General features: G+C 42.0%; 1 protein-coding gene across 6 annotated transcripts; it reads left to right on the top strand.

Moving 5' to 3' along the window:
• Positions 1–165,962: 165,962 nt before the first annotated feature.
• MYOCD (myocardin) lies at positions 165,963–282,929 on the top strand. 6 transcript variants are annotated; one of them, XM_049859578.1, is made up of 15 exons: positions 166,625–166,648; positions 209,662–209,727; positions 215,284–215,327; positions 220,400–220,455; positions 223,502–223,577; positions 230,886–231,047; positions 248,174–248,349; positions 251,824–251,949; positions 257,804–258,051; positions 258,870–259,023; positions 271,380–272,315; positions 276,127–276,270; positions 277,362–277,490; positions 279,538–279,595; positions 282,122–282,929. In XM_049859578.1, exons 5-15 carry the CDS (start codon positions 223,562–223,564, stop codon positions 282,691–282,693), a joined length of 2,721 nt encoding a protein of 906 aa, XP_049715535.1. In that variant the 5' UTR covers positions 166,625–166,648; positions 209,662–209,727; positions 215,284–215,327; positions 220,400–220,455; positions 223,502–223,561; the 3' UTR covers positions 282,694–282,929. The 6 variants fall into 6 exon arrangements, with proteins under 6 accessions (XP_049715533.1, XP_049715532.1, XP_049715535.1 ...); XM_049859579.1 differs by lacking the exon at positions 166,625–166,648 and adding an exon at positions 167,259–167,281; XM_049859576.1 differs by lacking the exon at positions 215,284–215,327 and having other exon boundaries at positions 165,963–166,648.
• Positions 282,930–288,358: the final 5,429 nt, after the last annotated feature.

Here is a 288,358-nt window from a genome sequence, read left to right as displayed (position 1 = left end):
GACACAACAGTCAATATCAAATCACATAAAGAAACAGGACAAGCTGGCTCCAGCAAGCGACAAAAATGAAGAACCAGAAAGCCTTCTGGAGGAAGATAAAGCAATGGAACTACCTGATAAAGAATTCAAAAGACTCATATAGAGAGCTCTCCAAGAGATCAAACAAAACACAGACCAAACCAAGGAACACACACACAAAGCAATCGAAGAATTCAGGAAAACAATACAAGAACAAAACAACAGAATAAACAGGCTGCTAAAAAGCATACAAGAACAGCAACTAGAAATCCAAAAGATTAATAATAAACTTTCAGAATTAGATAACTCAACAGAAGGTCATAGGAACAGAATTGAGACAATGGAAGTCAGAATTAGTGAAATTGAAGATCAATTCTTGGACATCAATTTGTTTGAGGAAAAATTGGGAAAAAATGAAGAAAGACTAAAAATTATGTTGGATACTATTAAGATGAAAAACCTAAGAGTGATAGAAGCTCCAGAACTGGGGAGGGGGGAGACAGAAAACACAGAGAGAATTGTTGAAGATTTGCTGGCAGAAAACTTCCCTAATGTCATGAAAGATGAGAAGATATCTATTCAAGAAGGTCAACGAACCCCATACAGGATAGACCTCAAAAGAAAGTCAACAAGACATATCATAATCAAACTTGCCAAAACAAAAGACAAAGAAAGAATCCTGAGAGCGCCTACAAGGAGAACCAACAAGACTAAGCTCTTCTTACTTAGCGGAAACCATGCAGGCAAGAAGGCAATGGGATGGCATATATAAAGCCTGGAAGGAAAAAAATTGCCAGGCAAGGATTATACGTTCAGCAAAATTGCCTCTCAAATATGATGGTGAAATCAGGTCATTTCCAGAGAAACAGAAATTAAGGAAATATATAATAACCAGACTAAAATTACAAAAAATATTAAAGGGAGTAGTCTAGTTAGAGAACCAACAATGCCAAACAATGATCCAAGACTAGAAGAACACAGGACAGATCAACCAGATACCAATTCAGATAGGAAATTCACAAAAACAAAACAAAGCTAAAAGCCTGAAAATAGGTAACCGGAGATGTCAATATGTAAATGACGACAACGTTGAAACTAAAAAGAGGGAATAAGTGATATAGTCATGAAACTTCCAAATGCAGGAAGTCAAGGCGATACCAAGAAATAAAAGACTGGTTTAAACTTACAAAAATAAAGGTAAATTTCAAGGTAGCCACAAAAGAAGCTAACAAACCTACCCCTCAAAATAAAAAATAAGAAAAACATAGACTCAGCAAACACAAAATCAACAGTCATGAAAGCAATGAAAAGAAAATACATAAACAAAAAGAACTCATCAGAGAAAATTAAGTGGAACAAAGAAACTGTCAGAGCCACACACACACACACACACAAAATGACAGCAGTAAACTCATAAAGAAAGAGAAAAATGTCTTTTTTTTTTCTCTTTCTCATACCTATCGATAATTACACTGAATGTAAATGGCCTCAATGCACCATTAAAGAAACAGAGAGTAGCAAAATGGGTTAAAAAAAAAATGACAGATGATATCACAGCAGAACCAACTGAAATTAGAAAAATCATAAGTGAATACTATGAAAAATTGTGGCCCAACAAATTTGAAAACCTAGAAGAAATGGACAAATTTTGAGAAACACACTACCTACCTAAACTAACACAAAATGAGGTAGAAAACTAAACAAATCCATAACAAAAGAAGAAATTGAAGCAGTAATACAAAAAACTTGCAATGACAACAACAACAAAAAAGCCCTGGCTCTGAGGGCTTCGATGAAGAATTCTACCAAACATTCAGAGAAGAGCTCACACCAGTACTACTCAAGTTATTTCAGAGCATAGAAAAGGAAGGAATACTCCTGAACTCATTCTATGAAGCCAGCATAACCCTAATTCCAAAGCCAGGCAAAGACATCACAAAAAAAGGAAGCTACAGACCAATATCCATCATAAATATAGACACAAAAATTCTTAATAAAATTCTAGTCAGTAGAACTCAACAGCATACCAAAATAATAATAATACATCATGACCAAGTGAGAATCATACTAGGCATGCAAGGATGGTTCAACTTTAGGAAATTGGTCAACGTAATCCACCACATAAATAAAAGAAAAAGATAGCATGATCGTATCAGTCAATGAAGAAAAGGCATTCAACAAAGTCCAACACCCATTCCTGATAAAAAAAAAAACCTCTCAATAAAACAGGAATAGAAGGGAAAAAACACAATCAAGGACATTTATGCAAAACTAACAGCGAACTTCAAGAGAGACTGAAAGAATTTCCCTTAAGAATGGGAACGAAACAGGAATGCTCTTTATCACCACTGTTACTCAACATTGTGCTGGATGTCCTAACTAGAACAATAAGGCAATAAAAAGAAATAAAGGGCATCCAAATTGGTAAGGCACTGGTAAAACTATCCCTATTCACAGATGATATGACCTTCTGCACAGAGAGCTCTGAAGAATCCACAAGAAAGCTACTGGAACTAATAGAAGATTTGAGCAAAGTATCCGGATCCAAGATTAACAAACAAAAATCGGTTGGATTCCTCTACACCACCAAAGAGAACTTCGAAGAGGAAATCACCAAATCAATACCATTTATAATAGCCCCAAGAAGATAAAGTACTTAGGAATAAATCTACTCAGGGACATAAAAGATCTATACAAAGAAAACAACAGAACTTTACTGCAAGAAACCAAAAGAGACCTACAGAAGTGGAAAAATATTCCATGCTTCTGGATAGGAAGACTCGACATCATGAAAATGTTAGTTCTACCCAAAGTGATCCACAGATACGATGCAATTCTGATGCAAATTCCAACAGCAATTTTTAATGAGATGGAGAAACAAATCTACAACTTTATATGAAAAGGGAAGAGGCCTCAGATAAGTAAAGCATTACTGAAGAAGAACAATGTGGGAGGCCTCACAGTACCTGATTTTAGAACCTATTATACAGCTGTGGTAGTCAAAACAGCCTGGTACTGATACAGAGACCAATGGAACAGAATAGAGAACCCAGACGTAAAACCTTCAATCTATGAGCAGTTGATATTTGACAAAGGGCCAAAGTCTGTTAAATTGAGAAAAGACAGTTTTCTTTAACAAATGGCACAGGCATAACTGGATGAACATGTGTAAAAAAATGAAACAAGATCCATACCTCACACCATGACCAAAAACTAACTCAAAATGGATCAAAGACCTAAGTATAAAACCTAAAACGATAAAGGTCATGTAAGAAAAAATAGGAACAATGCTAGGGACTCTAATACATGGCATAATGATAAACAAGCCATAACTCACAATGCATAAACAACAGAAGGGAAACTAGATTACTGCAAGCTTCTAAAAGTCAAACACATGCTCATCAAAGTACTTTACCAAAAGAGTGAAAGGAGAACCTACAGACTGGGAAAAATATTTTGGTGACATATCCAACAAGGGTCTAATCTCTAAAATCTACAAAATACTTCAACACCTCAATGACAAAAAGATGAATGATCCTATTAAAAAATAGGCAAAGGATATGAACAGACACTTCACCAAAGAAGCCATTCAGGGGGTCAACAGGCGCATAAGGAAATACTCGCAATCATTAGCCATTAGAGAAATGCAAATCAAAACTACAATGAGATACTGTCTCACCCCGGCAACACTGGCACTAATCCAAAAAACACAAAATAACAAATGTTGGAGAGGTTTCAGAGAGATTGGAACTCTTATGCACTGCTGGTGGGGATGTAAAATGGTACAACCAGTTTGGAAAATAATATGGCACTTCCTTAAAAAGCTAGAAATAGTAATACCATATGATCCAGCAATCCCCCTCCCAGGAATATATCCTAGAGAAATAAGAGCCATTACATGAACAGACTATGCACACCCATGTTCATTGCAGCACTATTCACAATACCAAAAAGATGGAAACAGCCTAAATGTCCATCAACAGTTGAATGGTTAAACAAATTATGGTACATACACACAATGGAGTACTATGCAATTATAAAGAACAATAATGAATCTTTAAACATCTTACAACATGGATGAATCTGGAGGGCATTATGCTGAGTGAAATAAATTAATCACAAAAGGACAAATACTGTATGAGACCACTTATAAAAACCTGAGAAAAAGTTACACACAGGAAAAACATTCTTTGATAGTTATGAGGGAGAGGACGGGTGGTGAGAGGAAATCACTAACTAGATAGTAGACAAGTGTTAGCTTTGGTGAAGGGAAAGACAACACACAATATAGGGGAAGCCAGCACAGCTTGACCAAGGCAAAGTCGTAGAACCTTCCTAGGCATATCCAAACACCTGGAGTTACTGGAGCCAAGGGCTGAGGACCATGGTCTCAGGGGGCATCTAGGTCAACTGGCGTAACATAGGTCATAAAGAAAATGTTCTACATCATACTTCTGTGAGTAGCATCTTGAGTCTTAAAAGCTTGTGAGCTGCCATCTAAAATACACCTATTGTTCCCGTTATGTTTGAAGCAAAGGAGAATGAAGAAAACCAAAGACGCAAGGAAAATAATAGTCCAAAGGACTAAAGAACCACATGAACCAGAGACTCCGCCAGCCTGCAACCAGAAGAACAAGATGGTGCCCAGTTACCTCCACCAACTGCTCAGATAAGGATCACAACAGAGAGTCCTGGACTGAACGCGAGAAGATTGTAGAACAAAATTTAAATTCATGAAAAAAGACCAGACTTATTGGTCTCACAGAGACTGGAGGAACCCCCAAGACTACGGCCTCCAGACACGCTGCTAACTCAGAACTGAAACCATTCCCGAAGCCCACTTTTCAGACAAAGTTTAGACAGGCCTATAAAACAAAAATAACACATGTGAGGAACGTGCTTCTTAGTTCAATCAAATATATGATACCAAATAGGCAACTCCTGCCCAAACGCAAGACGAGAAGGCAGGAAGGGACCAGGAACTAGACGAATGGAGCTAGGTACCTGGGGTAGAAGGGGGATCTTGCTGTCACGTTATGGGGATTGCAACTAATGTCACAAAACAATATGTGTATAAATTTTTGAATGAGAAATTAACTTGAGCTGTAAACTTTCACCTAAAGCACAATAAAATTAAAAAGAAAAGAAATCAGATGGCATACCACATTGGGCAAGTCTGCTGCAAAAGACCTCCGCAAAAGTGTTGAAAGGCCAAGATGTCACCTTGAGGACTAAGGTGCCTCTGACCCAAGTCATGGTATTTTTAATTGCCTCATGTGCTTGGGGAAGCTGAACAATGAATAAGGAAGACCAAAGAAAAATTGATGTGTTTGTATTATGGTATTTGAGAAGAAAATTGAATATACCATGGACTCCCAAAAGAATGAGCAAACCTGTTTTGGAATAAGTACAGCCAGAATGTTCATTAGAAGCAAATATGGCAAGACTCCATACTCACGTACTTTGGACGTATTATTAGGAGGAACCAGTCCCTGGAGAAGGACATCATGCTTTGTAGAGTGTCAGCAAAGAAGAAGACTCTTGAAGAGATGGATTGACACAGTTGCTACAAGGGGCTCAAACATAGCAATGATTGTCAGGATGGTGCAGGATAGGGCAGTTTTTTCATTCTGTTGTACATAGGGAGTCGTTCTGCGTCAGAACCGACTTATCAGCACCTAACAACAACGATTTAGAAAAAAAAAATGCTATTAGTCAGATGTATTTAAGGGGTGCATTTCACCCTGTGTACCCTACAGAGTATGACTTTTTCCAGAAAACATGAAACTTTATAAAAAGCATTACATATTAAGCCACAAATAAAATCTCAATTTCTAAAACATAAAAATAAAATAAATACAGGAAAAAGCCAAGATCTTTCCCTAGTTACAACCAAAAAGCATTTAGAAAATACAGTGGGAAAAGATTCTAATCGTTAAAGCAATCACAGATGTAAACTGTCTGAGAATGAGTTTCAAAATAAAAGTACAGATTAAAAAAAAAAAAGCCATTGAAGTTTACTGAGGGACTTAAAATCGGATTTAAGTACATGGAGAAGCCTATTACGTTCAGGAGATGAGAGGACCTAGTTCTGAGGAGACATCAGTTCCCCCCTTGACAAACTGTAAATTCAAAGAAATTACAAACAAAACAGGAATGAATTTTAAACCTCACCCTTACATTATTAATATTGATTTATAGGGTCAATATTCACATAGATTTGCCCACATGTTTATATACCTTTTGTCTTTTAAAATTTCCCAGATTCACATTCAAGTATCTATAGACCCAAGTCCTATGTCCGTTGTGGGTAACAAGGTGAGGAAAAGTGGAGCTTTAATATCTTTAACAATGTTTAATAATCTGTGTTTGCATTCTAGTCATTTTCTGAACAAAAGGTCAGAAACCTATAGTTTGACACGTGGTGGGACAATGGGCCACAAAACAGTAGTTAGAAAGACTCAGAAAATCAAACATGTAAGTTGGCTTCATCTGGAATTGTTTGACTTTATTTTGACACGATCCTACCCTCAACCATTTTATACATCCTATTTAAATTTCTAAATAAAAATTAATTTTTCTCTAGGATTCTGGCATTTCTTTGGGATAACTGGAGATATCCTGGATACGGCAAACCCAAAGATAGAAATCAATAAATGAGATAATCTTATGCAGGTAACCTAAGTGCCATAACTGCTCAAATTCTGCAAAGAGGGTTAAAAGAGCAGGATTGGTAACAAAGAGGGTGCTTGAAGGCTGTGAGGACAAGAAAGCAGTTCTGATCTCAGGCAATTATGTTAGCTCACACCCCTAAGCAATTAGTCCTTCGGGAATCCCATGACTGGAAACTCAGGGATGAAGTTCTCCTTTGTCAGGTAATGACAGGAAGTGGAATACTTGGGATCTGCCTTTTTCCTTTGGCACTTGGAGACCTGTGTGAGGGTTCCTGGGCTCACGTGTGTCTATTGTACAGAACAGGTTCCTTCACCATCTACTCTCTGACTTCAAGGAGACGCCTTCCTCACCCTCTTTAGTTTAACATGAAAGTGGGACGAAGTATCAGGACATGGCAAAACACAGGTGAGTTCTTAGGTCTTGATGTCCTTACAGATATCCTGTCCAACATGCTGTTTTCACTGGAGAGAGAATCCTTTGTCCATTGTGAGGAGAGGATCATGGTACTTCTTGATCTTTGTGAATTTCTTTCCCTCCATGTTTCAGTATAGGTTCTATAGCAGTTTAAATGTGTTTGTGGGCTTGATTTACCAACTCCTACTGTCCAGTCTAGATGCTTCTAAAGCTCATTCCCACAGTAACACCTGGCTTCTGCCTATGCCAGCCGGTGGGCTAGGAGAAAAGTCATAAATGCAAAGGTATAAGGTAGGCCAGCCCCTCCTGCTCCCTTTCACCACTAAACTGCACAAGGATTGAGCAGAGCTCAGGTCTTATCCAGGAGGCAAGAGAGCAGTACAAAAGAAAGATATGCATTATTTATTTACTAACCCAAACCAAAAACCAAACCCATTGCTGTCGAGTCAATTTCGACTCATAGCAACCCTATAGAACAGAGAAGAACTGCCCCGTAGGTTTCCAAGGAGCGCCTGGTAGATTTGAACTGCCAGCCTTTTGGTTAGCAGCTGTAGCACTTAACCACTATACCACCAGGGTTTCCAGGGTGGAAAATTCTATGCACAGCCCTAACCCCCCCTGTAGAACTGGGCTCAGTTCTTCCGAGGGAAAAGATGTCTCTTTTCTCTAATATTCTAAAGCCCTTATATCCTAAGGTTGCTAGATTTAGCAAATAAAAATATAGGTCATGTAGCTAAATTTAAATTTCAGATAAATAGCAATAAAAAAAAAAAATTGGTATTAGTATGCCTCCCTCAATAATTGGGACATAGGGTACTTAAACTAAAAAATTACGTTTAGCTTTTGTTTAACTGAAATTCACATTTACCTAGGAGTCCTGTATTTCTGCTGGCAAGCCTGCTATGTACCTCATTTTGGTGCCTTATTGCACTGTCTTCCACTGGTCACTATTTGTTTTATGTTATATGTTTTGCTTTACAAGTCTCTAAACTCTTACCTCTGATCTCCAAAAGCACCTGATGAAGCGCTGAACTTAAAATATAGCTGAATTGTTTTAGATACCATTGAGTTGGCTCTGACTCATGGCGACCTTATGTATAACAGGGCAAAACATTGCCCGGTCCTCTGCACATCTTCATGATATGTTTTAATTCATTGTTGTGGAGATTGTGTCTGTCTATCTTGCTGAGGATTTTGCTCCTTTTTGCTGACCCTCTACTTTAGCAAACATGATGTCCTTTTCTAGCGGCTGGTCTTTCCTGACAACATATTCAAAGTAAGTGAGCTGAAGTCTCTCCATCCCAGCTTTTAAGGAATATTCTGGTTGTATTTCTTCTAAGACTGACTTGTTTATTCTTTTGGCAGTCTACGGTATATTCAATATTCTTCACCAATACCACAGTTTGAATGCATTAATTTGTCTTCCTTTTTTATTATCCAACTTATGAATGCAGTAAAGCGATTAAAAAGACCATGGCTCATCTGGGGCAAAGGAGATTGAAGGAAACCGGAAACTCAAAGAAACAACTACTACACAGGATTAATGGTGCACGTGAACCACAGCCTCCTCTAGCCTGAGACCAGAACTAGGTGGTGCCTGGCTACCACTACTGACTGCTCTGACAAGGGACACAATAGAGGAGATCACCTTTCAGCCAAATAATAGATTGGCCTATAAAATAAAGAATAACACCCTAGAGGAATGTGTTCCTTACAGCAATCAACTATACGAGACCAGACAGAAAACTTTTGCCCAAAACCAAAGATGAGAAGGCAAGGAGGGGCAGGGAAAGTGGACGAATGGAAACTGGAAAGGCAGGGTAGAAATGGGCAGAGTGCTGACACATTGCGGTGATAATAGCCAATGTCACGGAACAGTTTGTGTGTGAATTGTTGAATGGGAAACTAACTTGCCATGTAAACTTTCACCTAAAACACAATAAAATGTTTTTTTTTTTTTAAAAAAAAAAAAGAACATGGCTTTGGTTAGGTGCACCCTAGTCACCAAAGTGACATCTTTGCTTTTTAAAACTTTTGTAGCGGATATGCCCAGCGTGGTACGTCCTTTGATTTCTTCACTGCTATTTACAGGACGTTGATTATTGATCCAAGTAGAATGCAATGTTGACAATGTCAACTTCTTTTCAATTTATCATGATGTTGCTAATCAGTCCAGATAGCTGAATTAACATAAATTTAATTCTGCTTACTTTATTGGACACACACTGGTGAAACGAACCCCCCGTATATCACTCCATACAGCAGACTTGGAGCTGTCAAGGTTTTAGGGGGCTCAGGCCACAAAATCTAAAGAAGCCTGTGGGCCCATTTCCTAGGTATACGATTCCTGACATGGTGCTGTAAGCCACATCAGCTACCGTAAGTCAGCAGGAGTAGTAACAAGCCTAGATCGGTGAGGCCCAATAGAAATATAGTGTGACCCACATCTAAAAAAAACATCTAGTAGCCTCATTTAAAAACTAAAAAGAAATGGATGAAATTAGTTTTAATATTTTATTCAACCCAATTTATACAAAATATTGTCATTTCAACATTGAGTCAATATAGAAAAAAAAAAGAGATACTATTAATTAAATATTTTGCATGTTTTTCATGCTGAGTCCTTAAAATCCTGTGTGAATTTTCAGTTCACACATCTTAATCTGGGCACCACATTTTCTTCAGAAGTTTTAAATCTGTATTTGGGTTTCACAAAGTTTACAGTTGAAAAAGAAGATTCACATATCCAAGTTGTATCAAACATACTTAAAACTTCCAATAATCTAGTCTATTTCTTTCCATTACCATTTAAATTAATTAACATGAGATAAAATAAAAAATTAAAATCTTCATTTCCAACTGGCTATACTTCAAGACAGTCCAGGCTTAGAGTCTCTAGAGCTTTTTCAAAAACTCTCTTAACCTACAACCAATAAACAAGCCAATAAGGCAAACCTACAGCTCATGAAGAGGCGGTGATGATGGAGCTGTGGTAGAATTCTTGCCTTCCACGCAGGAGACCCAGGTTCGATTCTGGGCCAGTGCACTTCATGCAAATGATTATGGCTTAAGACTAGGCAGAGTTTCCTTTTCTTGGGCACGGTGTCCTCGTGAGTCAGAGGCAACTCCAGAACAGCTAACAAAATAACTACAACCTATGAAACCATCCAGGGTCTAGGATCAACAGAGGGCACTCATTCCCTGAGAGGCCTGATAATTCCTCTTTGCCACCATTTGCAGATCTCCTTAATCAATTTTTTTTTTTTTTTTTGCTGTGACAAAACCAGATGATGTGATTTTACTTAAAAGCCACTCTGTCAATTAACCCATGCTTCATGAATTTCTCTACATTTCAGGTTGTTTTGTGGATGGTGTTTAATTGGAGAAACCCTTTAGAGAATCTCCCTAAGAAGATACATTACATCCCCACTCGTTTGAAACAATCTGAGCCGGCCTGAAATGTGCATGCCAGACCCTCCCCTGCAGCCCAAACAGTTTGTGGATGATGTCTAAATAGTCTGGCGGACTGACCACAACTGAGGAATTTATTAGAGTGTTAAAGTACTGTAACAAAAATGTCGTCATTCAAAGGCGCCTCTGGCAGGGCTGCAGGCAGGGTGTCAGGATCTTGGGATCAAAAGGTGATGGACAGGCATCTAATGGAGCAATGCAGCTCTGATATTTGTGGTTTCCTTTCCAGCAGTGGAATTTGGAAGAGGCCCGGGTAGATTCCTGGAAATTACAAATAACAGGGATGGGTCCTTGTCTGCAATTCCCAGGAACTGTAATTTATTTGGAGCAAGACACCCCAACTAGTAGCTGGAACCTCCCTACTGACACTTAAGGCCTCTGCAGATAGCCGGATGAGTAAATCAGAAGAAAAAACAAACAAAAAAGAAAGCAAAAAACACAAAAGGACACATATGGAAAGAAATATTTGCAAAATGCTAAAATAAATATAACGGTGTTCATCACCCAAATCGTTGTATGTATCATGAGCGGCTTTGGTCAAAAAAAAAAAAAAAAAAAATTTTTTTTTTTCCTTGATCATTCCATACAGTGTCTTTTGCAAATGTTTCTCTTTAAGTGCTTCCTTGCACTTGATTGATTTCCCAGGGTCTTAGTATGATTTCCCTCTTTATTTTCCAGTGTTTAACATCATGTATACAGGTGGCGGAGGAGTTGAGAGGAAGAGAAGAAATAAAGTGACTTAATTCTCTCCTTCACACCCAGAAATTATTGGAGTCTTGATAAAGGAATTTTTTTTTTTTTTTTTGATGAAGGGGAAAAACTTTCATTTGTTCATTTAACCAGCGTTAATTGAGCACTTATTAATTATCTTGAGATACCGGGGGTACAAAAATATGGGAGGTGAGGTATCATTATAGAAATTCTAGCTTTGCCACCTCCTAGTTGTGTGACCTTGGACCAATTACTTACATCTTTTTGAGGCTCACTGTCATTTAGATTTGGAAAGGATTATTCATTGGTTAGCTCACGTTCTTCCCATTTTTAATGTTACTCAGCTTCAAAAACAAAACAGTTGCCGTTGAGTTGATTCAGACTCACAGTGACTGTTGGTCTAACTGAAACCTACCCTGACAGGAAGAAAGATACCTTTACGTACGCAAGGGAAGGTGAGAGTTGACCGAGGAAAACCTTTCTTGTTGGAGAATCACCATTCTTACACAATCTACGTAGAAATCCAGCCGCGGAATCCTAACATTGGAGAAAGTTGATGAAGTAGACAGGACTTGGCATTAAATTGGTGTCATCAACTTAATTCTGATTCCCCAGGTCTCTGTGAAGCTTAAATATACTTAATTTTATTTCAGCTGTTTTTGCTATGATGAGAACTTTTATCTTACTTAAAAAAAATTATCATTGTGTTTTTCTTTCAAAATACAAAAGCAGGAGGCGGGGCCAAGATGGCGGACTAGGTGGACGCTACCGAGGATCCCTCTTGCAACAAAGACTCAGAAAAACAAGTGAATCGATCACATACATAACAATCTACGAACTCTGAACAACAAGCACAGACTTAGAGACGGAAAACGAACAAATACAGGCAGACAGCGACTGTTTTCAGAACTGGGAGCCAGCGTATCAGGCAGGTGACCTTCGGAGCCCAATCTGGGGCAGAGCCCAGGGGGGCAGACGGCACAGACAAGGGGCCCAGCCCTACCCCCCGAACCCATCCCGGGAGAGAGTCTAGCTGGTTGGCGCGGGTGGCGTAGCAGCGCAGCCAGAGGGAGAAGCACCCGGGAGGCAGTGACTGATCTTGGAGCAGGGAGAGCAGCATCCCAGCCAGGAAGCCGTCCCGCCGGGAGTTTGGCGAGAAGCGGGCGGGGCGCGAGCGGGGGGGGGGGTCAGCTATATTTCCCTAAAGTGACCCCGGGGCGGGGCCCACACGTTCGTGCGGGGGGGACGCCCACCCAGTTCTCGCGTGTGTCGCGGCGCACCGGAGGGAGAAGTCCCCGGGAGGAAGTGATTGGTCTTGGAGCGGGGAGAGCAGCGTCCCAGCCCGGGAGCCGTCCCGCTGGGATCTTGGCGAAAGCAGGCGGGGCGTGAGCGCGGGGTCCAATTATATTCTCCTGAATAGACCCTGGGGGCGGGCCCACCCGTTCGTGAGGGAGACGCCCACCCAGTTCGCGCGAGCGGTGTCGCGCACCGGAGGGAGAAGTCCCCAGGAGGAAGTGACTGGTCTCGGAGTGGGGAGAGTAGTTTCCCTACCGGGGAGCCGTCCCGCCCGGATTTTGGCAGATGGGGGCGGAGCGTGAACGCAGTGATCAGCTCTATATTCTGTGGTGCTACCCTCCTAGCTCTCTGATCCCTCCCCCACCCTCCCCAGGCGGCTCCATTAACATCCGAATACCTGGAGCCAGAGGGAGAATTCAGATAGGGATTTGACTGCATTTTTTTAGCTGATTACCTGGAAAATCTAGTTTCCCAGTGATGGCTTGGAGACAGCAGTCCATATCAATCCACATAAAGAAACAGACCACGACAGCTTCTCCAACCCCCCAAACAAAAGAATCAAAATCTTTCCCAAATGAAGATACAATCCTGGAATTATCAGATACAGAATATAAAAAACTAATCTACAGAATGCTTAAAGATATCACGAATGAAATTAGGATAAATGCAGAAAAAGCCAAGGAACACACTGATAAAACTGTTGAAGAACTCAAAAAGATTATTCAAGAACATAGTGGAAAAATTAATAAGTTGCAAGAATCCATAGAGAGACAGCATGTAGAAATCCAAAAGATTAACAATAAAATTACAGAATTAGACAACGCAATAGAAAGTCAGAGGAGCAGACTCGAGCAATTAGAATGTAGACTGGGACTTCTGGAGGACCAGGGAATCGACACCAACATAGCTGAAAAAAAATCAGATAAAAGAATTAAAAAAAATGAAGAAACCCTAAGAATTATGTGGGACTCTATCAAGAAGGATAACCTGCGGGTGATTGGAGTCCCAGAACAGGGAGGGGGGACAGAAAACACAGAGAAAATAGTTGAAGAACTCCTGACACAAAACTTCCCTGACATCATGAAAGACGAAAGGATATCTATCCAAGATGCTCATCGAACCCCATTTAAGGTTGATCCAAAAAGAAAAACACCAAGACATATTATCATCAAACTTGCCAAAACCAAAGATAAACAGAAAATTTTAAAAGCAGCCAGGGAGAAAAGAAAGGTTTCCTTCAAGGGAGAATCAATAAGAATAAGTTCAGACTACTCAGCAGAAACCATGCAGGCAAGAAGGGAATGGGACGACGTATACAGAGCACTGAACGAGAAAAACTGCCAACCAAGGATCATATATCCAGCAAAACTCTCTCTGAAATATGAAGGAGAAATTAAGATATTTACAGATAAACACAAGTTTAGAGAATTTGCAAAAACTAAACCAAGACTGCAAGAAATGCTAAAGGAGATTGTTTGGCCTGATGACCAATAATATCAGGTACCAGCACAATACAAGGTCACAAAACAGAACACCCTGATATCAACGCAACTCAAATAGGGAAAGCACAAAAACAAACAAATTAAGACTAATTCTAATAAATAAATAAATAAACAAAATAAGGCACACAACAGGAAATCATGGAAATCAATAGATAAACGATCACAATAATCAAAAAGAGGGACTAAATATAGGAGGCATTGAACTGCCAGATGGAGAGTGATACAAGGCGATATAGAAGGATACAAGTTAGGTTTTTACTTAGAAAAATAGGGGTAAATAATAAGGTAACCACAAAAAGGAATATCAATTCCATAACTCAAGAAAAAAGCCAAGAAAAACGTAATGACTCAACAAACACAAAGTTAAACATTATGAAAGTGAGGATCTCACAAGCTACTAAGAAAAACGTCTCAGCACAAAAAAGCATGTGAAAAAATGAAATGGCCAACAACACACATGAAAAGGCATCAAAATGACAGCACTAAAAACCTTATTTATCTATAATTAAGCTGAATGTAAATGGACTAAATCCACCAATAAAGAGACAGAGAGTCACGGACTGGATAAAGAAACACAATCCTTCTATATGCTGCCTACAAGAGACACACCTTAGACTTAGAGACACAAACAAACTAAAACTCAAAGGATGGAAAAAAATATATCAAGCAAACAATAAGCAAAAAAGAAGAGGAGTAGCAATATTAATTTCTGACAAAATAGACTTTAGACTTAAATCCACCACAAAGGACAAACAAGGACACTATATAATGATAAAAGGGACAATTGATCAGGAAGACATAACCATATTAAATATTTACGCACCCAATGACAGGGCTGCAAGATACATAAATCAAATTTTAACAGAATTGAAAAGTGAGATAGATACCTCCACATATATAGTAGGAGACTTCAACACACCACTTTTGGAGAAGGACAGGACATCCAGTAAGAAGCTCAATAGAGACACGGAAGACCTACTTACAACAATCAACCAACTTGACCTCATTGACTTATACAGAACTCTCCACCCAACTGCTGCAAAATATACTTTTTTTTCTAGTGCACATGGAACATTCTCTAGAATAGACCACATATTAGGGCATAAAACAAATCTTTGCAGAATCCAAAACATCGAAATATTACAAAGCATCTTCTCAGACCACAAGGCAATGAAGCTAGAAATCAATAACAGAAAAACTAGGGAAAAGAAATCAAATACTTAGAAACTGAACAATCCCCTCCTGAAAAAAGACTGGGTTATAGAAGACATCAAGGAGGGAATAAGGAAATTCTTAGAAAGCAACGAGAATGAAAATACTTCCTATCAAAACCTCTGGGACACAGCAAAAGCAGTGCTCAGAGGCCAATTTATATCGATAAATGCACACATACAAAAAGAAGAAAGAGCCAAAAGCAGAGAACTGTCCCTACAACTTGAACAAATAGAAAATGAGCAACAAAAGAACCCATCAGGAACCAGAAGAAAACAAATAATAAAAATTAGAGCTGAACTAAATGAATTAGAGAACAGAAAAACAATTGAAAGAATTAACAAAGCCAAAAGCTGGTTCTTTGAAAAAATTAACAAAATTGATAAACCATTGGCTAGACTGACTAAAGAAAAACAGGAAAGGAAACAAATAACCCGAATAAGAAACGAGAAGGACCACATCACAACAGAGCCAAATGAAATTAAAAGAATCATTTCAGATTACTACATAAAATTGTACTCTAACAAATTTGAAAACCTAGAAGAAATGGATAAATTCTTGGAAAAATACTACCTACCTAAACTAACACATTCAGAAGTAGAACAACTAAATAGACCCATAACAAAAAAAGAGATTGAAACGGTAATCAAAAAACTTCCAACAAAAAAAAGTCCTGGCCCAGATGGCTTCACTGCAGAGTTCTACCAAACCTTCAGAGAAGACTTAACACCATTACTATTGAAGGTATTTCAAAGCATAGAAAAACACGGAATAATATCCAACTCATTCTATGAAGCTACCATCTCCCTGATACCAAAACCAGGTAAAGACATTACAAAAAAAGAAAATTTTAGACCTATATCCCTCATGAACATAGATGCAAAAATCCTCAACAAAATTCTAGCCAATAGAATCCAACAACACATCAAAAAATAATTCACCCTGATCAAGTGGGATTTATACCAGGTATGCAAGGCTGGTTTAATATCAGAAAAACCATTAATGTAATCCATCACATAAATAAAACAAAAGACAAAAACCACATGATCTTATCAATAGATGCAGAAAAGGCATTTGACAAAGTCCAACACCCATTTATGATAAAAACTCTTACCAAAATAGGAATTGAAGGAAAATTCCTCAACATAATAAAGGGCATCTATGCAAAGCCAACAGCCAATATCACTCTAAATGGAGAGAACCTGAAAGCATTTCACTTGAGAACGGGAACCAGACAAGGATACCCTTTATCACTGCTCTTATTCAACATCGTACTTGAAGTCCTAGCCAGGGCAATTAGGCTAGACAAAGAAATAAAGGGTATCCAGATTGGTAAGGAGGAAGTAAAGCTATCACTATTTGCAGATGACATGATCGTATACATGGAAAACCCTAAGGAACCCTCCAGAAAACTCCTGAAACTAATAGAAGAGTTTGGAAGAGTCTCAGGTTATAAAATAAACATACAAAAATCACTTGGATTCCTCTACATCAACAAAAAGAACACCGAAGAGGAAATAACCAAATCAATAGCATTCACAGTAGCCCCCAAGAAGATAAAATACTTAGGAATAAATCTTACCAAGGATGTAAAAGACCTATACAAAGACAACTATAAAACTCTGCTACAAGAAATTCAAAAGGACATACTTAAGTGGAAAAACATACCCTGCTCATGGATAGGAAGACTTAACATAGTAAAAATGTCTATTCTACCAAAAGCCATCTATACATATAACGCACTTCCAATCCAAATACCAATGTCATATTTTAAGGGGATAGAGAAATAAATCACCAATTTCATATGGAAGGGAAAGAACCCCCGGATAAGCAAAGCATTACTGAAAAAGAAGAAGAAAGTGGGAGGCCTCACTCTACCTGATTTCAGAACCTATTTTACAGCCACAGTAGTCAAAACAGCCTGGTATTGGTACAACAACAGGCACATAGACCAATGGAACAGAATTGAGAACCCAGACATAGATCCATCCACGTATGAGCAGCTGATATTTGACAAAGGACCAGTGTCAGTCAATTGGGGAAATAATAGTCTTTTTAACAAATGGTGCTGGCATAACTGGATATCCATTTGCAAAAGAATGAAACAGGACCCATACCTCACACCATGCACAAAAACTAACTCCAAGTGGATCAAAGACCTAAACATAAAGACTAAAACGATAAAGATCATGGAAGAAAAAATAGGATCAACCCTAGGAGCCCTAATACAGGGCATAAACAGAATACAAAACATTACCAAAAATGATGAAGAGAAACCAGATAACTGGGAGCTCCTAAAAATCAAACACCTATGCTCATCTAAAGACTTCACCAAAAGAGTAAAAAGACCACCTACAGACTGGGAAAGAATATTCAGCTATGACATCTCAGACCAGCGCCTGATCTCTAAAATCTACATGATTCTGTCAAAACTCAACCACAAAAAGACAAACAACCCAGTCAAGAAGTGGGCAAAGGATATGAACACACATTTCACTAAAGAAGATATTCAGGCAGCCAACAGATACATGAGAAAATGCTCCCGATCATTAGCCATTAGAGAAATGCAAATTAAGACTACGATGAGATTCCGTCTCACTCCAACAAGGCTGGCATTAATCCAAAAAACACAAAATAATAAATGTTGGAGAGGCTGCGGAGAGATTGGAACTCTCATACACTGCTGGTGGGATTGTAAAATGGTACAACCGCTTTGGAAATCCATCTGGCGTTATCTTAAACAGTTAGAAATAGAACTTCCATACAACCCAGAAATCCCACTCCTGGGAATATACCCTAGAGATACAAGAGACTTCACACAAACAGATATATGCACACCCATGTTTATTGCAGCTCTGTTTACAATAGCAAAAAGCTGGAAGCAACCAAGGTGTCCGTCAACGGATGAATGGGTAAATAAATTGTGGTATATTCACACAATGGAATACTACGCATCGATAAAGAACAGTGACGAATCTGTGAAACATTTCATAACATGGAGGAATCTGGAAGGCATTATGCTGAGCGAAATGAGTCAGTTGCAAAAGGACAAATATTGTATAAGACCACTATTATAAGATCTTGAGAAATAGAAAAAATGGAGAAGAACACATACTTTTGTGGTTACAAAGTGGGGAGGGAGGGAGGGAGGGAGAGGGCTTTTTATTGATCAATCTGTAGATAAGAACTGCTTTGGGTGAAGGGAAAGACAACACTCAATACAAGGAAGGTCAGCCTAATTGGACTGGACTAAAGGCAAAGAGGTTTCCGGGACAAAATGAAAGCTTCAAAGGTCAGCGGAGCAGGGGCTGGGGTCTGGGGAACTTGGTTTGAGGGGACTTCTAAGTCAATGGGCAAAATAATTCTATTATGAAAACATTCTGCATCCCACTTTGAATTGTGGCGCCTGGGGTCCTAAATGCCAACAAGCGGACATCTAAGATACATCAATTGGTCTCAACCCACCTGGAGCAAAGGCAAAGGAAGAACACCAAGGTCACACGACAAATAAGAACCCAAGAGACAGAAAGGGCCACATGAACCAGAGACCTACATTATCCTGAGACCAGAAGAACTAGTTGGTGCCCGGCCACAATCGATGTCTGCCCTGTCAGGGAGCACAACAGACAACTCCTGAGGGAGCAGGAGACCAATGGGATACAGACCCCAAATTCTCATGAAAAGACCATACCTAATGGTATGACTGTGACTAGAGGAATCCCAGAGACAATGCTCCCCAGAACTTCTGATGGCACAGGACGGGAACCATCCCCGAAGGCAACTCATCAGACATGAAAGGGACTGGTCAGTGCGGGGGAGAGAGATGCTGATGAAGAGCGAGCTAATTAAATCAGGTGGACACTGGAGAGTGTGTTGGCAACTCTTGACTGGAGGGGGGATGGGAAGATAGAGAGAGAGGGAAGATGGCAAAATTGGCACGAAACGAGAGACTGAAAGGGCTGACTCAATAGGGGGAGAGCAAGTGGGAGAAGGGAGTAAGATGTATGTAAACCTACATGTGACAGACTGATTGGAATGGTAAATGTTCACTTGAAGCTTAATAAAAATTAATTAAAAAAAATACAAAAACAATGCATGCTTATTGCAATAAACCAAACTCCACAGAGATGCACCATAAAAATGGCTGATTGTTCTTCCTCCAAGTTCATCCCTCCCATCCCAGCTGCACAGCCAGCTACCTCACCAAATTCTCTCAAGAATTCTGAAATTTTCTTGTTTTCAAGATACATAATTATATAATCTGAAAATAATGATGATTATACCTTTTTGTTTTCAGTATGTATTCTATCATCATGGTTTCCTCTTCCTAATCCATTACATAGCAGCTCCAACCCTGCTGCAGCAATTGCTTGTTACCGCTTTCAATTCAAGTAGCTTTAGATGGCACAGGAGTCCCCAGGTGGTGCAAATCGTTAACACCCTCTACTGCGAACAGAAAGGTTGAAGTCCACCCAGAGGCACCTCGGAAGAAAGGCCTGGTGATCTACTTCTGAAAAATCAGCCACTGAAAACCAATGGAGCACAGTTCGACTCTGACACACACGGGGTCGCCATGAGTCGGAGTCGACTCCACAGCTTTCGGTAGCAGTAGCAGTAATAGCACTTAAGGCAGGGACAGAAGAAAATGTGCTGAGTCCCGTGTAAGTTTGTGCCCTTCTTCCTTTCCTGCCTGCCTCCTGAAGAGAGGAATAAGGGGGCCTGCAGAGTGTAATTTTAGGACCCCCGGAGAGAGGAAGGATAGAGGCTTGGGGGTAGCTTCTGTGCGAGATGTCGAGACCAGTAGGGGAAGATACAGAGAAATTGGATTGCATGTGGAGTTTAAGGAAAATAAGAGAGCCAAGGATGACCAGAAGGTTTTTAACTTGAGCAACTACAAGACTGGAGTGTACAGTAATTCAGTTTTGGGCATACGAAATTTGAGAAGCTTCTCAGACTTCCTGGTAAAGAACTTGTACAGAGAGTTAGGTATACAAGTGTGGAGTAGAAAGACATCTGGCTGCAGATAGAAATTGATGACCAAAGAATATCTCCAAGGGTCTGAATGAGATATAGAAGAGAAGAGGACCAGAAATGGAGCCCTGAGACACCCCCAAATTAAAAGATGAGGCAGAAGAGGTTAAACCAGCAACGACTGAGAAGGAACAACCAGTGAGGTAAATGTAAAACTAAGAGAGTGTGCTGTCTTGGAAGCCGAGTGAAGAAAATGTACCAAAAAAGGCAGGAGTGATCAGCAGTTTCAAGGGTTGTTGATGTGGCAAAATATATGAAAACTAATCACTGACTGTTGGATTTACAATGGCAAGCTCACTGGTGACCTTGATGAGGGAAGTGTCTCTGGAGCGCTATAAGAAAAGTCTGATTAGAGTGAGTTTAAAAGAGAATGGGAGGAGATAAATTGCAGACACAGGGAATATACAACCTAAAAAAAAATTGCTGCAAAGGAGAACAATAGGACAATAACTGATGAGTGAAGTGGGGTGAAGGGAAGAATTTTTGTTTTTATGAAATAGCATGTTTGTATACTGACAGGAATGATGTATGACAAGTCTAAAAATGGACAAGAAAAGGGTGAATTGCTAGAATGAGGTTACCCAAGAGGGCAAGAGGTTATCCAAGTGGGAAAGAGTGGAGGTGCTTGCTTTAGACAGGAGCATGGATGTTTTTGGTGTAGGACCACAGAGGAAAGTAGACCATGTGGGTACAGACACGGCCAAGTGAGTAGAAGTTATGGTGGGAATCTATGGAGATTCTCCTCTACTAGCTTCAATGGTCGGGTGAAGTATGAAGCAAGGTCTCCAGCTAACTAAGAATACGAATGGGGCAGGAAGTGTTGGAGGTTTGAATAGAGAGGATAGTCATCCAGGAGACTGGAAGAGAACGGACCAGGGAAGTCCACATTATTGCAGGCAGCATTAAGGTCCACTTGAGGCTTCCTGTCATTTTAAATTGAGGCCAGTCAGTGTTGTTGTGTATGATTTCTTCACCATATTCAGCTTGTGTGCAGCAGCAGGAGAGGCAACGTAGGGAATTTAGTTACGATTCTTCTCTTTCTAAGTGACGGTGCTAAAGTTAGAGAAGGACAAGGGAGTTGAGAGTGTGTGCAAGGGAATGTTACAATGACTGACCGTGGCATTTCAGCTGGATGAGAAGGAAGCAGGACATCCAGGGGGTGAGAGACATTTAAAAGGAACCCTTTAACTGGAGGTCCTGGCGAGGCTGAAAGATCGTAGGGGTCAGGGTACAAGGTCCATGAGACGCATAAAATGACACCAATGGCTTACGGTTATTGGCAATGGCAAGGTCTAGATTCTGGGTAGCTGAAGTATGGGAGAACATATTTATTATTGGCTTTGTAATTGGTTTACTATCTTGCTTTTCCCCTCTGTTTACATTGTCTTTATTTCAGACCTTTTCTATGTGTCAATAATTAAGTATATTCCATTGTGTCAATTTGATTTCTTCCTACTAAATTCATTAATCCTGTATTTGTGTTATTTGGCCCTCAGTTTTCCCCTGAAATCTCCATTATGCATGATATTCTCTCTTTTTTACCTTATCATCTTTGATATCTGCTGTCACTGAATTTATTTTATCTTTTAGTCATCTAGAACTCTTACAGTTTGTGTGGGTATTTTTAAAAATGAGATACGATCTTCATACAGTGGAATACGTACATTTGAAGTATCATTTTGATCAGTTTTGACAAATATGTGCACCTGGTAATGCTGCTGTCTCTCCAGATATAGAATGTTTCTTTTTCTCCCTAAGTACCCTTGTTCTTGTTCCCAATCAGTCACCCCAGAAGCCGTCAGATCTGATTTCTATTGCCATAGGTTTGTCTTGCCTGTTCTGGAATTTCATGTAATTGGAATAATATAGCATGTATTTGTCTCTGGCTTTTCACTCAGTGTAATGTTTTTGAGATTCGTCCATATTGTTACATCTGTTAGTAATTTGTTCCTTTTTACTGCTAAGTAGTAGTCCATTGCATGATTTATCCATTCTTCAACTGATGGGCACTGGAGCTGCCCAGTTTGGGGCTATTATGACTGAGGTGGCTACGAATATTCTTATGCAAGGCTTTTTGTGAACACTAGTATTCGGTCTCTTGGTAAATACCTAGAAATGGCATTTCTGGGTCATAGGATAGAGGTATATTTTTAAGAAACTTTCAGACAGTTTTCAAGGTGACTATACAATTTTACTCTTCCACCAGCAATGTACGAGGATTCCAGTTGCTCTGTATCCTCCCCAGTATTCGCTGCGATCAATCATGCTCATTTTAGCCATGCTAGTGGCTATGCAGCAAAAATCTCATTGTGGCTTGAATTTGCATTTTCCAAATGATTGATCATGAGGAACGTTTTTTCATGTTCTTTTTGTCATTCTTATATCTGATTTTGTGCAGTATCTGTTAAAATCTTTTGTTCATTTTTATTAGGCCATTTATCTTTTATTATTGAGTTGCAGAAGTTTTTATACATTGTGGATAGGTCCTTAATCAGATATATGCGTTGCAAATATGTTCTTCCAGTCTGTAACTTGGCCATTAATTTTCTTAATGGCTTCTTTGATGAGTAGAAGTTTTAAATTTTGATGGAATCCAGTTTATCATGTTTTAATAGTGTTTTCTGTGTCCTTTCAAAGAAATCTTCTTTTTCTTTTAATAAGGACAGAAATTTATTCTCACCGTTCTGGAGTCTGAGAGTACGAGATCAGGGTGTCGGCCATGTTGATTCCTTCCAAGGCTTTGAGGGAGCACCTGTTCTGTTCCTCTCGCTGTCTTCTGGTAGCTCCAGGCATTCCTTGACCTGCATTTGCAATGTCACATGGCATCCTCCTCTGTCTCTCTCTCTGTCTCTTCTCCTCCTCTACAAAGACACCAGTCATATAGCATTATAACCCACCCTACTCATATATGACCTCTTGTTAACCAAACTGTTAGCATCCTCAAAAACCCTATTTCCAAAAAAGGGCCACATTCATGGGTATATGGGGGACATGTCTTTCTGGGGGACAAAATGCAATCCATAGCATAATGTAAATGATCATTAAGTCTTGGGGAGCAGTGCCATGGACTAGTGCTGAGTGCGTGTGTCACTGTTCCTGAGGCACCTGTGTGAGCTTCTTTGGGCTCAAAGACACAGCCACTTAGGCAAACTAATTTTGCATTAAACCATAATGCCTAACCCATTTAAATCTGCATGAAAATAACATTTTAATCTAGAAAGCTGAAAATGTTTGGATTGTTTCAATATACATATTTGCTACCCAGTGTTTCTTCAGCATGGGTTATTTCAATTTGTTCTATTACTGGACAAAGTCTCTCCACAATTTTTTTTTTTAGACTAAAAGTTAATATTTATTGAGAATGAGAAATGACAGGAAATACAAATTTTATAAGATATCAAGTGATACAGAAAAATAACATACCTGTGCTTATTAACTTTCTCCTACATGCTTTTGGACTGCACTTTTTTTTTTGATGACTTTTTTTAATTTATAGTACTTTAGATGAAGGTTTACAGAACAAACTAGCTTCTCATTAAACAGTTAGTACACATATTGTTTTATGACATTGGTTAACAACCCCACGATATGTGAACACTCTCCCTTCTTGACCTTGGGTTCCCTATTATCAGCTTTCCTGTTCCCTCCTGCCTTCTAGTCCTTGCCCCTGGGCTGGTGTGCCCCTTTAGTCTCATTTTTTTTTAAGGGCCTGTGCAATCTTTGGATGAAGGGTGAACCTCGGGAGTGACTTCATTACTAAGTTAAAAGGACATCCAGGGGCCATACTCTCAGGGTTTCTCCAGTCTCTCTTAGGCCAGCAAGTCTGGTCTTTTTTTGTGAGTTAGAATTTTGTTCTACATTTTTCTTCAGCTCTGTCCAGGATCCTCTATTGTGATCCCTGTCAGAGCAGTCAATGGTGGTAGCTGGGCACCATCTAGCTGTACTGGACTCAGTCTGGTGGAGGCTGTGGTAGATGTGGTCCGTTAGTCCTTTGGACTAATCTTTCCCTTGTATGTTTAGTTTTCTTCCTTCTCCCTTGCTCCCGAAGGTGTGAGACAAGTGGAGTATCTTAGATGGCTGCTCACAAGCTTTTAAGACCTCAGACACTTCACCAAAGTAGAATGCAGAACATTTTCTTTATAAACCACGTTATGCCAATTGAGCTAGATGTATAACTCTGCTCTTTCTCATGGTTGTTTTGTCCATCCTATTTTCTTGGCTTTTCCATATAAATTTTAGAATTAGCTTATTAATTTCCACAAAGGAAGCCTTGAGATCTAGAGATCAGCTTCGGGAGAACTGATATCTTAGCAATATTGAGTCTTCCAATCAATGAACACAGCGTATCTTTCTATATATTTAGGTTATCTTTAATGTCTCTCAGCAACGTTTTATAATTTTCCTTGTAGAAGTCAAATACATCTTTTATTAAACTAACCTCTGTATTTTATGTTTTGGTATGTTACTGTAAATGACATATATTTTTAATACACTTAATTTAGAATAGTTTAGGTTTATAGAGAAGTTGCAAAGGTAGTACAGGGTATTCCTGTACATCTCTCGCTCACTTTTCCATGTTGTACTATGGTGTATTTGTTACAACCAGGAAACCAACACTGGCTTAGCACTATTAAATTAACTCTGGACTTTACGCAGATTTCACTGGGTTTTTATCTTTATTTTTTAATTTTTTTTCCACAAATGTCCTTTTTCTGATCCAGGATCCCATCCAGGATACTGCGTTACACTCAGTCATTATGCTTCTCAGCCTCCTCTGGTCTGTGGCCATTTCTTAACCTTTCCTTGTTCTTCATGACCTTGACATTTTTGAGGAAGTATTTTGTAGAATTTTCCTCAATCTGAGTTTGTCTGATTTTTTTCTCCTGATTAGACTTGTTGATGGACTTGGGGGAAAATACCATAGAGGAGAAGTGCTTTCTCATCACATCATATCATCTCAGCCGTGCATGCAATCAACACGACTTATCACAACTCCTCTTTTCCCCACCCCCTTCAGTGAGTTTATTTCATACATTTGTAATACAGTTAGGTTCTTTTGTCATAGTCTGCGTTCTATCCAGGGATAACCCTGACTCCTGGTTGTTCTTTTTTGTTTGTTTGTTTTTTTAACTTTGCATACATTAAAGTTCACTTTTTGTGCTGTAAAGTTCTATGGGTTTTGACAGTCATATAGTGTCATTTATCCACCACTCTCTTCAATATCATACCAGTAGTTCTATCGCCCTAACAATCCCCCTGTACACCCACTTGGTAGGCACCTACCGCCCCTTCCCCAAGCCCTGGCAACCACTGAGAAAGGGTTTACTACCTCTATGGTTTACCTTTTCCAGAATGTCATATGAATGGAATCATAGAATATGTAGCATTTTCCAACTGGCTTACTTCTCTTCACACACACCAGAGTGGTGGACATATTCTCAGATAGGCAGCATTTTTGGATGAGTAATTCTACAAAGACAGCTTTGTGATAGGTTGAAAAAGAAAATATTTTAAATTCTGTCTTATGTTTGCAGTGTATTTATAGTTCTCAAAGCATTTGATGTTACTATGCATTATTATTTCATTCTCACCATTGTCCTGTGGACTGGGTAGCCACTTTTCAATGAAGAATCTGAGGTTCAGAAAGCTTAGGTAACTTTTCCAAGATCACACAGTGGGTAAGTGCATTCTGGTACTTCAACTTAGATTTTGAACTTTCAAGCCCATTTTCTTTATGTCCAATTATTTTCCTTCAATATACCTTGGCCTTAAGAGTGCTGCAAATCTTTCTCAATGGGCTGGGAGAAACTGGCAGTGTTAATTTTATTGTGAGAGGGTATATCATTACTTTACAAGAGGTTTAAAGGAATTTTCAAAGGCAATATTGTCTATACAGAACTCTTCTTTCTTGCTGACTTTTTAACTTATAACCCAGGAAAAAAAAACCGGGTGGATTTGAACTGCCAACCCTTTCGTTAGCAGCCGTAGCACTTAACCACTACGCCACCAGGGTTTCCATTTTTAACTTATACTCCACTTAAAACACAACTCCATTGTTTGCCAGATGGAAAGGAGAAGAGTGCTCCGTATAAAGGTATCAAGGTTCACAAGGCAAAGGAGATGCAGGGAGGAGCATGGGCACTTGCTCAGGGCCTGGCTGGCACTGGCTTTGACCAGTGGGCCAATGCATGTAATAAGGCCATCATCCTCAATATTACTGTTACTTCATGAAAGAATCCTTTTGTTTAACTCATTCATTAATACGGTAAGAGTGGTGTTTAAAATGTTGTCAAAGAACCAAGAAACTCTTACATTTTTGTGGCATGGTAGAAAGAGTGTCAAGCTAGAAGTAGGCAGACATAAGTGGAACTCATGGCTTTGCAGCTAATTAGTTGATGCCCTTAAGTCATGCACTTAACCTGATCACATACCATCTATAAAATGGAGACAAATAAAAATGGTCTGGTTTACCCTCACTGGGGTTCAGGAAGGATTACATAGATTAATGTACTTTGGAAAAGATAACAGCTTTTAAATACATATATGAGTCCCTGGGCAATGCAAATGATTAACACGCTCAGCTGCTAACCAAAAGGTTGGCGGTTCCACTTTACCCAGAGCCACTGAAAACCCTAGGTAGCGCAGTTCTATTCTGACACACACGGGGTCACCATGAGTCGGAATAGACTCAATGGCAACTTTTTTTTTAAAGAGACACATAAAGTAGAGTTGCTGGCAGTGGTGTTCTAACCAGTTCATGTGAAGCAGCGAAGTACAGAAAGAAAAAACACCTGGACTACTGGGTAAATATGTGAATTTTAGTCAAATTGCTGCCTCTTAGTAGCTCTGTGATCTTTGCTAATTCTCTTCTACTTACTGAACAACTGCTGTGGCGTCAGTTACACTAGATTGAGGTCTCTTTGGCCTTGGCGTGGTCTGTTTTTCTGTACCATTCAGTCTTGCTTCTTTGCTCCTCGTTTCTCACATCTGCGGGACTCTGGCCATCACCCTGACGTCACCTCTGCAGGGCTCATTTTTCTTTTTCCCTCCCATCTCAGTCATTTTTCATGGATTTTGCCCACCACTCTAACCCATGGGCGTCTATGTGCAGCTAACACCTGGCTCAAGTGTAGTTATTCGTCTGTGGTCTCTCAGCTTCAAATCCACTGTCTGAAACCTGCTTCCTCACTAGCTGACTTGTTGTTAAGTTCTGCCAATAGGTGGTGCTAGAGAGAGATTGAACTCAGGAAGAGGAAAAAAAAGGGCTTCCTGCTTTTCCAGGTCAGTGTTGCTCTGGCAGAGACAGGCACCTGGCTCTAGCCACCAGCCTGGTTTTTGTTTTTTTTTTTTTTTTTTTAGCATTCCCAGGGCCTCCTTTGCCTCCTCAGAGGCCATCACCCTTCCTTAGGGGTCTGAACACCAGCTCCTCAACAACTGTCCTTTTTCTTTTGTTGTGTCTTCTCAGGAATGCTAGGTGTTTCTTCAGTAACCCTTTTGCTCTCTCAATCCTCCGACACCTGAGTAACCAGTTCCTGTATTAAATCCCATCTGTGCAAAATTTCTGGTGTGGTTTCTGTTCTCCTGTCTGGATCCTGACTGATAAAACCCATAAAAAGTCCACTCTTCCCCCAAATCTTAGGATATCTTATTGTTTTAGAAGATGCCTCATTCAGTGCTTCACAGTCCTCCATATTTTAAGGAAAACCTTCTGGGAATTTCATTACATTTTATGAAATACTTAATGGCCTCCATGTGGACCCTACACTTCACTAGAGGGTGAACATATTTACTGCTTTTGGGGAGCAGGGTACAAATGGAAGGTGGCTGTTTTGTCATTCTGAGATAAAGCGTTGGTTTCACTGAATAACCAAATCTCAGTCACTTCCGCAAGCAAGATCATATACTATCACACAGTATATGATAAATGCCACCAAATCTGCTTAGCCCTGTAAGAGGGAAAAATACCGTTTCTAGTCTTAAAGAAGAGAACTACCTAAGGTGATTTTTTTAGAAATAAATCTTAATTTTAGAATAGTGTTGTATTTACAGAAAAATTGCAAAGATAGTGTAAAGAGTTCCCAAATACCCACACCCGGTTTCCCGTTACTAACATCTTACATCAGCATCCAAAAAAAAAAAAACAAACCTATTGTCGTTGAGTTGACTCCGACTCATAGCAACCCTATATGACAGAGTACGACTGTCCCATAGAGTTTCCAAAGAGCGGCTAGTAGATTCACACTACCAACATTTTGGTTGGCAGCCCAGCTCTTAACCACGGCACCACCAAGGTTTCTACATCAGCATCAGTGTGGTATATGTGTTATAATTAATGAACCAATCTGGATACATTATTATTATTTAAAGTTCTTATTTTGTTAAGATTTGCTTAGTTTTTACTGTTCCAGGGTCCCATTCATGATACCACATTACATTTTGTTGTCATGTCTCCTTAGGCTCTCCTTGGCTATGACGGTTCCTCAGTCTTGTCTTGTTTTTCATGACCTTGACAGTATTGAGAAGTATTAGTTAAGAATTTTGTAGGACGTCCCTCAATTTGTCTGATATTTTTCTCATCACTAGACTAAGGTTATGAGTTTTGGGGAGGAAGACCATAGAGGTAAAAAGCCATTTTCTTCATATCAAGATAAAACATGACTTATCAAGGCCAGTGTGAACTGTGATCAACTGTCAGATTTTTCCACTGAGAAGTCACTCCTTGTATCTCCCTTTTCATGCTTTACTCATTGGATGGCAGTCCCTAGGCCTAGCCCACACCTCAGGAAGGGGTACTTGTATGCCTCCTTTTCCAGAGTGGAGTATCTACATAAATTGTTTGGAGTTCTTTTGCACAGGAGGTAGGTCACTTCCCCCCAGGTCTGTATATAAGCGTTTACTTATTTATCCAATCATTTATTTATATCTATATAAACTCATGGATATTTATTTTATACTTTGCATTATAACCAATATGATTTACTTTATTTTGTTACTCAAATCTTTCCATCGTGGGCCATTGAGAACTCTTTCAGTCAGCTCGTGTGTCCCTTTGACATACCCCCATTTTTGTGGGCGTTTGTTTTGACTTTTGAGCACTTCCTTAGTATCTGGCACTGCAAGATGACCACTTAAGGTGATTTTGATTTCACTGACGAAATAAGCTGAGATAAAAGTTCAAGACAGCAGAGTTGACAAATTATACGGTCGACAGAAGGAGATGAGACTCCTTCACATCAGATGGTTACGGACAGCTGTTGGAGGAAATCTGAACTAATGTAGCCCGTTGCCATTGAGTCGATTCTTACTCATACTGGTCCCTATAGGACAGAGTAGCACTGCCCCATAGGGTTTCCAAGGCTGTAATCTTTCTGGAAGCAGCTTATCAGATCTTTCTCCCATGGAGTAGCTGATGGGTTCAAACCATCGACCTTTCAGATAGCAGCTAAGGGCTTAACCGTTGTGCCGTCAAGACTCCTTAATTAATTGTATACTGGATCCTAATCATTGAGGTGATTTCTCTGAATTTATGCATTGCTACAATACTCAGGGAGTCTCTGTCTGGGTGGCGCAAATGGTTAAAGCGCTCGACTGTTAACCAAAAGGCTGAAGGTTTGAGCCCATCCAGAGGTGTCTCAGAAGAAAAGCCTGGCATCTACTTCCAGAAAATCAGTCGTTAAAAACCCTGTGGAGTACAGTTCTACTCTGACGCACATGGGGTCGCCATAAGTCAGAATCGGCTGGATGGCAGCCGACGGTGGGTGATACTCACGTGCCTGAAATGGTGAACCCAATAACAACCAGGCTTGTGAAATTCATTATCCTTCTTGCCATAAAGATATTATTGAAGCTGTTTTCACTTATAGCAGAGTCCTCTTTATGAAAAATTTATCTTTGATCTTAGTATCAAGCATAGTGGTGGTTTTTTTTTTTTTTTTTTTTTTCCTCCGCAGTTGATTGGTTTTATCTTAAGGAACTGATAAGCTGTTTAAATGATCAATTTTCATTTTGGGGGTAGGCAGCTAGAAAATTTAGAGTAACAATATGTTTCTGGTCCCATTTCATGACTTTGCTCTTGTTTATTTTCTTACCTATTTTCAATTCATGGTGTCTTACTGTATTTTGCATATCCTTATAAACTGCCTCAAAAAAATTTTTTTCTCTAAAACTTGGCAGAATATAAGAAAATAAATAGACATAGATTAATACATACCATGCGTGCATAATGCATGCATCATTTATGAATTCTTGGCTCGATCAAGTCTTATGTTCTAGGAATTAGATATAAAAGCGAGACAAACAAAAGAAAATTAAAAACAATGGTAACAACAAAACAAATGTATTTGTATTTCCAGCTACTCTGGTGTATGTAGGGAACAGGGTTCAAAGTTCTCGCCATCTTATATGTGAGGAATTTAGTGACTTGCCCAGTTCACCCATTTAGTCAGTCCTAGATCAGTCTGCTTGACTCCATCTCTCTACACACCATTTCCACGGAGCCTAATGGCCCTTCTTCCCTGCCTCTCAGGTCCCCAGAGGTATGTCGTATCCTTGAAAAAATGTGGTTGCAGACAGACTCTGCCCCTAATAACCTGGAATGGAGAGTTCAGCCTCTAGTTCAGTAAGTGAGGGCTCTGACTACGAGTCTCGCTCTCTCTTCTTTGACTTTCCCCTTCCCTGAAGATGAAAGTTATTTTCAAACCTCCATCTGTTTTGTGTTTAATGTGCAGAAAGGTTGCACATTTTCAGGGACCTTGTTCATAAGCAGTAGATTGTACAACAGTTTATTACACAAGTGGAGGTTTTATTGCTGGCCTTTGTTGAGTTGCCAACTGGGAGAAAGAACATAACGTGCTTAACGGTCCCTATCAGGAAAAAGGAGAAAGCATTAAATACCAGTCAAACTGTCGAGCATCGAAAAGCCAGTAATCAAATCCAGAAATCCCTGAGGCACGGCTGGCGAGAGGGATTTTTCTCATTAATAGTATTTTTACATCCATAATTGTTTCTCAGATCACATATGTCACCAGCATTATCCTGAAGCATTATGTGAGATGTGTTAACAATGCGGGAGTAAATTTTTGACCTAGAAAGACTCTTGTCTACTTCAAAACCTGATTCTGGTCAATGTAGGGCATCAGACTTGAAACTGGGATGGACTTTGTATCTTTTCAATCACATAATAATACTGGGGACATCAGCTCTGCAAATAAGTTAAGACTTATTAGGCATCTTTCCTTGCCCTGGGCCATACACCTTGTAGTCCTAGGAGAGAATTAGTCAAAATTATTTATTTTACTACCGGTGTGTCTGAAAGCATGTGACAGCTAAGTGACAGGGGATAAAAATATTCACAAAACAACCTGGGAAAGTTTCCATAGCATCAGATCACTTCCAATTGTAACTGGCCAATGCCAAAGGTAAGGGGCTACTCTTGCTCCTTCCGTTTCCATTTCTCTAAAAGTTCAGACAGTCGCAGAGGCTGCTGGATGAAAGTTGGTAGAGACCTTAGACACTTTCTAGCTAACAGGCCAGCTTGCATGTTAGAATCACTTGGGAGAGGGGCTTAAAAATAACAATTCATTAGCCCCACCCAAGATTAAATAAAATCTCATGGGGATGGGTCAGGGCATTGATGTGTTTTTAAAGTTCTCCAGGTGGTTATAATATGTAGCCTGGTTGAGAATCATGGATCTAATCCAGCTACCTAATTGGAATTTGATCCTGGAGAAGTTACTGTCCAAAATAATTGCTTCACAGTATATTGGTTTTCTTTCCCAGCAAAGTGTTTTCTTACTCTAACTTGACGTCATGTCCCAAATCTTTATTTATAGAAGCAACACACTGAAAGCTATCCCAGTCTTCTCCTCCCTTGCACAGAGACAGATATACAGTAACTTGTATTAGCAGCAGCCACTCAAATGGACTCCAAAGGAGAGCGAACCACACATTCAGAGTGGGTCTGCTAGGACCCTGAGAAAAAACAGTTAAAGGACCCACTTTGTCTCTAGATGGTGCATGGAGAAAGGGGGTCAGGAAGTTGCCCTTAAACCCGAAGGGGATTCAACCTCATTCTCCATCATTGGTCCATTATTGGAAGCCTTGCGTACTTGAGCAAAACACTCCTAGTTAACATTTCTGTCCTGGCATAAATATTATAATCCCCCATTACTTCCAAAAATGTCTCAAACTGAGCATTAAATTATATGATCATCCTACACTAAGTTAGTTCAACCAATAGTGTTGTGCATGCTTTCATTACGTACCCAAAAAGATTGAAACCAGGGACATAGACACTTGCACACCGACGTCTATTGCACCATTATTCACAACAGCCAAAAGGTAGAAACAGCGTAAATATCTGTCATCAACGAGCAAATAAGCAAAATGTGGTGTCTACAAACAATGGAGTATTGCTCAGCCTTAAAGAGAAACAATGCCCTGATACGTGCTACCACATGGATGAACTTTGGAAACATTATGCTGAGTGAAATAAGTCAGTCACAAAAGGACAAATATCGTAGGATTCCACTTCTGTGCAATACCTAGAACAGGTCATTTTATTTATTAGCGGTTACCAGGGGCCAGGGGCAGGCAGGAGAGAGTGGAAAAGGAAGACAGAAATCTTAGGGGACGGTGATGGAAAAATTTGGGAGTAGATAAGAGTAATGATGGAACAACAGGATGAGTATAATTTTTGTCACTGAATTGTAGATGTGAAGATTGTCGAAATGGTAAATGTCTTGTTACATGTGTATTTACCACACATGTGCACACATTAAAAAAAAGGTTTCTTAGGTTGAATTCCAAGTCTTTTCCCAAACCAGTAAGCCATGTTCTAATTGCACTATTGCTCAAGTCTCTTAAACAAAGTGTTCCGTCTGATAGACAACTAATACCCAGGGGAACGCGGGTTGGTAGCCTTGGACTTCTCAGCATAATCACCCTAGCTTTAATGCCACTTAAATCAGAATGTAAGCACTGAAGGAATTCCAGGAATGTGATGATATAAGCTGTATTTTTAGAGCCATGAATGACTGGAGCTAGGGAAACAGGGCAGTGACTAAAGATAGTTCCTGTTAGTTTTCCCATGATTTATCACAAGCAAGTTCACAGCAGGCTAACCTAATTGAACGTTGTTGTGATAGCATACATATCGGCATGGTTTTATGAGCAGTCATTCATAACCTATTCATCACAAAGCATAATTTCCATGACCAAACTCTGATCCACATAGCATTTTTTACAGTGACGACACAGTTTCCTTCGTGGAAACAGTCCACATTTTCACAGTGTCTTTCCCCAAGCTAGTTAAAGCTATGGGGAAAATGATGAAGGAAATGACTCTTGCCCAATAAAATTTGAGTACATCGCCTTACAAAATACTGGCTTTTATTGGAGGATGAGGAGTGTTCTGTATGGGGTGGCTGTGACTTTAGGGGGCTGTACCTCGCAGTCTCTACCAATCTTTTGCTAATTTTCTAAATTTCTTTGCTGTTTTCCATTTTCCTCCTGTTATACTTTTCCTCTACTTGTTAGTTCTGTCACCTGGGCAAGTAATTTTCCCACTGTATAATCAGATGTTATACTATAAAAAACCCACAGCCGTAAAGTCGATTCCGATTCATGATACTAGAAAAAAGCAAACAAACAAACAAAAACCAAACCCAGTGCTGTCACGTCAATTCTGGCTCATAGCAACTGTATAGGACCGAGTAGAACTGTCCCATAGGGCTTCCAAGAAGCAGATGGTGGATTCCAACTCCCCAACCTTTTGGTTAGCAGCGGCAGCTCTTAATCACCGTGCCACCAGGGCTCCCATAGTACTACAGGGATAATTAAAAAAAAGACTCTGCAGGGCCATGGTACAGAATAGAGATAATGAATGGGTGGTAGGTACAAATGGGCCCAAACTCAGCTGTGTAATTCTAATTTCTATTTTGAGTTCTGATTTGGCTTAGTCATGGAAACTTAGACTCAGCCAAATCAAGATTTCCTCATCCAAACTCCAGGGAGGGCATAGGACCCAACTGATTTTCCATCTTCAGTCCCATCTGGGTGTCCCATTGCTGTCCCACCCGGGGGTAGCTGGGCTGCAGGGGAGGTGGGAAGTGCTCAGGGCTCCTTCCCAGGCACATCTCCAACATGTCAGCTTCCTTGGCTTCTCCTCTGGCTCTCCTCGTACCTCTCCTCCCAGATTTAAATACTCTTATCTGGTCTCGAAACCCTGGTGGCATAATGGTTAAGTGCTACAGCTGCTAACCAAGAGGTCGACAGTTCAAACCCGCCAGGCACTCCTTGGAAACTCTATGGGGCAGTTCTACTCTGGCCTATAGGGTCGCTACATGTCAGAATCAACTCAACGGCTGTGGGTTATCTGGTCTTATCTTCCGTACCTTTGATTTATGCCCAGAGCCTGGGATTTGGGGCTCAAAAGCTAAAAAAAAAAAAAAAAAAAATGCCTCCTCTATTATTTACATTTGGTGATTTTCCCTGCCCTGAAGCACTAAAGACAGAAACTAAGGAACAGAAAGGTTAAATGGCTAGTCCAAGATCACAGAGCCCAGAAACCATGGGGTGAGCCAGCCTTTGAACATTTGTTTTTTATTCTGCTAAATGACCTAATATGTGGTCTATTCTAGAGAATGTTCCATGTGCACTAGAAAAGAAAGTATACTTGGCTGTTGTTGGGTGGAGTGTTCTGTATATGTCTATGAGGTCAAGTTGGTTGATTGTGGCATTTAGATCTTCCGTGTCTTTATTGAGCTCCTTTCTGGATGTTCTGTCCTTCACCGAAAGTGGTGTGTTGAAGTTTCCTACTATAATTGTGGAGATGTCTATCTCACTTTTCAAAGCTGTTAGTTTGTTTTATGTATCTTGCAGCCCTGTCATTGGGTGCATAAATATTTTATATGGTTATATTCTCCTGGTATATTGTACCTTTAAGCATTATATAGTGTCTTTCTTTATCCTTTGTGTTGGATTTAACTTTAAAGTCTATTTTGTCAGAAATTAATATTGCCACTTCTGCTCTTTTTTGATTGTTGTTTGCTTGATACATTTTTTTTCCATCCTTAGAGTTTTAGTTTTTTTGTGTCTAAGGTATGTCTCTTGTAGGCAGCATATAGATGGATCATGTTTTTTCATCCATTCTGCCACCCTCTGTCTCTTTATTGGTGCATTTAGTCCATTTACATTCAGCGTAATTATGAATATGTATGAGTTTAGTGCTGTCATTTTGGTGTCTTGTTATTTGAGAGACAGTTTTGCTGGATATATGATTCTTGGCTGGTAATTTTTTTTCCTTCAATGCTTTATATAAGTCATCCCATTGCCCTCTTGCCTGCATGGTTTCTGCCGAGTAGTCGGAGTTTATTCTTATTGACTGCCCTTTGTAGGTGACTTTTCATTTATACCTTGCTGCTCTTAAAATTCTCTCTTTATTGGCAAGTTTGATTATAATATGTCTTGGTGACTTTCTTTTAAGATCTACCTTACATGGAGTTCAGTAAGCATCTTGGACTGCTACCTTCTCATCTTTCATGATATCAGGGAAGTTTTCTACCAACAAATCTTCAACAGTTCTCTCTGTATTTTCTGTTATCCCTCCCTGTTCTGGTACTCCAATCACTCGTAGGTTATTTCTCTTGATAGAGTCCCACATAATTCTTAAGTTTTCTTCATTTTTAAAAAATTCTTTTATCTGATTTTTCTTCAAATATATTGGTGCCAAGTGTTTTATCTTCAGTCTCACTAATTCTGCCTTCCACTTGCTTGATTCTGTTCTTCTGACTTTCTATTCAGTTGTCTAATTCTGTAGTTTTATTGTTAATCTTCTGAATTTCTGATTGCTGTCTCTCTGTGGATTCTTGCAGCTTATTAAAATTTTTCATATGTTCTTGAATAACCTTTTTAATTTCTTCAGCTGTTTTATCTGTTCCTTGGCTTGTTCTGCATATTGCCTGATCTCCTTTCTGATCTCTTTCCTGATGTCTTGAAAAGTTCTGTATATTAATCTTTTGTATTCTGCATCTGGTAATCCAGGAAGGCACCTTCATCCAGAAGATCCCTTGATTCTTTATTCTGAGAGCTTGTTGAAGTGATCATGGTCAGCTTCTTTATGTGATTTGATATTGACTGTTGTCTCTGAGCCATCTGTAAGTTACTGTATTATTTTATTTTATGTTTGCTTACTGTATCCTAGCTTCTTGCTTTGTTTTGTTTTGATATGCCCAAATAGGTTGCTTGAGTGAGCTAGATGATTATTTTCACCTTAGAAGCTCTAACGTTCTGTCACCAGATGGCTAGAGCTGTTATCAGGTATATCAGCCTAGGAGTCCATTCACTTTTCTTATGTGGATTCAGCTCAGGTGTCCAGGTAGTTGGTGATCAAATGTGTGGTACAGGCTCTGTCCTACAGTCTTAGAGGGGCAGGGGTGATTGGTGTAGGTACAGGTATCTGGCTGCAGTAGGGGGTCATGCTCTCAACAAGGCAGGGGGCTGACAACTGTCCCCTGAGTGTCTGTGAGAAAAGCACATCCCTGTTCCCTAGAGTGCCTAGGTGGGTGGGTTCTGCAGATGGACCATGGGCACCCAGTGCTTTTGGTTGTAAGAATGGGAAGTACTAGTCATCCTTGGACCTCTGTCACGGGTGGCTGGATGACATGAGTGGAGCTACCAATCCTTAGGTGCCTGATGTGGGTAAGTGGAGACTGTGTTTAATAGGCAAAGCAGTGTCAAACATCAAACACCACCTCTCTACTGCACAGCTGAAACAGTTGCAGTCTGCCAACAAGGGCCTGTTCTCCTGAAATAGGCCCACACAGTTCCATGCAGGGGGGAAAGGTATTCAAAGTCCATGGGCTGTTTATGCCTGGACAGGATACATTTCTGTCCTGATCTCCCCAGGTTAGTGGAGCTGGCAGAATATCTTTTCCCCCAGTTGTGAATTTATTCCTTCTCCAAGGCCAGAAGAATGGCTCAGGATGCTCACCAGAACCTATCTCAGGCCCAGGGAAATCAACAGCCACTGAAGCTGGTCTGGGGGTGAGGGGCACAGTAAAACGTACACAAGTACTTACCTTTTGCCGAGAACGCTGTTCTTCTCTGGTTCTGGAGGTGTGAGTAGGCTGTGTGGCTGGCTATCTCTCCCTGAGGAAACTGTGGCCGAATGCTACCACCAGCCTGCTGCAGGCGCTTCTGGGAATGGTGTCTGAGGGATCCTGGTGATTCAGGTCTGGCAACTCCTCTCCACTTCTGAACCATCACTCCCTCCCCTGCCACTCAATCCATTTTCTAACTTTGCCTTTGATGTTCAGGGCCCCTAGCTTGTGATGAATATAATCATTTCACTTGTTTTTTTGGGTCTTTGTTGTACAAGGGATCACCAGAAATGTCTGACTACTCTGCTATCTTGGCCCCGCCTCCAAGCTTGGTGTTTTTTAATTTAGATACAGGACAAATAATTAATTAATCTTTTTGAGTTCCAGTTTTCTCATGTATGAAAATAAGGATAACAATTGCATGCTCCTCATATAATTATTATGAAAATTAGTCAAAATTGACTCAATGGCAATGGGGTTTTTACAGAACATGTTTAGCTCAGTACAGCAGACACATTGTAAGGACTCAATCAAATTGTTGCTAATATCACTATGATGATTATTCAGCGCAACTCTAGGGTTCAGTCCACTCAGGGGCTTCGAAGTTCATTTAATGGGAGAATTGAAGACTGTGGACTCTGCTTCATCCAGATCCGTTTTGTCTTATTCTGCACTTAAAAAAAAAAAAGGCCATAAATCCCTGGACTAGACCAATGGCCATCAAACTTTTTCTCTAAAGGGCTGGATAGTAAATATTTTCAGTTTTTCAAGCCACATGTGGTCTCCATCACATATTCTTCTGGTTTTAATTTTTTAACCCTTTAAAAGTGTAAAAACCATTCTTAGCTCAGAGGCTACCCAACGATAGACTGCAAGCTGAATTCAGCCTGCAGGCCATAGTTTGCCCGCCTCTGCACTGTTAATGGAAACCCTGTTGGCATAGTGATTAAGAGCTATGGCTGCTAACCAAAAGGTTGGCAGTTCAAATCCAACAGGCACTCCTTGGAAACCCTGTGGGGCAGTTCTACTCTGTCCTATAGGGTCACTATGAGTTGGAATTGACACGACAGCAGTGGGTTTGGTTTGTTTTTTGCACTGTTAATATTGTTGTTAACTGCCAGCTATTGCACCCCACTGGACCAGCAGCAGGAGTGGCTCTGACGGGCACAGGTTGGATTCCGAAAAAAAAGAGGCAGAAAAAACCCAAGTGATCAGAAAAGGTTTTGTTGGAGAATTAACATACAGAGGTCGATGCCAAGATTCTTGTGACAGACAAGGAATGGTCCTGTCCAGTCACTCAGGTAAAGGTCTGCATCGATAGCTAGGGGTGTGTGTTTATATACCTGGCTCTTACGTGCAAGAATACATGCAGGGGAGCCAGGAAAAAACAGGTCTGATCTATGATGGATGGGATTGTTTGGTACTAGCTAAGGGATTCCAAGGCTCCAAGAACTGACGGGATACCAATTGCGATGTTTCAAGAAACAGATGCAGTGCTGGAAGCACTCACTCGTCTATGCCAAGAAATTTGGAAGATAGCTAGCTACTTGACCAACCAATTGGAAGAGATCCGTATTTGTGCCCATTCCAAAGAAAGGTGATCTAACAGGATGCAGAAGTTTTTGAACAATATCATTAATATTACACGCAAGTGAACTATTACTGAAGATAATTCAAAAACCATTGCGGAAGTACATCAACAGGGAACTGCCAGAAATTCAAGCCAGCTTCAGAAGAGGATGAGGAATGAGGGCTATCATTGCTGACGTCAGATGAATCTTGGCTGGAAGCAGAGAACACCAGAAAGATGTTTACCTGTGTTTTATTGATTATGCAAAGGCATTTGACTGTGTGGTCATAACAAACTATGGATAACATTTCAAAGAATGAGAATTCCAGAACACTTAATTGTGCTCATGAGGAATCTGTACATAGACCAAGAGACAGTTGTAAAAAACGAATGAGGGGATACCAAGTGGTTGAAAACCAAGAAAGGTTTTTGTCATACTTGTGTCTTTTCACCATACTTATTCAGTCTGTGTGCTGAGCAAACAATCTGAGAAACTGGACCATATGAAGAAGAATGTGGCATCAGGATTAGAGGAAGACTTATTAATAACCTGTGATATGCAAATGACACAACCTTGCTTGTTGGAAGTGAAGAGGGCCTGAGGCTCTTCTTGACGAAGATTAAAGACTACACCCTACAGCATGGATTACACCTCGATATAAAGAAAACAAAAATCCTCACAACTGGACCAATGAGCAACATCGTGATACATAAAGACTGAAGTTGTCAAGGATTTTGTTTCATTTCCGTGATCATCACCCATGCAAGCAGCAATCAAGAATTCAGATGACGTTGCATCGGGCAAATCTGCGGCAAAAGGCCTCTTTAAAGTGTTAAAAAGCAAAGATGTCACTTTAAGGACTAAGGTATGCCTGACCCAAGCCATATGCATGAGAAAGACGGGCAATGAAAAAGGAAGGCTGAAGAAGAATTGCCGCTTTTGAGTTATGGTGTTGGTGAAAAATAATGAATATGCCATGGACTGCCGAAAGAACAAACAGATCTGTCTTGGAAGAAGTACAGGCAGACTGCTCCTTAGAACCAAGGATGGCGATACTTCCTCTCACATACTTTGGATGGACATGTTATCAGGAGGGACCTGTCCCTGGAGAAGGACATCATGCTTGGTAGAGGGTCAGTGAAAAAGAGGAAGACCCTCAAGGAGATGAATGGGCACAGTGGCTACAACAATGGACCCAAATATAGCAACAATTGTGAGGATGGCTCAGGATCAGGCAGTGTTTTATTCTGTTGTACATAGGGCCACTATGATTCAGAACTGACTGGATGGCATCTTACAACAACCATGGGTTCCAGCTGACGTTGCTATTATGTCAGGTGTTTGGTGTGTTTTTTCCTGGCCTGGGTAGGTGTCTGGTTAGGTACTCCAGTTCTCTACTAGAGTCTTTTGCAGGTAGGATCCACCTTGTATTGTTCTGTGCCCTCTCACCATCTAATCAGCTACAATTCTTGGCTACCCCTCATACAACAGAATGAAACATTGCCGAATCCTATGTCATTTTCATGATCGTTGGCATGGTCAAGTTCACTGTTGTGTTCACTGTGTATTTTGAGTGCATTCCAACCTAGGGGGCTCATCTTCCAGCACTATATTGGACAGTATTCTGTTCTGATCCATTAGGTTTTTGTTGGTTAATTTTTGAAAGTAGACTACTAGGCCTTACCTCCTGGTCTGTCGTAGCCTGGAAGGGCCACTGAAACCTGTCCGCCATGGGTCACTCTGCTAGTATTTGAAATACCAGCAGCATAGCTTCCAGCATCATAGCAAGGCTCCAGCTACCACAGTACAACAAACTGACAGACCTCTGAACTAGAACATCTCTTATGTCCCTTCTGAAGATGAACCAGACTTCTCTCATAAACCTTTTCTTTCTCCGTCTAAGTAGCCTAGTTGCCCACTCTGTATCATCTCTTACTATGTTTAGTATCACAGTATTTTTCATAGTTATGACATGTGTCAGATTAAGTGTTTTGTTAAAGTTAATGTACAACATTGCAAAGAGTTCTTTCATGGACAGCTTTCATAAAGCTGTTGAACAGCTCAGGGTTGCCTAAGGACCCTGTATTGCATTTAAGAACCATGAAATGTCGTGATGAGGACTAGCAGTGCTGCCCCACCTTGCAGTGGAGGGGAACAAGATAGAAGAGGTACCTAAAGAACTTAATTTCTACCCTACACTGTAAATTTTCAAAGGGAACAGTACAATTATTGCAGCTACCTTGAAGAACGTAGGATTTTCCTTTTTAAAGTGATTTTTATGGACATGGACCAATGAGCTACAAAATGTTGCACATTCTGTACCCTTCTTCTATTTTCAACTTATAAATGCTATATTCAGAATGCTGGAACAATGTGGTTTGTGGTTACTAACAAAATTAAAAATAAAAACAAACAGCCCCATAACAGCCATGTCACCCTGTGAGGGAAATGCAGCCCGGTGCTGGACAAGAAATGGACTTTCTGAGGAATTTTCACTCTTCTGCAGGGGTTGGAATTAAAAAAATCATTACCAGCTGGCTGTAATTGGGTCCTATTTTGAAGCAGATGACTTAGACTGCTAAACCATCACAGGGGCCAGGATATATTTTCTCTACTTGAGCTAAGTTACAGATATCCAATTTTTAAAGTAGAAAAAAGGGGCAAAAATATTTTCTTGTGGACCTAACCCCGCTTCTGCCCGCAGAAAACCTACCTATATCCCAAGATTGGCTCCTGCTATACCATCTCCAATATTCCAACACCGGACCTATTTCTCAGTTCCAAATTTCATGGTCCATTTGTGTTTTGCACCTCTTCCACGGGCATTTATTATATTCTGCCATATGTGTGAGTCAGGCCTCTTCTTCCAAAGGTGCCCTAGAACACAGGGGAGTGTGCCTAAGGATAACTCAATCCGAAGTTATCAGCATAAACTATCATTTAACTTCTCTATGCCTCAGCCTTCTTATCAGCATAATGGGATTAATAATAGTATTTACCTCATAAGATTGTGGTGAGGATCAAATATAATAATGAATGAAAAGCAATTAGCACAGAGGCTAGCACAGTGTTCCCCAAATGTCCCGAATTTATTCCCTGGGGATGCTGATGGAATAGACCTGGGCTGGGGCTTGAAATCTGTGTATTTGCCTAGCGCAATCAAGAAATTCTCATTTTATACCTCAACAGCAAACAGACAAATAATCCAATCAAAAAATGGGTGAAGGATAGGAACAGACACTTCACCAAAGAAGATATTCAGGTAGCTAACAGACTTCTGCAGAAATGCTTGCGATCATTAGCCATTAGAGAATTGCAAGTCAAAACTACAATGAGATACAATCTTACCCCTATATCAATGGCACTAATCAAAAAAACAGAAAATATAAATGTTGGAGAGGTTGCAAGGAGATTGGAACTCCTATGCACTGCTGGTGGGAATGTCAAATGTTGCAAACACTATGGAAAACGATATGGTACCTCCTTAAAAAAGCTAGAAATAGAAATACCATATGATCCAGCAATCCTACTCCTAGGAATATATCCTACAGGAATAAGAGTCATCACACAAATAGACATATGCACACCCATATTCATTGCAGCATTATTCACAATAGCAAAAAGATAGAAATAACCTAAGGAAATAACAAATTATGATACATACGCACAATGGAATTCTTTGTAACGATAAAGAACAATGATGAATTCTCAAAACATCTCACAACATGGATGGATCTGGAGGGCATTATGTTGAGTAAAACAAGTCAATGACAAATATTGTATGAGACTACTATTATAAAAACTCAAGAAAAGGTTTACACACAGAAAAAAAAGCCTTTGATGGTAACAAGGAAGGAGAGGGATGAGGAAAGGAAATCATTAACTAAATAGTAGACAAGCGTTAACTTCGGTGAAGTTAACACACGGTATAGGGAAAGTCAGCACAACTTGACGAAGGCAAAGCTATAGAAGCTTCCCAGACACATCCAAATACCTTTAGGGACAGAGTTGCTGGGGCTAAGGGCTGGGGACCATTGTTTCAGGAGGCATCTAGGAAAATTAAATGGCATAACACAATTCATAAAGAAAATATTCTACATCCGTCTTTAGTGAATAGTATCTAGGGTCTTAAAAGCTTGCCAGTGGCCATCTAAAATACATCTATTGGTCTCATCCTGTCCAGAGCAAAGGAGAATGAAGACAACCAAAGACACAAGGAAAATATTAGCCCAAAGGACTAATGGACCACATGAACCCCAGCCTCCACCAGCCTGACACCAGAAGAACTAGATGGTGCCCAGCTGCCACCGCCAACTGCTCTGACAGGGATAACAATAGAGAGTCCCAGACAGAGCAGGAGAAAAATGTAGAACAAAATTCAAATTCACAAAAAAGACCAGATTTACTGGTCTGATAGAGACTGGAGGAACCCCCCAAGACTATAGCCCTCAAATACCCTGCTATCTCAGAACCAAAGCCACTCCTCAAGTCCACCTTTCAGCCAAAGATTAAGACAGGCCTATAAAGCAAATACAGGGTCGCTATGAGTCGAAAGCGACTCAACAACACTGGTTTTATAAAGCAAACAGTAACACACATGAGGAACGTGTTTCTTAGTTCAATCGAATATCAAGACCAAATGGGTAACCCCTGTCCAAAAGCAAGATGAGAAGGCAGGAAGGGACAGGAAAATTGGACAAATGGACGTGGGGAACCTGGGGTGGAAAGGGGAAAGTGCTGACACATTGCGAGAATTGCAACCAATGGCACAAAGCAATTTGTTTATAAAACAATCTTGACTGTGGCACGAACCTCCTCACGTAAGTGATAGTAAAATTAAAACGACCACCTTGACCTTCAAGATGGGAATGGATTGAAGTAGGTTACAAGCCTCGTGGTTTAAGAAACGATGAAACGTATTTGAAGGCCAAGTTTTTTTTTTTATGGATGCAAGGAAGAATTTTAATTTAGAACAACTTTGGCTTTTTTTTTTTTGGCTTGCTCAATAAGTATAGATCTAACCAATGATCCATTTCTATTTTACTCTGTGGTGAACAAGAGTCTATGAAGCTCTCATCAGCATATTCTGAATGGGGAACCCCAAAAATGTGAAGAATCTTGGGGTCACAGCATGAAAGGGACTGAAAAACCTCGTTGTTCAATATCTTTACATACAAGCTGGTGCACCTTTTAACTATTCAGACAACTATTCATCCATTCTTCTTAGGACATCCAAGGGCAAAGCTTTTTAAACACTGTCAGTGTTTGACTGCTTTGATGGTTGTCAAAACTCCTTGCAATCAGTATGTTAGCCTTTAATTATTTTTGTATTTTTTAATCTATTTTCCTTGTCTTTTCCCAACCCCCATACTTAACTACTAGAGAGAACAAACCAAATCATGTAATTCAGTATATTCACTTCCATGTATAACAGAAATTTCTTATTAATGTATCAGTGAGAAGATTCATGAACCAGCTGCATCCTACTATAGATGTCTTTATTTAAGGTCGTTTATTTAGGGTGTACGTGTCTAATCATTTGACTGTCCTTGCCTACTTCTCTATGTGTTTATTGCTGAAAGTAATAATAGATTGTTCCAAGGGTGTGCCATGTTAAGATGGCACCTAGTTCAGGATGCCTTCAAGTGATTGAGTCCTGCCTTGTCACAGCAACACTACCTCTTAATGAGGAAAGGATGTGCATGGAACCATAGCAAAAGCAAAATAAAGTCATTTATACATAGTTGAGTCTTTGACCCAAAATATTAATGAAGCTTAGCTGGACCATGTACCATGTACACCCTCTACCATTCCCCAGAATACAACTCCAGTTCTCAGAACTTACTACTCTAGCACCAAAGAAAAGCTGTCAGAAATAAAGACAATATCTAAGTAATGTTTATCTAAATACATCAAGTGTTACTTTCTGTTGAGTCGACTCCAACTCAGGGTGACCCCATGTACAGAACAGAACAAAATATTGCCCGGTTCTGCACCATCCTCATGGTCATTGGTATGCTTGGGTCCATTGTTGCAGCCACTGTGAATTTTGAGTGAATTCCAACCTATAGGGCTCATCTTCCAGCACTATATTGGACAATCTTCTGTTGTAATTCATAGGGTTTTCATTGGCTCTTTTTCAGCAGGAAATTGCCAGGCCTTACTTCCTAGTCTGTCTTAGTCTAGAAGCTTTATTGAAACCTGTCCACCATGGGTGAACTGGCTGGTATTTGAAATACTGATGGCATAGCTTCCAGCATTATAGCAACATTTAAGCCACCACAGTATGACAGACTGACAGATGGGTGGTGGACATATTTAAATCATCTCCATTAGTTAGGATTGGATTACTGTATAGCAAAGAACACTTAAGATCTCAGTGGCTGAACACAACTAACATTTATATCTCACATCACAGTTCACACAGTCTTTCAGAGACCTAGGATCATCTATCTAGTGGCTCCAGTGTCATGAGGGCTCTGGAGACCTCCTCTAGATGGAAGAAAAAGAGAGAGAACTCATGGAACAATTTTTACTTTGAGGTGGTATCTGTTCCATTGGACCCACACTCAGGAACCCAGTCACATGATGCCCTTAATTATAGAAAAGGCTAGCAAAGATCATCTAGTTGTATACCAAGGAGGGAAAGAGAAATGGCTTGATTAGCATCTAGCCAGTCTCTGTTACAGAAAGCAAGAATTTGTCCCCAAAGCCTAAAAAGTAGCTGGACTAAGCCACTTACTTCATGCTGTCATGGAATGAGGGGATCCACAAAAGGAAAAATAAAAAGCAGTCATTGGAGAGGAGAAAAAAAAAAAATCCTAATTCTGACAAATCTTGAAATTTTACTTCCTAGGAAAGGTGGCCCATCAGTGTCCTAGGATCTTATTAGATTAGTATTCTACTTTTTTAGATTAGTATTCTATTCTTAGAAGAGTAAAGAAATTACGATTCTTGTGATTATGGAATGGATAAAGTGTTTTCTTCAGCTAGCAGTCAAAGCCTAGCTTCCCTCAAAATCTATATTCTCATCCTAATATCTCCCTATTTCTAATTCTACATTGCATTGAGTACTCACACACAGTCTTAGAAGCAAGAAATATTACCATGGCATATTTACTGTTACATAAAAGTATAGGTTTTCAAAGTTGAATTCATTTTTTTCTTCTTGGGACTATGACTTCAACTCATTTATGACCAGATGGAGGATAATGGTAACAGTTAATGATAGCGGACATCTATCCTTACTTTCTACCAGACACTATTTTAGGCTCCTTATAAGTGTTTTTTTTTTTTTTTATATATATAAGCGTTACCTATTTTGTCCCTCTGACAGCCTGTGAAGTAGCTCTTCCTCTTATTTCTTGAATTTTACAGCTTTGGAAACTGAAACACGAAGAGGTTAGGTAACTTGTCCAAGGTCCCACAATCATCACTGGAGCCAGAATTCTAACCAAGCAATAACAAGGTCTTAACCACTACGTTCAATAACTTCGGTGCCAAAAGCTAAATATCCCCTAGGAGTATTTAAGTGAGAAACACAGATAAGCATGATTTTACACTCTATTAGTGTTTTTTTTTTAATATCAAAAATAGAACTTTTAAGTTTATTTAAAAAGCAAAGCATAACACTACTGTTACCATGGCATTGTATGTTTAACAATTTAGAGAAAGAGATAAAATTATATTTGTCTTATGTAAGATACAAGTAAGCACCTTCCCATCAAGACTTAATGAGAAATTGTAACCTTTTCCTTCTGTACTAAACACTAACTTAAAACAAAAACTTTTTATGCATTTTCTCATGTATTTTTATTTACTATTCATTTATTCATTCTATTTTATTCGTTTTCTTGTCATACTTTTGTTCTTTAGACTTTCTTTTACTTCATGCGAACTTATAATATTTGCAGTTCAATAGACCACTTTTATATGGCCCTTCTCGCTATGATCTTGTAACTCCTATCAAATGACTGGGTAGGACCATGCAAATAAGGTGTATGGAACCCTAGCAAGGGGATTGGTCAGTTTTCCCATCCTGCTAGGTTTAAAATGACCCATCCCAGAGGCAGAAGAGCTGTGAGTGGAGCACATCCTTGAACCTGGAATCCCTGTGCCAAGAACCTCCTAGACCCAGGAAACAGAGACAAGGGGCTGTAACCCTGGAGGCGGTGAGAGAGAGCAAAAAGCAGCAGTAGGGATACGGCGCAGCAGAATCAGGTGAGCAGAAGAAAGCGGCATGGTGGGCTTGTTAGCCCATGGCGCAAGAAGGCTGAGTGTCTTTGGTCAGGAAGCTTGCTGGTGGAGTGAGGTATCTCTTTCCTCAGAGCTGGACTTGCCAACTCACAGAGCTAGAGAGCTGAGTGCCTTGGGGTCGAGGCTTACTGGCAGAGCTTGGTGCCTCTGGGCACTTACCAGTGGAGTTAAAGAGATTTTTAACATTTTCCCATGCAGGAAAGAGGTGAGGCCAAGAGGCAGAGGGGCTGAGAGGCTAAGGGCAGGAGAGAGAGGCCTGCCTGAGGACATGGCTGAGGAGCTGTCCTGATCAAAGAACTGTATCCTGAGTCATTTCTGATCCTGAATTTGTGACCTGTTACTTCCCTAATAAATGCCATAGTTGTGAGTATTGTCTGTGAGTTCTCTGTGGACGTTGCAACGAAATACTGAACTCAGCAGAGAAGTAGAGAGTGCCGTGGGGGGGATGGCTGGTGTCAGAGCTGGTAGAAGGTTGGAGAGTGGAGGTGAATCAGCCTTGGGCTATTGGTGCTGATGCTGATCCTCCTTCCTTTTGTGAAGTTAGACAACGAGGTCTGATGCCACCCCCACGCCACCTTTTTTTTTTTTTTTAACAATATTAAACATAAACCTGTAAAATGATCTTCCTCCATAAAAAAAAAAAAAGCAACACATTTGGGTTTCTTCTATATTCTCATTCTTTGATTTTCAGAATAATTTCCTCCATCTGGCTGGTTTTTTACGTTTAATTTATCCCTATGTCATTTGAGATTTAAAGCCTTAATGTTTTCTGTTTGTTTTTTCTACCCCACTGGCTAGGAAGTCCAGGATGATGCTGAACAGGAATGGTGGGGTGGGCATTCTTGCCTTGCTATGCCATTAGTTATCATGTTAGTAGTATGTTTCTTTAGATGTTTTATTAAGTTGAAGAAGTTTCCATCTATTCCTAGTTTATTCAGAGTTTATATCATAAAAAAGTTGTTGAGTTATTCAAATGATTGATGAAAAAATTCAAAGAACACCTAAATAATTGGAGAGAAATATTGTGTGCATGGATTAGGAGACTTAACACAGTAAAGATGTCAGTTCTCCCTAAATTGATCTATAAATTTCAGGCAATTCTGAGCAGGGTCCCAGCTGGATTTTTTTTTTCTTTTTGTATGCATAGACAAGCTAATTAAAAAAAAAATTAAAGGTAAGAAAACCAGAATAGACAAAAAAAAAAAAAATTGAAAAAGAAGACTAAAGTTGGAGAAATCACTTTATTGCATTTAAAAAATCTTATATAGCTACAGTGGTAAAGACGCTATGGTATGGACAAGAGGATAGACACATAGATCAATGCAGTAGAATAGAGAGTCCAGAAACTGACCTACACAAATGCGGCCAACTGATTTTTGACAAGAGTGTGAAGACAATTCAATGGAGAAAGGATAGTCTTTTCAACAAATGGTGCTCAACTGCATTCATATACGAGAAAATAACCTCTACCTAAAACCTCACATATTATATACAAAATTTAGCTGAGAATGAGTCATAAATCTAAATACAAAATGTAAAATTGTAAAACTTTTAGAAAAAAATCTTTGTGACTTTGGGTTATATGAGGAGTCCTGAGACATGACATCAAAAGCGTACCCCATAAAAGAAAAAAATGATAAATTGATCTTCTTCAATTTTCAAAATTTTGTTTTGTGAGAGACACTGTTTAATAAAATACAAATTGTAGACTTGGAGAGAATATTTTCAAATCGCATATCTGACAAAGAATTTATAACCCAAGAATTTTACATAAAGTACTCTCAGAACTGAACAGTAAGAAAACATGTGGCCCAACTGAAAAGTTTTGAATAGACACTTCACCAAAGAGGATATATAAAAGCCCAGCAGCAAAGACTAGACGGCAGGGAAAGCTGGTAATAGGGAACCCAAGTTTGAGAAGGGAGAATTTTGACATGTCGTGGGGTTGTTAACCAATGTCATAAAACAATATGTATACTAAATGTTTAATGAGAAAATAGTTTGTTCTGTAAACCTTCATCTAAAGCACAATAAAAAAAAATTAAAACATTACATGTTTTATAAAAAAGCATTTGGAGATGCGATTAAATGAAGGATTTTGAGAGAGGAAGATCAGCCTGGATTATCCAGGTGAGCCCTAAGTGCAATCGCATGTATTCCTGTAAAAGAGAGGCAGGGGGAGATTATGCCACAGAAGAGGAGAAGGCCATGTGACCACAACCACAGAGGCAGAGGTTGGCGTGATGGGGCCACAAGCTGAGGAATGCAGGAAGAAGCTTAAAGAGGCAAGGGACAGATTCTTCCCCAGAGCCTTCACAGGAAGGGCATTCCTGCCAGCACCTTGATTTCAGCCTACTGAGGCTGATTCTGGATGCCTATTTCCAGAACTGCGAAAGAATACATTTCTGTTGTTTTAAGCCTCCAGGTTTGTCACAGTGGCAGACCTGGTAACCTGGCAGTGGCTGAGCCAATGAGAATGAGCTGTGTGTGGAAGCTCAACTTCCCAGTTTCTGAGTTATGAAGGATGTGGCCATGCAAGTGGGCAGCTTCAGTGGCCTGAGGATGAGCAGGTCACAGAGTCCAGAACCTCGAGTCTGCCTTCCACATGGACATGGAAGCCATCTGAGACTTCTACAGAACTTCAGTGACAGGAAGGCTCTGAGCCTGGCACCAACGTCTTGAGTGAATGCATGGCAGAGACCAGGCGGTCAGCAGGGGAGAGGAAGGCAGAGCCAAACTGGGGAAAGAGATGTTGCAACAGGGAAGTGGAGTCACAAGCTGGAAGCTGCTGTGAGGAGCAGTGAAGACATAGACCCTTTTTTGGGGGGGGGGGGTCTGAAGGTATGTGGGTGTGAGAGAATGGAGAATGAGCCTTTAGAAAGAATGGCAGGGAAAAATATTCCAGGGGGTGTCCTGGTCTTCTGTAAGACAGGGACATGTAGGCATATTGGGTGAGGACCGACGGTGATGTAGAGGAGGTTGTGAGTCATGGGAAGTATTTTTTTTCCCAGATGACATAATAGAAATTACTGGAAGACACAAAGAGGTGGGAGGCTGGGCCAGGGGAGGAAGCAGAGAACAATGTAGAAAGGAGACTGTAGATAGCTAGAGGGGACCAGTGGACACAGCTCAAGCTAGGCCCCAGCAGTCGCTGGCAGGTTGGGGCACTCAGGTGTCAGGGCTCAGCTGTAGACCTGACACAGGACAGAAGGGTCTCATGTTCCATGAATGGAGAGAACTGTGTGGCAGGGCAAGGAGCACTTTCCTTTTCTTTGTACCCAGGGAAATAGGCATGAGTGGAGGCAGGAATATATTATGTCCACGTTAGCAGTGGTGATGGGATGTAAGAGCAAGATACCCTGCTGGTCCATTCCAGCGTCTAGCCTGAGCCATTGAGTGCATTTAGATCTTGTACACCTTGTCACCTGGAACCCCATAACTAGCTGCCATATAGTCGACTCTGACTCATGGTGACTCTATGCATGTCAGAGTAGAACTGTGCTGCACAGGGTTTTCAACGGCTGATTTATTCAGAAGTAGATTGCCAGGCCTTTCTTCTGAAGTGCCTCTAGGTAAACTTGAACCTCCAACCTTTCGGTTAGTAACCAAGATCATAAACTATTTGCACCGCCCAGGGACTCCTTCCTGGAACCCCATAAAGATCTCCTGTTTGTTCTTTCCTTCCTTCTTTGCTCCACCCTCAGACTACCCCCAGAGCACAATTCATATCACATTACTGAACCTATATGTCCACCCAACTCCCCTTTAGGCAGTGGTTCCTAGGTCATTTAAAGGCCTCAGACCAGTTTCTATGTTCATTTCTCAGGTTTCATTTTTTTTTTTTTTTTTAATTTTTATCTTCTGAACAGGTGTTGTAAATTTGGACCTCTCATCCACGTACAGGACAGGACTTTCGACACCTTATGGGACTTTTTTTTTGTTTTTTGCACCCAAGGCATCACACTGAAGGCAGGCCTTCCCTCTGCTTTCCTGGGCCGCCTGCCTTGCTCTTCAGTACAAGAGGATGTATCTCCTCTTCCCACCTGGGTGTTAGAATCCCAGCCCCTACAATCTGTGAGGAAACCCTGGTGGCAGAGTGGGTAAGTGCTACAGCTGCTAACCAAAGGATCGGCAGTTCGAATCCACCAGGCGCTTCTTGGAAACTCCATGGGGCAGTTCTACTCTGTCCTATAGGGTCGCTATGAGTCGGAATCGACTCGACGGCACTGGGTGGGTATGATCTGTGTTCAGACCTGGGGTTTCCGCTTACTCTCAGCAGTCTGCTTGATTCATTGCTGGATTTTACTCTTACCACTCTTTGTTTTTGGCACCCGCAGAATTTATGTTCTTTCTTATGAGTTCTTCTGTGTATTGAAAATAATTTTTGTTTTATTTTATGTGGCATTTCTAGTGTTTAGAGTCAAAGGAGGGCATTCATATCTGCTTGGACCACTAAGCCGCCAAGCTCCATTGTTCTGCAGACGAATTCAGCATCACATTTGTGACATCTCACCCCCTGTTATTTGCTTACGTATCTGCCTCTTCTCTGGAGCTGACACCATGCCTTATAGATCTTTATACTCCTGGCACCTAAATAGAACACAGGGAAGGTGCTCCTTAAATCCATGTTGGAGTGAGTGAGTGAGAGACGGATATTTTCATATGTGCTAGATTCAGAGAAGTGAACCATTGTCTTTTTGAGCTACACAAATGAAAGGGTGTTCCTGTTTGTTTAATATGTGATTAAGCCAGATCAGTGAACCTAATTTTGAGGTGTGTACAACTAATATCTGACTAAATGACTTAAATGTAAACGTTTTAAAGAACTGCAGCTCGCCAAACAAATCTTGTAAGAACTCCATAGTTTTTAATTTATGTTTGCAACTCAAGTCAGCCACACCTCCTTAGGCTGATCCTAAAATAATTCTTTGCTCAAGAAGTCACAGTATCCTGGCACTTAACAATAATACAACAGAGCCCCAGGCAGAGCGGCTGTTTGTTTTCACGGGAACAGAACCAACTCTTTTTTAATGAACACAAAGCTCTCAATAGGTTCAGGGGTTTTGTTCAGCGGTTTTCTGAATCTCTCAAAGCTCATCTTATGAAATTGTAGCAAGACCTGGTCCCTCCCCTTGTCCTACCTGGCCTGGATACTCCCTTTAAGTTGCTACTCACCAACTTTGACCTCAGACTGACAGAGGGGCCTCACTCACCAGGAAGCTTCGACTTCCTTTCACTTGTCTTGTATCCCAGCCACAGAGGTGTTCTGGACAGCTGCCTGCTCCAGCTCTCAAAGTCCCAGTCCCTGCCCGACAAGATCGGAATTCTAGAGGAGATAATACCAAGGCCTGCAGGGTTTCCAGAGCCTTGGTCTTACACTGACATGTGGCCAACATCTAAATCGCTTCCCCACTGTGAGAAGGAGAGGACAGGGGGAAGAAGGCAGAAGAGCAGGTGGCTGAGACCCTGGGGGGTTCTCAGGGTGGCTGGGGCCTCCTGTACAGGCGTGCTACACTCAGTCCTCTTCAGGAGACCTCAAAATGCTGTCTTCCCAGCCAAGAAGCCTGGCACGTCAGCCGGACAGCTGGCAAAGGGAAGCTAAGGCTGTCGCTGGCTGAGGACTTGGAGAGGTGCAGCCAGAACGTTCTTCTGATTTCCACCTGGATCAGGCACACTGAAACTCCTGGACCCATTTTCTCATTCAGCCAAAGCAGAGATGATAAAAGGGGGTGGGGGGAGGGGGAGGCGCAGAGAAGGAGAACGAGTTCCCCTGTGGTGGATTTTAACAGACAAGATCCAAACCAGCTGTCGTCTAGTTGGTTCTGACTCATGGCAACCCCATGAATACAGAGCAGAACTGTGCTCTATAGGGTCTTCAGTGGCTGCTTTTTGGAAGTAGATCACCAGGCCTTTTTTTCAAGGCGCCTTGGGGTAGACTTGAACCTCCCACCTTTTGGTTAGCGGCATCAACCATTCGCACTGCCCAGGCACTCCAGATACACACAAGATGGGTGGTGCTAAGTGACTGGGGGTGATGGAATGGCACCTGCCAGCTCAGTTTCCTACAGGCACAAAGTTAAAACAATATAAAAGGTGTGGCTTTTCCTCCACAACTTTCAGGTCCCTCTGAGTATTAGGGTCATCTGAGCCTCCCGCTCCACTAACTTTAGCATCCCAGTGGGAGGGTCCAATTTCCGCCAAAATGCAAGCTACCCACCCTAGGCCCGGCTGAGTCCAATAGTTCACCATTATGTTTCTGTCGGCCATGAGCTGATGAGGCAAGGAGCTATGTCCTATTCATCTGTGTATCCTTGAGCCTGGTGTTGTCAGTTGATGTCAAGTTGGCACTGACTCATGATGACATTGCCCGGTCCTGCGCCATCCTTGTGATCTTTGGTCTGCTCGAGTCCACTGTTGTGGCCACTGTGTATTCTGAGAGACTTCTAACCTAGGGGCTCATCCTCTAGCACCATATCAGGCAATCCTGATCCATAAGGCTCCCACTGACTCATTTTCAGAAGTAGATTGCCAGGCCTTTCTTCCTGGTTTGTCTTAGTCTGGACGCTCCACTAAAACCATGCAAGCCACCACAGTATGAAAAACTGACAGGGTCTAGTATAAAAAAACATTGCTGTTGAGTTGATTTCAACTCATAGGGACATAGTAAAGGATCTATCAAATAGCGTGTACTCAAGAAAAAAAAAAAAGCCTCATACTCAATCCTTCAGAATTGCATCTAGGACTCAAACGGGGCCCCGAGGAAGATAGAGCTTCCCAAACGTCCATTTTAGGCCCCTCGGTCTGTGCGGTGGTTAGGAGCTATGGCTGCTAAACAAAAGACTGGCAGTTCGAATCCACCAGCTGTTCCTTGGAAACCCTGTGGGATGGTTCTACTCTGTCTTATAGGGTCACTATGAGTTGGAATCGACTTGCTGGCAACAAGTTTTTTGTTTTTGTTGTTTTAATCTGTACGTGGTTTGTCACAGAGCACTGGTCAGGTGTCTCCTCCTCTCTGCCACAGGCCAGTCAGAAACCCAGGGGTAAAGCCACTGTGGGAACCAGGCCCTTTACTTGATGGGAAGCACTTATTTATTCACCCACCAAGTGTGCACGGAGCACCTGCCTGTGTTAGGTACTCCTCAGGGCTCTAAGCCACAATGTCGGCCGGGTAGGATTGCTTAAGCCGATGCCCGGCAGCTGGACCACGCGCCGTAGTGCTTGCATTATTTTCTTGTAAACTGCTGCACACCCTTCTGCAGTGAACGTTCTTCCAGCAGAGGCATGCTGCCACCTCCAGGGTCCTGGGTCAGCACACGGCTCTCTCTGCCCCAGCATCATCTCTCCCAGATGCTCTGAGATCCCCTGGGGCTGCTTGTCTAATTCACAGAGGACCATTAACCAAAAGTGACATCACTTCAGAAGCAAAATAAAAATTCAGCTGCAACAAGTTCATTAAAATGTTCAGACAGCACGCATGTGCAAAGGCAAACGAGGCCCCAGCTGAGGCAGGCTCTGAGTGCAATTAGACCACAAGTGAGAGACTGGGTCCGGATTCAGGCTCTGCCACTGATTAGATATGAGAATACAGCAAGTCACAAAACATCACTGAGCCGCGGTTCCCTTGTCTGTGAATGGAGGCTGAATGGGATAATACTTCCTGCCCGGGGTGCCAGGTAAAATATAGGATGCCCAGTTAAATTCCAATGTCAAATAAATTGGAATAATTTTTGTTTTAAAGTCTGTCCCATGCAATGTTTGTCTCATGCAGTATTTTACTTGCTAAATCTGGCAACTCTATTCCTGTCTCTCTTACAGCGTTATCAGTTACACACTAGATAGTATGGGGTTATCTTTGCAAACTGTGATGGAACATTGTAAAGGACCTGGGGCAGGTCTCTCCCACTCTCAGCTCCTGGAGGCAGGGACTGTGTCTTACCCAGCTGAAACTCCGCAGTTCCCGATGCCAGGACTAGCGTATGGAAAATGAACAATATATTGAATTAGGTGTTATGGTTAAATGATGTTGGCATTTGTAGTAGAGCAGCTGATGTGGCTAAAAAGGAGACTGCAAGATCTTGCAGCAATTGCAGCCTGGGTGTGTGGCTCTGGGCTGCTCACTCCGGGCTGCTCTCTGTTCTCTCTGCGTCTCAGTGGCACCACTGAACTGGGTTGAAAAAGAATTGGTTGTACTGTGTGGCTTGTGTGTTGCTGTGATGCTGGAAGCTGTGCCACTGGTCTTTCCAATGGCAGTCAGGCTACCTGTGGTGGACAGGTTTCAACAGAGCTTCCAGACTAAAGCAAACTAGGAAGAAAGGTCTGGTGTTCTCCTTCTAAAAATTAGCCAGTGAAAATGCTATGGATCACAACAGCATACTGTCAGATATAGGGCTATAGGATGAGCCCCCTAGGTTGGAAGGCACTCAAACACACAGTGGCCACAACAATGGACTCAAACATACGGCGGATCTTGAAGATGGTGCAGCATTTTGTTCTGTTCTCCGTGGGGTCACCATGAGTCACAGCCAACTCCACGGCCATGAACAACAATAGCAAAATTGAGTCCAGAAGTTGGCAGAGCCAAAGGGAAAGGGAAAGCTCACAAGAGGGAGTTTGTGACTAAATTACAATGTTCAAACATTGCCGGGGCGACATTGTTTCCCATATTATGAAAATAATCTATGTGAATTAGAAAATTGAAAAAAAATTTAGAAAAATATTGAGAAAATTGATTCATTTATAACCTCATAACCCAGAGATAATCACTATTAATATTTAATTCTATTCTCAGAGTATTTCTGATAAAAAATATATACATATATGCTTTAAGTATATTTATACATATATATATTTAGAAAATAAAGTCCATATTATACTTCATGTATAATTTGTATCTCTTGTCGTCAGCTGTCTTCGAGCTAGCCCTCACTCATGGTGACCCCATGCACAACAGAACAAAACGCTGCCCAGTTATATGCCATTCCCACGATCACTTGCAGATTGGACCATTGTGATTCTTAGGGTTTTCATTGGCTGATTTTTGGAAGAAAATTGCCAGGCCTTTCTTCCTAGCCTTAGTCTGGAAGCTCCACTGAAACCTGTTCAGCATCATAGCAACATGCAGGCCTCCACTGACAGGCAGATGGTGGCCTCACATAAGGTGCATTGGTCAGGATTCAAACCCAGGTCTCCCACATGGAAGACAAGAATTCTACCACTAAACCACCACTGCTCCCATAATTTTGTATCTAACGTTTTCAAATTAACATTTTTGTGAGCAGTATTCCATACCTTTAATGTTTTTTAGTACATAACTCTAATGTCTGCCTATTGTCCTTTTTGGATGGACCATAATTTATTAAACCAATCCCTAAATGGTTGACATTTAAGTTGCTTTTAGTTTCTTGCCTTTATAAATAAAGCTGTTATAATCATTCTATTGCACAAACCTACACACACATCTCTGGTTAGTTTCTTGGTGCATTGGAGTAGAATTCCTAGATCAGAGCTTACACGCATGAAAAGATATTGTAATAAGTGTTAGCATTTATTGAGCACTTACTAGAAGCCTGGTACTATTCTAAGTACTTAAAAATGTATCAAATCATTTAAGCCTGATAGTGCTAAAAGGTCGATGATACTGTTTTTCTCATGTTAGAGAGGAGGGAACGGAAACACAGAGTCTAAACAACACAACAAAATTTCACATCTAGAAAGTGAAAAAGAAGGAACTTGAATCCAGGTGGTCGCCAGCCAAACTGGGGTCGCCATGAGTCAGAATCCACTCAATGGCAGCTAACAACAACAACAAGAAGTTATTCTACCAATTTTCGCTTCCATTGGTAGTTTATGAATGCTCATCTCATGCACCAGGCACAACACAGTGCAGTACAGAGAAATACTGTATTTTTATCTTTTGTATTTTGTTAACTTTTTAAATAGGTTCATTTGTATTTTGATAACGATGTAGGTTGAACTTTTTCGAGTCTATTAAAAATTTGCTTTTAAAAGGATGTGTTATATCCATGCAATGAAGTATTCAAACTGCTGACCTTTTGGTTAGCAGCCAAAGGCTTAACCACTTGCGTACCAGACCTCCAGAGAAGGACATCACGCTTGGTAGAGAGTCAACGAAAAAGAGGCAGACCCTCAACAAGACTGACACAGTGGCTGCAGCTATGGGCTCAAACATAGCAATAGTCGTGAGGATGGCGCAGGACCAGGCAGTGTTTTGTTTTGTTGTACACAGGGTGGCTACACAGTCGGAATCGACTGGATGACAATGCATTTTTTTTTTTTTGGTTCGTACTCAAATTTTCTTTTAGTTTTGTCATGCTTTTATTTAATTATTTCATTCAAGGGATTGATCCATTTGAAATTTGGTGTAAGGTAGTAATATAACTGAGTTTTTAAACTAATACTCAATTTTTCTAGTGATATTACTAATTAATAGGTTATTTCCTCAATTATTTGAGAGGTTACTTTTTTTTTTTTTTAGGGGAGAACTGAAACATTTATTTCTTCTTTTGTTTTCTAGTAAACGAGGACATGAATGTAAAAACCCCAACTATCTCATAGCATATTCAGAAACTTCAACTTTCAGAACAGTGATCTCAGACCCAAAAGTAACTAGAAACATCAACAACACTCATGGCAGTGAATAGGCAGCTCTGAGCACAAGCTGAGAAGCACACACGCACAAAAAACAACCTCAAATTTACCCTCAAAGCGTTCTAATCCACCAGTTTGATGCAGACCGGCAGCAGAGTGGCTGAGTGTTTAGCAGTGCCTAGAAAATGTTCAGCTCTCATACACCACATATATCAAGAGCCCGGAAGGGGATGGTCACCAAAAAACCAAACCCATTGCCGTCGAGTCGATTCCAACTCAGGGGGACCCGATAGGACAGAGTAGAACTGCCCCACAAGGTCTCCAAGAAGTGGCTGGTGGATTCGAACTGCCGATAAAAGGTTACTTCTGTCATATAGGTTTTGGTTGCTTTCCATCTCTTCCCTTTGTGCTGGTTACCTATCTTGTGAAAAATTCATACTGTTTTGATTATAATTTCATAAATATTTCTGTAGTGTCTCTGCACCACTCTTAAAAATAATTGTCTATCATTGTTCCTTTTTGTTTGGGGGTAATTTTCAGAATCATTTTTTCAAGTTGCAAGATAAACCATTTGGAAATTAATTGGAATACTTTAAACGTACCTCTTATTTCAAGAAGAATGATGTTTATAAAATGGTGTCTTTTCCTCTAGGAATAAAATTTATTTCACTTTTGTCCCTTTCTTAAATGTATCTCAGTAAAGCTTTGTAGCTTTTTTTTTTTTTTTTACATAGACCCTGAATATTTGAGTTTATTCTTAGCTGTTTTGTTCATTTTTTTAAATACCTGGAATAAAATGTTGCTTTAATCTTGTTTTTCTCAAGTGCCCAACAGAGTTGTTAGGGCTTTTCATGGTGGTGGTTGGCGCTTGTTTATTGTTCTTAGCTAGCTTTCGTGTAATTTACTAGTTTGAATAGATTTCTAGTAGATTCTCTTGGATTGTATAAGAAGAAAAATCACACAGCTGAAAATGACAACTTTGCTTTAAGGTGATTACCTATTCCTGTTTTTTCAGTCGTTTTATTGCATTTGATAGAACTTTTAAAAAACTTCAGAAGAATTATGGTGATGGCAGATGCATATCTAATTCTGATGAAAATTCCTCTAGCATTTAAAATATATGTGTTTTTCTCAGGTCAATAGTTACCGTTTAGAAAAAAAAAATTTCTAACAGTTGGTGTTTGGTTTCATACAATTTGTTTTTATTATTATGTCGGTACGATTTTTTCCTTTGGACTGTTCATATATTTTTAATAATAGCTTTCTTAATATTATGGCATCCTTCTCATTCTTTAGAAAAAAATGCAGGTTAGCCACAGAAGGTTATTTTTTGAACATACTACCAGATTCAACTCCCTGGTATTTTCTTTTTGAGTGTACATGTAGAAGCAAAGGCAAAATCGTTTATGTATTTTTTCTTCTGTGGTATTCTTGTCAAGTTTTAGAACCAGGATTATGATAGCTTTACGAAACTAATTAGGAAGTTTGGGATCTTCTCCTAGCCTTTCAAACAGTTTATAGAACAGGAGAATTATCTCTTCTACAAAGTTGGAAAAAACTTGTTCATAAAAACATTTGAGCCAGAGCCTTTTTGGGACACATGCTGGCACACTTTCAGTTTCTTCCCTTTAATTTTTTTTTTTTTTTTTTGATTCAGGTTTTCTCCTTCACCCTGAGTCCATTTTGGTCGTTTATTTTCCTAGAAAATCACCCATTTCATTGAGATTTTCAAGTTTATTAGCACAGAGCTGTACGTAGTATTTTCTTTTAATGCGTTTGAGTTCTCTTATCTACAGCATCATTCCCTTATGGGTAAGTTTTGTATATTTGTAAGTTTTCTCTGTTTATTTTTTATTTGACTTGTCAAGTTTTGTTTAAATTTAAGGTCCATATATCAGATTTTAAAATAAATGCTAATATGTTCCTCTCTCCTACCTGAATAACTTCTGTTTCTTTCTTAATCATTTTCTTTTTTCTGCTTTCCTAAAATTAGTTTTGCTATTCCTTTTCAAATAACTTAGTAAGAATGCTTAATTATTTTGCACTCATCCTTCCTTGTTAACAGTGAAAATATTTAAGACCGTGCAATTGCCCGTGAGCCTGGCTGTGGCAACAATCCATGGATTTTCATCTGTGGCGTTCTCATCAATAATTTCAAAGCAACCTGGGGTTACGGGCTTTTCCCTCTTAAGTGGAAAAGCATTTTATGTGAGATTCTGGCTTCATTTTATGTGGTGGGTTTGTTTTATTTAAACTTTCATTAGTAATTTATAGTTTTTACATCATATGTTTAGATCATGCTCTTTGTTATAAAATTTCTGCTTGGGGGAATTTACTAAAGTCTTTTGTAAATAAATATGTTATCAGTTTGTATTAATGTACCATGAGCATTTTAAAATAAAATGAATTCCATTTTTTAGGGTTCAAGTTTGGTCTACATAGCTATTAAGTTATTCTCATTAATTTTATTACTCAAATTAATCATCATCTTGTTTGTGACTTCCTAAATCTATCAAAGACTAAGGGTGGTACATTGAAGCTTTCTACTATTCTGTTCACGTCTTGTATTTCTAATTGATGTCTTTTATAAATAAAGTCCTTTAATATGGTTGCCATGGATTGAATTGTGTTCCCCCAAAACATCTATCAGCTTATCTAGGTCATGATTTCCAGTATTGTATGACTGTCTACCATTTTGTCGCCTGATGTGATCTCCCTATTTGCTGTAAATCCTATCACTATGATGTAATGAGGTGGATTAATGGCAGTTATATTGATGAGGTCTACAAGATTATATAGTGTATTAAGTCAATCTCTTTTGAGATATAAAAGAGAGAAGCAAGCAGAGAGTTGGGGACCTCATACCACCAAGAAAGTAGCGCCAGGAATAGAGGGCATCCTTTGGATCTGGGGTTCCCGCGCTGTGATGCTCTCAGGCCAAGGGAAGACTGCTGCATCGCAAGGACCTTCCTCCAGAGCCGACAGAGAGAGAAGGCCCTCCCCTGGAGCCGGTGACTGAATTCGGACTTCCAGCCTACTGGACTGTGAGCGAATAAACTTGCGGTATTTCTGTTATAGCAGCACTGGATGACTAAGACCATGGTGAACTTTGATGTTATGTTATTTAGTTATGTGTGTGATTTCTTTTTGTGGCAGAGGGTGCTGTTTTCCAATATAACTGTCTTGTTCCTGTGGTAGCATATTTCATCTTTATTTTTCCTTTAATGTATCTTTGGGTGTCTATTTATGGATAAAGCTTTGACCATCAATTTTACTTTAAACTTTCCTAAGTTTAGAAAACAGAATAATAATAAATACTTCTTATTTTTGTTTCAAGGATTAAATGGGAGAATACAATTGAAATGATTAGTGTAGCATTTGCCACATAGAAACCAAAACCAGTTGCCATCAAGTCAGCTCCAACTCATGGCAATCCCACGTGTGTCAGTGTAGACCTGTGCTCCACAGGGCCTTCCATGGCTCATTTTTCAGCAGTAGATTGCCAGGCCTTTCTTCTGAGGCACCTCTAGGTGGACTTGAAACTCCAATCCTTTGGTTAGCAGCCAAATGTGTTAACCATTAACCATTTATACCACCTAGGGACTCTGGCACAAAGAAAGTACTCAATAATGTTAACTAATAATAATAGTACTAAACAGCATGCATTGAATTTTTTTTTAATTCAAATTGAATTGTGTCTTGTAATTAAAGGCTATAACCTATCTGCCTTTATCATCACAGGCTTTATTTTAGACATTATTCTTGACATCTTGTTTCATACTTTTTATTTTTTATACGGAGCCCTAGTGTCAAAGTGGTTAAGAGCTACGACTGCTAACCAAAAGGTCTGCAGTTCGAATCCCTGGAAACCCTGTGGGGCAGTTCTACTCTGTCCTGTAGGGTCGCTATGAGTCGGAATTGACTCGAGGGCAAACAGGTTTGGTTTTGGTTTGTTTTTTTATGTGCCCTTCCTTGCTTTTTCCTTGTTTGTTCATTTTACTTGTCTCATGAGTGTGCCGGCCCTGTGCTAAGTGCTATGGATGCTACAGTGAGCCAAAGCAGAATTGGTCCTGACCTCAAGGGGCTTACATTCTAGTAGCAAAGACAGATACGAATTAGTCACTCAGAAAAATGAGACGTTACAACCACAATACATACTTGGAGGTCTGTTATGAGAGAAAATTGCAGCTACCACCTTGTGTTCATATAAACGCTTACAAGACACTTTTCATACATGATGTCATGCGAGAAGAATTGTAGCGGTCTTTTTTTTTTTTTAATAAGTGCCCTTCGACGGGACGTGATTAAGGAGTGGATGGTTAATTCCTTCATAACAAACATTTCTTTTACCAGATGTCACAGGTTACTCGCACCAGAAGCTCTTATACTGAGATTACTGAGAAATTTTGTCCACTAATAGGATTCAAAATTCTCAGGGAAGAAAACGAAAAAAAAAAAAAAAATACATTTCTGAGATAAAATAGCCAAGAACTTAGCATGTAACTCTACTACTTTAGAGGAAAATAAAACACTGAGTTATTATATATTTTTTTTTTAAAAAAAAGATGTACTAAGCACTGTGCTAAGTAACGGAGATACATCCAAATGAGACATGGTCTCTGCCTTGAGGACCCAGCCAAGCGTCCGAGCAGTGCTATAAGGATGATTACAGACAAGAGAAAACTCGGGAACTGGACATTCGGTGGGGGCGATGGTAGCCCTCTCCATATACTGAGATGCAATATTCCAAATATTCCGTCTTTTCCCAGTCGGAACTGTCTAAAGGTGGAATGAACTTCCTTGTGAGGAAATGCGTCCTCCTCCCACCAGATGTAAAACCTGGGCCTTCTGCTTCTTTATTTCACCTATTGTTTCAACTCTAGATATCCCACATGCATGATTTTAAAAAGTGTTTATTATAGGAATTTTCAGAGTCAGAAAAATACTGAAAATAATACGATAACTATCCGTGTATCCAATCCCCAATTTTATTAAATGTTAACATTTTAGCAAATTTTCTTCAGATCTCTTTTATTGACAAGCAAAAATTTAATACAGATAAAGCTACACCCCCCCCCCACCCCTTGTCACTCTGGAGCCCTAGTGGTGCAGTAGTTAAGAACTCAGCTGCTAACCAAAATGTTGGCAGTTCGAATCCACTGGGAGCTCCTTGGAAACCCTATGGGGCAGTTCTCCTCTGTCCTATAGGGTCGTCACGGGTTTTTTTTTTTTTTTTTCCTGGTCCCATTTCCCTTCCTCTAACCTCAGAATTTATGCCACCCAGAAGATGGTGTCAGTCTTTCCCGTTCATGTTCCACACGTTTATTGTGTACATATAGCTGATTTTTTTTTTAACTTGTACATTAAAGTCACTTAAAATCCTTCATTGTCTCCTCTCTGCCTATCCCAGTGGTTCCCAAATCAAGTTGATCTTAGAATCCCCTTGTGTGCTTCAAAAGTCTGTAAAGGGATTTCTGGGTTGTCATTGAGGACTCTACAATTTGTCAGGGTTCCTGAGCTTTGGAACTACTGACATTTGGGACAGAATAATTCTTTGTCGTGTGGGCTGTCCTGTGTCTTGTAGGGTATTTAGTAGCATCTCTGGCCTCTGGCCACTTGAGCAAGTAGCAACCCCCCTCCAGTTGTGGCAACTAAAAATGTCTCCAAATATCGCCAAGTGTCTCCTGGGGCAAATGCACCCCAAGTTGACTGGGTTAACCTGAAACTTGAAAATCCGCGTTTTAAGAAAAATATTAAAAAAAAAAAATTTTTTTTAATTTTTTTTTTTAATTTAGGTGAGGTGATAATCAACCACTCTGAGGAACTCTAGCCTGTAGATTAACATTCAAAGCTTTGACCGTGGCGTTTAAGGCCTTTGACAGTCTGGCCCCATGAAGGATGCATTCTTTTTCCTCTCCTGCATAACACTTCGCTGCCTTAGTCCCCGTGTTCTGTAACCTGATCTTGGACTAAACACTGATCTCTCTCACTTCCAAAACTTGGTTCTACCTGCTGTGGTGGGGACTGGGATTTTCCTTCAGCCAGCTAAGACTTGATCATCCAACATGTCCCAACTCAATTTCTGTCACCTTCAAGAAGCCTCCTCAAGATGCCTCTAATTCCTAATGGCCTCTTGGACTTCTAATCTCCTAGTGTGCTTTTTTTTTAATACTAAACATTCTTAATTGAATGAGTTAACCCACTACTTCTTAATCATGACACATTTGAAACTGCTAAAACGCTCATTTCATGCCATGTAACTACATATAAAACCAGTTGCCATTGCGTCAACTCCAACTAATGGCGACCCCATGTGTGTCAGAGCAGAGCTGTGCTTCACAGGGCTTTCAATGGCTGCGTTTTCAGAAGTAGATCACGAGGTCTTTCTTCTGAGGCAACTCCAGGCGGACCCAAATCTCCAACCTCTCTGTTAGCAGCAGAACACACTATCTGTTCGCACCACTCAGGGACTCCATAACTACATATAAGCACTTTCATAACACATGTAACAAAAATTCTCTACAAACCCTCATAAAAATGTTGTGTTGTGTGCCATCAAGTTGATTGTGACTCATAGTGACCCTATGGGATGGAGTAGAACTGCCCCATAGGGTTTCCTAGACTGTAACTTTTATGGGAGCAAATTACCAGGTCTTTTCTCCTGAGGAACACCACTGGTGGGTTCAAGCAACCCACCTTTTGGTTAGCAGCTGAGCGCTTAACCATTGTGTCACCAGGGCTCCTTTCATAAAATATGAAGTAGTATTCGCAAATTTCTAGTCTCATAACACAGGAGAAAGCTTTATCCCAGTTTAATTTTCTACCTGTTTGTGTGATTTGATTCCCGTAGACTGAAGGTGTCACGAAGTCACAGACCGTATCTACATTTGCTCAGTATAATAACCACATAACGCAGTTCTTGGCATCGCCCATTTGATGAATTAATTAACTAATCAGCTAAATAGTATTTTGTTATTTCAACTTGATTTCAAGCTCCTGCAGATTATCTCTTTGTTGCTATGTGTCCCTCTAACCTTATGAATGTAGTTACATTTGAACGGTGTATCTTGGAACAATAAATGATAACTATTTTTTTTATTACCTGAACTACATTCGTGTTATCAGTTGTACTTTACAGAGACTGGGCTGGAGATGCCAAGTGTTCATTTGTCTTATCTTAAAAAATGGGCAGATTCCCTTTGAACAAATAACAATTTCATTTGAAAAGAAATATGATGTTATTTATGGCAATGATGTCATTGCTCATTCAGAAACCAAAAAACCAAACCCGTTGCTGTTGAGTGGATTTCGACTCGTAGCTACCCTATAAAGGACAGGCCTAATTAAAATGGAGCATCAGGTCCTAAACCTCAAAACTATACTCACATTTGACAAATGTCATTATCGTCAGGATACTGCCAAAAATTGAACAGAATTAGCAGAAAGTATTTTCTGCCAGTTTTCATTTCTCTTTTATGTACGGAGACACCATAAAACCAAAACACCAGTCGCCACGGAGTCAATTCCGCGTGACATGTCAGAGTAGAACTGTTCTCAGTAGGGTTTTCAGTGGCTGTGATCTGTGGGGAGAAGATCACCAAACCTTTCTTCCAAGACACTTCTGGGTGGATTCAAACGGCCAACGTTTAGATCTGTACCGGAGACACCCTGAAGCCTGAAGAAAAAAAAAAAAAATCATGTTTTCCCACCTCAGTGTCTTCATTTCTTATTTATAGAAGAAAAACTAACCTCTGGTCAATAATTTGGTGCATGCTTAGAAAATGTTCACTTGTGGGTTTTCTGTGAGAATTCCCACCACCCCACCTCCACACTCAGAGGAAGATTTCTGAAGGCTGAAAGGTAGGCAGGTGTGAGCAATGGGTTTAACTGTGCTTTCCAATTGCCTTATTTTAACACAATTAAGACTGAATTGTTCCCAAGCTCTTACACTTAATTTGTACCTAAAGGGCTTGGAACACCAGTAATAAAATGCTGAACTACAAAGGTAGTGTATGGGCATTCTAGAATGAGTCAGCCTACTACTCTCAAAGAATAAATAGGAGGCAACCTGATAGCTCACAAGTGTCAAGAAGGTTTTTTGACCCCTATCCGTATAATTGCCAGCATAAAGGTCCTGAAAAAAACTCTCTGCTGTTTCTTTGATGTATAAACCTTCAAACTTCCTTAAGAAAATAAATATCTACTTCTGAATTTATATTTTAAGTGTTGAAAACTAAAGCACACTAGCTGTTTCTGAAAGCAGAAAAGGGAGGTCTGAAGGTAATTGGTATTCAAAGAGCCCAGGTAAGAACTGACAGGTTCTAGTCCACACTGCACACGGGAGCCGTCACTCCAGACAGCAGTCCTCAGCTCAGATCCACTGAGCGGCTCTTAACTCTTTTTTGATTTCCTGGTCCTTCTTCCACTCTCTCCTCCATGCCCATGTCTGTCCTCACTCTCTCTGCCTCCTCTCATCCTTTGACATCTTCCCAGTTCCTTCCCTTCTCTCTCTCTCTCCTTCCACCATCTCCCCTCTCTCCTTCCCTCCGTCTCTTTCTTTCTCCTTTCCCTACCGCTCTCCTCATTTCTGCGATCTTTATTGATTTCTCTTCCCTCCTCCCTGACTGAGAACTGTCTATGTCCTTGTTTAAGATTTGGATCTGCCATAGATCCTTACAAAAATTAGATGCAATAAAAATAAACGCACAGAAATTCTACTTTGTATGTGATTCAGACTCCTTAGCATACACCTTTTGCTAGGATAGACACGCCCGTTCTTAGCAGTGTACCTTACAAGATTTCCAAGATCACTTGCATACAAAGATCAGTTTATAAAAATCTTACAAATGAACATACAAGTCACTCTGATTACAGATCTTTTTTTTTTTTTTTTTAAATGTTTTAAGTCAATGAAATAAGCACCAATATTTTCGGGATTTTTGGTTGTTTTTTTTTTAAACTATCAGTGTACTGCATGGTGTGGGGGCAATAACATTATTTTAAAGCTGATCTTAAATGTAAAAATAGAAAAAGAAGACCTGGGTCTAAATCTCTGTTTCCTTCTGAAATTCATGAATTCGTCAGCCTCTCCCTTTATCTCTTACTTTCTTAATATTTTACTTTCTAATATAGTTTTAGGGTTTTTTTTAATTTTATTTTTTGGTTGTTACAGTTTGTTTATTTTTTACTATCAGTGCGCTACAGCGCGTGAAGGAAGTACCATTATTCTAAAGCTAATGTTAAATGTAAACTATTTTTATTTGTGTGTAGACCATAAGAGACAGTTAAAATATTTTCTGTCAGTATGAATTCAGCCTGATTTGGGCATCCCAAATCCCCAAAACCCAGCAGGAGGTTAATGTTGGTGAGTTCGGTACCCTTCTCACTGGGTAATGAACTTCATATGCTGCAGCTTTCACCCTCCGTTTCTTCCTCACACGTCAGGCATCTTCCTCCCTCCAGATCTTTGCATTTCCTTTTCCTTCAGTTCCAAGTGTTTTTCTTCCCCCATTCTCTGCCTGGAGATCCTCTTCTTATCTCATAGGTCTCAGTGGAATGGAATGTCCTTCTTGTGACCACCGCTGGCTAAACTGCCCTTCTGTTAGTCTATCTCTTAGCACGGTGTTCTTTCTGTCTAGATTTGTATTGTCCAATAAGTAGCCACTAGCTACATGGAGCTATTTAAATTTAAATTCATTAAAATTAAGTGAGATTTAAAATTCAGTTCCTCAGCACATTAACCACATTTAAAGTGCTGAGTAACCATGTGTAGCTGATGGCTGTGCTATGGGACAATGCAGGTATAGAGCATTTCCAACATTACAGATGGTTGGAGAGTATTACATCTAAATCATTTATTATAAGTTCTAATTTTATATTAATTTGTGTGGGCATTCTGTATTAGTCATTTGATGTTTTCCCCCCTTTTTACTGTATACTTTATGATTGCAAGTATCACAAAATATGAGTCAGTGTCTTGGCACAGAGTACGTCCTCAATAAATATCGTTTGAATGAAAAAATGACATGAGTCAAACTCAAAGTTGGTAGCTTGGAAAAGTAGACAGGGGAAAACAAATGTAAAGGTGAAGGCCATGTCCTCATATTTCTAGCTCCAGTTGGCAAACAATATAAAAGTATTTTTTAAAAAATGTATATTGGGATTTCCAGTTAACAATGAAGTAGTTTTTATTCCACTCTACTTCCTAAAACCAATGCAAGGCAACAAGAAGATTAAAACACATAGAGGGGGAAACACCATCTTCAATGAAACTGAAAAGCATCAGGACCAAAAACTATGAAATACATTTGCTGAACAGAGTGAAAGTTGGATTCAATTAGTGGCAGACATCTCTGGTGGACATACTCTACTGCCTGGCACAGAGGATTACAAATGTAGGTCCCATAACCTTAAAATGATCACCCAACAGCCCCTTGCTGGAAAGCCCAGATGCGAGGACATGATTGGACACTGGGACATCCCCAAGTCCCACTGTCTGATGTAGAGTGGCAGGGGAGCTGGGGCTGAAAGATAAATCACACAGACACATTATCTTCGTGGAAGGCAGCTGGTCTGTGTGGCAAGGTTTGTTACTGTTGTCAGCAGACATCTAGTTGGCCCCTGTCTCATGGTGACCCAGTGCACAATGGAACGGCCTGTTCTTGTGCCGTCACCATGACTGGCTGCCGCTCAGACCACTGGGATTCACAGAGTTTTCACTGGTTGATTTTCAGAAGTATATTGCCAGACCTTTCTTCTTATTCTTAGTTTGAAAGCTCTACTGCAACCTGTTCAGCATTACAACGACATGAAAGCCTCCACTGACAAACAAGTGATGACTCTGCAGCAGGTGTGTTGGCCAGAAACTGAACCTGGGTCTTCCACACAGAAGGCAAAAATTCTCTCTCTGAACCACCAATGCCCTCAAAAACCAGTTGCCCTTGAGTCAGTCCCAACTCATGGAGACCTCATGTGTGTTCAAGTAGAACTGTGCACCATAAGGTTTTCAGTGGCCGATTTTTTAGCAGTAGATTGCCTTGCCTTTCTTCCAAGATGTCTCTGGGTGGATTCAAACCTCCAACCTTTCAGTAGGCAGCTGAGAGTGTTAACCATTTGTTCTACCCAGGGACTGGTGTGGCAAAGAAGAAAGAGATAAAAGGTAGCAATCACTGCCCACTGGAATAAAATTAAATAATCACACACACATGAAATATGTAGTCATTCTTGGTAGGAGGGGAAAAATGAGTTCTTAGAGAAGACCCATGCCAGAGTTGCAAGCAAAGTGTTATGAATCAAAGGTGCCCTGTGCCCCATAAGTTGCCCTCCTCTACTCCTGATCAAATTCCTTAGCAAATGCTTGGCATGGAAAAATACTGATCCCATTTAAAGATAAGTAATAATCAGAAAAGAGCTAGCCTGAGAGATATGCATGGATATAACTAGGCAGAAGGAAGAAAGATACCTGATGAACAAAAGCCAGATGGAGAATATAGATCAGAAGAATTACTTTGAGAAGCAAGATAATAGCACAAGCATTTATCCACAGAATCAAAGAATTTTTTAATAGAATCCGTGAAACTCAGAGCTCAAAGAAGACATATAGGGATTATTCAAGATGGCGGCCTAATCAGATGTACCATGCCATCCCTTGATAGCAAAGACCAGAGAAACAAAGTGTAACAGATACATATGACAACCCTGGAATCCTGAGCATCAAATGAAAAGATATAGAATTAAATCAGACACCAACTGGAAAAATAAACTGAACAACAGCAGCAAACAGGGACAGATACAGAACAACGGTGCCCCTCCAGCAAGTCCGGCACAGTGGGGCCATTTTGAGGTAAAGCCAGCAGTGAGTCTTGATGAGGAGTATAGGGAGACAACATCTCAGAACCCCCAATAGGAGAGAGAGAAATTCTGTCAACATACCCGAAGTGAAGTAAGGTGAGCAGGACATGAACTGAAGCTAAAGAGGGAAGGTAGACTACCAGACCTTTCTTCTGGAGGTCTGAGGAGGATGAGAGCTTCAGGGATGCCAGCATATACAGAGCAGAAAGGCAGTCAGGGTCCACAGACAGGGCAACTCTCCAGCAGTGGTATCTGACTGGTGGTGGGGGGAGGGGTGAATAAGGAGTAATAGATGAACCACCCCTCTTTTCCTTTTTTGTTTTTCTCTCCTCCACTCCTCACCTGTTTCCTGCCCCTGCCCCACCAGAGAGAATGCCTTTGCACCTTCCAGCCATCTGCTCCATCCCCTCCCCCACCAGTGAGAGCATCTACACCACCCCCAGCCACCTGCCCACACCCCCACCAGAGATACTGCCTGTAAGACTGTCACCTACCCACCCCACCATTCCACTGCCAGAGAGAGCACTTCCATGACCCTCAGCCACTAATTCCATCCCTCCTCCACTGAAGGGAGCACCAGCTCTAATATATCAAAACAAAACAAAATCATAAATAAATAACACCTTAATGCCTCAGAGACAGCAGACAATATCAAATCATATAAAGAAATGAGACAAGATGGCTCAACTACGTGACAAATATACAGGGGCAGAAAACCTTCCTGAGGAAGAGATAGTAATGGAACTGCCTGAGAAGGAATTCAAAAGGCTTATATATAGCATTCTTATCTTAAAAAAAAAAAAAAAAAAAAATTTTTTTTTTTTTCCTAAGAGATCAAGGAAAACACAGACAAAACCCTAGAAGAATTCAGGAAAACAATACAAGAACAAAATGACAAACTAAATAGACAATTATACATCATACAAAAACAGCAAGTAGAAATCCAGAAGATTAACAATAAAATATCAGAAATAGATAACTTAATCAAAGGACTTAGAAACAGAATTGAAACAATGGAGGAAAGAATTAGAGAAATAGAGGGCAAATCCCTCAATACCAATTTGTTTGAGGAACAATCAGAAAAAAGAATTAAAAAAAAAAAAGAAGAAAGCCTAAGGGTTATGTGGGACACTATGAAGGGGAATAATTTATGGATGACTGGATCCCAGAACAGGAAGAGACAAAAAAAAAAAAAAAAAAAGCACAGAGAGAATTTCTAAAGATCTGCTGGAAGAAAACTTCCTCATATCATGAAAGATGAGAAGATTTCTGTCCAAGAAGCTCAGCAAACTTCATACAGGATAGACTTCAAAGGAAAGTAACCAAGACATATAATCAAACCTTCCAAGTACAAAGATAAGAAGAAAATTCTGAGAGCAGCTCAGGAAAAAAACAAAATATCACCTGCAAAGTGACTCCAATAAGACTAAACTCTGACTTCTTGGCAGAAACCATGCAGGCAAGAAGACAATGGGATGACATATATAAAACCCTGAAAGAAAAGAATTGCCAGCCAAGAATCATATACCCAGCAAAACCATCTCTCAAATACAATGAAATTAGAACATTCTTAGGTAAACAGAAACTAAGGGAATTTGTAAAAACCAGATCATCTTTACAAGAACCAGTGACATCAGACAACAACCTGAGAGTAGGCCACATGATGGTACCATCAAGATGTGAACACAGAGGAATCTCAAAAGTAAAATAAAGCTACAGAGCCAAAAACAGGGAATCAGAGGTCAAGCTGTAAGTGACAACTTCAAAACAAAAAAGGGAGAATAAACGGTGCAGACCCATAGAACTTCCATACGGAGAGGAAGTCATGGCAATATCAAGAAATAACAGGCTGTTTTAAACTTAGGAAGTAAAGGTAAGCCATCAGAGTAACCACAAAGTTAATAAACCCACCCACCAAAACAAAGAAGAAAACCATTAAGACTCGGTAAATACAAAATCAACAACTATGAAGGAAATGAAGAGAAAATATATAGAAGAGAACTCGGCACAAAAAATTAAGCAGAACAAAGAAACCGTCAACACCACACCAAAAAAAAGTCAGCAGTGAACTCACACCTATCAATAATCACACTGAATATAAAAGGATTAAATGCACCAGCAAAGAGACAGAAAGTGGCAGAATGCATGAAAAAAATGACCCATCAATATGCTGTCTACAAGAGAAGCACCTCAGATACAAAGATATAAATATATTAAATATTAAAGGATGGAAAACATATATCAAGCAGACAGTAACCAAAAAAGAGCAGGAGACAATATTAATCTCTGACATAACAGGTGTTAATGCAAAATCACAATAAAAAACAAGGAACGACAATATATAATGACTAAAGGGTCAATCCACCAAGAGGATATAACCATAATAAATATATACACACCCAATGACAGGACTCCAAAACACATAAAACAAACAAACTGCACTGAAAAGAGAAATAATTCTGCAATAACGGTAGGAAACTTCAACACACGAATTCTGAAGAAGGACAGAACAACTAGAAAGAAACTCAGCAAAGATACGGAAGATCTAAACACCACGATAAACCAACTCAACCTCATAGACATATGCCCCACCCAACAGCAGCAAAGCATATATTCTTTTCCAACAGACACGGAACATTCTCCAGAATAGATCAAATTTTAGGCCACAAAACAAGTCTCAATAAATTCAAAAACATCAAAATAATACAAAACGTTGTCTCTGACCATAATGCTATAAAACTAGAAATCAGTTAAGGGAAGAACAAGGAAAAAAAAAAAGTTGAATACATGGATACTGAATAACACCTTGTTTAAAAACTCCTGGATAGCTTAAGAAATCAAAGATGAAATTAAAAAGAAAAAAAAATCCCTAGAATCAAAGGAGAATGAAAACACAACATACTAAAACCTTGAGACACAACAAAAGCAGTGCTCTGAGGGCAAATTGTAGCTATAAACGCACACATCAAAAAAGGAGAAAGGGCAGAAACCAAAGCGTTAACATTAAACAGCATTAGTCTTAAATCAAACATTAACGTTAACAGCATTAGCATTAAATCAAGCACAACTCAAAGAGAAAGAGAGCAACAAAAGATGCCCACAGTCGCCAGAAGAAAGGAAACACAAAGATTACAGCAGAAATAGAAATGAAACGGAGAAGAGAAAAACAATAGAATCAACAAGGCGAGAAGCTGGTTCTTTGAAAGGATCAATTAAATCGACAAACCACTGGCCAAACTGACAAAAGAAAAAGAGGAAAAGATGCAAATAACACGAATAAGAAATGAGATGGGTGACATTACAACAGAACAAACTGAAATAAAAGGATCATAACGGAATACTATTGAAAATGATACTCCAACAAATCTGAAAGCCTAGAGGAAATGGACAAATTTCTAGAAACATACTACCTACCTAAACTGACACAAACTGAAGTAGAAAGACTGAACAGATCCATAACAAAATAAGAAATTGATGAGATAATAATAATAAAAAAATCCCAACTGAAAAAAAGCCCAGGCCTGGATAGATTCACTGGAGAATTTTACCAAACATTCAAAAAAAAGCTCTTACCAGTACTACTCACATTATTTTAAAAACCCAGTGCATATTATTTTACAGTGTAGAAAAGGAATTCCACCAAATCATTCTATGAAGTCAACATAACACAGATAACAAAGCCAGGTAGAGAAACTACACACACACAAAAATTACAGACTAATATCCCTCATGAATATAGATCCAACGACTCTAAACAAAATTCTAGCCAATAGAATTTAACAACATATCAAAAAATAATAATAATACATCATAACCAGGTGGGATTCATAGCAGGTATGCAAGGATAGTTCAACATTAGAAAATCAATCAATGTAATCCAACACATAAATAAAACGGAAGAACCACATGACCATCTCAACCAACACAGGAAAGGCATTTGATAAAGTTCAACACCCATTCCTGATAAAAACTCTCAGCAAAATAGGAGTAGAAGGGAAAGTCCTCAATATAATAAAGGGCACTTACACAAAACCAACAGATTTACCCAATGCAATGCATTGATTTCTCGACTACTGCTTCCATGGGTGTTGATTGTGGATCCAAGTAAAATGAAATCCTTGATAACTTCAATCTCTTCTCCCTTTATTGTGATGTTCCTCATTGGTCCAGTTGTTTTCTTTGTGGTAAATCTGCTACAAAGGAGCTCTTTAAAGTGTTAAAAAGCAAAGATGTCACCTTGAAGACTAAGGTGAGCCTGACCCAAGCCATGGTATTTTCAATTGCATCATATGCATGTGAAAGCTGGACAATGAATAAGGAAGACTGAAGAAGAACTGATGCCTTTGAATTGTGGCGTTGGTGAAGAATATTGACTATACCATGGACTGCCAAAAGAACGAACAAACCTGTCTTAGAAGAAGTATAACCAGGATGCTCCTTAGAAGCAAGAATGGCGAGACTGTGTCTTACATATTTTGGACTTGTCGACAGGAGGGATCAGTCCCTGGAGAAGGACATCATGCTTGTCAAAGTACAGGGTCAGCGGAAAAGAGGAAGACCCTCAACAAAGTGGATTGACACAGTGGCTGCAACAATGATAACGATTGTAAGGATGGCGCAGGACCGGGCAGTGTTTTGTTCTGTTGTCCATAGGGTCACTACGAGTCGGAACTGACTCACCAGCACCTAATGACAACAGCACACAAAACCAAGGGCCAACATTATTCTCAACTAAAAGGGACTGAAAACATTCCCCTTTAAATCAGAAACTAGACAAGGGTGCCCTTTATCACTGTTATTCAACATGTACTGCAAGTCCTAGCTAAAGATATTAGGCAAGAAAAGGAATGAAGGGCATTCGTATTGGCAAGGAAGAAGTAAAACAATCACTATCAGCAGATAATATGGTCCTATACATAGAAAATCCCAAAGACACCACAAGAAAGCTACTGAAACTAATAGAAAAATAGAAGGACTCAGTAAAGTAGCAGGATACAAGATCAACACACAAAAACCAGTTCGATTCCTCTATACCAACAAAGAACTTTGAAAAGGAAATCAGGAAAACAATACCATTTACAATAGCGCCCCCCCGCCAATAAAATACTTAGGAATAAATCTAATCAGAAATGTAAAAGACTTATACAAAGAAAACTACAAAACACTAGTTTTTTTTGCAAGAAACCGAAAAAAGACCTATATAAATGGAAAAACATATCGTGCTCATGGATGGGAAGACAACATTGTGAAAATGTCATTACTACCCAAGGCAATCTAAAGATATAATGCACTCCTGATTCAAATACCAACAGCATTCTTTAACAGAATGGAAAAACTAATCACAAACTTTATAGGGAAAGGGAAGAGGCCACGGATAAGGAAAGCATTACTGAAGAAGAACAAAGTAGGAGGCCTCACACTTCCTAATCTCAGAGTCTACTACACAGCCACGGTAGTAAAAATAGCTTGGAACTGGTACAATGACAAACACATAGACAAATGGACCAGAATTAAGAACACAGAAGTAAATCCATCCACCCCTGGACAGCTGATTTTTGGAAAAGGGCCAAAGTCCACTAAATGACTAAGAGACAGTATCTTAAACGGTACTGGCAAAACTGAATATTTATCTTTAGAAAAATGAAACAGGAACTATACCCTACTCTATATACAAAAACTAACTCCAAATGGATCAAAGACCTAAATACAAAATCTACAATTATAAAGATCACCCCCACGCCCCGTCAGGTTGTCTTACCGTGGTTACTTGTGTGTTGCTGTGATGCTGGAAGCTATGCTAGCAGTATTTCAAATATCAGCAGTGTCACCATAGTGGACAAGTTTCAGCCAAGCTTCCAGACTAAGGCAGATTAGGAAGAAGGACCTGAAAGTCTACTTTTGAAAAAAAATTAGCTGATGAAAACCTGATGAGTAGAAATGGAGCATGGTCTTATATAGTGCCGGAAGGTGAGCCCCTCAGGTTGGAAGGCACTCAAAATACAACTGGGGAAGAGCTGCCTCCTCAAAATAGAGTCAACCTTAATGACGTAGATGGAATAAAGTTTTGGGGAACTTCATTTGTTGGAGTGGCATGACTCAAAATGAGAAGAAACAGCTACAAACATCCGTTTAAAGATGTGGAATGTACAAAATATGAATCCAGGAAAATTAGAAATCATTGTAAGTGAAATGGAATGTACACACATTGATGTCCCAGGCATTAGTGAGCTGAAATGGGCTGGTATTGGCCATTTTGAACTAAAGAGGAATGGAGTTGCATTCATAATCAAAAAGAATGACCAGTTAATAAGACTATTGTTCAAATTTATGAACCAACCACTAAGACCAAAGATGAGGAAACTGAAGATTTTACCAATTTCTGCAGTCTGAAATTGATCAAACATGCAATCAACGTGCATTGGTAATTACTGGTGATTGGAAATCAAAAGTTGGAAACCAAGAAGAAGGATTGATAGTTGGAAAATATGGCCTTGGTGATGGAAACGATGCCAGAAATCGGATGATGGAACTTTGCAAGACCAGCAACTTCTTCATTACAGATACCTTTTATCAACAACTAAACGGCGATTATACATGTGGATCTCGCTGCATGGAATACACAGGAATCAAATCAACTACATCCGTGGAAAGAGATGATGAAAAAGCTCAACCTCACCAGTCACAACAAGGCCAGAGGCCTAGTATGGGATAGACCATCAATTGCTCATATGCAAGTTCAAGTTGGAGCTGAAGAAAATCAGAGCAAGTCCACGAGAGCCAAAATACAAACTTGAGTATATCCTACCTGAATTTAGAGACCCATTTCAAGAATATATTTAATGAATTGAACACTAATGACCGAAGATCAGATAAGTTGTGGAAGGACATCATTCATGAAGAAAGCAACAGGTAGCTATAAAGACAGGAAAGAAAGAAAAGACCAAAATGGATGTCAGAAGAGACTCTGAAACTTGCTCTTGAATGTCGAGTAGCTAAAGGGAAAGGAAGAAATGACAAAGTAAAAGAGCTGAACAGAAGATTCAAAGGGTGGCTTGAGAAGACAAAGCAAAGTATTACAATGAAATATGAAAAGGCCTTGAATTAGAAAACTAAAAGGGAAGAACATGCTCGGTATTTCTCTAGCTGAAAGAACTGAAGAAAAAATTGAAGTCTCGAGTTGCAATCTTGAAGGATTCTATAGGCAAAATACTGAATAATGCAGGAAGTATCAAAAGAAGATAGAAGAATACAAGGAATTGCTCAACATTCAACCATTTCAGGAGGTAGCATGTGATCAAGAACCAGTGGCACTGAAAGAAGTAGTCTGAGCTGAGCTAAAGGCATCAGTGAAAAACAAGGCTCCAGGAGTTGGTGAAATGCCAATTGAGATGTTTCAACAAACAGATGCAGAGCTGGAAGTACTCACTCATCTATGCCAAGAAATTTGGAAGACAGCTACCTGGCCAACTGACTGGAAGAGATCTATATACGTGCCCATTCCAAAGAAAGGTGATCCAAAAGGATGCGGAAATCATTGAACAATATCATTAATATCACACACAAGTAAAATTTTGCTGAAGATTATTCAAAAGCGGTTGCAGCAGTACATTGACAGGCAACTGCCAGATATTCAAGCCAGATTCAGAAGAGGATGTGGAACCAGGGATATCACTGCTGATGTCAGATGGATCCTGGCTGAAAGCAGAGAATACCAGAAGGATGTTTACCTGTGTTTTACTGACTACACAAAGGCATTAGACTTTGTGGATCATAACAAATTATGGATAACTTTGTGAAGAATGAGAATTCCAGAACACTTAATTGTGCTCATGAGGAACCTGTTCATAGATCAAGAGGTCACTGTCCTAACAGAACGAGGAGACACTGAATGGTTTAAAGTCAGGAAAGGTATGTGTCAGGGTTGCATCCTTTCACCATACTTATTCAATCTTTATTCTGAGCAAAAAATCTGAGTTGCTGGCCAATATGAAGAAGAATGGGGCATCAGGATTGGAGAAAGACTCACTAACAACCTGTGTTATGCAGATGACAAGACCTTGCTTGCTGAAAGTGAAGAGGACTTAAAGCATTTACTGAAGATGATCAAGTACTAAAGCCCTCAGTGTGGATTACACCTCAACTTAAAGAAAACAAAAATCCTCACAACTGGACCAATAAGCAACATCATGATAAAAGAAAAGATTGAATTAAGTTGTCAAGAATTTTGCTTTACTTGGATCCACGATCAACACCTGTGGAAGCAGCAGTCAAGAAATCAAATGACCTGTTGCATTGGACAAATCTTTTGCAAAAGACTCTTTAAAGTGTTAAAAAAAAAAAGATGTCATTTTGAGGACTCAGGTGCACCTGACTCAAGCCATGTGTTTTTAATTGCCTCACAGGCATGCAAAAGCTGGACAATGAATAAAGGAAGACTGAAGAATTGATGCCTTTGATTTATGGTGTTGGCAAAGAATATTGAATATACCATGGACTGCCAAAAGAACGAATAAGTCTGCCTTGGAAGAAGTAGAGTCAGAGTGCTGCTTAGAAGCCAGGACGGCAAGACATACTAAGTTTGGACATGTTATTAGGAGGGAGCAGCTCCCGGAGAAGGACATCATGCTTGGTAAAGTAGAGCGTTAATGAAAAAGAAAAAGACTCTCAAGGAGATGGACTGACACAGTGGCTGCAACAATGGGTTCAAGCATAACAACGATTATGAGGATGGCGCAGGGCAGGCCAATGTTTCATTCTGTTGTACATAGGGTCACTATGAGTCAGAAACAACTCGATGACATCTAACAACAACAACAACATAAAGATCATGGAATTAAAAATAGGGACAACCCCAGGGGCCCTAATACATGGCACAGGTAGAATACCACCCATAACTAAAAATGCACAAACTCAGAAGATAAACTAGGTGAATGGAACCTCCTAAAAATTAAACACTTAGGCTCATCAAAAGACTTCTCCAAAAGAGCAAAAGAGAACATACAGACAGGAGAAAATATTTTCTGCTACAACATATCCAACAAGAGGTTAATCTCTAAAATATATACAAAACTTCAACACATCAGCAACAAAAAGACAAATAATCCAATTGGAAAACAGGCAGAGAACATGAACAGACACTCCTCCAAAGATGACATTCAGGTGACTAACAAACACATGAAGAAATGCTCACAATCATTAGCTATTAGAGAAACACAAATTAAAACTGCAATTAGATACCATCTCCCCTCAACATTAGTGACACTAGTCAAAAGAACAGAAAACAACAAATGCTGGTGAGGTTGTAGAAGACTAAAACCCTTATACACTGCTGGTGGAAATGTAAAATGGTGCAACCACTGTGGAAAATGATATGGCATTTCCTTAAAAAGCTAGAAATTAAATATCATATGATTCAGCAATCCCACTTCTGGGTATATAGTTTAGAGCAATAACAGCCTTGACAGGAATAGACATATGCATACCCAGGTACATTGCAGTATCACGCACAATAGCAAAAAGATGGAAACTACCTAACTGCCCATCAACGGAGGAATGGATAAACAAACTATGGTACATAAACACAATGGAATATTATGCAATGATAAAGAATAAGGATGCATTTGCGAAACATTTCACACTATGGATGAATCTGGAGGACATTACACTGAGTGGGATAAGTTAATCACAAAAGGACAAATATTGTATGAGACCACTATTTAAAAAAAAAAAGCAAAACAAAAACAAGAAAAGGTTTAGACACAGAAAACAACACCACCACAAAAAATCTTTCTTTGATGGTTACCAGGGAAGGGAGGGTGAGGGAGGGTAAATTACTAAATAGATAGAAGACATGTGGTAATATTGGTGAAGGGAAAGAAAACACACAATATGGGAGAAGTCAGCACAACATGACAAAGGCAAAGGAAGACACTGAAAGGAACACGAGAACAAAGGGCAACTACGGCAATTACTATAACATAGGCAATCCCGCAAAACAGTATTAACAAACAATAATTTAAGAAGGGATAAGTAGGTAGATAGGTATGCTGAAGAGGTGAGGGAGAATGTAAGGGAGTGTCCCCACCTGCACATACAGGTTAGCTTGTGGATATCTCTACCTACGTATTTGTAGATGTTGCATGTATACTAATTTAGACAATAGAACATACAAAGAGCACAGTCATGGAAACTTCTTATGCACAACCAAACACCACTAGGGACGAAGATACTAGGCTTGAAGGCTAAGGCCCATAGACTCGGAGGACATCAATGTTAACTGGCATAATATAGTGCATAAAAACAATTTTCTAAAAAAAAAAAAAAATTTTTTTTTTTTACTCTGGTGAGAAGCGCCTGGGATCTTAAAAGCTTGCGAGCAGCCATCTAAGATACAACTAGTGGTTTCTTCCCATCTGGAGTAAAGGACAGTAAAGAAAACCAAATAGTCAAGGGAGCAATTAGACCACATGCACCACAGCCCACATGACCCTGAGATCAGAATAACTAGATGGTGCCCAGCTACCACTACAGATGGCTCTGACCAGGATCGCAATAAAGGGTCCCGGACAATGTGGGAGAAAAACGTAGAACAAAAAATCAAATTCATAAAAAAAGACCAGACTTACTGGCCTGACAGGGACTGACTGGAGAAACTCCTGAGACCATAGCCCTAAGACACCCCTCTGACTTGGAACTGCAGCCATTCCCAGAAACCACCTTCCAGCCAAGCAATAGACAGGCCTATAAAATAAACAATAACACCTGAAAAGAACGTACTCCATGGAACAAACAATTACATGAAACCAAAAGGGCAACATTTTCTCAAAAGTAAAAATGAGAAGGCAGGAAGGGGTAGGAAAACCAGAAGAAAGGAAATGGGGAACCCAGGGAGGAAACAGTGAGAGTACTGACTCAGTGTGGGGGTGGTAACCAATGTCATGGAACACTGTGTACAACTTGTTGAATGGGAACCTAATTTGCTCCGTAAACTTTCACCTAAAACACACTAAAATACTAAAAATAAACAAATAAATAAATAAAACCATAATTATAATTGCAGTTGGTAGTACACAGTCCGTTTCAAATAAAGTGTTATTGTTGTTCACTGCCATTGAGTTGCCCCCCCTATCCCATGCACAAAGGAATGAATACTGCCCAGTCCATAAGATTTTCATGGGCTGATTTTTGGAAGTAGATTGCCAGGCCTTTCTCCTTAAGGCTATCTTAATCTGGAGGCTCTGCTGAAACCTGTTCAGCATCATGCAACATGCAAGCCTCCACTGACAGATGGGTGGTAGCTATGAGTGAGGTGCGTTGAACCCGAAATTGAACCCAGATCTCCTGTGTAGAGAATGGGAATTCCAGAGCACTTAATTGTGCTCATGAGGAACCTTTACATAGATCAAGAGGCAGTTGTTCGGACAGAACAAGGGGATACTGATTGGCTTAAAGTCAGGAAAGGTGTGTGTCAAGGTTGTATCCTTTCACCATACCTATTCAATCTGTATGCTGAGCAAATAATACGAGAAGCTGGACTATATGAAGAAGAACAGGGCATCAAGATTGGAGGAAGACTCACTAACAGCCTGCGTTATGCACATGACACAACCTTGCTTGCTGAAAATGAAGAGGACTTTAAGCACTTACTAATGAAGATCAAAGACCACAGCCAATGAGCAACACCATGATAAACGGAGAAAAGATTGAAGTTGTCAAGGATTTCATTTTACTTGGATCCACAATCAACAGCCATGGAAGCAGCAGTCAAGAAATAAAGGACGCATTACATTGGGTAAATCTGCCACAAAGGACCTCTTCAAAGTGTTGAAGAGCAAAGATGTCACCTTGAAAACTAAGGTGCACCTGACCCAAGCCATGGTATTTTCAATCACATCATATGCACGTGAAAGTTGGACAATGAATAAGGAAGATCGAAGAAGAATTGATGCCTTTGAATTGCGGTGTTGGTGAAGAATATTGACTATACCATGGACTGCCAAAAGAAGGAACAAATCTGTCTTGGAAGAAGTACAACCAGAGTGCTCCTTAGAAGGAAGGATGGCGAGACTGCGTCTTCCATACTTTGGACATGTTGTCAGGAGGGATCAGTCCCTGGAGAAGGACATCATGCTTGGCAGAGTACAGGGACAGCGGCATAGAGGAAGACCCTCCACGAGGTAGATTGATACAGTGGCTGCAACAATGAGCTCAAGCATAGCAACGATTGTAAGGATGGCGCAGGACCAGGCAGTGTTTCGTTCTGTTGTGCATAGGGTTGCTATGAGTCGGAACTGACTTGATGGCACCTATCAACAACAACTCCTGTATGGAAGCTGAGAATCCTTCCGTTAAACCACCACTGCCCCTCAAATAGAGCATACCTACTCAGTATTTGATTAATTGAATGTTTAATTTAAAAAAAGATTAGTAATGACAAAATAAGTCAATAAACCATTGAAATACGGCACAGGATCATTGATACTATGAACCAGCCAATCGTGGGCATGCAGAGAGGAGGACTTACCGTAAGACATGCCAACCATGCCATGAAGAAGATGGCAGCACAGTGGTTCAGATAGCGTGGCTCGGCTGCTCAAGAGGCATGCAAACCCTGTTCTTCACAAAGGGCGTGTGAGGAGTTGCTTCATAGGCAGAATTTCTATATATCAAAATCCTCCTAAGTTGAGTGGAATACCTTATAACTCTGTAACACAATCAGCTATAGGTGGACTTGCGAGAGGATGAAGAAGTGTCATTTCTTTGGTTTCCTCACTTTTCATAGACAGAGTCATTAGATATTGTCTGAAGATGCTAAACAAGGAAATAAAGATTTATGCATACGGTTAAAAGTTGTAAAGGTAACTACCGTTGTTGTTATTAGGTGCTCTTGAGTCAGTTCTGACCCATAGCTACACTTTATACAACAGAACGAAACACTGCCCAGTCCTGCGCCATTCTCACAATCATTGTTATGCTTGAGCCCATTTTTGAAGCCACTGTGTCAATCCATCTCGTTGAGGGTCTTTCCTTTTTTCACTGATCCCCTACTTTACCAAGCATGATGTCCTTCTCCAGGAACTGATCCCTCTTGATAGCATGTCTAAAGTATGTGAGATGAAGTCTCACCATCCTTGCTTCCAAGGAGCATTCTGATTGTACTTCTTCCAAGACACATTTGTTTGTTCTTTTGGCAGACCATGGTATATTCAGTATTCTTCGCCAACACCACAATTCAAAGGCGTCAATTCTTCGGTCTTCCTTATTTATTGTCCAGCTTTTGCATGCCTATGAGGCGATTGAAAATACCATGGCTTGGGTCAGGTGCACCTCAGTCTTCAGGGTCACATCTTTGCTTTTCAACACTTTAAAGAGGTCCTTTGCAGCAGATTTACCCAATGTAATGCGTCCTTTATTTCTTGACTGCTGCTTCCATGGCTGTTGATTGTGGATCCAAGTAAAATGAAATCCTTGACAACTTCAATCTTTTCTCCGTTTATCATGATGTTGCTCGTTGGTCCAGTTGTGAGGATTTTTGTAACTACTAGAAAAATTAAAAAGAGAAACAGTTATAAAAAAATTCATAGCTATCAGATGGAAAACACAGACAACGGAAGAAACAGAAGCTGCAAAAGAAGGAAAACAGAGGAAATATTTCTAATAAAGTGACATCTGATTAGGGGGCTTTCCCTGAGTGACCTCCCCACATAAACAGTGTCGCTCCTCCCATCACCACACTCCCTGTTCTTATCACTCTGCTTTTCTCCACAGCACTTGTCACCTTCTATTACATACTTACTTCTTGTTGTTTTTGTTATCTAACTAGAAGTTAACTCCACCACAGTAGGAATTCTATTTTGTTCATTGTTCTGGGTATTTAGTTTTTTGACAACAACACACAGTTGTGGCAAATTGATTCTGAGGCATGGAGACCCCACAAGTGCAGAGTAGAACTGACCTCCCTAGATCACCAGGCTTCTCTTCTGCAGCACCTCCAGGTGGGTTCGAACCACCAACATTTTGGCTAGTAGTCCAGTGCTTAACTGATGGCGTCGCCCAGGGACTTTCTGAAAGAGCTGTATAAATGAAAACAGAAAGCTGATGCAAAGGGAAACGACAGAAGTAAAGCCAAATGTAGGTAACACGTCGATACGTATGAGTGAAGTAAGTTCATTTATTTGAAGAAAAAAATTCCTAGATTGGGTCAAAACATAAATACAATGGTTAAAACACAAGCTCTGAAGTAAGAAAGCAAATTTAATTTCCGAATGCAGCACTGACCACTTGTTCGACTTACATATACCAGCCATCCTCTTTAAGCTGACTTTCCCCTCTTCTCATAGGTTATTTTGAGTATTTAACCAGATACCCGTGTAAAGCATACATTTAGAAGAGTGCCTAGTATACGGTGCCGGGTCAGTAACTAGTAGCTGGTAACAGCAATAATCGAAGTGGCCTTGGTTGTAGCAGTGCGACAGTAATGTTAACCCAAAACCGAATGACTCAGAAGAGCTGAAATTAAAAGGATAGTGTCGTAACTGTATAAAAGGATGGGCCCTCATTCTGGAGAACCAGAGAAGTATTCCCAAAGGAAGTGATATTTAAGTTGAGAATGGAAGGGTTGGAATTCCTGGGTTAGTGCAAACAGCTAACACACTTGGCTGCTAACCAAAAGGTTGGAAGTTCAAGTCCACCCAGAGGTGCCTAGAAAGAATGGCCAGAGGTACCTAAGAAGAAAGGCCTGGAAAACTACTTTGGAAAAATCAGCCATTGAAAATCCTACGGAGCAGAGTTCCACTCTGACACACGTGGGGTCACCATGAGTCAGAACTGACTCCGCGGCAGTTTTTTGTTTTGTTTTGGAGGGAGGGATAAATAGCAGCTAATAAAGTGAAGAAAGAGGCAGTGAGGGAAGAGGATAGAAAAATGTGGGGGCGGGGCAGTGTGTATAGCATTCTAGACTCTGTTTCTGTATCTGCCCTCTTTTATAAGACACACTCAGAAAGGGTTGGGGATCAGGACTTCCTTAATTTAACTGATGGAAACCTTGGGTGGTGTACTGGTTAAGTGCTACGGCTGCAAACCAAAAGGTTGGTAGTTTGAATCCACCAAGCTCTCCTCAGAAACTCTATAGGGCAGTTCTACTCTGTCCTATAGGGTCACTATGAGTTGAAGTCGAGTAGGCGGCAATGCTTTTTTTGTTTGTTTGTTTGTTAACTTAACTGATACCATCTGCTGAGAAAAAGCCTATTTACCCAAACAAGGTTATATTCACTGACAGAATGGTGGTGGCTGCACATGAAGTGTATTGGCCCCGGTCTTTCACATGGAGGGAGAGAATTCTACCTCTGTACTGCCAATGACCTTAGTTAAAAGGATTAAAAAAAAAATCAAACTCGTTGCCACTGAGTTGATTCTGAATCGTGGTGTCCCTATAGGACAGAGTAGTGCTGCCCCATAGGACTTCCAAGGAGCTGCTGGTGGATTCCAAGTGACGACCTTGTGGTTAGCTGGCAAGCTCTTAACCGCTGAGCCACCAGAGCTCCAGGAAGACAATATTATAAAGTTTTCAAATGTAAAACACCACCGCTGAAATCAGCATCATCTTCGGAACTTGACAAAATAATTCTAATGTTCTAAAGACATTTAATTTTGAAAATGTTATTTGAAAAAATAACATTAATGATGAGGCACTTGAACTTGGTTAATTAAAACTATAATAATTTTTTCACTTCATTTCATTTTTTTAGCTTTTTATATTGAAATAATTATAGATTGAACGGAAGTTTCAGAAAGATTTCATGTACTCTTCACCCAGTTTTCCCCAGAGTCAAAACCAGGAATTTGACATTGGTACAATGTGTGTGTGTAGTTCTAGGTCATTCTGTCACACGTGTAGACTTGTATAACCACCACCACAATCAAGATACAGAACTATTCCATCATCACAAAGATTTTCTCCTTTGTAGTCACACCCACCTTCTTCCCCACTCAGCCCCACAATCTTTAACTCCTGGGCACCACTAATCTGTTTTCCATTTCTATAATTTTGTCATTTTGAGAATGTTATAGAAACTAAATCATACATTATGTGACCTTTTGAGATTGGTATTTGCCCTTGAGATCCATTCAAGTTGTTGCATGTTACAACACACCTACTCCTCACTTATCAACTGTCTTGTTATCCGACATTTCCCATTTACAACAATAGTAAAAATTTTACTATCGTCTAATCTACTATCCAACTACTTTGTGCATTAATGACATCTGGCAGTAACAAATGTACAGTGTAAGGTGAGAGTAATGCTGGCCGTGATGGTTAAGGTTATGTGTCAACTTGGTTGGGCCATGATTCTTAGTGGTTTGGCAGTTATATAATGATGTAATTTGGTAATTATGTAATGATGTAGTCAACCTCCATTTTGTGATCTGATGTGGTCATCCTCCATTTTCGCATAACACTGATTTTCATATAACTACCTGGTCTTTGGAGCCTAACCATGTTGATAAGTGAGGAGTGGCTATAGTTCATTCCTTTTTATTGCTGAGTAGTATTCTATGGTATGAATGCACCTCAGTGTGTTTAACCATTCACCTACTGAGGGACATTTTGGTTTGTGTTGCACATGCAGGTTGCTTCAAAGGTGGTTCCAGGATCCTAAGCAGCCACTTCGAATAGGATCATAACAGAGGGTCCTGACAGGGCGAGAGAAAAATGTAGAACAAAAAAGTCAAATTCACAAAGAAGACCAGATTTACTGGTCTTACAGAGATTGGAGGAACCCCTGAGACTATGGCCTCTAGGACGCCCTTCTGACCTGAACTGAAGCCATTCCCGGAGACCACCTTTCAGCCAAACAATAGACAGGCCCATAATATAAGTAATAACACTTAGAACGATCAATTGTACAAGATCATTTGCCCAAAAGCAAAGATGAAAAGGCGAGAAGGCATAGAAAAACTGGGTGAAAGGAAAAGGGGGAACCAGGATGGAAATGAAAAGAGTGTTGACACATTGTGGGGAATGCAACCAATGTCATGGAACAGATTCATGGTGAGCTGGTCCTCCCCTGGGCTCCAATAACTGTCCAGGCAGAATAGAAACTCCTGTATACATGCCCCACATTGCACCATTGGAGAGGAACCCACTCAGTCTTATACTCCAGGGGTCATGTGACTCACTTTATGCACAAACTACTGAGTGGGAAACTAATCTGCTCTGTAAACTTTCACCTAAAGTACACACACACACAAAGATACAAAGCAGCCACAAGACTACTAGGATGAGGGTCCTAACTAGTAGCAATAATTCCACCACAGGTGCTATGTCCATCCATTCTGAGTCACACACAAGAGATGTTTAGCATTGGCAAAGTGAAAGCTATTCATTACTCTCAGAAGGCAGAGGGCAAACAACAGGAGCAGACTCATGTTGAACAGGTCCCCCTAGGCTCCAAAGACTCTCTAGGGAGGACAGAGACTCCTATGTGCATGCCCCACATGGTGCCATTGGAGAAAAAAAAAAATTGGAGAGGGACCCCAAAATCCTATACTCTCCCAGTTATACTGCAGGGGTCACGTGACTCACTTAAGCACAATCGCTGATTTTCTAGTTTAACAACCTAGGGAGGTTATACTCCAGGAGTACCTGAGTTAAGCACAGCTCTAGAAGCTCTGGTCCAACAACCCAAGGAGGTCCATGGTTTTTAATCAACTCCAGGCAGAGTTTCCCTGGTCCTGGATTGAGTTATCAGCCCCGATGCCTGTCTGGGCATAACATCAGTCCTCAGGGTAAGCTATGGTTTGTTCCTGAAGCCTAGGACCACCAGCAAGGAGAGGAACTAGGGAACCATGGCCATGGGGATATCCTAGGACCAGCTTCCTTCCACGGCTGTTTCCAGATTTGGGCTATGACAAAGTGGCTACGAACAATCATGCACAGGTGTTTTTGTTAACACAGTTTTCATTTCTCTGGGATAAATGCCAAGGGTTCCATTACTGGGTTATATGGTCGCTGCTTGTTTAGTGTTTTAAGAAACTGCAAAACTAGTTTCCAAACTATTTCCAGAGTGGCTGCACCATTTTACATTCCCAGTAACTGTGTATCAGAGATTCGGTTTCTTCACTCCTCACCAGCATTTGGTATTGTCATTATTCCTTTTTTTAATTTAAGCTGTTATAATAGGTATATAGTAATATCTCATCTTGGTCTTTATTAGCTTTTCGCTAATAGCAAGTGATATTGAACATCTTTTCACGTGCTTATTTGGAGTCCCCTGGTGCCAGAAATGGTTAAATGTGTGGCTGCTAAGAAAGGCCTGGCCATCTTCTTCCAAAAGGTCACAGTCATGAAAGCCATATGGAGCAAGGCTCTGCTCTGACATAGAACGGGTTCGCCATGAATCAGAATTGACTGAAGAGCAACTGGATTTTATTTTGTGTTTGTTTTTAATTTGCCATCTGTTTCTCCACTTCAGTGAAATGTCTCTTCACGTCTTTTGCCCATTTTGTAACTGATTTATTTTTTACTGTTGAGTTTTCATAATTTTTTTATCAATCCTTTGTCAGATCTATGGTTTGCAAATATTTTCCCCTTGTCTGTGGCTTGTCTTTTCATCCATTTCACAGGGTCTTTCAAGGAGCAGAAGTTTTTAATTTTAATGAAGTCCAATTCATGAATGTTCCCTTTTGTGGACTATGCTTTCGGTGTCATATCTATGAACTCTTCAACAAGCCCTAGGTCCCAAAGATTTTTTCCTATGTTATCTTCTAAAAGTTTTGTACTTTTGCATTTAAACCTGTGATCCATTTTAAGTTTTTTTGGTCTTCGTTTTTGGTTGTTTGTTTTGTGTATGACGTGTTCAGTTTAGGCAGAATGAGGTTTGTGTTCAGGTTCTTTTTCATTTTTCTGTCTCTGGATGCTCATTTGCTCCAGTGCCACTTGTTGAAAAGATCACCATTCCTCCACTGAATTGTTCTTGCACTTTTGTCAAAAATCAGTCGGCCATGGACAGCTTCACTGGAGAGTTCTACCAAACTATCAGAGAAGAGTTAACACCACTACTACTAAAGGTATTTCAGAGCATAGGAAAGGATGGAATACTTCCAAAATCATTCTACGAAGCCAGTATATCCCTGATACCAAAACCAGGTAAAGGCACCACAAAAAAAGAAAATTATAAACCTATATCCCTCATGAACTTAGATGCAAAAACCCTCAACAAAATTCTAGTCAATAGAATTAAAAAACGTATCAAAAAAATAATTCACCATGACCAAGTGGGATTCATACCAGGTATGCAGGGATAGTTCAACATTAGAAAAACAGTGGAATCCATCATATACATAAAACAAAAGACAAAAACCACATGATCTTACCAACTGATGCAGAAAAGGCATTTGACAAAGTTCCACACCCATTCAGATTAAAAAAAAAAAAAAAACTCTCAGCAAAATAGGAATAGAAGGAAAATTCCTCAACATAATAAAGGGCATTTCTACAAAGCCAACGGTCAAGATCATCCTAAATGGAGAGAGTCTAAAAGCATTCCCCTTGAGATCTGGAACCAAACAGGGATGCCCTTTATCACCACTCTTATTCAACATTGTGCTGGAGGTCCTAGCCAGAGCAATGAGGCTAGATAAAGAAATAAAGGGCATCCAGATTGGTAAGGAAGAAGTAAAAGTATCTCTATTTGCAGACAACATGATCTTATACACAGAAAATCCTAAAGAATCCTCCAGAAAACTACTGAAACTAATAGTTCAGCAGAGTATCAGGATACTAGATAAACATACAAAAATCAGTTGGATTCCTCTACACCAACAAAAAGAACATCCAAGAGAAAATCACCAAATCAATACCATTTAGAGTAGCCCCCAAGAAATATTTAAATACTTAGGAATAAATCTTACCAGAGACGTAAAAGACCTATACAAAGAAAACTACAAGACACTACTGCAAGATACCAAAAGAGACCTACATAAGTGGAAAAACATACCTTACTCATGGATAGGAAGACTCAACATTGTAAAAATGTCCAGTCTACCAAAAGTGATCTGTAGATACGATGCAATTCCGATGCAAATTCAAATGACATTTTTTAATGAGATGGAGAAACAAATCACCAACTTCATATGGAAGGAAAAGAGGCCACGGGTAAGTAAAGCATTACTGAAAAAGAAGAACAAAGTGGGAGGCCTCACTCTACCTGATTTTAGAACCTATTATACCACCACAGTAGTGAAAACAGCCTGGTACTGGTACAACAACAGATACATAGAGCACTAGAACAGAATTGAGAATCCAGACATAAATCCACCCACATATGAGCAGCTAATATTTGACAAAGGCACAAAGTCAGTTAAATGGGGAAAGACAGTCTGTTTAACAAATGGTGCTGGCATAACTGGATATCCATCTGCAAAAAAATGAAACAAGACCCATACCTCATACCATGCACACACACAAAAAAAACTCAAAATGGATCAAAGACCTAAATATAAAATCTAAAATGATAAAGATCATGGAAGAAAAAATAGGGACAATGCTAGGAGCCCTAATACATGTCATGAACAGTACATAAAACATTACTAACAATGCAGAAGAGAAACCAGATAACTGGGAGCTCCTTAAAATCAAACACCTATGCTTATCCAAAGACTTCACCAAAAGAGTAAAAAAAATACCTACAGACTGGGAAAAAGTTTCTAGCTATGACATCCCCAACCAGCGTCTGATCTCTAAAATCTATATGATACTGCAAAAACTCAACTACAAAAAGGCAAATAACCCAATTAAAAAATGGGCAAAGGATATGAACAGGCACTTCAGGTAGCTAACAGATACATGAGGAAATGCTCATGATCATTAGCCATTAGAGAAATGCAAATCAAAACTACAATGAGATTCCACCTCACTCCAACAAGTCTGGTGTTAATCCAAAAAAAAAAAAAAAACACAAAATAATAAATGTTGGAGAGGTTGTGGAGAGACTGGAACATGCATACACTGCTGGTGGGAATGTAAAATGGTGCAACCACTTTGGAAATCAATTTGGTGCTTCCTTAAAAAGCTAGAAATAGAACTACCGTACAATCCAGCAATCCCACTCCTTGGAATTATCCTAGAGAAATAAGAGCCTTTACACAAACAGGTATATGCACACCCATGTTTATTGCAGCACTGTTTACAATAGCAAAACGATGGCAGCAACCAAGGTGCCCATCAACGGATGAATGGATAAATTATGGGATATCCACACAACGGAAAACTACACATCTATAAAGAACAATGATGAATCTGTGAAACATTTCATAACATGAAGGAATCTGGAAGGCATTATGCTAAGTGAAATGAGTCAGTTGCAAAAGGGCAAATATTGTATAAGACTGCTATAGTAAGAACTCAAAAAATAGTTTAAACAGAGACGAAGGTATTCTTTGATGGTTATGAGAGTGGGGAGGGAGGGAAGGAAAGGGGTTTTCACTAATTAGATAGTAGATAAGAACTATTTTAGGTGAAGGGAAAGACAGCACACAATACAGGAGAGGTCAGCACACCTGGACCAAACCAGAAGAAAGAAGTTTCCTGAATAAACTGAACACTTTGAAGGCCAGCATAGCAGGGGTGCGGGTTTGGGGATCATGGTTTCAGGGGACATCTAAGTCAATTGGCATTATAAGATCTATTACGAAAACATTCTGCATCCCACTTTGGTGAGTGGCGTCTGGGGTCTTAAATGTTAGCAAGCAGCCATCTAAGATGCATCAATTGGTCTCAACCCACCTGAACCAAAAGAGAATGAAGAACACCAAAGACACAAGGTAATTATGAGCCCAAGAGACAGAAGGGGCCACATAAACCAGAGACTACATCAGCCTGAGACCGGAAGAACTAGATGGTGCCCAGCTAAAACTGATGACTGCCGTAACAGGGAACACACCAGATAACCCCTGAGGGAGCAGGAGAGCAGTGGGATGCAGACCCCAAATTCTCATAAAAAGACCAGGCTTAATGGTATGACTGAGACTGGTCCCCAGACCTTCTGTTAGCCCAAGACAAGAACCATTCCCAAAGCCGACTCTTCAGACAGGGATTGAACTGGACTGTGAGATAGAAAATGATATTGGTGAAGACTGAGCTTCTTTGATCGAGTAGACACATGAGCCTATGTGGGCAGCTCCTGTCTAGAGAAGAGATGAGAGGGCAGAGGTGGTTAGAAGCTGGCTGAATGGACACGAAAATAGAGAGTGGAGGGAAGGAGTGTGCTGTCGCATTAGAGGGAGGGCAAAAAAAAAAAAAAAAAAAAACTAGTGCAGCTATGAGTATATAAAAGAGTATATAGTAAGGTGTATATAAATTTTTGTATGAGAGACCGACTTGATTTGTAAACTTTCACTTAAAGCACAATCAAAATTTAAAAAAAAAATCAGACAGCCATATGTGTATGGGGCTATTTCTGGATTCTTTATTCTATTTAGTATTATATGTCTATCACTCTGCCAAAACAACGTAATCTTGGTCACTATAACTATGTAAAGCTATTGAAACCTCAAGCAACTAGGAAGAGGTGTAAAATAAACCCAAAGCAAGCAGAAGGAAATAATAAAGAGCAGAAATCAACAAAATTGAAATCATAAAAGCAATAGAGAACAAAAATATGATCCTTAGTAAAGATTTTTTAAATGGCAAACCTTTAGGAAGGCTGAAAAGGAAAAAAGACACAAATTACTAACATCAGGTATGAAACAGGAGGTATCACTACAGACCCTGTAGACAATAAAAGGGTGATAAAGGAGTACTACAAAAAACTCTACACACACAAATTTGACCACTTAGATGAAATGGACCAATTCCCTAAAAAACTTGAACTACCAGATAATTTGAATAGATTTATAACTATTAAGGCGATTAATATGAAAAAAAAATCTGCTGGCTCAGATGGTTTCATTAGAGAATTCTGTAAACATTTAAAGAAAATACAACACCTACCGTATTTTTACACACATAATGCAGGAGTTATCCATTTTTTTGACAACTGCACCCTGCCCACCATGTGCCTCGAGGGGGTATTTTTGTGACCACGATGTGCTAATTTATTTTTTTTTAATCATGTAATTTCCCTTGAGATTTTGTCCTTTATCTATGGATTATTTAGAAGTGTTTTCTTTAGTTTCCATGTATTTGGAGATATTTGTGTTATCTGTTGTTTATTTCCGTTTTAGTAATTTCATTGTGGCCATAGGACATACTCTGTATGACTTTAATTCTTTTCAATTTGTTGAGGTCAGTTTTAAGGCCCAGAATATGGTCTAGCTTGCTGTACTCTGCTGTTTTGGGGAGAAGCGTTCTATACATATATATATCTGTTAGTTCCTGTTGGTTGATAGTGTTACTGAGTTCTTCCATATCCTTGCTGATTTATGTCTAGTTGTTCCATCCACTGCTGAGGGATTTTGAAGCCTCCAGATGTAATTGTGGATTTGTTTATTTCTCCTTTCATTTCTATCTTTTTTTTTTTTTTTTGCTTCACGTATTTTTCTGCTCTGTTTTTTGTTGCACACACTTTGGGATGGCTGTGTCTTCCCGGTACATTTTTTTTTTCTGTGTATTTTTCTATTTTCAAAATGTATTGAAAAACAGCATACTTGTATATTTAAAATCAAAGAGTAAATGTGTATGCATCTTAGGGTTGCCTTCAAGTGCTTAATGATGTCATTTGGGACCCAGACTCTTTCTAGCATTCCATTCTGTACCCTTATTGTTTCATGGTTAGTTGTCCATCATACCTCCAGTGCTCACACCAACGAGGACCCACCTTTTATACTTGCACCCCTCTTTACCTGACTCTTCCCAAGACACCCCCTTCAGCGGACTTTTGCTTACCTCTCTCATGGCCATCCATAGCTACAAGGGAAGCTGAAGAAAGAGCATTCAGCTTTTCCAGCCTCTAGAGTAGATGACAGCAAAAGAGAAGGGGCTGGGAGTGGAGGCCAAGTGAGCCAAGTGCAGTTTTTACATAGTATTTTTATGTAGAAAATTAAAAACATATTTTGTAGAGTGCATTGATGGAATGTCATGACAACCAAAATATGCAAAAATTGTGTTTTGCAGGCCCTGTAAAAAGCATTTGTGACATCTGACAGTTAAAAGGAGTTAGGAGATGTACTTACAAACTATTCAGGCTCTGATCCTGACATCGCAGGGGTGCGACACCATAAATTGTATGTCTTTATGTGGGGAAAAGATGAGAAGCTTGATGTAAAGTACACATATCTCGACCATAAACTCATTCACAGGCACTTTGCTGTATGCGACGGGGAAGTGAGCTTTCAAGCTGTGTCTAGTTACAAGAAACCTGAGTCAGCCAACCAGTGGTTGCAAAAATCATCAAAAAAGCAAGATTTGTCATATAACTGAAGGCAGAAAGCTGTCGAAAAAAGAGCAAAGCCTGGGGGTCAGGAGACCTGAGAGTTCCACCAGGCTCTGCCACCAGACAGCTGTGTGCCCTTGTGCATGTAACTCACGTTGACAAACTTCAGTTTCCTAATCCCTCAAATGAGGGGGTGTGCAGAAGAGGCAGCTTAAGCCCTTGAAGCATGAAATGACTGTATCCTATTATAATGGATATCTTTTGAAAATTAATAACTGCCGAGGTAATGAATCACACTAAACCTCTCATTGCTAGCTGACAGAGAGGGAACACAGAGAGATCGGGAGGAACAGAGATGTGGAATCATTGGCTCTGAGTCAGCTCCATCGTTCACGGTAGATGGTACAATCCAAAAGGGAAATATAATAGATATAAACTTTAAGAACCCAATAAAACTGTATCGACACTGGTTTTCTTTTTTCTTTCTTTTTTTTTTTTTGCACAATTGGAAAAATACTTTAACGATACATTTATGGAGCCCACACCCCAATTTGAGACTTGGAATTGTTGCTCATTTCATTTCACAAACTGGAATGAATACGCCTCAGGAGGGAAGTGAACCACAGGCTTCAGGAAGTTGTCACCCATAGTTACTAAAATCAGGTTTACTCAGCCATAAAGAGAAATGAAGCCCTGATACATGCTACTACTTGGATGAACCTTGAAGACACTATGCTGAGTGAAATAAGTCAGTCACAAAAAGACAAATACTGCATGATTCTACTTACAGGAAATGTTAAAATAGGTAAATGCAATCAGACAAAAGTTTGTTATGGCTGCCAGGGGTGGGAGGGAGGGAGGAAGGAGCCATTGCTTGGGGGCCACTGAGCTTCTGGGAAGGTGATGAAAAAATGTGGGAACAGCAGCAATGATTGCACGACATGAGGAATGCAGTTAATGCCCCTGAATTAACTGTACATGGATAAAAGGTTGAAATGGCAAGTGTTTTACTATATACATACTTAAAAACTTACTACAGTAAAAAGAAAAACAAAAATCTTTCAATCCAAGAATCAGAGACCATACAAAGAACCCTGCATCAGTACCACCAGAACGTGTATCAACCTTCACGTTCAGATAAAAGGGATGGTTGCTGACGTGGCCTCTGAAAGGGTTTGGAATTCTCACTCCACCAACGTGCTGTTTAAGAGTCAGAAGTTACTTAAACTCTGTGCCTCCGCTTCTCATCTGAAAACTGGGGGACAGTAATTGCACCCACCTCTTATAATTGGGTGAAATGGGATAATCTACTTGAAGTTTTTTATCCTGGTGCCTGGCCTCTAAATAGTTATTATCAGAGAGGTAAGTTTTAATTCTTCCAGTACCTCAATGAAATTGCTACTAACCTTATAGTGTCATGTGCTTAGTAACCTAGTGATCTGCGGAATAAGGCTTCTCCACACAGAAATGTACAGATATGGCAAAAGTACTGTTTCCCATAAAGCTTTGGGAAGGTTTTTATTGAACTATATCCAATGGGACGCATACAGTTCTGCAAACAGTGACTGTCTGAAGTCCTGTGCTTCTTCCTGGTGCAGCTTGGGTAGCTTGGCTTCTACGCAGATGTCATGGGACGAAGAGCTACAGGGTCTGTGCAAAGAAGGGGTAGACGTGTGTTTGGATTCAGTTTACACCATGTGTTTCAGCAAAAACTGACAATTCAACTGGAAATGGTCATGGAAACAGAATTGGAAGGGTTTTCAAATATTGTCTATTCCTGTTTCTCTTGCTGGAGTTCTCATCAGGACCCTTAACAGATGGTCCACTTCCAGTCCGGAAATAGGTGTTCAAGCGGGCTTGTAAATCAATGGGGAAAGACTTGATTGTTCATTAAATGGTGTTGAGACAGCTGGCGTACCATTTGCACAAAGTTAGAACCCTACCTCAAATCAAAATAAACCACAAATGGGTTAACTATTTAAAGAAAGAAAGGGGCATGAAAACATCAGAAGAAAAGACAGATGACTATAATAGAATTGAGTTATGGGAAAAGGTGTTATGACTATAATACGAAGTACAGAAATTATAACAGGAAACATGATTGTTGGCTGCATAAAAAATTTAAAACTTTCCTTTATAAAAAAATGTACCATACAGAAATTAAGGAGAAGAGTTACTTAAGAAAACTGGCAACAATATGTCAGATTAGAGGGTTACATCCGAAATATCAACCGCTGAAACCTCTGTGGGACACAGTTCTACTCTGATACACATGGGGTCACCATGAGTTAGAATTGACTCAAGGGCAGTTGGTTGTTGTTGTTTTTGGTTTATATCCTAAATATAGAATGAGTTTTTAAAAGTGAATTAGGAAAAAGCATCCTGTCCCACTTTTCCGCCTGCCCCAATGTGGTAAGGACATAAACAGGAAACTGAAAAAGAAGAAAGACATATGGCTAATAAACATGAAGAAAGTTCAGCCTCACTGGAATCAGCCACTTTTCATCTATCAAGTTGTGGAAGATGAAAAGCAACAAGGCTCCCCGTTAGGAAAGGACTTGGGCAGGCAATACACAGAAGTGTACATGAATACCGGCGATGTCAACACATAAAAACGTTAGGGAGCAATGGGGCCATTTAAAGGATTTTTTAAAGTAAAAAGTCCGTGACAACTTCCAGTATTTTACCTTAAGTTTTTAGTGACATGCTTGGGGGAGATTTAGACCAAAGATATTCATTGCAGCATAGTTCAGAATTTTGATTCATCCATGTTATGAGATGTCTCTGAAATTTATCATTGTTCTTTATTCTTGCATAGTATTCCATTGTGTGAAAATACCACAATTTGTTTATCCATTGATGGTCACCTAGGTTGTGCTACTATGAACACTGCTACAATGAACACGGGTGTGCATATATCCGTGTGAGGGATCTTATTTCTCTAGGATATATTCCAAGGAGTGGGATTGCTGGATCATAGGATACTTCTATTTCCAGCTTTTTAAGGAAGAGCCAAATCGATTTCCAAAGTGGTAGTACCATTTTACATTCCCACCAGCAGTGTGTAAGTGTTCAAGTCTCTCCGCAACCTCTCCAACATTTATTATTTTGTGTGTTTTGGATTAATGCTAGCCTTGTTGGGGTGATGTGGTATCACATCGTAATTTTGATTTGCACTTCTCTTTTTTTAACGGTTTTGGTGGGTAATGGAAACCCCGCTGGTGTAGTGGTTAAGTGCTACAGCTGCTAACCAAGAGGTCAGCAGTTCAAATCCACCAGGTGCTCCTTGGAAACTCTATGGAGCAGTTCTACTCTGTCCTGTAGGGTCACTATGAGTCGGAATCGACTCGGCACTGGGTTTGGTTTTTGGTTTTTGGTAATGGCTAACGATCGTGAACATTTCCTCGTGTACCTGTTAGCCACCTGAATATCTTCTTTGGTGAAGTGTCTGTTCGTATCCTTTGCCCATTTTTTAATTGGGCTATTTGTCTTTATTGTGGTTTTGCAGTATCTTATAGATTTTAGAGATTAGACGGTGATCAGATTTGTGGTAGCCAAAATTTTTTCCCAGTCTGTAGGTTGTCTTTTTACTCTTTTGGTGAAGTCTTTGCATGAGCATAAGTGATTTTTAAGAGCTACCAGTTATCTAGTTCCTCTTCTGGTGTTTGTGCATTGTTAGTAATGTTTTGTATACTGTTTATGCCATGTATTAGGGCTCCTGGCATTGTCCCTATTTTTTCTTCCATGATCTTTAACGTTTTAGATTTTGTATATAGGTCCTTCATCCATTTTGAGTTAGTTTTTGTGCATGGCGTGAGGTATGGGTCTTGTTTCATTTTTTGTTAGATGGATACCCAGTTATGCCAGCACCATTTGTCAAAGAGACTGTCTTTTCCCCATTTAACTGGCTTTGGGCCTTTGTCAAATATCAGTTGCTCATAAAAAAAAAAAAAAAATAGGTGGATGATTTTACATCTGGGTTGCCAATTCCTTTCCACTCGTCTACGTACCTGTTTTTGTACCAGTACCAAGCTGCTTTGACTACTGTGGCAGTATAATGGGTTCTAAAATCAGGTAGTGTGAGGCCTCCCATTTTGTTCTTCTTCTTCAGTACCACTTTACTGGGGTCTCTTCCCTTTCCATATGAAGTTGGTTATTTGTTTCTCTATCTCATTAAAAAATGTCATTGGAATTTAGATTGGGATTGCATTGTATCTGTACATCACTTTGGGTAGGATAGACATTTTCACAACGTTGAGTCTTCCTATCTATGAGCAAGGTATGTTTTTCCACTTACATAGGTATCTCTTGGTTTCTTGCAGGAGTATCTTGTAGTTTTCTTTCTATAGGTCTTTTACATCTCTGGTTACATTTATTCTTAAGTATTTTATCTCCTTTGGAGATATTGTAAATGGTATCGATTTGGGGATTTCCATTTCGACGTTCTCTTTGTTGGTGTAGAGAAATCTAACTGATTTTTGTGTGTTTATCTTGTATCCTGATACTTTGCTGAACACTTCTATTAGTTCCAGTAGTTTTCCTGTGGATTCTTTAGGGTTGTCTGTGTATAAGATCATATCATCTGCAAATAGGGATATTTTACTTCTTCCTTCCCTATTTGGATGCTTTCTTTTTCTAGCCTAACTGCTCTGGCTAGGACCTCCAGCACAAGGTTGAATAAAAGTGGTGATAAAGGGCATCCTTATCTGTTTCCCATTCTCAATGGGAATGCTTTCAGACTCTCTCCATTTAGGATGATGCTGGCTGTTGGCTTTGTAGAAATGCCCTTTATTATGTTGAGGAATTTCCCGTCTATTCCTATTTTGCCGACAGTTCTTATCATGAATGGGTGTTGGACTTTGTCAAATGCCTTTTCTGAATCAATTGATAAGATCAATTTTTGTCTTTTGTTTTATTTATGTGACTGATTCCTTTGATTGTTTTTCTAATGTTGGACCATCCCTGCATACCTGGTATGAATCCCAGTTGGTCATGGTGAATTATTTTTTTGGTGTGTTGTTGAATTCTATTGGCTAGAATTTTGTTGAGGATTTTTGCATCTAAGTTCATGAGGGATACTGATTGGTCTGTAATTTTCTTTTTTGTGGTGTCTTTAACTGTTTTTGGTATCAGGGATATCCTGGCTTCATAGAATGCATTTGGGAGTATTCCATCATTTTCTATGCTTTGAAATACCTTTAGTAGTAGTGGAGTTAACTCTTCTCTGAAAGTTTTGTAGAATTCTCCAGTAAAGCTGTCAGGGCCAGGGCTTTTTTTTGTTGACAGTTTTTAAATTACCTTTTCAATCTCTTCTTTTGTTTTACATTTGTTTAGTTGTTCTACCTCTGTTCATGTTAGTTTAGGTAGGTGATGTGTTTCTAGAAATTTGTCCAATTCCTCTGGGTTTTCAAATTTGTTAGTGTACAATTTTTCATTGTATTTTGTTATGATTTTTCTAATTTCAGTTGGGTCTGTTGTGATACCACCCATCTCATTTCTTATGTGGGTTATTTGTGTCCTCTCTTGTTTTTCGTCTGTCAGTTTGGCCAATAGTTTATTGATTTTGTTAATCTTTTCAAAGAACCAGCTTTTGTTCTTGTTTACTCTTTCAATTGTTTTTCTATTCTCTATTTCATTTAATTCTGCTCTAATTTTTATTATGTGCTTTCTTCTGGTGCCCAAGGGCTTCTTTTGCTGCTCTCTTTCTGTTTAAGTTGTAGGGTTAATGTTTATTTTGGCCCTTTCTTCTCTCTGGATGTGTGCATTTATTGCTATGAATTGGCCTCTGAGCACTGCTTTTGCTGTGTCCCAAAGGTTCTGGTAGGATGTGTTTGCATTCTCATTTGATTCTGTGAATTTCTTTATTCTGTCCTTAATGTCTTCTATAACCGAGTAGTTTTTGAGCAAGGTGTTGTTCAGTTTCCATGTGTTTGATTTTTTTCCTTGCTTTTTCTGTTATTGATTTCTAGTTTTATGGCTTTATGGTCAGAAAAGACGCTTTGTAATATTTCAATATTTTGGATTCTGTTAAGGCTTGCTTTGTGGCCTGATATATGATCTATTCTGGAGAATGTTCCATGTGCGTTGGAAAAGAAAGTATACTTGGCTGCTGTTGGGTGGAGTATTCTGTATATGTCTATAAGATACAGTTGGTTGATTGTGGCATTTAGATCTTCCATGCTTTTAATGAGCTTCTTTCTGGATGTTCTGTCCTTCACTGAAAATGGTGTGTTGAAGTCTCCTACTATTATTGTGGAGCTGTTTATCTCTCCTTTCAATGCCATTAGAGTTTGCTTTATGTATTGTGGAGCCTTCTTGGGTGTGTAAATATTTAATATGGTTATGTCCTCCTGGTGTATTGACCTTTAATCGTTATATAGCGCCCTTCCTTATCCTTTGTGGTGGATTTACCTTTAAAGTCTATTTTGTCAGAAATTAATATTGCCACTCCTGCTCTTTTTTTGATTGTTGTTTCTTTAATATATTTTTTCCATCCTTTCAGTTTTGTTTGTGTCTTTAAGTCTAAGATGCATCTCTTGTAGGCAGCACATAGACAGATTGTATTTTTTTCTATCCATTCTGCCACTCTCTGTCTCTTTATTGGTGCATTTAGTCTATTTGCATACAGCATAATTATTGCTAGGTATGAGTTTAGTGCTGTCATTTTGATGCCTCTTTTTGTGTGTTGTTGACAGTTTCTTTGTTCCACTTTTCTGTGCTGAGTAGTTTTTCTTTATGTATTTTCTTTTCATCTTTTTCATTGTTGTTGATTTTTTATTTGCTGAGTCTTCATGTTTTTCTTGTTTTTTACTTTGATGTGTAGGATTGTTAGTTTCCTTTGTAGTTACCTTAATATTTACCCCTGTTTTTCTAAGTTTAAACCAACCTTTTATTTCTTTATATTACCTTGACTTCCTCTCCGTATGAAGGATGTAATACTACATTTTTTAGTTCCTCTTTTTTTTAAATGTTGTCATCTTTTACATAATGACATCCATTTCCCTATTTTCAGCATTTTTGCTTTATTTTTGTGATTTTCCTGTCTGAGTTGATATCTGTTTGCTCTGTGCTGTGCTCTAGTCTTGAGTTATTGTCTGATGTTACTGATTTTCTAACCAGAGGACTCCCTTTAGTATTTCTTGTAATTTTTGGGTTTTTTTTTTTTTTTTTTTGCAAATTCCCTAAACTTCTGTTTATCTGGAAATGTCCTAATTTCGCCATCATATTTGAGAGATAGTTTTGCTGGATATTTAATTCTTGGCTGGCAATTTTTTTCCTTCAAGGCTTTATCTATGTCATCCCATTGCCTTCTTGCCTGCATGGTTTCTGCAGAATAGTCCTAGCTTATCCTTATGGACTCTTCTTTGTAGATGACTTTTGGTTATCCCTAGCCACTCTTAAAATTCTCTCTTTCTCTTTGGTTTTGGCAAGTTTAATTATAATATGTCTCAGTGACTTTGTTTTTGGATCTACCTTGTGTGGGGTTCGATCAGCATATTGGATCAAATATCTTCTCATCTTTCACTATATCAGGGAAGTTTTCTGCCTACAAATCTTCAATGATTCTCTCTATATTTTCTGTTACCCCTCTCCTTGTCCCCCCACCCCTGCCCCGTTCTGGTACTTCAATCACTTGTAGGTTATTTCTCTTGATACGGTCTCACATAATTCCTACAGTTTCTTCATTTTTTTTTTAATTCTTTTGTCTGATTTTTCCCCATGTATGTTGGTGTCAGATGCTTTATCTGCAGTCTCACTAATTCTGACTTAATAAAAATAAAAAAAAAAATTTTCCGTTGCCTCAATTCTGCTATGACTTTCTATTGAGTTGTCTAATGCTGAAATTTTATAATCTTCTGAATTTCTGTTTGCTCTCTATGGATTTTTGCAGCCTGTTAGATTTGTCATTATGCTTTTCTCTAATCTTCTTAAATTCCTCTATTGCTTTGTCTGTGTGCTCCTTAGCTTGTTTTGTGTTTTGCCTGATCTCGTTCCTGATCTCTTGAAGAGTTTGTGTGTTAATCTTTTGTATTCTGCCTTTGGTAACTCCAGGAAGCTCTCTTCATTCAGAAGATTTCTTGACTATTTTGGGAGCTTGCTGAAGCCATCATGGTCTGCCTCCCTGTCATTTGATATTGACTGTTGTCTCTGAGCCATCAATAAGCTATTGTATTTATTTATTTTGTGTTTGCTTATTGTGTCCTAGCTTCTTGTTCTGTTTTGTTTTGATATGCCCAAATGGGCTGCCCAAGTGAGCTAGTTTGATTACTGTTGCCTTTGAAGCTCTAACATCCTGTCACCAAGTAGTTACAGCTGTTATAGGTATGTGAGCCCAGGAGTCCATTTACTTCTCTTGTATGAATTCAACTCAGGTGTCCGGGTAGTTGGCCACCAAGTGTGTCATTCAGGCTCTCACCCACAGTCCTAGATGGGCAGGGGTAACTGGTGTAGGCACAGGTGTCTGGGTGCAGTAGGGGGTTATGCACTAAGCAAGGCAGGAGGCTGACAGCTGCCCCTGAGTGTCTGGGAGGAAATCATGCCCCTGTTCCCCAGAGTGCATAGGTGAGTGGGTTTTGCAGCCATAGGATGTGCACCCCAAGCTGTTGACTGTAAGGACTGGGAGGCACCACTTATTCTTGGGCCACTTTCGTGAGTGGCTAGGTGGCATGGGTGGAGCCACCAGTCCTCCAGCCCCTGATGTGGGTACATGAGGACCCTGCTTAATAGGCAGAGTGGTGTCAAATGTCCCAGACTTGCCACAGCTGTTGAAATGGGCCCACACAGGTCTCTGCAGGGGTGAAGGCATTCAAAATCTGTGGACCCCTTATGCCTGTGCCTAAACAAAAGAGCTGTGTCTGCCCAGAGTTTCCATCTTAGGGGAGCCAGCAGATAATTTTTTCCTGTTTGTTGACTTGTTCCCTCTCCAAGGCCGTAAAAATGGTTCGGGGCACATGGCAGGTCTTGCTTCTGGGCCCGGGGAAGCAGCAGTCTCTGAAGCTGGCTCGGACCCAGTGCAGAGCAGGAAGGGGGCAGATAACTGGGAGAGAGGTTTTTCCCAAAGGGGTGTTTTTGATCCACGTGGTAGGTTAGATGCATGTACTTATCTTTTGCCAATTAAGCGCCACTTTTCACTGATTCTGGAGGCCACAGCTCAGTCTCTCCCAGTGTGGAAAACACGTCCCAAACACCACTGCTTGCTGCACAACATTCACACCAGCGGATCAGCCTATGAAGTGCTGGTTCCCTCTGGGTAAGGTCTGGCAATTCCTCACTGCTTCCCTCCCCCTGCTACTCAGTCTGATTCCTCAACTTTGCCTTTGATGTTCAGGGCTCATAGATTGTCATATACAATTGATTCACTTGTTTCTTCTGGTCTTTGTTGTAAGAGGGATCACAGGAAGCATTTGGCTACTCTGCCATCTTGACCCCGCCTCCTAGTTCAGAATTTTGATATAGAAAATTAAAGAAAATCTGTCATTGAAGGACTGGTTTAATAAATTAAGATTTACTCTAAACCATGGAGCACTCTGAATCTGTTAAAAGTGATGCACTGGTGCAGAATAATATCCACCAATTTAAAAAAATTTACAAAACAGGAGTATAGTAGAAGTTATATACTAAAATTATGTATCATGCTATATTTAGCATTTTTAACACACATACACAAATATTAATAAATGGTTAAAAATAAGTATCTCACCTGGACCGTATTCCTCAATACTGTCAAGGTCTTGAAAAACAAGGAATGACTGAGAAATCATCACATATCAGAGGAGACTGGGAAAACATGACAACTAAATGCAAAGCAGTACCTGGGACGGGGTCCTGGGGCAGAAAGGCGGTATTAATGGAAAAACTAATGAAATCCAAATAAAATCTGGAGTTTAATAAAGGTAATACAGTTATTTAGTTTCGACAAGTGTACCAAATTAATGTAAGATATGAAAAATGGGGGAATATGAGTAAATGGTCTTTAGGAACTCTCTGTACTATGTTTACAACTTTTCTGAGGATATAAATTGTTCCCAAATAATTTTTTTTAATGTGCATCCCTGAGAGTGGGATTAGGATGAGAGACATGAAGAAGTTCGGATTCTACTTGTATAATTTTGTACAAGGACCACAGAGACAGATAATTGCTGTTGAGTTGACTCTGACTTATGATGGTCTTACGTACAACAGAACAAAACGGTCCTGTATTATCCTCACAATAGCCAGTATATTTGAATCCATCTTTGCAGCTACTGTGCCAATCCGTGTCACCAAGGGTCTTCCGCACCCTCGTTGGCTCTCTACTTCATCAAACAAGTTGTCTTCCTTCAGCAATTGGTCCCTCCTGATGGCACGTCCCAGGCAAGTGAGTCAGACAGCATCCTACTGTGATCCATAAGAATTTCATTGGCTAATTTTTGGAAGTAGATCACCAGACCTTTGTGTCTAGTGTGTCTTAGTCTGGAAGTTATGCTGAAATCTGTCCCCCATGGGTGACCCTGCTTATAGTTGAAATACCAGTGGCATAGCTTTCAGCATGACAGCAACACACAAGCCACTACAGTATGACAAGCTGACAGATAAATGGTAGACAATGACCATGCATGTTATATAATAAAGATAAGTTTACTAAAAAGAAAAACAATATTATAGAAGTGTATTTGTGAACATGGAATAATAAGTGAAAGCTAATTAAACACAGTATGATACCATTTAAATATTTTTTTAACTTGATGATTTTTTTTTGGCTTACTTTTATTTTCTAAATTTAAAAACAAGTATATATTAGTTATGGAGCACTGGTGGCACAGTGGTTAAAAGCTTGGCTGCTAAACAAAAGGTGGGCAGTTCAAATCCACCAGCCACTCCTTGGAAACCCTACGGGGCAGTTCTACTCTGTCCTATAGAGTCACTGTGAGTCTGAATCAACTCAACGGCAACAGGGTTAATTTTTTTTATAGATTATTCATGGGTAAAAAAAATCAAGTTTAAATAAAACATCCCTAAAGGGGGTGGGACAGGCAGTCTTCCCAAAGCACTAGTCCCACAAGTTGAAACAAAAATATTCCTCTCTCTAAACGGTGACTTTGTTTCTTCTGTTCATAACCTTAAAGCATACTCTTCTGCTCTACTTATGATTCAACACATCTGGTCTTATTTCACTAAAGACAACCCAGAATGACAGAAGGACAAAAATGAGAGACTTGCCCTAAGTTACGGGGAAAAAAGGAGAGAGAATAACTTAACAATAAAAAAATATATGAACAAATATTTCCTGCTGAGTTGATTACAATACTATTTTCAGAGACAACGACAGTCAGCTGAAAGAAAACACCCAATCGTGAACTGAAACACTGCTACTGGAAAACTGAAGGCAAAATGTAAATAACCATTTTGCCTCTCTTGTGTTTATCACATAATCGCAGCACTACCATATTTGGAATAAATAGCCTAATATTTGAATGAAAATGGGACTCGTATTTATCTGTTGTAATATTTTGGACATAGATTCAGATAATACAATATTTTCGTATGCTTGTCTTACCCATAAATGAATTTGATGGATGGTTTGCAAGCTGTAATTTGGATTCATAGGAATGTAAATACTACATTGTCATTGAGTTCCAAGCAGTTTTTAAGCTGGGGGAGATTAGGCAGTGGCCTGTACAAAGCTTTGTAAGGTCTCTGGATGAAATTTTAGGCATGCTTATTAAAACACCAATTTAGATCAACAGAGATGCTTTTATTTATTAATTTATTTCTGTCTCATCTTGAGTGCATGGTTGAAGCGGCTTGAAGAATACATACAGATTTGGAAAAGGTAAAAAAGAAGTCACCGCCTCTCCCCCCATAATGTAGCTGAAGGTGATGTTTTGCAACTCAGAATAACAAGGCATTTGGCTGGCTGAGCTGAGGTTCAGGTAATGCTGGTTATCACTCCTCAAAAGTCTTTTTATATTCATTCGTATGCCTGAACTCTTTTTTCTTGTAATTGGGAAAGATGGGAAGAAGAAGGGAGATGAGAACAATGAAAGGGGTGGCACACGGGGCAGCAGTTTGGGACTGGAATAGATCCATATGATCAATTAGAAACCAATGAGATATATTAGAAAAGACAGGGCCAAAGAGTTAAGGAGCCATTTTTATGAGAAACTTTGCAAACTCGAAAGTCCAGGAGATAAAATATGGCCAAGTTTGGGTAGAAGCCATTCCCTCTCCACCTTGATATAGAACCCGGCACCCAGTATCAGGAGATAGCGACCTTTGCACAAATGTTAGTGTACACACAATGGGCACCCTCAGTGGTGGCACTGGTAAGGCTCTGCCCAGCTGCTTTGCATAGGATGCGCTGGAACAGAGAAAAAGCATGAGAACGTTGCCTGGGAACCACAGCTGAGGGCCTGGCTTGTGAGTACCTGTGGGGAGCTCCTTTGGAACCACCTGCAACTAGCTGGTGAACAACAGGAAAATCAACTCTCATGAGTTGACTGCAACTCACGGCAACACCATGTGTGTCAGACCAGAAAGTGCTCCACAGGGTTTTCAGTGGCTGGTTTTTCGGACGTAGATCACCAGGCCTTTCTTCTGAGATGCCTCTGGGTGGACTCGAGCCTCCAATCTTTGGGTTAATAGTTAAGCACATTAATGGTTTGCACCACCCAGGGACTCCCATGGACAGCAGGAGAGGAGGTTTTATTATTGCGTGAGCTCAGTGTCACAATCTGGGCATAGACATAAATGTGACCCCATTACTAGGCCCAGGTTGGTGCAGCCTGGAAACATTTGGGTAAACCTGAGATAAGTAAACATATATTCAGACCCTTCTGGGGACCTGGCATAAGATCATCCTGATTTTTTAAAGAATATTTATAACATGAAATACCTATTTATGTTGATATTTGACTTAAGATGGCAGTTTATTCAGCTTAGTAACTCCATCAAGAGCAAAAAATTCATATGCAGGAGATTATAGCAAAGCAGGAAGCTTTAGCCTTTTGGCAGAGGGAAAGGGAGCAAGTTAGCTATGACCGAGAAGTCAGCAACCCTTAAGATTCGTAAAACCCAATTTTGGAGGCGATGGGGAAATGCCATCATTAGCATCCAGCTATGTGTTTGTGAGGATTTGTGAGGGAGGGTAGCACCAAGGGAAAAGGCAGACTTGAGTGAGAGGGAGGATTTGCTGTGATTTCTTCCAGCTCTGGGTCAGGTTGGAGTCTAAAATATGCCAAGGGCCTAGTTCAAGTCCTTTGTTGTTCTATTCTTGTGCAATATGATTTCAGCCTCAAAATGAGAAATCAGCTGAAGCAGGGAAGTCTTTGGCTATGGGGGTGTGAGGGATATGACAAAACACTATCCAGTCGGTAAACTGGGAGAAGGAAAACCCACAAACTGAAGTTAATTCCAGGAAACATACTCTACATAGACAGCGACGTCCTCACCGGGGTTCACCTGCCTTTGTTTTCTCATCATACTTTAACATAGACAGCTAGAGATAGATAGATGGCTTGGACTCTGACTTATGGTGACCTTACATACAACAGAAGAAAATGTTGCCGGATCCTGTATCACCCTCACTATCACTGCATTTTTGAGTCCACTGTTGCAGCTATTGTGCCAATGTATTTCACCAAAGGTAAAAAACCCTTACCCACTGGCCCTTTGCTTCACCAAATATGATGTCCTTTTCCAGCCATAGGTCCCTTCCGGTAATGCGCCCAATACAAAGGAGTCGAACAATGTTCTGTTATGATCCATAAGGTTTTCACTGGCTGGTTTTCAGAAGTGGATTGTCAGGCCTGTTTTCCTCATCCGTCTTAGTCTAGAAGCTCTGCTGAAACCTGTTCAGCATCACAGCAATGTGTAAGCCTCCACTGACAGATGAGTGGATCTCCCAAATGGAAGGTGAAGGTTCAACCACTGAATCACCAATGCCTCATCAGCGGGTGGTTGCCACAGTTATTAGTGGTGTCAATACGAGGAGTCCAGGACGAGTTGATATTCAACAAGAACGTAACCTAAAAGTGCCTTTGATAACTTCTTAAAAAATTATATAGTTCTCCTTCCTTAAGAAAAGAGTGAACTGTGTAACTGTGACAGACTGAGCTATGCAAAATGGTTGTCTTTCTGTAAATAAAGTTCTGAATTGAAGGACGACATAGGCTCTCCACGCTGAGACCCTCGTAAGCCTGGTTTGGGAACTCCGCTGTCACTGTAAGCAGACAGAGGCAGTACTCCCCAGCTCTAGTGGATGCACCAGCAGTCAGGAACAGGAGCAGCTGTCCTTTCTAACCCCCAAATCATCTGCTACGGCTGTGCCAACTTCCTCCTCTTCCATCAAACACACCAGGCGCAAACAGTTAAGTGCTCAACTATTAACTGAAAGGTTGACAGTTCAAATCAAGCCAGCAGCTCCTTGAAAGAAAGGTCTAGTGACCTGACCTCCTTCTAAAAAATGAACCACTGAAAACCCTACAGAGCATATTTCTACTCTGACACACATGGAGTTGCCATAAGTCAAGTCAACAAGTTGACTCACTGGCAGATAGATAGATGCTAGATTAGATTAGATTAGATTAGATTAGATTAGATTAGATTAGATAGAAAGGTAGGTAGGTAGGTAGATACGTAGGTAGATAGGTAGGTAGATAGGTAGATAGGTAGAGGTAGAGAGATAGGTAGAGAGAGAGATGATAGGTAGGTAGGTAGAGACATAGATAGATGGATGATAGATAGAGACTTATTTAAAGGAATTGGCTATGCGATTGTGGGGGCTGACAAGTCTGAAACCTGTCAGGCAGGCTGGCAATTCAGGTAAGAGTTCACGTTGTAGTTCTGAGTCTGAAATCCAAAGGGCCGTCCAGCAGGCTAGAAACTCAGCAGGATTTCTATGTGGCAGTTATGAGGCAGAATGCCTTCCTTTTTGGGAAACCTCTATTTTTGCTCTTAAGGCCTTCAATTGATCGGATTAGGCCCACTCACATTATGAAGAGTAATCAGCTTTATTTAAAGTCAACTGATTGTAAATGTTAATCATGTCTAAATACCTTCATAATAACATCTGGATAGTGTTTGTCCAAACTATGGGCACCGCAGCCTAGCCAAGCTGACAGATAAAATCAACTCTCACTGCTTTCCTCTGCTTCCAGATTCCTCTGCTCTCTGTTGGTCCAGCATGGATCCTGTGGTTTTCCATTGCATATATCACTCTTGAAACATAGCCTGTAAGAAACATGAGGACAAGGAATGTGCCCATTCCTTTTTGTCTCTCTGGCATCTAACCTACAGCCTGGAATGTGGTAGATGCTCAACAAACCTTTGTAGAAAAAGATCAATTAACTCTCAACTGCATCTAGAAATGGGAGGCTGAGTAATCCTCTAAATGGTGGCTGCTTCTGTTATTTAAATTTGTAGGATTATGTAGCTATTTGTAAAAATGAAGAGTGCTATAGATGTTTTAAAACCAAATCTTTTCAGTTTGTTTTTGTTGTTATTACATGCCATCGAGGTGATTCCAACTCATAGTGACCCTATAGGACAGAGTAGAACTTCTCCATAGGGTTTCCAAGGAGCAGCTGGTGGATTCAAACTGCCGACTTTTTGGTTAGCAGCTGTAGCTCTTAACCACTGTGCTACCTTTTCTGTTTAGGATGACTTCATTTAATTTCCCTCTCTCCCAAATATCCATTGAATTGCCATTCCCCTACAAAGAAAAATTGGTAAGAAATCGGCATTAAGTTGGAAGAATAGGGAAAGGTATAATCTATGTGAAAAAAAAACTTGAAGAATTTCTGCAAAATATAGTGCAGATATGAGAAGTTTGATGAAACGCATCTGCAATTTAAGATGTGCAAAGACCCTTCCCCACCCTTAGCAATTAGTAAAAAACCAACCCTGAGATGGACTCCTCTAAAGCACCCTGGATCAGACAATGGGGGAACCAATCTACAAAGATTGCTAAGATATTGCTGGAATAAATGGGAAAGTTGGTGCCAGTAAGCCCACTTTTCTTCATGGAACTTCTAACATAATGGATACGTATGTTGGTCCTTCTCTGGCCAAAGCAGACAGCACCCTTAAGAGGAAAACAAAAAGCAAAAACCAAAACCTCTTACTGGCACTGACCCATCTTTGTGGGTGTGTTTGCTTTGGAAGTTGCATGTATGCATTTTATTTCTTTATTCATTTAACAAATATCTATCTAGTGCTTTCTGGATGTTGGACGCTGTGCAAATTGCTAGGGATACAAAAGTGAACAAACAATGGACATGGAATCTATCCTTGTGCCCTTAAAGTCTCATAGTGACACTCTAAGTTGTGATTTAATCATGAGACTGTACAGCTGGTATTGCCTGTAGTCTAGTGTTGTCCACTGAAATGCTGAAGCTGAAGGATGACTGAGTCATGTTTACTGAAAGTAAGAAATTTATTTTATTTTATGCATATGAAATGATTTAATATGATTTCCAAGAAGTTGTCTCTATACCACAATTGCATATAAGAAACACTTTATTTTGAAATTCACAATATTTATTAAAAGAAGATCAGTTTCTCCCCATTCCCACTGACTAAATGTTGGCCATGTACTCATGAAATATTGGTTTCAAGGGGCATGAAAATACCTCAGGCCAACCGTCGGCCTAACAAAATGAAACTGAAGTAACTATGATTTTTTTTTTCTTCCCTTTCAATAAATTTAAAAGATTCACACATTTTCTTGCAGAACTCATCTTACCTCCTCATTGCTGACAAAGAACTAATCAGCAAATAGAAAATAAAATTGCCAAACATGTAAAAAGATTCAGCAAGCCACAAAGACTCAATCTGGGTACTGTGACCAATGAGGGGCCGTGGTGGTTCAGTGGAAGAATTGCCGTTTCTTAGGGGAGGAGTCCCTCAGTGGTACAAACAATAGATGTGCTCAGTGGCTAACCAAAGGTTAGAGATTCGAGTCCACCCAGAGGTACTTCAGAACAAAGTCCTGCTGACCCAGTTTTGAAGAAGCAGCCATTGAAAACTATACGGAGCACAGTTGTACTCTGACACACGTGGGGCCTCCATGAGCCAGAAATAATTTAATAGCAACTGGTTTTACGGAAGGGTTTGATTTCTGGCCAGGGCACCTCAGACACAGCACCATCTGTCTGTCACTGGCGACCTGTGTGTTGATGTGACGCTGCACAGGCTTCAGGGGAACTTCCAGACCGAGACAGACTAGGAAGAAAGGCTCAGAGATCTGCTTCTGAAAATTAGCCAGTGAAAACTCTGTGAGCATGGGGACCGCACAGCACCAGGCAGTGTTTCCATCCTGCGATGGGTGCGCTCACTGCAAGGCAGCTAAGAACAATGGGACCAATGAAAGGCATCACTGCAGAAGTGGGAGAAGGCGTTAGCAAAATGTCTGTATGTGCGGTCACAGCTCAGACATAGACCCATAAAAAGACAACGTTAATAGACTTGCCTACACAAAAATTAAAATTTGCAATAATGCAAAAAATCCATAAAGTTACAAGACAAATGACAAGCTCACTTTCAATCCAAAAAGGAATAATTAAAATCTTAAATACAGAGTTCTTAAAAATTGTCAATGAAGTGTAAAATACTCTAAAAATGGACTAAGAACATGAACAGACAGAAGGAAAACAGCTAATAAGTACATGAAAAAATGTTCAGCTCACAAATATATCACTAACTCCTTAATAATGGCAAAACTTTCTTTTTCTTTTTATTGTAAACCCCTACTGTTTCAATAAAGTAGGCAAGTGTATATTTTCACATTATGCTGGGAAATCACAGTAGTACAATCTTTCTGAAAGACTGAGAAAGCTTTTAAAAGCAATTCACACAAACTGTGTGTTTACAATAAATGAGACAATCAAAAAAATTGAACATGTAGTAGATATTTAATGATTTTAAAGAATCACCGGTTTTTTGTTTGTTTGTTTGTTTTACCTATAACAGGACTTTGACCCTGTTCTTTGGAACAAGTTGTTGTTTTTCAGAGACATACTGAAATAATTGTGGACAGGATTCTAAGTGACATTTGCTTCAAAATAGTCTGGGGGGCTGGGAAGTGGGAAGTAAGATGCGACAAGGTTGGCCGTGAGGAAATCGATGAAGCTGTGAGGTGGGTACGTGAATGTTCACTCTACCACTCTCTCAGCCCGTGTGTATATTTGAAACTTTCTCTAATAAAAGGTTTTATTATAAAATGAGAGAATAGTATAGTAGAAACACAAGTTTGGATTTTCTTCGGGGCATCAACATTTCATTCAGTGTATTACATGAAGAAATATAATTATTTAGAAGTAGGATGAATTAGATTTCATGTGAAGTATAAATGATCCTGTGCCATGTAAAGCCACTATATACAAATCCTCAGAGGCAAAAGATAATGAACCCGTGTGGGTTTTATAAATTGTAAGGTAATAGAGAAACTTAGAAGTGTTTTTAGAAAGTGAAAAAGAAAAAGACAAGGAAAATCTAAATAAAAGACTGCACTCTGCCATTTAACTGTAATAAAGCCCAGTTTCTAACCTTCACTATTGTTTATCCCATTAATAAACCTGCTCTGGGTCCTGGGGTAACTCTGTCTCCTCTGCCCCGGCTCAGTTTCTAAAAGTCCCTAAGAGGTCAAGTCCAAGGGCTAATCCCAGGCTTTGTCACTACCTGTTTCCACCACAGTGTCTCCACTTGCTCTCAAGCTCCCTGACACTAACTCAACATTGAATTTTGCCACTCAAAAGCCTCAATACGGCTCTACTTTCCCCCACCTCTTACAACAGTGTTTTTCAAATATGCTGTGAGGAGGTCCGGGATCTCTAGAGAGATTCCCCAGTGAGTGACATTGAGCGACCTTGAGCACAAAGGGCTAGGGAAACTGGAGAGCCTAGAGTAGCCACCCATCATAGAGCAGTGCCGGTTTTATCTGTTTTACATTTGTGGTTTTGCATAATCTTTTGTCAGGATAATAAAGAAAGTTTTGCTTCTTAGAAAAAAGTTGAACATTCATGCGCTAGAACAAGGTGTGCCTCTGAGACACATTTTATGTGGGAGCATGTACGTCCCAGCTGTTGCTGATGGACTCTGGCTCACTAGAGGAGAAGGCCTTAGACCTGGCATTTTTCATTCTGTTTTCTTAAAGATACCAGGTTCTCTTGCAGCCCAAATCAACACGGGTTCTCATGGAGTGCTTAGCACTGAACGGATGTTCTGCAAAGAGTTGTGTGTTGTTTCTGGGTCTTTAGCTTTAGAAACCACCACCCATCTGACACTTTGTCGTACCCTGGTGGCTTATGTGTTGCAGTGATGCTAGAAGCTGTACCGTCAGTATTTCAAATGCCAGCAGGGTCATCCATGCTGGGCAGGTTCTGACGGAGCTTCCAGACTAACACAGACCAGGAAGAAAGGCCTTGCAATCTGCTTCTGAAAAGGAGCCACTGAAAACCTTCTGTCTCACAACAGAATATTGTGCGATATACTGCTGGAAGATGAGCCTTCTAAGTGGAAAGGCAATACACAATAGCTGTGACAATGGACTCAGACATACCAATAACCATGAAGATGGCAGAAGACCAAGGTCCTGTACATGGGGCCACCATGAGTCAGAGCAGTCTTGATGGCAGCTAGCAACCACAGCTTTAGGAAGGTTTAGAGAATCACCCTCAGTACTGTTTTAGAGAGTCTTCTGTATGCCAGGTACTTTACATTTATTGTCTTATTTATCCCTCTCAATAAACCTGCAAAAATAGGCAGTGGCACCCCCACATACTAGCATTCTTTTACCAGCAAGTGGTAAGCACTCTGAGCTAATTAGCTAAAGTCACAGAAGCTCATAGAAACCAAGTGCAGTAAATGACAGCGTAGAGACTGCCTCACGGAGAACCAAGACCCAGGACTCCACCTTCCCTCCTCTTGGCTTCCATCTTCTCCTTGGCTCGTATTCCACAGAAAAGGTCACATTCCATGCTTTCCACAAAAGCAGGAACCTTACTTTTTCACTGCAATTGTCCCAGCAGCTAGAACAGTACCTGGCACATCAAAGGTGCTCAAAATATGTCTGTTGAGTGGATGGATGGAATGAAAGCTGAGTATGGACTCTGGTAAGTCCCATAACTCTAGGCTCATGCCAAAGGAACTATGGCACTGCCTGGTACAGTAGATCATCGTGAGCACTGAGCAAATGGATCGCCATACCTTAGCCTCTCTCCAGCCCTCATAATTTCCTCCATTAACAGATCATTATTACAGCTGCTTCTTTCTCACTTTATGTTATCATTCCAAAAAAAAATTTTTTACCATGGCATGTGTGTTAGTTATCTAGTGCCACTATAACAGAAATACCACAAGTGGATGGCTATAACGAACAGAAATTTTCTTTGTTAAATTTCTCACAGTTTAAGAGGCTACAAGTCCAAATTCAAGGCACTGGCTCTAAGGGAAGGCTTTGTCTCTCTGTCATCTCTGGAGGAATGTCCTTGTCATCAATATTCCCCTGGTCTAGGAGCTTCTCCATGCAGGAACCTCAGGTCCAAGGACACACTCTGCTCCCAGCACTACTTTCTCGGTGATACAAGGTCCCCACATCTCTCTGCTGGCTTCCCTTTTTTTTTTTTAATCCCAAAAGAAAGTGACTTAAAACACAACCTAATCTTATAGATGGAGTCCTGCCTCATTAACATAACAGCTGCTGATCCCGCCTCATTAACATCATAGAGGTAGGATTTACAACACATAGGAAAATCACATCAGATGAGAAAATGGTGGACAATCACACAATACTGGGAATCACGGCCTAGCCAAGTTGAAACACATTTTGGGGGACACAATTCAATCCATAACAGCATGTGTTCCCCTAGTGGTGAAACAAGACCATGACAATATCTGTCCATGTATACACGGGCGGGTATACATACACAGCTGCCCTCGGCTCTGGGTTACTGCAAGGACCATTGCCATTTATTTAGGACAATCCGTCTTGGGTACAATCCACCAAATAATTTCACTGCTGTTGTTAGGTGCTGTTGAGTCGGCTCTAGCTCACGGCGATCTTATGTATAACAGAACAGCACATTTCCTAGTCCTGTGCCAACTTCAGGATTGCTGGTATGTGAGTCCGCTGCTGTAGCCATTGTGTCAATTCATGTCATTGAGGGTTCCTTCATTTTTGCTGACCCTCCTACATTACTAACCATGATGTCCTTTTCTAGCGATTGGTCTTTCCTGATGACATGTCGAATTTCACCATAGCTTCTATGATTTTAACTTGAAAAAGAATCGTCGTCATCACATAGGTTAGATTCTGAAGAAGGGCCTTGACCTAGATCCCCATACGTAAAATGTTTGGAAAAAATGTCCAAGGAAACTTCTCCTTTATTCTAAATTCTCCATTACCTATCAAAACGCCAGCACTTATACTTAGCTTCTGTCAGTGTTTGTTCACCACTCAGGACTAAATTCAGTGTATATCCCTCCCTTTAGGATTCTAAGATGGTGCTCTATTACTTATATAAGTCTCAGGAAGACACTAAATATTGGTACAAAAGAAAATATAAGGCTCTGGTAGACCTTCTAGAGAAGGAAAAAGATAATAAACAAATAATACACAGTATCTATATTAAAAAAAATTTTTTTATCTATATTGTATAATAAGAATGTACTATAAAATATAATGTCAGCTGAAGTTATACAGTAGCGCCGTTCAATAGAAATGTTATGCAAGTCACATAAAAAATTTAAAATTTTCTAGTAATCACACTGAAAAAGCAAAAAGAGATAAAATTAATTTTGATCTCTATAAGAAATCATTTTGTTATGCACATTATTGTGATTATATCACAAATTTATATATAACAAAATCTATCCCAAGTATTATTTCAACACATAATCGATATAAAAATTGGTAAAATATTTTCCTTTTCTTTTCATGCCGAATCTTCAAAATCCAATGTGTATTACACACTTACAATATATCTCAGTTTGGACGCTAAATTTTCAACGTTAAAGTGAAATGTAACTCCATTAAACCATGAGTTACTTAACAGGAGAATATTTTATGTGCCTTCAGTTTTTAAATGTAAATTAATTAAAATAAAATAAAAAGTTCAGTTCCTCAGTTGCACCAGTCACATATCCAGTGCTCGGCAGCCAGACGTGACTAGTGGCTACACATGGACAGTGCAGGTGAAGAGAGTTTACAGGGAAAGAAGGGACCTGGTTTAGGTAAAGAAGTCAGGAAGGAGAGAGATGCAGATCAAAACCACACTGAGGTATCCCTTCAACCCCACAAAGAAAGAAAGGGAAACAGAAAACAACGGATGTTGCTGAGGGTATGGAAAATTTGGCACCCTCATCCCTTGCCGGTGGGAATGCAAAATGGTACAGCCACTGGGAAAAACAGTTTGGTAGCTCCTCAAAAAGTTACACATAGAATTACCATATGACCCAGCAACCCCAGCTGTGGTCTAAACCCCAAAGAATTGAGAGCAGGAACACAAACATAAACCTATACAGCAGTGTTCACTGTAGCACTTTTCACAACAGCCAAAAGGTAAGAATGACCTAAATGTCCATCAAAAACTGAACAGATAAAAAAAATGTGGTATGTAGAGGAAAGGGTGATGAGACTTCCTCACGTACTTTGGACATGTTATCAGTAGGGACCACTCCCTGGAGAAGGACATCATGCTTGGTAAAGTGAGCATCAGCAAAAAAGAGAAAGACCCTCAATGACATGGACTGACCCGGTGGTTGCAGCAATGAGCTCAAACATAGCAATGACTGTGAGGATGGTGCAGGACCAGGCAACATTTCATTCTATTAAATATAAGGTCACTATGAGTTGGAGGCAAGTCGACAGCACTTAACAAGACATACAGCGGAGTATTACTCAGCCACAAAGAGAAACGAAGCACTAACGTGTGAAACAGCATGAGCCTTGAAAACATGCTGAGTGAAATTAGCCAGCTGCGAAAAGACAAATATTGAGCGAGCCCACTTAGATGAATAGGCGAATGTATAGACAAGAAAGTTTATCATCTGCCTACCAGGGGTAGGAGGGAGGGGGAAGGGAGTCTCAGCCCAGGGGGCACTGAGCTTCTGCTAATGGACGGGGAATAATTGGAAATAGCGGTGATGGCTGTGCAAACAGCGTGGCTGAAATCACATGCAGAAATAAAGGTCAAAAGGTTTTCTTATATATTTTTACCACTATATATATATATATATATTTTTTTTTTACAACAATAAATTAATTTAAAAAAAGAAGTCAGGAAGACCACATGTGAAGATGACACTTGAGCAGAGACATGAAGGAACGGGAGAGGGAGCCTGCCAAGATGTGGGGGAAGGATGTCCCGGGAAAGAGAAATAAAAAGTGGAAAGGTCCTGAAAATGGGCTCGTAAACACCCAAATGCAGGTAGAACGTTCAAAGTTGTAACTCTGAGAGTCTATCTACTTATCCCAAGGATGCCATCATGGTGCAGTCTCTTTTTGACTTTTGGGTACGAGATTTCCGAAATATGCATTGCTTCTCCTTTCTGTCATTTATGAAAACAAAACACCAGAGTCGTCTCACTTATAACAAACGGATAAAAGGAGCTTAAGTCTCTGACTCAGCACTGGGCCTGCCCCCTCCGTCTTGCACTATAATGTGCAGCGCTAAAAGGGGGATGAGAAGAAAGCCATTTCTGGACAGCGCCTGGCAGCAGGGTGCCGCTCACACTCACCCGCCTCTACCTTCAAGAAGGGCCCAAGGTGGCCGTCTGCATTTAGTTAATCTGAGTGTTATTTTCTCTCAGCAGCTTTCTGGACAGCTGACACCTTTGACAGTGATACCATAAGTAGGCTCCCAAACAGCACTGTCCAGAATCCACTCAAAGAATCAGAGCAAATGGGTTAAAGCCCTCCTTATCTTTCCTTTTTCTTAGGCTAGTTAGATAGAGGTGTGTAAGCTGCTGAATAATCTCAACCAGGGACAAAATGTCTAGAGAAACCAAATGGCCAAGAGCAGAAAGGCTTCTCAAGTGCTCCAGGGTGCAGGGAGGGCTCAGAACAAGTCGGGAGGGAGATGAATTCCCCTGACTCCATTCAGATGGAAGCCCTTTTCTATACGCACGTCTACCTCCACGTACAAAAATCAAAACACTTAAGTGTGTGCACAGCACTAGGTTTCCCTGGGTGGTGCCAACAGCTAATGTGCTCGGCTGCCTAGAGGTTTCAGTCCACTCATAGTTGCCTCAGAAGAAATGCCTGGTGATCTATCTCAGCAAAATCAGCCACTGAAAACCCTGTGGGGTTGGCATGAGTCGGAACAGACTTGGGACCCACTGGTTTATGCACGGCGCTGCTGAAATGAGTGAGGAAGATTAAAGAGCTCGGGACAACAGGACAGATTTTGTTAGGGTGTTTTTTTTTTCTCGGAATTATCATTAATAGTTTGTATTAATTAAAATTTATAAAATAAAAATGTTTGCAATTTTGTATTTAAGGTTAACCCTGCCTGCAGCCCAGTTTTTCAGCAACTCTGACCCCAATAGGACTTCCACTGAGAAAGCAGGCTGAGAAGTCCCCACCTTGATGAAGATGGGTACAGGGGTGGCTCCCCCAGATTTTCCCAACTGTTTCCCTGAATTAGGAGTCCCTGGATGGTGAAAAAGTTAATGTCCTCCACTGCTAAACAAAATGTTGAAGGTTTGTGTTCACCCAGAGGCATTTCAGAAGAAAGGCTTGGAGACCCACTTGCTGAAAAATCAGGCACTGAAAACCCTATGGAGCTCAGTTCTACTCTGACACCCATGGAGTCACCATGAGTTGGAATCAGCTTGACGGCAACTGGTATGGTATAGTACCCCTGAACTAAAGCACCCCAAGGGCAAAAATGTGCTTATCTTGTGCACCAGGTAGCCTAGAAACTTGCACAGAATGAACGCTTTGTAAATATTTGTCAAACCAAGGGCCAAGGTCATGTCGTAAGTCAAAGCCCAAACCACAGGACAAGGATAACCAATGCAGTGAACGAGAACCGAGCCTCATCCTGTAGGTATTTCTGGAATCAGCTGTGGAAGGAGATTCCAGGCAGTGTAGGAAGCAGCTTTGAAGTACATCAAAGGGCTCTGGATTTTGAAGTCAAGGGGCGTAAGGGACAGAGGTGCAATTGTATCTGCCCTTGTAGGTGCAAGAAGATCCTGACAAGCAGGTGTGTCTGTCCTGGGATTTGAGAGCTGAGACGGATTGGGCACCAGGCTCAGCAACGTCCCATCATTCAGCATTTGACATGAAAGATGAGCACCCTGAGTGTGGGAACCCAGACAAGCATCTGAGGGTTCTGGACAGAAGAGCGGCCATGCCTCCTTTCTGTCCTCAGGGGAAAATTGGGGCGAAAGGTAGGAAACAAAGGATTTCCCTTGACCCTCCCATCCAACAGCACCTTTCCATTCTCTGACCTCCCATGGTCATATCGGAAGTGTTGTCGGGAGGAAGGCTGAGCTGAGCAGCCGTACTCTAGCTCCACAAAGATTTCCTAACCGTCAGAGCTACATGTGGAATGGACTGCCTCGCAAAGCATGGTCCCTCCGGGGCCTGCGGGACCACGGCTCCCTTTGGGGGAGTTTGAAGTCGTTGATCCACCTTAATAATAACAGGTAGTGTTATCTGTGAGTGGAGCTGGCATCTACAGCCAAAGCCAGCTGGCCTGCCCCAGGAGTGAACTTGAGCTCAGGAATGCTCTGTTACAACTCCTGAGCTGAGTCACTAGCACAAAGCCAGGTTGCCTTTTTGTCCCCTAGGATGACCATATAATGTGTCATGCAAACAAGGACACTTTTACTTGTGGAAAGGGTACTACTAATAATGATACCAACACAACAGGGCAGATAGGGAGTTGGGCCATTTTAGAGGGCACTATTAGTGTAAATGCCCAGCGTATGGTAGGACCTATGATTCTAAACCACTAAGTTTATGGATGTACTAAAACTCTGCCTGGTGCTATTAAAGACTGAGTGAGGGTCTTCACTGAATATAGCAATAAATACAGTGATGTGAAGTCCTTGGGATAGAAATTCTGGTGGATACAGAATCATTTATGGGTGGGACATGGCTTAAGGAAGGTCCCTGGGTGGTACAAAAAGTTAAGCACTTAGCTACTACTAACCAGAAGGTTGGTGGTTCCAATCTACCCAGAGACGCCTTGGAAGAAAGGCCTGGTGATCTACATCTCACAAAATAGCCATTGAAAACCCTATGGAGCACACTTCTACCCTGACACACATGGGGTCGCCACGAGTTGGAATCGACTTGATGGCACCTGGTTGTTGTTGTTGTTTAGGATTTAAGGGGAGTCCTCAGGTTTGAAGAGCAGAAGCGAAGTACTGAGGGATTAGCGATGGTAAGGGATTTGTTTCAATACTGCATTTCCATAGATTCTTTTAATCACCTTAAAATTAGAACTAAGGAAATCTCAAATGTCCATATCAAATTATATTATACACATGTATTTTTTTTTTTTTTTTTGAGTGGATTTGGAGATCTCTGGAATAGAATTTGGGGAGATAAAATCTCCTTCTGCCCTGTGCCCCTATGACAGCATCTCCAAGCCACACCTCAGTGCTAGCATGGCCTGGGTTCCTGCTGTACCAATCCCACGACTAAGCAAGTTGTCTGAACCTCAGGGTGCTCCTCTGCAGAGCCAGGCACCCAGAGAGGTCTTAGCCACTGGATTCCTGGCGAGCTTGGGCCTTCTGTGACCTCACTCTCCTACTGACCGACACGAAAACAGTCGACGTCATGCTGAGCCTCTCGGGCCTACCAGACTGATTCATTTAATAATATTTGTAATCTTGGAAGGATGAGGCTGCTCCATAAAAGGGTTAGAAAATAACCATGACTCTAGCGATGTGTTAACATGCATACCTACGAGTCGCTGCTGTCCAAACAGTTTTATAATCGCCTGTTCTTTCATTTTCTTACATCGGCTTCCTATTCTCCCCCCTCGGGGGCTCCTAAAGCCAGACTCGCACTGGAATAGCTTGCAAACTCCAGTCTTCTCTGATTGGACCCATCTGAATGGAGCCATCACCAGCGTGTTCGCAAATGGCATTTCCATTAACGTTTCTATTTCAGGCCATTCGGGGCACCTAAAGATTTCCCACCAAGATTTACATTGACTATTTTAAGAAAATGCTTTTAAAAAGCCAAAGCATTGGCTAAGTTTAAATCTGACTTTCTCAAGGGATGCTTAAAAGAAATATACAAAGTTTTTTAAAAGAACCTTAGTGAGTTCAAAATAACATTCCAAAAGGAGTCACTAGAAAAACATGCAGGGGAAAAAAAAAGTTCTTTTTTGTATTTTCAGCCGACCTAGCTTCATTCCGTATTTGTTTTCAGTGCAGAAAAATCAAACAGCCAGAAGAGTCAGATGATAATTGAAAGAAAAGGGCTGGTGCTTCTCATACCTAGACTGTTCACCTCTGAGGGAGGATTAAAGCCTATGCCCTTTATTTAGGTAAGCCCAGGTAGAGACAGAAGATTTTGACAAATGGCAGATGAAGGACGGGCTTTGGGAGTCCTTCTCCATCTTGTAGGAGCATCGTCAGCCATTCCCAAGCTATGCCCACTCCAACTTTCCATCAGTCTGATGACCCAGCACCTACCTAGGCCACAGCCGGCTGCAATGTCCGATGGGCTTGGAAAGCTGCCAATCAAAGAGAGAAAACTTGGAGGATTAGTTCTCAAGCTCAGAGCTGAAGAGATTGTTTTGCCAGGCATGGGGACAGGCCGCTGCTGGCATGGCCAGATGAATGGTGTATCAGTTAGAACTAGGTTTTGCTGAACGTAACTGAAAAACCTGGTGGTCTAGCAGTTAAGAGCTATGGCCACTACCCAAAGGTCAGCAGTTCGAATCCACCAGGTACTCCTTGGAAACTCTGTGGGGCAGTTCTATTCTGTCCTGTAGGGTCACTATGAGTCGAATCAACTCGACAGCAGTGGGTTTGGTTTTTTTTTTTTGGGGGGGGGGTTTAAACCTAATCAGAGTCTGTCAGTTTGTCATACCGTAGTAGCTTGAGTGTTGCTATGATGCAGGAAGCTATATTACCAGTACACAAATGCCCACAGTTTCACTCATGGTAGGCAGGTTTCAGCAGAGCTTCCAGAACTAAGACAAAATAGAAAGGCCCAGAGATCTACTTCTGCAAATCAGCCAATGAAAACCTTATTGATCACGACAGAACATTGTCCCGTAATAGCCACAACAATGGACTCAAATATATCAATTATGAAAACGGTACAGGACCTGGCAGCCTCTCCTTCTGTTAAACATACAGTCACCATGAGCCCGGGCCAATTTGACCTCAAAAAAGCAACATTAATTACAATGAATTATTCTTCTCTGCCTGAAATTGCTGCAAATTTGGCCTCTAAAACAATTCTGATTAATTGAACTTGATCTAGTCCTTTGTGTTTTCTCTGTGCAAATTCTGAAGGGGGATAGTTCAGCTCCCGAGTAACAAATGTTGTCTTCTCTGTGACGGGGGGCGCTTCTGTGTTTCTGCCTTTTAGGAGAAAGAAAGCATCTTCCAGACTCAGACTTACCTGAATCCAGCAGCGCTTCTTACAAGTTGTTTTCCCCTCAGCTACTTTATGCGGCTCTCGCAATCGCCCTGGCCTCACACCAACAATCATAAAGATGGCGCGGGACGGGCAACGTTTTTTTCTGATGCGCACGGAGTCGCCATGAAAAGGAGCTGACCGGATGGCAACTAACAATAACAACACTCGATTGCTTAGCCCCACTCTCAACAGCAACTAACTGTTTTAAAGGTCCACTTGGTTCCTCCCTGGAGTTTTACTAATTTTTAGCAATGCAACACAGACTTGCATGTTTCAGATTTACACTCCTCCAGCTGACAAACTTTCTCGTCTGGGTTAGTTAGTCCTGAAAGGTTGAAGAACTGGGAGAGGAAGGAGTTACTGTCCCAAGCTGTGAATTTGCCTGTCTACAGTCACGTCTGAATGAGGCTCATTATTTGTGGAAATGGTGTGTCCCACAGACAAAAATAATTTTTTAAAAAAAGAACATCTCTGTACCCTCCTGAAGTCATCTCAAAACGAATTCAAGATTTCTCATGAAATGGAGAAATCTTTATGACGGCCTGAATCGTTCCTTGTGTACTTGGCCATGCCACACGGATTCCAATCTAGGTAACTTTAGGGTCCAGAAAAAGCTAACAGAGGCTGAATGGTGAGGTAATGAGAACGGAGGTCAAGGGTGGGAAGCAGGTTTTCTATTTGGAGCCACTAAGCCCTGGGAAAATCTCACTTGAGGGCCATAAACCAGCACAAAGAAACAATTTAAGGAGAAGAATACAGGGCTTTTCCCTTAATTGATTTTAAATTAAACATGAAGCACCTCACATTTTAAATAAGTTAAAACATGTATGTTCACTCCCCATGAGAGTCAGTTAAGGAAAAAAGACAGTTAAAAAGAGAAGAAAAGAAGGGAAGGGGGCAAACAGGGAAGCCCCTGCACTTCTGTGAGTTTGGCTTACTGTGGTTGGTGGCTTGCATGTTACTGTGATACTGGAAGCTACGCCACTGGAATTTCCAATAGCAGCAGGGTCACCCATGGTGGACGGGTTTCAACAGAGCTTCCAGACTAAGACGGACTAGGAAGAAAGACCTGGCAGTCTACTTCAGAAAACTGTTGTTGTTAGGTGCTGTCGAGTTGATTCCGACTCCTAGCAACCCTCCATGCAACAGAATGAAACACTGCCCCATCCTGTACCATCCTCACAATCGTTGCTATGCTTGAGCCCATTTTTGCAGCTGCTATGTGTCAATCCATCTTGTTGAGGGTCTTCCTCTTTTCTGCTGACGCTCTATTTTACCAAGCATGATGTCCTTCTCCAGGGACTGATCCCTGCTGATAACATGTCCAAAGTACATGAGACAAAGTCTCATCATCCTTGCTTCTATGGAGCATTCTGTCTGTACTTCCTCCAAGACAGATTTGTTTGTTCTTTCAGCAGTTCATGGTATATTTAGAAAATTAGCCAATGAAAACCCTATGAGTTGAAATGGAGAATGTTTTGTTGTATATATTTTCATCACAATAAAAATAAAAAATCCTATGGATCAAAACCCATATGGTGCTGGAATATGAGTCCCTAGGTTAGAAGGTACTGAAAATGCACAGTGGCCGCATACTAAGGATTGTGAAGACGGTGCAAGACCACGCAGATTTCCCTTCCGCTGTACACGAGGTCACCATGAGCCGGAGCCAACCTGACAGCAACTAACAACAAATAGGGAAGAGAGAAGAAGACGCCTGGAAAAAGCAGGAAGCACTTACTCTGGGCCAGTCACTGCGTCCTACGTCTTAGCTCTCTTGACCATTATGACACCCTAAGCAGGTATTGGTGCCCTCTCTGAAGAACTGAAGCACATGGAGAGGTTAAGTAACTTGCCCGAGGTCAACACAGATAGCGTGTGGAGGATCTCGTCCTTGTCGAAAACTAGAAGTTTATTCCAAGCCAGCAAACTCTGTGGGGTTTACGCTCCGGTTTTAGTAGTGGTGACCTCTGCAGCCGGAAATGGCCACAAACAGCAGATTCTTGAGTAGATGTACAAATGTTTTCAGTCCTGAGCATCTTCTTTGATAAAACTGTTCACTGGTTGCTATCGAGTAGACTCCAACTGATAACGACCCCATGTGCGTCAGAGTAGAACTGCGCTCCATAGGGTTTTTAATGGCTGATTTTTCAGAAATAGATCACCACGTCTTTCTTCTGAGGCACTTCTGGATGGACTTGAACCTCCAGCCTTTTGGTTAGAAGACAAGTTCATTTGTATCACCTAGGGACTCCTGACAAGACCATACTATATTGGAAAATTTTCTTTTGTAGACCATACCCTCAAAGCAAATGGCTTTCCCTAAAAGTCCTTATTAAATCACAAGCTTTTCCTCTGGTTCGGAGTAGGATCCAGTGGCGAGAGCCCTGGCTCTGAGGTGAGTTGACTTGGAGAGTATGCGGGATGCTGTGGTATGACACTAGGCTGAGAGTGTTGAGGGCTGGTGGTTCTCCTCTGATGCCCACTCAAGGACTTTCTCTCGGCCAGAGAGCTGCCCAAGGTTATATTCTCCCCAACCTCCATGGGTAGCAAAGGAGAGGTGGCTCAAAAGGCCTAGCCTCATTATCTCCAAGCAGGACAACTCTGAAGGACCATCCCCGCCCCAGAGCTCCCTGCGTTCCAGACTGGGACTGTTGTCGTTGTTAGGTGCTGTGGAGTCACTTCCAACTCTTAGCGACCCACGTACAACAGAAAGAAACACAGTCCGATTCTGAACCATCCTCACAATCGTTATGTTCGAGCCCATTGTTGCAGCCACTGTGTCAATCCGTCTCGTTGAGGGTCTTCCTTTTTTTCAATGACCCTCTACTTTACCAAGCATGATATCAGGACTGGTCACTCCTGATAACATGGTGAAGTCTTGCCATTCTTGCTTTTAAGGAGCATTCTGGCTGTACTTCTTCCAAGACAGATTTGTTCGTTCTTTTGCCAAGCCATCATATTTTCAATATTCTTCACCAACACCGTAATTCAAAGACTTCAGCTCTTCGATCTTCCTTATTCATTGCCCAGCTTTCACATGCATATGAGGCAATTGAAAACACCATGGCTTGGGTCGGGTGTACCTTAGTGACATCTTTCCTTTTTTACACTTTAAAGAGGTCTTTCGTGGCCGATTTGCCCAAGGCAATGTGTTGTTTGATGTCTTTACTGTTGCTTCCATTGATTGTGGATCCAAGTAAAATGAAATCTTCAACGACTTCAATATTCACTAGGGTGAGGCGGGTGAGGCAAGTGAGGCACTCACCTTGGGTGCAAAATTTAAGGGGGTGCCAAAAAACTCAGTAATCAAGGTAGATACCATTTAATGCAACCTTTAAAAAAGAAAAGTTAACGCAAAAAAAAAAAGAAATCCATGATGAATAAAGGACAGGTAGTCCCCAACTTGCAATGGGGTTCCATTCCTATGACTCCATTATAAGTCTCTACTGACATCCGTCAGATACCTCATTTATTTATTTATTTAGGTTTTCATTATTATCACCTTTTATTATTGGTATCTTTATAAATTTGATCTTGCGTTTGGGGGTTGGCATGAGAATGATAACATCAGCAAGTTATGTCCTGTGACATTGTATGTAGTACATATCACTAATGATAAGATGTACAAAAATAAATAAAAGGTCAGAAGAGCAGTTTGTTGTAACCCGAGTATCTCCCTCATAAATCAGGGACTAACTGTATCAAAAATTTAAGAAAAGACATACCAGAAAGGGGTTGAGGTAGAGTGAGTGAGGTGGCTGGATTGGATTTTGTCTTCATTTAAAGTTTTGATACTTTATTCATCATGGGGTTTTTGCACTAATTTTAATTTTAAGTGCTACATTAAAATGTGGGTTTTCTGGCATCCTTTAACTTTTACCCCAGGGCAGTCCCTCTCTTGCCTCAATCCTGGCCTGGTCCCTGCTGGGATCTGCCTGGCAAGGATCCTGTTTACAACCAGGTCCCAGTTTAGCATCTCTCTGTTCTCACTCCCTTGTAGGAGTCGTTTCCAAACCATTCCCCAATAATCCTCCTGCACCCAAATCTCAGAGTACCAGTCTGTCTCCTGGGAACCCTCCCACAGATGGGGAGACAACTTGATAGCATCGGAAGCTTAGATGTTAGGCAGACCTGAGTTTGAATCTCAGCGCCACAAGTTTGATCCTGGGCAAGGCAAGGTGTTTCCAAGCCTCCAGTTTTGTCCACTGTAAAATGACAACGGCAATGCCTATCACTCATTTAGGCTGGGGTTTCTGTAAGGGGTAAATGACTCTCCTAGGTAAAGAACTTCGCTTAGTGCTAGCAAAGAGAAGGTGTTGAGGAAATGTTATTATCCCTCCCTCTGTTTCACCTTCACCTTCCTTAAATCCTTGGACAGGCTCACATGATAAGGACCAGGACCTGATAGAGAGGATTAGAAGCCTCAGAAAGAGGGATGAGGCTCTGTTTCATTGGTTTTGCCTTGGTTCATCCTCCTACAGCTAAATCAACACCCTTTATCCTTTGCTGATAATCCCACCCAACTGCTTCCTGGCAAGGTCTGTAATGTGTGAGGTCTTCATTCTTCTGTGTTTCTAAACATCTGTGATTAGAAACAGGTAGGGTTGCAGGGCCTGCCATTCTTCTCCTTTCAGTGGGGAGGCCTCACTATCAGGACCTGGGACCCAGAGGAAAGGACGGCTTCATTCAGCCACAACCCCAATCTCACTCACTTTATCTGTGTTCCCCAAATGTCTCAGACAATTTGCTTCCCACTGATAGGGAAATCTGGCGTCTCATTCTCTCAGTGTCCAGAAAAAGATTCCTAAATAGTAAAAGACTAAGGTAGGCGTTGTGGAATGTCAAGGAAATCAGAAAAACAAAGTGAAGGATACAGTCCCCTTTTTTATGGAGCTTCTAACATTCCAGGAGGAGAGAGAGAATAAACATATATGTAAAAAACAAGCAAAACCCACAACTGTGTACTTGTGATGGGATGTATCCATTTCCCCATCTCTTGCCACCTGTCAAAAGCCTTTAGGGCTCATGTGACACCCCTCATTAAACATTCCTCTGTCCCTCACCGCCCCAGTCACAAGTGATTTTTTCCTCTTATCTCTGTAACGGAAACCCTGGTGGTGTAGTGGTTAAGTGCTACGGCTGCTAACCAAGAGGTCAGTAGTTCGAATCTGCCAGGCGCTCCTTGGGAACTCTATGAGGCAGTTCTACACTGTCCTATAGGGTCGCTATGAGTTGGAATCGGCTCGACGGCAGTGGGTTTTGTTTGGTTTTGGTATCTCTATAATGTCAAACGCTACTCTCGTTTCTAGATGAGTTCCTTTAAGTTTGGATGCCAGCATTTACTCTGTTGTGGTTTTTTTTTTTTCTTTTTGATTGTTGTATCTTCCACAATGTTTTGTGCCCAATAGGTGCTTAGAAGAAAGAGAGGGAGGGAGTGAGGGAGGGAGAAAGAAAAGGAGGGAGGGGGGAAGGGAGAAAAACAGGCTTCCAGAAGAGGTGATTTTTTGAGGCAGTTTTGAAGGAACAGAACCACACATTCTTCTGGAGTAGGAGTTACAAACCAGAGCTCCAAGGACCAGCTCAGTGTTGGCTTGGCTGGCAAGGGGTTCTAAAATGTGTCAATTTGAATGCCGGGGGCTAGCATATGCATTCCCTAGGGAGCTGCATTTCCTATCTCTCTGTAGCTGCTTCCTACATCTGTGTTCTGTGTCTGGTCTTTAAGGTCATTTGGCAGTCCCTGAGTGGTACAAACAGTTAATGCGCTCAGCTGCTAATGAAAGGTTGGAGGTTTGAGTCCACCCAGAACAAGGTGCCTCAGAAGAAAGCCTCATTGATCTGCTTGCAAAAAATCAGCCACTGAGAACTCTATGGAGTACAGTTCTACTCTGACACACACATGGGGTTGCCATGAGTCCAAGCAGACTCAACGGCCTTGGTGGTAAGGGCATTTCAGTTTGCATCTCCCACTCTGCAGCACCTTCTCCATAGCTGCCTTTCTTTTTGGAGTTAAGTCATTCTGGACAAAAATATTTACTATTAAGGTAAATGTGTATGCCTCCCTTAATTTCTCTAACCATTTCCTAAAATTTAGATTAAGGCCTCTTCTTTTAGGGCTTAAAATAGATCTGGGAAGAGAAGGGTCATAGCAGTTATTGAGTGTCCACCCTATAACAGGTTTTATCCTTGTTGATCACAACCACCATGAAATTTGGTGTTACTGATCCCCACTTTACGTATAAGCAAACTGAGGGCTCAGAGAGGTTAAATTGTCACAGTGACAGAGCTGGGAAGTAATAGCCAGAATTCAGACCTAGGTCTGTGTCTGTCTCACCCCTTTAATCTTTTCACAACTTCAAGCTGCCAGGGAGGGGCAGCGATACAAAACCTCCATCTTGGCGGCAGGCATCGGCGTGACACATGTTGGGAGCAGCACCGGGGTTTGCACACAAGCAAGTGCTCTTTATCTGCAGTAAGGCAGGCAAGTCATATGCAGATAATCCAAAAATAGTTTCTAATTTTTCTTGGGATAAATATAAATTTTTGGCAACAGACACTTCTTTCAAAGCGTGTTTTGATTAGAGTCACACGAAAAAGCATTTTTATTCTCTGAGGATTTGCCAGCTAATGAGTGAAAGGGAACTAAGAAGTGTGCCAGCCTGACTTCCCTCCTTCCCGTGCCCCTCCCAAAAAAGGGACTGTGTATAATCTGCAGAGCTGTCAGTGGAAGGACACCCGAGTGGAGGTCAGGACACCTGGGCTTCAGCTGAATCTCTCTGACTCTTGGATGTGAAACCAAAGTCAACTCCCTCATGTTGCTGGTGAGATGTCTGGGTCAAGGTCACAGGACAAGTTAGTAGAGAGTTGAGACTAGGAGTCTAGACCCCTGTCTTAGTCATCTAGTGTTGCTGTAACAGAAATACCGCAGTGGGTGGCTTTAACGAAGAGAAATTTATTCTCTCATAGTAAAGTAGGCTAAAAGTCCAAATTCAGGGCATCAGCTCCAGGGGAAGGCTTTCTCTCTCTGTTAGCTCTGGAGGAAGGTCCTTGTCATCAGTCATTCCCCGGCCTAGGAGCTTCTCATGCGCAGGGACCTGAGTCCAAAGGACACACTCTGCTCCTGTGCTGATTTCTTGGTGGTATGAGGTCCCCATATCTCTCTGCTTGCTTCTCTCTTTTATATCTCAAAAGAGACTGGCTCAAGACAATTCATTCTTGTAGATTGAGTCCTGCCTCACTAACACAATGGCTGCCATCCCCCCTCATTAACATCGTAGAAGCAGGATTTACAATGTACAGGAAAACCACACAATACTGGGAATCATGGTCCAACCAAAATGATACATACGTTTTGGGGGGACATAATTCAATCCACGACAATCCCTTAACTTCATCTCGTTTCAATATTAATCCGCCTCTCTAGTCCTACTGTCAGACTGCTCCAGATTGAGGAATGTCCAGGAAATGAGATAAAAAGATGTTTGCATATGGTTCAAAGCACTGACCCAAAATATTAGAGAGAAAATGGCAGGTGGGCAGTGCTCTGTTTTCAGCCCAGAAACTGGGCTTTCGTATAAATTCCCTTCATCTAAAAACTAATTAGGAGCTTAGAAGCAGTAGTGAGCCAATATGAGTAGAATGGATACAGCTGGACTTTAGAGTTAAGGAGACAAGGTGTGATCATAAACTTTCTTGGCTTTAATTTCCTCAACTGCAAAATCCAGTTGCTATGAAAACTCACGGTACTTCTCAAAGAAGTCCTTGGCATATAGAAACCAAAAACAAGACAAACAAACAAAATAATAGCAAGATTGACCACAGTTGCCCTGTGCAAGGGGGACCATTCTGTCTAGAAGAACAAAACCAATGGGTACCTGAGTGCTTCTGTCTTTAAGATAAGACCTGAGAGGCCTGAAGTTGATCATTAGCATGGTCCTTAACTCTCATTTACTTGATCGTACTTGATATTGCTATGATGCTGGAAGCTATGCCATTGGTATTTCAAATACAAGCAGCAGGGTCACCCATGGTGGACAGGTTTCAGCAGAGCTTCCAGACTAAGACAGATTAGAAGTAAAGGCCTAGTGATCTACTTCTGAAAATTACCCAGTGAAAAACTTATGTATCACAACAGAATATTGCCTGACTCAGTTGCTCTGGAAATGTCATCAGAAAGGATCAATTGCTAGAAGAAGGCATTGAGTTGGTGAAGCAGAGGGCTGGTGGGATGGTAGGAGACCTTCAGTGAGATCGATTTGCACAATAGTCTCAACAATGGACTTGAACACGCTGGCGATTATGAGGATGAAGCAGGGCTGGGTAATGTTTCATTCTGCTGTACATGAGGTCATCATGAGTCAGAGTCAATTTGATGGCAGCTAACAACAACAACAATTTGATATGCTTGAATGGACAGGCAGAGTTTACTAATCCTATTTCATAGTAAGGAAATTGAGACTCAGAGAAGTTAAATAACTTCTCAGAGCTTGCCCAGCATGCAAGGTAGAGCTCCTATCAAAACCTGCAGTATTGTAAGGAACTCTTTATACGCCTTGAATCTACTCGAGGATAGAGGCTGTATCTCATTCACCTTTTTGTCCTCAGTGCCTAGCACACTGCAGGGGTTCAGAAAGCATTTGTTCTAGCTCCACTGGCATAACATAGTTTATAAAGAAAATGTTCTACATTCTACTTTGATGAGTAGCATCTGGGGTTTTAAAAGCCTGTGAATGGCCATCTAAGATACTTCACTCGTCTCACCCCTTTGGAAGCAAGGGAGAGGGAAGAAAACTAAAGATACAAGGGAAAGATTAGTCCAAAGGACTGGTAGACTACAACTACCACAGCCTCCACCAGACTGAGTCCAGTACAAGTAGATGGTGCCCGGCTACCACCACTGACTGCTCTGACAGGGGTCACAATAAAGGGTCCCGGACAGAGCTGGAGAAAAATGTAGAACCAAATTTTACTCACCAAAAAAAGACCAGACTTACTGGCCTAAGAGAGACTGGAGAAACCCCAAGAGTATGGCCTCTGGACACTTTTAGCTCAGTAATGAAGTTACCCCTGAGGTTCACCCCTCAACCAGAGATTAGACAGGCCCATAAAACAAAACGAGACTAAAAGAGCACACCAGCTCAGGGGCAAGGACTAGAAGGTAGGAAGTGACAGGAAAGCTGGTAATAGGGAGCCCAAGGTTGAGAAGGGAGAGTGTTGACATGTCCTGGGGTTGTTAACCATTGTCATCAAACAATATGTGTACTGACTGTTGAATGAGAAACTAGTTTGTTCTATCAACCTTCATCTAAAGTAAAACTAAAAAAAAAAAAAAAAGAAAGGAAGCATTCGTTCAAGGAATGAATGGGAACATGGCTCTGAGTTCCCTTTCCTGTAAGTTAGTTCACCATCCACCACCCACTTGCCAGTTTATTGTACTGTGTTGGCATGCGTGTTGCTGTGATGTTGGAAGTTATACCACCATTATGTCAAATACCAGCAGGGTCACCCATGGTGAATCGGTTTCAGCAGAGCTTCTAGACTAAGACAGACTAGGAGGACAGTTTTGATGATGTACTTACAAAAATTAGCCAGTGAAAATCTTAAGAATTAGAACATTACCTGACTTCCTTGCTTGGACACATCATTAGGAGGAACCAATCGGTGGAGGAAGATATCATGTTTGGTAAAACAGGGGGCCAGCAAGGGTGAGGGAGACCCTTGGTGAGATGGATTGCCAAAATAATCACAATGATGGACTAGAACATACTCGTGCTTATGAGGATGTCGCAGGACCCGGCAACCTTTCGTTCCGATGTACATAACGTCATCACGAGGCAGAGCTGACTCCATGGCAGTTATCTACCTGTGCTACCATGCATATGGAAACCCTGGTGGCGTAGTGGCTAAGTGCTACAGCTGCTAACCAAAGGGTCAGCAGTTCAAATCCTCCAGGTGCTCCTTGGAAACTCTATGGGCCTGTTCTACTCTGTCCTGTAGGGTCGCTATGAGTCAGAATCGACTTGATGGCACTGGGTTTGGTTTTGGTTTTTTACCATGCATGTATTTGAACAAGTTCAGCATTATGATTCATCATGCCTTCTCATCTCAAACAGCATGTGACCTCAGAAAACCACTGTGATCACAAACTCAGCCAAGTATAAATTAGGGAAACAAATATTTATTGAGTCATATTAAAGACAATCTTTTAGCATAAATGTTTTTACAGAATCATATTTCATCAATCATTTAAAATCAGTTGTTTGCCCAGTTTGTAAACATAATCAAGAGGCCTGAATTTTAAGTAATATCACGCAGTGATCATTTTTGCTTGGTGGAAATCATTTGATATAATTAAGTAGGAATAGAGTAAGAAGCTGACTCAGCTGGGCACGTCTTTGGAAATAAAGGTGCCGATTTCAGAATTTCACCTATGAATAATGCTGGTCCCAACATTTCAGTCCTGTGGCATAGTGTATTATGAAAAAAGGCAATTCCTTTCAGTCCAAGTGTTCTTCTTCAGCTTTGAACCCATTACCCTTCATCTTTGCCTTGCATTCTCACCTGTATGTTATGCTTCACATTGCTCCATTCATTCACTCCCTTGTCAGACTCTCCCTATAAGCAAAAGCTTAAGGGACAAGTGTAAGAGTACAAGGGAAACTAAAGGTTGAAAGTCAAATCTATCTAGAGGTGCCTCAGAAGAAAGGCCAGGTGATCTACTTCCAAAAAATCAGCCTTTGAAAACTCTATGAAGTACCCTTCTAGTCAGACACACATGGGCCACCACGAATTGGAGTTGTCTTGAAAGCAACCAGTTTTTTTGAGTGATACTATTGTTTCCTGGTTAGATTCCTCTTTGCCAAAGTTGCTTCTGGCTACGAGATCTCTAATGTGACAAACTGGAGATCTATAAATCTAAATGATTCCTTTTCTTTTCATCTGGAACCTTAAATATTTTAGTACGATACACAAAGTCCTTGATAGAACTCTTCTCAACTCCCAGTACTGTAATAAAAAACATAAGGGGGAAAGGAGGGAAGCAGCGGATGATTGATCTGAAAAATCAAAGGAAATGCCCCCACCATCAACAGTTATTGGAATAATCATAGGCAACCTAATCTCAAATAAGTATTTTCAGTACTATTCTAGAGGATTTTGGATCTATGAAGCTGGCATGAAAAGGAAGCAATCCAACATCGAAAAAGATGTATTAGAGATTTTAAAATGACATACATTTTAAAATACGATAAATGCCGTAAACAACAATTGGGTTCTGCAGAAAAAAACTGAATCATTGAGTTACAATGCAAGGTCAAGAAGTTTCCCCATAACTTGGAATATAAGAGATGAAACACGATAAAAGTACTAAAAAAAAAGAGTGCAAAATACAATGGAAGGCTTCAGATCTGATGTTATGTGTAACAAAATTTCCCAAAGACAGATCAGAGTAGTCAAAGGAATAGTGATCAGATAAATAAAAGAACATCATTCTTCAATTGAAAAAAGACACAAATCTTCTGTTTGAATTGATTGGGTAAATATCACGTGTAATGAAGGAACTGAGACACACAGCAAGATATATCTTGTTGGATTTTTTTTCAACTCAGGAATTAGGGGGAAATCTACAACGATTCAGATTTTTTTTTTTTTAATTACCAACAAATAAAAAAAAATCAATATCAAACTTCTTTGCAAAAACTAAAAGCAGATATCAAGTCTACAGATTTTGGATAAGAAAATACTATAACAAAGAGAGAGATTCTTAGACATGCACAGGCTTTAAAGCTACCCCAGTACACTCCTTCCTGCAGAATAGACTGGAAAAAGTGGTTTTGTGAAAATAAACAAAATCTAAACGGATAATGCAAATGTGAAAAAGGCAAAGTACAAAGGAACGGGTGAGCAACAGGAGCAGTCATATTTAGACTGAAGTTTCAATGTTTTTTGTTAAGATGATTTTGAAACTGAATGCAAATGTAAGAAAAATTCTTAGCTAAAACACTGCAGAAGGAAAACAATATCATCTGATCATTTTCTTTAGATTTAACGCTTGAAATCATCTCAACAATAGCTAAGAAAAAAAGAGTAGCAGCAGTTAAATTATACTTGTGCACGAAAGAATTAGAGAGAGGTCTCTAGAACTAGCACCATTTAAGTAAGATCTGGCGAACACCTAAGTCTCGAGAAGAGGAGGATGGCTCCTGACAGAGTGAACACGTAAATAAAGGCCCAAGTGCATTAACAGAAAAATATATGTTCAACTGTTTTTTAAAGAGATAAGGTAACAAGATCAAGAGGAAGATTTAGAATCTGAAAATCACATTAGGAAAGAAAAAGTTGAATAATAAAGTAAAAGATAGAAAAAGAGTGTTAATAACTGTAATAGACACATAGAAATACAGAAAACAAGATGAGAGAAGTAATATTAATAAATCATTTGTCACAGTAAATGTTAATGGATTAAACCTCCCCATTAAAAGATAAAGACTCTAGAATTAAATCAGATTTAAAATATGGACTGTGATTTTATTAGGTAAGTGCTTAAAACAGCATTAAAATAAAAAGATGTAACTTACAAAAGAACAAAATAATTCAACTGTTATAATACCAATACTAATATCAGACAACTAAAAATTCAGGCAGGAAACTTTCAATGACACAAGGTTATGTACCTACATATTTATGTTTCTTTTCCTATAAAATGGGAAAAAAATAAGAATTCCACAGTGTTGTTTCAGTACTATCTTGGTTATCTAGTGCTGCTGTAACAGAAATACCACAAGTGGATGGCTTTAACAAAGGGAAATTTATTTTCTCACAGTCTAGTAGGCTAGAAGTTCAAATTCAGGGTGCCAGTTCCAGGGGAAGGCTTTCTTTCTCTGTTAGCTCCAGGGGAAGGCCCTCGTCATCAATCTTTCCCTGGTCTAGGAGCTTCTCTGCACCGGGAACTTGAGGCCAAAGGATGCCCTCTGCTCCCGGCACTGCTTTCTTGGTGGTATGAGGTCCCCCTCCCCCTGCTTACTTCCCTTCCCTTTTATCTCTTGTAAGGTAAAAGATGGTGCAGGCCACGCACCCCAGGGAAACTCCCTTTACATTGGATCGGGGATGTGACCTAGGTAAGGGTATTACAGTCCCACTCTAATCCTCTTCAACATGATCCAATCTGGCCTCATTAACCCCAGAGATTAAGATCTATAACATATAGGGAAATTATATCAATCACAAAATGGAGAACAACCACAGAATACTGAGAATCATGGCCCAACCAAGTGGACACAATTCAGTCCATGACAAGTACCAAGTGAGATAGTGTTTAAAAGTATTTAGCACAATACTGACTGGCACATAAACCAAAAACCCTTTGCCTTTGAGTAGATTCCTACTCCTAGCGGCCCTACAGGACACAGTAGAACTGCCGCGTAGGGTTTCCAAGGCTGTAAATCTTTATGGAAGCAGACAGCCACGTCTTTCTCCTGAGACTACCACATAGTAAGAATTAAATAAATGATTATATAAAACTTAATAGGCATGTTTGATTAGTTTTTAACCTTTGATCTTCCTTCAAAATTTGGTTCTTCCTTCAAAATTTCTCTCCTATCTCACCTTTGGGCTCCATTCTCGTTTTTGCTACCCTGGTAAAGTCCCTTATTGCATCTCTGCTGGATTGCAAACATAATTCCCTAACTGGTCTCCCTGTCTCCAGCTTTACACACTTCAGTCCACCCTGCACAGATTAATCTTCTTAGAGCACTATTTTTAGTATGTCACTCTTTGGCTCAAAACTTAAATGCGAGATGAAATCCAAACTTGCCAGTTTGTTATTCAAAGCCATCTAAAATCTGGCATGATCCTACCTTTATTTACAGGCTTATGCTGTACTACTTCTCAATATGAGCTCTGCATTCCAGTAATATCTACGTTTTCAATGGCCCAGAACATATTTGGTTCATATCTGCCTCGGTGCCTTTCTTTGTTCACACTTGAAACCTCCTTCCTCCTATTTCCTTCCCTGCCTTCCCTGCCCCCACTCCCAGTGCCCATGATGCCTTCTTTTCTCCTATTTAAATGTAACCTGGCCCCATCCACAAATAGACCTTCCTCTTCTAAAAGTCCAAGGGACTAGGTTCTTTAGTCTAATCATAAATAAACCCTACCTAGTATGTATCATTGTTTACCACATATGGGCAAATTTAAGGCTATTGATTATAAAAATTTTGATAATTATAGTGTGACAGTTGATTGATTGAAGTAGCATAACTTTCTCAGTGATATTGAAAAAAAGGAAAAATGTGCATCTTAGATTCAATGAAATATAGCAAGCATTTCATACATTTATCCACTCATTCAGTACCTATTTCTTTATTGCCTGCGATATGCTGGGTACAGTATGGATTCCATCAGTAAAGAATACTGACAAGGATCCTACCTCTGATGCACACATGCTGTCGCCATCAAGTCGGCTCCAACTCACGGCAAACTTACATATAACTGAACAAAACGTTGCCCAGTCCTGCCCATCTTCACGATCTTTGTTACGTTCATGCCCATTGTGGCTACTGTGTCAGTCCATCTCATGGAGGGTTCCCCTTGTTTTAACTGACCCTCTGCTTTACCAAACATGATGTCATTTCTAGAGATAGGCCTTTCCTGATGATGTATCCAAAGTGGGTGAGTAGTCATCCTTGCTTCTAAGAAGCATTCCTCCCCAAAAGAGATTGCAAGATTTTCGAAGGTAGAAATTACGTCTTATAATTTATCTCCCACAGTATGTATTTTGCACATAGTAGGCACTCTAAATATTTATTAAGTGAGCCAGTAAATGAGAAAAGAGTACAAGTAGTATGATTACTCATAAGTTTTGGGCACAAGAAAATATACAATCTGTTAAGACTAGCTGGACGATATGCCTTTCAATGTAAATGCTTTTATACTACTTGCATAAATCAGGAAAAAAAAGATGTCTGACAAGGGTGGGATGAAGGGGTGAAGCAATCCTGTTATGTAGACGTGACAGAGGGCTGTCTCAGGTATTCTCTGGATGAAGCAAATCAACACAGAAGATTACAGTTAATGCATTATTCCAACTGAGTTATGAAATTTCTTTCTTCTCAGTTAATTAGAATAACAAATCAGCAGATCTTTGCCATTTGTTAACTTAAGATTCCTGAGTTTTGCTGTTTGTGAGCCACTCTGAAATGCGTGATATCTAGAAATCTGCCTTTATCCTAGGAATTAAGTTATCTGCCAGGTTGGTATGCAGAAGTGAGCTTCCAATCCACAACTGAGCCCAGGCAGCTGCCCAGCATTTGCACCTTAGTGCAGGTTTGTTATTCTCTTCTTCAACAACACTTGGGCATTCTTGAGATTTCAAGATGTATCTCTAGAAAATACCAAGGGCCCATTGTAAGTCTTGAACAGCTGGGGCTTTTCACACTTGGAAGCTCACTTAATTTGAGCACTGTCCTTGGAGGACAGAGGGAAGGGAGAACAACTTGCTGTTCTTAGCTGGTGTTGGAGTTGGCTCGGGCTCATGGTGACCTTATATATAACAGAGCAAAACATTGCCTGGTCCCATGCCATCTTCATGATTGTTGTATTTGCTGCTGTCGTACCACATTTGGGGGGGGTTGTACCACATCAGCAAATGAAGATCCTGAGGGCTTTACTCTACCTGAGACATTAAGGTCAAGTTTACTTTGAGGAGGCACAAATGGTTGGCATTTAACTACACCCTAAAGGTTGGCAATTCTAACCCACCCAGGTTTAACCATGAAAGAAAAGCCTGGTGATCCGCTTTTGTAAAAATTGCAGCCAAGAAAACTCTATGGAGCAGTTGTACTCTGTAACACGTCGGTGTTGCCATGAGTCAGAATTGTCCTCACGGCAATGGCTTTTTACTTTGAGAAGGCACCTCTTTCCCAGTTGTATTTTTAAGTGCCTTCCAACCCTGGGGGATGGGTGTCATCTTCCAGCACAATATTGGACAATATTTGGTTGTGATTCATAGGGTTTTCATTGGCTAATTTTCAGAAATATATCCCCAGGCCTTTCTTCCTAATCTGTCTTAGTCTGGAAGCTCCACTGAAACCTGTCCACCATGTGTGACGCTGCTGACATTTGATATACTGGTGGCATAGCTTCCAGTGTCACAGCAACACACAAGCCACCACAATACAACAAACTGACAGATGGGTGGTGGGAGAAGACTTAGACAGTCATCAATGTTCATTCATTCAATCAACAAACTTCTAAAAAGATTGTTGTTGTTGTCGTTAGGTGCCATCAAGTTGGTTCTGACTCATAGCGGCCCTATGCGCAACAGAATGAAACACTGCCTGGTCCTGCGCCATCCTCGCAATTGTTGCTAAGCTTCAGTCCATTGTTGCAGCCACTGTGTCAATCCATTTCATTGAGGGTCACCCTCTTTTTCACTGACCCTGTACTTTACCAAGCATAATGTCCTTCTCCAGGGACCAATCCCTCCTGATAATATGCCCAAAGTATGTGGGATCTAGTCTTGCCATCCTTGCTTCTAAGGAACATCCTGGTTGTACTTCCTCCAAGACAGATTTGTTCATTCTTCAGGTGGTCCATGGTATACGCAATATTCTTCACCAACACCACAATTCAGAACCATCAATTCTTCGGTCTTCCTTATTCATTGCGAGCTTTCACATGCATATGAGACAATTGAAAACACCTTGGCCTGAGTCAGGCGCACCTTCATTCTCAAGGTGACATCTTTGTTTTTCAACACTTAAAAGATGTCTTTTGCAGCAGACTTGCCCAGTGCACTGCGTCTTTTGATTTCTCAACTGCTGCTTCCATGGCTGTTGATTGTGGAACCAAGTAAAATGAAATCCCTGACAACTTCAATCTTTTCTCCATTTATCCTGATGTTGCTTATTGGTCCAGTTGTGAGGATTTTTGTTTTCTTTATGTTGAGGCGTAATCAATACTGAAGGCGGTAGTCTTTGAACTTCATCACTAAGTGCTTCAAGTCCTCTTCACTTTCAGCAAGTAAGGTTGTGTCATCTGCATAACACAGTCTGTTAATGAGCCTTCCTCCAATCCTGATGCCCCTTTCTTCTTCATATGGTCCAGCTTCTTGGATTATTTGTTCAGCATACAGATTGAATAGGTATGGTGAAATGATACAACCCTGACACAAAGGACCTCCCTGGTCCTGCACCATCCTCACAATTGTTGCTATGCTTGAGTCCATTGTTGCAGCCACTGACTTTAAACCATGCAGTATTCCCTTGTTCTTTTTGAATGACTGTCTCTTGATATATGTACAGGTTCTTCATGAGCACAGTTAAGTGTTCCGGAATTCCCATTTTCTGCAATGTTATCCATAATTTGTTATGATTTACACAGTTGAATGCCTTTGCATAGTCAGTAAAACATAGGTAAACATCTTTCAGGTATTCTCTGCTTTCAGCCAGGATCAGCGATGATATCCCTGGTTCTGTGTCCTCTTCCAAATCTGGCTTTAATTTCTGGCAGTTTCCTGCCAATATACTGCTGCAGCCACTTTTGAATGATCTTCAGCAAAATTTTGCTTGCATGTGTTATTAATCATAAAAAAATACTGTTGGATAATTTCCACATTCGGTTGGATTACCTTTCTTGAGAATAGACATAAATATGGGTCTCTTCCAGTCGGTCGGCCGAGTAGCTGTCTTCCACATTTCTTGGCATTGAAGAGTGAGTACTTCCAGCGCTGCATCCATTTGTTGAAACACCTGCATTGGTATTCCATCAATTCCCAGAGGCTTGTTTTTCGCCAATGTCTTCAGTGCAGTTTGAACTTCCTCCTTAAGCACCATCAGTTCTTGATCACATATTACCTCCTGAAATGGTGGACCATTGACCATAGTGACTCTGTGTTTTCCTTCCATCTTCTTTTGATGCTTTCTGTGTCATTTAATATTTTCCTCATAAAATCCTTCAGTATTGCAACTTGAGGCTTGAATTTTTACTTCAGTTCTTGCAGCTTAAGAAATACCGAGCGTTTTCTTCCGTTTTGGTTTTCTGTCTCCAGCACTTTGCACAGGTCATCATAATACTTTACTTTGTCTTCTCGAGCTGCCGTTTGAAATCTTTTTTTATTTCATCATTTTTTCCTTTTGCTTTAGCTACTCAACATTCAAGAGCAAGTTTCAGAGTCTCTTCTGACATCCATTTAGGTCTTTTCTTTCTGTCCTGTCTTTTTAATAACCTCCTGCTTTCTTCATGTGTGTTGTCCTTGATGTCATTCCACAACTCGTCTGGTCTTCAGTCATTAGTGTTCAACGCATCAAATCTATTCTTGAGATGGTCTCTAAATTCAGGTGGGTATACTCAAGTTTGTGGTATGGCTCTTATTGACTTGTTCTAATTTTCTTCAGTTTTAACTTGAACTTGTGTATGAGTAATTGATGGCCTGATCCGCAGTTGGCCCCTGGCTTTGTTCTGACTGATGATATTGAGCCTTTCCACCGTCTCTTTCCACAGATGTAGTCGATTTGATTCCTGTATATTCCATCTGGTGACGTCCATGTGTATAGCCACCATTTATGAAAAAAGGTATTTGCAATGAAGAAGTCATTGGTGTTGCAAAATTCTGTCGTTATCTCTGACATCATTTCTATCACCAAGGCCACATTTTCCAGCTGCAGATCCTTCTTTGTTTCCAACTTTCGAATTCCAATCACTGGTAATCATCAATCTTGATTGCATGTTCAATCAATTTCAGACTGCAAAAGTTAGTAAAAATCTTCAATTTCTTCATCTTTGGCCTTAGTGGTTGGTGTGTTAATTTGAATAATGGTTGTATTAGCTGGTCTTCCTTGTAGGTGTATAGATAAAATCCCGTTACTGACAGCATTGTACTTCAGGATAGATCTTGAAATGTTCCTTTTGACAATGAATGCAAAGTCATTCCTCTTCAAGTTGTCATTCCTGGCATAGTAGACTATATGATTGCCCACTTCAAAATGACCAATACCAGTCCATTTCAGCTCACTATTGCCTAGGATAGCAATCTTTATGCATTCCATTTCATTTTTGATGATTTCCAGTTTTCCTAGATTGATACTTCGTATATTCTAGATTCCAATTTTAATGGATTTTTGCAGCTGTTTCTCTTCATTTTGAGTCGTGTCACATCAGCAAATGAAGGTCCTGAAAGTTCAACTCCATCCACGTCATTAAGGTCAACTCTACTTTGAGGAGGCAGCTCTTCCCCAGTTGTATTTTGAGTGGCTTCCAGTCTGAGGGGCTCATCTTCCATCACTGTAGCAGACAACATTCTGCTGCTATTCATAAGGTTTTCACTGGCTAATTCTTTTCACAAGTAGACCACTGGATCCTTCTTTCTAGTCTGTCTTAGTCTGGAAGCTCAGCTGAAACCTGTCCATCATGGGGTGACCCTGCTGATATTTGAATGCCAGTAGCATAGCTTCCAGCATCACAGAAACACGCAAGCACCCACAGTACGACAAACTGACAGATGTATGGGGGTTAAAGAGATTACAAGATGCTAAACTCAGTATTAGACACTGGAATGCATACAAAAAGAGTGAACTGTCCAAGTAGATAACAGTGTTTCCTTAAATTACAACAGCCCTTTATGGCTTACAAAATACTTTCAATTATTCTCTCATATTTTATTTTTTTTTCCTCACAACCACCCAGTGTAATATCTCGAGCATATTTTATTAGTCCCATTTTATAGATGATGAAAATGAGGCCCAGTGAGACTAGGAGAATTGCCTAAGTTCAAATGACCAGTAAGGCTTCCTTATGACAGATTATGCATGTAGAAACTAAAGGATACCAGCAGAGGATGGAATTTCAGTCTTTCGACATAAATTCTGGATGGCATCAGAGAAAAATCATCCATACCTCTCACTACCAAATGCAGAAGTCAAAGAATCATGCCAGTGTACACCAACTGAACTGAACAACTGAAAGCCCTGACGTAAGTGTTGCATAGAAGCTTCTGTGCAAACTGAGTTAGCAAGGGATAGTCAGTGGGAAATGTTAAATGTCCCTGGGTGTTCCATTTAACCCTTTGCTCCGCTTGTGGCTTAGTCTTGACCAAAGAATTCCAGATGGAATGGATGGAGTGTCTGGGGCCAGCCACGGGTTGTGTTATGACTGCAAGCTGGCACCATGCCAGGTTGGGTCTGTATTCTGTCCTCCCTCGTGACCCTGGCCCACTTGGGCTGGCTGAATTACTTAAATATTGTACATTACTAGTTAATAGACACAACATATTGAAAGTTTTACAATCAAATATTTATGCTGCTAGAAAACATTTTACATTATCTTTAAACAGCCATGTCATCTATTTATTTTCATTCTCTGATCTTTCTGTTTTGTATCAGAATCGGAGAATTTAGCCTATTTACCCAGAAGTAAATATTATGATGAAAACATGGGGCAGCTCAAAAGCAGATTCAGTAAAGTGCAGAAGTACTTTTGGTTGCGTCAATTGCACAATAGCCCCTGCATGGTAGTGAATTAAGATATTTCTTTGAGATGCTTGAAGTTTGGAGATTAATGCTTCATGTCTTGACCTTGCCTGTACCTGACTTCTGCCCCCGATGATGGAGAAGACTAACCATTCTTTTTCTGGCCATTCATTCCCTTTCTGCAATGGAGAGAAGCTCCCCTGGGCCAGAGAGTCAGTATTTGGAGGTAACTCCAGGCAGGAAAGTGCATTTAATACTGGGCCTTGGCCTGTAAGTGGTTGTCACTTGACTGGGCTGAAGCCTTCCCTGTTTGGCAATCAAAGGCCACCCAACCCCCAGCTTGGCCCCCTTTTTTTTTTTGCCAGACATTCTGAAATTCTGAATGTTTCTCATTCATTCTGTCCTGTGTTGCTGCTTTCTTAGACATCGAAAGCATATCACCATACTTCAGGGGCCCCTTCTCTCTGCCCTAGAGAATGTCCAACCAGCATCTCCTCTTGTCACTGATTCAGAGAGAAAGACCCTCCGTGGATATCAGAAGTGTGTCTTCAAGTCATTTCCAAGGAACGTTCTTAAAGATACAGGGAAGGGGCCAGAAGACACCATCTTTATGAGGAGCCTTGGGTCCCAGGATGTGACTTTTGGTACACATGATTTCAAGTCTGCCCCTTGGATGTAAATTGGCTCTTTTGTGGTCTCTGTTCCCTGGGCTTCGTTTCTCCACCCATATCTGATTTTTCAAGTCCTGGTGGACTCCCAGTTAGAGTCTTACTTCTGTCATACTTAACGTTGAAGCCTGGATCAGCTGCGGCTCCCTGCCCTTTACTTGCCAGGAGCCTCATTAGATTCTAGGAAGGTGATACGCTGGGTTTAGGGTAAGAGACCTGTGTCATATTTCCAATAGCATCCAGCAAATCCCCTACCCTCGTTGAATATCAACTCTTTCCTGTAAAAAATGGATGATATGTAAGTCACGGGACTGCTGTGAAAACTAACTGAGAGTTATATGTTGACCTTATGTGTTTACCTTTTATGATTACCTTAGACTATGTTCGGCCCAACATTGTCATTGTTGGTAACTGCCATCAAATCAGCCCGTGAATCATGGAGACCTCGCATACAATGGAACAGAACGAATTGCTGCCTGGTCTGGGACAATCCCCATGATCGGTTATGGATCAGATCATTGTGATCCATGGGGTTTTCATTGACTGATTTTAGGAAGGAAATTTCCAGGCTTTTTTCCTAGTTCATCTTAGCCTGGAAATTCCACTGAAACTGTACTGCAACACAGCAACATGTAAGCCTCTACTGATAGATGGGCAGTGGCTGTACATGAGGTACATTGGTCGGAAATTGAGTACAAGTCTCCTGCAGGGAAGACAAGAGTTCTACCACGGAACCACCAATGCCCCCTTTAATAGGTATTAATTAATTAGTGATTATTATTGTTATTATTTATTATTATTATTACTACCTATGATACAGATGCCTTGACTTCCTTGAAGTTCTCTTCAGGCTTGAATTCTCAACTTTTTCTCTCCAATACTCCAATTCTTTCTTGTTTTGTTCCAGCCATCACCTAACTGTTAACTGTAAGTCAGTGGTTCATAGCTATAAGATGTGGAGATGGGATATGTGATAGAAAAGAGAGAATAAAGACAAACTGGGGAAAATACAAGTTAGAAAAGCTATGCTTTAGAAGAAATTATTCATCATATTAAAAATGTATACCCAGCAGACAGAAAGAAGAGAGGCACCTTTCGGTAGAGAAGACACAGCACAAATGAGACAGGAACTTGCAAACTGGGACATGCACTCCTAGGTCAGAGAAACCCTGGGCTGGGTCTCCTCCTTAAGACCTGGGCAAGCAGACTATTTCCCCAGGTTTCAGCTTCCTCATCTGGAAAATGAGATGTTCAGGCCAGATTCAATCAACAAACACTCAGCAAATATTTATTAAGGACCTACTAAGTGCAAAGCATTGTGATTAAACAACAACAACAAAACCCATGGCCACTGAGTCAATTCTGACTCATAGTGACCCTGTAGAACAGAGTAGAACCGCCCCATTGGGTTTCTGAGGCTGTAATCTTTGTGGAAGCAGGCTGCCACATCTCCCTCTCGCAGAGGTTTGATAGGTTTGAACTGCTGACCTTTCGGCAGGCAGGAGAGCACTTTAAACATTGCACCACAGGGCTACAGAAGGACAAAAAAGAGACAACCTGTCTGCTCACACTCACGTGGTGGATACAGGAACAAAAACAAGTAGAAAACTAAGTAAAATCATTTCAGTTAATGGTAAAGGATTTGAAGAAAATAGCTAGCTAGCTAGACAGGTAGATAACTATATAGTTAAACAGATAGATTGCTAGATAGGTAGGTAGATAGGTAGGCAGGCAGGTAGGTAGGTAGATGGATAGGTAGATAGACAGATAGATAGACAGACAGATAGATAGATAGACAGGTAGCTGCCATCGAGTCATTGCCCAGTCCCTCGTCATCCTCATGATTACCAGCATGTTTAAATCCTGCTACTGCGCCAAACCATCTCACTGAGGGTCTCCCTCACCCTTACCAACCCTCTACTTCACCAAACACTGTGGCCACCTCCAGTGATCTATCCCTCCTGATGATGTATCCGAAGAAAGTGAGTCAGACAATGTTCTGTTGTGATTCACAGATTTTCACTGGCTTAGTTTCAGAAGCAGATCTCTGGGTGAAAGAAAATGTTTGCAGGAGTGTGCTACTTAGGGTAGGAGATGAATGGGCATGCTAAGTTCTGGAGGAAGGGCACTTTAGGCCCAAGGACAGTGCATAAGCATGGGGTGTGTGCTGGGGTGTGTCCAGAAAGGAGAGGAGGCCTGCGTGACTGGAGGGCAGTAACCACGGGGAGAATTAAGTGGAACGAGGTTGGTGGGGTAGACAGGACTAGACTGCAGAGAATTTTAAGTCCAGTGAGAAGTAGATGGCACACGAAAATTGGCAAACTGAGATTTGATAAAGGAATATTTACAAAGATGTGGGTGGAATAGGGAGTCCCTACCCAGTACCGAGTACCCACTGCCATTGAGTTGATTCTGACTCATAGCAGCCCTGGTGGATTCGAACTGCCGACCTTTTGGTTAGCAAATGTAGCTCTTAACCACTATGCCACCAGGGTTTCCAGGGAGCCCCTAGGTGGTGAAAATGGTTAACATGCTCAGCTGCTAACCTGAAAGATTGGAGGTTCGAATCTACCCAGAGGTACCTTGGACAAAAGGCCTAGAGATCTGCTTCTGAAAAATTAGCCATTGGAAACCCTATGGGTCACAGTTCTAGTCTGATGCATGTGGGGTCACTATGAGCTGAAATCAACTCTATGGCAACGAGTTTGGGGTGGGGTAGGGAAACCACAAGGCTTAGTGTGGTACTCCCAGGACTAGGAACCACATGACCACTTTACCACTCCTAGTGCAGAAGCGAAGCCCTGGTGGCGCAGTGGTTAAGAGCTACGGCTGCTAACTGAAATGTCAGCAGTTTGAATCCACCAGCCACAGAGGAGGGAGTGGTCACTGGGACCCACAGGGAGGAAGCTGAACACAGAAGACTGCCTGGTAAGAGCTGTGGCCTTCTGTCAAGGATGTGGCTGGGGTTGGAGGATCCTGGGAAATAAGTGGCCTGACTTCACTTTCCTTCCTCCCTCCCCATTGGCTAGACACATCCAGAAGTCCCAGAGCTAAAGAGCTAACACAGACCATATTGGTCAATCCTCATTACTCCTTTGCAAAGTAGGACAGAGGAAAAAGGAAGAAGATCTGGAGGGGAAGATAGGAAATATCAGGAGATATCCAGAACAGCTGTGATAAGGTGTTTGGTTTTACTCTAAGGGCATTGGAAAGCCACTGGGGAGTCATAAGCAAGGGAAGACCCTGAATTGATTTATATTAAAAAAAAAAAAAATCATTCTGACTGCAGTGTGGAGAATGGATTTTAGATGGGCAAGAAGAGAAGTTGGGCTAGTATTTAGGAAGCCACTATATCATCTAAGTAAGAGATGCATGTTGGGGTTATCTGGCGTCTAGCATGGTCATTTAGGATATACATTGGAAAAAGTAAATTTAAAAAAAAAGGTCTCCCATTGCCAGGAGCTACAGTAAGCGTCATACAGTCCTGATGGAAAGGAAGAATGTTTCTATGAAGTCAATGCTGCTGGCTCTGGAATGTCCGCACCAATGCCAGTGAACGTTGTTTTCACGGTACAGAATGCTTTCAGACAAATTTATCAGTCCTATGCTGCTTTTATTTATAAGATGGAGAGAGAAAATAAAGAATTTTATAAGCCTGGTATGTAGAAAAATTATTTGTCCAGTCAAGCCAATAAATAACAAATAATAAAGTCCTGTAGTTTTATTGTTGGCCTTACCATAAAGAACATGGTGTCCTTATTATCTGGTTAAAGGGGTTTCATTCTGTGTGATGTTGAAGAGAGTTACAATCTTTAATAAACAATAATGTCAGTACTTTTTTAATTCCACAGTTATGAATGTATGCAGAATTGTTTTTTGTTTTTTCTCTTTCCTTCTCTCTTTGGTGTTACTTTTGTCAGACATCAGAAATGTTTTTGCTGTGTCATTACCAACTAAAGAGTTGTAAGGCTATTTCTAAATACTCATCAATGCTCCCTGAAGGATCAGATGTCACCACTGATGAACGGCATAAAGGCTGGTCAGAGTACCATTCCCAGGCTAGTAATTCACTCCTGGGAAGTTGCAATGTCTTGTAAATAGAGCTGTGTAGACTATTAAATTCATAGTCTTGTGCAAGGCAGGCCTAGTATGGAAAGTGGCCACAGACCAAAGAAAATTGTGGAAGGGCTGTTTGATCACACAGTGCATAAAAGACTTTTTAATAAATACTGTTCAGCATACTGATCATATTCCAAAATGTACATATAAAGATCACAACCCCTGGAATCTTTACAACGAATAAATATGTATTTAAGACAAGCCTGAGTTCAAATCCCAGCTCTCCCACTAATTAGCTGCATTATCATAGCCAAATTACTTAACATCTCTAAGCAAGACTGCCCCCAGGAAGTGTGGAGGCTCTGGGCAAATATTCTTCCCAAGGCTACTATTTATATAAATAATTGAGTCACTCAAAATCAATGTACCAGCACCATTTGGGTGGCCCAACCTTGCGTGAGCCCACAAAAAAAAATGCACACCAGCCAACAGAAGTTACCACCCCACCAGGCTGCCTTCCTGAAACCTGGGCTGGCCATTAGGCTTGAGTTACAGAGTTTATTTGAACATCTGGTTGACCCCAGCACAGGGTAGAGAGTTGGAGGGTACTCCAAGAGTAGAAACAGAGACCAGGGACCAGGCTGTATCCTATCTTGGTTCAGAGCACCCGATTAGACAGCACCACCAACCTCCAGGGTTTCCAAGCAGCAGAAGGGAATTTAGACAATTTCAAAGGCAGCACTACAAAGCGTAGAGGGTGCCTGAGATGTGAGGCCCAGGGTAGAGGCCCTGGGTGCCCTGGTCTAAAGACATTACTCTCTCTGATCCTCGGTTTCCCTATATTTAATATGGGGATAAAAATTGTACCTACCTCCTAAGGTTATTTTAAGTACTGAATGAGATAATACAACCTTTCAGTTCTTAACACATAGTAAATGGTCACTCGACATCAGCTAACGTTGTTGTATGTTGTTGTTATTGTATGCCATCGAATTGATTCCAATTAACAACAACTCTGTATGACAGAGTAGAACTGCCCCATAGGGTATCATAGGCTGTCATCTTTACAGGAACAGATTGTCAGGTCTTTTCTCCCACGGAGCAACTGGTAGGTTTGCCCAAGGACCTTTCAGATAACAGCCAAGAGCTTAACTATTGTGTCACCAGGGCTCCTTCATGTTTTTTATACATGTACATACACATGTGTATGTATACTGTAGCCCAGATTCAGAAGACTTTTGATGATAGATGTGCCTACTAGCATTTAATACTTGGCTAATGTGCTTAGCTGCTAACTGAAAGACTGGAGGTTTGAGTCCACCCAGAGATGCCTGGAAGAAAGGTCTGGCAATCGACTTCTGCGAAATCAGCTACTGAAAACTCTATGGAGCACAGTTCTACTCTGACACACATGGGATCACCAAGAGTCAGAACTGATGAGATGGCAACCGGTTTTTGTTTTATGTTTTCTGGCAGGTGCTGTGGATGTATTTACCTTCAAAATGGCTGATCAGCAAATGGAAATACAGAAAAAAAACAGAAACAAGAGGACACAAAACCTTTAGGATTATTTGTTCTAGCGTCACAAATTTCTACCCAAGCAGATAGTAGTCTTCAGCTTTTTTTCTTTTCAAATAGGGTAAAAATAATACTTCCAAAGTCCAAATGCCTTAAGACCAGATAGCATCATTTCCATTATAATAATTAACTTAAGCATGGATCATTTCACATTTATATTTCCAATGGAATCTTCAGAAAAAAACTCATAGGCCAGCCAATCCAAACTTGCAACCCAGGCCTGACTGTCGCATCCCTGGCAGTTGGTCACCGCACCAAGCCAGGAGGTAGGTACTGATTTCATGCAAAGACATCTGGTCTAATGTAACTGAAGGCCATTTCAAGTATGTTGAATTTTCCACTGGTTTAGAATTGCTTTCCCAAAGGATTGCCATTTACAGGTCATATTTGTAGAGCACTTTGAAATATATAAGGTGTTTCTCTGCACTTTAGTCTTGTCTGTAAACAGTCTGGTTGGTGATTCTGCATTCTAGCATCTTCATCATCATGGCCACCACCACCATCACCACCATCATCATCATCATGGCTCCAATTGACTTGGAAATTACCACGTTCCAGGCTCTGTCCAAGTGCTTTATGCGTATGCACCCGCCGAGTCCTCTCCATGACCTTAAGAGTTTAATATCGTCGTCTTACATATGAGAAAACTCAGGCACGAAAAACAGAGAGGTTAAGTAACTTGGCTAAGATCACAGGAATTGTACTCAGGCAGTCTGGATCCAGAACCCACACCTTGGCCATAACTGGCCATCTCCTAGTACAACTGAGCAAAGCTTTGATGTTTCAATAAACTTCTGTCCAAACCCAACCCGTATGAAGTCATATCAATTTTATTGGATCTTCTGGCCTTTTCCTTTGGTCCCTTTTATCAAATTTCCTGTAAAACCCACTGGAAGATACCTAGTCTCATGACTTGAAGGCCTTAGGAGCACCATTACCATTCACTAGCTTTAAATGATAATGTAGCAAAATCCTGATTTGGTTTTGTTTTGTTTTAATGGAATGGGTCAGTACCACGGTCAGTCTGTAATAAAAAATTTTCCAGAAAAAAAAAGAGAAATTGGCAATGTACTTTAAGAAAATACTGCGTGAGCCAGGAAGCAACTTAGAGATGTTTGAATTTTCCCTGACATGAATTCTGACCACCCAGGGGAAAAAAACCACCTGTCCCCGGGCAGGCAGAGATTACACAGGGCACGTGTAAACTCAGAGAAGGACTCTGAGGGGGCTTCTAAGTCAAATCAGAGGCCACATGAGCTCATGAAAAAAAACGATCACACAGAAGCCTTGAGACCCAAGACCTGGTGTCAGGTATGCCTCCAACTCAAGGGGCCACCTTTGATGAATCTGATATTCTCTCCCCTACATCAGTTTCTTCAGCTGCCAAAACTGCCTTAAATCCCTCACAGGATTGCAGTGAGGATCACAAAGAAAACATGCAGGAAAGAAGTTTAAAGAGTTTGTATGGTATCGGAGAAGTGTGAAAATTGTGCAGTTACAAAACAGAAAGTCTTTATGAGGAGCAGCATCCATGCTTAAAGTGTGTTTGAAGGTTGGCGCTTTGAACCCACCCGGCAGCTCTGTGTAAGAAAAGCCTGGCTGTCTACTTCCATAAAGATTACAGCCACGAAGACCCTGTCAGGCAGTTCTACTCTGTAACAGTTGGGGTCACCTGGAGTCAGAATTGACTAGTCAGCAACAGGTTTTTGTTTTTTTCTTTTTAGGGTTGGTAACTCTTGCTTGAGCATCATGTAAGTTTGAGTCTGAGGGATGCCTGAGTCAATTAAAACTAGTACATCTGTTTAAAACATATTCAAATCAAATCAAAGATATCTAGCTCACAAGGTTCTGGTGAAGATCCAGGGAGTGCAAACCATATTCATGAAGATACATGTAGCTATGGAAGCACTCAGTGCATCTGAGAATGGCCCTGGGCCATTTGCTGAATTGAATGATCTTTTTTTTTTTTTTTTTTAGTTTTCTTCAACTGAACACTGGGTTCTTAGGAAGAGCTTCCTGAGGGTATTCTTGGTTAACAAGCCTCCCACCATGAATTTTCTTTACTGTTATCATAGCTGGTTTTAATAGCACTTGGAATTTTTCCTTTTCAGACATTTTCACTTGGAATGTACTAATTTTAATAATCAGATGTCATTTTCAGTTAACTCCTGTTCTAACTCCCAGAATGGGCTATTTACCATGTTGTTTGCAGACAGAAATACCCTTCCCAGACAGTGTTTGCCCAGATCTAAAAGCTCTCCTCTCTGATTCACAGCCCTGGAGATGCAGGGTGAGGTGAAGAAGAGTCTTGGAAGCTGCTGCGAGATGGTTGTCTGCTAGATAGCACCGCTGGTTCTGCCCCTGCTGGGCGCCGGGGTGATGCTTCGCCATTCCTTAGCCATAATAGGCATCCGGGATTAATGAGCTGAGGCATGCATGATTTGTAAGGTCACCTGGAGCAGGTCAGGGATTTATGGGCCTTCACTCTGCTTTCAGGGGAGTGGGGGAGATGGCAGGAAAGCTAAGCAGAGGGAGGAGTTAGCAAACAGAATGTGACCAGTCGAAAAAAAGAAAGCAAACTCCCGGATCACACTTGATGAAATAGAAGTGGTTTCCTCATCTCTGGAAAGTGTATTAATGGTTGTATTAGGCCCTGAATGGAGTGAATCAGGACTAAAGAGTCCCTACACCAAGGTATCATTCAACCAACACCTCTTGGAAGGCCACCATGTAAGATGCCTTGCTAGAAACAAAGAATACAAGGTGTAGCTAAAATCTTTGAGAAGTCTGTAATCTATTTGAGGAAAAGATAAAAGACAAGAAACACCATTCAAACACAAATTACGTCAAAAGGCAATTTATTATGAGTTATTGTTAGTTGCCATCAAATCGATTCAGACTTATGGCGGCTTCATGTGTGCAGAGTAGAACTTCTCCATAGGGTTTTCAAGGCTGTGGCCTTTCACAAGCAGATGGCCAAGCCTATCTCCGAAGTGCCTCTGGGTGGGTTCGAACCTGTCGGCTAGTAGTTGAGCACTTCGCCATTTGCACCACTCAGACTCCATGAGATGAGTAATACAGAAAAGTAGCAGACAAGAATTAAGAGGAAAAACAGATAATGAGTGACAGTCTAGATGAAAACAGTGTTCCTGTCCCTCAGTGGCACGAACTAGAGGAGGAATTTTCACATTAAAAAGTAATCTGTAATACTCTTTGACAAATGCAATAACAAGTATAGGTAAGATGCTAAAGCAGCAAAACAAGAGAGGGTATGATTAACTCTACTGGGGGTGCCAAGGACATTTTCCTGAATGAGTTTTTGGCTTTTGGAGTAAAGTAGGAAGTCTCTAGATAGAGAAAGAAAGACATTCAAGGCTAAAGAAATATTACAGGAAAAAAAACAAAGAGAAAAGCTTCATGATGTTTGCAAAACTCTTTGCTACTGCTAGCATGTAAAGGATGAGTTGGGAAGAAACAAATGCTTCCCTGAGGTAGGAGAAGTGGATAGGAGCTGAAGCTTTTGGGCCTTTGTATGCCATGTTAAGAGCATAAACACTATCCCTTGGTACTAAAGAGCCACAGAAGAATTTTACAGAGGAAGGAAAGTGATCGGGCCTATGATTTAGAAATACCACTTTGATGATAACATTGAAGATGGATTTGAGTGGAGAAGGACTAGGAGGAGGGAGGGCACTTAGGAGGCAAGTGGACTAAACTGGGGCAGGGGAGAATGAGGGTTTGAATTAAGAAAGTTGGATTAGGGATAAGGAGAAGGGGGTAGAGTCAAGAGGCATTTAGGAGGAGAATGGATATGGCAGGGTGGCAGGTGGATGACGGAGAGAATGCAGAGAAGTGGATTGTGGCCATTTCCCAAGTCAGAAATTAGGTAGATGTGTTTTCATTTATCCAATGGAAGTGCAGGGAAAGGAGTCAGTCTTATAGGGAACTTGGTGAGAGGAAGTGATGTTAGATTTTATACCTATTGTTTTAAAGAGCTTTTGGGAAATTCAAGTGGAGAAAGTATTTGGATATATAGATCTAGAGTGCAAGAGAAAAAATTCAGACTGATATGCAGATTTGGAGAGAGTTTTGAGAGGAACAAAAGGGTCAACAGTGCCCAGTTCTGAAGACTATGTAGAAAGACAAAGACTGAGATGTGTTAGTGTTATCATAGCTGGTTTTAATAACACTTGTTATTGTTGTTGTAAGCTTCCATCAAGTCAGCCCCTGACTCATGATGCCCTCATGAACAATTAAACAAAATGCTACCTGGTCCTGTGCCATACCCGTGATCAGTTGCAGATTGGACTGTGGTGACCTCACAGTATAGAAAAAACAAGTGGAATTCACCATATAGAAAACTAAATGGCAACAATGAGTCCAGCTCTGTGTGACCCACTTCTCCATCTTCTGTATTCTCTATGGCAAGAAGTCACAGCAAAGGGACAAGAATCCTCTCAGGGGTCAGCACAATGGGACTAAACCAAAAGCAAATAAGCTTCCTGAATAAACTGAATGCTTCAAAGGCCAGGGTAGCAGGGGCAGGGGTTTGCGGACCATGGTTTCAGAGAACATCTAAGTCAATTGGCATAATAAAATCTAGTAAGAAAACATACTGCATCCCACTTTGGAGAGTGGCGTCTGGGGTCTTAAATGCTAGCAAACAGCCATCTAAGATGCATCAATTGGTCTCAACTCACCTGGACCAAAGGATTATGAAGAACACTAAGGACAGAAGGTAATTATGAGCTCAGGAGACAGAAAGGGCCACATAAACCAGAGACTACATCAGCCTGAGACCAGAAGAAATAGATGGTGCCCAGCTACAACCGATGACTGCCCTAACAGGGAACACAACAGAGAACTCCTGAGTGAGCAGGAGAGCAGTGGGATGCAGACCCCAAATTGTCATAAAAAGACCAGACTTAATGGTTTGACTGAGACTAGAAGGGCCCCGGTGGTCATGGCCCCCAAACCTTCTGTTAGCCCAAGACAGGAACCATTCCCAAAGCCAACTCTTCAGACAGGGATTGGACTGGACAATGGGATTAGGAAAAGTGCTAGTGAAGAATGAGCTTCTTAGATCAAATAGACACTTGAGACTACATTGGCATCTCCTATCTGGAGGGGAGATGAGAGGTCAGAAGCTGGTGGAATGGATACGAAAAGAGAGAATGGAGGAAACGAGTGGGCTGACTCGTTAGGGGGAGAGCGATTAGGAGTACATAGCAAGGTATATATAAATTTTTGTATGAGAGACTGACTTGATTTGTAAACTTTCACTTAAAACATCATAAAAATTTTTCCAAGAATCCTCTTCTGGACCCCCAAGAACGCTCTCATTGCTTAAATCCAATGCAAACCAGATTTAAGCAATACCTTTGTCTAGTTGTTGAGAAGGGAGCTAGAACAACTGATGTGACTGATTCAGGCACTGTCAGAATGCTCATTCTTTGTTTCTGGTCTGTGACCCTCTCCACACTCTTAAAGTAATAGCAGCAAAGACAGAAAGAAGCTAAAGAGGCAACACAAAGGTACATGACTTTTAACGCAGTGACCCTGCCCTCGAGTCCCAACTCCCAGCACCCACAGGGCCTGTGTAAGTGGGGGACCCTGAAGGTCTGAATCAATCACATCAGTTCTTCCAGCTCCATTCTTGTCTCTAGGTTACATGAGAGAGTTGTTACCTGCCATTGAGTCAGCCCCCAGCTCATGGCGACCTTAAGTACAATGGAAAACGCTGCCTGACCCTGCGCCATCCCCATGCGGGGTTGTGGATCATACCATTGTGATCTTCAGGGTTTGAATGGAAAATCATTGGCTGATTTTTGGAATTAGATCACCAGGCCTTTCTTCCTAGTTTGTTTTAGCTCCACTGAAACCTGTTCAGCATCATGGCAACACACAAACCTCCATTGACCGATGGATGGTGGCCACACATGAGGTGCATTGGCTGGGAATCAAACCCAGTCTCCTGCATGGACAGCAAGAATTCTACCGCGAACCACCACTGCCCCCACATGAGAGAGAGGCATTACTTAATCTAGTTTGCATTGGATTTATGCAATGAGAGTGTTCTTGGGGCCCAGGGTACATCTGAGAGAATTGTTTGTCACAAAAAATGTGGCCTAACCAAATGGCTTTAAATGTTAATAGTCAAGTTTTATTCCCTCTTCTTGGGGAGGAATTAGGAGGGTGAAGTGCAAAAAGAGAGGGACAGGGAGAAGCATTCCTGGCAGGCAGGAGAAGGCGCTGTGATAGATACTTTCTACTGGAACTACTTTCTTTACATGTGTTTAACTTCAGGGCTTTGTTTAAATTAAGCAAAGGTACTATTACATTCACTTTCACGAAAGAAAGCAGATTATATTCACAGTGTGGCTTACGTGAGTTCCATCTGAGATTTTACAGCTTTATTATTGTTAGTTGCCGTCGAGTCGGCTCCGACTCATGGCGGCCTTATGTATAACATAACAAAACGTTACCCGGACCTACACCAACTTCATGATTGTTGGTAGGTTTGAGTCCATTGTTGTGGCTATGGTGTCAGTCAACCTCATCGAGGATTCCCCTCGTTTTTATTGGCCCTCTATTTTACCAAACAATATGTCCTTTTCTAGTGTTTGGTCTTTCCTGATGGCGTCTCCAAAGCAAGCAAGTCAATGTCTCGCCATCCCTCTTCTAAGGGACATTCTGGTTGTATTTCTTCTAAGACTGATTTGTTTATTATTCTGCCAGTCCACATTATATTCAATATTCCTCGCCAACACCACAGTTCCAACACATTGATTCTTCCTCTTAATTCTTTTTTCATTATCCAGCTTCCACATACATATGAAGCAGTTGAAAAGACCATAGCTTTAGTCAGGCACACTTTAGTCATCAAAGTGTAATGTTTACTTTTAAAAAGATTTGCCCATGACATTACTAGTGTAATAATGACACCAGATTTCTGGTTTATTGGGACTTTGTGAATGCCCCTCAACACTATACTGCTGCTGCCTGGAGGTCTAGGATCATATCTGCCTTATCTTTATGTCCTTGACAGTGCTCCACACAGTACGTGCTTAATAAATATTTGGGGAATTGAAACAAATGAGTAGGCTGGGGCTGTTGTTGTTGTTAGGTGCCGTTGAGTCTATTCTGACACATAGCAACCCCATGTGACACTGTAGAACTGTCTCATAGGGTTGGTTTTCTTGGCTGTAATCTTTACAGGAGCAGATCGCCAAGTCTTTCTCCTGTGAAGCGGCTGGGTGGGTTTGAACCACCACCCCTCAGTTAACAGTACTGGGGCTCCTTAGGCTGCCGCTGCATTTCTTGAATAGGTAATCAACCTTGTAGCACATATTTCATCTTCCCCACTGAAGTCTGCATGAGAACCTCTTGGAGATCAGAGCCTGGATTTCATAGCAGAAGCCACAAAGTGATGCCCTATGAGTCTCACACAGATAGCAAACGTGTTTTATGGTTCCATACTGCATTGGCTCTAGAGGTGGACTTACCATAGAATTAACGAAGCTTAAGCTCAGGAACCCCACTTGTGCTGGGAGTTGCTGAAAGCTGCAAGGAGTTCTGGGTGGGAAAGGAATGCCAGGATGCCAGTGGGAAGCATTTCTGCATTACCATTTTTTGTCAATTGACTAAAGGATCTTAAGAAAAAAGAACTGATCTTCCATGCCCCAGTTAATTTTGATTTCATTTCTCAATCTAAGTAAGTAGTCACTCATATACTTAACATCATATCTGTAATTTTGTATGAATTCTTTTAAAGAGTCCCCAAATTGTGTATGCATGAGAGCATTGGTGGTATTAAAACCCCTCCTTCCAAACTGGAGGCCTGGATTCGATTCCCGGCCAACGCACCTCAAGCTCAGCCGTCACTCATCTGTCAGTGGAGGCTTGCATTTTGCCATGACACTGAATAGGTTCCAGTGGAGCTTCCAGACTGAGGTAAGAAGAAAGTCCTGGAGATCTACTTCCAAAAACCAGCCAACGAAAATGCTGGTTTTTGGAAGTAGATCACAATGGTCTGATCCCATCGTCCATGGGGTCACCATGAGCTGGAGACCACACAATGACAGCTAACAACAACAACAGCAAACTATACATGGCTCAGGTCTTACAACCCGGATCTGCCCTGGTTGACCCATGCTGTGCTTAAAAACATTTTTATTACTGATAATTGTCCACATTTAAAAATCAATATGTATAACATTACAATCTGGATCTCCAGTTTCTCCGAACACTTGTGAGGTATGGCTACAAGAGTCTGTATTCCTTCCCACATGTTTACAGTCACCTGGAGCTAGGTGGTGGCCGCCCATTTGGATAAGGCGTGTGTAGTCCAGTTTGCCATTTAAAGACCCCTCTCCTCACATTCTCTTATCCCAGGTCCACTCCACCCACTTCAGTTTGAAAGCTTGTCTCTATACTGTATGCTTACCAAGGTGTGTGCCAAAATGACTTGCACAGATCCCTAAATGCATTCTCAATGAATGGACGAAAGAAGGAAAAAATGGTCGCCTGAAGTCACTCATCAGATAGGCAAAAGAGAAAACAGGCAAGAAGTGATACCAGAACAGACAATGGGGACAAGAAGATGATGAGACCCTTGAAGACAGTGATGACCTTGGGTTCCACACTGCATTGGCACCAGAGGTGGATTGACCTTAGCAGGGGAGGGAATTATGCTGTGTGTTTTGGAACTGGAGGTCCTGAGGTCAACCTAGGTGAGCTCTTCCTCTGCTAATCACCCTGTGTCCTGTCTGCAGCCCAGGAAAGGAGGTCCACAGGGGCCAGAGATCAAGCAGATTTTCCTGAGCTTTAGACTCATGCCTACCAACATGATCCCTCCCACCTTGACTAAGGCGCGAGGACCACGGCTATCGAAGACAGAATAACACAATGACCCCTGATGATTTACACCTCTGTGTGATACTCTCCCTCCTCAGTGTGTGAGAGAATTGTGAAAGTGAATGATGGCACTCCCATGATTGCCACTTGTATGGCAAAGAGAAATGATTTTGCAGATATAAGTAAGGTCTGTAATCAGTATGAGGAGCCCTGGTAGCATAGTGGTTAAGAGCTCGGCTGCTAGCCAAAAGGTCGGCAGTTCAAATCCACCAGCTGCTCCTTGGAAACAATACAGGGCTATTCTACCCTGTTCTGTGGGATCACTATGAGTTGGAATCAACGGGTTTGGGGTTTGTTTGTTTGTTTGTTTTAATTAGTATGAGTTCCACCACTCATCTGTCAGTTTGTTGTACTGTACTGGCTTGTGTGTTGCTGTGATGCTGGAAGTTATGCCACTGGTATTTCAAACCAGCAGGGTCACCCATAGCGGACAGGTGTCAGTGGAGCTTCCAGACTAAGACAGACTAGGAAGAAGAACTTCACAGTCTACTTCTGAAAAAACTGGCCAGTGCAAACCTTGAGGCTAGCAGCAGAACATTGTCTGGTATAGTGCTGGAGATGAGCCTCTCAGGTTGGAAGGCACTCAAAATAGACTGGGGAGGAGCTGCCTTCTCAAAGTAAAGCTGACTTTAATGATGTGGATGCAGTCAAGCTTTCAGGACCTTGATTTGCAGATGTAGCATTACTCAAAATGAGAAGAAACAGCTACATACACAGAATGTACGAAGAATGAATCTAGGAAAGTTGGAAGTCATCAAAGATGAAATGGAACACATAAAGATTCATATTCTAGGCATTAGTGAGCTGAGATGGACTGGTTTGGGCCATTTTGAATTGGACAGTCATATGGTCTACTGTGCTGGAATGACAAATTGAAAAGGAATGGCATTGCAATCAACGTTAAAAAGACCGTTTCAAGATCTACCCTGAAACACAATGCTGTCACTGATAGGATAATATCCATACTCCTACAAGGAAGACCAGTTAATACAAGTATTATTCAAATAGACACACCAACCACTAATGCCATAGGTGAAGAAATTGAAGATTTTTGCTGATTTCTGCAGTCTAAAATTGATCAAACATGCAATTAAGATGCATTGATAATTACTGGTGACTAGAATGCAAAAGTTGGAAACAAGAAGGATCACTAGTTGGAAAATGTGGCCTTGGTTGATAGAAACAACACCAGAGATCACATGATAGAATTTTGCAAGATGAGCAGCCAATTTATTGGAAATACCTTTTTTCAACAACATAAATGGCAACTACACATGTGAACCTCACTGGAATCAAATCAACTACATCTGTGGAAAGAGACGATGGAGAAGCTCAATATCATCAGTCAGAACAAGGCCAGGGGCTGAGTGCGGAACAGACCATCAACTGCTCACATGCAAGTTTAAGTTGAAGCTGAATAAAATTAAAACAAGTCAACAAGAGCCAAAGTAGGAACTTGAATATGTCCCACCTGAATTTAGAGACCATCTCACTAATAAATTTGCTTCATTGACCATTAATGACTGAAGAACCGACAAGTTGTAGGATGACATCATACATGAAGACAGCAAAAGGTCAATAAAAAGACAGAAAAGAAAAAGAAGATGAAAATGAATGTCAGAAGAGACCCTGAAACTTGCTCTTCAATGTAGAATAGCTAAGGCTAATGGAAGAAATGAGGAAATAAAAGAGCCGAACAGAAGATTCCGAAGTGTGGATCAAAACGACAAAGTAAAGTATTACAATGAAATGTGCAAAGACCTGGAGTTAGAACCAAAAGGGAAAAGCACACTCAGCATTTCTCAAGCTGAAAGAACTGAAGAAAAAATTCAAATCTCGAGTTGCAATATTGAAGGATTCTACAGGGAAAATATTGAATGACCCAGGAAACATCAAAAGAAGATGGAAGGAAAACACAGAGTCACTCTACCAAAAAGAATTTGTCGACATTCAACCATTTCAGGAGTTAGCATATGATCAAGAACCGATGGTACTGAAGGAAGAAGTCCAAGCTGCACTGAAGGAGTTGGCAAAAAACACAGCTCCAGGAATTGACAGAATATCAACTGAGCTCTTTCAACAAACATATGGAATTCTGGAAGTGCTCACTCATCTATGCCAAGAAATATGGAAGACAGCTACCTGGCCAACGGACTGGAAGAGATCTCTATATGTGCCCATCCCAAAGAAAGATTCAGTGGAATGTGGAAATTATCAAACAATTCCATTAACATCACAAGCAAGTAAAATTTTGCTGAAGATCATTCAAAAGCAGTTGCAACAGTACAACAGTGAGCTGCTAGAAATTCAAGCCAGATTCGGAAAAGGACATGGATTAAAGGATATAACTGCTAGTGTCAGATGGATCTTGGCTGAAAGCAGAGAACACCCGAAAGATGTCTACCTCTGTTTTATTGACTACGCAAAGGCATTCGACTGGGTGGGTCATAATAAATTACAGATGACATTGTGAAAAATGGAAATTCCAGAACACTTAATTGTGCTCATGTGGGACCGTACATAGACCAAGAGGCAGTTATTCGAACAGAATAAGGGGATACTGCATGGTTTAAAATCAGTGTGTGTCAAGTTTGTATCCTTTTGCCATATTTATTCAACCTATATGCTAAGCAAATAATCTAAGAAGCTGAGCTATATGAAGAACAAGGCATCAGAATTGGAGGAAGACTCATTAACAACCTGTGTTATGCAGATGATACAACCTTGCTTGCTGAAAGTGAAGAGGACTTGAAGCACTTACTGATAAAGATCAAAGACTACAGCTTTCAGTATGGATTGCACTCCAACATAAAGAAAACAGAATCTTCACAACTGGACCAATAAAAAAAAAAAAAAATTTTTTTTTTTTTTCAATAAGCAACCTATAAATAGAAAAAAGATTGAAATTGTCAAGAATTTCATTTTATTTGAATCCACAGTCAACACCCCTGGAAGCAGCAGTCAAATCAAATGACAAATTGCATTGGGCAAATCTGCTGCAAAAGATCTCTTTACAGTGTTAAAAAGCAATGATGTCATTTTGAGGATTAAGGTGCGCCTGACCCGAGCCATGCTCTTTTTAATCGCCTCATATGCATATGAAAGCTGGACAATGAATAAGGAAGACTGAAGAAGAAATGATGCATTTGAATTATGGTGTTGGTGAAGAATATTGAATGTACCACGGACTGCCAGAAGAATGAACAAATCCATCTTGGAAGAAGTACAGCCAGAATGATCCTTAGAAGCAAGGGTGGTGAGACTTCTCCTTACGTACTTTGGACACGTTTTCAGGAGGAACCAGTCCTTGGAAAAGGACCTCATGCTCAGCAAAGTACAGGGCCACTGAAAAAGAGGAAGACCCTCGATGAGATGGATTGACACAGTGGCTGCGATGATGGGCTCAAACATAGCAATGATTGTGAGGATGGCGCAGGACCAGCATTGTGTCATTCTGTTGGTGTACATACGGTCGCTGTGAGTTGGAACTAACTCAATGACATCTAACAACATCAACAATCAGTATGAGTTAGTCTAATCAGGTGAGCCCTTTAAAAGAGAGATGGGGCCTTCCCTGAGAAAGAGATTCTCCTGCTGGCCTGAAAAGAGCAAACCTCTATGAGTTCCTCAACTACCAAGAAATGAATTCTACCCACAACCATGTGAGTTTAGAAAAGGACCCTGAGCCTCCTATGAGACTGCAGCCCTGGGGACACCTGATAGCAGCCTTAGGAGACCTGACTGAGCAGGGGACCCAGCTAAGCTGTGCCCAGACTCCTGACCCATGCAGCGAGTGAGGTGATAAGTGTGTGTTGTTTTAAGCTGCTAAATGTTATGCAATTTGTTATGCAGTAATAGGTAGCTAATGACAGAGCAAAGAAAAGCCAAACTAAAGGAGTCAGAGACAGAATATCTTGGAATCATTATGGATAGTTGGAAGAGTGCGTGTGTGTGTGTGTGTGTGTGTGTGTGTGTTGGGGGAGCAGGGAGGGTTTGGCTTGAAGAGAGAGGCCTAAAACATGCCAGGAGGAATTGTCGTGGGCACTCCACATTATTTCGTTTAAACATTCCAACTCTTCTGGGAAGTATTTCCAACTCCATTTTACAGATGGAGATGCTGAGTGTTTCCACGGACTTTCATAATTCACTCCAGGTGCTCTAACAAATTATGGGATGGCAAAGAGTCAGGGAGGCCATGAGAAGTCACAGTTCCCAGAGGCAGGTGATACAGGACACCATGATGCAGGGCCACACAGGGTTGCACCTGGGGACACAGTAACAATAATTTGGAGTTTTACGAGAGGGCTTATGTGTGGCAAGCCGGGTGCAGTTAGCCAGGTTTCAAAGGGGACTGGGCATTTTCAGTAATTTAGGCTCAGGGGAGTAGGGGCTGACCCTCCTTGTCGGATACTTGGCCCCAGGGCAATTAGGATGGGTAAATAGTGGCCCAGGAGTGTGGGAACCTAATAAGAGAAATGGTTGGACACTGGACTTAATCAGTCGCTCAAGAGGAGAAATGAGCCAGCCTCCAGGCAGAGCCTCAAAACTGTGTCAAAATAGTCTTTAAAGAAAACAGTATTGGATTCGGTCATAGGGTAGCTTCAGATTCACACCTTCCTGATGGTGGTGGCTTATGTCTCTCCTCTGCATCACATCCCAGGCTCACTCTAGGCCCCAGGGAGAAGGTCACAGAGTAGCAAGGCTTGGAGAAGTGGCACCGGGTGGTCCAATGCAGGGCAGAGCCTGGTGGTGTGGTATTGCTGCATTTGCCACAGCCTCTCCAAACTCCAGCAAAAGAAAATTGCACAAAGCAAAACTTGCATAGAGAAGGGAAATCATGAGCATATTTATATCCATAGGTCTTCCCAGCCACAGGGGGTATTAAATCCCAGAGGGCAGACGTCAGCAGCACCACGATGGGAAAATTGAGGGGTGGCTTTGGTTACTGGCATTCTCCAAACTCACTCAAAAAAGAAACCATGTTCCCCTACACACACACACACACACACACACACACACATGCTCTCCCAGGCCTGCAGAGGGAAAACAACTCACTCCTGTCCAACTCATCAAGGTCATGCAGACCCTTACATTCAGTGCTGACTTCAGTTCTTTTCACAGTTTTCACCGAAACAGTAATTCTCAGCCAAGTTGCCATGTCTCTCTTCTCAGCCCCAAAGCCCTCAGGATAAAAATATTTGGCTTCTTTTTTTTTTTAAATATTGCTCAGGAGAGTGTTCTATACTCATATAGTTTAGTGATACCCTTTCTCTCACCAATATCTTCTCCTCATCCCATCTCCCTTCTACGTATCCTAAAGCCTACCAGACATCATCCCGGCTCCTGTGCACCCCTGTCCTCAAATCCCTCCACTTTCTTTTCACTGAAGACAAGGCTGGGGGGGTGAGTGGGGGCAAGGAGATGCTGGGTAGAAAGATGGGGTCACTCTGTGTAGTAGGCAGATAATGCCCCCACTCCCATTCACATACTTAAATCCCAGGAATTAGTGACTCTGATACACCCTGTGGCAAAGCGGAATTAACAGGTTTGGTTTTTGGTTTAATCAGCTGAACATAAAATGGGGAGTTACCCTAGATTTTCCAGGTGGGCCCAGCGTAACCACAAGGGCCCCTAAATGTGGAAGAGAAGGCAGAAGGGGAGGTAAGGATGATGTGATGTGATGAGAACTCTGCCTGCTGTTGCTGGCTGGGAAGAGGGAGGGAGAAGACCATGAGCCAAGGAAGGTGGGGAGCCTACAAAAAAAAAAAAAAACCCTGTTGCTGCCGAGTTGATTCTGACTCATAGCAACCCTATAGGACAGAGTAGAACAGTGTCCCATAGGGTTTCCAAGGAGTGGCTGGTAGATTTGAACCGCCGACCTTTTTGGTTAGCAGCCAAGTTTTTAGAAGCTGGAAAGGGGGAGAAACCGTTTCTCCCCTAGAACCTCCAGAAGGAACGCAGCCCGGCCGACACCTTGATTTTAGTCCACTGAGACCCGGCTCAGACTTCTGACCTCCAGAAACGTAAGGTGATAAATGTGGTGGCTTGAAGCCCCTAAGTTTGCAGTGATTGTTCCAGCAGGAACAGGAAGCTCACACCTCGGGGTGCCGTTGTTATGTAATCCCTGACCGCTAAGCCCGTCAGCAGGCCTCCACACCCAGCGCTGCTGTCCCATGAGGGTCCCCTTTGCCTCCTCGCTGACACACCAGGAATTAAATTGTCTGCTCACCAAACCCCATCCACCTGGAGACCCCAGTCACACGCTACCCAGTTAGATGCAAGGAGTGAATCCTGGGCTACCAGCCGGACTGTGTCTTCAGCAGCAAAGATGAGGGCAGAGGCCAGGGCTCAGGGCACCAGAGGCTGTCCCCGTGAGCTACTGCAGATCAGGCCTCCGTCTGGAAGCCACTGGTCCTTTCAGGCTTTGGAGACCTCCTGAAACCTAGGCAGGCAGGTATGTAACAGATGACACCTGGGGGTACCCACGTATTTGCAATCAAGTTGCAAATAAATTAAACCTAACGTTGTGTATGTATGTGATTTCGCTCTTATTTTCTGTGTTCTCTCACTACTAAGCCAGCTTCTGAAGGGCAGGTTTTTTTGTTTTATTTACTGTTGAGGCTGCAACTCCTGACGCCTTCTGTTGTTGTTGCTAGTCGCCATTGTGTTGGCTCAAACTCATGGTGACCCCATGTACCACTGAATGGAATGTTGCCTGGACCTGTGCCATCTTCGCAATTGTTGATATGCCCAAGTCCATTATTGTGGCTGCTGTGTATTTTGAGTGCCTTCCAACCTTGGGGGCTCATCTCCCACCAGTATATCAGACAATATTCAACTGCGATCCATAGGGTTTTCATTGGCTAGTTTTCAGAAGTAGGTTGCCAGGTCTTTATTCTTAGTCTGTCTTAGTCTGGAAGCTCTGCTGAAACCTATCCAACATGAGTGACTCTTCTGACATTGGAAATATCAGTGCCAGAGCTTCCAGCATGAAAGCAACACGCAAGCTACCACAGTATGACAAACTGACAGACCGGTGGTGGAGGCACCTTCCAGAGATGCAATAACTGTGTTGGATGTGGGTCAGATGCCGTCTAGTGAGGAACTCATTCGCAGGAGAAGATCTGAGCCTTTCCAAGCTGAGTTCAACCCCTGCTTTGACATTTCCCCACTCCCGAACCCTCTCTTCTGGAGCCTCACCCCATTTAGAGCTCAAAGGGGCATTCAACTCATATCTCCTCTCAGGGCCAGTACTGCGTCCTGCTGGGTCCCCAGACAAGCTGACTTAGGTTTGTCAAAGGGAAAAAAAAAAAGCGTGTCCCTGAAAAATGAGAGGCATTTTATTTTCTCTTTGGAAACGTGTCCAAGTTTGTTACTGGAGCTGTTAGATGTATAATCTGCTCTGCGAATGATCTGAAGTCCTCAAACGAAGAGAGAATGCGAGGATTCTGGTCCCATGAGAACTTTGTTTATTTTCAAGTGGACCCGCTTATCTACAAACTGTCCTGGATACAGCGCCCCGCGGGCTCGCAAGTTCTGTCCCCTGGAGGGCGATTCCAGCCGCGTCCCTCGTCTCCGCAGGGCCCCAGGGGGAAGCCACGCTGCTCACACACATCCCGGGTCCCAGCGAGGGCCCAGCCCCGCGCCCCACCTGGAGTCCTGGCTGCCTTGAGCGCTCGCTGCACCCGGCCTCCCGGCTCCTTCATTAAGGCTGCCCGCTGGCCGGGCCTCCCTAGCCTCCCGCCCGGTGCGCCCCCGCATCTGCCCCGCTGCTGCAGTCACCACCCGGTGCCAGGCCTGCTGTCGCCGCTCCAAGCCTGGAGTCCAGGCCCGCGGCGCCTGATTGGCCGAGCGTCTGTCAGTAGTAAAGAGGATCAGATAGCAAACGTGGGACCTTCATAAAGGCGTGGCGGTGGTACTCCACCGTCGCTGGCAGCCGATGACATCAGCCCAGAACACCCGGGATGCCGCTGCTGGGCGACCTCAGCGCAGGAGGAGGGTCCTGCTGGCTAGGAGTTAATTAGCCCGGCACAGTGCGGGGGGAGTCGCCAGTTTTCCCGGGACACTGGCTTCAGTCACTGGCTGCTACCGTACTCCTACCCAGGGGAGTTCAGCAAGAGTTGGATGCATTCTGGGTTGTTAGCCGCGGTCCGCTGGGCTCCCGGGAGCCTTTTCCTGGTGGAAATCAGGGGGCGTCTGGCAAGGGAACCAGCGGCTTGCTGAGACTCAACATGACGCTCCTGGGTTCTGAGCATTCTTTGCTGATTAGGAGCAAGTTCAGATCAGGTAGGGCTAAGGCACTTAGCATTCCTTCCTAAACTTTCCTCTTCTGCAATTCTCAACTCCAGACTGCTTTCCAATACACGTTGCGAAGTCTGCGGCGGCTGCCTAACCTTGTTCCCCAAAAGCACATTTTGGAAGCGAAGAATTGTATTTGACTTTGGTGGGGGGCGTTCATGCCTTCCGTTTGCAATGCTTTGAGTTGTTGAGTGTGATTTTGGGGTATGAGAAAGCCAAACCTGTTTTTTTCCCCCACTGTATCTGGGAATGGACGTTTCGGATGGGTACATTTAAAAGGAGCTACTTTGATTATGAACAAACAAGGCATTTCCGGCGTAATATCAGTGATAATTGCTGAGAAGATGAACCTGATGCTGTGTATTAGGTACAGAGGTCATTTAAAATGTAGCTAATCCAAACAAATGTATTTCCCAAAAAAAGTCACTTGGGGGAAGTAAAAATAGCAAATTTGGAGCACACCAAGTATTTAAAATGACATCACTGTAGGAAAAAAAAAAAAAAAGTCCAGTGCCACAAATATTTTTTCCCAAACCATCCGATATTTATAAATGGAGAATTTCACCCCAATTTCTGTGTTAGTGGTGCATAGAGAAACTTCCCCAAGGACCCTAAGCGAAGGTGAGTGGAACGAAGAGATGGGAACTCTAGCCGCTCTTCACGGGGAGTGTGTGTTCCCGTACTTCTAAGGTGTAGGAGTGCGGGTCTCCACACGGAGACAGGGAGCCAGCGGTCTTTTGACGTTCTTTCTCTGTGTATAATGCTGGTTTTATAAAAGTAGCAACAAACCTCTCAATAATGATAAAACTACGTAGAAAATGGGTACTTTTATGAGGACCCAGATGTGAGCATTCAGCATAACAGGTGTGGAAGTATGCTGGCAGCGGTTTCTAAGCTCCGATCCTTTTTTGTGGTTGTTAGCTGCTGTTGAGTTGACTCTGCCTCGTGGTTACCTTGTCTACAACAGAACAAAACTTGCCTGGTCCTGTGCTCTGTTTATAATTGTTGGTATGTTTGAGTCCATTGCTGTGGCTATGGTGTCAGTCCATCTCATTGAGGGTTTCCCTCATATTCACTGAAAACCCTATGTATAACAACAGAATCTTGCTCTAATCCTTAGCCCCTCTAAATGGTACCACTCAGCATTTCACTTGGGATGCTTCAAGAAACGCAATGAGGGGATGCTGGGAAGTACAGGTCATCTGTGACACCCTCAGATGCTTTGGTTACGGATGTCCTGGGGGTAGACTGGAGGTTTAGGATCTGCCTGTAGAAACAAGGTGAAAACTTGAAAAGATCTTAGACAGCTGTGATCCTATGTGGGCACTGGGGCCCTGAAGCTAATACTGGGTTCCTTAAGCTATTCCTTTCCTTGGTAAGGTGAGGTAGATGGTCGGTTTGTCAGCTAGAGACATCTTCACTGCTTTGTAATTTGGTCAAAACTGCAGGGCAATACTGCCACCTTTCTGAGAAGGGAGGATGTAGATTTGTTTTGCGTGCAGCTACGTTCATTTAGAATGTGCCCTTGCCAATTTGGTAATTTGGGGACAAAGAGAGTTGGTCTGTCTCCCAGAGGATTTTGTGATGCACTTGATAACAGACTTGCAAAAAGACTTATCAGACGAATCTTTCCTTCAAGTAAAGTACAGTGGAAGGAAAGACACACAACGTTTGCCCTGTTCCCAATGCCTGTCTTAGTGCCTGGTGGCGTAGTAGTCAAGAGTTAGGCTGCTAACCAAGAGGTCGGCCTTTCGATTCCACTAGCCGCTCCTTGGAAACCCTACGGCGCAGTTCTACTCTGTCCTGTCGGGTCGCTACGAGTCAGAATCGACTCAACTGGAACAGGTTTGGGTTTTTTTGGTTCAGTGTCTTCTAGGTAGACCTGCAGGCCCTGACGTTGGAGTTTCTTATGATTACAGAATCATTTTATTCTTTTAAATCTTGGACAGGCTTTTGTGTCACAAAGAAGGGTAACTTGAGGAAAACATAACATCAAAGCCAAAGCAGGCATGCTTAATCCTCCAGCTTTGATAAACAGGGAAACTGGAGTCTGGAATTTGATAGACTAGTTCGGTCATCTGAGATTCAAGGGGTTGATAGTCTCCTAAAAGACAGAAGAAAAGAAAAATCAAGTAGAATGTAAAACTAAAAAATGTAACGGTGAGGAATTTTACTTGACTTGGGGAGGGTGTTAATGTCTTCCATTGTCAATGTTTTGGGATGTTGAGTGTGGCTTCTGTGTGTGGCAAGGTCACTAGTCTTCTTGGGTATAATTACTGCTCTCCTTAAACCAGCACAGAAGTCTGGCTGACAGCTAAAGGCAGGTCTCGTCCTAGTAGGACTTCGGTGACTAACAATAGAGAAGGAGGGCCCTCTTCTTGGTTTTATTTTTCTCGGTTTTCTTTTTTTTTTTTCCTTCATCCTCGACTCAAAATGTAAACTCATAAAACTGTTTCTATCTCGTTGCTCATGTTTGCTCGCATAGTGGATCTAGTGTTACTTATTACATTAAAGATATTTCATAAAATAAATGAAACTAAATGGTTCTCTGATCGGAACAATAGATTCCCTGTGACAGGGCTTGTTCATATGTGAGCAGATGGCTGCTTGAACTCTGAAATTGTCATGGCTGGCAATGGTGTTCCGCCAACTTCCTACAAGTTGTATTCACATGGCCTTGTTATTAAGTACAAAACCGTGTGACAGGAGTGACAAACCGTGGAACTTTACATGTATGAACATGTTCAGTGATATGCAGTCATCTTATTTGAGAAGCCCAGAGTGTCATGGCTGAGTGGGTGGGTTGAGAGCCAGACTAGCTGTGTTTTTAGCAGGCTCCTCCACTTACTAGCTGTACGACCTTGGACTTTGGATCAACTACATAACTTCTCTGTACCTCAGTTTGCCTCATATGGATAGTGAGGATGGTCACGGGGTCATTGTGGGAATTTAGCGTGACAACGTAAGTACAGCTCTTAGATCAATGCCCAGCACTTAGTAAGCTGTCTGTCAAGAAAAGTTGTCCTACGGTCAATATTAACGGGTGTGTGATCTTGGGGTGGTTGGTCGCTTCCTTTCTCTAGGCCTTGGTTGCTTCATCTGTAAATATGGAAGCCGAATCCCTTTGCTAACATTTTATGGTTCTCTGAAAACACATACAGATGGACTAGAAACAAGCAAAATTGTGATTGGGCTGTGTGACAGCTGAGCATAAATGGTAGGCCGTTTACATAAAAGCGGTAATTAATGACCACATTTTTATAGTTTTTACCTTCTCACTGTAGTTTTTACAGTATCTGTAATCAGTGTCACTGCCAACTGTTTTCCTCAATATCCTAATCCTTCTGTCATACAAAACACCAGGGCACATGTGTGTGTGTGAGCATACGCCCACACGCTTTACACAAAGGACCAAAGTAGACAGAGAGAGGGTCTATTAGTGGATTTTATGTCTAAACAATCGTTGTGTTTCTTTTGCCTCCTCTCTTCTTCCTCTCTTTCCAGTCCCAAACAGTCCAAACAATGGCAGTGTCTGGCACCCATCATGACCTGGCCCCATTCCCTACAAATTCAAAGTTGCCAGATTTAGCAAATAAAAAAGCATGCAGTATTTGGGACATACTCATACCAAAATAGTGTTTGTTATCTGAATTTTAAATTTAATTTTGTGTCCTGTATTTTTTCTGGAAATTCCACCTGTTACCTGAAACGTGTTTGATCAATACTCTAAGACAACCCTGCCCAATTATCCCATCAAGCTATTAGAATTCCCGGGGCCCAAAGGTTCCAAAATGCACACAACTAGCATTTTAGGCATGAAAACAAGAGATGCAAGATGGGGAGAGGTTACTCTGAGTAGGAACTCTGGATCCCCTGAAGTAGAGCCAAGATATGGGTTGAGGAGGAACATGAGAGCATTAACTTCTAGCTTTCTGGTGAGGAAGAAGCCAGGGGCTCGGCAGGCTGCTGGTGCTCGGGCAGCAGCATGGGCCTCTGAACTTGGGGCTATAGATGAAGAAGCCAAGGGACATGCAAAGCAGACCCTTGGGAAGCAGTGGCTGAACTGAGCGAAATGTGGGGTAGGGGAACACGCCCAGCCAGTTGCCTTGGAGTCAGTTCTGACTCACGGTGGCCCCATGTGTGTCAGAGTAGAACTGTGCCCCACAGAGTTTTTAATGGCTGATTTTTCAGAAGAAGATCATAGGATTTTTTTCCTGAGGTACTTCCGGGTGGACTCAAAACTACAATCTCTTGATAGCAGCTGATCTCATTAATCTTTTGCACCACCCAAGGACTCCAATAGAACACAACAGCACTGTCATATTCTAACCCCCTGGTCCCCCCACAGTGTTTAGCTACAGGGCTCCAGCGTCTGCAGTTGGCTGCTTGTCCTTCCAGAGAAGCCAAGGGGCATGTCAGCGGGAATACTGCAGACCACTCCCTCTGTCCTCTTTTCTCTGTACTTCAGACTAACCCAAACAGACTACTATTTCCTACTTTAAGCTAGATCCTTTACATCTCTAGACTTGAATTTTCTTTCCCAAAAATTGAGGAGACTATGGCATTGGTCCCCAAGGTTTTTATGATTATGAACACTTTTGAAGACATTTCTACCAGAAGAACAAGAGAAGCTCAGCCCTAGTCCTACCTTCACCATTAATTTGTTTTATGAAAAACAAACAAAAAACAGTTGCCATCAAATGGATTCACGTGTGTCAGACCCCATGAGAGTTGTCAGTGCTCCATAGGGTTTTCATTGGTTGATTTTTTTTAAGTAGATCGCATGAGGCACCTCTGGGTAGACATGAAGCTCCAAACTTTTGGTTAGTAGTTGGGCACTTAACTGTTTGCAACACCCAGGGACTTCCTTTTTTTTTTGTAATCTAGGACAAATAATTTAACTAGCAGAGTGCCTTTCCCATGATATGTAAGATATACGTATATTCATCTAATTTAATTGACTTCTTTAAATCTCGTTTTCATCATCTATAAAAGATTTTGACTGGTTCATCTCTGATGTTGCTTTCAGCCCTAAGAGCTGATATTTTTCCAAGTGAATGGTCCTTAGTGTTTTTGTAAAGTTTTAAAAATGATAAGCTTCATAAAAGAATTGACCATGTCTTTTGTGAACTGCAGTATTCGCAGGGGATCTCGCCATGGAGTAGATGCGCCATAAATATTTCTTGAATGGATGAATGAATAATTCGTGCCTGCTATCATCATCACTGAGTCCCTGGGTGGCACAAACAGCTAAGATACTTTTTGATATCTTCATCATTGACACAGAATTCTAAGATAAGCATTTCAGTTGCTTCCTGGGCTTAGCTGGCCTTTTGAAGTTTCACTGATGAGTTTTGCATGAGAAGCCTACTTGAGCACAAATATCTTAACTCTTCCCCGCTTTCAACTTGCTATTGAAATGACCAGAAGAATACTTTAAAAGTGGGGTAAACACCCCCGGATTCTCTGTTAACCCAGAACTAAAGGCATTCCCAAAGCCAACTCTTCAGACAAAGATTAGACTGGGTTGTAAAACATAAAATAATACTCGTGAAGCATGTGCTTCTTAGTTCAAGTAGTTAAGTGAGACTAAATGAGCAGCTCCCATCCAGAGGTGGAATGAGAAGGCAGAAAGGGGCAGGAGCTGGTTGAATGAACACAGGAAATCCGAGGTACAGAGGAGGATTGTGCTGTCTCATTAGAGACAGCAACTGGGGTCACATAACAATGCGTGTATAAATTTTTGTATGAGAAACTAAATTGAGCTGTAAACTTTCACTTAAAGCACAATCAAAAAAAAAAAAAGAAAAGAAAGTGGGGAAAACATGTTCCTTCAAAACCTTTCAGGAATTCTACTAGATGTAATGAGAATAGGGCTAAATTGAAGGAGGGAACTGAGGACTAACTCATAATTCTCCTCCTGCAAAAATACAGGGAATTAAATGGAGATTTTAGAAGAATCGATTAACGTGTCTTCTTTTAGAATGGTTACAGCTGGACGTGGGACAAGTCAAGAAGAACATTATTTAAATAAATGCCGTGGCCACAGCCAGTAGAAAATTAAAACAGTGGAAAAAGACAAAGATCAAAATGATGAAAAAGAAGATAATAGATACAGGAGACTAAAACTAGCAATCCCACATCCAGAGAATTGGCATTACTGATAAAGACACCACACACACACACACACACACACACACACGCACACAATTAAACAGAAACAATCATCAAAGACACAAAAGGATTGAATTGCATCCCCCAAAAAGATATGTTGATGTTCTAACCCCTGGTATCTGTGAACATGACCTTGTTTGGAAATAGTCTTTGAAGATGGTATTAGTTAGGTTAACATGAGGTCATACTGGAGTAGGGTGTGTCCTAATCCAATCTGAGTGGTGTCCTTATGGAAGAGGAGAAGAGACACAGAGAGACAGACTGTGGGAGGATGACCATGTGAGGCTGCGTCTACGAGCCATGGCACACCTGGCGCAATCAGAAACTGGAGAGAGAAGAAAGGGTCTTTCCCCAGAGACTTCAGAAGAAGCATGGCACTGCCAACATGTTAATTTAGACTTCTAGCCTCCAGAACTGAGAGACTCTGAATGTCTGTTCTCATGAGTCACCTTGTTTGTGGTATTTTGTTACAACAGCTCTAGGAAGCTAATACATATGTTTAAAAAGGTAGCTGCCAAAAAACCTTCAAGCCCAGTCTCCATGGGCGAGCCCTTTATACGTAGGAAAAAAATGCCAAGATAAATCTCTCGTAGATCATGGTGGTTACAAGTGTGGGTGCCAGAGTTATGATACTCGGGTTAGAATCACAGTTCCACTCTTCACTAGCTGCGTGAATTTACACAGAGCTTACTCTTTCTGTGCCTTAGTTTCCTCATTTGCAAAATGGAGATAATACCTGTGGCATAGGGCTGCTGTATGCAATAAAAGAGGTAAAATACATAAAAATGGCAACTAGAACAAAGTAAGTTCTCAATAAACATTACTATTACCAGTTTCACCTTCATTCAAGTGGCATGTTTATGGTCAGGGTTGTCTAAGCCTTAGCCTTACAAAGAAGATCATGGGTCTCAGTCTCTTGTCATCCTCCCAGATTTTGCTAGTTCTCACTCTGGGCGTCTGAACAAGCTGTTCTTCGCTGAAGTCATTCTTCTTCCTTCGCTGACAGCCACTAATTCCTTTCTCAGCAAGGTGTTGGCAGGGCTGTGTTCTTTCTGGAGGCTCCAGGGGAGAATCCATGTCCCTGACTTCCCCAGCTTCTAGAGGCCACCCACATTCCTCGGCTGGTGGACCTCTTCCCTGTCTTCAAAACCAGCAGCATAGCATCTTGAAGTTTCTCTGGCTCTGAATCTTCTGGCTCCACTTTCAGCACGTAAGGGCCCTTTGATTACATTAAGGTTTCTGGGTGATGCGAACAGTTTGCACTCAGCTGCTAACTGAAAGGTTAGAGGTTCAAATCCACCCAGTGGCACCATGGAAGAAAGGTCTGGGGATTGCTTCCATAAAGATTACAGCCAAATAACCCTATGGAGCCGTTCTACTCTGTAATCCACCGATCACCATGATTTGGAATTGACTCGATGGCAACAGGTTCGGTTTTTTGGTTTTTTTCTGATTACATTGGGGCCACCCAATTAATCCAGGATAATCTCTGTATTTTAAAGCCAGCTGATTAGCAACATTATTAATTCTATCTGTAAGCTAACATATTCACAGGTTCTGGGGACTGGGATGCAGATATCTTTGGGGAGCCATTATTCTGCAGTCTGCAGGGTTGCATCCCAACTGTCACACCCCTGCAATGCCCTTGTCCTACAGACTTTGTTCTGCAGAAGTTTTCCCATAAAGTGGCTTATCTAAGCACAGTCCCAGTGTGTTCCCTAGGGTGTTCCCCAGAGAGCTAGTTCCACAAGATAGTAACAGTTGTTAAGCAAGAAATAAAAAGTTAGATACTGGAAAAGTAAATTGGATATTTTTGTTGCTGAATTTCTCCAAGACTTTAATATTTCCAGTGTACGTTGTTATTGTTGTTAGTTGCTGTTGAGTCAGTGCCAACTCACAGCGAGTGACCTCATGTCCAACAGAACGAAACATTGCCCAGTCCTGTGCCGTCTTCGTGATCATTGACGTGCTTGAGTTCGTTGTTGCGGCTATTGTTTGGTTCCTTCCAACTTCCAGGGCTCGTCTCCCGGCACTGCATCGCACAGATTCTGTCGTGCTCCACAGGGTTTTCATTGGTTAATTTTTGGAAGTAGATTGCCGGGTACTTCTTCTTAGTCTGGAAGCTCCACTGAAACCTGTCCACCATGGATGACCCTGCTGGCATTTAAAATACCTGTGGCACGGCTTCCAGCGTCACAGCAACATGCAAGCCACCACAGGACAGCAAACGGACGGACGGACAATGGCTAACATACATTATGAACATCTGAAAGGGGCAATGATTTCCAAACGTGTTTCGCCTTTATTCACAGAGCATCTCCTAGGGCAGGCTCAGCTGAACAAACACACTGTGGGAAATTATGCCCTGAACAGAGCTGCTCACAGCTTCTGGCAGCGATTTATTTAATGGGGTTAATCTTTACATTGAAACTGCTGCCAAGCCCGCTGCACTCACCCCTGTTAGAGCTCCGATGGTTTCCTTCCTGGCTGCTTACTTGCATGCTGGATCACCCTTTTTTTCCTCAGACCAGGCACTGATGCCCCACGTGAGGGACATACACAATAGGACGTAATCCCTGTCTTTAAGAAGCATATGGATTGGTAAATAAACGCCATGCAACCCCAAAATACGCTGCAAGAGAGCTCTGTATTTAGTAATTCCTTCATTCAACAAATCTTTCTTCAGTGTTTCTTGCACTGAACGCTGCGCTGGGAGCTGAGGTTACAGCTGGGGAGCAGAACAATACCACCTTGTCCTCACAGAGCGTGCCCTGTATAGTGGGTGCTGGGAGCTTATAGAGAGCTGCACCTCCCGAAGGGTGGGCAAGTATCCCACAGAAAACACAATTAGCTGCTTTAGACCTTAAAACAGGAGCATGCTCCAATTCCTACGTGCAATTACCTCTTTTTTTCTTTTAAGGCAAAGCAACATTGAGGGCCTGTCTTATATCACCTGCCAGGGTCATTGGTCTCCTCACTGTATTGATTTATTATATTGCTCTCTCCTGACTATTGGTTGGTCATATGTGGTGTGGCCTTCCCTCACCATCTCACTTACTACTGCAACGGCCCCACCCCTCCTCCCGGCCCTGTCGTTAACCATAATTCCTACTACTATCCTGCACACTATACATTTTATTTGTTTATTACTTGTCTTGCCACACTAGAATGTAAGCTCCAAGAGGGCAAGAATTTTTGTTTGTTTTATTGCTTTATTCCCCAGCACCTAGAACAGCGGTTGGCATAGAGAAACCAGAGAGTGCTAAACCCAATGCCATCGAGTCAACTCCGACTCAGAGAGACCCTATAGGACAGAGTAGAACTGCCCCATGGGGTTTCCAAGGAGCGGCTGGTGGATTGGAATTGCCGACCCTTTGGTTAGCAGCCAAGGTCTGAACCACTGCACCACTAGGGCTCCTTGGCATAAAGAAGGAACCCATTAAATACGTGTTGAATAAAAAATTTCATTATTCCCCCAAAGGACCCAGGTGGCGTAGTGGTTAAGAGCTACAGCTGCTAACCAAAAGGTCGGCAGTTCAAATCTACCAGGTGCTCCTTGGAAACTCTATGGGGCAGCTCTACTCTGTCCTATAGGGTCGCTATGAGTTGGAGTCGACTCAATGGTAGTGGTTTTTTATTCCCCCAAAGGCTATTCAAAAACAATAAAAGGAAACAACATATATGTTTTTATATATATTTTAGACGTGCGTGTGTGTGTGTGCATGTGAAGACTAGGAACAAAAGGGATGAGTGAATATAAATACAAACTTTAGAACCATGCTGTGTTTGTTAACTAGTGTTGCCGTAACAGAAATAGCACAAGGGGATGGCTTTAAAGGTCAGAAATGTATTTTCTCACAGTTCAAAAGGCTCGAAGTTCAAATTCAAGGTGTGGCTTTAGGCGGTTCCTTCTTTGTTTATTTCAGCCTCTAGGAGTCGCCATCAGTGGATTCCTGGGCTCGCAGATCCTCCTGCCTCAGTCATCAGAGAACATCTGTCTCCCACCTGGGTCCAATCTGCTTTTTTGTGAGTGAGAAGTGGATAGGGTTAGGATCCACCCTACACTGGTCTGACCTCAAATGGTTGATGGGTTACATCACATTAGATTGCATTGTGGAAAGTGATTCTATCACATTAAATTAGATTACGTCCACAGTTATAGGGGTTAGGATTCCAACACATTATTTTGGGGGCACACGATTCGATCCATAACAAGCGGCTATCTCTGAAGTGGGAGAGGCAAGAGGTGGGATGAGGTGTAGCCCCAAGGTAGAAACAGATTACTGGTGCTCCTTCTAGGTTGGGTGGTAGTTTCACGAGGGTTTATCATTAAGCTAATTAATTAAATGAGAGTCACTTGTGGGCCAGTGATGATACTTATATTCATGGGGGCAGCAGTGATTTGGTGGTGGAATTCTAGCCTTCCTTGCAGGAGACTCAGGTGAATTCACAGCCAAGGCACTTCATGCACAGCCACCTCTCAGCCTGTGCTCCCCTTACTGCGTAGGCTGGTTTCTCAGTCTGAGGTGAAGTTCTATGTGGGACTCTTTGATAACCAGGTTCCAGACAGGCAACGAGACTCCAAAACAGGTGAAATCCAGAAAATGTTGTCCGACGTTAATTCAACAATAATCCCCCCAATACTTTATATTTCTTTAGTATTAGTATCCCCTTCCTGTTCTTGTACAGCTGCACAAAGATTTTTGCAAGATTGTAGTCCGAGTGTGTGCAGAAGCTTATACTCAGCCTCTTTGTCTGACAGCATACTGTCATAAGTACTTTTCCAGGCTTCTAAAGAGCAACCCAGTTCTTGTTTTAACCCTTTCAAAACTCAATTATTTTGTGCTTTGAATTTTTTGTTGGTACCATGTGTTTTCATTAATGGAAGCATGATGAATCATTGAGTGTGGCTGAATTATTGGTAGGTAGTGTGGATTTTTTTTTATTTTTTATTTTGCCCCTCCAACAATCCTACCCTCCAAGTCCTGAGGAACATACTTTGTCCCACTAATTCTACCCTGGACACCCCCTAGAGCCCAAAGGGACATATGGTATCCCCCAAAAAAAACTTTCAAATTTCCATGTTTCCTACCAAAAATCCACACACATCATACAACACCTTGTAGAAACAGTAATTTGTGGCACATGCCTGCTTTTTTGGTTTCAGACAGCAGGCACCATCAGTGGGAAGGCAGCTTTCCAATGAACCTGAGAGGTAGAAAAAGTGGATGGGCAGCCATATATCTCAATGATCATGAAAGGAGTTAATGACTGTATCATATTCCACCAAGTGTGTGTATACTAATTTACTAAGCCTGTAGCGCAGTGGTTAAGAGCTACAACAGCTGCTAACCAGGAGGTCGGCAGTTCAAATCCTTGGAAACCATATGCGATAGTTCTACCCTGTCCTATAGTGTCGCTATGAGTTGGAATCTACTCGACAGCAAGGGGTTTTTTTGTTTGTTTTGGTTCCACTTGTATTGAAAAATAAAGCCAATTATAATTTTTAGTACTATAAATAGCAGGGCTTTGAAAATCTCTGTGCATACAGCCTTTTTCTTCCTTTGTCTTGTTTTATAGGATACTCGTTTAGAGTAAATACCAAGTGTGGGAATAATGGATATTTTTATGATCCACTATGGTAGCTAGTAGTATTTCAGGAGCACTTGCAACATACCAAGCATAGCCCTGGGCCTGTTTCCACATCTGTTCCCTGACTTTCAAACATGTCCCTGTAGTAGAACTAACTCAGAGTCACCTTGAGTACTTACCCAGTGGTGACTGGTGTTTAGTGAGCAACAATGACCGAATACTTTTGGAAACTCCCATTTGGTCTGCTATTTGGCAACCACCTGTTACCAAGCATGACTATTGTCTCATCAAAGGAAAGATAACTAAGAGTTATTGAAGACCCCTTGTCTGTGAGCTCTTCACTTTCATTATCTCATTTAATTCTTATAAAAAATGCTATCAGATAGGTATGGTTATCCCATTTCATAGGTGAAGAGGCTGAGGCTCATAGGTTTTAAGTGACTTGGTTAGAGTAACAACTAATAAATGGTGGAGGCCAATACATGATGTGAACCCAAGCTCTTATGATCCACTGACCACGCTGTCTCTATTACAACCTAAAGCTCCGTTCCCCTCTATCCTGGTGGAGTTAGGATACTTCTTTCAGGACTACAACTCTAGGCATATACCCAACTGCCATTATTGTGCTTGATTTCCTAGTCATTTATTTAGTACTTAATGCTAGTCTAATTAATCTATAAATTATATATGTCATCTTCCCCCAAATCCTAGGATTTTTAATGAAATTTGACTATTTAAATCTGTCTATTTGAGGAAAAACAAGTTCAAAAACTTTTAAAACCAACAGCAACAATGAGAAGACACTTGCCCTAAGACACGAAAGATAGCTATATAAGAAATATCTAGTAATTAGATGGGGAGTAAAAGAGACAAATATTATCAGTGGGCCAGAATTGTGTATGAGTGTGTGTATATGCATATACATATATACTACACACACACACACACACACACACAGACACACACCCTAATATAGGTAAATTTAATCTCTGGTAATGGTGACTTTTTAAATCAGCAATAAAATGTTGGGAAAATTTATTATCCATTTGGAAATAAATGAATTTGGCTGTATGTTTATACATAAAAACAAATTCCACGTGGAATAAAGAGCTAAGGAAATCTATAAAATATTAGAAAACAATAGAGGAGAATGATTTTATAATCTTGGAGTGGGACAAGCCTTGCCAAGAATGACATGTAAGTCAGGGTACAAGTAAAAATTGACATATTTAACCACTTAAAAAGTTTATTATGCTACATTTTTTAAAAATCACCAGAACAAATCTAAAAGGCAAACAATCGGTTAAAAGGAAACACTTGAAATATGTATGCTAGGCAAAATTATTAAAGACTTCTATAAACAAGAAGAGAAAAAAGGGAAACAACCCGAGAGAAAGATGGCAAAGATAAAGTCAGGCAACGCAATAAACACATGAAATATATCCAACTCATGAGCATTAAAGAAAATGCAAATTGAAAAAAAGAGATGGCATCTTTTCAAGCACCAGATTCACAGAAATTTTGAATATTGACAGCATCCAGTATGAGAACAAGTGTGGGGAAACGGGTGCCTGTGTCCTGTTGGTGAACAAGGATACATATCTAAAGTCTTAAAGGATACAACTTGACAGTCTCTACTGAACTCTTAAATGAGTCTCACCATCTACCCAGGTGTTTTCAGGTATCTAATTTAAAGAAGTACTTGTATATACCTGGATTTTCACTGCATCATAGTGTATAATGGTAAAAAGAAAATGAAACAACAGAAAACCAAAAAAGAACCTAACCCGTTGCCGTTGAGTTGATTCCGACTCCTGTCGACCCTATAGGACAAGTTAGACCTTCGCCATAGAGTTTCTAAGGCGATAAATCTTTATGGAAGCAGGCTGCCACATCTTTCTCCCGCAGAGCGGCTGGTGGGTTCGAACTGCTGACGTTTCCATCAGCAGCCCAGTGCTTAACCACTGAGCCACCAGGGCTCCTTGAAACACCATAAACATCTATCAGTACCAGTTGTAGTTGAGTCAGGTCCAACTCATGGTGACCCCAAGAGAGGCATGTTCAATTAAACTGAAGTATAATTAAATTTTAAAATGTATAAATAAAATACAATACAATGCAGAACAGAAATGATAAAACTCTGTATGAACGTACACAGAAAGATCTCCAAGATATACAATTAATTTTTTAAAAGCAAATTATGAAACACTCAGACAATGTAATTTCATTTATGTAAAAAAAAAATTAATTATAAGTTCGAAGGAAAAAATAACTGTTCACAGTGATCCTCCAAGAGTGGGGCAGGGGAAGATCTTGTCTCTTCTCCGTCGTCTGAATCTTTTAAAAGAAGAATGCATTGGTATCTTATCTACGTAAAACCAGTAACTCGCTTGCTGTCACGTGGACTCCAACTCAGGCTGACTGCACAGGTGTCAGAGGAAAACGATGCTCCACAGAGTCTTCAGGGGCTGATTTTCGGAGGTAAATTGCCAACCCTTTCCTCTGAGGCTCCTCTGGGTGGACTCAAACCTCCAACCTTTTGGTTAGCAGACAAGTGTTAACCCTTTGCATTACCCAAGAACTCCTCTCATCTATGTAATTAAAAAAAAATGTTTAAACTAGAAGGAAAAATGGACGTCCTGAAAGTAGCAGAAAACAACCCATTTCTGTAAGCCATTAGTGGAGTAGACAGACATTCAAAGAGGATGTAGAGGGCATGAATACTATAGTACATGAAGTTAACTTGATAGTACAGATTGTGAGTTTCTTACCTGATATAGACTATTAGATGACAGTTTTAAATTCAGCACCCCACCGCCACCCCCCCACAACATGCACGCAACACACACACACACAGAAATCTCAATAAATTCTAAAATTCAGGCTCATTTCTTGATCATGCGGGAGAAAAAATAGAAAATACATTTAAAGGTTGAAATTTTTTAAAGCCAACAACTTGGGAATCAACACACACCGTAAACCTATCAAAAGGTGTTAAAGCCTGTGCATAGAAAACCACCTAGAAGGACCTGTTCCCAAACTGATTATCTTTACATAGTCAGAGCAGCCCTGGTGGTGAGGTGGTTAGCGCACTTGACTGCTAATATAAAGGTCAATGGTTCCAAACCACCAGCCGCTTGCTCCAAGGGAGAAAGATTTGTCAGTCTGCTTCCGTAAAGATTTACAGCCTCGGAAGCCCTATGGGGTTGCTATGAGTTGGAATCAACTCCAAGGCAGTGGGTTTGGTTTTTCGGGTTGGTGAGATTATTTTTCTTTATTTTTGCTTGTCTGTTTGCTGTCTCCTGTATGTTCTTTGGAAACCCTGGTGGCATAGTGGTTAAGTGCTACAGCCGCTAACCAAAAGGTCATCAGTTCAAATGCACCAGGCACTCCTTGGAAACTGTATGGGGCAGTTCTACTCAGTCCTATAGGGTTGCTATGAGTCGCAATCAACTCAATGGCAATGGGTTGGGTTCGGTTTATTTGGCTTTGGTATGTTCTTTAACAAATGTGAATAAACGGCAGTAAATCGATCAGCAGGATGAGTTATTTGTTTGTTTAGTTCTAAGTCAGGGAGCAACAGGAGAGGGAGGGGTTAAAGATTCCTTACCTGAGCAGCAAGGAAATCAGGTAGCTAAGAACCTGGGAGGTTTAAGTTGTTCTTAAATTCCCATCAGTCCTAGAGGGGGCTCAACTCAAACTACAACCACGAAAACTTACTCCTCAGCTACAAGACTTGGGAATCTGGGATCCTTAAAATTCCTTTATTTTGGAAAACTTGAATTTATGTATTATCGTAGAAGCCCTATCCTGACCACACCCTTACTTGTTGTGTGAACTTGACAAAGTCCTTTAAGTTCCTGAACCTCCGCTTCTCCGTTTGTAAATGTAGGGAACAAAAATGCCTTCCCCAGGGGAATTTTGTGAGACTTTAGTGAAAAGACATACGAGTGCTTGGTTCAGTGCAGGGGTGTGCTTACAGGCTCAGTAAATGGTAGCTATCTTACTGTGATATTAATATTAGTTTGTATTAATCACTTTAGAGTGTTTATATTAATATGCCATAATATGTTAATTTACAAGATTTTATAAATAATTTAAATGCTGTTATATAAATTTACATTAAGTATATTATATAGATATATATTACATTGCATATATATACTTAATATAATTATGATATTTCTATTATTATAGTATACTAAATGAGCTCTTCCAAAGTGAGCCCAGTTCTTGTCTGGGCCGCAGCGCGAAAGCTCCTAGTTATAAGGATAAGCGAAGGCTCGTGGCTGTTTTTCAGGCACAACTGAAAGCCCAAATCCTACACTCTTGTAACTGAAAATATAACTGTTCTGTCTAAAAATAAAGTCAAAGAGAAGAGCTCTCTCTGGAGAGAACAAAGTTTTGGGAACAGAAAGCTAGCAGGGCCGTCCGCCAAATCCTAACACCTTATAATTCTATGAGGCAGTAAACTCCTCCCCCACAAAAATAATTGCATCAGTTAGGATGGTTTTATTTTCATACCAACTCTGCAATCTGGTAGTAGAGATGAGGAGACTGAGGTTCGCAGCCATTAAGGAGTTTGCCCAAGGCTACCCAACAGATTCGGTAGTTCAACCCACGCTGCAGCTCTGGTCTTCCAGCTCAGCACACAGTCCCCTGAGAAACGTGCAGCCCAGGAAAACATAAGCCAGGCTTTCAGACGGGCAGGTAGGTGCCTGGCATTTAATCCAATGCTCCCTCAACAAAATGGCCCCTCTGCTGGAAGCTTGCTTTTCACATAGTAGCCCCCTCCACTGGCTTCAAGATGTAAAGAACTAGTCTGAAAGGACAGATAAAAACTCAGCGAGTCTAACTAAGTATTGGCTGGGAGAGGAGAACAGAATGAGGCATGCGGACAGCAAAGGAGCCCTTGGCTGGGAAGAAACGTCAGCCTGTGCAGAGGGCTCTGTTCTGAACACACGGATCACAACCTGACCCACGTATGTCTCAGACACAGAAAATGTGCTTCAGTGTTATGCTTGGTTGCTTCAAAACCCGTGTCTAACAGGAGGGCCAAGATTATTTTCTCACATTTAAGAAAAATTTTAACATATACATATACTTTAACTTTTGTGTGTATATTTATATGCATGTATTTTTTTATACATACATATATATGTTAAGCATACATATGCTAAAGTGTGTATGCATATATATATATATACACACACACACACATATATATACATATGTATGGGGGGGATATACACTTTAATTACGGGAGCCCGTTAGTGAAGTAGCGGTTAAGAGTTTGGCTGCTAACGAAAGGTTGGCAGTTCGAATCCACCAGCTGCTCCTTGGAAACCTTATGGGGCAGTTCTACTCTGTCCTATAGGGTCTCTGAGTCGGGATCAACTCAACAGCAATGGGTTTGTTCTTGGATATATGTACTAGTGTGTATTAGTTAAATATACTAATATATACACCTATTAGTTATACACCTATTAGTTAAAGTATATATACATGTATATATACATACACACACATACATACATATATATGTGTGTGTGTGTGTGTGGAAACCCTGGTGGTGTAGTGGTTAAGTGCTCCGGCTGCTAACCAAAAGGTCAGCAGTTCGAATCTGCCAGGCACTCCTTGGAAACTCTATGGGGCAGTTCTACCCTGCCCTATAGGGTCGCTATGAGTCGGAATCGACTCGGCAGCAGCAGGTTTGTTTTTTTGGTTTTGGTGTGTATATATATACCTTACCACCAAGTGTATATATGTTGTGTTCGTTGTTTTCGATTCCAACTCATAGTGACCCACCAAGTATATATATATTGTGTTCATTGTTTTCGGTGCCAACTCATAGCGATCCTATGTACAACAGAACGAAACACTACCTGGTCCTGCACCATCCTCACAATCGTTATGCTTCATCTCATTGTTGCAGCCACTCCATCTCCTCGAGGGTCTTCCTCTTTTTCGATGACCCTCTATTTTACCAAGCATGATGTCCTTCTCCATGTCTTTGGAGAAGGACATGGTGCCTCCTGATAACATGTCCAAAGTATATGAGACAAAGTCTCATCATCCTTGCTTCTAAGGAGCATTCTGGTTGTACTTCTTTCAAGACACATTTGTTCATTCTTCTGTGAGTCCATGTTATATTCAATATTCTTTGCCAACACCATAATTCAAATGCACTGATTCTTCTTCAGTCTTCTTTATTCATTGTCCAGCTTATGCATGCATATGAGATGATTGAAAATACCACAGCTTGGGTCAGGTGTACCTCAGTCCTCAAAGTGAGATATTTGCTTTTTAACACTGTAAAGAGTCTTTTACAGCAAATTTGCCCAATGCAATACGTCGTTTGATTTCTTGACTACTGCTTCCATGGGCATTGATTGTGGATCCAAGTAAAATGAAACCCTTGACAACTTCGATCATTTTTCCATTTATCGCGATGTTGCTTATTGGTCTAGTTGTGAGGATTTTTGTTTTCTTTATGTTGAGGTGTAATCCATACTGAAGGCTGTAGTCTTCAATCTTCATCAGTAAGTGATTCAAGTCCTCTTTACTTCCAAGAAGCAAAGTTGTGTCATCTGCACATCGCAGATTGTTAAAGAGTCCTCCTCTAGTCCTGATACCACATTCTTCTTCATATAGTCCAGTTTCTCAGATTTTTGACTCAGTATACAGGTTGTATAAGTATGATGAAAGGCTACAACCCCAACTCACCTTTCCTGAATTTAAACCATGCAGTATCCCCTTGTTCTGTTCAAATGACTGCCTCTTGGTCTATGTACAGGTTCCTCATGAGCCCAATTAAGTGTTCTGGAATTCCCATTCTTCTCAACGTTATCCATAATTTGTTGTGATCCACACAGTGGAATGTCTTTAAATTGTCGATAAAAAAAACAGGTAAACATCTTTCTGTATTCTCTGCTTTCAGCCAAGATCCATTTGACACCATCAATAATATCCCTCATTCCCCACGTTCTCTTCTGAATCGGTCTTGAACTTCTGGCAGTTCCCTGTCGATGTACTGCTGCAACCGCTTTTGAATGATCAGCAAATTTTACTTGTGTACGATATTAATGATATTGTTCAATAATTTCTGCATTCTGTTGGATCATCATTCTTTGGAATGGGCACAAATATGGATCTGTTCCATTTGGTTGGCCAGGAAGCTGTCTTCCAAATTTCTTGACATAAGTAAGTGAGCCCCTCCAGCACTGCATCCATTTGGTGAAACATCTCAACTGGTGTTCCATCAATTTCTGAAGCCTCATTTTTCACCATTCCCTCCAGTGCAGCTTGGACTTCTTTCTTCAATGCCATCAGTTCTTGATCACAATGTACCTCCTGAAATGGCTGAAGGTCAATCAATACATTTTGTACAGTGACTCTGTGTTCTCTGTCCATCTTCTTTTGATGCTTCCCACATTGTTCAGTGTTTTGGCCATAAAACCTTTACATATGTTTTCGGGGATGCTCTTTGCAGTGTTATATTGCTTGAATTTTTTCTTCAGTTTTTTCAGCTTGAGAAATCCCAAGTATGTTCTTCCTTTTTGGTTTTCTAACTTCAGGTCTTTGCACATTTCATTATACCACTTTATTTTGTCTTCTTGAGATTCGCTTTGAAATCTTCTGTCCAGCTCTTTTACTTCATCTTCTCTTCCTTTCACTTTAGCTATATTACATTCAAGAGCAATTTTCAGAGTCTCTTCTGACGTCCATTTTGGTCTTTTCTTTCTTTCCTGTCTTTTAGTCCCCTTTTGCTTTCTTCATGAATGCTATTATTCCACGACTCATCTGGTCTTCAGTCATTGGTGTTCACTGCTTCAAATCTATTCTTGAGATGGTCTCTAAATTCAAGTGGGATATATTCAAGGTCGTATTTTGGCTTTCATGGACTTGTTTCAATTTTCTTTAGCTTCAACTTGAACTTGCATATGAGCAGTCGATGGTCTATTCTGCAGTTGGCCCTTGACCTTGTTCTGACTGATGATATTGAGCTTCTCCTTTGTCCTTTTACACAGATATAGTCGATTTGATTCCTGTGTATTCCATCTGGCAAGGTCTACATATATGGTTGCCATTTATGTTGCTGAAAAAAAGGTGTTTGCAATGAAGTCATCTTTGGTCTTGGAAAATTCTGTCATGCAATCTCCGGCATCATTTCTATCACCAATGCCATAGTTTCCAACTACTGATCCTTCTTCTTTGTTTCCAACTTTTGCATTCCAATCACCAGTAATTTCAATGCATCTTGAGTGCACGTTTGGTGAATTTCATACTGCTGAAGTTGATAAAAATCTTCAATTTCCTTATCTTTGGCATTAGTGGTTGATGAGTAAATTTAAATAATAGTCATATTAACTGGTCTTCTTTGTAGGTATATGGATATTATCTTATCAATGACAGCTTTGTACTTCAGGATAGATCTTGAAATGTTCTGTTTGACTATAAATGTGATACCATCCCTCTTCAATTTGTCATTCCTGGCATAGTAGACCTGTGGTTGTCCAATTCAAAATGGCCAATACCAGTCTATTTCAGCTCACTAATGCCTAGGATATCGATCTTCATGTGGTCCATTTCATTTTTGATAACTTCCAATTTTCCTAGATTTATAGTTCATACAGTACCTGTTCTGATTATTAATGGATGTTTGCAGCTGTTTCCTCACGTTTTAAGACACACCACCTCACTAAGTGAAGATTCTAAAAGCCTGACTCCATCCATGTCATTAAAGCCGACTCTGCTTTGAGGAGGCAGCTCTTCCCCAGTCGTCTTTTGAGTGCCTTCCAACCTGAGGGGCTCGTCTTCTGGTACTATTGTAGACAATATTCTGCTGCTATTCATAAGGTTTTCACTGGCCAGTTTTTTTCAGAAATAGACCACCAGGTCCTTCTTCCTAGTCTGTCTTCGTCTGGAAGCTCTGCCGAAACCTGTCCACCATGGGTGGCCCTGATGGTATTTGAAATACTGGTGGCATAGTTTCCATCATCATAGCAACATGCAAGGCATCACAATACAACAAACTGACACACACATATAAAATATGTGTATATATGTGAGTGTGTGTGTGTGTGCGTGCGTGTGTGTGTGTCCATACTTTATATATGCCATCTCCGGCGCATGTATATAAAGCGTGGAGGGTGGAAGATTTGTGTTCGGGGATGCTCTTTGCAGTGTTATATTGCTATCATTATTGTTGCTGTTGTTGGTTGCCATCGAGTTGGCTCTGACTCAGGGCCACCACATGTGTGCAGAGTAGAACAGCTCCATAAGGTTTTCAAGACTGTGACCTTTTGGAAGCAGGTGGGGCACCCTGTCTTCTGAGGCTCCTTTGGGTGGGTTCAAGTAGCCAACTTTTTGTTAGTAGTCAAGCACTTAACTGTTTGCAATGCCTAGGGACTAAAATGTTGAGGGAAAAATTCAAAATGTCCAACTAAAAGAGAATATTTAAATGTATTGAAAATGGGCTATAACATACACATTAAATATACTTTCAATGAATATTTCATAAGATGGAAAGATATTTATAAGCCAAGAAGGAGCCTTCAAAGTTGTGTTTATAATACAATTCCAGTTCCTGAGAAATTTAAAATAGTTATCTTTTTATATACATGTATACATATGTAAATCAGAAGAAAGAAAGCGAAGTATTAGCAGGATTGGTTATCCCCACGTGCTTGAATTATCATTAATCTCACTTTCTGACTTGAAACTTTTATACATTTTCCACAATTTCTATAATGAACATGCAATTGTTTTAAAATCAGTAATAAATGCTGTAAGTGCTGATATTGTATACAATGGGCTTAACGTAGGATCTTAAAAGAACTTAAATCTATATAAAATCCACATTCAAGGATCACATGCAATAAAGACTAGCCTTTTAATATGGGGGAAGTCCTTCTCCCTTGCCCTTATAAAACACAACCCTTTGTTCCAAGCTCCACTTCCTCTCTATTACCAACTCTCATTCAGTTATTCGCTGATGCCTACGCTAACCTCATTAATACGTGCCTAGTAATTTATCACTGATGAAGGCATTTTTATTTCAGCATTACAATTACCCTATGTTCTTGATGGTGGTGTTTGCTCCAACTCATGGAAACTTTATGTAGAACAGAATAAAATGTTGCCCAGTCCTGCACCGTCTTCATGATGGTTGGCATGTTTGAGCCCATTGTTGTGGCCGTTGTGAAATGCCTTTCAACCCAGGGGACTCATCTCCCAGCACTGTATCGGGAGATATTCTGTGTGATTTCCAGCACTGTATCAGGAGATATCCTATGTGATCCAGAGGGTTTTCATTGACTGATTTTCTTTCTTCCCAGTCTCTGTTAGTCTAGAAGCTCTACTGAAACTTGGGTTTCTTATTGGTACCTGGAACCAAAAGGCAGGGAGCAGAGTGTGCTCATGGGTGACCTGCTGGTATTTGAAACCCTGTGGCATAGCATCCAGCATCACAGCAATACACAAGCCACCACAGTACTACAAACTGACAGACAGGTGGTAGCCAACTACCTTATAAGGTCTCTAGAATACAATGTCTTCAGGCAGGGTTGATGACTTGCCCAAATTCACACACAGAAAATGGCAGAGCAGGACTTGATCCCAGAACTCTCTCAGTGAATGGATAGACTCAGGGAAGCATAAATCAGGGTCCCTTCTCTCAAAGACCTCCCCAAGCAATGGCTTTCAAGGAAAGAAGGTCAAATGGTGGTTCTTTTGCACGCACGCAGGTCCCTCTTGCGCTCCAGGGTGTGTGCAGGCTGTCTGCCTAATTCACCCATGGCTCGGGGCCACAAGATACATAAACAAGTGGGGAAAGCCTCTGAGAGGAGTCTTGATGCCCAAATGGAGCAATTTGTCTTCTGAAATTATTGTTTGAAATTGTTTATGTCAGTTGCTGAGTTTCTGTTCTGTACTTCAGAGACTTGTTTCTGATGGAAGAAAAAATTCCCTGCAGCCGAACAGCTATCCGAGTTGTGAAGTTCTAGTGACAGGAAGTGTGGCCGGCTGCCTGCCCACCCTTCTGGGGCAGGGAGGCGGTTTGTGAGGTTGACTACTGCCCCAATAGGTGACCCCAAGAATCATCCAGTGCTGACTATTTGGAGCCCTGGTGGTGCAGTGGTTAAGAACTCGGCTGCTAACCAAAAAGATCTACAGTTTAAATCCACCAGCCACTCCTTGGAACCCTTACGGAGCAGTTCTACTCTGTCCTATAGGGTCACTATGAGTCAGAATCGACTCGACAGCAATGGGTTTGCTTGGGGTTTTGGTTTTGGGTCAGATGTAACTGTGTGAAACGTGTTATTAGCCATTAGCTGCCACAGAGTCAGCCCCTGACTTGTGGTTACTCCATGCACAGCAGAAGGAAACACTGCACAGTCCTGCACCATCCCCAGGATTAGTTGTGGTTGGGGCCATTGTGATCCATAGGGTTTCACTGGCTGGTTTTTGGAAATAGACTGACAGGCCTTTCTCCCCAGTCTGTCTTAGTCCAGAAGTTCTACTGAAATCTGTTCAGCATCATAGCGACACTCAAGCTCCCATAGAAAGGTGGTGGCTATACATGCAATGCACTGGCCGGGAGTCAAACCTGGGTCTCACACATGGAAAGCAAGAGTTCTAAGGTACTGTTACTACTCCAGCTCATAGACAAAAGAAACAGAAGCACCCTGCAGTTAAGGAACTTTCACGAGAGCTCACGTGTAGTAAGTAGAAGAGTTGGGGCTTGAACTCACGCGTGCCTCTGGCTCTGGAGTATGTGCTATTAACCACCACCCCATACCGCTCCTCATAGAGGCCTGAACTGTCCAGAGCTAGTTTGGGCCAACTGGCTTTCTTATCTCTCCCCCCAGAGAGCATGCAGATTGTTAATCCTGCCCCCTTAGGGACACATGGGAATCCCTGAGTGCTGCAAGCAGTTAAGGTGCTCGCCTGCTAACCCAAAAGTTGGAAGTTTGAGTCCACCTTGAGGTGCCTCGGAAGAAAGGTACTTTCCAAAAATCAGCCATTGAGAACTCTGTGGAGCACAGCCCTACTGTGACACCCATGGGATCGCCATGAGTCGGTGTCATCCCAACAGCAACTGTTCTTTTTAGTGACACGGTCAGCCCCAAAGCGTTTCCACTTGAGGTTCATGTTCCTCATCCCTCTAGTGTTTATGAGATATTTTAACACTGAAACCTTAAGCTCACAAACCTGGCAGCTTGGTGTGTGAGAGAGAATTCCTTTTGAGGCATGAATTAGTCTTCTTCAGATGTTTTGACAAGCCCAGAGTGTGGTGCTTAGGGAAAGAATGGCTTCATGGTGTTTGTGTGAACTGACATCTTTCTAAAACAATATTAGACTGTGTGTGAGGTTTGATCATTGAAATCACTGCATGATAATTCTGGGTTTGAGCTCTTTTGGCCTTGAGTTTTCTCCTGTTTTTTTACCCACCAAATGCCCAGCATTGGAAGCTGGCCTGAATGAATGTCTCAATCTCCTTAGAGGAAGCAGGGCCAGAACGTCCCGCAGGATTAGGAAGGAACAGCGTGTGCCTGGTCCCAGTCTTTTCTATGCACGCGGGCTCCTGTGTGAGGGCCACTGAGGCCCCAGCACCTTTGCAGAGTCTCCTTCTGCCATGAGGCCCCGGGGGGATATGTCAGTGACCTGATCATCCTTTCCACCCTGTCTTCTCTTGGCGTTCCCAGCAATAGATGGGTGAGTAGTCAGACCTCTGTCAGTCTTGGCCACTGTGAACAGTCGGCCTTACATTGGCACTCAGGGCAACATGTGGCCAAGGAGCAGTTATTATTGGTACCTGGAACTAGAAGGCAGGGAGCAGAGTGTGCCCAGGCATCAGGACTAAACACAAAAATAATTCCTGGCTCCCAGCCTTGTTTGGGAAATGTGGCCAGGATTGGGGAAGGATCAGCACAGACAACTTGGCCAACTGGGCCATGTTCTCCCATCTTTCCATCAGCAGCTCCATCTCCTCTCTTTCTGGTGATCTAATGCCTGTTTGCACCCAGGAAAAACACGTCAGACCCACGGTGACACAGGCTGCTGACTGGGAGGATAGTTCCAGAGTAGGTGACGTCATGGAGAGGGCAGACTTGGTGGGAGGCCATCCGTCGAGCAAGAAGAGAATTAGATCTGGGTCTCCCCTCCCACAGTGTCACAGTCAGCTCTGGAGGGCATATCTCTCCAGCAAGTGTGATGGCTTGAAGGGGTCAGTGGAGTCCAAGGCGACTATGAGGGCTTTGCCGTCCTTCACTAAGCTCCCTTACTTCTGCCCACACTGCTGTGAAAGGAGGCTTCAGGAAGTCTCCTCAGCCACCTTGTTCGGGTATGGTATCTTTTTTCTCTCAGGACTCTAAATGATACAATAATTTTGTTGGTGGTGGTACCAGATCTCAAACCCCAGCCTCTGAACTCCCACTAAGTTCGAAGGCCTTGACCATACCAAGCTAGGGAATGTTTTTAAAGTAAACCATGGTCTTGTCGCTTCCTTTGTCACGGCTTAGTCATCATCATCGAATGCCTCCTGAACTCCAGAGCCTTGTCTTTACCAAGAGGTGGTCCCCAGGTCAGAGGAGAGGGAAATCAATCATTTCTGATTCCATACAAGCTCATGTTTAAACATGGGGCACCCCTACCCAACAGACTTGGCACAGTCTCAGCCAGATAGGCTCTGGGGGCAGGGTCTCTGAGAATTAGTGATGTCCTGCAGGGCGGTTGGAATCCCGTAGTATAGCAAGTATTAGTATCACAGTACTCCAGCGGTGCCAGGGGAGGGCTCATGCAGGCCCACAAACAGGTCCTCTTTCCTAGTGATGCATCTGTCCCCATCCCCTCTTGCCAGGTATCCTCTCACAGTGCCCACTCCAGGCATGAACGGGCATCTACTGTGCACTATTTGTGTGATACCGACCAGGGCTTGGCCCCCACCAGGATCTTCCAGATCTCAACACATTCAGAGATGTACTCCAGAGTGGGAAAGAATATGTCTCCTCCCTTTGTGGTAGATACTTCCTCAGAGTGGCTCCTGAGCAGTGCTGCTTGCGTTGGAGTTTTTGCCGAATTTGAGATACACGTCAAACTCTTGAGCCCTGAAGATTCAAACCTAGATAGCCTTAACGTTACCTTCCAACTCTGAGATACTACTTGAGGGATTATATTAATACGTAAACCAGCCACGATTCCGCTTCCCTGTTACAAAAACCAGTTAGGTGATGCCTTCTCCTCCCCTCTGCCCCCTACTGGGGCACTCTTCAATGGCTCTTCTGTTTCTGCAAGGCAGCCCTGGCCTCACCAGGGCAGAAATGTTGGGGAGGGCCATGTTGCCTAGGCCCTGAAACCTGCACTGGTGGGCCTGCTTGTTACTTTCCAGGAAATCACGTAATGACCAGCAGCTTTCCCAATAACCTGTGCCTGACAGTGTCCCTCAGGGCAATTATATCAAGGTCAGGGTCATATCTGAAGGGTGGCTGGTTCAGCTAAACCCAGAATTTAACAAAAAGGGAAAGGTCAAGGACTAAATTATGGACAGGCACTACTTTCCAGAGGCCCTGGGGCTCTGCCATTTCTGAGTGGAGAGTCTTCAGCAGCCTGATGTTCTGTTGTGTCCATCTGACACTGTCCAGAAAGGGTGTATGCAAACAGCACCCAAGACGCTTGCCGTGGTATGCTTTAGCCGGCTTCCTAAGTATGCAAATGGTGTCTTCTGGTGTGTGTGTTTCAGCCACTTTGAGAAACTCTAGCTCCACATACCTGAGAGTCTTCGGCTGATAGGACAAGATTTTAAAAAATAGATCTCAAAGCTTTACTTGGTTGTGCAGTGTCATAGACTGAATTGTGTCCTACCAAAATATGTTGAAAGGAGTCCTGGTGGTGCAATGATTAAGCACCTGGCTGCTAACTAATAGGTTGACAGTTCAAACCCACCCAGTGGTAGCAAGGGAGAAAGGCCTGGTGATTTGCTCCCATAAAGATGCCAGTTGCCGTCCAGATGACTGTGACTCATGACGACTCCATGTGTGTCAGAGCAGAACTATGTTCCACAGGGTTTTCAGTGCCTCATTTTTCAGAAGTAGATTGCCAGGCCTTTCTTCCAAGCACCTCTGGGTAGACTCAAACCTCCAATATTTCAGTTAGCAGCCTAGTGCATCAACCACTTGCATCACCCAGGGACCTCTCTTCTATTTGTGTGGATCTGTTAACCACGTGTTGTCTAACACTTTGTTTAACTAACACAGCTGTGCGTGCCTTCTGTCCCAGACTAGATTGCTCATGCCTTAGATGACTTCGTATCATCCTCAGGGTCTAGAATGTCTCAGCAATTAGCAAAGGCTTGTTAAATACTTTTTGAGAAGAAGCAAAATGATGGCTGAGTTGGTGGGTAAATGAATGAGTGCGTGACCACCAGGTTGCCCTCATAATCCTGAAGATCTTTCTGTGACATCCTTAAAAGGGGGTGGCAGTTCTAGTTCACATTTCTCTATCAAGGGTCACCTCAGGATCCTGCATTTCACACCTGGCCTGGGAGAACCCTTGGTGGGATACTGCTTTACAACCTTGCAGCCCTTTCTTGCAATTTGAACGTAATACTAAGAACTGTTACTGTTAAGTATTTAGCTGCCACCAAGTCTATTCCAACTCCTGGTGGCCTTATTACAACAAAACAAAATGCTTCCTGGTCCTGCATCATCTTCACAGTCCCTGGCATGTTGGAGTTCACCATTGTGACTATTGTGCCAATCCATCTCACCAAGGTTCTCCCACATCCTCATTGGCCCTCAACTTCACCAAACATGATGTCCTCTTCTAGCGAATGATCCCTCCTGATGACGTGTCCAAAGCAAGCAAGTTGGACAATGTTCTGTTGTGATCTGTAAGGTTCTCACTGGTTGATTTTTGGGTATAGATCACCAGATTTTTCTTCCTAGTCTGTCTTGGTCTGGAAGCTCCACTGAAACCTGTCCACCATGGGTGACCTTGATGATATTCAGAAATACTGATGGCATTGCTTTTAGCAACGCACAAGCCACCACAGTATGGCAAACTGACACACGGGTGGTTTGGAAAAGCTAGTACAAGAACTATCGTGACCTCACGAGAAAAACTCTGGAGATTAAGAGAATTCTAAGAGCCCTAAATTTGGAGTCTTAAAAAGAAAAGCCCTGGTCAAAAATGAAGCCAAATGTTATGAAATGTTAGAACTCGGAGAAGCCTCGCCATCGTTGCTCTCATTTTATGGAGAAGGAAACCAAAGCCCGGAAAGGTGAAGTGTCTTGACCAAGGCCATATAACTATTTAGCAGGGGAACAAGGCCTGGTCTCCTGACCTCTTGTATGACCTCCAAGGGATATCCTGCTGTTTATTGGGACACACAGACCTTTGGGAGGCCTCATCAGGCTCGTAACAGTGTTGCCTGTGTGCAAAGCAGAAACTGAATGCAAATGTAGGCTAATGTTTAAAAAAAAAAATTCGCTTTGCTTTTCTAAGGAATATTGGAATTTGGCATCTAACCATCTAACATTAAAATTATTTTTTAAAAAAGGTTTACTTTTATGCACAGGGCTTGGTGTATATGCAGGACATAGAAAAATAGAAAGCAATGATAGTGAAGCAGTGTTGTCTGATGGAATGACTGCTCCCATAGCTACTGAGAGGTGGTGGGTGTTAAGCAGGGTGAGGAAGGCTCCATTCCTAGTCAAGAGTTCATTGGAAGAAGGTGCTACAGAACTAGTGGAAGCCTGCCACCATCTGCTGATGTAAAAGGGAGGTCTTTCTCTGGTGCTGCTGCCAGGACAGCTGAGCTTGCTTCTCTCCTGGGACTGGGTGCTTCCCAGTGTTTCCAAGCTTCTACTTCCCCTGCAAAGAGGGTCCAAAGACCCATGTGGGTTTCGGGGAGTAAGGTGATGTGTTGGTGCAAAGACCCAGTAAACCACCCCATCCCTCACTCCTGGATAAAATTACATCTGTTCTTAAGGAATTTATCTTGGTAGGTTTGAGGTTTTTAGAAGTAAGTCTTAAAAATAACATATCTAAGTTGGAAGGGAGTTAGAGGTCATCCAATCCAACGGTTTTCAAACTCTGATCCTCAGAGCCCTGGGAATTTCATGAGACTTTCTGCTTTTATTGCTTGCTTCTCTTGTTTTTGTTTTATGTGTGTGTGTTGTTTTGTTTGGTCCTATGTAAAATTTCAGTTGAAGAAATTATTCCATTGCTTAAAAGAAAAAGTTTGAAAGCATCTCAATTCTAACCTAACCCACCCATTTGTGGGTAAAGAGGCTGGAGTCCGGAGGGATGAATTGTTTTACTATTTTGAAGTATCGTTGAAAGAAGACATGGAGATTTACTTTCAGCAAAATCTGGGGAATTATTTTCACCTTACCATATAGCCAAGGCAGAGCCATCTCTAGAGGGACTAGAATTCATGGGACATTAAGAGAGAGATGGCGGTGGCTCTGTGGAGGACAGATAGATGTATGGTTGGCATAGTGATTACACATGTTTTATTTCCTGTATCAGTCCTCATTATTTTATAATTTTACTTTTTCTTCTCCCAGAAAAGATAATTATTAATTGTATAGTCAAATGTAAATTATTTATGCCTTTAATAAAGCGTAAATACAAATTAATTCATAAGTAAGAAAATATACATTGTCAGAGAATACACTCTGGTTTTCCTTTGGAAAGTATGACCATTCTAGAGGCTGTGGGTAGGGACATTGGTGGTCAGTGGTAGAATTCTCGCCTTTCATGTGGAAGAGCTGGGTTTGATTCCCAGCCAGTTTACTTTATGTGCAGCCACCACTCATGTTTCGATGGGGGCTTGCATGGTGCTATAATGCTGAACAGGTTTGAGGGGAGCTTCCAGACTAAAATGAACTAGGACGAAAGGCCTTGTGATCTACTTCCGAAAATTAGCCAGTGAAAACCCCATAGATCACAACTGTCTGATCTCCAGTTGATCATGAGGATGGCGCAAGACCAGGCAATATTTCATTCCATTGTGTGTGGGTTCGCTGTCAGCTGGGGACCGATAGCTAACAACGGCAATGACAGAGGCTTTGGAGGCTGTGGCCAAGTAGTCTACACAGCACCTACAGGCTGAGCAAAACTAAGGGGAATTCACTTAACAAAAATGGAGGAGTTGGGTGGGGAAACAAAGCAGGGTGTGGGAGGAAGGGTGGACCAGAATATCAACCAAATATGCATAAAAACATGATGGTGTTAAGAAAGCAGCATATCTACGGCCGTGTGGGCGAAGCAATGGGCAAGGATGACGCTTTTAGCAATGGTGATTTGTCTGAATGGCCCCAAAGAAATGGAAGCGTGACACATAGACCCCAGTAACTTCATTGTGATTGTTCAGATGGTAAAGCTGGATGGGCCCATAGAGTCTCCTAGATGGAGAACATCAAGAACTAACAATTAGAGTTGGAAACACTAAGGCATTTAGTATTATTGGAAAGCCTCTGTCTTAGTCACCTAGTGCCGCTATAACAGAAACATCACAAGTGAATGGCTTTAACAAAGAGAAAGTTATCCTCTCACGGCCTAGTACACTAGAAGTTCAAATTCGGGACATCAGCTCCAGGGGAAGGCTTTCTGCCTCTCTTGGCTCTGGAGGAAAGACCTTGTCATCAATTTTCCCCAGGACTAGCAGCTTCTCTGCGCAGGGACTCCAGGAAAAAGGACAAAGGATGCACTGTGCTCCCAGTGCTCCTTTCTTGTTGGTATGAGGTCTCCCTGTCTCTCTGCTCGCTTCTCTCTTTTATATCTCAAAAGGGATTGGCTCAAGGCACAACCCAATCTTGTAGATTGAGTCCTGCTTCATTAACATAACTACCGCCCATCCTACCTTATTAATGCCATGGAGGTGGGATTTACAACACATAGGCAAATCACATCAGATGACAAAATGGTAGACGATCACACAATACTGGGAATCATGGCTCAGCCAAATTAACACACATTTCTGGGGCCCACAATTCCATCCATGACAGCCTCCTACAACCACTGGAAGAAAAGGCAGCTGTTCTCCATCTTGAATGACAGCGAGAGGGGCTTGCGGGTTTCAGTTAGACCTCCCGGCTTTGCTGGAACTGCCACAACTGAAGCCTGGATGGATAATGACTCTTCTGATTCCAGCAGAGTAGATGGTTTAAGTGCATCACTCTGGCCCTTAGCTCGCCGCCTCCAGGTTATTAAATAATTGAGCAAATAGCCAAAATCATTCTGAAATTCTTATAGTAAACCTTCAATGTAAAATGAGGTTTGTTTCTTTTCTACCCCCACCCCTGTCCCCTCTTTGTGTAAGAATATGAATCACCTCCATATTGGGTCCTAGGAGACAGCTCATCACGGGGGAAAGTGTTGCCAAACAAATCCAGAGTCGTGCCAGGACACTTGTCCTGTCTCGTTTCTCTCCTGGGGCAGGGCCTTGTGTGCCCCTGGTTTAACACGTCATTTATTTTCTATTAAATGCACACGAATTAATAGCCATCACCAGAATGGATGTATACACACACACACACACAATTGTTCATTCTTACAACAAAAATTTAAATATCTTTCCTACTTTCTCATTCTGTCTCTTCCCCATTTTTGCTTTCTCTTCTCTTGTCTGAGCCTTTTTCCCTAGTATGCTCAGTACATTCTCAACTGGTTCACAATCGGTTTCATCTGACTAAACCTCACCTGCTGCACGTAGACATTCACATGTACGTACAGCACTATCGTCTTAGCTTATATGCTGCCTCTCTTTCTTGATGTAGATCTAACCTACCTTTTGGTCCCTTGAAGCCTTGTAATTGCTTGGAAGCCATTGGGAAGCCTTGGTTTGGGAAATCTAAATTAGTCCTGTATAACTGGGGGCTCCAGGATACCCCTAATTACACTGCCACACCCTACAAAGTGTATATTTAAAGTCAGGTATTCTAATCTTATGTACTAAAATTAATTCCAGATCATTGAAAAGTTAAATGTAAAAACTGAAAATATAAAAAGCTAAAAATATTTAAGTAACTATTTATATAATTTGGAGATGGAGAAGAGTTTTCTAAGTATACAACAAAGGCTGAAATGATAACATAATTTTAAATGATTTCATATAAATGTCCAATGCCAGAATCATCCTAAAGAAAATTAAAGCACAAACTACAAACCAGAGGAAATTTACAACATAGCTGACTCTGTTTAATGTACTTCAAATATAAATAGCTCTCCAAAATCTATTAGAAAATAAAAACATTCCAACGGGAAAATTGTCAAAGAATTTTATCAGGCAATTTTAAAACAGAAAGGTACTATCGGTCAATAATATATGAATGAAAACATCTTCAATTTATTGAGACTGTAGTGTACACCGAAACAATATCGCATCAGCAAAGCTTTTTTTTTCTTTAATAGCATCCTCCATTGTTAATAAGGGTATAGTGAACAATGATACATCTTTTCTGGAGGGGAAAAAAAAACTTTAAGTGTACAATAAAAAGAAGGCTAGTTAAATAAACGTTGGAACGTAATGAAATACTATGTAACCGTTAGAAACGAGGGTCTACACACACACACACACACGCTAGTAATAGAGCCTGTGCACGCGCACACACACTCACTAGTACTAAAACGTGGTCTCATTTTTGTACATAATATATTTGCTTATCTCTACACCTAGAAAGATGAGATGACTGATCCGAAAGAATTACTAAATATTAACAGTGGCCATCCTTTGCTAGGGGAATAAAAAGTGATTACTTCTTTTTGCTTATTCATCATTTTTTTCTTTATTAAATATGTGTTGCTCATGGCATATTTTATGTCTACCAATATCTAAGAAATTAAAGACACGAAAGGAAATCTCTTGAGGTGCTTTAGTCTCTAGACTAAACCCCTTCCCTGGAAGCCCTGCCAGCCACAAGCCAAATCCGCTCACCAAGGAGAACCCAGCCCCCAGCCCCCTTCCCTTTGCCCATGGGGTCTCACAGGCATGTTCTAGCTGGTTGCCTGTTTCCACAGCTCTGTGAGAGCCAAGCTACTTGAAGAGTAGACTCAAGAAACCCCTACTTCCTTTTCCACTAGTTTTTGTTTGCTTGCTTTTAAGGAAAACTGCCCACAAGTTTCATTTCCATCTCAATATGGATGACATTCCTATCAAAAAAAAAAGGAGAGAAAAGGGTTACCATAAACTGGTTTTTCTAAAATTTTTAAAACACCAAGATCCATTCGAAAAAAAATGTATAATGTCCTACTATATAAAACATAAAAATGGAGCCACACTGGTGGGAGTGAATACAAGACCTAGAATCCTCACCTTCCCTGAGGTGTCTGAGCAATGGATGCTACAGTCATGATCAAAAGTTTAATTGAAGACTTACTGGGCTGACAGAGACTGGAGAAACTCCTGAGGTTCACCCTTTAGCCAAAGATGAGACAGGCCCATAAAACAAAATGAGACTAAACGGGCTCACCAGCCCAGGGGCAAGGACTAGAAGACAGGAGGGGACAGGAAAACTGGTAATAGGGAACCCAAAATCGAGAAGGGAGAGTGTTGACATGTTGTGGGGTTGGTCACCGATGTCACAAAAAATATGTGTATTAATTGTTTGATGAGAAACTAGTTTGCTCTGTAAACCTTCATCTAAAGTATGATTAAAAATAAAGTTTGAGTTGATAGAAAAAAGAAGATACATTTTTTTTTCCCCATTGCAGACATTTCAAAGCCATGTAATATGACTTGTTTTAAAGTGTTCAGAGTCCCTGGGTGGTGCAATGGCTACTTTGCTCAGCTGCTAATTGAAAGGTTGATGGTTTGAGTTCACCCAGAGGCACCTCAGAAGAAAGACCTGGCAATCTGCTTCTGAAAAATCAGCCACTGAGAACTTAGGGAGCACAGGTCTACTCTGACACATACGGGTTTCCACGAGTTAGAAGCAACTGGACAACTAGTTTTTTTAATAAAAGGGCTTAGAAATAGAAACCAACCGGATTTGAATAAAAATGCTTCTGTGTAACACCTGAAAGATGAATTTAAAATTACCAGAACTGTAGATAAAGAAATAAGAAGTTGACCTATACAATAATTTCTCAGACTTTTCTTTTCTTTTTAGCTTGCAGTTGTTTATCAAACCTACCTCTCCTTCAGAATTTCCTAGAAACAAACAAACAAAAAAACCTGTTGCCTTCAAGTCAATTCCGATGTAGGTAGCGTAATGGTTAAGAGTTCGGCTGCTAACCAAAAGGTTGGCAGTTCGAATCCACCAGGTGCTCCTTGGAAACCCTATGGGTCAGTTCTACTCTGTCCTATAGGGCTGCTATGAGTTATGAGAATTTCCTATAGTACTTGTTAAAACATATTCTCGATTTACCCGAGACCTACTGGATGACAGTCTCTAGGAAGGGGATGTGTGTGTGTCTAATCAGGGCCCCAGGAGATTCTTATTATCAGGTAAATTAAGGAAATCCTGATCCAACCTAATCTCATTTTGTTCATACTGAAACTCAGATCCAGAGAGATCCTGGGACCTGTCTACAGTAACAGATATTTAGTAGCAGAATGGGATCTAGAATTATATGAACTGTATTCCAGATAAGAATCCCTTTGTAGAGCACCAAGCTTATCCAGACCAATGTTCTTAAATTAAAGCCCCGACAACCTCCTACCACTTCTCTCAGACAGGTAACAGAACTCCTCTGCAAATCCATTGTCTCACATTCAGCAACCAACTCTCTTTGTTGCTGGCGAATGGAAAAGTTTTCCATTTCCTCCGTTCCCTAGCAATGTGACATTTTCCAACAGTAGCACAAAACTCTTTAAATAGAAAAGATCCATTGCCACCCTATCGTGACTCAGTAACAGCAGCAGGATTCTTCTCAAACTTTCCTAAAAATGTCATCTTTGGGCTGGACTCAAGAGGCACATTTCAGCCAGGGAGACACAGTTTCCACTCTGTCAGGAATGAGTGAGCATGAGGTTGGAACATAAAGTGTTTTGCAATCCTCAGAAAAGCAACACTGCTTGCCAAAACCATGGCAACAACTCTGTGTGATGTCGTCAGAGCCTGGGATCATTCTGGACCCTACTCCTCACCAGAGCTAGGCTGAGGCCATCACCTGTGTCCATCAGCACAGTAACCTGGCTGCCTATTTGGTCCAGAACAGGATGGTACCCTGGACAACTGTTACTATGGAGACATTGTGAACAGTGATTTTGAGCTGAGTGTCCCTTACGTTGACTTACCTAGGGAGCAGGTAGCTTGAAGCATGCCTCGCACCATGGTGTAGTGGTTCCTTCATTTGGACAGACCTCTCCACAATGGAGGAAATACATTGACAAACAAGGTATAGCATGGCAAAAGTTATTGTTTTCCTATCCTAATAGTTCCATGTGGAACTTGTACCGGTGAGGCAGAACGTTAGAGTCAGAAGTCATGGGTTTGAAATTTGTTTCCCTCACTTTGTTGCTGTATGGTCGTGGATAAGTCACCTGAAGCCTCTGGGCCTGAAGAGCTGTAACGTGAGGGTCATAACACATTATTGAGAGGTTTCAGTGAGATGATTTATCTAAAAACCCTATCCAAGAGACTGGCCCTTTTCAATTCTCAGTACCAGTTGGTCCCCTTGGCCTTCCCTATCAGGAATTATCAGTACTTAAAGATTTCTGTCAGAGAGATAGGGAGAAGAAATAAAGGGAACAAGAAACTAGAAGAACTGATCTGAGATGGTGGTAATTGTCTCAGCACCTGGTGCTACTGTAACAGAAATGCCACAAATGGGTGGCTTTAAGGAACAGAAACTTATTTTCTCACAATTCTGGAGGCTAAAAGTCCAGTCAGGGTCTCCATGGCATTGATTCCTTCTGTGAGCCTCTCCTCTGGTTTCTGGAGTCTGCCAACAATCCTTGGCTAGTAGGTGAGCCTCACGTGGCATCTGTCTTCCCTGTGTGTTTGCCTCTGTACCTAATCTGCTCTTGCTGTATCTCTGACACGATTAGTTCTAGGATACACCCTACCTCGATAGGCCCTCATTAACGTAATCGAGAAAACCCCATTTCCAAGGATACATCCGTAGGTATAGGGGTGAGAATTCTAACACATGTTTTGGAGGAACACAGCTCAATCCATAATAATAACAACCCGGCTTCTTCATCCACCCCTTTTCCTGTTCTCTGCCTCTCCTGCCTCACTTGGTGCTGTTACCCCTGTGACCTGGTCCCCCCTTCCTACAATTGGCACACCACCTCCCCAGAGACTGGCAGCCCCGGGCATCCACAATGTAAGCATATGCTTGTGTGTGTGTGTCGTAAAAACATATACAACAAAACATTTGCCATCGTAAAAACATATACAACAAAACATTTGCCATTTCCACTTTTCTTATGCGTACAATTCAGTGACATTAATCTCCAAATTTCTCATCACCTTAACAGAAGCAGACAATTTTGTAAAAGTTACAAACCAGTGTTCCCACTTCAACCTAAACCTCCCTTTTCTTCTTTGATTTCTGTAACCAGAACCAAAGAGGTGGGCTTTCTCCTGAAGCAACCAATATTAATACAAAACTTAACGGTGTTTGATAACCTTATATAGTTTAGAAAGTGGTTAACCCATTAACTTCATCCCAATAATTTTGTGAAATAGGTATGGTAGATTTTGTTATTTTTATCATTAATATTATTGCTATATACAGATGAAAATGCTAGAAATTGTAGAAATGAATGACTTGCCCAAGGTCACACAACTTGTTGCAGTGAAAGCTTAAATTTATATTTTCCATAGCAAACACTCTTGCTCCACTATAAGCTGCCTTCCTTTTGCATCAAGAAGGGTCTGTCCACCAGGGCTGGGCCTGTGAGTGGCTGTCTATGTGATGATAAGAGAAACGTCTCAGTGTTCATCACTTCTGATGTTTCCCTCCTCTTCAACCCGCAACTCTCAAGAGACCTGCACGACTGCACCTGGGGCTTCCTCTCCTGGGTGGCTTGGCTTCCTCCGCTGGGCACAGGCAAGCGACATGTTTCTAACTGCAAGCCCAGGTGGTGTGCAGAGGTGTTCCAGCTCCCAGCTAGCTGCTGGAATCTAGTCCTGGTCTCCCACTATACTTGACCAAGACGTTTCTATACATTCTTTGTTGTTATTAGCTGGAGTTGAGTCAGCCTCCAGCTCCTGGCTCCCCCATATGCAATGGAATGAGAAGCTCCGCAGTCCTGTGCCATCTCCATGATGGAGTTTCAGATCAGACTGTTGTGATCCACAGGGTTTTCATTGGCTAATTTTCAGAAATAGATCACCAGGCCTTTCTTCCTAGTCTGTCTTAGTTTGGAGGCTCTGTTGAACCTGTTTAGCATCATCATTAAACAGGGACTGCTTCTCTGACAGAATAGGTTTTACACTGATGATTATAGAGCATTGAATGAACATAGTCCCCCTTCTTTTGGGGTGGTAGACACTTAGTGTAATGGCAGAAATTGCTACCCTCATCCTGAAGCTCATTTTGTAGAGAAAGAGAGAGAAAAAAAGAACAGACTAGGGTAGTCAAGAAATGTTTATAAAAGAAGAATAACATGAGATTCTCCCTAGCAGACATAAAAAATATAACCCTAGAATAATTTAAATAGTATGGTCCTGAGGCAAGCATAGCCGGACAGATGAGGATGTCAGAATCAAGAGCCCAGGACTTCAGAGTAAAGCAGCAACTTGAGCACAAATCTGACTCCCAATTCTGATGACAATGGTTAAAATAATACAAAAATAGAGGAGGGAACGTGTTTTGGTTCTAGAAGCTAAAAAGATTGATACCCAAATGCCCAACCCTTACAGGGGTTTCTGCTGCCCATAAGGCACAATGGGTTGGTATGGAAAAGACACTAAGAATGGACTCCCCTTCACCTCCCAAAGATAACAACATGGCTTCAGAGGAAGTGAGGAAAAGACCCCGTGAGTGCCTGTAATTTGTAGGTGATTAGAACTGGGGGTGGGGACAGCCGTGGACCAAAGAGTAATCCCTGCTTGGAGTATTTTTAGCTACAGTAGAGGAGAGGAGGTTTGCCAAGAGCCTGGGGACACAGATAGTCACGCCAAGCTGAAAGTGGTGAGGGAGGTGCTACCCAAGGAAGCACAAAGAGTGGCTGCCCAGGAAGGAGGCCAGGCAATAGCTGGGGCAGCTGTGACCAGGCGAAAGGCAGTTTCCCCAAGCACAAGGCTAGAGGTGGCAAGCTTTCTGCCATGATGCGGCCAGAAGCAGCCACAGCAAAGGGGTGTGGTCATTCGAGCCCTGATCTCTGGCGTTTTGGAGCTTTTCCAACCTGGAGAAGAAACCACCCGGGGACAAATTCCACTGCTGAGAGCACCCTGGGCCTGGCTCTCTGGCCACTCCCTTTAGGCTTGGAGCCCTGAACTGGCAGCCAGCCCTGTAGCTTCAAATGAGAGAATTCCTCAGCCTCAAAGCAGTGAGAGCATCAAGGCCAAGGGAAATGGACAGCCCGGGCACATTTCACTGTAAGAAGAGTCCAGAACAACCTCTCAGGAGAGCAAACTTCACCATGCACCAAAAGCCTTCAACTCAGGCATTTCCACTTCTAGGAATTTGTCCTAATGTAATTCAACAATGTGGCCAAAAATCAACTATGAAGAATGTCCACTGTCGTTTTTAATAGGAAAATGGGGAAAATATCAAATAGTGGGCATTTGGTTTAGTGTTTTTAGGTGACATCAAGTTGGTTCCAAATCATAATGACCCTAAATACAACAGAACGAAACACTGCCAGATCCTGGGCTATCCTCACAATCGTTGCTATGTTTGAGCCCATTGTTGCAACCATTGTGTCAATACATCTCAGTTGACAGTCTTCCTCTTTTTTGCTGACCCTCTACCTTACTAAGCATGGTGTCCTTCTCCAGGGACTGGTCCTTCCTGATAACATGTCCAAAGTACCTGAGGTGAAGTCTTACCATCCTTGCTTCCAAGGAGCACTCTGGCTGTACTTCTTCCAAGGCAGATCTGTTCATTTTTCTGGCAGTACATGGTATATTCAATATTCTTCACCACCACCATAATCCAAAGACATGAATTTTACTTTGGTCTTCCTTCTCATGGATATAAGGCAATTGAAACTATGATGCCTTGGAGGCAGTGTACCTTAGTCCTCAAAGTGAAATCTTTGCTTTTCAACACTATGAAGAATTCTTTTGCAGCATATTTGCCCAATGAAATATGTCATTTGATTTCTTGACTGCTGCTTCCATGGGCATTGATTGTGGAACCAAGTAAAATTACCAAAAAAAATGAAATACTATGCAGCTACTAAAACTACATCTATTGAAGGATATTAAATGACATGGGAATATATTCGTGACATATTGCTAACAAAAAGAGTTTATTAAGGAATAAGGAGCCCTGGTGGCATAGTGGTTAAGAGCTCAACTGCCAACCACAAGGTCAACGGTTTGAATCCAGCAGCTGCTCCTTGGAAAACCTATGGGGCAGCTCCACTCTGTCCTGTAAGGTTGCTAGTAGTTGGATCTACTCAACAGCAACTATTTTTTGTTTTTGTTTTGTTTTGTTTTTAGTTATTAAGGAATTCTTAGAATATGATCCCATATAAGCATATAGGAAAAAGGAACTTGAGTACATGAATCAAACAGTAAAAATAATTCTCTCTATTTCAAGGATAACAAGTCTTTTCCTGGAAGCTTTTGTCTATTTTGCATATTTATATGTTTTTTCTGCATTGAGTACATACTGTTTTTGCTTCCCATCCTTTCATCCCTTTGAGCTACATCCTAAGCAAATTAGCAACTTGAGCACAGTTGTAAGTTCGGCTCGAACTTCTAGCTTTCTAATTCATGTTTAGCTATATTCAGCCATCTACTCGAGTTTATTTTAATAAACAAAAATTTTACTTTGATCTTTCATTTATTCTTCTTCTCGTTATTATTTGTCGATGAAAATTCTCTTGCCTGTCTGAGAAAGGCTTGTTCTGCTTGTTCACGCTGCTGCCTGGAGGACCCGTCCTTTCATTAGGTAATGTTGGTGTCTCTCTCATGGTGCAGACTTTCATCACGGGTTAGACCATCCCTGCTTGTCCCTCCCGTTGTGCCCTTGTGGATGCCTGTTACACTGTCTGATGCATTGGTGAGCCCGGTCTGCAGGGAAAACACCTGTCGGTGACATTTGTGTTTTGATCCAATTTCAGGGATTGTGAGGAAGGGACAGAGAAGCAGTAGTTAGTTCCAGGTGATGAGGAGCTCCTGACATTCTTGAGTATTGCCACAGCCTGGAGTCCACCCGTGTCTCGCCAATGGGAGGTGGGCTTGCCCACACAGCCACTGGCCCAAGGTGGGGAGGGGTGCAGGACATGCAGAGGTTGATCTCTTACTTTGGTACCCCAAGTAATAACCCTGTTAGGTTGAGCATTGGACCCCTCCTGCTCCTGCTTACGGAGGATTCTAGGAGCCCTGGTGACACAGTGGTTACGTGTTCGGCTGCTAATTGAAAAGTCGCCAGTTTCGACCCATTAGCTGCTCCTCGAGAGAAAGATATGGCAGTCTGCTTCCATTAAGATGTCATCCTTGGAAACCCGATGGGGCAGTTCTACTCTGTCCTTAGGGTCACTACGGGGCAGAATCGGCTTGATGACAAGGGGCTTGGTTTGGGGTTTTTAGGCACAGCTTTCACTCACTTGAGTATCTCTAGGGGTGTAGTTTTCCAGTCCAATCCCATAGTCTCTTCATGTCTCATAGATTTTTTTTTTTTTTAATAGTTTCTGGCCCACTGATGAGTCTCCTTTTTCAGTGTATGAGTTTTTTTTAACTCTCTTTTCTGTTATTTAAAGGAATCTGTGGTGTGTGCTCAACCTGTCGTCTTGAAACAGAAAACATTTGCTACTTTTGCAACTTAAAAAAGAGAAAAGGATAGGGAGTACTATGCTGCTTTTGTTAGCTGCCGTCAAGTCAGCCCTGACTCATGGCAGTCGTGTGCACAACATTATGAACCACAGAGTTTTCACTGGCTGGTTTTTGAAAGTAGATCTCCAGGCCTTTCTTTCTAGCCTGTCTCAGTCTGGAAGCTTTGCCGAAGCCTATACAGCATCATAGCAACACGCAAGCCTCCACTCCAGACAGGTGGGAATTGTGCATGCCGTGCTTTGGCGGGGAATCACACCTGGGTCTTCTGCACAGAAGGAAAGAGTTCTACACTGAACCACTACTGCTGTCAAGGACGAGTATAAGGAGTAGTATAAATTAGAACTTAGCACCTAGAAACAGGCTGTGGTTTATACTAAAACATTAGTAAGTGAGGAAGGTCCCACTACAGTCCTTTAATAAATTTTAATAACTAATAGTTACATAGTAGGCCCACTATTGGGAATAAATTAAAGTTATATTGTAGCATCAGACTATACACCATTTCACATGTGAGGTTATCATGATCAAAATCAAGTGATGTGAACACATGGAGCAGGTGTTAGTCTCAGGTGGAGACAGATCAAACCAGAGAAGAGAGCTTGTGTGGGTAATAGAGCTTGTGTAGGACAAGACCACAGATACCAGAATAAGGAGCTGCTGAGCCACAGAAGAATGGCCTGGCAATCTCTTCCAGAAAGACGACAGCCAGGAAAACCCCGTGGAGCAATTTTGCTGCGTAACACACGGGGTTGTCATGAGTCAGAATTGACTCAGTGACAACGGGTTTTTTTTTTTTTTTTTTTTGGTAGGACACTGTGTGAAGTTGTCTTCTAAAAGGTGATTATAGGGAATCAGTCTGGCAATTCGAGGAGGGAGCCTATAGTAAAGGTATGAGATGATCTAGTCTGGATCTGAGCCCATAGTTCTCGAGCTTCGTGCTCGCCAATCATCAGACAGCATAATGTATCCACAGGAGGCCCAATCAGGGGAGCAAAACAGGGAATCACCTAACCTGGGACAACGGAGTATCCATGGGAAGAAGCTGAATGTCCAAAGATGGAATGTGTCTGGGGGCAAGGGCAAAGAGAAGGAGAGAATTGCAAATTCTATACAGATAATTTTACACACACACACAAAACATTTGTGCTATGAATAGTGACATAAATTTTTGTAATATAGAGTATTGTTTGGATGTTTTACAATGTTATAATTTTTCTAAGCAAACTGTAAATCCAATAGCCCTTTCTTTGAATTCTCAAATGAATTCCAGTTTCTTTCAAAATACTACCATTTATGGATGACCTGTTATGTGCCAGGCACTCTGAAAAGAAATTTTCACAAATCGTTTTATCAAACTTTTTAACAACACAGCAGGGTAGGCATTGTTCACATTTACAAACGAAGAAACTGACAGAGAGGTTAAGCAGCTTGCCCAGAGTTAGATCCTTATTCAGAGGGTAGAGGTGGGAATTTGAACCCAAGTTGGACATTTGGACTCCAAAGCCTATGCTCTTTTCACTCTTCCTCCCCTTTTGAGTCCCTGCGTGGCACAAATTGTTAAATGTGTGACTGACCAAAAGGCACCCACCCAGAGGTGCCTCAGAAGGCACCTGGCGATCTGCTTCTGAAAAGTCATAGCCAGGAGAACCCTATAGAGCAGTTCTACTCTGACATACACAGGGTTGCTGCGAGTCAGAACTGACTGGAGGGTAACTGGGTCCAGCTACCCGCCAGGCAGAATGCGATGATATTCGTCTCTCAAGGGGTGTAGCGGGGAGAGGGGGAGCATCGTGCTGTAAACATAACATTCACCTCAAAGAGGAGACAGGTGTTCTAACCCCAGCTGTCTCCAGTTCGCTGCCCAGTCCTGCAAGCCCCGCACTTCACCGAGCCTTCTTCCACCACGTCTAACACAGAAATAAAAACATACTGAACTCTGCAGGGCAGTTCTACACTGTCCTATAGGGTCGATATGAGTCGGAATCGACTCGACGGCACTGGGTTTGGTTTTTGCTTTTGTGCAACAACTGGAGCCCTGGTGGCGCAGTGGTTAAGAGCTCAGCTGCTAACCAGAATGTTGGCGGTTCGAATCCACTGGCTGCTCCTTGGAAACCCTATGGGGCAGTTCTGTAGGGTCTCTATGAGTCAGAATTGACTCGATGGCAATGGGTTTGGTTAGTTTTTGGTGCAATAACTTTCGCAATTGTTCTAGGAAGAAAAATGAGAAGAAATATGAAAGCATATTGAAAATATAAGTGATTGTAATCATTGCAAATATAAAGGCTAAGCAGGCCCAGCCCACAAACTAACACTTCCTTTTCTAAGTTTTACAGTTACGACTTCAACAGAGAAGGGCCCAGGAGCAACTGACTAACCAAGGCATAATACCACGTGAGTACTTGTGTTCTCATGTACTGGTATATCACAGTAGGATCATGTGTCTGGGAGCTGGTATGCGCCTCAGGGAGTCCCGGGGTTGTGCAAATGGTTAAGCACTCAGCTGCTAACTGAAAGGTTGGAGGCACTTCGGAAGAAAGTCCTGACAATCTGCTGCTAAAAATTCAGCTGAAAACCCCATGGAGCACAGTTCTACTCTGACACACATGGGGTCCCCATGAGTTGGAATCGACTCAACAGCATCTGATTTGGTTTTTTCTAAACACCTCAGAATCACTTAGTCTAAGCCAATGCGTCAGTCTCCCCAGATCCTCATGGAATCTGTGACAGCAGAATCTTTAGACCTTTGGTGCTTCACCCCAACTGCTACTCACCTATAATTAAGGCTTCCCTTAGGGATGTAAGGAAACCCTGGTGGCATAGTGGTTAAGCACTACAGCTGCTAACCAAGAGGTTGGCAGTTTGAATCCATCAGGCACTCCTTGGGAACTCTATGGGGTAGTTCTACTCTGTCCTATAGGGTCACTATGAGTTGGAATCAACTCAATGGCGGTGGGCTTTTGGGTTTAGGGATGTAAGTTCCCTTAATGAAGTGCCTAACATTCCAATGTAGTGGGTTGGTTTTTAAGGTAAACACAAAAACCCTTATCCTACTTTTAAAATTGGATAAAATCACCATTTTTTCTGAAGCGCCATTCACGTAAACTTTTTCTCACCTCCTTGGTTTCAGCTCTGTTTGGGGTACTATAGTGCACTGTTAATTAAATATTGCCAAGTGATTCCTCTCTGGAAGACTGAGTATCAAGGCCGTTCTAGGAACATTGGAGTCACCTGGGCCAAGGAAGAAAGACCATCACATCTCTTGGAAGATACATTTGAAATTCCTAAAAGTTCAGCAATAACGATAACTCTTGGTTATCTACAGGAGAAATAGGAGAAATGTGCTTGGGACAAATGAGGTCACAGTTTAAGCCTCTTTAGGTCCTATTTTCTAACTTTCTCCCCAACAAAACTTGAAAAATCAAGATCCACATGGTACCTGCAGAAATCCAAGCCCCTGTATAATACTATCATGACTATTACTTCAGAGTTTAGGAGGTGACAAGTGGGAGGTTGCCCTTGACAATCTGTCTTGTGGTTAGTGACACTGGACCCCCATGCTCTGCAGTCTAAAAATTATAAGTACATTTTGTGCTTCAGAGCCAGAGTAGAACTAAGAAATTTTCAGGCCTTTTCTTTTGTGATTCAAAAGTATCTCTTTGTTAATGGCTTAACTCTACAAAAAATAACCAGTAGGACCTTTTTGTGGAACTACCTCTTGAGAGGTTTGTTAAGCACGAAAACCGCTCACCCTGCAGCTTCCAGGCTCCTTAAGCCATATTCACAACTATGATGAGAAACAGAAGGGATGTGTCTATTTGTGAGCTTTTTTGTCCTATTCAGCCCTTCTGTGGAGACGCTAAAGACAGAGGAACAACCAAAGGTCTGGAGACTTCAGGTCAGGTAAATACTACTTCAGGTCCCTGATGGCACAAATGGTTATGCACTCTACCACTAGCTGAAAAGTTGGTAGTTTGAACCCACCCCGAGGCTCCTCAGAAGACAGAACTGGTAGTCTGCTTCAGAAAGGTCACAGCCTTGAACACCCTCTGACACACATGGGGTTGCCATGAGTTGGAATTGACTCAATACCAACTAACAACAACAACAAATACTACTTCCCTCAAAGTTTACCACACCAGTAATTTACCAAATTCTATTGCTAATGGGTAAAAACTACTTTGTTAAACCATTATCTAGAAGGATTATTCACAAAGAGTAGTCTGTAGACAAGCGTAGATCCATGCGAATCCTCTCAGCACGGCCATAAATATATGATGGGCACATCAACTGGAGAGGCACTAAACAATCTATTACGCCACCGGTGCCCTTTTCCTCTTAATTCTGGAGAGGCAAAGGGAGCAGACGTGGGAGCAGGGTGGTTCAGTGGTAGAATTCTTACCCTCCGTGCTGGTCACGAGCCGCTACCACCTGCTGCGCATGGGGTCCCCAGGAGTCAGCTGTTGACTCCCCAGCAGTTAACAACAAAGGGAGCAGATAAACTCAGGATCTTTTAGCCAGGCCGAATCGTGCATAACTGACTTGAAGTTCAACTCATGTGATGAAATACTCTGAGCCTGAGTCTTAATAGCACTTGGGTGAGAATAAGCTTTCTTTGAGGGATTTTTTTTTATGGGATTAAATCTCTGGAAATCAGGAAAAAAATAAATAAATAAAAATAGAAAGTAACCTATGATATATTTTAAAATAACAACTCTTAAGTTGTGTAAATCAAATCTTCATTTGTACTGTAAGACCCAATGTAGATATATTTTGTTCTCTAAGGTTTCCAGAATTAAGTAGTGTTCATATAAAGAAATACTGCTTAAAGAAATTTTGCATCCATAGTTCATTTTATTAAGATAATTTCTGGTGAATAGACCAATAACTGATGAAATTATTATTATTATTTAAATCGGCAAAATGACTAAGTTTGAGAGTCATTGGTTTCCCCAGTCTTTGGCCACCTCCCCTCAACCAGGCTTTCCAAGGGCATAGATTCTGCCACGGAAAACTGTCAGAGCCACGGCAAGCACACACCCCAGGCCTTTCCAAGACAAACCTCTCCTGTCTTGCTCTCCTCAGTGAGCTAGAACCAGGAGGCATTTTGTCACTTGGTAAGATTGGGGACAGAGACACTTAGCCTCTGCAGCCCAGTCAGACTAAGCTTGCCATCTAAACACATGGCACAGCAGCGTGCGTTTTACTCAGGCACCTGGGGCTCCAGAAGGAAAGAGGAGGCAGTAGTGTCAGGGTCTTTTTAATTGACTATAAGTCAGCAAGCTTTACTGTAAACCAGCCTCCGTGCAGGCTACTGTGCCAGGCATGGCAGGAACGGCAACAGTGAGCTACACTAGTCCTTGGTACAGACTCGGGATTTTGGGGGAAAGGTGATAAGAAAAGCACATACATACAGTTCACAATGGAACATACTATGTTCTGTGTTCCACAAGAGAACTTTCTTTTCTTAAAAGAAATACTTTACTTATTTGAAACGCTAAAAAAGGAAGGAAAAAGGGAGGGAAGAGGAAAGAAGAAAAGCTAATAGTCATTGGAAGTCAGTGCTTGTCCATTTTTGTAACTGTAAAAGAAAACTTCCGAACACGAAAAGTCATCAAAAAGCCACACTGGATTGGCAGCCTCCATTCGCGTGAGCAGCCTGCCCTCATTGCTGGCAGAAGCCCCTGAGGAGCCCCTACAGGGTGCTGCTTCTCTCCAGAGGTAAGCGTCAGAGCCTCTGACCCAGCCCCATCTCTACTGTCTTTAATGTTGATGAAACTGAGGTCGAGGGAGCCTAAAATCTTTCAAATATCCCAAAGCCAGGGCCAGTATGATTCCATTTTCCGCAAATTTGAATTTAAATGTGTGCAAAATATAAGTATTACTAAAATCTCACTTTATCCATAATATTTGAAATAATTACAATCCCCCTTCCAAATTTTAAAACTTTTCATAAATTGCCTAAATTCAAAGCCGATGGCCAAGCGAATTGTAAATTGTTCTTGTGTTATTATGTTATTATATGCAGTGGTATGATTTTCTGCTGAGCAACAGAAGCACCTGCCATTCTTTGGCAGAATTTGGCTTGAATTATGTGAGTTTAACAAAAACCTCCAGTTCCTGTCCACTGCAAAAGATGCAATCCTCCTTTTGTGGCCAAATTGAGACCAGAACCTGCTAAAACGAAGCCTGTATCGTCCCAATACATATAAAGAAGTCATTAAAATCGTGCCTGCTGAGGCCTCTTTTCTAAATGTTCAAAAGGAATCACTTTACCTTTTAAAGCACTTAGGGGTTTTAGAGTGAAGTTTCTATCATAAAGCTTTTTATGCCTCAAAAATTCAATTGGAATTTGGAAAAATTTTTTAAATGTGTGAAAATGGCAAGGATAAACTAATGTTTTTAAGCAGATGGCTCCAGGTTCTACATCACAACTTATGCCTAGAGTGTAAGCAACACTGGATAAAAAAATTCCACTGATTTAGCCCTATGGTAGATCTTCAGTTCTACACCCAAATCATGGCTGAATTATAAGGTTTCTCTCCACGCTGACTCCAATGCCCGGAACCCTGTACATTTGCAGTTGACTAGCGAATCAAGTCCAGACGAATTGGCTTTTCTTCACTTCCTCTTCCTGGGCACGCATCCTGAAGGGTCTGAGGTCGCTGCTGAACAGTAAACGGTCCACACCAAGCAGCGGTGAATTCTCTTTAAAATCCTCCTTAATCGCTTGTCTTAAGCATTTACTTTGTACTCACGGATTTAGGATTTTCTACTTCAGGTGCCTGAAATGAATCTAAGGGCCTCATTTTTTGACTTTTGGCCTAGAAAGCCAAGGTTATGAGGGCCAACTCAGAGCTCCCAAACAACTTTAGACAGTGGGGAAAGTATTCTCGGGCCAGGCTCATGGGCCCAAGCCAGATCCCACGGTTGCTTTCACATTTACAGTATCAGTTGTAGAATCCGCATTTCAAAATAGTCATGAAATCTTAGTGAAATTGAAGTTAGCTTAGAAATAGTTAAGAATTTATTGTTTAGACTTAAAAATAAATAAGTTTCTCTCCAACATCCCACCTTTGAATCTCAAGATGAAGACTTAAAATTGCCTGGTTTGGGGAGATCATGAAGATGACACAGGACCAGACAACATTCAGTCCTGTTTATATGTAAAGGCACCATGAGTTGGGGCCGGCTCAATGGCAGCTGAATCAACGATTCTGTTTGTTGGCTTGCCACCACCTCCTGAGACTCAAAGAAAATGGTTTCATGCTCCCTCTCTTCTAGGCTTATGGCTTCTAGGCCTCAGGACAGAGCCAATCATGTCCCCTTGTAGACCTAGGATCATTTCTCATGCAAACTTTCCCCTATAGTTCTTTCCCGGCCATTAGTCTCCTAGGTAGAACATCAAATGACACTATTTTATTCCAACCCCTTCAGTAGCCTTAGTGTAGAAGAGTGATCACCTCTGTGAATTAGATTCAGTAAAATGGTCATGGAGCAGCTCAGTAAATATTAACCACGTGCTATGAGGAAGGCCCCGTGGAACACACAGAGATGTCAGGCACGATTTTAATTTCAAAGTGCTTACAATCCAGAAGCAGCCTCGAATCGCCCCCACTTAATTATGCCTTAACAACATCGGACAACTTCACTCCAGGGGAGCGGGATTCAGGGAGGCATGAAGGAAAGAAATGACTGTATTCCTCCCTCCCCCTCTGCTAACGGGGTTGACCCCAGCAGGGAATACAGAAGACAAGATTATAGATCTGAAAGGGGTTTTAGAGGACCTGGGTCCCAGAGAGGCTGTCACTTGTCTGCAGCATCTCCGAGAAAGCCGCCGCAGGGCAGGATGAAGTCTGGGCAGCTTGGTTCTGTGATCTGATCAATGTCAATGAATTGAAAGATACAATGAGCTGTCTATGAATGGTGCCGCCTTTATTTGTTTTGCAGACTAATCCAAGCCACAGCAGCCACACATTTACTGGCAAGCCTTGGTAAATCCCTGAACTCTGTGATTCTTCTTCTGAATAGCAAGAAGGATGGCCGGGGCAGTTCCTGCACCCATACAACATGCAGCTTCACCATAGTTTTGAGAAGTTGCCTGGGCGAAGTCTTTCTTCCTTTCCTCAGTGCATTCATTTGACTTGGCTTTTCCCCCCAGCACCCTACCACACACTGTTGGCTGTTTGAGCAGAACACGGCACACGGGCATCCATCTGTGCGCCTATTCCCTTCCTTCTAACATCTGAAATTCAGAGCTAGGACAGGTGCCTCAGGTTTTCATACCAAGTCCATTTGCAGCAAACCTAACTTCTTTTTTCCCCCAGCTCTTTTCTTCAATTTTTAAATTCCTTGTTTCTTAGAAACTAGTAAACAACCAATTATAGGCTGAATATTCTTTGTACCCTTCTTCCGAGAATGTCCAAAGCACTCACGTATGTTGCATCAAATTCTCCAGGTAGGCAAGCCAGGGCTTAAATAGCATAAGCTACTGGGGAAAGGAGTCCTTGGGCAGTGCAAACAATCAATGTGCTTTGACTGCTAACTGAAAACTTGGAGGCTCCAGTCCACCCAAAAGCAGCTTGGAAGAAAGGCCTGGTGATCTATTTCTGAAAAATCAGCCATTGAAAACCCTATGGAGCACAGTTCTACCCTGACACACATGGAGTCACCATGAGTCAGAGTTGACTCAGTGGCAACTGGTCACCTAGGGAAAATGCACTATTTTTAACCCCCTAACACTAGTTTTTTTTTTTATTATTTTAAGACTATCCTTTGGGCACTGAATAAGCAATTTTCTGTTTATTATTTGGAATATAATTTCCGAAGTGCTATTACTTATACATAGGCTGTATCTCATTTGCTTGGAAGAAAAGTACTTATGGTCCAATTTGTCTTTACAAGTGAGGCAAAGAGAGAACAAGCGTTACTATAGGTGAGAGCTTGAGAGCACAGAAGACTGCCAGTCTTACTCAGGCTCTGTAACAAAAATAAATGGCAAAGCCAGGACAGAGCCCAAACTCATGGTCCCAAACTATTAGTCACCTAGGACTTCCTTAATTACACCCATCACTGCTGTGGATCTTATGTTTGAAATAATTTTGTCTCCCCCTCCACCAAAATTCCTACACACATTAAGTAATTATTAATCCATCTATCTGTTTTCAATTTAACAGCATATGAATGTATCAGCCAACGCTTTTTGATCAGAACAACTGTTAATAAACTGGATGCTATGATTAGAAGGAGCAGCAATGAAAAGTGACAGTTTGATTAGCCTAAGCAGCCTTTCTCTGAACAAACATATCAAAGTTTTTGTCCAGCTTTTTGAAATACTGACAATAAGTCCTGGAAATCTATTACTACCTTTTCAACTCCTAGATTCCCAAGGGCCTAGGTCAGGAACCACTGCCCTTGTCAACTCCAGAGCAGTGGTTTTCAAACTTGAACCTGCACCAGAACCCCATGGAGGGCTTGTTAAAACACAGGTTGCTACGTCCCACCTCTGGGTTTCTGATTCTATAGGTCTAGGATGGAGCCCAAGAATTTGCATTTCTAACAAGTTCCCAGGTGAGGTCAAAGATGCTGCTCCAGGGGCAACACTTTGAGAGTAACTGTTGTAGCTGCTGGTCCAGGACCCTAGCCCTTTGGTTTTTCCTCTTGGTCCTTGTCCTTCATAACCAATGGTGCTGGGTTCTCTCCGAGCTCTCAAGCCCTGCCCTGCCTGTGAGAGCAACTCTGTGAGAGTCAGGCTCCCCACACCAGCACAGGCCTGCCTCTGTACCACCACCAGGCTCCCTGCTCTGTCCCAAAGCTCCAGCCCCTCTCCTCAACTGACTTATCAGTGGCCTCACTGAGGGGCTCATTTTCTCCTTTTTCTGGAATCCTATATCAGGAATCAAAGATGGCACAGGACAGGGCAACTTTCTGTTCTGTTATACATAAAATCATCATGAGTCAGAGCTGACCCGACAACAGTAACAACAACAAATTGGGGGCATGTGGGTAGAGTGGAGAGCTGGAGCCTACAGGAGGCCTGTTCCTATCTCAGGATCTTTTTCTGAGCTCTCAGTAAGCAAATGTTTATAATTTTTTATACGCACAGCTGACCCAAATTAGCCAGAGCTATGGGGACAGAAATAGGAACAACCGTAACTAAACTCTGAGGCGAGAACATGAATTTCCTTGTGAGAAGAGATTAATCTTCCTCTGGTGGGATGGGTTAGATGTGTGGCTGACTAAATTTACAACCATATTTCAATTTGAAATCACATTGATTTATTATCATTTTAATTTAGAAACTCAAATTTCTTTTCAATCTTAAATGTCAGTGTCCTTTAAATACACAATTTTGCCATTTGATACTCCCAGAGCTGGCAGCAAAAGAGGTACTTTACGTATTTCCCAGAAAGCCAGCTAGTGATGGGAGGTGGGCATCGTGGTTCTTGCTGACCCCTTAGAGGAGGGCACTAAAACCCCCATTCTCTGGAGTCACGGGAACAGGCAAATATCTATGCCAGGGCCGTGGTAGGGTAGTTTCCAATAGTCTGACATGAGTCCAGTGCCCCCATAACACCTCTTAAGCCCCAAGGAGAACAGTGTGTGGTAAAATGCAGTGTGTGGACCTCTTTGGCTTTCTTCCAAAGTCCTTGCTAAACAGATGTAGCTTCTCCTACTGTGTGGTAAAAGGGTCTAGAAGACCTTTTTGCTCCTAGCATCAGAGAGCTGGACTGTGTGAATCATTTCACAAAGGATTAATTAATAGCAAGAAGTGATGAATTATAGCTCTACAAAACTGAGGTACAGAAAATGCAATGTTTCTTAGAATAATTAGCAAGCTCTGCTCATGAGATTTGAAAAGCCTCAGGAACAAAAGACCAGATAACCTCCCCAACCCAAACCCAAGGCCAGTTAGAGCCAAGAGAGTCTGGAATGTAAAGGATAGCTCAAGAAATACCCATACCATTCCCTTAGTGATGGCCTCTTGAGGAAAAATCTGTGCTGTTCTTTTTAACCACTTAACAAGGCAATACTAAGATCAATTCCTTTACTGGATCATATGATTAGCCGCACCAATATATAATGCCTAATTAAATGACCACTGGGCTATATAAAAAAAAAAAAAAAAAAATTTTTTTTTTTTTTTGGCTATAGGACAGGTGAAAATCTGTTTGTACTGATTTTAGAGAAATTCATAAGGGCTCACTGGACTTAAAGCAGACATTGTATGATCTAGTTGCCTGGTGAGATGGGAATTGTTTTTTAGAAGACTCTCAATGTAAGTTTCAACTGTGATCAAAAGCAGGGAAAGGCTGCTCCTTACTAAAGATGATGACAAGAACAAAACCAAAGATCTGTGAGCAATGCAGTAAAACTGCACAAGTCTCCAGATGATTTCTTGGAGGCATGAAACGAGGAGAAATGGAGAAAAGACCATCCTAAGTGACAGGTTTTGCAGAGAAGGACATTTTAAGAGTGAAAAGCAACAAAGAGAAGCTGGTATTAGATTAGTGGGAAATATGATATTCAAGCAACATATTCATTTCTCTTCCTATGAGAATGAAGCCTCTTAATCTCTGGTCAAAATGAGGAGAAGGGTGCTTGTAATCTATACTTGGCCCAAGCCAGCCAGCTAAGACTATTTTGCAGGGAGATTTATAGGGAGCATGCCTTAGTAGCTTCCCTAGCGACCTCCTCCATAGAGGATAATACCGTGTACCAGGCACCAAGATTACAGCTGAGTCTGCTTGAAGTCCAGCAAGTCCTTCTGAAAACTGTGCTCAAATTCAGTACCATCTTAAAGGACAAATGAGGCACACACACACAGGCTATCACACACTCACACACATGCACACATACACAAACACACAGCCTTATGTGCCTATGTGGCCAGAAACTCAGCTTTGATACCACCAAGGTTTGGAAGAACTTTTCACTGCCTATGGAGTAAGAGTGGACATCTGTTGGAGTAGTAGTAGAACTTGGGATCATGGGATTCATCTACTTGTCCAGCCTCAATATTCAGAAAATACCAATGCACTTTTTTAACCTGTGATTAACTTCGTCACTTGCAATGAAAAGTGATTGTTTGCAGCTCTTGATTAAGGTTGTGTCAGGGGACCGGGAAAACCAATGAGAATGTAGAATCTGGCAGAATGGTGTTCTGCTTCTTCACTAAGTCAGAAGAGTTTGCCAGGCTGCCCTGAAGAGGTGCCGTGAGACAGCCATGAGGAGCAGCAGTGTGTAGTAGAAGGAGAAGAGCTGGCATCCCACCAGTTCACGGTGGTGCAGTGGTCCAGGTTCTGTAAAGCTGGTGTGTGCTAGGAAGGGCCAGAGCTGTGTCTCCCAGTTGTTAGATTTTTTTGGGTATCACACCTTGAAAGAGGCTAGGGGTGTTGGAGGACCAACACTCCTAGCCCTGGCTGTGTGACTCTAGGCAAGCCAATCAATATCTGTGGACCTGAGTTTCCCCATTCTATACAGAGTAAGGTTAGATGTCAGTGTCCCCAAGGTCACTTCCAGCCCTTAAAGTCTGATTCTGTGTTTCTCCCTCAACACCCTTGGTTGAGTGTGCCTGACCAACCAGCCATTATCTGATGGCTTTGGGTAAGCCATTTGTGACTTACCTAAAATACAAATTCCTTCCTACAACACGCACCTCAAACACAGACCACAGCCATCCACCAGGCTTTTGCACCCAAGGGCAGAGCAAAGTCAGAGAGGGTCTTAGTTATCCCAGTCCACTCCTCTCCCTCGAAGAGAAGCATCACTTCCATCTCCAGTTGCCCACAGGAACTTGGAATGCCCTGCCTCCACCATCTCTTCCTGTCGCACATTCTGCCTCTCCTGCTCCTCCTGTTTTAGGCCTGAATCCCACCTTCTTCTGTATCCCGTGGCTTTAGGGGAGCAAGTGCCCTCCAGGCCTCTCCTCTTTAATTGCTTGTTGGCCTGATAAAGGTGATCACCTCCATACTCTGCATAGCTGAGCAAGCACACCAGCCAATATTGCAATATTGATCGATGTCCCTAACCCCACTCAATTCACACCTTTGTTTTTCTGTTTCAGCACTGAAAAGTCCAACCGAATTCCATGAACAAAGGAAAAACCTGGATAGTGACAAGGTAATTCTTGCAAACTGTCATTCCTGCACTTAGACTATAGGGTATGCACCTTTGAATGCTAAACTTTGGCTAAAGCCTGTAGAGTTCATACAATAGACTCAACCAAGATGCCAGCCCCTGCCCTAAAACCATATGGAATTTGACTCCTGTTAACTGAAAACTGTTGAAATGGAATCATTTATATTAGCTTTGGGGAACAGTGGGGTTCAGTGGTAGAAACCACACTTTCCATGCATTAGACCAGAGTTCGATTCCTGGCCAATATACCTCATGTGCAGCCCCCACTCATCTGTTAGTGAGGCTTGTCCATTGCTGTGGTACTGAATAGGTTTCAGCAGAGCTTCTGGACTAAGACAGACTAGGAAGAAAGGCCTGGTGATCTCCTTCTGAAAATCAGCCAATGAAAACCCTATGAATCACCATAGCCCAATCTGTATCCAATCACGGGGATGTCCCAGGATCCAGCCAGGTTTCATTCGGTTGTGCATGGGGTCACTGTGAGTCAGGTACCAACTCCTTGTCAGCTAAAAATAATAACAATAATATTAACTTTAATATTTGTACAATTGTTAAAATATTTTTAAAATTTAGTGTCAATTTTAACTTAAAAAAAAAGTTCCCCCCCCAAAAAGTTCCCAATCTTTTTGATCTGGGGGTGGGATCCTGGCAAGGATGCACTGGGGGTCCAAAAAACATGAAAAAGGGAAGGAAAGTTGGTTGGCAAGTTGCTTTACTTTCATTACAGTCCTTTCTAAGCAACGGTCAGATTTTTAAAAATCCAGTTCATTGGTAAGGCAGGGTCTATGGAAACAAAACTATTTGCAGCTACTTAATTTTTTTTTTTTAAAGGCAAAAGGAATTATATTTATTTCCATTTTTGTTTTGTTTGGTTTGGTTTGGTTTTCTTTCTACCATTTGAGGTGAAAAAAATAGCACACTTCTGCATCTTCATAACAAATGTCAGAAGCCTGATTTCATCAATAGTATGAGCAGTATTTCGCAAACATCAGCATTTTGTTGGATGAGAAGGACAGGTAAAGAGGGTATCTGTCTGCTGGGATTTCTTTGTCTGAAAGCTCTGGACTCACTACTAGTCTGTAGTTGGAGATGAGGGCACACCTCTGCAACTCTTCAAAGTTGCTTGTAGGTGGAAATGGATCCCACCACCTGGAGACTAACAACCAACAGCAAACCTTCTTTCCTCAGAACTGGAGTGATCTCCGGACCTCTCTCAGGTATCACACAGGAGATCTAATATAGTGGGATAAGAGCCTAGAACTAGAAATCAGAGGGAGGATCGTGGTGGCTCAGTGGTAGAATTCTCGCCTTCTATGCCAAAGACGTGGGTTCAATTCCTGGCCAATGTACTTCATGTGCAGCCACCACCTTTCTGTCAGTGGAGGCTTGCCATTGCTGTGAAGCTGAGCAGGTTTTAGTGGAGCGTTCAGATAAAGAGAGACTAGGAAGAAAGGCTTGGTGATCTACTTCTGAAAATCAGCTAATGAAAACCCTATGGATCACAACCATCGGGGGTCTACTTGATGGCAGCTAGCAACAAAAGTGAAAAGGACTTGAAGCACTTACTAATAAAGATCAAGACCACAGCCTTCAGTATGGATTGCACCTCATCATAAAGAAAACAAAAATCCTCACAACTGGACCAATGAGCAACATCATGATAAACAGAGAAAAGACTGAAGTTGTCAAGGATTTCATTTTACTTGGATCCACAATCAACCGCCATGGAAGCAGCAGTCAAGAAGTCAAAAGACGCATTGCATTGGGTAAATCTGCTGCAGAGGACCTCTTCAAAGTGTTGAAGAGCAAAGATGTCACCTTGAAGACTAAGGTGCGCCTGACCCAAGCCATGATATTTTCAACTGCCTCATATGCATTCAAAAGCTGGACAATAAATAAGGAAGACCGAAGAAGAATTGATGCCTTTGAATTGTGGTGTTGGGGAAGAATACTGAATATACACCATGGACTGCCAAAAGAACGAACAAATCTGTCTTAGAAGAAGTATAACCAGAATGTTCCTTAGAAGCAAGGATGGCGAGACTGCATCTTACATACTTTGGACATGCTGTCAGGAGGGATCAGTCTCTGGAGAAAGACAACATGCTTGGCAAAGTACAGGGTCAGCAGAAAAGAGGAAGACCCTCAGCGAGGTGGATTGACACAGTGGCTGCAACAATGAGCTCAAGCATAACAACAATTTTAAGGATAGCGCAGGACCGGGCAGTGTTTCGTTCTGTTAAGCATAGGGTCGCTATGAGTCACAATTGACTCAACGGCACCTAACAACAACAGCAGCAGAAATCAGGGGCCTGAGACCTAGTCTTGGCCTTGCTGCTGGCTACATCATCTCTACAGATAGCTCCATGATCAAGAACCTGATGAGACTCCATAAATAACATATCTCCCAACTCATTGTGGGTCTCAATCTAGAATTTACAGTCTAGCATGTCGTAAGAGAAGAGTCAGATGAATAGAGGGAGAAGGATATACGTTGCCATGTTATACAGAAAGATTTAGGCAATGTTTCATCTCTGAAAACCCTAGTGATTTGGGGACTGATTTAAAAGACAATGGAGTAGGACTGGTTATGGTACAAGTAGCTTGGTGTCATCATAATTTTATTAATATGTTCCTTGCTTGGCCCCTGGAGGCATTTAAGTTTGTAGTCCTGACATAGACCAAAGCTTTTGACCTCTTAATCATATTTAGCCATCCTAAAATTACTGTAAGTGTTCCTTTATCAAAAATTAGGAGACCATAATCTAGGACTGTCAGAGGTATTTCCCTGACTCATAGTAAATACTCAGTAATTTTAACTGCTGGAAAATGGCAAATAATGTTTCTAAACTCAGGGATGATTAAAAAAAGAGAGACCAGAGATATTTGCATTTTCCAGCTGCCATAAAAAAAGAGTACTTTTCCCCTTTGAGAGAATTTTAGATTTTTTAAAGTTAAACCTAAGTGATTCAACTGTATGCCTTATTTACTGAAGTTGATAACAGAATTTATTGTTTGTGTTCTACAGACCGAGGACCACCTGAAGCACAAGGTCAGAAATAGATCCACACGTGCCAACTTGGTTAATATGCACATACTCCAAGGTAAGGCTGCACTACGTCTAAGCCAGGAGGTACCCACTGAAGGGTGGATCATCCTTCTAGAGTTCTTTGTCTCTAGTTGCTAAGCCCTCTTTAAAAATTCTCTCCTATTTGACAAAGCAGACTTTTGGGCCAGTATTTAATAATTCTACAGCATATAGACAATCCAACTTAGAGGTCATATAATGGTTAAGAAGGTATCAGACATGGGTTTAGATCTCAGCTGTGCCACTTCCTAAATATGAAATAAACAACAACAAAAACAGTTGCCATGGAGTTAATGCCAAGTCATGAAAACCCCATGTGTGTCAGAATAGAACTGTGCTCCATAGGGTTTTCAATCTCTGATTTTTTGGAAGTAGATTGCTAGGCCTTTTTCCAAGACACTTCTGGGTGGGCTCGAACCTCCAACCTTCTGGCTAGCAGTTAACCATTTGCACCACCCCATGACTCCCCCTAACTATATGGCCTGGGAAAATTACGTCGATTCTCTGAGCCTCAGTTTCCTTATATGTAAAATAGAGATAGTAATAGTTGTAAAATGGAGATAATAACCTCTTATGGTAATTGTAAAGATTAAATGAGGTATCATATTATAAACGGCTTAGCCAAATATCCAGTGTATAGGAAATGTCCAACACAGGCTGCCAATTATGATTAACCTGGAAAATATATATATATATTTATTTATTTTCACTTTGGAAGGTGATCGGGCTGGCTGGCTGCATCTATAGTCACATAGCTGCTTGGTTCTGCTTTGCTAAGGCAAGTCCCGGTGCGCACGAAATGACAACCTGAAAAACTTGGTGTTGATCACCCAGTTCTCCTTAGGGTGCCGCACCTGTGTTGGGGAGGTGAAATTAGGGCAAACACCTAACTGACCTTGATAATCTGACATCTGAATGAAGGAGAAGAAGCTTCTGCTCCTGCCTTGTGAGTTCCCTTCATTGGGGTGGGAATCCCCCAGAACACTGGTTCCCACCTTCAAAGAGTCCAAACCCTGATATGACAGTTTAGCTCTAGAGTATTCATTTATCGCATGAACACTGTATTGAATGTCTGCTAGGGGCTAAGTGCTATGCTAGTGATGAATAATACACAGGTTCCTCCCCACGAAGGACACTCACAGTGTAACAGAGGAGACGGGAATGAGACTCAGCAGCATGAAAAGGGAGGTGCATGGTGTTGTGGGTGCGTGGAAGAGGATCAGAGAAGAGGGGTGTCTAAATGGGACCAGGAAGGAGAGGAGCCAGGAAATGAGCAGAAACATGGAGGCTGAGTCAGCAAGAGAAAGGTACAAGGGCCTCGCAGACAGAGGGGACAGCACGAACAGAGCCACTGAGTGTGGTGGCTCTGGCATGTGGATATTCTTGCAAGACTCTACACTAGTTTTAAATAGCACAGAACTCCCGAAATATAGTGAAAGTTGTGAATCTTGGTCCTTCAATCAGCATTACTTCTGATTTAGCCTGGCTTCCCAAGACCTAGCCTTTTCCAGTTCTGAAACAGGTGGAGTGTTATTAGACGGAGTGTTTCCAGAATGCTTAAGAACACTGAGAGGCTTGGGAAGTGAGAAGAGAGGGCAGTGTAAGACTCAAGGGAAGGCCTCACTGGGATGCGAGGCGCTGACCTGGATGGGGCAGCCAAAGGGCACCAATACCGTAAGGAGGGCAGGGGAGAGCGGCTCCCAAAAGAAGGTGACAAACACAAATTTTACCTCTTTGCAATGGTGCCAAGGAGCCTGGAGCAGCTGCTGTGTCAGCATCTTTGTAAATAACAGCCGCACAAATAATCAAAGAGTCGCTATTTCAAATGAGATACAGGCTTCTCGGTTATCAAGTTGGTAGATAATACCGTATGGCTAGGGTATGGGAAGCCATGCGTTCTCACATGCTGCTGCTGGGTCAGCAAGTCAAGGCCACAGTTCTAGAGGGCAATTTGGCAACATGGATCACGCGCCTCAAAAACGTGCCCACCCTTGAACCCAGTGATTTCATTTCTAGTATTTTATCCAAAGAAAATAATCAGACAAACTCCCAAAGATTTAAATACAAGGACGTTCATCATGGAACTATTTGATGGTAAAAAGTTGAAAACAATGAAATGTCCAACAATAGGGGATGGACTGAATAAATTACGGAATCTCCTTCTGATTGAATACCTTCCAGCCATTAAAATAAGGCGTTCAAAGAACAGTTACTTAACGAGAACTTACAGTGTAATGTCTAGTGAAAACAGCAGAAAACAAAACTCTACTTAAACCTGGGAAAAGCTGGGAATGGGTGGTGATGATGGTTGCACACCACGATGTACATAGTTGGTGTCAGCGAATTGTACATGTCAGGAACATTGAAATGGCAAGTATTTTCTTAGATATATGCTAACCACAATAAATAAATACATTTTCCCAATTTTTTTTTAATTGGTAACCATTGGCCAAACTGACAAAACAAAAAACAGGAAAGGAAGAAAATACCCTGAATAAAAAATGAGATGAGTGATATCACAACAGACCCAACCGAAATTAAAAGAATCATACCAGATTACTATGAAAAATTGTACTCTAACAATTTTGAAAACCTAGAAGAAACAGGTAAATTCCTGGAAACACAATACCTACCCAAACTAACACAAACATAGGTAGCCAAAAACCAAAAACAAACCCAGTGCTGTCGAGTCAATTCCGACTCATAGCGACCCTATAGGACAGAGTAGAACTGCCCCATAGAGTTTCCAAGGAGCACCTGGTGGATTTGAACTGCTGACCCTTTGGTTAGCAGCTGTAGCACTTAACCACTACGCCACCAGGGTTAGATAGGACAACTAAACAGACCCATAACAAAAGAAGAGATTGAAAAGGTAATTTAAAAAACTCCCCCCAAAAAAAGGCCTGGCCTCGATGGCTTCACTACAGAGCTCTATCAAACCTTCAGAGAAGAGTTAATACCACTACTACTAAAGGTATTTCAGAGCATACAAAAGGACGGAATACTCCCAAACTCACTCTATGAAGCCAGCATACCCCTGATACCAAAACCAGGTATAGACACCACAAAAAAAGAAAATTACAGACCTATATCCCTCATGAACTTAGATGCAAAAATTCTTAAACAAAATTCCAGCCAGTAGAATTCAACAATATATCAAAAAAATAATTCACCAAGACCAAGTGGGATTCATACCAGGTATGCAGGGATGGTTCAACATTAGAAAAACAATTAATGTAATCTATCAAGAAAACAAAAGACAAGAACCACACTAACTTATCAATTGGTGCAGAAAAGGCATTTGACAAAGTTCAACACCATTCGTGATAAAAACACTCAGCAAAATAGGAAAGGAAGGAAAATTCCTCAACATAATAAAGGGCATTTATATAAAGCCAACAGCCAACATCATCCTAAATGGATAGAGTCTGAAAGCATTCCCCTTCAGAACTGGAAACAGACAAGGATGCCCTTTATCACCACTCTTACTCAACATTGTGCTGGAAGTCCTAGCCGGAGCAATTAGGCTAGATAAAGAAATAAAGGGCATCCAGATGGTAAGAAAGAAGTAAAAGTATCTCTATTTGCAGATGGCATGATCTTATACACAGAAAACCCTGAAGAATCCTCAAGAAAACTACTGAAACTAAGAGTTCAACATAGTATCGGAACACAAGATAAACATACAAAAATCAGTTGGATTCCTCTATACCAATGAAAAGAACATCTAAGAGGAAATCACCAAATCAATACTATTTACAGTAGCCTCCAAGAAGATAAAATACTTAGGAATAAATCTTACCTATACAAAGAAAACTACAAGACACTACTGCAAGAAACCTAAAGAGACCTATGTAAGTGGAAAAACATACCTTGCTCATGGATAGGAAGGCTTAACATTGTAAAAATATTCTACCAAAAGTGATCTATAGATACAATGCAATTCCAATCCAAATTCCAACGACAGATACATAGACCAATGCAGAAGATTTGAGAATCCAGACATAGACCCATCCACATAAAAGCAGCTGATATTTGACAAAGGCCCCAAAGTCAGTTAAATGGAGAAAAGACAGTCTCTTTAACAAACGGTTCTGGCATAACTGGATATCTATCTGCAAAAAAAAACAAAACAAGACCCATACCTCACACCATGCGTACAAACTAACTCAAAAAGGATCAAATACCTAAATATAAAATCTAAAACAACAAAGATCATGGAAGGAAAAATAGGGACAATGCTAGGAGCCCTAGTACATGGCATAAACAGTATACAAAACATTACTAACAATGCACAAACCCCAGAAGAGAAACTAGGTAACTGGGAGATCCTAAAAATCAAACACCTATGCTCATCCAAAGACTTCACCAAAAGAGTAAAAAGATTACCTGTAGACTGGGAAAAAGTTTTTACCTATGACATTTCTGATCAGCGTCTGATCTCTAAAATGTATATGATGCTGCAAAAGCTCAACTACAAAAAGACAAATAACCCAATTAAAAAATGGGCAAAAGATATGAACAGACACTTCACTAAGGAAGACATTCAGGTAGCTAACAGATACGTGAGGAAATGCTCACAATCATTAGCCATTGTTGTTGCTGTTGCTGGGTGCTATTGAGTCGGTTCCAACTCATAACGACCCTATGCACAACAGAATGGAACACTGCTTGGTCCTGCTCCATCCTTACAATTGTTGTTATACTTGAGCTCATTGTTGCAGCCACTGTGTCAATCCACCTCGTTGAGGGTCTTCCTCTTTTCTGCTGACCCTGTACATTAGCCATCAAAAAACATTAGCCATTAGAGAAATGCAAATCAACACTACAATGAGATTCCATCTCACTCCCACGAGGCTGGTATTAATCCAAAAAAAAAAAAAAAAACACAAAATAATAAATTTTGGAGAGGTTGTGGAGAGACTGGAACACGCATGCACTGCTGGTGGGAATGTAAAATGGTACAACCACTTTGGAAACGGACCTGGCGCTTTCTTAAAAAGCTGGAAATAGAAGTACCATATGATCCAGCAATCCCACTCCTTGGAATATATCCTAGAGAAATAAGAGCCTTTTCACGAACAGATATATGCACACCCATGTTCATTGCAGCACTGTTTACAATAGCAAAAAGATGGAAGCAACCAAGGTGCTCATCAACAGATGAGTGGATAAATTATGGTATATTCACACAATGGAATACTACGCATCGATAAAGAACAGTGAGGAATCTGTGAAACATTTCATAACGTGGAGGAATCTGAAAGGCATTATGCTGAGTGAAATTAGTCAGTTGCAAAAGGACAAATATTGTATGAGACCACTATTAAAAGAACTTGAGAAATAGTTTAAACAGAGAAGAAAATATTCTTTGATGGTTACGGGAGTGGGGAGGGAGGGAGAGAGGGCGTATTCACTAATTAGACAGTAGATAAGAATTATTTTAGGTGAAAGGAAAGACAACACACAATGCAGGAGAGGTTAGCACAACTAGACTAAACCAAAAGCAAAGAAGTTTCCTGAATAAACTGAATGCTTTGAAGGCCAGCAGAGCAGGGGCAGGGACTTGAGGACAATGATTTCAGGGACATCTAGATCAATTGGCATAATAAAATCTTTTAAGAAAACATTCTGCATCCCACTTTGGAGAGTGGCATCTGGGGTCTTAAACATTAGCAAGCAGCCATCTGAGATCCATCAATTGGTCTGAACCCACCTGGAGCAAAGGAGAATGAGGAACACCAAAGGCACAAGGTAAGTATGAGCCTAAGAGACAGGGCCACATAAACCAGAGACTACATCAGCCTGAGACCAGAAAAACTAGATGGTACCTGGCTACAACTGATGACTACCCTGACAGGGAACACAACAGAGAACCCCTGATGGAGCAAGGGAGCAGTGGTATGCAAACCTCAAATTCTTATAAAAAGACCAGATTTAATGGTCTGACTGAGGCGAGAAGGACTCCAGAGGTCATGGTCCCCAGATCTTCTGTTAGCCAAGACAGGAACCATTCCCAAAGCCAACTCTTCAGACAGGGATTGGACTGACCTACGGAATAGAAAATGATACTAGTGAGGAGTGAGCTTCTTGGACCAAGTAGACACATGAGGCTATGTGTGCAGCTCCTGTCTGGAGCGGAGATGAGAGGGCAGAGGGGGACAGAAGCTGGCTGAATGGACGTGGAAATACAGGGTGGAGAGAAGAAATGTGCTGACTCATTAGGGGGAGAGCAACTAGGAGTACATAGCAAAGTGTATATAAATTTTTGTATGAGAGACTGACTTGTTTCATCAACTTTCACTTAAAGCTCAACAAAAAAATTTTTTAATGTTTTTTGCCAATTTAAGAATGAAGATTTATAGAATCTTAATTTATAGTTCTCCGTTATAGCAATAACTGATTGGCTGGATTCTCCTCCAAGATATTGCACAGAAATGAGTCAGGACCTGACCTGGAGAGGAAGTTTGGGGTCAGCTACATGGGGGTGGATTTAGGGCTTTGCAAGTGACCTTTCTCACTCCCAGATGTAGTTTAAATTCAACATTAAAAATCCTCAGTTTGATTAATTAAGTTGCCCTTTTAAAGGAATGCTTTTTCTCTTATGGCCGACCTGAACGTGTGACTCAGTCAATCTCACAGCATCAGCAAGTCTAAAGCCCTTAAAAAGTCACACCACAACTAATAATTATTTCAACAACCAACCAACCAACCAACTAGTTGGTGTCGAGTCTATTCTGACTCACAGTGACCCCATGTGTGTCAGAGTAGAGCCGTGCTCCATAGGGTTTTCAATCTCTAATTTTTCACAAGTAGATTGCCAGGCCTTTCTTCCAGGGCACCTCTGGGTGAATTTAGACCTCACTCACACCTTTCGGTTAGCAGCCAAGCGTGTTAACTATTGCACCACTCAGGGACTCTGATTACAGCAATAGGTAAGACTTACTGGAGGTTCACCCTATGCCAGGCACCATACCAACCAAATGTCCACCCTTTTCCAAATACCGTATAGCTCAGGGTCAGCAAACGCCTTAGGCCCCATGGACTGCCTGCTTACAGAATTGCCAAACGGCATGTTTTTTTCACAAATGCTCGCGGGGCAAGTTTCTCTAATTTTTCCGTGTGCCTGATTCTCCATTTGCCTTTATTTGGAAGCGTCTGGTCTTTGGTGCTAATCCCTTTGAAAGGATGATGATTGCACCAAAACATTATCAGGACAAGAGAGCACAGTGAGACACAATGTTTTGTAACCACAAGCCAAAGAACAGAATTGCTAAAAAGACACCAGATTCTAGACCTGATCCTCGTCATTTCATCCCTTCAGCCTCCGCCGCAGAGAGGTCCATTCCGACTGCTCAGATGAAGCTGAAAAGAGCCCGACTTGCCGATGATCTTAATGAAAAGATCGCTCTCCGGCCAGGGCCCCTGGAGCTGGTGGAGAAGAATATACTCCCCGTTGATTCTGCTGTGAAAGAGGCCATAAAAGGTAGTTAGAACAAACGGTTTGCTGGGCTCCCTGGTGCTCCGAGCTCTGAGGGCAAGGGTGGCTCTGACGCCCCAGGGGCTCTGATGGGGAGGGCCTCTCACCAGATAGACTCAAACGTTGGGTTCTGTCCAGGACGTTCCCCATAAGCAGAGGTCCTGGGGTTGAGGAAGAAACCCTCATTCACTCTACGTGCCCTTGAAATCCCATTCGAGCTGGGTCAACGCAGACCAGTTTTGCTCTAATCAGGCAGGTTGAGGATGGGACTCCATTTAATCCTCAAAACATCTTTCTTGTAGGGTCCTAGCAGTCACAGCTCTCCTTAACCAGTTGCTGTCTAGTCGATTCTGAGTCATGGCAACCCCATGTGTTGCAGAGTAGAGCTGTGCTCCATAGGGTCTTCAATGGCTTAAATTTTGGAAGTAGATCACCAGGCCTGTCTACTGAGACACGTCTGGGTGGACTCGAACCTCCAACCCTTTGGTTAGCAGCGGAGGGCATTAACCATTTGCATCACCCAGGGACTTCATGGCCCTCATTAGCCTCCTTCTTGTAAAAGAAGGTGAACTGGTACAGTGGGAAGAATACTGGACCTGGCTCAGAACGCCTGGACTGTAAGCCCAGTTTGGCTGCTGTGTGTTGTGGCTTGCCCCAGTCACATCCCCTCTCTGAGCCTCAGTTTCCTCAACACTGAGATGGAGATAACAATACCCATTGGCTGTTGGGAGTGAGGTTCAGGTTGTATAACAAATGTGAAAACTCTTCAATAACTCGCATGTGCTTTGTAAGGTTGGAGTACAAATACTCAGGGAGACACCAACATTAATTCTATCATCAGAAACCACGTAAAATCATTTGTAGACTTTCTGAACAGTTGAGACCAAACAAACCCAGACAGTCTGAGTGTACTGAATTCATTCATTGAGGGGTCAGGTGGGAAAACACCGGAGAAAAAGGAACTTTGGAAGAAGGAAGAAAGGGGAGCTTAACATTCTCATAGGCAAACTTGAGTATCTTCCAACTATATCGACAAACAGCCCTGAGGTCTAACTATTGATATTAATAAGCAATATATATTTAAATGTTTTGACACATTGTCAAAAAGTATGTATGGGGTAGTTGATCAAACTTGTCAAGTTTATTGACATTCTAAAATCTTACTCTCACCTAGCCATTCAGAGGCTGCATGAAGTTTGCCTTTGCAACCTGATTGAAAATATGAACTCCAAGAGAAGCAATGCCATCAATGCCCACTAAATATCCCACTGAGATTTTCCCTCTTCTTCACTCTCCCTCCACCCCTAAATATCCTGTGCCTTTGAACTTGGCCTAGAGTCCTCAAAGGGGCACTATCTTGATCTTATTAAAATGACATTTAAGACAGGAAACGATCTCCAACTGGCCTGCTTTACCTTTTCTTAAAGCAGCCTATTCCATGAAGATACGTTTATTATTTATCTTTATATGATAGGCAAAAAAATCTCATTTTAATTGCATTTATGTTGTGTTTTTTAATCAGCTACAAAGGCTTTATATTTAAATTTTTAATTTAATGTCTTAATTTAAAAATTTGTCTTTAGTGCATTTTAACATGATTGTGAGTCATTAGTAGTTTATGGGTTTTCCTTTTTTCTCTTGGCCATTTTCCCCCTTATTGTTTTGCAAAAGCTATGTATCTAGAAAAAAAAGTTACATTGATGATGACATGTACATTTATTTTGTTTCTGTCTTAAACGGGACTTTCTCTAGCTGTTCACATCTACATTTGATATCAGTTTGGCTTAGGATAGCTATTTTAAGAAAGCACGTTTCTAATTTATTCTCCTAAGAGCAGTTTGCAGGATGGAGTGTGTGAAAAGATGAGCATACTGATTTCCTTCCTTGGCCTAGTGATGCGGCATTGGTGCTTTCCCTGATACCTCCTCATCCTTGCATCCTTGGGGAAAAAATCCTACATGGCAGTCAACTCTTAGTTTATGAGTTGCTAGTATTTTACTTGGGATTTTGCATATATTTAGGAGTTGGGATAATGCTAGCTGCTATAAAACAACAAATCAAACCAGTTGTCATCGAGTTAATTCTGACTCATAGCAACCCTATAGGACAGAATAGAACTGCCCCATAGAGTTTCCGAGGAGTGGCTGGTGGATTCGAACTGCTGACCTTGGTTAGCCAGCCATAGCACTTAACCACTACACCACCAGGGTTTTGACAGTAGAGTTTATTTCTTGCTCATAAATGGTCCAGCGAAAGGGCCTTCCTGTTGGCAGACCTTTCGGGGATACAGACTTCCGTTTGGTTGCCCTACTGTCCCCTGGAATAGAGGTCCACAAAGTCTTTCTTAAAGACCAGACAGTAAGTATGTTAGGCTGCAGTAGGAGCCGCTCGACAGCAATGGGCTTTTACGGGTCTCTGTCCGAGCTGCTCACCCTCTGCAGCGTACAGCAGCCACATGTAAACAAATGGGAGCAGCCGTGTGCCAGCAGAGATTTACCAAAGCAGGCAGCATAGTTACAAAAACACTGGCCGTAGTTTGCTCTCCTGTCCTAGAACCTCATCATCTGCTGAATCCAGCAGGTGAAGGAGGAAGAAAGAGAAGGTCCACCTCGACCTGGAAATGACACATCATCTGTCCTCATACAGACAGCAAAACAGCAGTAAACGTATTCTCTGTCTGGGCAGCTACATCCCAGTAATAGCTCTGGATTATGGACAGGGGAGTGTAACTTTTCACAGATAGGTAGGCCCTCCCCGTCACAATATTTATAACTGACATTGGTCTGTGTGTTTGTTGTTGTCGATATTTTTATACCTTTTTTAGTTTGAATATCAAGGATATATATACAATATGGCTCATCAAATAAGTTACAGTTGTCTTTCCATGTTTTCCTATTCTCTGAAAAATTTAAATATGATCAAAATGATCAGTTCCTTTAAAACATGGCTTATTAAAAGGATAGGGCCCCGGTGTCTTTCTTAGGAGTAGTTCTTTGATAGCTTTTCTTCAGTTGTGTCCATGGTTATTTGCATAATCAAGTTCTCTCCTTAAGTTAATTTGTACAATTTATATTTTTCTAAAAACTCTTTTCATTATCCTGAATTTCTAAGTTATTAACATGAAGTTGAATATAGTATTGGCTTGCGATTTTGGGGGAGTCCCCAGTGGTGCAAACAGTCAAGACATTTGGCTACTAAACAAAAAGCTGGTGGTTCGAGTTCACCCAGAGACACCTCAGAAGAAGGCCTGGTGATCTACCTTGAAAAATTATCCATCGAAAACCCTATGGAGTACACAAGGGGTCACCGTGAGTTGGAATCGAGTCAACGGCAACTGGTCAGCTGTGTGGTTACAATTGTTTTAAACTTCTCTGACCCTGGAGTTATACTCCATTTTTCATTCTCAATGTTGTACACTTGCATATTCCATCACTCCCTCCTTCCTCTCTTTTTTTATTACACTTTCTAGCTAGAAGTTGTTCTTTATAATTGATTATTCAAAAGAAACAGTTGATGAATTTATTCATGAATTTTCTTGGTTTCTTTTCTCAAATTCATCTAATTTTGCTTTTCTCTTTACTCTTTCATCCTGCTTTCATTTAGGGCTTTTGAACAGGAGCATCTGGTACAGGCACAGGCTATATGGGCAGAGGGAGAGGATGGAGCCAGGGGGAATGGTTTAAAAAGACTGCAACCATTAGGCTGAGGGGCCAGGAGGGTGTAAACTGGCAGTGGAGATGGAGAGAAAGCAGTAACTACGAGGGCTACTGAAACATGGAACTGACAGGCGTGAGCTTTGGGACCCAGCAGCCTGGTTTTTAAATCTGGTCTCTGTGACTCTCTGGCTATGTACCTGGGGAAAAGTCAGTCTCCTTGTGCTAATTTCCTCATCTGTAAAATGGCAATGATAATAATAGTGGCTATATCACATGGGCCTGTCGCAAGATAGATTAAATGAAATCATTTATATCAAGAATTAGTGAGGCATCAGAGACACATTAGTGAATTTCTGACCTCAAGAGGTTTACACTTTACCAAGAAAAGAGGCATGGAAGAAGAAAACTGCCATTCCTTGTTGGTAGCAGCTGGCAAATCAGCTTCTGAACAAAATGCTGGCTGGATCTGAGCCATCTCCAAGATCCGTTGTAGATCAGACTGTGGTGATCCATAGGGTTTTCACTGCTGATTTTCAGAAGTAGATCTCCAGGCCTTTCTTTCTAGTCTATCTTAGTCTGGAAACTCCACTGAAACCTGTTCAGCATCCTAGCAACACACAAGCCCCCACTGACAGACGGGTATTGTCCTGAGCATGAGGTGCGTTGGTGAGAATGGAACCCATGTCTCCAGCAGGCAAGACGAGAATTCTACCACTGAACCACCACGGCCCCGACAGACAAAAGGTGCAAAGGTACATCCTAAGACATGACTTCTTAGCTGAGTCCTGAAAGGAGAGGGATAGAGCTGAGGGACAAGGATGGAGAATTCCAATGGTCAGATGATAAAGGCTCTTACATGCCTTGAAAGCCCTCTAAATTTTATTTTAAAAGCAGTAGAAAGGTTCATACTTCAGAGAAGCTCTCATATCTTATGGGAACAAATATAACCATTTGATTCTCCAATGAGGGGAAACATAATTTTATATATATATACATATATATATTAACAAAGCAGTGGAGAACCATTGAAGAGTTTCCAGTGGGAGGCCAAAATCATGTCTTTGTGAGCAGGGTGAGGGATTTTGCATGCAGAAAGAGCCCTCTGGCTGCAAGGTGGAAAGTGGATTGAAAGGCAAGATAAAGGCAAAGCGCCAACAGGGTACTATGAGACTTACTCGATGAGCATTGGTGAGAGCGTAAATAAGAGTCATGGATGTGGGTACAGTAAAAAGAGGATCTGAGAGATCACTGATTTGGCATGATTACATGGGCAATAGACCATAGTGGTTTAGGTAAAGGGAAGAGGCAAAGATGACACCCAACTTTCTCTCTTGGGAAAATGGAGGGACCATTTACGAAGATGGAGAACATGAGTGGAAAAGCAGATTTGGGAAAAATGATGAATTCTTGTTATTCTTGTTTGAGCTGTTGACTTTGAAGGACCCACAGAAGTCTATGGAGAGTGATTACACAGTGGGCTCTAAGGTCCAGAGTTCAGGAGAGAGAACTGGTCTAGAGCTATAAACCTGGGAGTCTTCAGCGTTTATGGTCATTTCAGCAGATAGACTAGATAAGATTGCTGTTTGATTCATTTATTTCTTTATTTAACAAATATTTATTGTCTTCTATGTGCCAGACAGTTCTAGGTGTTTGAGATCCATCAGAGAACAAAATATACTAGCATTCCTGCTCTAATGGAGCTTGTATTTTGGTGGGGGAGACATAGACAATAAAGAAAACATGATAAACAAGTAAATTATGTATTTTTATAAAAAGTGACCAGTGCAATTTTAAAAGGAAGAAATAAAGCCGTGTATTAAGAATCAGGAGTGCCCAGAGGGAAATGTGTTAAAAAAAGAAGAGGGCTAAAGATGAGGTTCTCGTATGCAGTAATAGTTAAGATAGAGGCAAGGGAGTCAGTGAAGAATGAAGAGAAGGACTGTCTAGGGAAACATGTGGAGCACATGGGTGGATCTAATCCAAAGGAAGTCCGGAAGTGGCCAGCAGCAATGGGAAATGGAGCACCTATTACTCAACACACGTAGTCAGCATCTTTTGTGATAATCTGTCCAATTCCCATGAGCTTCATGGACAAGGTGACTCCATAGTGTGAAATGTCATAAAGACAGAGGCATTGCCTGGAGACCAGCAGTAGAGACCACACTTTGAGTAGCACTTCCAGCTGTGCTGATGATCCAGGCCCACGCCTCCAGCTGCTACTTCTTGTGACCAAATGGCCTCCCCTTGCTGAGGTGGTGACTGGGGTTGTGGTGGTGCTGTGTATCATTTTCCTGGCCTCTGTGTATCTTCCCTCCTCTAGCCACGTGCCTTTCCAGATGTGTTTACATTTTCTAGTTCTCTCTGCAGCTGTGTTTCTATGATTCTGCTAAGTTCTGAACTGAGTGCTCAGTCAGTATTTTCTTTAAATTTTATTGCTGTTGTTAGCTGCCATCGAGTCAACCCCCAACTCATGGTGACCCTGTGCACAATGGGATCAGGCTGCTGTGATCCTTAGGGTTCTCACTGACTGATCTTTGGTAGTAGATTGCCAGGCCTTTCTTCCTTTCATCTTGGTCTGGAAGCTCTGCTGAAACCTGCTCGGCATCATCACAACATACATGCCTCCACTGACAGGCGAATAGTGGCTGCACCCGAGCTGTATTGCTTGTGAATTGAGCCCAGGTCTCCTTCATGGAGGGTGAGAATTCTACCACTAAACCACCATTGCCTCCTGCTTCTTAATTTTATTAAGGATCAACTATTCTCCAATCCTAAAACGGAATGGGCAGGCCATTTTGACAGAGAACTTCTCCTCAGCCTGAGATTTTCTTTTTACTCCCAGAAACCACCCCACCTTCCAATCAGCTGAATGACCTCATCGAGCCTTTTCCCACAAGCCCTGCTTTCTTTAGAATGCCAGCTATACTACTTGTAACTTGCAGGTCTACTTTCTGAGTCAGGTAGAGTGTTACAGATTCCAGCGGGAGGAATCATAGCCTCATCGGACTAGGATGACACAATGTGGAGGCATACTGGGCTTTCTGACTGGACTTCCACCAGAGGAAGCTTGGGCCGTCTGTGCTACATCTCAGAACATACACCTCATTTCCTGTTTCCCCTTCGTAGGAAATCACTAACAGCCACATTGTATCCAGCCGGAATACTGAATACAACAAGCATGGTATTGCATGGGTGTGAGTATGTATGAGAACAAGAAATATATATTGGGGTCTAGTATGGCCTCATACCGCTTATAAGTAATTCATGATTACATAAAGATTCCTCCTTCATGAGACCCCTGGGGCCTACTTCTAGCTTATTAATTCTCTTTCTGGTCATTCTAGCATTTTCTTCACTTGTCTTCCCTCCATGGCTCGTGAGTGCCCCTTAGCTCCCAAGGAAGCTGTAAATTGTCCAGACGCCTGCCTTCGGCTCCAGTAAAACAGAACGCAGGCCGCATTCCCAACTGTTCAAACAAGAAGGATCCTGCTCCTCCGCTCCAACAGACAAGCTCCTCCTCCAGAAATGGCCTCACTTTTTCCTTGGACTGGGCCAGGCTTTCCACCTGAGTGCCTGAGTTAACCTTTCATCTACCCTTTAAAAAATCTAATCTAGGACTCGGAACACATAGCCCGTTGTCATGATAAACTAGTTCTGTTTATCACCAGGGCCCTTGAACATGGAAAGCCACATCTTTGCTACAGCAGAGTTGGTCCAGAAGTCAGTGAGAGGAGCCATCCGTGGATCTCACTTACATTTCCAGAAGATTCTACACCAGTCTTTGCTCACCTGTGCCCCAAGCTCAGACTTCATAGCACAATGCTCATACTTCCTATGAACCCCATCATTCATTAGAGACCCTGGAAGTCTTGACACTCTCTGTTCATACATTTCTTAAGGCAGATGGGCAATAAACGTGGCCCTAAGCCAGACGGTGGTTCAGTGGTAGAACTCCTTTCATGTGGGAGACCCAGGTTTGATTCCCCGCCAATGCTGCCTCATGTACGGCCACCACCCGTCTGTCGGTGGAGGCTTGTGTGTTGCTCAGATGCAGAACAGGTTTCACTGGAGCTTCCAGACAAAGACAGACTAGGAAGAAAGGCGTGGTGATCTGCTTCCAAAAACCAGTCATGGAAAACCCTAAGGATCACAACAATCCAATCTGCAACAGATCATGAGGATGGCACAGGACTGGGCACCATCTCATTCCCTTGTGCGTGGGGTCATCACGAGTTAGGATCAACTCAACAGTAGCTCACAACACAAGAAGTCAGACGGTGGGAGGTCAGAAGGAAAGATTTGCTTCGACATAACTCCTTGGTGGACAAAACCTATCATGCCATAATGAGAAATCATTTTCCAAGTGCAAATGATCCTTGGCAGAAAGAAATGCTCAGGCGTACATGAGAAATACTTTTCTGAGGAAGGTTCTGGGAAGGGAGTGGGGAAAACAGAAACAGGGAGCTGATAACTTGGGGGCAGGTGGGAGTGGGTGGGAGGAGAGGAGCTGGTGCTGACAGATGAGGTGGGGTCTTGCTGCATTCTGCATTTCCTGCCAGGTGAAGTGAAAGGCTTGGCCCCTACGGAAGGGATCTCATGCACACTGAGAGGTGGGCAGGGCATGCCCAAGTGGAGGCTACGGTTGGGGTGAGGTCCCTAGAAACCTGAGGGGCAGCCTGCGACCCTGGAGAGGCTGTGGAAAAGTCATCATTGTTGCTGCTGTTGTTAGTTGCTGTCAAGTCGACCCCAACTCATGGCGACCCATGTATGTCAGAGTAGAACTGTGATCCATAGAGTTTTCAATGGCTGATTTTTCAGAAGTAGATCACCAGGCCCCTCTTCTGAGGCACTTCAGGGTGGAGTCAAACCTCCAGTCTTTCAGTTAGAATCAAGTGCATTAATTGTTTGCACCATCCAGGGTTTCCAAGACACCTTAAGGCTTATTCAAATATCTCTAGGCAAGAACCATATTTAAATCATAGCTACTTTCACATCGGTCACTTTCTCCTTAGGAAATGGATTTAGTTTCCTTGTCTTCCAGGAGAATGTTACCAGATGGTCTGTACATGAATTAAAAGAGTTCCCATGCCCTGTACTGCACAAACTTGCAAGGAGATAAGCAAGCAAGGTCGGTTTTAACATTTCGCTTCCTGGTTTCAGCCCTTCATGTGGGTCGCAGCAGAAAGGTAACTAGGACTTGGATTATCTCGCTTTAATCTTGGAATTTTAAATGTTTATGCAGAGGAAAGTACAACTGACTCATTCAGCTAATCACTTCCAAGAGGGAGAGGGGCTCAGAGCCGCCAGGCCCAAAACCCCAAGGGGCCAGTACCCGAGCCAGCCTCAGGCATAGCCGGAGGATGATGTCAGGGCCTCCCAAAGCAGGTCCTTGTCATCACACTGCCTGGTGTGTCTGCAGGGAGAATAACCAGCGCACCGCGCTGAAGCAGCTCCCAGCGAGCCTGGAGCAGGAGGAGATTGGAGCAGAGGTCCAGGTCACAACGCGGAGCCCACAGACGGCTGTTCCAGAAGCAGCCAGATAAGGTGGCCTCTGTCCCTGTCTCCACAAGCCTGGCTTGAACCAGGAAGGAAAGGAAGCCGTTGGCAGCCTTCTCAGTGCCACTCCTCTTGCCCCGGGGAAGGCCTGTCTTTGCTTCCCCAGGATAAGCACCTCAGGACAAACCCGTTTTTCCAGCTTAGAAGTTGTACTGACCTTTGCAAGCTGACCATGGGACAAACTGCCTCCTGGGCGGTGGTTTTTGATAACATTAAATTTGAGGTAGAACCCGCTGCCATCGAGTCAATTCTGACTCATAGTGACCCTACAGGACAGAGTAGAATTGTCCCATAGATTTTCCAAGGAGCGCCTGGAGGATTCAAACTGCTGACCTTTTGGTTAGCAGCTGTAGCACTTAACTACTACGCCACCGGGTTTCCAAATTTGAGGTAAAAAAGAAAAACCCGTTGCCATGGAGTGGATTCCAACTCACAGAGACCCTATAGAACAGAGTAGAACTGCCCCATAGTGTTTCCAAAGAGTGGCTGCTGGATTCAAACTGCCAATCGAAAGCAAAGACAGTAATGATAATAGCATCTATAGAGTACTGAACGCATACACAGGCAAAGACTGTGTTCATTGCTTCTCATATACTACATGATTTTAATCTTCAAATCCCTGAGAGCATTTATTATTATCCCCATTTTATAGATGAGGAAACTGAGGCTCGGACTAAATAACTTGCCAGCAGTCAAACTACCATTCAAGTGGTAGAACCAGGAACCAAACCCAAGTCTGTCTGGCTCCAGAACCCGAGTTCTTATTGACCACACCATTGTTGTTGTCCGCTGTCAGCTGCATTCAGTCAGCCCGCGACTCATGGCCACCTCACGCACCGCACGGCAGAATGAAACGCCGCCTGGTCCCGTGCCACCCACGTGATCCGCTGGGACTGGCTGTTGTGATCCATATGGCTTTCATTAGCTGATTTTCTAAGTCGGTCACCACGCCTTTCTTCCTAGTCTATCTTAGTCTGGAAGGTCTGCAGAAACCTGTTCAGCATCACAGCTCTCTAGTACAGAAGGCGAGAATTCTACCACTGAACCACATACAACCTCTCAAAGGGAAGCCATTTGCCCTCGGGACCCCCCTGCTGTTTCCCTTGGTGATGTCAATATGGGCTGAGCCGAGAGTGTAGCTGTGCGGGCTTTCTGCCCTTTCTTTCATCTTCTGCCCTGGCAGTAACAAACCCAAACCACTTGTAGGGGTGAGGTAGTGGTGATTGGAGGAGCCTGAGAGCCTGGATCTTTTGGCTTCAACAGCCCCTAAGCGGGCCTTTGTGTCTGTGGGTGCACATGGTTCTTTTTAGACATTAGTCAAGAGTCTCATTTGGGGCCTCGGCGCTCACCCTGTTGGTGAATTCAGCACAAACAGCTGTGCTGCGTGTCTTCGTGGCTTCCTCTCACTGATTTACGCAGCTTCCAGCCAGGAGAGCCTCTTTAAATGGCTGATGTCACTTGATAAAGGGGACTTGTAGATACTGCATGTCTCCAGGGCGGTCCCTAAAGTGACCCTCTACCCCGGCCGAGAGAATTTCTCCCTCCCTCTCCCACCCCAACTCTGTCAACCGTCACTCTGACTTCTCTCCCGCTCTGCCCACTGTCACCAATGCCCCCACCCTTTCTGCACAACACAACTGTCACTTGAGGCTCAGTCACACCTCCTCCGGGAGTCTCCACATCAGCTCCACACTGTGGCCTCCCTTCTCCATTCACCCATCAGTCTCCAAACCTGCTGGTCTTCAGTATGTCCTCCAACTGCGTCCTGTGGAGCCAACCCTTCCTTGTGGCTTCAGGTCACTTCACTGTGTCTTACCTGACTGGGCTTCAGCTTACCTCTACTTCATGTGCGAGGGCTGGAAATGAGCCCAGGAGGAATGCGCCCCCCAGTCCACACACTACTTCTAGACGTTTCCTGTGGCCACATCATTCTAGTGTCTTGTACTGAGGCCACCAAATGCCAGGTGTTGGAGCGGAAAGAGCGTACTGATATATTGGTGGAAGCAGCAAGGTGTCCACAATAACTCCAGCCCTTTTCTGAGATGACACAAATCAAACCATCGTGCTCTGCCTTTCCAGATCTCCTGCCGTCTTTTTTCCTCACAGTCAGGACGTTACATTCAGACCCTCAAATCTCAAAACCTCAAGTAAGAGATTTTGTGAAATATGGAGATGTCCTTAGTATATGGTGTGTGCAGACAAAGAAGAGACGTGGGATATTTTCTATGCTGTCCGGTTGACTCCAGCTCACGGTGACCTTACGTCTAGGAGAACAAAACGTTGCCCGGTGCTGTCTCATCCTCACAAGGGCATGCCCAAGTCCAGCACCACAGCTGTTGTGTCAATCCCTCACATGGAGGGTTTCCCTCATTTTCCCTGATACTTTACCAACCATGATGGGCTTTCCTAACCACTGGTCTTTCCTGATACCGTATCCATAGTAAACAAGTCAGAGTCTCGCCACCTTCGCCTCTAAGGAATGTTCAGGTTGTATTTCTTCTAAGACTGATTTGTGCCTCTGGCAGACCACAGTATATACCACCTACCCTAGCAGGTCTCACTTACGTGCTCCCCAAACAATATGTCACCTGTGGCTTCCGGGGAGGGTAAGTGATTTGGCACCCCCCACCCCGCCTGGTGGTGCTGAGTCCCAATGCTGGGACTGCACTCTTAGCTCAATCACTAAGTAACTGGATGTTTAGAACCTTGCAATTTTCTTATCTACAAAAGGAGGATGAGAAAGTTTGGCCCCACCCCAACTACTGGACCATTATGAGAGCAAACAAATGTTTATGATTTTTGCTATTGCTATCATCATTACCACGAGTCGCCATCAAAAGCCAAGTCTGACTTAGGGCACCCCCACGTGTGTCAGAGTAGAACTGTGCTCCACAGGGTTTTCAGCGGTTGATTTTTTGGAAGCATATCTCCAGGCCTTTCTTCTGAGACTCCTCCGGGTGGACTTGAACTTCTAACCTTTCAGTTAGTAGCCAGCCGCGTTAAGCATTTGCACCACCCAGGGGCTGCTATCACTGTTAAGTGAACTACTAATACCAACTTGTATTACTATCATTTGGTATCACTTGAAGGCATTAAAGTGCAGTTGTTGAGGGGTAACAGGAGAAACCATTCTCTTTCTCCCTTCTTAACATGTCTAACCACATGTTAAAATAATCAAATAACTTTGCAATTTGGTTAATTCCCCCTGGTATGTGAGGCTCTGTATGAGTGTGGGTGGGGAGGGAGAGGTGAATCTTTGTGACGTGAACTATCAGACCACACAGAGGAGATCCACACCCCTTTAGATTGAAGGAACAAACAGAAATGTTGTCATCAAGCCAATTTTAACTCATGATGGCCCCACATATTACAGTAGAACTGCTTCATAGGATTTTCTTGACTATGAGCTTACAGAAGTAGGGTGCCAGGCCTTTCTTCCACAGTACTGCTGGGTGAGTTTGAACCACCAAAATTTAGGTTAGTAATAGTCGAGCGCAAATCATTTGCACCTCCCAAGGACCTCAGAAAGGGGAAGGAATATGAGAATGATGTTCTCCAATAAAGGCTGCTTTGGGCAGAGAAGAATGGCTGACCCAAGAGGCTAACACAGTCACCTGCTGGTTCTCTGAGAATGTGAACAGTGTTGGCTCAGAGTATGTGCCACCCAGATCCCAATGGAATGCTGTGATTTCTGGGGTAGGAAAGGCTTATTAACACACACACACCCCATGCCTACCTAAAACCAAAAAAAAAAACCCACTGCCGTCAAGTCAATTCCAACTCATAGGGACCCCATAGGACAGAGTAGAACTGCCCTACAGGGTTTCCAGGAGCGGCTGGTGGATTCGAACTGCCAACCTTTTGGTTAGCAGCCGAGCTAACCTACCTAGCTATCAATAATACGTGTAATCCTTTTAACAGGGACAAAGTCTTTAATTCCACAATTAGAAGTGGGATGTAAAATCTCAAGGAAAATGTATTTTCGAAAGTAAAGAAGTTTATGAGTTGAGTTGACGGTGAAAACGTAGTCATGGAGGCCACAAATGACAGATGACATTCCTAAGAAAGAAAAAAAGAGTATATAAATTCTCTCACACTGGATGAAAACGGCAAAGAGAGGCTTATTTGCAGAGCCTAGGTTTTGTGGTGAGACTAGGAGAAGGGAAGGGTGTGAGCTAACTCTGCATTCTTAAAATAGAGAGGGAGGTGTTTGGGACAGAGTGCTGAAGAGGGAGAAGAGTGACCTCTGCCTCAGAGAAGAAGCTGGCATTTATCAAATACCCAAAGGAACTCCCGCAATGGAAGCTGAACACGCTGCTGACACATATACGATGCATTCGTTCACTTCAGGTGATGTGTAAATAGATGTTTTATATTATTTTCTCTACTGTTTTTATTTCCATTTTTACAGTTAAAAAATACAGTGCAAGGAGAAGTTGGGAAAAAAAAAAAAAAAAAAAACTTCCCATCAACATGATGGAATTCTGTGCCGCTATCAAAAAAAAAAAAAAAAATTGAAGATCTCTGTGTTGTCACTTGGAAAGATCTCCCAGAAACATCACAGAGTAAAAGCAAACAAAAAATGTTTCAGAACATTATATTTCATCCAGTCCTATCTGTATGAAGTACTTTTAAAATGTGTGTGTATTTTTTGTGACATTCATAGAGAAATATCTAGAAGAGAAGACAAGCCATCAGAAGGAAGTGGGGTTATTGTGTACATTAGGCATTTTCATACAGTCTGGGTTTTTATGACAAGCTTGTATCTTATACTCATTAAATGGCAAACGTTGTGCTATAGATGTTTTTACAACAATTTTAAAAAATTAAAAAGGAAGCAATAATGGCTTTTATAAGCTCCTCTAGGATCCGTGGAGCAGATATGTTAGTGTCTAAGCCCCTCCAGATTAGCCGGCCGCCCGATGGGCGGGCAACAGTTGTTTCCACCCACCCTACCTTTGCCCGGCCTCTTCCTGATATGACCCTTGGATGTCAGAGTGAGGGTCCATGACAGATGCCAGGGGCAGGAGTGATGACAAACCTCACACCGCATTTGTTCCATTACTCCAGCTCTTTGCTGCCGTTCCAGTCGGCTGTGAGAGGTTCTTTCTCTTATCTGCACAAAGCCAGAGTCCAAAGTTCTTGTCAGGGTGATTGCAGAGTTCAGGCTGGAAAACTTCCTGATAATACCTGAATTCCTTTGGAAGAGCACTGCCTGGATTCGGGTCAGAAGAGCCGTGTGGCTGCAGCACATTTTGTACTGTGCAGCTGGATAACAAACCAGATGAGATTTGGCAATAAAAACTTAAGGGACATATAAGGATGTCATTCTAGTCCCATCTGGACAGATAACCCTGCTCCCCAAGCCAATCTCTGCGTTCCCCTAGAAAGACCACGCAGACGGCTAAGCAGGAGTCTCCATGTGCAAGCGATTGAGGGTTTCCAAAACAGACACAAAGATATGGAGAATAAAAAGGAAGCCCAAATAATAAAAAATAAGCATCACGCCGAAGTTTCTGAGACACATGTATGGCTTTTATAAACAATTATGCATTAGTTGAATGGGGCTTTGGGACACTCTTGTGACATTGACTAATTCTGACATTTAGGGATTTGAACTTAGTAGCTGTTCCAGCTTACCCTTATTAGTAAAGTTTGCTAAACATTCTGTGCCCTGTGCCCTGCTCTGTATTTGAAGATGATGCAGGTGGCAGGCTGTCATCTCAAATGTGCCTTTCCTGGTAAAACCCCAGGGAGATGGTGACATTCCCCTACTCCATTCCCCTTTGGCTTCGGCCTGCGTCCAGCAGCCTCGATTCTGCCCTCCTTCTCTCCTGATTTAGTTCGAAGACACACGGGTTTACCACTAATTAACTTTGCTCTCTGTAATTTGCTGTTCTTACCTTTCTATATAAGTGAGGTCATGAACCAGAATCGACTTGACGGCACACAATGACATACAGTATTTGTTCTTTTGTGAGTGACTTATCTCACTTAGCATAATGTCCTCAAGCTCCATCCATGTTGTCGCGTGTATCAGGATTCCATTTCTCTTTCTGGCTGAGTAGTATCCCAAATTTGGTATGACCTCACTTATATAAAAAGATAAGGATAGGCAAATATGTAAAATCAAAAAGCCAAACCCATTGCTGTCAAGTTGATTCTGACTGATATTGATCCCACAGGACCGAGTAGAACTGCCCATAGCGTTTCCAAGGCTGTAAATCTTTATGGAAGCAGCTTTCTCCAATGGAGTGGCTGGTGGGTTTGAACCGCCAACCTTTTGAGTAGCAGCCAAGTACTTTAACCACTTTGCCACAGGGCAGAGGCCCAAATTTATTAGCGGTTACCAGGGGTGGGAGGGAGGGGAAAGGGGAGTTGTTGTTGCTTACAGAGCATTGAGTGTCTGTTGATGGTGATGGAAAAATCTCACTGATTAAGGGTTAACAGCTGCACAGGTGATTGGTGTAACTGATGTTACTAAATTGTACACCTCTAATAAGTTGGGTTGGTAGATGCAGTGTAATACTATATATATGCACATACACACACATATATATATATAACTTTTTACAACAACAAAACACTTCTTGGTTTGGGCCTTTACGGTCATGGTTTCATGGGATGCTCCAGTTAATTGGCCTAATAACTTGTTTAGTGCTTCTTTTCTACCTCCTAGTTTGTTCCATAGTATCTGGGGTCTTAAAGTTTCCAAACAGCCATCCAAGTTACAACAATTGGTCTCTATTTGCCTAGAGCCACAGAGAAAAAAGAAGAGCCAGGAACAGGAATAGGAAAGGAATGTGTGGTAATGCCTCTGTGAACAACTGCCTCCTTGACATGAGATCAGAAGAACTGGATGGTGCCTGGCTATCATTATTGAACATTTTGATAAAAGATTCTAAATAAAAATTTTATCCAAAGGGGGAAATGTGGAACAGAATTTCAATTCTCATGGCATCCAGACTTTCTGAAACCACTGAGGCTGATGAACCCCTGAAACTACTGCCCTGAGATTATCTTTAACCTGAGACCATAAACCAGAAACATTCCACTAAGCCTTCTCTAAACCAAACAGTCTAGCTTAACTAGTAAAGAACATCTGTGGTGAGTGTTGTGCTCTTTTAAAGAACTTACTATTTGAGATCAAATTGTTAACACCAACACTTGAAAGGTTAGGTAGGAATCTTAAGGAGAAGTGAGTCCATGTCAATAATGGAGTATCAAATTGGAAAAGGAGGGTGAAAATGGCTGCAAAATTTGAAAAATAATGCCACTGTATTGTCATAGCGACCCTACAGGACAGAGTAGAACCGCCCCATAGAGTTTCCAAGGAGCACCTGGCAGATTCAAACTGCCAACCTTTTGGTTAGCAGCCATAGGACTTAACCACTACGCCACCAGGGTTTCCTTTTTTTGTTTGTTTGTTTGTATTGCACACGTAGAAACTGTTGAATTGGTGTGTGTTTTGCCGTGTAGATACTCAACAATTGAAAAAATCAGGCTCACATCACTACCAGTTGTCACAGCGTCAACCCCGACTCATGGAGACTCCACGTATAGCAGAGTAGAACTGGGCTCTGTAGGGTTTTCAATGGTTGAGTTTTCTGAAATAGATCACCAGTCCTTTCTTCTGAGGTGTTCTGGGTAGACTCGAACCTTCAACCTTTGTTTAGCAGCTGAGAGCACATAGAAAAGCCAAAGATATGGATAAAACTTTTATAAGTCCAAACTCCCATTCGGATTAAATATATGAAAAACTAAATAATTTCGAACATACCTGCACTCTTACTTTGAACTTGAAACAAATCCAAGGAGATCTAGGTGTGCTTCTAGTAAACCATGACTCACTGAAGCCTTTCCAAAGCCTTTTGATGTTCCCTAAGCCACTGACACAGCTCTTGGGTTTCACTCACTCAGGTAACCAGGTGAGCTTCTCCAAGTCAGCAGACGCATTTGCCTTTGAAGAGGACAGCAGCAGCGATGGGCTTTCTCCAGAGCAGACTCGAAGTGAAGACCCTCAGGGCTCCACAGGATCCCCAGCAGACACTAAAGCTGTGGAGACCCCTCTGGCAGGCCCTCTGGGGACAATCCAGGTAAACAAACCACACCTTGGCCTATAGTCTCTTTACGGTCTTAAAAATCAACACTGCCACAGATGGCTTGTTCAGAGACTCCGGAGATGTCTCTTGACCGTGCATCATCTTGGTGCCTTTTCTTACCCTATTCAGTCCAGAACCAAAAACCAGATGGTTGCTGTTTAGTCATTTCTGACTCATGGTGACCCCATGTGTGTCAGAGTAGAACTGTGCTCCATAGGGTTTTCAGAGCTGCAACCCTTCAGAAGCAGGTTGCCAGCCCTTTCTTCTGAGGCATCTCTGGGTGGTTTCAAACTGCCAACTTTTGGTTAGTAGCCTAGCCCTTACCCATTTGCACCACCTAATCCAGGTTTGGGTATACAGTGGCATAAGTCTCCAGATAGCACTGAAAGAAAATCCCCAGAACTATACTCTTTGACTTACTTATTGAACACCTACTCTATCAGGTAGACATGTTTTTGTCTCCATTTTTACAGACATGGTAACTGAGGTTCAGTGAACTTAGATGACTCTTGCCTACAATCTCCCAGCTAGAAAGTTCTGGAGCAGGACTAGCTTCAAGTGAGTGAGCAGTCACTCACTGTAGGGTCCTTGGGGATGGGGGAAAAGGAAGTGCAGTTGGCTACGAAGCAAAGAGGCTGTGTCCGATTGACAGTTGTCAAGTTTCCAGCCTCCAGGCCACTACCAAGTCCACTTCCAGCCCCAACCCAAACTCCTGCTAGACGAACCCACAAACCCTCAAGAAGTGAGGAGCAGATACTGAACAGGGTCTTCCAAGCACGTTCACCATCTTCCCCCTTTCTAAGGGTGATAAAGAATAATAACATAACAACAGCAACAGTGTGCCCCCTCTGTACCAGGAAGAGAGCTCGGCACTTTACACTTTCTCATTTGGTGTCACAGTCCCCTTCGAACTGCCGAACCCAGTGCCGTCGAGTCGATTCTGACTCATAGCAACCCTACAGGGCAGAGTAGAACTGCCCCATAGAGTTTCCAAGGAGCACCTAGCGGACTTGAACTGCCGACCCTTTGGTTAGCAGCTGTAGCACTTAACCATTACACCACCAGGGTTTCCACAGTCCCCTCCAGGGAGGTATTATTGGCATCGGTTCTGGCAGAAGAGGAACTAAGGCTCCATGAGGCCTAATAACTGTGTGAGCTCCAGGAGCATCACAGAGACCCCACCAACCCCTAGAGGCCCCCCTCTGGAAGCTTGACGGGAGTTTTCTTCTGCCTTGTTGTTGTTAGCAGCCATGAGTCAGTCCCCAGCTCATGGTGACCCCAGGCACAACAGAACGAATTGCTTCCCAGTCCTGCACCAACGCCATGATCCGTTGCAGACAGAACCGTTGTGATCCAGAGTTTCCATTGAATGATTTCGAGAAGTAGGTCACCAGGCCTTTCTTCCTAGTCCATCTTAGTCTGGAAGCTCCACTGAAAGGTGTTCAGCATCATAGCAACCAACATGCAAGCCTCCGCTGACAGACAGGTGCTGGCTGTGTGTGAGGTGCGTTGACGGGAATGGAACCCAGGTCTCCCGCACAGAAGGGGAGGACTCTCCCACTGAGCCACCACTGTCCCCGGTTTTCCACAGCCTAGCCCCACAGTATTCGTGGAGGCCCTAGGAGGAGACAGGCCTGGGCATCCACACACACAGGTGAAGCGCAGGAGGGAGAGGTGAACTCTTCAGGCCCTGGCTCTGAGCAAACCCTGCTGACCTCAGCCCCCTACCCTGCAGCAGGGAGGGTCTGCTTCTCCCACCTCACAGGATTGTTCCATGGATTGAAATTGGGTATTTTATTTGAACACATGTTGCCAGCTGTAAAACACCATACAAGTATCAGGGACAGTTATAATAATTATTATCCCAGGCCCTCTTTCCTGAAACCATGCTAGTTACTGGTGGTTGTCATGCAATTTTTCACTCCTTTGAACCAAAGACTTCCAAGAGTGCCAAGGAAAAAATGTAGAATGGGAGGGAAAGCAGAACAAATATTCATAACGTTTATTGTGCAAGAGTTTATAATCAAAGTGTTTTTCCTTCCCCTGCATGCTGCGGCTGGTCTTCACAGCCCAACTTCTTTGATAACATCAAACAGTCTATCAGGCCATTTGTGTGTGTTATTCTGACAGTAAATTCCTCTCTTCTGATTTAGGAACGTTTGAGAAGACCCTAGGTGAGGAGGGGAAGAAGGGGGCATTCACTGAGCAAGGCCAGGCAGAATGCAAAAGTCGTTGTTTCATTTCACCCAGCAACCCCGTTTGACAAATGGGGAAGCTGAGGCTCTGAAAGCAAGGATCCTACAGGGAGGGCTCAGGAAAGGGTACTCACTCCTTGCTCCCATCATTAAGAGGTCCTGAGCAGCCCCTGGACTGCCCGTTTGGGTCACAGTCACAGCAGAGGAATCCGGAAGAGGCAGAGAAGAAAATGACGTGTCTCCAGGAGTCGCTGTGGGCAGAAACCTGCATCTCACAAAGGCTTTACTTTGCTCTAACATGTCGAGTCACCGGGTGGTGCAAACAGTTAAGCACTTTGCTACTAACCTAGAGGTTGGCTGTTCAAACCCACCCAGAGGCACCTTGGAAGATAAGCGCTGGCAATCTGCTTCTGAAAGGCAGCAGCCTTGAAAACCCTATGGAACACAGTTCTACTCTAAACACGTGGCGCTGCCATGAGTGGAACTCGACTAGGCAGCCCGTGATTTGGTTAGGGTTTTAACACACAGGCTTTCCCTCTACCTGCCAACAATCTTTCTCTCTGCCTTCTTCATCCTCCTGCTTTTCCCCAACATTCCTACCCCTGCTCCTCCTTGCTCCCCTCTTTGTCCAGACTATTGTCAAGTCCAACAGGTGAGACTTGTCCCAGACAGGTGGACTCTTTACTCGGGGTTACCAGATGCAGAGGCCCAGCGAGGATAACAAGCGCCCAGGGGCAGTCTCTAAGTTTGTGACCACCCACCGCATACCCCCACTGCTCTTCAAGGGAGGAGGCGGTGACTCACCAGCCAGCCTCACCTGATAACCCCTTTGACTTACACCCTCTAATCCCCCCTTAGGAGCCCGGTAGCACAGAGGTTAAAAGCACTCATTTGCTAACCAGGAGGTGGGCAGTTGGAACCCTCCAGCAGCTCCGCAGGAGAAAGATATGGCAGTCTGCTTCCCTAAAGATTTACAGCCTTGGAAACCCTGTGGTAGCTGAGTCGGAATGATTCCAGGCAGTGGGTTCTTGGGTAATCCCCCCTCACTAAGCCTCTGACCAGATGTCCAGGTTTGCCTAGAACAGGCCAGCTTCACACTGGTTTTCTGGAATAATTACATAATTAATATAGCCCCCTTTCTCTTTCCTAAGTGTCCTCATTGGATGACAAATGATATACAAGACCCCTGATACCTACTAGGGTAAGAAGCTGGAGTTAAAGCTGCGTCATTTGGCATTCCCTCCTCACCCTAACGCTGATATTTGGATTTCAGGATCTTGCTTCTGGCTCAGAAAATGACAGGAATGACTCAGCATCGCAGCCAGGCAACCAGTCGGACGCTGGGAAGCAGGGCCTGGGCCCCCTCGGCACCCCAATGCCCGTGCATGCTGCTGTCAAGGTAGGGGCCAGCCTCCACGTCCCCCCCCCCAACCCGAGCATGCAGCCCACAGAGCCAGCTCGGTGCAGAGCTTTCTGCACCATGAGGAGGTCACAGGGACCCACGGCCAGGTACAGCCCACTAGGAGCCACCCGAGGCAGGAGCTGAGATACGGCCGGCGGTGTGCGTGCACTAATCTCTTCTCCACGCAGCACAGTGTGGGTTCCCGGCAGAGGAGAGGCCCCCGTGTCTCCGTTGCCTTAGGAGCACAGCATGCTCTCCACTTAGAAGACCCCGTTAAGCTCTTTGTAGAGAGAGACATGGTTGAGTGCAATGCACACATGAGTTATAGGTATAGGGCAGTTGAATTTTAAGCAAGGCAAGCAGCTCTGAAGACCTCGCATAATGTAAAACATATCATTCAAGCCAGTCTCCCCATGGAAACAAAGATGGAGGAGGACGGTTACACTCATAGTAAACAGATATCTATAAGCATTACACTAGCATACTTTTGCTTTAATTTTCTATTAAAAATTAAATTTTCTATTTAATTTTCTATTAAAACCATTACATCTAATAGTTCCAGAGTGCTCTCTCCTAAGTTAACTGCCTAATAGTCGTTTGGCTTTCTTCATAGTATTTTATCCTATATAACTTCTAACTGATGTGGAAGCATGTTTTTTCAGATCTAGCGCCACCACCTAGTGAATGCTGAAATGACTATTACTGGAGACACAGAGAGACAATTAGGAAAAAAAAACCCATTGCCATCAAGTCGATTCTGACTCATAGCGACCCTGTAAGACACAGTAGAACTGCCCCATAGAGTTTCCAAGGAGCACCTGGTGGATTCGAACTGCCAACCTTTTGGTTAGCAGCCATAGCTGTTAACCACTACGCCACCAGGATTTCCCCAGAGAGGGACACAGATAGATATACAGAGATATTAAAAGTTATAAATTGAAGTAAGGATCAATGTTAAAATAATAGTCCTATAATCCTCTCCACGGCAAATAAAGAAAAGCGATTTTATGTCCTACATGGATAGAAGGCATTTCAGCCCCCCAATAAAGCTCCCCCACCAAACAACAACAGCTTAAACCCAGCTTAAGGCTCTCTCAGCTCACCAGCCTTGAAATTCTGGGACTATTGACGAATTTTGTTCATTGCAGCAGAGGAGATGATTCACATTTCTTCTAACACTGTGTATAAAGGGATGTTTTATTAATTCCTGTGGAAATATTTAATATTGCATAATTCAGATCTTCAAAGTGTGCAGCCTCACTGTACTAAGAACATGTGATAGGAGCGCAGGGGAAGGACTGATCAGTTTCAGTGAAGAGGGGGATTGACAGCCAGCTGGGACAGTGGGTCAGGTGAAAACCAACACAATTCCTGACTGGTCAGTGCCTGTGGATTGCCTGTTGTTAGGTAGTCATCATCTCCAAGGTAAGAGATACTAGAAGGTTTCATAAAGAAGGAGGCAAGCAAGTTAGGGAAAAAGATCTCTGCCCTACTGGCCTTATAGGATTCTTATAAGGCCAATGAGAGAATGTACAAGGATACTCATTGAAAACTGTAAAATCCTATGTAAGAGATAGGTGCTGTCAATACAGGCTCCCAGGGGGTATGTATCATATTTGAATAAAGCATAATTCCTGCTCTCAAGGAGCCTTCTGTCCAGTTGGCATCTGAGGGCCACCACTTGCTCATATAGGGCTGTGTACAGGTAAGAAAGAGGGGCTCCCAAAGACTGGAGTAGACATTTTTCTAAAGAAGGTATACGCATGGCCAACAAGCACAGGAAAAGGTGCTCAACATCATTAGTCGTTAGAGAAATGCAAATCAAAACCACAAGGAGATACTACTCCACACCTACTGTGGTGGCTATAATTTAAAAAAAATACAAAAATAATGTGTTGGTGAGGATGTGTGGGAAATTGGGACCCCCATACACTGCTGGTGGCAATGTTAAATAGTGCAACCACCTTGGAAAACAGTTTGGCAGTTCCTCAATAAATTAAACATACAGTTACCACATGGCCCAGCAATTCCACTCCAAGGTATATTAAAAAACAAAAAAAACATTGCCATCGAGTCAATTCAGTACTGATCCTATAGGGTAGAGTAGAACTGCTTCATAGAGTTTCCAAGGCTGAAATCTTTACAGAAGCAGACTGCCACATCTTTCTCCCATGGAGCAGCTGGTGGGTTTGAACCACTGACCTTTCAGTTAGCAGCTGGGTGCTTCATCACTGCACCACCAGGGCTCCTTCCAAGGTATATACCCCAAAAAAACGGAAAACAGGTGTTCAAACACAAACATACACACGAATACTCATAGCAACATTATTCAAAATAGCCAAAAGATGGCAATAACCCAAACGTGTATCCACTGATAATCGACAAACAAGTTGTAACATATCTATAATAGTCCACATGGAATATTATTCAGCCGTAAAAAGGAATGAACTATGGATACATGCTACAACATGGATGAACCTTGAAAGATGCCAGACCCAAAGGCCGCATATGGTATAATTCCCTTTATACGAAATATTCAGAACAGCCAAACCCATAGAGACAGAAAGCAGATTAGTGGTTGCTGGGGCGGGGCTGGGAATGGGGAGTGCCTGCTTAATGGATTTGGGGTTTCCTATTACGGTGATAAAAATGTTCTAGAACTAGACAGTAGTGATTATTGCACAACGTAACGAACGTACTGACTGCCACTGAATTGCACACTCTAAAATGGCTAAAGAGGTGAGTTTTATGTTGTGTATTTTACCCCAATAAAAAGAGATGCCCTTCCCCAGGTGGCATAGAGTATATGGCTTAGGGAGCAGATTGGGGGCCTGACGGCAGCCTCTCCCACCCCATCGGTAGCATTTGCAGAGCTGTGACCATGATCAGACAGCCTCAAAATGCCACACGGAAAGTACAGCGGGAGGAAGAGTCGTCACTGGGTTGAGCTGGCCGTGGTGGATAAACAGCAGAGGCCAGGTTCCAAACAAGCAGAAAATTGCTCAGAAAAGAGGCAAACAGTATAAGCTATCGGAAAGGGGGCAGGCGGTTTAGGCCGTTCGATGAACTGTCTTCCTTGGCTGACTACGGAATTTGAACTTTACCATGCAGGCCAGGACTGGCAAGCGAATCATGAGCTGATGGGGTGTTCAGCAGACCCATGTTTTTGTGCAGGCTTGAGTCTGGATGCCTTTTAGGAAGACGCACACTCTCTGGCCACTGACCCAGACTCCTGGCCTCTCGCACTACACTAGCCTGGTCCACACATTTATGCCTAAGTTTTTAAGCACTGGAGTTTGGCTCACCTCTGCTTTAGGTCCTTGGGTGGCGCAAACAGTTTGCACTCAGCTGCTCAGGATTCGAGCCTGCCAGCACCACTGCAGAAAGAAGGTCTGGCCATCTGCTCCCGTAAAGACTACAGCCAAGAAAACCCTATGAAGCAGATCTAGTCTGGAGCACATAGGGTTGCCATGAGTCAGACTCCACTTCAATGCCAATGGGTTTGGGTTTTTTTTTTGTTTGTTTGCTGCTTTAGAAAGATGAATACGCGTCTCTTCTATTGGCCGTGCTGTTCTAAGGTACTAATGATACAGCGGGGTCCCTGGGCGGTGCAAACCGTTAACTCATTTGGCTGCTAACCGAAAGGCTGGAAGCTCAAGTCACTCAGTGGCATCTCGAAAGAAACTCAGCCATTGAAAACCCTATGGAGCATAGTTCAATTCTGACACACATGGGGTCGCCATGAGTCAGAGTCAACTGGACGGCAACTGGCCTTGATAATACAACATTAGTATCCCCTGAAGGAGCCATGGTGGCGTGGTAAATAACCAAAAGGTGGGTGGTTAGAACTCACCAGCCACTCCGTGGGAGAAAGATGTGGCAGTCGTCTTCTATGAGATGACAGCCTTGGAAACCCTATGGGGCAGCTCTCCTATGTCCTATAGGGTCATTGAGTCTGACTTGACAGCAGGGGGTTTGGGTTTTCTTTTGCTTTGTTTGGTACCCCCTGGGCTCAAAAAGAATGAAAGTACATAGTTGTCTCTGTCCCTCACTATCCAGAGAAAATGGTCTGGTTTCAGTGTTTTCAGGAATGCACAGAGTCCCTGTGCTAAGGCAACAGGCGGGGAAAACTCAATCCTTGGTTTAGCTGCTAGACCCAGGGCTCGGGCCCCGCCCTTCCAGGACAAGGCAAGCCTAGGATGGGGTGGGAACAGAAGCTAAGCTGGAGCAGAGCAGAGTGGAGCTAGTGGTGGGCACCCTGCAGAGAGCCTCCACGTGCAGGTCCAAAAACCTCCCATCAGGAGCAGGAGAGCAGGAACCGCCAGCACACGGGAATACTGGTGCTCATCATTCATTAGTCTCCAGGAAGAAGTCCCCTGGAGAAAAGAGGCCTCAGGGGTGCAAAGCGCTGAGTCAGAGAAAAGCAAGTTGTAGGCTCCTTTGGATAAGGTCACATTGAGAAGTGTTTTGAGGTTGAAATGGGAAAGCAGCCAGTCAGACTGCGCCTGCCAACTATTCAGGCGCGCCCTCTCCTGGACACTCCTGGTACCACACCTACTCTTCACCTTGTTCCCAAATCCTCAAAAAACTTGTCATGATGCCCATTTTTTTCATTTCGACCTTTTAAAATAAAATCAGAGTTTGGAAGCTTGTATTATTTACTTGATTAAAGTATGAATGTACTGCTTCCTAATATATGGAGTCCTTTTGATTTCAGAATATAAAAATAGAAATAGGTATAGACTCAATGGCAACTAACAACAACGTAGAGATATTGTTGTTATTGAGTCATCTCCAACCTGTGTATGACAGAACGAAATGTTTCCCAGTCTTGTGTCATTTTCATGATCACTGGGATGTTTGAGTCTATTGTTGCAGCTCGTGGGTGCCTTCCAAGCCTGGCAGCTCAACGTCCAGCACTATAAACCAAAACCAAACCCAGGGCTGTCAAGTCGAGTTCGACTCATAGCGACCGTATAGGACAGCGTAGAACTGCCCCATAGAGTTTCCAAGGAGCGCCTGGTGGATTCGAACTGCCGACCCTTTGGTCCAGCACTATATCAGAGAATTTTCCGTTGTGACCCATACGGTTTTCACTGGCCAATTTTCAGAGCTAGATTGCCAGGCCTTTCTTCCTAGTCTGGAAGTTCCACTGAAGCCTGTTTACCATGAGCAACTCTGCTGGCATCTGAAATCCCAGTGTCATAGCTTCCAGAGCCATAGCAACATGCAAGCCAGCACAGAACGACAAGCTGACCGATAGGTGACTGAAGTGATTACGTGTACACATAGGAAAGAACTTACGAATCAGTCACACACCCGAGCACATGCCTTCTTAGGCCATTCGTGGGCTGGGAGTAGGAAAGCGCACTCGATGAAACACAGCCTAACACCCCATTGTCTACCTGGCAAGTAAGTAATCCTGCAGCCACTGCCAAGAGTCATGAGTCTCCGCCTAAGGAGTGTCATCCCACTTGCAATGATTTGTTCATTCACACAATGCATATTTAGTTCTAGGATTTCTTTGTGCCTAGTGCCTTTGCTATATTTTGGGGATTGTATTTCTGGGGTTGGAAACCCTGGTGGCGTAGTGGTTAAGTGCTACAGCTGCTAACCAAAAGGTTGGCAGTTCAAATCCGCCAGGCGCTCCTTGGAAACTCTATGGGGCAGTTCTACTCTGTCCTGTAGGGTCGCTATGAGTCAGACTCAATTCGGTGGCAATAGGTTTTTGGTATGGGTATTTCTGGGGTTAGAATGCCCATCAGGCCAAACCTTCTCACGGTAGATCCACCATACCAAGGTATTCCCATCCATCTCCTAAGCACGTGCCGTGTCTTTATCCTCTCTGCAGTCCAAGTCCTTGAGTGACAGTAAGAACCGCCACAAAAAGCCCAAGGACCCTAAGCCGAAGGTGAAGAAGCTCAAGTATCACCAGTACATCCCCCCAGACCAGAAGGCCGAGAAGTCCCCCCCGCCCATGGACTCGGCCTACGCCCGGCTGCTCCAGCAGCAGCAGCTTTTCCTGCAGCTCCAGATCCTGAACCACCAGCAGCAGCGGCACCACTTCAGCTACCACGGGGCCCAGCAGGCTCCGCTCAGGTCAGTCGGGAGCCCGGGCGGGCGGTGGCTGGGGGCGGGGCCGGGGAAGGCCTTCTCTGCCTCAGCACCCTGGCCAGCACCTCGTGACCCGGATGGCACCACATCCTTGGCCACTATGGCCAGGAGATCGTTCTGAACATTCAGAGACCACGCACACCTGTGCAGGGACCTGAGGCCAGGAGGAAACGTGTGAAGCAATGCCCCTGATCAGAGGCCTCTTTGGGAAGCAGGAATGTTTGCCTGAGCACTGCCAAAATGAATGGTGGAACAGAGAGGAAACTGTCCGAGGATATAATGTCAGAGCTGTGAACAAGCCAGTATCCGCCATGGGCCGTGAATTGGCTCGGCACTTAGGGCTTGGGGAGCAGCAGGGCTGAGTGATTGAATGGCAGCTTCGGAGACTGACTCTTGAGCATAGGTTTTGTGACCACTTGCTAGGTCACCTTTTAAATGGTCAGTCTCCTCTACTAAAAAGAAGGTACGTGGATTCCCTCACCTGTCTCTGCTCGTCCTTAGGTCCTGCCAATTATATTGAGCGCTGAGCTCAATCCAGCTTCACACAGCCTGCGCACGCTCTCCCAGTTGAGAGCATCTGCTAAACCATTGATGGCCGTGCACTCTCCCTATGCCACAGTCTCCACCACTCCCTCTCGTCTCCCAAAACTAAGCTGGAGTGTCACTTGCCCTCTAGCCTGCGCTGTTCTCTTCACCCTGCCTGCCCGATCCTTGTAAGCAATTAGTTTCTGTACTAGATCTCAATATATTCGACAGTATTTTAAATACCCCTTTGTCTCTTTGTTTTTTGTTTGTTTTTTCAGGGAAACGAGCGAACAGATGATGCGAAATTCAAACACTCCTTCAACACCATTAAGCAACACTCCTTTGTCTCCTGTCAAAAACAGTTTTTCTGGGCAAACTGGTGTTTCTTCTCTCAAGCCAGGTCCACTTCCATCGAACCTGGACGATCTGAAGGTATAGGATTGGATATGGTTTTCTTTCTTTTACAAATGCAGCAGTATGTGGTGAACAACAACACTGCCAACTGGTTTCTTGTGTGAAACAGTGGGAGGGGTGAAGTGTTGGATGAGACTCACGTGGGCAACAGAACATTCTACTGTTGCGGTTGAGAATCCCTCAGAGCAGAGACCACGGCCTCCCAGCTCCACTCCTTTACTGGCTAGGCCACTTTGGGCTAGTCTCTGAATTTTGCTGAGTGTCAGATTCCTCATTTGCAAAAATGAGTTCTTATGAGAATCAAATGGAGTAATAGACACAAAAGATCTTAGCACAGAGAGTGGTGTTGTTAGGTGCCATCAAGTTGGTTCCAGCTCATAGCAACCCCAAGCACAACAGAACGAAACACTGCCTGGTCCTGCGCCATCTTCACAATCATTGTTATGCCTGAGCCAACTGTTGCAGCCACTGTGTCAATCCATCTTGTTACCGGTCTTTCTCTTTTTCAATGACCCTGTACTTCGCCAAGCATGACGTCCTTCTCCAAGGACTAATCCCTCCTGATGATATGTCCAAAGTATGTAAGACATAGTCTCACCATCGTTGCTTCTAAGGAGCATTCTGGTTGTACTTCTTCCAAGACAGATTCGTTAGTTCTTTTGGTAGCCCGTGGTATATTCAGTATTCTTCACCAACACCATAATTCAAAGCTGTCAACTCTTCTTTGGTCTTCCTTATTCATTGTCCAGCTTTTGCATGCATATAACGCAATTGAAAATATCATGGTTTAGGTCGGGCACACCTTAGTCTTCAATGTGACATCTTTGCTTTTCCAACACTTTAAAGAGGTCTTTTGCAGCAGGTTTGCCCAACTCAATGCATCTTTTGATTTCTTGACTGCTGCTTCCATGGCTGTTGATTGTGGATCCAAGTAAAGTGAGATTGATACACGCTTCCAGAATGCTCTAAATCAGTTGTGACTTTTCATGCCATTTTCTACCATTAGCTGGTGAAATGAGAAAAGTAGAAAAACACGTAAAGAGATTTTCATAAATCTAAGTGTGTTCAACATACATAACCTTGTTTCAAAGTATATATTTCCATCCTGTATTTTTTAAAATGTGTTTTATTGCAAGAAATAACATAAAATTTGCCATTTTAACCATTTTTGAGTATCTGATTCGGTGGCACTGGCTGCATTCACCATGTTGTGCCATCCTCACTGCTATTTATTTCCAAAGCTTTTTCATCAGCTTAACAGAAAGCCAGTGTCGCTTCAGCAACAACTCTCCTTCTCCTAGCCCCCTAGCCAGTGCTCAGCCCTAATCTACTTTCTCTGTATGGATCTGCCTACTCTAGATCTATCATATAAGGGGGATCATACAATATCTGTCCTTCTGAGTCTGATTTATCTTACTCAGCATAATGTTTTCGAGGTTCATCCGTGTCATAGCATGTATCAGAATTTCATTTCTCGTTACAGTTGAGTACTATTCCATTGTACTGATATTGCATACTTTGTTTATCCATTCATCTGCTGGTGGACACTTGGGTTGTCTCCATGTTTCAGCTATCATGGGTTATGCTGCAATGAACGCTGGTGTACAACTGTTTGGTTGAGTCCCTGCTTTCACATCTTTTCAGTATATACCTAGGAGTGAAATTGCCGGATCATATGGTAATTTTGCATTTAGCTTTCTGATTTCTCTCCATATTTTTAAATGTTAAAATATTTCCATTATGAAATAATGATTGTAGTGGATGGAAGTTGAATGTTTTTGATAGAATTTTGCTTGCTTTTTTTCTTCTTTTGTGATTCTTGTCTACTGAATCCCCCTCCCCCTCTTTCCCCACCCTTGTAAACATCAAAGAATGTTTCCTTCTGTGTTTAAATCTTTTCTTGACTTCTTATAATAGTGATCTCATACAATACTTGTCTTTTTGCAACTAATTTCACTCAGAATAATGTCTTCCAGATTCATCCATATTGTGAGAGGTTTCGCGGATTCATTATTGTTCTTTATTGCTGTGCAGTATTCCATTGCGTGTATGTACCATAATTTGTTTATCCATTCATCTGTTGATGGGCACCTAGGTTGTTTTCACCTTTGTGCTATTGTGAACAGTGTTGCAATGAACATGGGTGTGCATATATCTATTTGTGTGATGGCTCTTATTTCTCTAGGATATATTCCAAGGTGTGGGGTTGCTGGATCGTATGGTAGTTTTATTTCTGGCTTTTTAAGGAGGCGCCAAATCGATTTGCAAAGTAGTTGTACCATTTTACACCCCCACCAACAGTGCATAAGTGTTCCAGTCTCCCCATAACCTCTCCAACATTTATTATTTTGTGTTTTTTGGATTAGTGCCAGCCTTGTTGGGGTGAGATGGAATCTCATTGTAGTTTTGATTTGCATTTCTCTAATGGCAAACCCTGGTGGCTTAGTGGTCTTAACTATGTCTGATAACCAAAAGGTCGAGGCAGTTTGGATCCACCAGATACTCCTTGGAAACCTTATGGGGCAGTTCTCCTCTGTCCTATTGGGTCACTATGAGTCCAAATCCACTCGACGGCACCGGGTTTTAATGGCTAAGCTTTTCCTCATGTATGTGTTGTTAGCTGCCTGAATATCCTTTGCCCATTTTTTAATTGGGTTGTCTTTTTGTTGTTGAAGTGTTGCGGTAACTTGTAGATTTTAGAGATTAGACCCTTATCGGATAAAGTAGCCAAAATCTTTTTCTCAGTCTGTTGGTGAAGTCTATTGATGAGCATGTGTGATTTTTAGGAGCTTTCAGTTATCTACTTTCTCTTCTGGTGTTTGCGCATTGTTAGTTACAGCTCGTGTCCTATTTATGCCATGTATTAGGACTCCTAGCATTGTCCCTATTTTTTCTTCCATGACCTTTATCATTTTAGATTTTATATTTAGGTCTTTGATCCATTTTGGGTTGGTGTTTGTGCATGGTGTGAGGTATGGTCTTGTTTCATTTTTTTTTTTTTTTGCAGATGGATATCCAGTTATGATAGCACCATTTGTCAAAGAGACTGTCCTTTCCCCATTTAATGGATTTGGAGCATTTGTCAAACGTCAAATGCTCATACATAGATGAATTTACATCTGGGTTCTCAGTTCTGTTCCATTGGTCTATGTATGTTGTTGTACCAATACCAGGCGGTTTTGACAGGTGGTATAATAGGTTCTAAAATCAGGTAGTATGAGGGCTCCCACTTTGTTCTTCTTCAGTGATGCTTTACTTATCCAGGGCCTCTTCCCTTTCCGTATGAGGTTGGTGATTTGTTTCTCTATCTCGTTAAAAAACATCATTGAAATTTGGATCAGGATTGCATAGTATCTGTAGATCGCTTTGGGTAGAATTTACATTTTCACAATGTTGAGTCTTCCTATCCATGAGCCTGGTATGTTTTTCCACTTTTGTAGGTCTCTTTTGGTTTCTTGCAGCAATGTCTTGTAGGTTTCTTTGTATAGGTCTTTTACATCTCTGATTAGGTTTATTCCTAAGTATTTTGACTTCTAGGGGGCTATTGTAAGTGGTAGTGATTTGGTGATTTCCTTTTCAAAGTTCTCTTTGTTGGTGTAGAGAAATCCAACTAATTTATGTTTATCTTTTATCCTGATACTTTGCTGAAATCTTCTATTAATTCCAGTATTTTCTTGTGGATTTGTTGGGGTTTTCTGTGTATAAGATCATATCATTTGCAAATAGAGATACTTTTATTTCTTCCTTATCAATGTGGTTGCCTTTTATTTCTTTATGTAGCCTGATTGCTCTGGCTAGGACCTCCAGCACAATGTTGAATAAGAGTGGTGATAAAGGGCATCCTTGTCTGGTTCCAAGTCTCAAGGGGAAGGCTTTCAAACTCTCTCCATTTAGGATGATGTTGGCTGTTGACATGCTTGCTTCTTTTTTAATGTCCTTATTTAACAAGATAAAATTTGGATAACCCATGTTGGCAATATAATCTAAAACCATGCACTATTCTATAAAATCCCCAAATCTGGGGTCTTCTTTCCTGAAAGGTAGCAGCAGCTTAAGTGATATGTGTGTGGTAGCTATGCACTCTTGATCAGAAAACCATACTGACCTTGGGTCACTGACAGGACCAAAAAGACCCTGAGCTCTGGGTTGATCCTGGCGTGTTTCAGTGCAATCCTCGGGACTGGCATGTTCATTCATCCAGTATTCACAAAAGAACTGAAAGAGATGAAGCCAATGCCCTTTAACATTTTGAATTCAGTGCCTTCAATTCTTCACAACATTTTTAGGGATTGTGCTTATTTACCTGTTTTCCACCCACTCGTTGTTAGCTGCATCGAACCAGTCTCCAACTCATGGCAACTCCATGCACAACGGTACGAAATCTGCTCAGTCTTGCGCCATCCACGTAATAGGTAACAAATCAGACCGGTGTAATATATAGGTTCTTATTGGCTGGTTTTGGAAGTAGATTTCCAGTCCTTTCTTCCTAGTCAATCTTAGTCTGGAGGATCTGCGGAAACCTATTCAGCATCACAGCAAAACACAAGCTTTCACTGACAGATGGGTTGTGGCTGTGTGAATGGTCTTAGTAGTTTTCCCCCCAAAAAACTAAATTCCTGAGTCCCTATAACTCTCATCACACCAATCTTATGACCCTCCTCCGTCTTCATTGTTACCCTCGTTCCTGTTGTCACTCCTCAGTCCTCGCTGTTACCCTCACACCCATTCTCACTCCTCAGTCCTAATTGTTACCCTTGTGCCCATTCTCACTCCTCAGTCCTTCCTCATTGTTACCCTTGTTCCTATACTTACTCCTCAGTCCTTCCTCATTGTTACCCTTGTTCCCATACTTACTCCTCAGTCTTTCGCATCGTTACCCTTGTGTCCATTCTCACTCCTCAGTCCTCTTTGTTACCCTCACTCTCATTCTCACTCCTCAGTCCTGGTTGTTACCTCATTCCCATTCTCACTCCTCAGTCCTCATTGTCACTGTTGTTCCCATTCTTACTCCTCAGTTCTCATTGGTTCCCTGGTTCCCATTCTCATTTCTCAGTCCTCATTTTTACCCTGGTTCCCATTCTCATTCCTCAGTCCTCACTCGTACCCAGATTCCCATTCTCACTACTCAGTCCTCATTTTGTTTTAAGCAACACAGGGTTTGGGTTTTTTTAAATTATAGGGAATCCTATGGCTGTCAAGTGTCAAGGCCAGCAAATGTCTTGGGTTCTGATATGAAACCTTCTTCCTCTATTCCTTCCACATGGACTGTAATGCTTAGACTTCAGTGAGTTTGTTTCAGTTTAGCTACAGCCACCATCACCATCATCTTCTTCTACGTACACTAATTAGTATAACTACCCCAGCCAGTGATTCTGAGCATGTGCACGTAGAAGGCTCTCCCTGTGCAAGCTCTGAGAAATGGTGCCATTACACCATCATATTCAGAGGACTGGTGGGTCGCCCACCTCCACTCTGCAAATCATAAATCCATCAAGATAAAAGCAGGCCATCTCTGATGGGAGCTCTGGGGCACAGGGGCTAAAGATGCCTCAAGCCTGGTGGGAACATGGTCCAGATATGATGATACCTTTTCTCAGAGCCTGCACAGGGATGGCCTTCTGTATGTACATGCCAAGAGTCACTGGCTGGGGTAGTTATACTAAGTAGTATAAGGTAATGAGGGTGATGGTGTAGCTACCTTTATATATATATTTACACAGATAGATAGATACTCATTGCCATTGAGTCAATTCCTACTCATAGCAACCCTACAGGACAGAGCAGAACTGCCTCTTAGGGTTTCCAAAGAGCTGTTGGTGGATTTGAACTGCCAACCTTTTGAGTAACAGCCGCAGTTCTTAACCACTGTGCCACCAGAGCTCCTAAATATATATATATATATATATATATATATATATATATATATATATATATATATATATATATATATATAACCAAACCCAGTGCCATCAAGTCAATTCCAACTCATAGTGACCCTATAGGACAGAGTAGAACTGCCCCACAGAGTTTCCAAGGAGCGCCTGGTGGATTCAAACTGCCGACCCTTTGGTTAGCAGCCGTAGCACTTAACCACTATGCCACAGGGTTTCCATATATATATATATGTATATGTATATGTATATGTATATATGTATATATGTATATATGTATATATGTATATATGTATATATGTATATATGTATATATGTATATATGTATATATGTATATATGTATATATGTATATATGTATATATGTATATATGTATATATGTATATATATGTATATATATGTATATATATGTATATATACAATATACACGTATATACAATCAGTAAGCCTTGGGGCCATTGGTGGTCAGTGGTAGAATTCCCGCCTTCCACGCAGGAGACCGGGGTTCAATTCCTGGCCAATTCGCCTCATGCACAGCCACACCACCCACCTGTCAGTGGAGGCTTGATTGTTGTGATGATGCTGAACAGGTTTCAGCAGAGCCTCCAGGCTAAGACAGGCTAGAAAGAAAGGCCTGGTGATTTACTTTCAAAAATCAGCCAACGAAAACCCTATGGATCCCAAGAGTCCCATGCTTAACCGGTCGTGGGGATGGTGCGGGACCATGCAGTGCTTTGTTCTGTTGTGCATGGGGTCGCCGTGAGTTGCAGGCTAACTCGACAGCAACTAACAACACCCATCACCCATTCTGTATAGATTTGATTTAATTTTCACCCTGCAAGGTTAACTTTATTTCCCAATTCTAAAATGAAAATAAAAATCAGGGTCTTTAAGAGGGTAGATGATATGCAAGTTCACACAGCTTATAAATGACAGAACTGGACCTTGAGCTTAAGTGACAGATTTCAAAGGCTTTGCTATTGCCATTGGAGGTGAGGATGGACAAGGAGGAACAGACAGGAGAAAATGTCACCAGACCTGACTGCTCACTGGAGACATGCAAGAGCTGTCAGTTAAGTGATTGGAGAGTTACATCAATGACAGAGGTGAGGTGAGGCGCTGATCTGAAAGGACGACAGTTCACGTTGGACAGCTGGGTTGCAGGTACCAGCAGGACAACCAAGTGTAAACCAAGTCAGTTTCTAAGTTAGAAATACGCCAAGCTAGATCATCATGACCGTATTGTGAGCGATGGGAATATAAATTTTAAAGCTGTGTGCATCGTGGGGAGGCTTGAAACTAGATGAGTGAATGAGTTTGAGGAGGAGAAAAATAGAAAGAGTGGGAAGGAAGGGAGCAGAGGGGAGAGAAGGATGGAGAGATGAGGAATGAATGAAGCAAATGATTTGACCACATTTTGGGAAAGGAAGTTTTTTTTTTAGTGAGTTGACAAAAAATAAAAAAGTAGTCAGGTAAGGCAATGAAGGTGACAGTTTCAAGGAGTGTTCGTGTTTTTCTACAGGAGAAAAAGAGGAAAGGCACTGAGAAAAGAGTTTGGTTTTCATCGTTAGTTGTTGGCAAGTTGGCTCTGACTCAATGTGACATTATGTAAATGGAACAAAACATTGCCCAGTCCTGAATTATCCTCACAATTGGCGGCAGACCCGAGTCCACTGTTGCAGCTACTGTGCTGATTCATGTCATTGAGGGTCTCCCTTGCCCTCAGTGGCCCTCTTCGTCACTAAATATGATGTCCTCCTCTTAGCAATTGATCCCTCCTTCATGACATGTCCAAAGAAGCAAGTCAGACAATGTTTTATTGTGATCTATAGGGTTTTCATTGGCTAATTTTCAGAAGTAGAACACCAGAACTTTTTTGTAGTCTGTCTTTGTCTTGGTCTGGAAGCTCCACTGAAACCTGTCCACCATGGGTGACTCTGCTGGTATTTGAAATCCCGATGGCATAGCTTCCAGCATCACAGCAACATGCAAGCCTCCACAGTACAACAAACTGACAGACGGGTGGTGGTGATTTCCATTAAAAAAAAAATTATTAATAGCTATGTCACAGCAGTCTCTGGGTGGTGCAAATGGTTGAGCACTTGCCTACTAGCCAAAAGGTTGGTGGTTTGAGTCTACCCAGAGATGCCTCGGAAGACAGGCCTGGAAATCTGCTTCTGCAAAGTCACGGCCTTGAAAACCCTATGGAGCAGTTGTACCCTGCACACGTGGGGTCGCCACGAGTCAGAATCAACATGATGGCAACTTAACAACAAGTTATATCACAGTATGTGCTTTTTTTTTTTTTTAGAATCTTGTTTCTAACAAATTGGAGGGGGGAGAGAGAAAAAGTAAGAAGGAGAGAAGTGAGAGAGAGAGAATGGGAAGTTCAAAACTGAGAGAATATTTGATGGATATTAAACACTTGTTCATTTTTTATGTGTGATAATAATAGTATTGTAGCTATGTTTAAAAAGAGAGTACTTATCTTTTAGAGACAGATATTGAAATATTTATGGATGAAATTATATGATTTGCTTCAAAATAATTCAGGGAAGGTAGGAAAAAAAGTCAGTGGGGTAAAAATGAAACCGGATTAGGCATGAGATGATGACTGCTGAAGCTGGCTTATGGGTATATGGGGTTCACTATAATTTTCTTCTACTTTTGTGTTTGTTTAATATTTTCTATAGTAAATAACCTAAAAAGTTTTTAATGATTACAACACTAATGCAGGTAGGCAGCACGTCTATAGAAAGCTTTGTCCCAAACAAGGCCGAATTGAACTCAGCAAGTATTCATTTTATTTTAGAATATGAGCTGCATTATTTAATAATGAAGTTTAAATTATTCAGTGCCAGAAGAGATTCTAAAAATAAATGTAGAACTCATTAATTTTAAGGAATTCGAAATTAAAACAATAATGGGTTGTCATTCTGCACTTTTTCAAACCAGCAAATCCACAAAAAAATGTTAAAACAGTGCTAGCAAGACTTTGGGGGGAAATAGCATATTCGTTGCTAGTGGCAGTGTTAAGTTGATGTAATTCTTTAAAATAACTTTTAGCTGATAATAAAGTAATATATATATTCATGACTGAAAATCTCAGAGGTATATAAGAAATAAACAGTTTTTAAAGACGATTAAAATCCTTAACTTAGTACTCACAGATAGCATTACAAGTTATATTTCTTTCTAGTCTTTCAAAATGCATACGAATACTGTTTGGTCTTAAAATAACTTTTAAAATAATTATGTGTGCATAACTTACTGGCATGCTTGTTAGTTTAGCATATCATGAACATTTTTCTGAATTTTTAATATAAAATACACTTTTAATTTTTTATAGCAGCATATCACTGAACCACCTAGTTAACTTCCCACTATCAGACATTTAAGTTGCTTTCAATCTTTTGCCATTAAAAAATAAAATTTCAGTGACCTTCTTTATATATAAATTCATTAATTTCTCTGATTATTTCCTTAGACTAAATACGCAGGAGTGAAATTTCTGAACAAAAATATACTAATGTTTTTAAAGTTCTTGATCCATATTGTCAAATTTTTCCCCTGAAATTTCCACCAGCCTACTCCCAGAAGCAGCGCGGTACCATACCGGATTTAGTGTGCACCCAGGAATCACCTGGGGCTCTTGTTAAAATGCAGATTCCCATTCAGTCCGTCTGGGGTGAGGCCTGAGGTGTTAAAGTGCTTCCGGAGTCCCTGGCTGGTGCAAAGGGTCAAGGCCCTTGGCTGCTACCCAACAGGAGATCACCTTTGAGAAATCACCACTGAAAACCCTGAGGGGCCCAGTTCTACTCTGACCCACACGGGGTCACCACGAGTGGGGGTCAACTTCACCACAGCTGGTGTCATTTTATAGAACATTTATTATTATTTTTTTAATGTATGTATTTTTGCTGCTACTTCATCAACATGAAGTGTTAACATTCATTTCTTTGTCAATCTGATGAATACAAAAAAAAATACATGAGTATTTCATTTGCATTACTTGGGTAAATGATGATAGTATACATATATTATTAACCTTGTGTGTGTGTGTGTGTGTGTGTGTGTGTGTGTGTGTGTGTGTGTGTGTGTGAAGAGCTGGTTCACATCCTTATCTGTTTTGATACTGGGTTCCTATCTTTTCTTTTTGATTTCTAAGTACCCTTAATATGTTGGGCTTATTAACATTTTATTATTTACACTATCATTTTTTTTCCAAGAATGCTCTTTTGCCTACAGTATCATAGAGAAGTTTAAAATTTTTTTCTCAGTATTTTCATGATTACACCCTTTCTTTTCTGCTCCAAAAAGTTTTCCCCACACAATATCTGAATATTTCCCCGTATTTTCATCCAGCTATTTTATAGAATTTTGACATTTAGGTATCTAGCCTTTCCCTTTTTAGTTTGAAAGTAATATGTTTATATGGGATATTTAGAATATACAGATAAGGAAAGAGAGAGAAAGAAACATTACATCATCCCAAGTAACACCACCCACAGATAACCATGGTTAACATTTTAGCACATATTTATCCAGATATTTTCTTATGTGAACATATGTTTGTGTACATATACACATGCATTTATATTCTTTATGAAACAGAATCAAACAATTCGAACTTCTTTTCACTTAATAATATACCATAAATATTATTCATTAGTCTATAACCTCAAATATTCATACCATCTGTTTAATGGACCTCTAGTCCGTCATTTGCATGTACTAGCATTTATTTAGGCAGTTCCCAAATTTTTTGGATATTCATATTGTTTCCAATTTTTGAACCTTATAAAAAATGTAGGTATGAGATACATATGTCAATCAATATAATAATAATAGCAACGGTTACATTGCACAACTCTTTGCCAGGTACTACTCCAAGTTGCCTTACAAATTTTAAGCCATTCTAATCCTCATAAAAATGTATAAGTATTATTCTCTGAGGTATAGAGAGACCACTGAGCCAGTAAGAGGCAGGGCCAAGATTCGAACTGATGATGCTAATCACCCATAATACCATCTCCCAATAAATGACTGTAATCCAGCCAGTCATTCAAATCAAGACAGAAACATTAACATAGAGCAGCGTTTCTCACAGTCTTGTGCAGGGCTAGCAGCACCTGGGAATTTGTTTTAAAAATGCAGAGCCTCAGTTTCCACCTAGAACTAGGGAATCAGAAACTCGCTGAGCCCAGCAATCCACGTTGTAACACGCCCTCCAGCAATTCTGGTGCACACTCAGGCTTGAGGACCCTGATGAAGACAGTGTGTGGAAAGAGCCCTCATCTGAGGAGCCAGGAGATAAGGATCTCAGCTCTGCTTCAGGATTACTCGTTTGAGACCTTGCATCTAAACTCAGGCCCATATCGGTTGTCTCCTCTGTAAAATGGGGGCAGGGGCTCAGGATGTGTGTTCGTCATTTAGTGCTGCCATAACAGAAATACCACAGGTGGATGGCTTTAACAAAGAGAAGTTTATTCTCTCACAGTCTAGTAGGTTAAAAGTCCAAATTCAGGGCGTTGGCTCCAGGGGAAGGCTTTCTCTCTCTTTGTCAGCTCTGGAGGAATCTCCTTGTTCTCAGTTTTCCCCTAGTCAAGGAGCTTCTCAGGTGCAGGGACCCCAGGTCCCAAGGATGCGCTCTGCTCCTGGTGCTGCTTTCTTGGTGGTATGAGGTTCCCAACTTTCTACTTGCTTCCCTTTCCTTTTATCTCTTGAGAGATAAAAGGTGGTGCAGGCCACACCCCAGGGAAACTCCCTTTACCTTGGATCTGGGAGGTAACCTGAGTAAGGGTGGTGTTACAATCCCACCCTAATCCTCTCAATATAAAATTACAATCACAAAATGGAGGACAACCACACAATACTGGACTGAACGAGTTGATACGCACATTTTTGGGGGGACATAATTCAATCCATGACCGGATGGGAGCTGGAGGACAGTGGACTAGGTGGCTTCTAGTCCAGTCACACTCTACCTTTCTGTAATGCTATCCTGCATGGGTTTGCTGAATCAGAATTGACTCGACAGCAGCTAACAACAAAAACAGGACCCTGGAGGAGTCCCTGGGTGGTGCGAACGGTTAAGCCCTTGCTGCTAACCAAAAAGTTGGAGGTTCGAGTCCACCCAGAGGCACCTCGGAAGAAAGAGCTGGCGATCCACTTTCAAAAAGCCTGCCATTGAAAACCCTGTGGAGCACAGTTCTACTCTGACATACATGGGGTCACCTTGAGTTGGAATCAACTCAACAGCAACTGTGTATTTTTGTTTGTTTCGTAATGACCGTGAAAACATGGCACACAGCAAAGTAAAAAAGAATTATTGTAATTTGTATGGGGAGCAGAGGAGGGAGCTGGAAAGAACTATAAGTAAAATAATGCATACTGTAAAATTCTACTTGTGATGTTTTAAAGCCAATTTAATGAGACATGGTGTCATAAAGCGGCAAACTAACAATGTCCTGCTTCCTTCAGGTCTCTGAGTTAAGACAACAGCTCCGAATACGGGGCTTGCCAGTGTCAGGCACCAAAACCGCCCTCATGGAACGGCTGCGGCCCTTCCAGGACTGTTCTGGAAGCTCTGTGCCGAACTTCGGTGATATAACGACTGTCACCTTTCCTGTTACGCCAGCCAGCACTCTGCCTAATTACCAGTCCTCCCCTTCCACCAGTGCCTTATCCAATGGCTTCTACCACTTCGGCAGCACCAGCTCCAGCCCACCCATCTCCCCTGCCTCGTCAGACCTCTCGGTCGCCGGGTCCCTGCCGGACACCTTCAATGATGCCTCTCCCTCCTTCGCCCTGCACCCGTCCCCAGTGCACGTCTGCGCGGAAGAAAGCCTCATGAGCAGTCTGAACGGAGGCTCTCTGCCCTCAGAGCTGGACGGGCTGGACTCGGAGAAGGACAAGATGCTAGTGGAGAAGCAGAAGGTGATAAATGAGCTCACCTGGAAACTCCAGCAAGAGCAGAGGCAGGTGGAGGAGCTGAGGCTGCAGCTTCAGAAACACAAAAGGAGCAGCTGCTCGGAGAAGAAGCCCTTGCCTTTCTTGGCTGCCCCCATCAAGCAGGAAGATGCTGTCTCCAGCTGTCCTTTTGCATCCCAGCAGACATCTGTGAAAAGGCAAAGCTCCAGCTCCGAGGGTCAGCAGACCACCTGTGAAGCTGCTCAGCTCCTCCCCCTGGGGAGCGCGCACTGTGCAGAGTCCTCACAGACCAACGTTCTTTCCTCCACCTTCCTCAGCCCCCAGTGCTCCCCTCAGCACTCCCCCCTCGGGACAGTGAAGAGCCCACAGCACATCAGCCTGCCCCCATCGCCCAACAACCACTACTTCTTACCCTCATCTTCCGGCGCTCAGGGAGAAGGGCACAGTGTCTCCTCACCTGTCGGCAGCCAGGTGTGCACTGCTCAGGTAAGAATTCGCTGCACCACAGCCCACGGTATCCTTTCCAGAAGTGGGATATGAATTAGCAAATGCTAAAGAGCTCAAGTTGGAAATTTCAGTGTGCAGGACTCACCAAAAGTCCAGCGGAAGCCCCCAGACACCACAACCTGCAAGCCTTGACAGTAGAACAACTCAGTTAACCTCTAAGGCAGGGGTCAGCAAACCTCTCCTACAAAGGAAGAGATGATAAATGTGTTTGGCTTTGTGGGCCATACAATCTATTGAGACTACTCAACTCTGTAGCTCAAAAGCAGCCACAAAGAACTCATAAATAAAAGCACATAGCTGTGTTCCAATAAAACTTTATTTACAAAAACAGGTGGTAGACCAGATTTGGCTTGTGGTTCATAGTTGGCCAACCCCTACTCTAAAGACTCCTAGGTATCAAGTCTTACCATGCAAAAAAAAAAAAAAAAAGTTGCCTCGAGTGGACTCCAACTCATGGCGACCCCATGTGTGTCACAGTGGAACTGTGCTCCATAGGGTTTTCAATGGCTGACTTTTCAGAAGTAGATTCAGTTGTAGATTGCCAGGCCTTTTTTCTGAGGCACCTCTGGGCGGACATGAGCTGCCAACCTTTCAGTTAGCAGCCAAACATGTTTGCACCCTCTGTGGACTCCAAGTCTTACCATAGGCCAAACCAATTCATCAAGAGGCCCAAAGGGAAGTTTCCAGACCTGACTGTTCTCTCGGTGTTGTGGGATTCACAGTACAATTATTGACTGAGCACCTACTTTGTGCCAGTCCCTGTTATAGTCTCGGGATTATGGAGAGTCAGTCAGTAAACACAGTAAATATGTTATGTGATGTATTAGAAGATGATACATCTTACAGAGAAAGAGCAGGGGAGGATATGAGGAGTCTGGAAGTTTGCAACTTCAAAGAGAGCAGCCAGGGACATCGGAGCAAAGCCCTGAAAGAGGTAAAGGAGGAAGTCTTGTGAATATCTGTGGTATGCACATTCCTGGCAGAGGGAACAGCAAGTGCAAAGGCCCTGAGGTGGAGGTATGCCAGGCATATTCCAGGATCAAGAAGGTGGCCAGTGTGGCTGGAGCAGAATGAAAAGAGAGTCTTAAGAGATGGCTGAGAAGAGTACTAATTACAGACCAGACCGAGGTGATCAGCAAAAGCGTTTCTTTGTCTATGGAGCTGAACAATTATTAGGGGATGATCTGTGTAAGTTTACTTGAGAAAGAAAATCGCATATCAAAGGGTTGACTGAAACCGGCGCTATTAGAAAAGGAAAAGGAAGAAAACACATTAATTTGGCACCCGCTCTGTGCCAAACCTTCGTAGCATATGGGTAACCTCATTTAATTGTCACAACAACCCTATGTGCTCAATTTTATTATTCTTTATTTGCTTTTGAGGAAAACGAGGCTTAGGAAGGTGCCTGGGATCATACAAGGCTAGAATACAAACCAGAATTATCTAATTCAAAAGTGCACGCCATTGCACACTGAACATTGTTATCCTGGGAGTATGAGGTGTGGCTATAGGTAATGAGAATGTTTTTTACAAACCTACCACATTCAAATGAATGATGTCCAGAGTGGACACTCTGGGAGGGATTTGAACTTAATTGGATTATCATCATCACTAATGAATGTTTATTGAAGGTACAGTGCCCTAAGCAACTGTCATGGATGGAGTTGTGTCCCCCCAAAATGTCTGTCAACTTAGCTGGGCCATGAGTCCCAGTATTGTGTGATTATCTACCATTTTATGTAATTTCCCTATGTGTTGTAGATCCTATCACTATGATGTAATGAGATGGATTAGTGGCAGTTATGTTAATGAGATATACAAGATTAGATAGTGTCTTAAGCCAGTCTCTTTGAGACATAAAGAGAGAAGCGGGCAGAGAGACAGGGGGACCTCATACCAACAAGAAAGCAGTGCCAGGACCAGAGCACATCCTTTGGACCTGGAATCCCTGTACCCAAGAAGCTCCCAGACCAAGAGGAGGCTGATGACAAGGACCTTCCTCCAGAGCCAACAGAGAAAGCCTTTCCCTAGAGCTGACACCCTGAATTCAGACCTGTAGCCTACTAGACGGTTAGAGAACAAACTTCTCTTTGTTAAAGCCATCCACTTGTGGTATTTCTGTTATAGCAGCATTCGATGACTAAGACAGCAACAAAGATAGAAATAGCTCTTGAGACCTAGCTCTGGACCATAAGACATTTGATTCTAACAAGAACTAACATTGGTGCAGTGAGTTACGGTTTTACAAAGCGGTCTTTCGAGACCAGAATGACTGCACGCGTTAATAGAAAACAAGGTAAAAAACAGTAGAGGATAAGACCACTGTCTTAGTCTCCTGGTGCTGCTGTAACAGGAAGACCACAAGTGGATGGTCTTAAAGAACAGAAATTTGTCTTCTCACAGCTCTGGAAGCTAGAAGTCTGAATTCAGGGTCTCAGCTGTATTGGTTTGTTCCTGTCAGTAGCCCTGGGCATTTCTTCTATTTCTCTGGCAACTCTCGCACGGCATCTGTCTTCCCCACTGTGCGTGTGTCTCTGTGTCTAAGCTGCTGTTTTTATAACTCAGACATGACTAGACACAGAACCCACTTGACTCGGATATGATCCAATTAACATAACAAAGAAAACCCTGTCTCCAAATGGGATTACATCCACAGGTATAGGGGTCAGGGTTCCAATACATATTTTGGGGGTACACAATTCAATCCATAATAATAAATAACCAGTGCTTATGGCATTACGTGCTGTACAAAGTAGGTGTGGTGAGGGGCAGACTGATCATGAAGGGCTAGAAAAGTCAGGGAAGGCTTTGTGAAGAAACTGGACTTAGTGGGAAACTTAGCATTTTAAAAGAAGTCTCTGGGTAGTACAGATAATTAAGCTTATGGCTACTACCCAAAGGACTGGAGGTTCAAATCCACCCAGAGGTACCTCAGAAGAAAGGCCTGGCAATCTATTTCCAAACTATCACAGCCATTGTACACCCTCTGGAGCACATTTCTGCTGTGACACACATGAGTCTCTGTGAGTTGGAATCAACTCGACAGCAACTGGTTTTAGCATTTTGAAAAGGAGAGAGGCAGGAAAAGGATATCCCAGGAGGGGGATGATGTGAACAAAGGAAGGAAGGTAGAACACACAGGGCCCGTTGAGGAATAACCATGAAGCCAATTTGTCTAAAACGGGAAGTTCAGAGAGAGGGGGAGTAGAATTTAAGTCTGAAGAAGGAAATAGCACCAGGCTGTGGAGGATCTTGAACTCTTATCCTGGTTAGAAGTGGGGACTAGCTGCTGTGAATGCGTGGGAGCTGCTGACAGTTTTTGCATAGCAGGTCGTTTATCGGGAGGCAGATGTGGCAGTCTGCTTCCGTAAAGATTTACAGCCTCAGAAACGGTATGGGGCAATTTACTCTGTCCTAAAGGGTCGCTATGAGTCGGAATCACTCGACAGCAGTGGGTTTTGGTCAGGTCATATGTACAAAGCCAGGTTTTAGGCGTTATATATATGGAATTCGGGAGTTTTGAAAAGATACCCATGTGTGCAAACAGTTAATGGGCTTAACTGCTAACTGAAAGGTGATGTACTTCCAAGAGATCCGCCATTGAAAACCCTCCAGAGAACAGTCCTGCACAGACACACGTGGGTTCGCCATGATTCGGGGTCTGCTCAGCGACAACTGGTTCGGTGTTTTGGAAAGATAAGACACTAGGGCAGGGCCCGCGATCTCAGCAAAGGCCGTACTCGAGTGCTGCTGCTGGCAGTTTCATTGTGCTGCTCTTCCGTCTCTGCAGAACTCAGGAGTACACGATGGCCGTCCTCCAAGCTTCTCCCCGCAGCCTTCCAGCCTCCACCCACCTTTCCCTGGAGCCCAGGCAGACAGCAGTCATGGTGCTGGGGGCAACACCTGCCCCCAAAGCCCAGGTGTACAGCAAAAGGTAGGATATGGGGACAGAGTTCAAACTCGGGATTGACTTCATCTCTTCTCTCTTATGTGACTCTTGTCCTCCAATGCAAATATGAGGTTCAAAGGCAGAAAACGACATTTTAGAGAGAGACAACACCACTAGAAATACATTGAAATCCAGGTATAAGTTAGACAGTACCACAAGGAGCTATTTCCTGGGGTCCTGCTGGAAATCATGGTGACTAATGTGCCATGATATGTTTGTATAATGAAGCCACGGTATAATCAGTGGCATGATCCTCACCGTCCATGCGGGAGAGCCAGGTTTTGCCACCACCCAGGCTCATGGCAACCTGGTGCACAATTGGAGCAAACACCGCCTGGTCCTGTACCACCCTCATGATCTGTTGCAGATTGGACTGTTGTGGTCCATAGGGTTTTCACCAGCTGATTTTTCGAAATAGATTGCCAAGCCTTCCCTCCTAGTTCATCTTAGTCTGGAAGTTCTGCCAAAGCCTGTTCAGCATCAGAGCGACACACGAGCTTCCACTGACAGACGGGCAGTAGTTGTCCTTGAGATGCATTAGCCAGAAATTGACCCCGAGCTCCCTGCGTGGAAGGTGAAAATCCCACCACTGAACCACCACGGCCCTCTTCCTGAGGGAGAGAGACCCTGAAAAGGCCCAGGTGCTTCCACGAAACACACAACAAAGCTCTCTCATGAAGAGGGGTGCCTCCAACTCTCTGCAAACACACACAGTTTGGAATGAAAGAACCTGGAGGATAAAATACTCTGGAAGTTTCTGGATTGACGTGTCTTTGTATTTGACTGAATTCTTGTTTTATTTTCTCATCTGGCTCGTCCCCTAGTAAAATGCGGTGTACTTTGGAAGGGGAAATAAATCCACGAGGTGCCAATTCTGAGATGCCTCCAATAATAATTTCACACGGATATGTACTATTATTAATATTTTGGAGTTACTTTCTAAGCCTTGGTCTTTTTTTTTTTTTTTATCTTCTTAAGTCACCTTTTCTAAGATTTAGCCTGTAGCTTCTAAAATGGAAGCAGTGCCATTTCTGACCCATGAATTGATTGTGTTTGCCCATCTTTTGCCCACACAGATTGCTGGTTTACACTCTTCTGATAAGGCAGGACCAAAGTTTCCAGTCCCATCCCCAACTTTTCCTAAGTCAAGCTCAGCAGCTTCAGAGATAACACAGCCTCCTTCCTACGAGGACGCAGTGAAGCAGGTAACTGCATGATCTGATTTTTATAGAGCAGACTAACTCAGTGAACGTGACTTTACATATTCAATTGTATGTAAATTTTTATGTTGTGTCTTATGCCTTTCCAGTGAACAAAATATCTAGACACTAGTTATAGGAAGCTGTTGCATGTGCATAAAGCTGTGTGGGGTAGAGAGAGAATATGCTGGGGTGGTCGTCCAGATGCCCCTAGCCAGCTGGGTCAGCTTGGGCAAGCACTTCTCTTCTTGGAAACTCTGTGGGGCAGTTCTACTCTGTCCTATAGGGTCGCTATGAGTTGGAATCGACTCGATGGCACTGGGTTTTTTACTATCTACTTTGTAAGCATCCTAGATAATGTATTGAAAGCACTTGCCACGTTGATAAGTACTCAAATATCTGAGAGTTATTTTCATAATGATACTTTCCGGGGTTGTCCCTGGCTTGACAATTTGTGACAAAATGTTGACAGTCGTTGAAGCTGGGTAGTGAACGCAGGGAGGGCCTCGTGTTCTCTACTTTTGCTTATGCCTGGAAGTTTTGAAAAGAAAAAGAAAAAAAAATGAATGACCCTACATTTTAAACGGCCTGAGCTTCACCAGGTATCAGAGAACTCTTCATCTGTGCTCTTCTCCCTCGTCCCAGAAAAGAACACCCAGTCAGTTGTTAAATACTGGAATCCTGCAGATCAAAATCAGCCTGCAGTTAGGTTTCATTTTGCTTAGAATATTTTATGCAAAAAGTACACCATCACCAGTTGCTGTCGAGTTGAGTCTGACTCACGGCGACCCCGTGTGTGTCAGAACGGAACGTGCTCCCTCGGGTTTTCAATGACTGATTTTTTCAGAAGTAGATCGCCAAGATTTTCTTCCAAGATGCCTCTGGGTGGACTCAAATTGCCAGCCTTTCCGTTACCAGCAGAGGGTATTAACCGTTTGTACCTCCATGAAAAACATGGGCTTTCTGATTTCTGAAAAATTAGGGGACCTAGGAACACGGGAGCCCCATTTTTGCCTGACAGCTGTCTAAGGCTGAGTGTCTGTTGCCCCCTTGAGCCAGAGATGTGCTCTGCAGCCCACCCCTCCCGCCTGTTCTAAAGGACTCATTGGCATTCCCTGCCAGGCCCTGTAGGCATCTGCTGCCTTCTGAACTGCAGCAGATCCATTCTTTGAGCTGCGTTCCAGTTTTGTTGATTCTGATGTCTGTGCTTACAGAGACGGGCTTTTAGAGGGGTGAGGCGGATATACGCCTCTGTCCTCCCTGTTCCCTCTCCCTGGTATCTGTAACCATCAACTGATCCTTTGCAGCTTCAAAAGAAAAGGGAAAGGCCAGATCAAGTGGACTTGTACAAACAAGACTCTATTTAACAGCTCAGTTGAGCCAGGGCAGGAGTGGCAGCTGTGGAGGTGTGGGTGTGCTGTACAAGCAAGTGTCAAGGGCACCACGGCACTGCAACGAGGAGCCAAGGAAGATGTGAGCCAAGTTCCTGGGCCACATCCACAGCAAGCAGATAGGCAGGCAGAATCTATGTCCTTCAAAGTGAGAAAAAGTGCCCTGTTGTTGTGGTTCTTAGAAGCCATCAGGTCAGCCTCTGACTCATGGCAACCCCATACACAGTGGGATCAGATCTTGTGATAGGGTTTTCATTGACTGGGGCTTTTTTTTTTTTTTTGGAATTAGATTGCCAGGCCTTTCTTCCTAGTCTGTCTTAGTCTGGAAGCTCCACGGACACCCGTTCAGCACGATAGCAACACATGGGAAAAAGCGCCTCACTACTTGTGTGTTAAGGCCCCCAGCTCCGGGGATGGAAACCTCTCAGGCAACTGAACTCGGAAAGCACTTCACATTCTTTTCCCCTTCTCTTGCTGGAGTAGATTGCTTCACTCAGTTGTTTACCTGTTTAATATTCAGACTAAGCTCTAATCAAACATAATTCAAAACCTTTAAACCAAACACAGTTTAAGAGCCTGCGGTGCTGCCTCCAACGATACGTTACAGAAGAGGTATCCACCTTCTGACGTCTCTGGTTTCCTTTTGCTTATTTTTGCAACAGCAGATGACTCGGAGTCAGCAGATGGATGAACTCTTGGACGTCCTCATTGAAAGTGGAGGTAAGGCGGCCCTGTTTCTCCATCCACCAGGTTACTGTGTGTCTGCAGGTACTCTAGGGAGTGAACACTTAGGACCAAGGCTGTTTGTGCTCTATCAGACATGATCCGAGCTGTCTGTGTCCGTTGAGCTTCCTGCCCGTGTCTGGTGTTCCAGATAAAAGGCACGGTGGTTGATTCCCCAATGCCTTTGTCTTGGAAACATTTTCCACTTTATTTTAACATTTTTCCACTTTCAACCCAGTCCCTGTTGCCCAAAATGTTATCTTTTGCTACAGCATTTCTCTCTCCTGTTCCAGTTTCAATGCCCCTATCTTCTTAATTGCAAGAAAAAGGAAAAAGCAGGGAGTGAAAGCTTTATGCTACCTACTAAAATGAAATTCAATTAGTTATCTTCTTCATTCATGCTTAAATGTCACCCAAGCCAGCAATCAACAATGATCAACATGTTCTTTTTGCCTCCTATTAAGTCATTTATTTTTTTAAAAAAATGGTGAGAGTTTAAAACCACGTAAATGAATGAGATCACCTAAAGAGAATATGCAGATAAAAATGGGTCAGGGCTGAGTGTTTAAGCAATAACATTTAAAATTTCAGAGAAGGAGACAGCAGAGAACTCAGGGAAGGAAGGGCTAGGTGTTATATTAGGCTTATCGCTGAGCCAGACAGACAAAGCCTCCACCTCTATGGGGTCCCTGGGTGGTGCAAGTGGTTAACAAACTCAGCTTCTAACAGAAAGGTCGGAAGTTCAAGTCCACCTGGAGTCACCTTGGAAGAAAGGTCTGCTGATCTACTTCTGAAAAAATCAGCCACTGAAAACCCTATGGGGCACAGTCCTACTGCAGCACACATGGGGTCGCCATGAGTTGGCGTCACCTCGATAGCTAGTTGGTGGTTTACAGAGTTTACAGTACAGTAAGGGAGATGGAGAGGAAGCAAGTCAACAGACGTATCCTCCATTGTGACAGGGGTCAGGGAGAAAAACATCAGTACAGGTGTAAGTATGTTCATAAGCTCCATGATAGAAAAATGAGAAAATTCATAGCAGTGCCCTTGTTTTCTTAATGATGTCTGTGACAAGGTTTGCAAAGAGTGAGGTTGCAGGAAGGTGGTGAAGAAGATGAGAGGAAAGAGGAGCAATCATGAATGAATTGGTTTTCCAGAAAAAAGTAGTTGGATTGCTAGGCAGTAGTGAGTGCCAACAGGGAACCTGACATCATGAATTTGGAGCAAAACCATTCAACGTGGTTGTGCAATTTTTTTTTTTTTCTTGTGATGTCCAGCTGAACCAGGGCAGGCTTAGAGAAGACAGATGATAAGACTCATCCAGGGATGGGGCTTTGCCAAGGGAATATGGTGGAAAGAGGGAGGGCAAGGGAATTGTGGGTATTTATAAGAGAGTAATTATAATGGTAAAAAAAAAAAAAAAAACAGTTGCCATCTAGTCAGTTCCAACTGCTGGTAGCCCCAGGTGTGTCAGAGTAGAACTATGCCCCATAAGGTTTTCAATGGCTGGTTTTTCAGAAGGAAATCATCAGACCTTTCTTCTGAAGTGCCACTGGGTAGACTTGAACCTTCACCCTTTGATTTAGCAGCTCAGCACATTTACCACTTGTACCACCAAGGATTCCAATCATGATGGTGGACCATGGAATACAGACTGGAAGAAGAAAGAAATAAAGGCTAGAAGGGGCTGGTGGATAGTGATAAAATAGTTGAGTCAGTGGACTGGAATGACTCCAGGTGGCTGAGAAGTGTTGTCATGGGGTATTTAATAGGTGAGCTGTAGAGATGAGAGGTGATGGAGAAAGGGAAATTTTGCTTGAAACCAAGCTTTCAGAGTGACTCAGTAGTTGATGATGACAAGGTCCAGGACATGCCCAGCAGAGTGGGAATAGAGGAATCCCTGGACTTAAGGAGGAGGTCAGAAACTCCTTTCCTTGGTCATTGGGTCGACGGGTCACTTCTGAAGATCTGAAGTCACAGAGAAAGATGAGCTGAAGTGGGAAATGGCAATGAACTGGGGAATAGGGTCTTCAGTATATGCCAAGGTATGATCCAGAGACTGATAAATGAACACAGCGAGGCAGGGGGCAAGAACAGTAGTCTGACACTTAGAACAGCTGAGGAGTTGTAAGAAAGAGGGCTAGTGACAATTGGAAAGAGCCATGGGAAAACAAAAGAACACAATGTGACCCTCAAGGCATGCTGGCCTCCGTTGAGGGTATAACAGAGGATGCAAGGTCCCAGAGGACAGCCAGCTATCAGCAAGTCAAAGGAACCTCCAGAGTAGAGTTTGATAATCATAGAGGAGAATTTCCTGAAGAGTTCTGGGAGAGATGGAAGGGAAGGAGGATTGGGGATACATGGGCCAGTTTGGGAATGAAGCTCTGGGTGATGAGAGATGACCACATAAGCACGGCTACCTCCTGCGTTTGTCTTAATGTAACTCATTCTTCCAAAGAGTCACAATGTGGGGCATGCTCCATTTGATGTGATCTAACAATTGCGTTTGGGTTTTTCCAACAGAAATGCCTGCTGACGCCAGAGAGGATCATTCCTGTCTTCAAAAAGTCCCAAAGATCCCCGGGCCTTCCCGAAGCCCTACTGCTGCTCTCCCCAAGCCTTCAGCCTCTTTTGAACAAGCTTCTGCGGGAGGCCAACCCTCCTTTGATCACTATGCCACTGAAAATGACGAGCACCTTGAAGTCTTACTAAACTCCCAGAGCCCCTTAGGAAAAGTGAGTGATGTCACCCTCCTAAAACTTGGGAGTGAGGAGCCCCAGTTTGATGGGATCATGGATGGGTTCTCCGGAAAGGCTGCAGAAGACCTCTTCAATGCGCACGAGATCTTGCCAGGCCCTCTCTCCCCCATGCAGACTCAGTTTTCACCCTCTTCTGTAGACAGCAATGGGCTGCCATTAAGCTTCACTGAATCTCCTTGGGAGACCATGGAGTGGCTGGACCTCACTCCACCAAGCTCCACACCAGGCTTTGGCTCCCTCGCCACCAGCGGCCCCAGCATCTTTAACATTGATTTCTTGGATGTCACGGATCTCAATTTGAATTCCCCCATGGACCTTCACTTACAGCAATGGTAGAATGCTGATACAACAGAGCTAAGGAAGACCAATAAGAATTCCATGGGGGAAAGCATACAACCACGAATACTTTTATTATTAAAAAAAAAAAAGAGAGAGAGAGAGAGAAGGGAATTAAAAATAAGCCAATAGAGACTTCTGTGACAATCAGCAAGAACAAATAGGATATATATTTTGTTGTTGGTAGTTGCCATCGAGTCGATTCCGATAAACATATATTAATATTTACCAACATTCAGTGGCTGATAATAATTTCAGCAATGCATTAAAATTGTGTTTTCTCAGACTATGAATGCCAAAAAAATTTTTTACTGCCTTTAAAACACCAGTAGTTTTTTTACCCCATACTTTTTCTCAGGCATTGTTGGGGCATAATTTCACATTGTATATTGTTCTTATGAAAACAATTAGACATAATGTGGAAAGAAAATGTCAGCTACTCTGAGAGTACAGAGAAAGTCCACCCAACAAAGGTCATGAAAGGTATGTCCTTGATGTAGGCTGCTGCTCATCTCTCTATCACCTGTCTCAGAACGGAAGCCACACATAGCTTCAGTTAGGGAATTCTTGAGGCAGAAGAGAGGGATAGAACCAACCCATTCCTAGGAAAACAAAGTCAACTCAGTGTCCCTCAGCCACAAAGCTACCCGCTGATGTGGCTCCGATCCTGTACTTAGGACTCTTCGGTCACCGGTAACAGCCTGCATTTAGTCCAGACAAGCGCACCCAGAGCTTCCCTCTTTTTCAACCCATAGCCAAATCACTCCTGCTGTCTCTGAGGTGCTAAGCATGGTGGAACAAGGGAGGATCCTAAAGCAAGGAAAACTCCTGCTATGAAAAAAGATACGTTGGGTTCTCCTACACAACCTCTTTAGTTCCAAAGACTAGAGGTTTCCGCGTAGGCAAACCTGAAGGATATTTCTAGGCATAAGAAGCAATATCAGGGAAAATTCAGACAGGACTAGAGAACAGCACAGTTTTACATGTCATGGGAATAAATTCCATGGTCTATTCTAACAGGACTGTTATTTATGGGGGTCCAACTTCTTTTTCTGTTTTCCTTTTTTTGAGTCGGGGGGAGCTCCACTTCAGTTTACTTTCCTCCCACTTCACTTGTCTTTCTAGATAGCAATCCTCTCTTGCTCCTCTTTAGACTTTCTTTGTTTCTTTTCCTGCCCCAACACTGGGAGGGGAGGACTCCTCAGATCTAACAAGCTGTCATACTCCTGAAAAAGCCATTTTCTAAAAAGTTGACAATCCAGGTTCTCCTGGAGAACTCACTCTCCACCTGCATAATTTGCTACAAAATGAAGTCACAAGAATTTCCTTAGGAAATTCTCGTCAGTCACAAAGCGCATTCCACCCTCATTTGATATAGAGCAATCATCGATTTGTGTTGCTCTGGAGAAATTGGAAATCATTATATCGTAAAAATAAATATGGTGATATTTATGGGGAGAGTATGTTGGGTCTCGGTCTCTTCAAGAAAACACAATTGCATGTTGAAAATGACGGACAGAAAAGAGACAGTGGTCTAATGTGCTTCCCTCATTACCTCTCTTGCTGTGGCTGGGAGGTGAGAACACTCAGATTGTAGGACAGTCTCTCAAAAGCTCACTGTGGCTCAAGTCACCATCTTAGAGTGTTGCATGCTGTAGAAAGTAGCTATTGCTGTGGTTTTCTGTTCTGTTTTTTAATTTTTATTTAAATCACTACAGCACTGTTTTCTTCTTCTGTAAAAAAGAAAACGTTGTTCACTGTGCACTTCTAGAGAAAATAATCAAAAATGTTGTGATTTTAGAAGTTCTCTTTTTGACAAACCAAAGATTTAGAAGAAGTCATTCCATTGTTAACTTGTAAATGTGTGTGAACACAGAGTGTTTTTGATGACTGCTACTCTGAAAGTTGCCAGTTCTTATTCTAGGGGAGAAAGGCACACTGAGACACACACACGTGTATATGGACATATACTTGTGTGTGTGTGTGTGTGTCCTGCATAGCAGCGTTACAGAGTTATATGCCAAAAGCTTTTAACCCTCGATCTGCTGTGAAATGGTACTTGGACTTTCTCACTGAGAACTCCTGATTAATCAACCAGACTACACATTGCCTCTCTGTGTGTGACGAATGGCTCCAACCTGATGACTCACAGCCACTTGCTTACCATGAACAAGCTCATCTTGGCAATGAATATGGATGTGAAAAGCAGAACGCCTTCGCCATTCGTAGCTGGAAATGGTAACACGGTCTCTTGTAGGAGCATCTAAAAGGAACATGAAAATCGTTTTACATTCCTTGATCTGCACTGTGCTCTAAAAGATCCACATGGTCAATTTTTTTTTTTATTTTGCTTCCACGTCTGTCATCAGAACCAGATATCGAGATGGAAAAATCACCAGTCTTTTCTCCGAAGATGAAGCTATGGGAAGAAAGCCTTATTAACATGTTCCTCACATTTGTTGATTCCCTAGATATTGAAGTTTTTCTTGGATCCTGACAAAGCTTGCTGGTCAGTACATTTTTCCATGTGCTGTGTTTTGCTCTGTATATGTTTTTTCTTTTTCCTTACTTCCTGTGGAAAGCAGAGGTACGCAGTGTCCCTGCTCTGAGACTCTGATCTCAGTGTTAATTTATTTTTTTCCCTTTGGGTATTTCTATCTGAAAGGCTAGACCTGGGTAACAGGCCTCTGTATATTGCAATCCTGTACACTTTTGTGGGATCTTTTTAGGGTATTAGCTGGGACTGATATACACACCTCACAGTATGTTTGGTCTAAGCAAAAGATAAGATGGTTCCTATTTGCTACTGCAGACCAACATAGTTAACACAGCAGGTCCCATGCTTACTGTTCCTGGCCTCCTCCCACAGTTTCCACACACTGTAGTCATCCTATTCTTCATAACTGAAAAGTTTGGCTTTGGGGAAAAATGGGAGACATGGGAGAAATCTGATGAAGCCAGCTGCTCCCCGTGAAACACATAATCTATACTAGTCAATCCATCTCCCATGGGGGGGGGGTGTATTTTGAGTTTCTTTAAACCGTTAGTTGTGTCCTCTTTTATGGTCATGAATTGGGCATAACTAGAAGATGTACAGAGACTTATGAAGGTGGCCATGGTCAAGTTTCTTAATGCTCTTAGAGCCTGAAGACCACATTCCATTTTCCTAACACCCCTGGGACCCACATGATGAAGCTGACCTGCAGATGCTGGCCGCCATTCCCCAAGCTGCTGCAGTCATAGTCGTAGTTATCCTATGGAGCCAGAAAATCCATTCGTGCAAGCGCTTTCAGTAAGCCAGTGCCCATTAGTGGTGGCCTACCTCTATGTTATTGGGATGGCGCACATCGCAAGGCGGAGAGAGACAAGGAGGAAGGGAGGGAGGGAGGAAAGAAGGAAGGACGGAAAGGAGGGGAGCAAGAGGGTGAACTTCGCGATCTATGAGCCTCTCAGATCAGCTAAGATGTTGCATTATGAAAATTGAGTCAGTATTTTTTGGATGAGAAGCTATTCTTAATAATGCAATAATCGCACTGGTAAATAAGAACTCCAAGAGAGGCCCCGCCTCTAGTTAAGTCTGTGAACTGGCAGCCTTTTTACTTTCAAATACACTTATTTTCCATCTGAACAAAAGAATCAACAAAACCTACCCTAAGCACTGGAGGCATTCCTTTCAAAAAATACTTATTTTAAACTTGATCAGTTCTTCCAGAAACAGATTCTGGTCTGGCTGCAAACACCCACATCAAATTTACTCATCCAATGGACAACTATTTGATGCCTACCATACATAAAGCACACAAATCTTCAGATACCCAATACCACATTGACCCAGGTGTCCCAATAACTGATCACATTTTGAATGTCTGGGGAGTTACAGTTTCTATAATCAAGAACACTGGGAACTTCCCAGTCTTCAAACTAGAAACCCTTTATGCTATCATCAAAAGAAGGCTTAGTTTTTCCAGAAGGGAGAGTGAAGCTCCTCTCTTCAGCTGAAAGCTGTCTCCCACATTCTTTTCTTGGCTCTCTCTCTATGGTGAAATGGCTGCCGTGTATCACCCAGGGGGATCTTTTATCTTCTACCACTTCAACCATCTGTGTGAATTTTAGAGCGTCTTATCTTTCCCAGATTTAGAAGTTCCCTGAAAATTGGAGCTAAGGAAATATTTTTTGTCCTACCCCAGGCCCCACCCCTCATAACAAGCTCTCTGAGACAAAAGGGAGAGCTGGTAGGGGAGGAAGTGTCCAGGTCGCCTTGATCTCTTAAGGGAAAGCAGTGTGAAGATGGTTTGGCCTTCCCCTTGAGGGGGCTGCTGCATTCCTCACGGTGAACGGCCCACCATAGATGACAGACAGAACTTAGAGGGAAAAGAGTCTGGGGATTCATTTTTCATACATTTAGTAGAAACCAGCAGAATGGCTCAGATGCTAAAACTGCTGGAGCTTTACTAGACAGGTAAAAACAGAGCCCAGGGCACGAAACAGGATGGTCCTAGAGCTCTGAGAGTGGGTCAGGCTCTGTCTAAAGGGTTGGGTTCAATTCCTGCCTCTACATTTTCAGAGGAGCCTGGCGAGGGTAAGGCTATCCACGGGAAGATGATTTTAAGATAGTAAAGATACAGGGGAGTCCCTGGGTGGTACAAACGGTTAACATGCCTGGCTGCTAACCGAAAGGCTGGAGGTTCAAGTCCACCCAGAGGCACCTCGGAAGAAAGCCCTGGTGCTCTACTTTAAAAAAACAAGCCATTGAAAACCAACACACGTGGGGTCGCCATGAGTTGGCACCAACTCAATGGTAACTGGTTAAAAAAAAGAGATCTGAGAAGAATTTTGCTATCATCTACCAGGAAATTGTAGTAGGATCCATCGGGTTCAATAATATGTGAATCAGTTTCCTTCTGACTATAGGATCTGTGACTGTCCCTCTGCGTTAAGACGACAAGTCCTTGAATGTCTCCCGTGCTCCTTGGGGCCAGCTGCTCCCGTCGTGGGTGCTGGAGGGCGTGGGTTTCCTGTAAAGGGTTTAACAGTCCTGAGTGTTTGTGACAAGAGCAAGCGTGGCGATGGGGATCCTGGATGCTATTCTGATGTTTTTGAAAGGAAGGGAACCCACACCGCTCCCCAGAGCTCCTTTCCAAGGGTCCTGCAGGGAGGAAGGAGGGCAACGTATTAGGGGATGCTTCAAGTTCACCCTCAGCTAGACACAGATTTGCTTTACAAAGAAACCAAAAGAGCAAGCATTTGTTCTCTGCTACGGCCTGTGTGGTGTGTTCGTGTCGGTCTTCTTTGCTCAACTCTACATAATCAGAGACAAATGTGGGTTACCAGGAGGAGAAGGGAAGCAATGGCTAAAATACCAAAGTTGGCATGTGTTCTTTTTAAAATATATATATATATATATTTTTAAATAAAATGTTTATTTTAAAAAGAGATGAAAGTTTTTCTTCACTGTGTGTTGTACTAGACACTTGGCTATACACCCTTTATATGTCGGTTTTGATTTGTTTTTTCCATTTTATCCTCACAACAGCACCATGAAGCAGTCCTGTTATTTTACCCATTTTACACATAAAGAAACTGAGGCTCCGCAAGGCTAAATAGTCTAAACCAAAAAAAAACCAAACCCACTGCCGTCGAGTGGATTCCGACTCATAGCGACCCT

Source organism: Elephas maximus, chromosome 19 (assembly GCF_024166365.1).
Source record: "Elephas maximus indicus isolate mEleMax1 chromosome 19, mEleMax1 primary haplotype, whole genome shotgun sequence".
Classification (NCBI taxonomy): Eukaryota; Metazoa; Chordata; class Mammalia; order Proboscidea; family Elephantidae; genus Elephas; species Elephas maximus.
The sequence above is the reverse complement of the archived record's forward strand: the minus strand, read 5'-3'. Positions and strand labels throughout refer to the sequence as shown.

What these genes read in the sequence shown, in the direction of transcription:
- MYOCD (XM_049859575.1), top strand. Translation starts at nt 167,212, where the DNA reads ATGGAGAATTTCACCCCAATTTCTGTGTTAGTGGTGCATAGAGAAACT. An exon ending in GCCCAGCAGGCTCCGCTCAG is followed by an intron (nt 258,052 to 258,869) that starts GTCAGTCGGGAG and finishes TTGTTTTTTCAG; the next exon opens with GGAAACGAGCGAACAGATGA. An exon ending in CGAACCTGGACGATCTGAAG is followed by an intron (nt 259,024 to 271,379) that starts GTATAGGATTGG and finishes TGCTTCCTTCAG; the next exon opens with GTCTCTGAGTTAAGACAACA.